This window comes from Trachinotus anak, unplaced genomic scaffold, assembly GCF_046630095.1.
Source record: "Trachinotus anak isolate AG129_WGS33_773 ecotype Australia unplaced genomic scaffold, CSIRO_AGI_Tana_v1 ptg000014l, whole genome shotgun sequence".
Lineage (NCBI taxonomy): Eukaryota > Metazoa > Chordata > Actinopteri > Carangiformes > Carangidae > Trachinotus > Trachinotus anak.
In genome coordinates, this window is record NW_027273865.1 from 8,698,283 (window position 1) to 8,964,038 (window position 265,756).

Genomic DNA, 265,756 nt, shown 5'->3' on the forward strand with positions numbered 1-265,756 from the left:
ATTGATGTGTTTGCATTACAAATGAGACAATGGTCAAATAGGGTGTCTATTTGAATCTATTCACCCATGTGGGCTGCCGGCAGTCATGTGTTTCCTTCCAATGACCAGTAGAGGTCCCTGTCATCCCAGATCAGAAGGAATGGTGATTTAAATTAGATTCTTTGGTTATGTATATGAACAGCATACAGTTTGCAGAAACTTTTTTCTTTTCCGCCATTGTTCGATATTACTTGTCCAAAACAGTTATTAAGAATCCTTCACAGGTCAATAAATGCCATTACTGAATCATTTAAATGTGTTGTTTCTTCTTTTTGAAGTAGGAAGCAAGATTAAGAATCAGTCCATTATAGCATTTGATATTTTTTATACTTTTATTAAAAAATGATGTCTATTGTACTCGACACTGCACAATCCAGTACCCTAAAGCAGGTATGATCAATTCAAACCTTAAGTCATTCTTTTCACAACCATAGGAGGTTAAAGTTTAATAAAATTACACCCATTAAAAATGGCAATACTGAAGCAAAGTAAAACCAGCTTACAATTTTGTACCACATGTATTACAAGAGGGTTGACAGAATCAATATATAGGAAATTAACATATGTATTATTTATCACTTCACATATACACAATATTTACATCTTTGTTTGCATGTACAGTATATTCACACACATATATACAGACACATGAGTGTACATCATAATAATTATAGCTTAAAATCTAAAATGAATAACATGCTTCCCAGAAGCATTTAAGAGCTTGAATGTCCTAGACATTGTAGATTATAGCATCAGTAAAATAATAACATTATCAAAAATAATAATCATATCATAATATACAGGTTTAGCAACATCAAGGTAAATAAAATCCTAATGCAAATGATATTGGCAGGATAATTAATTTCCCAATGAGTAACTGCTCAGCACCTATAAGATGGCCTTTTTTGTCATTGTGCAAGTACAGAGAAGCTCAAAATTATTTTCAGAACATTTGTACTCTGAATTAAAAAAGAATTAATAAACTGTGCTTTAGTTCTGGGGTCCTGTTAGCAATGTCTCAAAGGCTCACTCTTGAGCTCCAGGCTGAGCAGACACAACTGACAAAAAGTTTCAGATTTTGGTTTCTGGGCCATCAGTGATCAGGGGCTGGAAGGAGTTGCGGATCCGTGCAGCTTCTGCAGCACAAAGGTGACCGAAGGCTTTGTTATACCAATCTGGAGTCCTTCCTCTGAAAATCAAAACAGTACATTTAATAAAGAATACATGACTGAACAACAAGCTTCAAATTAATATTCAACTAAAATCTTATAGAAAATGTATTGATGTATTTTATGTCTGTAAGAAAAAAGCATTTGCTAAAAGAGTTCATGAGAAAATCTTGTACCAGCTTAATACAGGACTTACTTTAAGTCTACTCTGCAGATATGCGTTAGTCTGGATTTCCCAGAGCCACATGGTTCTAGCAGGTAGTTGGACTCCAGGACAATAGCTCGTACCCCTCCAACAGGAGGACAATCCTCATGCTCTATAGACGCAGACACAAGGGAGCAGGCACCTTTGGGCAGGTCTGTCCTCCATGACCTTGAATAAACAGAAAGCGATTGAGTATGTACTCTAAAAGAAAAAAAAATATGGCTACTTCCAAAAAAAGGAAGATATGGTGATTGGTGTTTTCTGTTTAAATCACTCACCTGAGAACTACAAAGTCCCTGCTGGGATGAGGGGGCATGCGATTGAGGACATACTGAAACACCTCTGTCTGCTTGTCCAGTGTCTCAGACACTTTCCACTGAAGCAGGTCCACATCCCACAGGTGGCGCTCTCGCAGCACCCGGTTCAATACTACAGATGGTGGCGCTTCCACCTCCACAGACACTTTCCAGCGTCTCAAAGGGTTCCCATCTCCCACCTGGATAAAAAAAAGACACAAAGCATCATATTAACTTATGGATCTGAAAGCAAGATCCAAGCTTGAGGTAAAGAAGAGCATCGTTGATATCAAGCATTGCATTTCATTTTCTGCGTAACTGGTTTGCTGTTGTAAGCCTTTAACAATACGAACCTTCTTATAGTAGAGCTCTGTGTTGTCAGAGCTGCTGCACGACACCCAGGACTTGGACTTTTCCCGGGCCTCTTTGAGCAGGTTCTGAAGCCTCCCCTCCATATGTGTTTGGTATGTTCCATCATCATCTTCCAGCTGCTTGCACAGCTCATCAATTGTTGGTGCATGCAAGTCGGCCTCCACATATGAATTACGCGACTGAGTAACCATCTCATGAGGGATCTAATGGGTGTATAAAAGCATGAAGTAAGACTCACAGCAATATAAACAGAGGGAGGCCTGTGGATACTGCATTCAGCCTTGAAATTCTTGCATCATTTCAGCTACAGGTTCTCGTACCTCAAAGAGACGGTTGCACTCTATGATCATATGAGCAAGGCCCTGTGTTGCTGCTAAATTTTCATTCAGATCCTTCTGGTCTGGCCTGCCAGTGGCATACTTCTTCTGCATGGCCCTGCGGATAATGGAGAGAGAGAACTTATTAGTCCCCAGGTCAACATCCCCACAAAACACAGTATATAAAGCCTTCCTCTGCTCTGCAGGAAACCCCTTTGATCCCTTTAGCAACAATTTCAACATGGTAAATTAGAGAGCTTTGCTTTGTTTGTACACAGCATGGCGTCATTAAACACTGAGCCTTAAAAAGAGAGCCCTGTCCTTTTAAAACTAGTCCAGAGAGACGGTAATCTACTGCACCACCGAGGGCTGACCAAACTAATGTAGCCCGTTTTATGTCTGTCTTATGGAGTCATGGGTGAAGATAATCATGCAGGAGTTAATAGAGTGCATGCATGCCTTGTTCATTAGTGTTTTTTGAGGCACAGAATGGCAGGAAACGAGACTGGCCCAAAATCACAAGCACACCAGGCTAATTACAACACGAGAGGAAAAAAATCTACCTCGGCGAGAGATTGTCTTTCTTGAGTATGTTGAGATGGAAGAGGGAGGGGGCCAGGCACACAGCAATGTTCATGGGTGTCATCTGGTTCTCCTCCACAGAAGAAGTGACATCGCTGAGGAAACAGAGCAGCGTCTGCAGCACCTCTCGGTTTTCATCCGACATCAGCATGATGGCTGCTTGGACAGCCTGCAACCTTTGGTCCTTTGGCACATCTGCGCATATGAGAGAGTTGATTTGTATTATTTCTGCTTTAAAGACACAGCGACAGAAAAGCTTTCACCAACTGTCAGAGGTCATTTATTTGATTTGAAATTGTATTTTCACACAGCCACATGTATGTTAGTTCGGTCACAACTGAACAAAAATAAAACAAAACCAATTGAGACAATAAAATGAAAACCTGACATGATAAAAAAAAAGAAAAAGAGAAGCACAGAGAGATGTATGTCCTTACATTGGTAGATATGGAGGAAGGTCTCCCCCAGTTTGCTGGTGAGCAGAGGCTCAGGTAAATCCCTGAAGAACTGCTTCACCATGTCAGCCACATCATAGGCAGACTGATCCTCATAGTTCACATTGTCTGGAGAACTCTCATTCATCTGCCTCAGAGCTTGAATTCGAGACTTCACCCCTGATTTACGAAAGAGACCCACCTAGGAACGAAACCGGAGTGTTAATGTCAGCGTGGCAGCTGGCAGTAACATGTAATCACATTGTACGGCAGTTCCGCTGACTGTATTGTCATTATACAACTATTGTATCTGTCTGACACCTGTGTCTCAGTCATTGTGCACTGAAACCTCACACCACAATATACATGCACTAGATAAACCCAACCATTTGTTACATCACATGTGAAAGTGCAAGTCACCTGTAACCTGAGAGCATGTTGACTGTGACCTACCTGGTCAAGACACTGGCTCCTCAGGTACCGCAGGGCCTGCTGCAGGCCAAGGGGCAGGGGCTGTCCAGAGCGCTGCACATGCACTATGAGAGGCACTCCGAACACATTCTTATCCTTATAGTCTGGTACCTTCATTCTCTTCATAAACTTTGGCACAGACCTAGGAAAGACATCAACACATCATCTTTGAGAACTTTCTAAACCAGACAGAGCAGAATATACAGTATATAAACATGTACTGAACAGCCTATAGGGAAAAAGGGAATCTAGTTACAGTAATTCATTTAGGCCTAATTATACCATGCTGGACAAACACACTAATACACTAGTAAAGAAAAGATTCATTGAATCAGGGATCACACCTTTGGGAGTTTGAATAAGACTTACCAAGTCCAGCCATGCTTGTTGGACATGGAGTACTTCTCCATGATTGCAGTAAGACGTAGCAGAGAAAACTTCTGCAGCAAACTCAGCTGGCCTGCTGATTGGTTGGTAATCTGCAGGGATGCCACTGAGTGACTCAGGCGATTAGAGATCTGAAAGCTGGGCCATCGTAACCTAATGCCATTTAAGATGAAACAGCAAAGAAAAAGAAAAGCATTAGCCTTTCTGTCCAAAGAAGAACTAAACTGTTTCAGAACTTTCAATACAGGTTCACAAGTCTTACCGATTAGGTCGTGTGAGTGAAGCACCTACTCCAGAATCCCTCCTTTCCCTGAGCCTTGTAGATTCTGTCTCAGCAAGTGATACCCTGTCTCTGTCCCCATCACTCGGTGTGGTCTGGCTTTCTGTGACTGAATTTCCCTCAAAGTCCAAAGTGATCTGACTAGAGGACTGGAGCCCAACTGGATCTTCCCTCTCGCCATCCACCTGTGCCAGCCCTTCGCCTCCAGGCAACACATTCTTAGACCAGTGGTCCACTATCTGCTGTAGACCATTGACATGCAGCAAGATATCATCCAGGTGAGGAAACAGGTCCTCCTTCTCTAGATCTATGAGGTCTCCAGTGCTGGCGTACAGATGTGAGCCGGGAACATTATCGTACACACTGATGCGGCTGCCTCTGGAGCAGCACTGGGTGACAGGCCTGGATTCCCTTCTGCATGAAATTAGTGGGGAGTCCAGGTGCATGCTGCCGGTGTGCCAGTTAATAGAGGCTCCATTAGTTGGGGACAGGCTTTCTATGGACAGTGCTTTGGGGAAGGTTCCTGGCTTGTGGTCTTTAGGAATGTGGACCACCAGGTCTTCATAGGAGCAGAATTCGTTCCTGCGGTTTTGTTCTGCGACTTTATTCACTTGGGTGCCTGAGAAAATGTCTATGTCCTCTAAATACATGCCACTGCGCTTGTGGTCAGCACGATGAGACTTACGCTCTTTCAAGCTGGGTGTGCTGACAGCGCTGCCACTAGAATGGCTGCTGCCCTCGCTACTGCACTGGGACGGAAGAACTTTGTTGGACAGTGGTTCTGGAGCCTCACCATCTCCATTAATGATCTCAACGCAATGCAGCGTCTTCAGTGCCTGGGCCTCCTGCTGCAGCACTGGAGAGCTGATGACTAAACCCTTATGACCACTTCCCAGAGTTCCTCGGGAGCGCAGTGTCTCCATGCGCTTCAGGAAGTCTTTGGCACGGATGCGGCTTGTCTTGCCGTGCTTGTCAGGTAGTGAGCCATAGTGAGCAATTTCTTTTGGGATGTGAGGCATTGTGAGAGAAGTAGAGTCTGGCATTGCTGCAGAATCCGAACAAGTGCGGTTGGAGCAGTCAGAATCCTCTGTGCTGAGGCCCCTGTGACCGCTGCCCCCGCTGCTCTCACTGTGCAAAGAAGAGACCTCTGGCTCACTGAGGTCCGTCAGGACACTCTCGCTGCTGGTGGTGGTTCTCAGAGGCCCACCGTCCCTGGAGGGATGGCCCTCTCTGTGGTTTCCCAGCAGACAGTCAATGTCCTGTAACCTGGACCAACGCCGGCTGCTCCACTCAAAGGTCCATTTGTCGCTGATGGCAAAGAGGTCGTCTTCATCAGAGTCTTCACTCTGCAGAAAGACAGATGATGTTCCATCAATTACTTTAACCTCCATGATTTAATTTGGTTTATTTAATCTTCTTTGTGGTGATGAATGTCTCTATTTGGGTTGCTCTAAAGCTCTTTTTAATTACTCAGTTAAACAATAATCAACACAATTAAATTAAAAAACATGCACGCACATACAGTACTTATTACCATTCACTTTTGGGAAATATAATAATTGAGACTGACACAAAAACAAGCAAAACAGCCTTTGCATATTTTCCTGTTTGTGTAGTGAGATGAAATTTATTCACAACATCAGCTGGCTTGCAAAGTTAAGATATATGCAGAATAGTGTTACACATAATTTATGCCACAAAGAACAATTAAATAGGAAGTACAGGAAGGATGTGTCTGCTCAGAATTAATAACATCATACAATCAGCCAACAGTGATATAACACCAGACAAACGATTCCTTTGACTTGAATACTTTTCCATAAATAGACCAAGACAGGAAAAAGTCATTAATGTCAGCCAGCGGCCTACATTCCAATGTGGAGACAGATAAAAAGTAATAATAGGCACAAATACAGCAATGGTAGGATCTCAAATATCATAATCTATTTTATATATTTTATATTAGGTTATTATATTTGTGTTGGTGCAGGAAGCACATGCATAACTTAAGGCAGTCTTTGTAAGAAACCATTTTGTTACGATGACACTGATGTTTGTCTTTTCATTCTTACAAATTTCAAATGAAAACATTGATATTGGAGTCAAGGAATGAAACTTTCTCGGGGGTAAAAAACACAATATACCCACAGAGGTACATACAAAGTGTTATATTTCAAATAATCTATGCAAAGAGAAAAGGCATGACATTCGCTTAAGATTAAACTACTTTTTTACCTACTGAACAATACGTGTTTTAAAATATAGATTGTTTTAAAGTGTAGGTCGTGTGTGTTTTTCCAAAATAAGTATAGTGTAGCGAAACACTTGTCACAGCGAAGCATAATTTTGATGGTAAAGATCAATACTTACTTTCTTCTTAGGAAGGTTCACGTCAAGTTTCATAGAGGCACACTTGTTTAAGGTATGGAGTCGCCTGAAACAAAAAAGGCCCGAGGATGAAAACCATTCTGAACAAAGAGGAGATAACACCAGAATAGTCTCCTTAATGACCACTCCAGAAATAAATGCCATTCTGTTTGCTATTTAAGTGTTAACCTGATCAGCTTTTGTTCTGGATGCACAGCCAGACCCGGAGGGAAACTCAGTTTCCACACACACATTATCTCAAACCTAATGAACTCTGGTAATTGTTGGTTGCTCTGTTCTCTTTCTCTCAGGGTTGGATCTAAGTGATTGTGGCTTGAAGGGTGGTGTGGGGTGGTACTTTGAACAAAGGTGAATTTTAGGTCAGCAGATGGATGAGCCACATATATGTTCTAATCACATCCTGGTTCATTCAGTATAGTCATCTGTAGATCTTAATCTACAGATGAACCCGTCTTTGATGCCATTTCACACTCGGCACACTAATTGTGCTGAGAGGCGGCTTCAGAACAGTCCTTTTCTCCGCTCAGTTCTAACAAAGTCACATTAAAACGTAGCTTTTGAAATACTAATGCACATTTTCTAAACTCAGTTTTACAAAACTCCCTGAGAGAAGTAATGGAACATTTTCACTATTTGTAATAAACAATGTAGTCAAAGCCTTGGAACCTGTGCTTAGCCATTAGAGGTTCTGTGGGTGTGCAAACTGGGATATATATAAAGTAACGGCACTAAAAACTACATGAAAGTACATGAACCATTAATAGCACAGGGGAAAAGATGATGGCATAAGACAATACACTGCAGCTCGCTGTGCCTTGGCTGTAGACAAAGAGAAACTCCTTTGTGGTGAGATAATCACAAGCTCTAACGGCTCCAGATATTGCTCACAGTCTTTTGTACAGATTGACAGTATTGTTCTGTGACAGTGAATGGCCTCAGATGGAGGATACAACTTTCATCTAGTGCTGTAGATGACAGGGGTTAGAAAAACAAGACGTTCTCATGATTGTTACTGTAGATAGTAGGAATCAGCTGAAGAGAGGATTTCTGAGCTGGGGGGCCCCGTATAGCGCAGGCCTTAAGAGCTTTGAATGCATTTGCTAAAACAGGGGGCTGCTTAGCCAGAGATCAGAAAGAGCACTCACATACATGAAATATCTATCAGTTACACATCTATCAAGGACACCCACAGTATGCAGGGTGGTATTTATTTTTGCGCACAAGACTGTGGTGGCGTAACTGACAACAAGTGGATCCTTATGTTGCCATAGAGATGCTGGAAAGTCGTGGACAAAATCACGTTGGAGGTGGAACTGTTTCCAATTGTCCTCCATTTATCCCGTGGCTAGTTTGGAATTTAGATGAGTTGCTTTAGGGTTGTTTAGAGTCACAGTATATTGAGCGGCTCGAGGCACCCCTCATGCTACTCTCTGCTTGTCTCTTGGGATGGTTGCCATAGTTACTGTGGTAACTGAAGGGCTGTTTTCATCTTGGCTTGAAAAAGTACATGAGCTGTCTTGCCCTATAAGGGAGCGATGTGGAACCACCAGTTGTTGGCCAAGTGTACTTTTATATTCTTTATACCCTCTGGCAAAACAGGAAAGATCACACGTGTCCAATATTTTTCAAGCAGTTCTGTCAGAGTGCCGTTGAAGACAGGGAGATTCCTACCTGCGCTATAAAAGCATTTATTAAATCAATGCATCAATATGTTACATTTCAGCCCCAACAGATGAAGCTCTGATGAAAGCGGACTGTTTTAATAAATGTATTAAATGTTACAGCAGTGAGTGGAAAATCTTTCTTTTTTTTCTGTACAAGCTTCTTAATACCCAAAAAATTACATAATGTTATGCTTTTAAAAATCATAAGATGTAACATGTGTTTTTACTTTAAAGGGATTCTCGCCTAGTTCTGCGTGTTTGGGGCGAGAAAGTTATTTCTGGCACTGACTGACTGTCTTTTCGGTGTCGATCAAATGTCTGGTTACCTGCAAAGAGGTTCCACAAGATCTTTGTCCAGAAAGTCATGATCTCTTTTCACAGGCGTAATGTCAATGGGGAATTGGGAATCTGTGGAAAAAAGCGTAACAGCAGCATGAGAGAAAGATCTGGAAAGCACATTCTTTCCAGAAGAACACTAAAGTTCTGGGAGACCATCAAACTTGTTTTGTATGTGATGCTAATGAGAAGAGACAGAATTTGCCCAAATAACAGCACTCGGGCTTGTGCAGGCATTACATCTTGCTCTGGGTATGGGCCTCCTCTTACATAACGTAAGAGACTGAATCCAGACCCTCTGAATCTGACATTCCACCGCATTCATGTGAGGTCATTAACTTTTTATGAAAAGCAGAAGCAGCAGTGAGCGCTCAGGCTGTTCTTTAAGGGGACAGACATTCAGATATACCGTAGGCTTTGAAACATGATTATGTCCCAATGACGGATTTAATTATTCATGTAATTTCTAAATACACAACCCCCAGTGCCAGGAGTGGAGCTCATGCTAACTTCTTTGCGCTCCAACAGATGTTATCGGCGTACATCGCTGGAGTTCTGTTACAACTATCTACAAACTGTCAGCAAACAAATATATTGCACCAAAGCATATCAAAAGTCTGGCCTCGACACAAAGATCTGAGGGAGGAGAGCTACTTAAGCTCTGATAAAACCCATTTCTTCCCATGACTTCAGTCTTAAAGCGCAGAAGACGTGTTTATGTAGTAACCGTAGCTTGGAAAAGATTAGACTTTAAAGGCAGCTGATGTTCCGCTTGTTTGGTGGTGTCTGGGTGACTGGAGCCCGAGCTCCAGGGCTTCCTGAGGACAGTTGTGTAAATGAGTCTCACTATGTAACCCATGAATGTGTGGTTTTGTGTAATGCTGGAGACGAGGGTGACAGAGCAGATGACACAGTGTACCATTATTCTCTCTTCATCTAAAAAAAAAAAAAAAAAAAAAAAAACGCCACACTGAGCTATAGCAGTGCTGCGTCTCACATAAAAAACGAAATCGAAAATAAAATCGCCATTTTGGTTTAGTACAGAGTCATTTTATCGGTGTGCTACTTCATTAATCTCCGTCTTTTACCCTAACAACATTTCCCTCCTTTGTGATGAATGTGTGTGGGAGTGAACTGAGTGCTTTTATTACCTTCAAAGAGCTGAGCATACTGGGGAAATCCTGCTGCCCTCAGCCAATCACACGCCTCTTTCGCCTCAATTTCTGGAACACAAGAAAGTGCACACTTCAAGAACAGAAATAAAAACAGTGAAACTCACCTAGATTCAGTCATAGACATTTTGGCAAAAGCAGCAGAAAGCCTGTGCACCTTGTATGTTACAGACACAACAGACTTGGCAGGAGAAAGACCTGAGTGATTCTGAAACTGAAACCAGCCTGTCTGATCATTCTGAGATAGCACGGATGTTGTGTTGAACCTGCTGCTCTGTCCGTCTGGCTGGAGGTATCCCTGTTCACTCACACGAGGCAACATGGGGTCCCATATAACCGTCTGTTGTCTTTTATATTATATAACTGAAGACTTAAAAAAAAAAAAAAACAACACGAAATAGGTGAAAAGACAGCATCACCACACTGCAGAGAGCCCAAGGTAATATCATGTATAAACCACATTTTAAGACAGCAACAAAATTACTCCTTAGCGGAATAAAAGCAGGCAAACACACTGGCTCCTGACCGCAGCAGTCAGGATCACAAACTGCTCCTGCTGCCCGACAGAGTGAGTCGTCTGCAGACCTCAGAGCTGCTGATGACAAGGAGAGGAAACAGACCGTTGGCACCTTTCCATTAATGCTAACGGAGGTGGATGCCATTTACCGCTTCGCTGATAAGTGACACAACAGTGCTACAGTGTGCTTTGCGTTGAGAACAAAAATATGTAATTACATTTAATAAATAACTAAACGCAAAAAACACATAAACACAATATTTTACTTAAAAATTTACTCTTTTGATTTGTACGGAGACTGTTTTTTTTTTTCTTTGTCTTTCTTTTCTTTCACTTTTCTTTAACACAGGCAGAGCTGAAACAGTTAGTTGGTTCATAGGTTAGTTGTTCATTTCAGTAGACTTTTAAGAATCAATGTGAAAAACTACTGGTTTCAGCTTCTCCTTTTTTAATTTTAAAATGTCACCTTGGGATCTAGAGGACCGTGGTGGATACCAAACAATAAAGTGATATAAAGTGAATTATGAGAATAAGCGATAAATTGATTGATGATGATAATAAGTGTTAGATGCAGCTCTAAATGAAATCATAATTTCCTAAAGTGAACCTACAAAAAGTGACACAAGGTACTCCTCTTGTTTTGGGAAACACTGGAACAGATGTCTGTATGTATTATGATCATTTCTGTTGTTTATTTTATTATCTTCTTTTTTTTCATTTATTTATTTATTTTTTTTAACTGATATGGACCTTTGTATCTGCTGACATAAATAAGTAAATATATATATATATATGAATCTTGTAGTAAAATACACAAGAAATGATTCCCATCATTATTATGCAAAGTCAGTCAAGCTACAGCTGCATTATTGAGAAGTACAAAACACAGTGCCTATATGTCAATGACAAAAAATCTAATACAAAGGCTTTCAATCTAACATGAAAATATTCTTACCAGCTCCAGTGCCTCTTTAAAAGCCCCACGGCTGATACATGTCCCCCTGCCAAGTATTCTCACAAACACGCATCTGTGGTTGAAGCAGCTTTTCACAAAGTAAAGAATTTCACGTCCAATGAAAGTTACATGTAAGCTGCACCCACGGGTAACAAACAGCTCTCCCATCACACATCTGAGCTCTCAGTTCCACTCCCTGTCTGTGCCTGTCACACTGCGGCTGAAACATGAACCACGGTCATTCATCACACAATACTGCGTAATTACGGCGACTGTAGCCTTGCAGTGAAGATACTGCTATCACCTGTTTTTTCCAAAACGCTTGATCCAGGACTCACCTAAACATCTGTGTCACCTAGAGATCAATGAAAAGTGACTTTGGCCCTCAGACTGACCAACAACTGAGTAAATATTAACAGTTCCCTGTGTCCTTGGATGACAAAAAAAAGGTCTACTGTTTACCCCCTTAACCAGCAGTTAAGTCAACATGTGTACGCTGCCAGGAGCCTCTCTGGTCTGTTCCCACCTGTATCACCAGGAGCTAAAGGCTTTCTGTTCAGCTAGGCTTCCCTCCCAGGTGGATAATATCAGGCCTGTATTATTCAACTGCAGCTCATAGTGAGAGCGCTGCCAGGTCCTCTTGTGTCCCACAGCCGCAGGTTGGACCACTGGGAGCAAGTAACATGAGCTGGGAATTCCTCTCTGTTTGGCATTCTGTAACACGATACCGAGACATTCTGTCCTCGCATCCTCTCTCTAAGGAAATCTCTTGTGGATAAAAGGCTGGGTGGGCATCATGCCAAAGAATGAGAACTTGTGTTTGCTCTCCGCAACCCACAGCTTTAAAACTGTGTACAGTATAAAATTACAGTTTCACAATGAGATGGAACCCAGTTTGGCTGTGACACAATGAACCAGAACGTCAAAAGCTGCGTACGGCGAAAGTATCTGTTGCAAGGGCGAGTCCTTCCTTCAAAATTCACTTAAAGTAAAGTAGTCAGCAGTCAATTGATTATGCAAGATATGACATGTAACAGTGCGCTGCAGGACAAGATGTGGCACACTTGGATAGTTATTGGGCCATGCAGACACAAGCCCTGCTAAAATGATGACAGTTTTAAAGGCTTGTTCACATTCCACTCTTTCAGAAAATATTTACAGCAGACTACATGGGTAAGCACTTTCGAGGATTTTATGATGTGCTTTGTTTTCTCCCGAAATTCATCTGTCAGACAGCAAAGCTTTGGGTAATCTGTTTCCGTTCATATTCTTTTGTAAAACAAACACAAAAAAAAAAAAAACCCAGATTTATTCATACAGGCTTATTGTAGATGAAAACAAGCCATCATCATCACTGAAGCACAGGCCTTAATATGTCTGCTCTCCCAAATCCTTCAGACAGCAAACACCATACTTTCTTCCCACTAATAAATTATTGTGTACTTACGGGATATTTTCATCATACAGCCAGAGTGTTTCATATATCCATCAAGACTTTAGAGTGTCTCTCAACGTGTCAGAGCATCTTCATTCCCACGCCGAGCCACATTCCTGCTCTCTCTCTGAACACAGCTTGCAGTTTGAACTCAGACCCACAGCTCCCTTTTTCTCCTTTCTCTTTCCATCTACCCCCAACCACCATGTGCCTGTCCCAACACTAAATCTCTCCTTCAACCCACCCCTTTCTGTGGCAGGCTCCCTGACGTTTACCCCCTCTCCCTCCCCCGCCAGCTCCTTGTGCCCGACCCTCCTACCCAGCTCTGCCCATGACAACTTTTTTATACCCCACTCAGCACATTTTTGGCAAAGATCTGAGCTGCGGCCAAACAGTGAGCATTTCCAATGAATTCTGGGACTTTCTTGTATTTCAAGACCTTTTTTTTCTCTTTGTCCCCGATGTTTTTTTTTTTGTTTGTTTGTTTGTTTGTTTTCAGACAGATAACATCCTGTCACATTTTGAATCTTTAAAAAATGCCATCGGGGAAGTGTTAAAGCTGATGTGGGAAGTGTTTCATTTAAACAAACAAAAGGGAAGCAAGGTTTTGCAGAATCTAGGATGTTGTTCCAGTAGTCGGTCAACGAAATGGAAAAAACGTAGGCAGCTGAAGTCGGGGGGGAAAACCATGACATAAACTGTCAGCAATCAGCAGCAGTGAATCATGCTGAGGCACTCGGCTCACAAGACGCTGCACTAACATCATCAGAATGATCCTCTCTGCTTCACCTCTGTCTCGACCTCTTTGTCTGAGGTAAAAATCAATGAATGAGGGGAACTGTGTGATCTGTGTCATCTGAGACAGTGTTGCTGTGTCACCTGACACAAAACAAAGAAGAAGTTCTTTCCAGAACATCTGAAAAGTTTTCCTTGATTGTAATGAATAAAAGAAACGTGGCTGCAAAGAAATTATGACTTGCTGTAAAAAGCCAAATGTCATCATATTTTCAAATGATTTATTTCTTGTTTAAATTACATCAATAAAATATTTGTAAGCAGCAAGATTCACCATCTCTCCAAGCTTATGACGTAAATTGTGAAGAAGAAAAAAAGAGGTGATAATGTAAGGAAATGGGGAAAAAAAAACAACCTGTAAGGGGACACTCTCATAAATCAAATCCAATACAGTGAGTGGGTTCACCAAGTAAATACATTAGGGCGAGACAGTCCAGAGACAGATCTACAGTCTGCTTCTCTTATTTTAAGCAAGTTATATACTGAAGGGATCCATTTTCATCTGCAAACCTGCTGTCACGTTTTCCAGATTCTATCTACTTAACAGCGCACTTTACTTTAAATAATAAGAGGTGAGGTCCCAAAAAATGATGCTATATAAGGAAAATCCATTCGTATGAATGTGCGGATAAAATGAGCAGCACTGTAAATTTGTGGGGTTTGCCATGGCTCTGTGATTACGTAAGGACATCATATCCATCCATAATTTCCTATAGGGTAAGTAGAAATCCAGATGCAGCCTGCTTCTACTGTGCCTGCCTCACTTCGTGACCATTTCCTCTTGTAAAACACTGCTCCTCTGACCCACCGGGGCCAGGACTCAGTATAAAGCTGTGAGCGCAGACAGGATGACGTTGGAAATCCACTTTAGTCACCATCACAAACCATTTCACAGTAAATACCCCCAGCACATATCAGAGCTTTAAAAGCACTCTAAAACAAACTGCCTAAATTTATAAGCACTAACTGTGCGGACTCTAACAAATGTCTGCCCACTCCTCCTCCCCCACACTGCACTGCTGCAGAGACAACTGAATGAATCAGCCAGACAAGCCAACCAAATATATCAGTCAAAAGACACACAGACTGTAACTGAGCACGGAGACTGTCTTTATCAAAAACACCTGGAGACAGAGAGAGCCAGGAGTACGGGAAAAAAAAAAAAAAAGATTCCAGTAGTGGGCTGGCTGGCTGGCGGAGTGGTGTCGTCACGCTGGGAGGATGGAGGAGAGGCCTCTCTTCCCCTTTATGATGCTAATTGCATACAGACACCCACTCACAGTGAGCAGTCAGCGTTACTGTAAAAGTAAGACCAGACAGACAGCCAGGGGAAACACACTGACCCCCACCCACCCACCCCCACCCCCACCCCCGTCTAGTCTGCCCAAAAACCACAACATCTGATGTCTCATGCCCAAATTAGCCTAACATTTCCGTCTGTCTCACAGTTTGAAATTGTGCACAGGGGAGCAAACAGGAAGCACAAATAACGATGAATGAATGATAGCCAAAAAATGGACACGACGGCCGAGAAGCCACATGACTGTAGATACGGGAGACACAGGAGATCTACTCTTTACTGGTAAGTATGCTGGGAATTTACAGGCTAGATTAATACTGCAGCCTTATTTGTAATTCATCCAGTGTTGCTGGAATAAAGTTTTCCTATTTTCAAGAGTAGGTTTTCATTAACAAAGCTCTACGTGTCACTCAGACTCCAACATCCTCGGCTCAATATGCCACAATAATCATCAGCAGAACAGTCGGTGCCACTCGCCATTATCACAACACGTCTTCCCCTCACAGCATTCTCATCATTCGTAAACCGGCAAGGTGTTGAGACAAAGGACAATAGTCAGAGACTGTCTGTCCTCACAGGTGAGTAACAACACAGTGCCTTTGTGGATGTGACTTTGTTCCTGATGCAGTGATTGGCACATGAGCTGGCTGGCTCAGCAGGCCAAGTAATTACAGAGAGCATGTGTTGAATCACCCACAGACTCCCAGCCCCCTCATCTGATCCTGAGGGGCACACAGGGAACCTGTCCTTCTCCCCCGCCAGCCGCCATGGGACGCAGGTTCAAGATGATCAGCTCCGGGCTACGTTGCTATGACACCAAAGCAAAATTTCCTCAAATACTAATGAGCCAGCAAGTCCTGGGCCTGCCTGTGCCCTGTGGTCCGCAGTGACCTGTGGTGAGATCCTTTCAGTGGTCCACAGGTCCCCCTGTAACAAGTGGATAGACAAAGTGGACCTCAATGCCTCCTGGAGGACGGGGACTTGAGGACAAACACAGTGCCAGCCCAGGAAAAAGCCTCTGCCAGTGAGGCATTAGCATTCTGAGCCTGTGCAGGTCAGAGTTTTACAGACATTCACACCTAATTTTAGAGTCATGTTATTCATTACACACCATCCTTTTAAATGTAGCACATATAATGCTCTTCAGTTCTTCTTCTTCCTTGTTAAAGGGCAGATCGAAGACGCACTGTTTTAAGTATAAACACAGTCTGGTTCAAGAATCTTTGTGTTTTTAACGACTCCACGGGTGAAAGACTGAGGTCCACCTTTCATTCCACAGCAAATACACACACTCACAGCAAGAGCTTATTGATTCTGAGAGCAAATAACATAACTATGTGAGCTAGGGAGCTGCTGTTGTTGACCATTGCCAAAGCCTGCTGGGTCAAAAGTCGTCGGGCCTGTGTTTTTCTCTTGAGGTCCTGTATTGAATTTAAACAAGAGCATCACAGCTGTGGTAACACTCTCCTTCACCTCTGAAGGACACCCAGAGAGAGGGCTCTTTCATCTGCTGGGGCAACAGCCCATCAACTCTCTCCCTCTCTCTCTCTCTCTCTCTCTCTCTCTCTCTCTCTCTCTCTCTCTCTCTCTCTACTAATAGCAATTCAATGCACAGTCACAAAATTAAAATACCTAGACTTTTATTCATATAATAAAAGCCAAGCTGATGCATTTCTTTCACACGGTCCTGTCTGAGTAACAATAAAGAGGAATGACTGCTTAAAGTTAAAAGCATGTGGGGTCAGCGTGATGTTTAAAAGTATGGAAAATCACTTCAAGTTGTTTCCAAAAGCAGACAGCATATGTGTTCCAAGTCACCACACAACAACCTGGGGGAGAACAGGGAAAGATTATCTGAGGGTCGCCGTCTCATCCTGCCACAAATAACCATTCAGTGAAGGATTTACAAATTAGCCCGGACCCAAACTGCAAAACAGCCCACTGGCTCTGGTTGGGTGTCACCGCCAGAAGACAAATCATGCGGTATGACATTAGGGCTGCGTGGCTTCTGAACAAGCCAAAGCTTCAAAGTTCAAACTGTTAGCTATGCAGTGTTTTTATCCAGCTCATTGAAGTGACTCACATTCACTCAGTTTTGAGGAAAAATGTTCTGCCGACCACACGTCGATTCCCCGGGGTTGCTTAGAAAACAGCAGAAACCGAGGGAAGTGTTGAGTGCGCTCCAGCTTCACAGACAGGTGCTCTCCTTCCTCCCCTCCGGTCACACTATACGCTGGCTACTTTGGCACGTGACTTGCAGCAGACACTTGAAAAGAAGTGTCCTCTACTAGAAATAGGACCTCTGACCCTAAACCTCTTGGAAGGAGGAGACATCTCAGTCATTTCCAGTTCCCGAGGTACTTCTACTCAACTGCCATCAGCTCTGAGCAGAGCAGAAATCAATCAGCAGAGCTTTCTGCGAAATACATACTGTAACCACTTCCAAGGCACGATGCACAAGCTTAAACACTTCCAGACACTGGACTGCAGCCATGTTCCCACGCATGTTAAAGTCTTTTGACATCCATCATGGTGGCCTTTATGAAGGCTTTGCTTTCTTTGGTGATAAAAACCTCAGCTTTGGCTTTTGGAGATTTCCTTCTTCATTTCATCCAGGCATACTTCCCCAAAAGCACGGGCCATTAGTGTTGATCTTTGCAGAGTAATCAATGTGCTAGTTGTTCAGTGGACATTATTCACTCTATCCACAGATAAATAAATACCGCACAGGCTAGGCAGTGATAACACACATCTGTGGTGATATTCAGCAGGTTTCTTCTTTCAGAAAGGGTGATTTTTAGCTAGAACTCATTGTTTCTGGTCTTCATAGCAAATTATGTTTTTCTATTGAAGTGAGCCCCTCAAAGTTAATAATAACATAACAAACCTTCCCAGGGAGTGTATAGACAGTAAGATAGCCTGATGTAACTGATTAAGAGAAATGGGCATCAGTGCTGCCGTCAGAGTTCAGAATTTAACTCTGGGTTTGTTTGACTCTCCCCCAGCTCAGTTTCCTGTCCACTAACATCCCCTTGGAGTTGTCCACTCCCCTCAGTCTCTCCCTCCTCCCTCCTCCCTCCTTCTTCTTCTCTGTCATCCCCCCTCTCTCACAGCAAGACTCTGGGCTTTTTCAGATGTCTTTTCAACTCCCCCCTCCCTGTCCCCTGTGCCATCTCCCTTACAGTGGGCTTCTGCAGCGTCCCATGTGGTCATGTAGTTAACTGTAACAAGTTCCTTATAGGTGTGTGTGTGTGTGTGTGTGTTTTGTGTGCGCGTGAGGTGAAGTCCATTCATGTTTTGTTTTATGTAAAGCTCAGTAGGCTGCATGCCTTGCCGTGTCATGCTGTTTTCCCACTCATAATATACGGTTGTGTGGCTGTAATTCTTGCCTCCCTTTGATAGCCTATATAAACACTGTAATTTGGTTTTCCGAGAGCACCATATAACACAAAAAAAGTGGCATAATAATGAATCACTGAGAAACACTCAGCCAGCTGACCTAAAACCTTGACTCAAACATGGAAAAAAGTTTGACTGGAAAGTCATCCACACATGTTCGGTAAGTCCTGGAACCCATGCAAATCGAACGTCTCATGATGAAATTAAGTTCAGAAGAAGCTAGCAAGTACAAAAATACTGTACACGAACAAGTGATGTTTAGTGTGTGAACATGGCTATGTAAAGTACAGGATACGGGTAACAGAGGAGAAGAAAAACATCCAGAAGAAACTCCTCTGAAGTCAAATCCCGCAGAGCTCCATTAGATCCACCTCCCTCTCATCTGGACCGGATCCCAGAGGGGACTAGTGGGGTTCCCTCCTTCTCTGGGAATGGCCTCAGAGAGTCAGAGAGTAGAGAGGGGGCCAATGTCAGAACAAGGGCCCCTACCGTGAGAAAGCCCTCTCAGGACCTCCACAATAAAAGCATGGAGCCATCCCTCGGGACGCTGGTCCTAATTAACGACATCAAAGTGAACGGCCACAAGAGGAGCCTCGCAGGACTCATGCAACAGACGCGTGAGTCGCAGCACAGATAATGATACTGTCAGCACGCATGCTGGTGTGTGACGAGGTGCGGCGTAGCTTATCAAGAATGCTACCTAGAGACAGAGTTATGTGTTTGTCCTGCTTTCATGGAGTCTCTCCTTCTCACACACACACACACAGAGCACTAATAGAAAATACAGGGCCATTTGTCAAGTCATGTGACAGGCTGTGTTCAGACAGTCGCCCTCTGGCTGAAAGGCCTATAAAGTGAAACGACAGTAGCTGTGTGTCTGTGGTCTGTATGCATGCTGCCTTTGTGCTCCTGTCAGTTTTTTTTTTTTTTTTTTTTTTTCCAGCTAATGACATGTACCCTACACATTTACCACAGGAGGGCAGCCAAGTGCTGAACTGCGGGTTTACATACAGATGATGAATAAATACAGTTTAATATATTAATTACAAGAATGCAACACGCTTTCAAGAGGAGCCTGAAACAGCAGTTATCCACTCAACAGATCAGTGTGGAGCATGTCATACACTGTTTCCTTCACTGTTTTCTGATATTTACACAAAACCTATTTGTTCTGTAAGGAGTAGATGTAGATGTTTGGATTCATTAAAATGTAAATGTAAATTGAGAATTTACATTTTCCTAATTTTTCTAAGACTTAATCAATCATTTTGATCATCATGAAAATGATCTTTCATGTGACTGAGAGTTGACTAAATATGTTTTGACCCTATTTTGCTTTATGTAGGTTAATGAGGCTTTTCTTTTCTCAGTGATTTCTAATCTGTGGAATGTGAAAGATCTGAGAACAGGAGAAGTTTTCCATCATGGCTTTGTTAATATGTGACTTTCCGTTCCTGTTACAGTGCAACCGAGGTATTTCTGAAATCTGCACTTAGTAAATGATTAGCCCTGCACATGTGGCAGCTGTCAGCTACTCTGGACTGGAAACTGCACTGATTCACACACACAGCAGAGAGATTTTCAGGAAGGATTATTAGCTCAGCCTGCCACCTACAGGCAACAAGAGGGAGTCTATGTACATAAGAGCTTTATGAATGTGAACTGGACGTTGGTTGGATTGAGTCAGTTTGTTCCCGGCTGTTACAAGAGTTTCATATTAGCTACTTGTTCTCTGTTATCAGGGCAGGAAATTACCAACGGTACCAAACAACTGTTGGTGTATTTTGGCTTCAGAGACAGCTCACCACTCTACAAACACATAAGCATTCATACACACACGGCGGTTACACAGGGAGAACATGCACACACAGACACATCCCAAATCAATACAAATGCTGAATTAGCACATGCACTACATGCTGATTGTCGTAGTTAATTGTTGTCACAATTAGTACACTGTAAAAAAAAATGGATACTTTTCAGGACATCAGTCAAACTGCAACTTTGGACTGTCACAGCCAATTAAACAACAACAACAACAACAGTACTTTTGCTCACTTTTTGTCCTTTTTTTGTATCAGCCACAATTTATTTTAATTTTTTCCTCTGATCATTGCACTATGGGACATCGGGGTCCATTGACAGAATCTTCCCGTATGCTTACTATCTAGTTTAAGCTTACTTTATTTCATTTTGTCACTTTCACAATGTAAACACACTACATACTCAAGCTTGATTAGAATTAGTGTACGGCATTGATTGATGACACAGCAATGCTATGACTGAGCGATAACACAGGCACTAGACCCTGATGTGGTATTAATCTCTTATTCATTTAATGTCCATTTAGTATCTACTCAGCAGAATCATCACGTAGCTTAAACAAGAAACAAGAGTACGAGCCATAGATTTAATTATGTGAAGTGCAATGACTGGTTGTAGACTACCTGCTAATCACTTTGTCAAAATTGCTTTTGCCTCCCTGTCAGTGTTATTTACTGCGCTCTGAAGGGAGCAAACAAAATCTCCATAACACTCACGTCGACAGCAGAGAGGTTCATGAATAAAAGATAATCTGGGTTGGTTCATGTCAACTGAGTAAACAGTGTGTAAGGCTACGTCGTCACTTATCATCAAACCCCCATTTGAATGAAGGAGCAGTTATATTTGTTTCACACCCAGATGATCTAACGGGCCACATGTTGTAGCAGACCGCTGATGAATAATTCAGTGTGTTGGAGAGCGGAGTCTGGAGAGGGAAAGGGCAGAGTCGAACTAGATTCCTTACATTGAAGGGCCTTTTTACCGTTACAGCTTAAAAAGACAGAACAATGCAAACCCCCTTCCAGAGCTGGTTTCTAACAATTATCCATCCGGGGGGGGTGGGGGGGGGGGTTGAGCTTGTCCTCTTAACAAGCTCAAGTGTTCCTGTCCTCTCTGCGCTGAGCATTTAAAATCTACAAATGTGTTAGTGTTACACACATTATCCTGCTCAGAAACATTTTGCTTCTCCCTCTCTGTGATGATAATGTGCTTTTAAACTTTACAGAAGATTTAAACTTTGCCATGAAACTTCTCTTAACTAAAGCAGTTGATGTTTATGAGACAGAATAAACTGAATCTTAAATATAACTGAGTAAATTAAAAAATTTATCTAGCAGTGAGCATAAGCAAGAAGCAGGCATGTACAGTACAAACACTGATATGTCCCAGCAGAAGAACAAATGTGGCTGACAGCATGTTAACCTGAAAGACACAAGCCTTTCAGCCATGACAGCCAAATAAAAGGCACGCTTTGTAACTCCAGGACACAAGAGAGATTCACTGACGAGCACACAGCTGCCACGCAATAACTTGTGTCATTTGACAAGAAACGCTCAATGTCCTCAACCAGGGCAGGGGGCACTGATGACCTTTCCAGGGCAGAGATCAGAGCCCACTGGCTGCACCAAGGTCAATAAGGCATGGAGGGCCACGGAGGGGTCACACTGGACAGAGCTTCTTGTCTGAAACACAGCAGCCCCTCAATGAGGAAAAGAACTAAACATCCACAGTCAGCGAGCAAGCTTTTAGTCACGCTGTAGCTTTCAGCTGCTCAAGGTTTCCAGTGAAGCCCAGATGAAGTTCCCAGCACTGCGCCGTGGCTAAATAGGGACCTAAAAATTGTCTATGAACGATCTGTCACTACAATCCACAAAACATCTGAGAATCCATCATCTAATGCAATAAACAGATGAGTTCGAAACTATATATGGGCATATTATTATGAAATGACTCATTCATATTATGAGATTTACTGAAATCTCCACTGATCCAGTCAAACTGCCTGCATGACACTCACTTCAACACATCTCAGCATTTCCTGATATATTCCATATCCAGTAGCAAAACACAGTCAAGATTGCCAAATGCAAACAACGGCCCCCATGAGACCTGAATAATCTGTACATATTAACTACTACAGCCTTATGCACAAGCATGAACTACATACATAGAGGCATAAAAGTATGTGACAGTGATTTGTTAAAAATCTGGGTAAACAAAATCAAGAATTAAAAATGTAAGAAAAGATTTTTTTTCTCTATGATGGCATGAAGAGCTCAATGGCTCACAAATAGTGGCCTGTGCACGACCAGTGTATATTAAATCAAAGGCATACTGGACACATACAATACGTTTAATATGGCATTGTAACATTTCTTTTTCTGATGCAAGAGTAGCAACAGCAAATAGAGAAATCCTGAGGATCTGGACTCCAGATGGGCTGAGCAGGGAGGAAGAGCGGCGCACACAGCAGAAACACAGTAGCCCTTCCAGAGTGATGAAGTCTGGAAAACTCCTCCAAAATCTGAGGAACATTTTCAGGAAAGGACACACATTCCTCCACAATAAAAACAAGCGCTTTCTCGTGCACAGCAATCCCACTGTGCAGCACTCAAACGTCTGTTTCTTTCCATCTCATCTCTCACACAGCTGTGCATTTGTATCCATCGACTCTGCTGATGAGATATACGGGTCAGAATTTTTGGACAGTGGGATCCTCAGTCAGTCCTGGTGCTTTGTCAATAGCTAATCACAGAGGACTGAACAAGAACCCACACACATAGCTCTGGTGGCTTTGAAATGCCATCAAATCGGAAACATGACTAAGACCCCACAGGCTTCCACGGAATCTGGGGTGAAACAATACATGAGTAACTTTGTCCATCACCATGGCCCCCATTCACTTTCAACCTGCTATGTCAACAGAGCCGACCAGCTGGAATGCAGGAGCCACCGCGACGTGTGGAGATCAATCCTGCAGCTCTGCACACTCTGCAGTCAGGACCTCAAAACACTCCCTCGCTATTGTCTCCCGCATTTCACACAGCATCACTCAAGGTGAGACATGAGGTATCAGAGGAAACAAGATCCAAAAAGCACTAAACACTGCTCTCCTGGGGAAAATGAAGAACAACTGCCGCGCTGCAAGAACACTGCTCAATTAAGGCATTTAAAGCAAGTCAGATTGAAAAACTATAATTGGCTAAATTAGGCGAGAAGATTGCATAATGACAGCACTTAAAACAGCAGATAACAAAATGATCCAGTGTCTCAAAGTTTTAACTTTATGTCCTTCAAAACAGTTACCTTGGAGATAACTGTATCATCCACCTTGTGGAAGGAACAAGAGTGAAGGTTGTATTCATTTTCTTCAACAAACTGCTTGATATTATGTGGGACTAATTCAGTGGAAAGTTAAGATGTACTGTGTTTTACAGCCTTTACACCTTGTTAGTTAATGAAAGTGCATTTGTAACAGTTTAACACATCCACACACTGACTGAACGCAGCACACCTGAGCACATTTATACATTTACACCTATTTGATGTTGTGATTTTTAGTTTAGTTGAAACAGCTAGCGTTTCCATAGAGGATGAGGATCACGATCATACACATTCAGTAAAATATTAACAAGACTGATTTATAATATTTAGGAGAAATCAATAATGAAACCCCAGAGAAAATGCCAAGCTGTGCAACGAAATCTGTCAAATGAAGAGTTAATATTCTCTGAGACTGCAGAGAAATCAAAGCATGTTGTATTAAAAAGTATTTAAGCAGTCACACCTGACAGTAACCATGCAAGTAAAAGCTGTTAAAGTGACTTTTGGCTTAGATAAAAGAATCTGAAAACCCACTTCAAACATGTAGATATTTGCTGCCCTTGTCACAGATGACCTAAATTGTTGGTTTGCTGTCAAAGCCAGACACCTGTAATCTGAAAACACATGCTGGGTTGCATGACCGCACACGCCTGCAAACATCAGATGATGATGATTTCCCCCTTGAAAACAAGCGTATGTACATGCAGCTCCGGGACATCTCGACACATCGATCCAACAGTAAACCCTCTGTATCCTGCACGTTGTCACAATCACAAAAACGTGGCTCGTGAGTCGCCTCAGTCCTCTGTCGGTGGTGATACAGGAAAACTGATCGGCATCTGACTCATGCTCCACACACTGTGTGACTATGAGAGCTCAGCAGTGTGTTGCCATCAGTTGCTTATTGCTGACTTTTCTGTCATGAAATGCGGCCACCCTTTGATCCAGCATCGGGGTTCTCACACTTAAAGGAGGGAGCAGGCGTAGTTGAGCTTTGTCTTCTCTATTGTTAGTCGTGCCCTGCCCCCTCACAGGGCTGACATCAAATTTCCAGGTGCTTGCAAAGACAAGAGGTTACAGACCTTTGAGAAAGCTGAATGAAAGGTCAGGCCCTGTTGTAGTAAAAAAAAAAGAAAAAAAAGCACCAGTGTCAGGTGACACTTTCATTGATATATCTTGTTTACACTGTGGACCTACCTATTCTTACATAGCTGATAGCCAGCTTTTCACCTCAGTGTTCACTGTAGTCAGTGATACTAATTATTTACCACAACTGCACCCTTGACTACTTATTGGCTGAAGGTCAAGTTTGGCATTGTCTGCACTGACACATACACACACACGTACGCACACAACCTACGGTATCATTATATTTGCCTTCCAAAGATTAGTTCGACTGAATTACAGCTTTATCAGGAAACAAGCGAGCAAGGTGAAAAGCCGGAGATATGAGCTGACATTTGACGAAGGTAATCAGCTGATCCTAAACAAACACTAAAGCGCCCTTGCTCACTTGCCACCAGGTCATCCTGCATTCGTACTTTCAGATTCATGTGTATGTGTCATATCTTACTCACTTTGTGTTTTGACTACCAGCGTGCTTAGCCGTTATTTCTAGCATTCCTGGATGTATGACGAAGAAGGATTCATTTAAGCAGAATACCAAATGGTGGGTCTTCAGCCAAAGCTAAACGACTCTGATTTCAAACCAAAAACCCAGAGTCTGAACTGACACTTCTATCCAAACACCTCCCCTACCTCCAGCAATCTTCTTGAGTAGTTGCTGCCTGGCAATGATCCTGCCCAGCCTGTATCCTGAGCGTCTGCGGTGATGGTCCATTCTCAGGTAGATATCCTGAGTCTCTGGGGTCATACTCCCCAGACACTCGCTGCCTGTGGACTCTGGGAGCTCCCGAAACATAACTGGAACACTGTATCCCAAACAAGCCCCTGACCACTGGCTGATACACACTAACCCACACACTCTCCCCCCAACAGAAAACTTCACATACGGGCGCAAAGAGCCTGAAGTGAGCTGAGAGGGACGGCAGAGCAGAGCCTAGGGGGAGGAGTGCCAACACACAGTCTTTTTCTTCACGTCATGTGACCAAAAGGAGGCCAATGGCGAGGAAGCAGTGGGAGTACTGCCCACCTTGCTGCACTGAATCCAATGTCTGTGTGAAAGCTTGTCAACTTCCCCCTGCTCTGGAGGGAAATATAAATACCAGTGGAATGCCTCTGAGCTGAGTAAGGAGAGCAGGAGTGGAAGAGAGAGGGGTGTGGGAGGGCTTACAAAAATAGTGGTTTCTGGACCCGCCCTGCACTAGAACAACTCCTCTGCTGTTCCCCGGCGCACAGGTGCCAAGTTTACTGGGCGAGAGTGAGTCTGTGCCACTTAAGAGAAAACTACAGAGGAGAGAGGGAGAAGTTGTTTTCTTGGTTTGAGAATGCTAATTTCTGCTCCCCCACCCCCCACCACAGAGCCCCTACCTCCAGCCGCAGGAAGGCCTCTCAGCAGGTCTCCTCCAAGTGTCAGCTCCTCAGGGGAACAAGAAATTTTTAACTTGAATACATTTAGTGACCTAGATAGGCAGGATTTAAAGCCTCGCTGGACAACGTAGTGCCTACATACATAGAAAAAATATTTATAACTTATTATATCATATTACATTTGTATTTGGATACTAATGTTGATAGAATATAGTTTCTGCACTAGCAGGAAGTGTTGTAAAATGTGTACCAGCAGACATGAATCAGTGTGTGTGTGTGTGTGTGTGTGTGTGTGTGTGTGTGTGTGTGTGTGTGATAAACTGTATTTATTGATTTTTACAGTACATGTTTTCTCAGTTAGAAGAAGCCAGGGTGCTGTACCGACAGGAAGTGATATGTGTGCTTATGGGCACCAACTGCAAACAAGAAAAAAATTTATATTGAACTATCTGCTCCTATTTCAACATGTTCATAGAAAGCAAAAGCAATTTAAATCATTTGAGATGATCATTTCTCATTACTCATACTCCTCTGAGTTGAAATTCTTCCTGAATCAGCGGGCTTATAACATGGAACAACAATCTCCTCACACCTGAAGTAAAGTCCACAGACCCACCCAGTGTCAAGCAGGGCGCCTGCCACTCTCCCTGTGACCGTCCGTGGCCTCAGCATACAGGCTTGCCTGTGTGGTGTAAGCATGGCGCCATACATGTGAATAGAACACAAATGGGCAAGTGACCAAGTCAAACACAGCCTCCGTCTGTTCCTCTACCTGGCTGGTAAAACCCAGCCCAGCTTAAGCTCACAAAGACCACAATTCAGCAGCACACTTCAGGGCCCGCTGCACATTTTCATAAACCTCTCCTGGGTTTAGTGGCCCTCCCCACACCCTCAGGTGGAGCTATTTTAATACGAGCTGCTTTTTTAAGCTACGAGGTGATGTGACACTATTCAGGTGATTTCACAGGGCGGTGACTCATTTTCTACACACACAAACACCTGTGTTCATTCATAGTGCAAAGGGATCGCTCAAGGTGTCAGATTCAAAAATGAGTGGCAGCTTGTCAGCGACAGTGTGGTCTCCCTGAACCTATTTCTGTTTGATTCTTCCCTGCTTGTCTAGACGAAGACATTCACCCAGTGCATCACGTATTGCATTACGGAATCACTCAGCCACTGCAATGAAATATGATAATGACTGAGATAAATGGTGTTTTCGTCTCTGTCAGCACTCAAATACTCCAGCGGGGGATTGAGAAAGACCCACTGGATCTCCAGCGTGTCTTTGTGTTTAACTTTGTACTGCATGCCATGAAGAAATGGCTGGTGTGTGTCCTTAGTGGGAGTGTTGTGTGTCAGGCACAGTGACTCCAGCCCTTATCAAACTTGTTCCAACACGCCTCTGTCTGGGTTTCAGAGCTCAACTACTATACAGCATGGCAACAGGAATCCAGACTCACTGTAAACACACACACACACACACACACACACACATATGCACATACTGTGTAAGAAGCCGGCCGGCTTGACAGAGTGGATTTTATTGTTCATCAAGGCGAAGGCAGTAAATGTTATTGTGTGATGACAAATCAAGCTGTAATGCATTTAGTGCATTTCCATCCGTCTTTCATTCTCTGCTCCAGCTCTCAGCTCCAGTCAGGTGTGATTCCAAAAGGGAAACTTACTCTGAATCATGAAGTGGAGGCTCAGGAGCCACAGATGATGAGTGCAGAGGCAGCAGAGTGGGGTTCAGACACTGCTCTGATGTGGTTTGATTCACCAGCAGACACATGTAATCTGCACTGGGCAGTCCTGGCTCTGGTGTGGCTATGTTTCCTGTGGTTAGGGCTTAAAAAATAGCCCCAGTGTGACTGAAGATTTCCACCTCATGAGCCACCAAATGTCTGAATTCTGAGCTCGGGTCTGGGAGTAAACTGCACTTTAATGCTGCAAGCCCAGTTGAGCCGCTATTCAGGTAACTCGAAGCAGTTCGAGCAGCCTTTTTAACGCCTCGTTATTTAGTGTAGCAGTAGGTGCTCAACCCACTACAACCGTGAACCAGAGACAACTCTTTTAGCAAGACTGCACATATAATTATTCACCTTAATCTCCTCTTTAGAAATAAGAACTCCTGAACAGCTGCACGGAGCTGGTGTGTTTTCCCCAAATAGAGGTCTGTCCCAAATGTTTGAGCTTCTCACTCATATATTACCAAGTTATTCTCAGTACAGCTGCTCTTCAGACGTAGAGTGTGTTTGTGCTGTGTTACCTGGCATAAATCGCCCTAAATAACCTGTCTGAACACTAATTAGCTTGGCTACGTGCCTCATATGAAAGAACCAACACCATGAATTCAACCAATCATTGGCTAAGTGCTCATTAACTTTTCTCATTCTCATCTCTCTTCCTCTCTGTCTTAATATTTGAGTAGTGCCTTTTCACAACCACGGTATTTAAAGACCTGCGCTGGTCACAGTACAATTGAGGTTTTTTTTTGTCTTGTATATGAGAAGCACTAAACATACATGTACATACAGTGTTTCCTCAGAGGAGTCAGAGAGCGGCTTCAGGAAGAGGCAGGTTTTAAGCATCACGCCCAAGCACAACATGTCACAGACAGACACGAGTGTCTCAGACCGCCCTGCGGCTCGTACATAATCAGGTGCTGTAACACCTGTATGAGGTGTAATGGATGCACCATGTTACACAAAATCAACATGTTATCAAAAGCCATAACTTGAACTCATCTCGATCCCTGTCTTTGCCATGTTAGTTTCCCTGTGTTTTGTTCCCTCTTGTCCAACATCTTTGATCCGCCTTTTCTAACAGGTATGATTCCTGCCACATGAAGCGACTTAGTCATCGTTTCACACAAGAGTGGGAGAGTCACTGGTCTGAATAATTACCGACCAGTAAACTAACAAACCTCAATAGATTCACAAACTTTACTGCAGCCACAACACGGCAGTCTGGTGTAATAGCACAGCTGCACTTTCAGTAGTTGATGATATTGTTTCCACTCTGGACAAAAAACCATTCTGTTCAGCTTACAGGCTGAACTCAGTCTGAAGACTCATAGCGCCCGGTCACATCCACTACAAGACGACAGTGAGTGCTTTTTTTTTTTTTTTTTTAAAGATGAATATTCAATCAAAATCTTGTGGTGAATATTCAAAACTTCCAGTTTGAATATCTCTGGTGTAAAGCCCAACTTTCAGCTGAAAGGTAAAGATGAAATAATATTTCTAAAATAATGGCCCTTACAGTGTAAAGACATTTCATGCATGTCTGCCTGTAATTGAAAAAAAGCTTTTTGATATGTATCTATCTGCACAGAGTATGACAGCCTACATTTATCAGTATTTAGCTCCTGCTTCACAGTTAGACTGTAATTAACACCTATTAATCACACAACAGCAGATGAAGCTAATGCTTTTAAATTTTTTTTAATATTTGCTCACTGAGTTGTGACCCTCAAAATTGCAGCAGGACACAGATACAGTAGAAATTCAGAGGTCTGACTGTAGGAGCCAGTGCTTTAATGTGCAAAAAGATTTTATACAGCTTTCACTGAAAACTGATGTTGTGGGCCAGCTGCCCTCCATCAGTGTTTGGCTGCACACGGGTCACCTCCTGTGAGCTGACATACACTGGTTTCCTTACTGTCTGGCCAAATCCATCTTAGATGCTATGAATTAGCTGCCAGGGGTCCACTAAACTTGACCTAAATTTTTTTACATGAATCCAGGGTTCCTCTCTGACTTCACCAATAATCTGTTTTGGAAGTGATACAAAAGTGTCCTGCTGCCAGACCCACAGAACACTTCAGGTATGCATTCCCAGTCACCATGATCCACATTTAGACAGAGGCACAAAAGCCCTGCAGACATATAAATTTATAGCAATCGTATACAACCAGGAACAATGGGAACTTCCTTGCAAAAAGGTCAAACTTTCAGCCCCTCGTTCAGTGAATATACAAGCAGCTCAAGGCCTCAGGACTGCAGAGACTGCCAGATGCATGGCACACATCACTGATACATACTGTATTTGGAAGAGAATGCGAGATTTATGTGTCAAATATCCAGACAACGCCGCACTCAGCTGCTGCATGGGTGATGCGCCTCAGCAGGCTGCACAGCTGAGGCCAGCATGTATCAAACTTCATGCACTAAATACACAACCTCGTGTGAAAGTTGACCGAGAGCTTTGAATCCTGCCAAACGCAGACAACACAACGGCGCGATGAGATACGTTCTGATACGTGACACACAACATCTGGTCTCTATTTGTATGACTTCAGCGCTTAAACTGAAGTTTTGTAATTCATGTGGCTTTTCCTCATGAGGAGCCTCTGTGGTCAATTCAGTGCACCTACTGGAAGACTTAGGTTACTGCACAAATGACTGCTACTGTGACACTGTCAAAGACCTCTGACAGGATCATTGCCCCAGGCATGAACCTCCAGATCTATAGTAAGGTTTATCTCAAAGTAGCTTAAAAGTTAAAGCAAACACTTTTCACACACTGAATAATGTGTCACTTATATTCTGTATTGAACTTACTTCAATATCTATAGTCCTTTAAATGTTAAAAACCAATTCTTCTTTAAATGGCTGTATAAATGCATAATTTCACACACATATTTAGAATTGAAAATAAATGTTCAGAAATGTGTGTCTAAAGAATACTTGTCAGCACTACCTGTCTTCTCCTCCAGAGACACAGGGGCAGTTCAAGATGTTAAAGTAAATATGTAAGGACCATTTCAGTGGAGCTGCATTGCTAGGAAACTGCTTGTCCAAGCCAGGTGTTCATATTAGCAGACAAGGCAACGGGGGATAAAGGTGGATCCATCTGGACTGACTGACTGAGAATGAGCTGCAATACTGCCACAGTGGATATTACAGAAAATTAAAATTGAATTAGAGTTCTAGATAGATAGATAGATAGATAGATAGCAACATGTTAAATTCTTTTTATGAAATCAAATGGGAAATGGGGGAGATGACAGAAAACAGTCCACTCTCACTCATCTTTCCTGCAGGAAACTTTCCAAACTCGCTGTGTGAGAAGTGCCCGTCAGCGCCCCTCTGCGGTCACAGACACACGGCCGCCTCTCCCGGGCGAAGCTGGCGCTCTGAGCCGACACCGCAGCCACAGCGCTGCTAAGGATTTCCTACACGTGTGCAAAAGGTTTGGAGCTGCACACTTCGCCCAGACGCTGATAAAAACGGTGGGATTTTAGTTCACTGGGCCAAACACAACAGTGAACACCGGATTAAAACTTTTTTTTTTAAATGCACTGAACCGCAGGCACATTTAATATCTATCCTTAGTTGTTGTTTTTTTTTTACACTGTATCTTCCTACTGAATCTAACATATGGGAAAAAAATTACCAATACTACCTGGACAAATGAATGTCATTGTCAAAATGCATTTCCTTATTGCAAACTCTTGTTGCAACACTTTAATAACACTTAGTGCACACCAGGAATTACTCCATTCCTGTTAATGGCACCAGAAAATGAAAAAGACTTTTGCTGTGGTGGCCACCCGTCCACTGCTCCCTCTCTCAGCGGGCTGGGGTCTGCCTGCAGCCGGCTACTGACCTGCCACTCTCCGCTCTCTGACATTCCTCCAGAGTAAATCCCAGGCTTTAGACGTGGAGCTCCGCAGCTGCTCGCTGAACGACCGCCGGAGCTTCAGTTTCGCTGAGTTTCTTCTAGATGTCATCGCGAATCCGCCTCTCGGACATAATAACACAATCCTCCTCGTCCCGCACGAACCCGTTATGTTTGTGTCTGCGACAGAAAAACCACCTTTCCTGTTCCCGGTTTAGGGAGTTTTTCCTACTCCAGCAGCAAACCTGACTTTGGTGGCCGGGCTTCAGTCAGAGCTGTCAACATTTTGAAGGGGAAATGAATGTAGACTCCTCTCGGTAGGAAATCAATGAAGAGGTGAAGAGAGTGAGGAAAAGTTAGTCAGTGACAGTGGAGCACCAGGACAGACTTTCACACTTCACACCAGATGTGCGTGTACGTGCGCCTGCGCGTGTGTGTGTGTGTGTGAAGGGGTCCACGCACAGCGAGCGCTAAACATCGTGGTGCTTTCAAGCGCTGTGGGAAATATGGGAATTAACAGCAATGTGCATGTATCAAACACCAAAAAAAAAAAAAAAAAAAAAAAAAAAAGAATTGTGTCTTGATATTTGTATAAGCTAATGCATTTCAGTCTCATTGCAGAACCACAGCCGTTTACAAAACGTAACCCTTAAAAAGTATTTCCATAAAGTGTAAACAACGCTGTGATGTAGGATACAACACTGTCTGGATGTTATGTCCAAGGTCAACTTCCCCCTCAATCTGTCACTGGAACAAAATGCAGCGCACATCCGAGGCACATGTTTAATGGAGTCAAACAACCACAAGTCAGAGTTTCCAGTCCAGGTCCATTATGAGTTTTACGTAGAACACCTGAAGGCATCACAAGCGGCAAACCATTCAGTGCCCCGCCGCCACCACTACACATACACACGCACAAACACACACCGCAGCTCTCGAATGACACAACTCCAAACTGAGCCATCACACTTCATTATCATCCACTAAACTATAAGACAATCAAACATCACACTAATGTTCACTCATAGGGAATTGTGTGTCTATGGTGATCAACAATGCACCTACAATGATATCACTTGATATGACATGTCTATAAATTCCTTTAAACCGTAAGAACATTGTAAACTTTGTCTTGTGTATTATTTTAACTGCAGCAGGCAGGCTACTCATTTTTGTGGATGCTGTTAAAATATATGACTGGCATGGATCGAATTCGCAGCTATTATTAGGATTTTGACCTAAATTTCACATCAGGAGAATGTCATCTGTTATTCCAAAGTCTACTGAGAGTTCACTGAGTTGTCCCCTGGTAGGTGAGAGCTGGTACACCCTTCAACAGAAAACATGGGTTCAGTTTCAGCTCCATTTACTTTTGTTGTCACAATATCTTGTGCCGCAGATAGGCTGCAGAACAGAAAAACAACTATTCTTGTATCAGGCCGCTGCTGCCTGCAAGACAGCAACGTCAGTAATCGTTATACCACAATTATTTTAGGAATTTCCTCCTATTATTGAAAGCCCATTCTGCCAGTGCATGACCTGAGAGCGGTGATATCATATCATGCTGTATTAATTTCTCGGTCACCAGCTGGGGTTACTGTTATAACAGGTTTAATACCATTATAAACACAGAGCGACTGGCTGGAGATTGACAGTTTCTTAAATGAACAAACCTCTGCTGACCTCAGTTTGGCCTCTCCGTATGAAGCTAAGCTAACATGACTTCATTTCAATAAGGACAGAGACCCCATGTGCCACCGAGGGGACGAGTGATTTACACATTATTACGAGGTCACATAGTGAGATACCTGAGCGCCGAAGGAGTGTGCAGCTGAGGGGAGAATATTAATGAAGGGCTCAGTTTTCAATTTGCTCTGTCTGAACCTGAAATGATGCGCAGTCAGGACGACCCAAAACCCGCCCGTGAGAGACCCGCAGAAGTGCTCTGATCTTTCCTGGATCTGACATGAAAACGTTTACATCTACATTTTCAGGGTTTAAGACTCAAACGACACAAACATCAAAGGCTGAACCTTCCTATGAGGCAAAACATCAAAAACTTTGCTGCTCGTTCACAGCGAAGGAGTGTGACGGCTTTTCATCTGCATTTAATAGGATCTCACTGAATTTGTCACCGTTATTCTGAGGTTTAACAAGTCACAGGAATGAAAGATATGTGAGGAAGTATGGATGCTTGTGATCACTTGTGACCCGTGCTCAGCGTGGGTCACAAGTGATGATGAGCACGTTACTATTTTCAGCCTGGCTTGTTCAGACCCTGTGCTAAAATATACAGCTGGAGGGCAGAAAATACACACACACACACACTTGTCTAGAGAACCTGTTTCATTTGATCCCGTGACTTTTCAGGAAGGGTCAGGGTCAGCACCTTGTCTTCTGCTGGTCACGTGAACCAGGAAACCCACAAAGAAAAACACTGAAAGTTACCATAATTATAATTCTGTGAATTAAAGCCAAAAGAGCCCAAACCTTCCTCCACAATTCAAGATAATACTCGTGGTCTATTTCCTACAAAAGTGAAGAAATGAACTTACTAAAATTACACAGATTTAAAGAAGCGTCAGAGAACCTCCGGAACATTATCTGTCCATCATCTTACTACTCCGCTGACTGATCTGGCGTGAAATGAGCTGAAAACAGAGTAATGAATGAGTGTACTAGATGTCAGAGTTGTAAACAAGGCATCAATCTCCAGGCTCAGTGACTGACAAGGCTTGAATGGACAGACAGACAATACTGTCCCTGTCAGCCCGCGAGAGTAAAAGTGATGGAGGAAGTGCGGCAACAAGGTTCTGACCTCTCTTGACATGAATCACCAGAGAGGTAAACACAGCCCCACCGCTGTGCCTCTCCTCTGTCCCTCCAAAAAAGAAACCACTCGCACAGTAAAGATGGGCATTATCGCAGCGAGGATCATTGTGGCTAGACGATGACTTAGCCTCTGGAGGTCCTTGGCAGTGGAAGTAATAGCAGATGCAAGGAGAGGAAACATCAATCAGTTTGAGAATGTTTTCCCTTCGCTGACTCACCCACTTGTTTGTTTTGGCCGGGCAGGTTTTAGAGAGCACTCGTTTTCCCCGAAAAAAAACTTTTTGGCACATTTTCTGGACTAGTTTTAGTCCATTCTCTCTCACCCCCCACCCCCCTCTCTTTCATAAACACAAGCAGATAAACACACATATTTATTTGTGCACTAAATTCCAGAGTTTGTGTCTGTGTGCGCTGCCTGCGTCCGTGTCTGGTGACTGATGTGGAATGCTGTCCCGTAGCTGCAGTGGGAAAATCCCAGATGTGAGGAAACTGATTTCTCCTCCGCGATTGGGTCATGTTGTTGGCCAAGAGGTCTTACACCAGGCCCCCTTGAATAGTCTGGGAGATTGCTCTTCCTAGCCTAATGGAAACAAGGCTCAGGGAGCGAGGAGAGGGGAGAGCTCCCCTCCACCTCCACCCCGGCCCCTGAGGGCTCGTCCCAGGCATGTGCTATAAATTTCCTGACCATATATTCCCAAGTCGAGTTCATTTTTCCAGAGGAGCCACACATGTGGTGTATATCTGGGTTTGGATTATGGGGTTGGGGAAGGAGGAGCTGACTTTAGTCCCAATCCATTAAAGTGGCCACTAATTCTATTTTCTTAGAGGACCGTCCATTGTAACATCATGGTTTTTTCATGGAGTGGGGGTAGTTCTTCATCGAATCATTCATTTCCAAACAGATAATCAATTACATCAAAGGGAGGAAACATAAAAATCAGCAGATTTTCACATGACTCAACCATTCTGTTTGTTCCAAATCTTCCTGCTGCAGCAGCTTGTTACATAACTTGACTTTTTTGAATTAAACTACAAAAGAAAGTGGTGTAAAAAAAAAAAAAAAAAAAATCCAAAGTTTGTTTCAATATCATGAAACTTTTCCTGAAGTGAGCACCTGCAGGGGTCAAAGTTTGTATAAAGAGGCTTGAGGAATGTAAAACTGGCATGACAAGCGTATGTGGCTATTGTTTCATTGAATGACAAAGCATGTAATGCTGTCAGGTCTGAATCTGTTAAGGCTGCGTTGCCCACAAAAATGCATGGGAAAACATTTACACCACTGTCCAGCACCTGGTTTCTATTAGGGCAATGAGGATTTAATCACAGAGGTACATTTCTCTCTCAATCACTCTCACTCCCCCAGTTTCTCTCTTTTTCTCACAAAGGTGGCCAATGTAGAAAATAAGCTCATGTTGTATTAATTTTTAAGTCATTTTCAAGTCTCTTTTTTCCCCACCAGGGACTAATTTCCATCACCTTTCCAGTGATGTGAGTTGCAACATTAGGGAAGTTTTGCTCCAAGGCACTTTTCACAGCAATCACCAATAAATACAGTGGACAAGATACAGTATACTGTAGCTTGACATTAGCCTCCGCGAAGCAAATTCAAACAGGAAGTTGATGTTTATACTTGAAGATGTCCCAAGATAGAAACTGCAGTAAAGAGTCTGACAAAGACCAAATGAGCAAATGACAGCTGCTTTAAATAAAACCTACAGCAGGGCTTGTGGGCTCCCTTCCTATGACAAATGTCTTACATATAGAGTCCGGCTTGAAAACATCACAATTTTGCCTCTAAGGGTCTGATGATTCTCAAAATACTAAAAGAGTTACACAAAACATTTCCATTTAATTGAAGCCAAACTGTAGCCATCAACATCTGTGTGAACACTTTAAGTGTTCTCAGACTGTTGTTTACAAAGCTGTACTGAAAAGTATTTCTAAACTACAAGGGGGAAAAAATGATAGTTTATATTAAAGAAAAGCTTTATTGTACTTCCATCACCATCATCTCCCAAAATCTCAGCAATTCAATTCTCACTTTTTTAAATGATGCATGTGTGGAGGCACTGTGATCACCTTGTCCACTGCCAACAATTCTGCTCAACTCATCAGCCGTGATAAGCTGGAAGTACAGTGCAGGTATTGTTTTCAAACTGAGACACAAACAAGTCCTGCTGGGCCCTTAACTTTTAAGGCCGGTGAGCCAGAGAGCAGAGAGGATGCAGGAAGTCTGCTCTGCCTCTGCCTGCTACTGCTCTTTGATTACTGAGCCAAATTGTTTAATCAGGTCTAAAACCACAAGAAAGCCGCAGTGCTACACTGCCCCGGGACAGAGCCTCCTTTAACACTGTGCTGTGTTTTTTTTTTGTTATCTGGGTACAGGTGGAAGTGCACAGCTATGTAAATCTCCAGTAGCACGGTTACCCACGGGTTTGCTTCAGTGCAGAAAGACACGGTGTTTGGTGTGAGCCATACCATGCGCTCGGAAAACCTGAGGATGTGGAGGCAAGGGCTGCAGGCCCAGCGGAGGCGCAGACTTTTTGCCTCCCTGCAACATCTGGAATCTCTGTGGTTTATGTGGGAAATTTGGGAGGCCAGTGATGAAGCCAATGTGGTTACTGTATCTAAACCGACACTGCGGAAATGTTCTTGGCTTGGACACTGTGTGTGTGTGTGTGTGTGTTATTAGGTGTGCATGCAAGAGCACCGAGGAACTGAAGTGGAGCACCAGATTTGATAAAGCTTTGGACGATGAAGGAGTTATTGTTTGGATTCATTTCCAACAGAGTGGTGAGCATTCATAGAAAAGGTACACACACACACACGCACGCGTACACACACACACACACACACACACACAGGAGATAACAGGCTCGAGCCTGTTGACTGTTTATTCACTAACATCCTGGTGTGGGACCCTGCAGCAGTGTGGCCCTTCCTGTCTCATTACTTCCTAAATCTTGTTACTGCCTTCTTCTTCAGTTGGCAGCTGAGTGCTGGACCAACCTGTTAGCTTTTGTGTTGCTTCACACACACACACACACACACACACACACACATACATAGTGCTTGTCCCCTTGTGACTGGCCTGCATCCTGACACGGCTGCCCACGTCTCCTTCCACTTCGTTTACAAAACCCAGGCCTGAATTCCTCAAGACACACACACACTGACACACAGAGAAACACTCTCACCTTGGTTGTTTTTTGAGGAAGTTGTCCCCCAAAGGATTTATTGACTGCTTCTTGTCTAATTGGCAGTGTGGGTATAATTGGGAATCACAACAATAAATCAGTTTCCTCTCACTGAAGAACATGAAACTGGCAGAAGTAGCTATACGTACACACACTACGCACATAACAGGATCAAACCAGATGATTTATACTTGGCAATACATTATGTTCAAACATGATGGGAATTGTTCAACATGATGAGCTCATCCAGTATAAGGACCTTGAAGGCATTATGAATGATATTATGTGCTATTTTATGTGTGATAGCTGCAATAATTGTAATGAAAATGTTGAAACTGCAATAAAAACGTTAAAAGATTTCAGAGTGGGTTAACCAAATAGTTTCTCTAATGTTTTCACAACCTTGACAAATTACTGTATATACAAAGAAAAGTCTAGAAATACTACCAGGCTCCTTTTTTTCCCTCTCTTTCCCTGTCAAACAGCCGGGTTGGCCTCTGCACTCAGGAAACCACAAGTCATTTTCCATCTTTCCATGTGTGGAATTTTTCATGCTCTCGTCATGCCAGCAGCACCCTTTATAGTCTGAGCTGGATCTACAAATGACGACTTGCTTATAAATTTAGCGCATGATGTCACTGATCTGGCACCTGTTAGGCAACGAGTGGATGGGGAGCGAAAATAATGGTACAGTCGCATGAAAATGGAGTTTCCTGCAGCTATAGGGAGGCTTTAAATCAAGATGTTTCACAACGTCCAGGTCCGTTTTTGAATAGCCAAAGAGCTGACGAAAATGTCTGACCATATTCAAACACGGTGGTGGAAAAAAAACATGCTACGTTGCCTTTTCTTTTCCGTACTAACGCCACATCTAACGCAATACACATGTTGTTGAGGCAATAAATTTATTGACACGTCTCCTTTTCAACCAAGTTTAAAAAGTCTCCTGAAATAATCTTCTTCTCCTATTTGCTTCACACAGAAGATACGTGTCTGTGCTCCATCAGTGCACTTATTTCCTAGGGCTTAAGGGATATATCAGTACTTATGGAATTTAGACTTTTTTCCCTGTTAATCCAGAACTTTACAGTCCTGTTAATCTCTTATTTATCTCTTTGCATGAAGTCTGAAGGTAAACTGATATAAAACACATTCTCACTTGCTTGATCTGTTGAATCTAGTAGCAGTTATTCTAAATTGTATGGAAATATACCAGTAAACTTCCAAAGAGGGACAGTTGGTCTAAATGAATAAGGTGTATTTGCTTATTTATAAAGTCTAAACTGTATGACCAAAAGTTTATGGACTACTAATTAGGAGAAATATCTCGTAAGGCTGCAGCGGTCGATGATATTGTACACGAAAGTGTGTTTTCGTCTCTGTGGTAACAGTTTAGGGAAGCCCATTCCTGTTTTAACATGACAATGCTGTTCCATACCAAAACTGCTCCAAGTTAGGTATGGAAGATTGACTGTGTGGAGCCCTGACTTCAACATCATGCAGCACCTTTGGGATGAACTGAACCACTGACCGTAAGACTGGCCTTATCGTCCAGCATCAATGTGTGACCTCACTAATGTTCTTGCGACTGCTATCCCCGCAGCCAACTTCCAACGTCTTGTGGAAGGCATTTTTAGAGGGGTGGAGGCCGATGAAGCAGCACCACAACTCATATGTGTACTTGGATTTTGGACGGAGTACTGGACTAATAGATTTATCCATTGAGCTACCCTCACCCTTTAAACTAAGCTATTTTTTTAACTATTGCTAATGTTAGCATTAACAGCTGTTTACTAACCAAGCTTGCCAAGAGCTTCAGCCATTGTTGTGCTCTCAAGACAAGAGGTCATAATATACTCCTTCGGGGCAGACTGCATGTTACAGTGACTTAGTATCACAAATTGACGCGACGGGCCAGGGCTAGCTGGTTAGCATACTAACTTAGTAATAGAAGAGAGGCAGTGATAGAAATAGACACAAAACAAGAGGGTCGCTTTCTGCTGCTGGAGACAGCTCTTGGTGAGTAAAGGAATGAAGTTTGATAGTGAACTCGCAACGTTTCCTCTAGACTGGTAAATACACAGCTGGTAATGCCAACACTGGCTTTGTAGCAATAGCAAAACGTACAAATAATTCCTTTAATGTATCTTCTGACAGCACACAGCAGAGACATACAGTAAAAAGGCATCCACAAGTTTGTGTAATTCTGGGCAAATAAAAACAGTACAATTCTTCTAAAATGATCTATTCCTTTAAAAACCCCATGGCCTCCCCTTGGGAACTATGTGACACTTAGCTAAGTTTGGAGCTTTTCTGTCACAACAAAAAAGATTTCCTCATAAAAACAGCAGTAACTGCAGTGAGGTCAGAACCCAACAGAAACCAGCGAATAACAACAGAGTTAATAATCCTGCTTAATGCTCATAACATCCAAGGCTACATCTGATTTCAATATTCACCCTGCCAGACCCCTTCTCACGTTCAACATGTTCTGATATCAACAACGTAGGTGACTATTGCAGGCTATTTCATATGTCCTCATTCGTTGCTAAGAAGCTCTTGTGATGTGTATATTATGGTTCCTAACAGGCCTCCGGAGAGACACAGTGCGGGGAAAGAAAGAGAGATTGCAGCTGTCCGAGGTCACAGTCAGCCCTCACCACCAGGCAGTGACCCAGGGTGAGACTGCATGGAGGCCTAGGCTCTGAGAACAGCTGAGGAACATGCGGGAGTCAAAAACAGAGAAGATTACCCTGCTGTAATGCATTAGTAGTCATCGACATTATATAATACCTGCTGGTGCTTCATCTGTTGCTGCACTGATTTATATAGCAGTGTATACTTATAGGGGCCCCACAGTGGAGTCATTTCGCAGAGAGATGGATGATCATATTGGCCGGTCTCATACTGTGGGAGTCACGAGTAGAAGCCTGGTGAATGGCTGTAACTCTTCAGTGCTATTAAACCAAATCATCAAGTCCTGTATTACATTTTCTCTGTGTTAAGTGAAATTGTCCATGGAGCTGATGCCAGGCAGGTACAGCATTTCCAGGAATAATCCTCAAGATGTGACATGTCTTGAGTCACTGGAAAAAGCAACAGCAGAAAAAATGAACAGAAATACCCACCATGGATAAATATATTAAGACGTGCAGCATCTGCAAATCTAACTTCTAACATGTCATTCAGGTAAAACTATTTCACATCACTGTTGACACCACTATTGACCTGTGACACACACAATACATCCAGTGCCACAACACCTCAGCTATTACAGCTCATCATCAGAAGTGTTGCCAACACAAAAAATATAAATCTCTCCCATACTATTTTCTTTTTCACTTTCTGTCAAGCGGTCCAAAATTTACACATTCTTCTTGTTTTACACCCAACACATGCACCATTTAGTTCATGTCACTTACACCTACCGAACATGCCAAAGACCCTTACCTCACTGCCAAAACAGTCTGAAGCTTGATTTAAATGAGCCTGAAATCAGAATCAACAAAAGCTAGCAAGGCTACATTTGAGAATCACTCACCAGGTGACATTTCACACTGACTGTGGAGGGGGAAAGAAATCATTAAAACATCCCTTTTCCTTCTTTTCTTCAGCATTTAATTTCATTCATGCCAAAGTGTGAGGGAGAGAAGGCTTTACATTACTTTCCTTACAAATAGAAAGAAGCCTCCTAGGGATTCACAAAGTTTCATCTTTGTTTTTCTTCTAATCAGTGGCAGGAGATTTCCACATTGAAAGTAGATTAGCATATTTATTCAGACAGAGGATCTGTGTAAATGCACACAGTCTGTTTGAAACCACAGGGGCTGAGTGGGGAGTCTTGGCCTGGCAGTTCGGGGCCAGAGAGTGCTGTTTAAGCCTCGCTTGTGTCATTTTCCTCCAGACTGGCATTTGGGAAGGTGATGTTTATCATAACAAAAGCACATGACTTTTTATTAAGTTAAAAGTCACAGAGTTCTGCACAACTGCTTTTCCTCGGGCTTCAGCAACCTTTCTGTTTATCTACCCTCTTTCTGTTAAACACAAATACATTTAAAAACTGTATATCATCTGTGCACAAAATCATAAATACATCTATTACAAAATCTTAGGTCTGCCCACTACTAAATACATGTTTTAGGCCAGACAGATAAAGGCAGCTTCATCCTCCTTATCTGCTGTGTATCTCTGACAGGAACCTGGCTGGATATGCAGCCTTCAGCACTGCAGCGTCACTGCAGATTCAATGATCCTGTGATGAGCATCAGTTAAGACAGCAGGGTTTTGAGGATGAACATAGCTGCTTCTTCTCACCAGAGGAAGCCATTAATTTCCGCAATGCAATTAAAGAGGCTGTAGGGAATAGATTTCCATACAAATTACACTGTGTGAGAGGGAATAAGACACTTTTGGCCCGGCATCCACTCAAGACTTGAAAAATGTTCTGTAAATGTTGAGTAATGCCTTCAGAAAATAAACATTTGAGAGGGAGGATTAATTATTTTTTTCCTCTCCACAGACCAAATCTTCTCTGAGTATATCCATATGTGGTTTTAGGATGGAGCCAAAGGAAAAACAAAACAACAAGTCAAGAGGGCTAAAAGGTCTTGTCTTTTTTCCACAGCTTAAATAAATAAGAACAAGTGAGAAGAGTTTTGAAATCCCCTAAACTATTTTTGAAATCTCTGCTCACTATCTTATTTCTAAAACGGTGCAATGCTTATTATCAGTGTTGACTATAAGACAAACAAGTGGGCTATTGTTCAACAGAATTCAAGGCTGCTAAAAGCACTGCAGTGATGAGTGAAATGTAAAGGAATGAGAGTCTAAAAAAAAAAACCCACTAGCGGCTCCTGCAGGCTGCGCTGCTCCTTAAATGTTTGAAACAACAGAGTGGCCACCTTTGTGACTGAACAACCAACATCTATTGGGCACTCACAAGTAGGATGCAAGTGTTACATGATGTGGCATATGTTTTATAAACTACATAACAAGCTGAACATTCATGCAGAGTACATGCAAATTTGCACGTTTGCAGTAGATGACACTGTGATCATATTAACACTCCAAACATGTTTTCAAATTGAAAAATGCCACCTCCCTTAAAAGGTAAATTGAAAGACTACAAAATACATCTTCATGGTTTTATGTGGATCTACTCCCCACTCTTTAATATTTCTATTGTTAACCAGAATATTTTATTTGCAGTCAGCTGTGTGGTGTGTGCACTTGCAAACAAACCCTGTGTATATGAGTACAAAGAAAAGGCACAAAAAACAAAACACAACATAAATACCAATGGTTTTCTCACTGCTGCTTTGTTATTTTGGATCTGGACCCAGAGAATGTGCTTTCCTCTCCTGGACAATGTCATTTTAATGAGGTGGACAGTGTTGTTATGGTCGATACTGAGAACCATCTGGCCGTCTCGTATCCGTGTCATAAAAGAGGTCTCCTCAGCCCAGCTGTGCCTAATGTGCCTGACTCTTTGCCAGCTTTGTCCTTTTCACAGCATCACTCTACAAGTTATTTTATCACTGGATTTCAATTGAAACCATATGTTGATTTCATTTTCTTGATGACTAAATGAAGTTGACAGTGACGCTGCCTCTGGTCTGGTTAATTCAAGTCAAGATAACCACCTAAAACAGGAAACACGTGGCTAAATACATGGAAAACTATATATAATTACAGAAAACTGTAATGATGAATGTGTTTGAAGAAACTCTCATCGCCGTGTTGACAAATATGTTGATGTTAGTCACGGTGGTCTCACACTCAGGTTTCCAAGAATTACAGTTAGGAATGACCAGTGATCAGTCACAGCGCATTTCTCATACACAACAGCAGACCACACATTAGTTAACTGCTGCATAAAAGTGACATGGAATTTTTTCCAGACCATAACGTCCACTTGTGCAGTGCCATCATATACAACAGAGGTCATGTGAGAGTGCAACCTGAGCCTAAAATGGCATCTAACCAAATCCCACAGCTGCCCCCCAAGGGCCACATAACACCAGGCCAAATATTTCCCCTCAGCAAAACAGAAACAATGATCTGGCACGCTGCCTAATTTTAACTGCATACCGCCATGTGACCAATATGTAGAAAGGCCTTTAAAATAAGAGACTATGTGCTTGGACATCGGCTGGGAGGGAGGGAGCTCACACCTGTGGCCGTCAGTCTTATTAACATTGTCTGAGGCCTGAGTAATGTCCCCCTGCAAAACAGGACACACTGCAGGATCAACTTGCAGGGAGATTTTCTTAATGCGCCAGACAGCGGAGCAGCACTCCTTCAATTACAGTACAGCACTGACTGTAGACTGGAAAGACTCCCTGAAACTGTTCCAGATTTAAAGTTCTGTCAAAAACATGAAGAAATCTTAGACAAAGGATGTGTAAAAGAAAATTTCACAAGGCACCAGTGTCTGAATTTTAGGTTCCTTTTCTTATAGCATTTCTAAATGTCATTTAATTGCCCAGTGAACAGAAATTATGTAATATACAAGGAGATGGTGCTTATTCAGATGTTTGTTTAGTGTCTTAGTTAAAATGGACAGAGATGGGAAAGGAACATCTGCATCCTGAAATCAGTGCAAAGTCTGTTTCGACTGGACGTTCCTTTTTAATTCCACTGAAAGTAAATGTGATCACCATTACATTTAATTAAATACAATATACATATTTAGGCAAAGTGTGCTGAGGTTTAACAATCTACTGAGTTTTCTAATGTCCATTTAGTCACTGATGTTACTACATTTAATTAATTTTCTATAGCTGCTTTAATCTTTTTAAGGTCCATGGGTGCTATCCCAGCATGCACTGAGCAGAGAGGAAGATAAACACCCTGGACAGGTCGTCAGTCCATCATAGGCTCAAGATGGATGGAGAGACACACATATTTTAGGCACTCCTCTCTACCTGAACTACCTGTTTGTGGAGGGTGACGTCAACACAAAGATGGAGGGTCAGGGCCAGAGATCAAAACCAGCTCGTTCAAGTGATAGTGTGAACTTCTGAGAGAGCAATATAGCCGCACTGCAGCAAAGAACAGTGGGATAAACACACAAAAAAACATAATAATATAAAATAATATTTTCTTACCTGCACCTGATGCATTGGTCATCTTATTGAACATCTACAAGACAAAAGAAACAACAAAATATCAGTAACTCCGAACACAGTTAAGTCGCTGTGTACCTTGATGTAATTTTGAGTTGAGGATGACTGAAACCATGGAGGAGAGGAATGTGAGTGGTAACAGTAAAATTAAGATTTTGTCTTTTCTTGAATGTAGCTCCACTTGAAAAGAAGCATTTCACATTATTTGATTCTGGAAACCATTAAGAGACACACAGACCCACTTCCCTGAATTCAGGAACAGAGGATGCCTCCATGCATTCTTCAAAAGTGAAATCACTGCTGTATTGACAAAGTCAATAACGAGTCTCCGGACTAGTCATGGTGGCACTATTTAGCACTTGTTAACTCAGAGGCTGATGTTCTGCTCATCAGCCTGTTATCCCCACTTATCTGTTGTCACTGCAGTAGTAATATGAAAGATATATTGATAGTAAACCACAAAAGAACCACCAGGAACTGTAAACTCAAAGTTTGAAGGATATTTTCCGAAGCTGTGTCCTATTCTCCTAGAATACTTGTTTAGTGTTAAGCAATGTATCTTTGTGTTCTGAGGAAATGGAAAGAGGTGATTCATACTACCTGTTACAGGAAAATAATACTGAATAACATTTACTTAGAACTGCAGGAAGCACATATCCTTGATTTTAATCCTTGATCTTGCAGATCGTAAAATGATTGTCGAAGGTGGAGGAGTGTCTTCCTGATCTGGACCAGTCAGGATCGCTTCCCTTCTCTTGCCCAGCTCTCTCCTGCATTTCCCCTGTGTGCCCCACTGGTCTGATTTACGCTCTTGTTTGCTTGCCCTGTTTCCACATTTTTCCCCCGACAGAGACAAAAACGCTGCATAAACTCCCAGCCTGACTGTTGGCGATACTGTTGACCCGTCATCATGATAGTCAGTTGGCAATACGCCCACGCAATGCTGATTCAAACTTCTATCAACATATTTGCAAAGGTTTTCTTGTTAAGTTGGACTCAACACAATAAGTTAGTTGTGTACCACATGTTTCATGAAGGCCGAGGACCCACAGTGTTGTCATGGCAGCAGGAACGCTTGCAGTGTAAGGAAGCACTTGGCTGGATGAGCGACCTATATGGCTGCCACATCGCTGTGACAACAAAGAAGACCCGATTGGCTGGATTAAACAGGACAGGTGGTTTTGTTGGTGCGCTATCTGTCTTCGTTACATGCTTCTTGACACTTATCGGGCCACATGGCAAATGAGGTTGGAGGACAGTGGGCACCTGGCAGTCCATTTTTGATTTATTCAAATCAAGACAAAGATTAAAAGCAGAGAAAAAGTCGCAGCCAAGAAATTTCTGGCAGGTTTCAGCCCTGAACCCCTAGAGGTGTCCATTTGGCTCCAGAGTTAGCATGCCCAACCCCTTGGTTAGCTCTGGGCACACGAAGCCAACTCTCTGGCTCTTACTCAAGAAGAAACAAGGAAAATACAAAAGCAGGTCATAAAAGTATGACTCATACCCTTATATATGTATTTTTTACCTCTGTTTAAACATGGAAGAGGTCAGCAGGGCCTCTGAAAACTATGAGGTGCTGCCATTGAGGTAGCCCTTATTATTGACTGTGAGATTTGGCACAGTCTGGCAGAATTTCATCACATTTCTCAATACCTCTACTGCAGAGTTCAAAGGCTGGGTTTAATGTACAGAAACACTGTGGGCCATTATCTCTGTCCCTTAAAAATCATAAAGCACATGTCTTTGAAGAGAGGGAGATAGGGTTGTCTTCTGTAAATATGATGGACCTGATAAGTTAGTCTCCAAAGACCAGCTCCAGAACCAGTTTCAGAAGTAAACTTGAGAAATTTAGCACTCCAAAAACCAGATGCTGGGCCCCAGAGGAGATGTGCCGATTTGACAAGACTTCAAAGACTCAAACACATCACTCTCTGTCTCTCCTTCTTTCTCGCCAGCCAAGAGAAAGTATTTCATACTGGTAAGCCCTGACCCACTTTAAACACACATTGTCCTAGTTCAGTCCAATCGCAGTCAGATGGTAGACACATGTCCAAGGTTGCAAGTCAGGAAAAATGACAGTCTCCACAGAGGAACAGCACAGAGTCCCTTTCAGGGCTGTTGTCAGAGGGAAAACTTCCCCTTGCTTACACCAACAAGGATGTTTATATGGAGTGGCAGGTCTGTGTGTGTGAGTGATAGCTACTGTCCCAGCACAAATGACACCCTGCTTAAGAGTCAACAGGGCAGTTACACGACCGGTCAGCCCCAATGACAGAGCACGGCGTCTTCTGTTCTGCCTGTCTCTGTCAACACCAATTTAAAGTAGCAGTCCTCAACCCAAATATGTCTCTATTCACCAATAATAGAACAGCTGGCCTCATCAAGACTGCTGAACTGCAAGGTCAACACAACGAACACATTCAATACACATGAAGCACAGCCCAAGATAACCTTTACACCTTGCCCGTTTAAAACTCAAAGACCTTTCATTTGCAGTGATAGAAAAAAAAAAGAGAAGCAGCAAGTCGTCACATTTGAGAAGTTGTCAGCTGTGAACATTTGTCTTTTTTGCCTGACAAATGACTTTTACTGCTTTTCTATCAGTTGGCAATTCGATTTGTATTAAATGACTTGTCAGTCTATTTGAGAGTGATATCGGGCTCAGAAGAAAGTACTTTTATTGTATATGACAGAATACAGTAGCTTTATTAACTTAATAGTTAAAAAAAATAATAGACAAAGATTATTAGTTATTTTTGCTATTGGAGGTACATTTTAAGACAATTCCTGTTGTGTGGTGTGTTGACAAAAGGTAAATACCATCTTTTTAAAAAAAATCCTTGGGTAAGTGATGAGGTGATAAGGAATAAACAAAAACAAGAGAAAATCACATTCCAGTTAAGATTAGCTCTGCCTGCATGATGTGCAGCAGATTGAGGGAGATATGAGGTGCATTCCAGTTGTTAGGGATCGTACAGAGGTAGGGGGGAGCCAAAGGTTTTTCAGGCAGGTGCCAAAAACTTCTACCAGATACTTCCATAAAACATCTCCCAGTCAAGCTGTAACTGCCTATTCAAACAGGGTGCACTGGCTCACACGTTCGGCTGGTTTATTCTTAGACTCTGAGACTGTGATTCAATCTGTATCGCATTCTCGCTCCCTGCTGTCAGACATTTCATAGGGACTCCAGAGCTCTTATGTAAGAGTTGGAGGGTACAGAGGAGAAAAAAAAACTCGCTACATGTGCAACGCTGCTGACATGTCGTTTCATCTGTTTTCAGAAAATCTGCAGGGTCAGAAGACGAATTTAAAGGAATAGCTTGACATTTTTGGGTAATATAATTAATTTGCGTGCTTTTGGAGAGATGAAGTTCCTGGTGCGGGGAATTTGTTAATGCTGGAAAACCAGGCTAGCAGTTTCCCCCTGTTTTCAGTCATTATGCTAAGCTATGCTAAGTGGCTGCTGGCTGTAGCCTCATATACAGAGAGAAGGGAGTGGTGTCAATCCTCTTGTACAAGCGACTGCCAGAAAACGAATAAGTCTATCATCTAAAATGTCAACTTATTTCTTTAAACTGAAAATTTCTATTCTATTGTACTCCATTCTATTCTTCTGAACCAGTTTTTACCTTTGCCCTACTTACCTCCAGCTGTGCAAAATGCCCATTTTATTTCGACACTTACAAGAAAGTAAACATTAGCAGTACGGAATACATGGCATTCATTATTTTAAAAACAACTGGAAAATAATTATCTCTGATATAATCATGAACCAGCCATGTGATCTCATTAAACTCAAGGTTACACTGCAGCCAAAATACTCTTGTCTTTAACATCTGTCAACATTCCCAGCTGTCCTCAAGCCAAGTTTTAACCTGCGCTGCTGTCATTTTCAAGAGGCGGTTATGGCTTCCACAAAAGAGACAGGTGGCATCTACTCTGAGAACCAATCTTCATCTCATCCGAAGTACCCACTGCCTACAGACAAAACAATCTTTCTGTGAATCTCTGATCTCATTATGTTGAACTCTGTCTCACCCCAATCTCTCCAGCTAAACCAAACAACTTTAATATACCAGAGAACTAATATCACAAAGTAACATTATCATTAAATAGTATTGGAAATTATGTTGTGAGGATTTGATTGGATGCTTGCAGTTTTCTCTTATAAGCAGGTTCTTTGCTATCACGCTGCAGCAGAGCCATGAAGAGAGCACAAAGCACAAGCTGAAAGGCTTTAAATTTAAAGCCGCCCCACATTCTGCAAATCTCTCAGTTGTCTGTTTCTTTTAGGGCTGTTGAATGGTGACATTTATATACTTGGTCCAGCAGACTGAGTGAATGCTGCTTGTTTAAGAATGCCTAAGCTGACCTTATTCCCAGTGCAAACCTCAAATATTTACAGATGTAGCGGGAAGAGCAGCTGCACTGAAGAGAACGTCAGCTTTTCACCTGACTGGTGATGAATTTATCTTAAATAGAAATCTACTGCTGCAATGTTATTTTAGATGTCTTCCCCCCTTCTGTCAACACAGTGATTGTGCCACGGGGACCAAATATGTGATTGTGAAATGTAGGTTTCATAGAGTGTGATTTTATTCATGAAGGAAACTGACAAGAAAGCTTATGAAAATATTTTTGAAACAGGATAAATTCTTTCACCGATGCAGTCAATCTGTTTTTTCTTGCCCCTCTCTCATCAACACCACAATTGGAACCACTAACCCCAACTGCTCCAGTGGAGCTGCTCAGTGGCTAGTGGGTCTTCCAGCTGTGAATGTGTGTAACTGTGTGAATATGATTGAGGCATTTCTGTAATCAGTGAAACTACCCTGAATAAATAGATGTTTAATAAATAAATAACACAGGTATATAAAGTTCCCAGAACATTTTGATTGGAATCTGGATGACAATGTACTGTACATCACCTTTTCAGGAACATAAATCATATGGCTGAAACAAGGCTGTTCCGCAAAGTTCTATGACAAAGGGCTAAAACGTCTGATAAAGTTTCAATTTATTCATTTCAGATAAAACTAATCCAGGGATGAACATTTTACATACGTGAAATGCTAATTTAGGGTGGACACAAAGTGAAAATTTCCCAGCAACAGACAGAATTAGACAGAAATACTTTGTGCAATGCAGGAAGTAAACAGATCATGGCAGTCACCCAAAAATACTAAAGCCAGATTTTAGCTAAAAAAAAAACAAAACAAACAAACATGAGCAACCAGTTGTGGAAGGAATTTAGCAGCTCACAGGTTTAAAGATGAGAAGTGGACCACAGCACTGTCTGTAGCAAATTTACATGTGCTGTGCTATACGCTACTTGTATGATTTCGTATTGACTCTAGAGAAAGTGCTGGATGCCTGCAGGACGCTGTGAAGGTTTCGAGAAACCTACCGCCTTCTTGGTTCTTGCTCTCGTTCCCGCTGAGACGCTGCGAGGAGCAGAAGATCTTTCTTGGCTCGGACATTCCCCTCCGTCTGGTCTTTGGAGAGCTTGGTTGTTCGGGGTTCGGTTTAACGTGGACTTTGAAACGGCACCCCACTGCAACAACATCACAACAACAATCAGGACTGGGTCTGTCTCTGTCTGGCCGAACAGACTGGGACAGGATGGTCTCAACGGTGGCCAGGGGAAAAGAAAACAAGAGGCTGAGGTCAACGGCTGGGGAAGTGAAATCTCCACTCTCAATTCAGCTTGACAGAGGCACACAAAGGAGCCTGTATGTGTGGATCTTCTTTTGAGAGGACAGAGATTATGACCTTGTCAAATATCCCAGTAAAGATGTCTTGTCTTGCCCAGTTGCCTGTCATTAGTTAAAGCAAGTGATAGTGAATGCCTGGGATGGTTATGCAGATGCCTGGGAGGCATGTAAGCCTCTGTCAACCATTCCTAATGGACCAAATTACACAAACTCCCGTCCAGCACAACAGCTCCTCTGTGTGATACAAACATATGGAGCTCAAAAGAGCACTTTTGTTCCCGAATGCTAAGTGGGATATTTCATGAAACATGCCACCATGAGAAGAGTCCTGTTTAGTAACAGAGTTGCATGGTCTCAGTCACAGCTTCAGAGGCACAACAGCTGTCTGTTCCTGCCACACCATACAGACCCGACTAAAGCACTGCAGACACCAGTATCACATCTGAGAGCTGCAAACCTACATCATAAAACAGACTCAACTCAGTGGGACACTATAAGATGCCCTGACAAAGCCCATAGTGTCACAGACAGACTATAGCCCCATATCTCACAAGTCCCAGACATGTGAGACTCTGACATGAGATCAACCCACTGTGTCTCCCATACTGGGTTTATGGCTAACCACTGCTTGATTTGAGAGAGTTTGTTTGAATCTAAACCTGACGTGCAACACTTTTTAAAACTGTCCAGGACATAAAATTCTGCCGAACACCTGTCGCTTACAGGTCCAATAATCCAATGGGCTTTTCTCTCAACAGACCAAAGTAAATTGATTTCGTGAAGTTTAAAAAGCATGACCAAGTATGCAGCATAGGCTTCACAGGAATGTCTACAGTACCAACCGTGACAGCGCACATAACATTGCGTGCTGAGGGTTGAACTGTGTTTATAAACTGCTGCTTTATAAACACAGAATAAACACAGTTCACTCTTGATGCCAGGCTACGTGAACACAGTCTCACCTGTTTCTTGCGGGTAGTGCAGGGGGTGTTGGAGGGTGACGAGCTTGCACTCAGAGCCTCCTCTATGTCCAGATTAAGTTGGTCCAGTTTCCTCATCAGATGGCTCATTGATTCTGACCAGGGAGACTTAACCTGCGGAGACTCCTGTGGGTAATCAGGGAAGAGTCAAGATGAGAGAAGCCACCCTGTTGACAGAGCACTGAGTAAGAGACTGAGCTGATATTGGCATGTTAATACACTTTCTGGCTCCTGTTTTATCCCAGATGTCAGTGTTTGTTTGCAGAATTTGTGAATCTGATCACAAATATTCAGACTTGCTCCATCCTAGTTTTTTAGCACAAAGCCAAACATACTTTTTGGGATTTATCTTGGTATTTATTTTTATTATTTCCCCCAAAGTTGGCATTTTCACATATTTATCTGGATTTTCAGATTTTTAAATGAAATTTGTATGTGCTGTTCTAAGCATATTATTTTTGTGTTTACATCCCCTAACTAAATCACACCAACTATATACATCGATTACACACACATACAGTCATACATTTTCACATAGGCTACACATCTAGAGTGCTATACACATGAGTTTCCAGGCATTAATTTGAGGTTCATGCCAAGTTGAGCTGTTGACACTTCATTTAAATTGTTTGGTATCTTAATTATATACTTCAGCTAAACTTATATATATAGATATATATATTTTAACTTTCAAACCTGTAGTAAAAGTAAAAGTGGTAGAAATCAGGTTCATCAGTTTGTCCAGTAACTGGATGTCATCTGTGTCAGGCTTATGTGACACATGAGAGCTTTTAGGTAAGGTGAGAGCATCTGTCAATTTACCACACTGCCCTAAACTCAAACAAAAGTTACAAGCAAACCCAGAAAAGTATCTTGTAAATTGCAGATGCTACAGCAGTGATGTGTGCTCCTGCCACACATGGAAATGTGATCTCCTCAGCCGCTTCTCAGGGTGAAAGAGCAAAGGAGGAGGGCTCCAGACATGTGTGCCATACAGAGCATGATGGAATTCCCTGCACTGGCTTTCACTACTCCCCAGACACACAGTGTATATAAATAGACCATCTTCACACAGACAGGAGCTGTGTCTGAGGATCTGGAGGTCCAACCTCATAAATCAGCAGGATACACCTCAGTCACCGAAGCATAAATTAACATTGTCGTGTAGCAGAGAGATGTGGGTGAGTGTGTGTGTGTGTGTGTGTGTGTGTGTGTGTGTAAGAAGGGTGGGTGGGGGCTATAGTCCTGTAGAGGATCACATGCTGCATACTCTTCAACAGCATCCTTTAGGACCCTGTTCATGAATTGCAGTATAGTGAATAGTGAAGTGACACTGTCGTAACATCATGTATTTCCCAGGAAACTCTTTGACATTATAGAGCTTCCAATGTCCTTTCTGAATTGTATCTATCAAGGCACTGTATCCAAGAAAACACGGAGATCTCTCTGAATTCCACCCAGGCTTCAATGCATTGCTCAGATTTGGATTCATTTGGTGGAAAATAACTGACAGAGAAAACAACACGTGATAAACCAAATTCCAGGCTTCAAAATGTCTCCTCTGGATGACATAACAGACAGCTACATCTATTAATTTCTACAGTCAGTGGTCCTTTAATGTTGACTGGCTCCAGTTTAATTCATAAATGACCTCCACTGATAGTTAAAATCCCAGAAGTGACCATCACCAACCACCATCAAAATAAACAGTCAAAACAAACCCAAAACAACAAAATCATCAATTCATTTCTTGGAATTAAAACTGAAAAGTGTGACCGAGTCCTAATTACAGCCGGTCACTTCTGAATCAAGTCATTTTTCCATTTACAACATTAAGCCTCTACATGCACAATCATCTCATTGAAGGGACTCGTCAATAACTGTTCTGATGGGAAACTCCCATGATGTCTTGGACAGGGTGTGGTCCCTGTGTGAAGGGCTTTGATTTTTTTTTTTTTTTTTGGAAACAAATAAGCCACTTGTTTTAGTATTGTCATTGATTCACTGTGGTTTGACTAAAAATATACCGAGTAAGAAAATAGAAAGTGGGGTCCAAATGAGGACAGACCATCCTCGTGACCTGTTGAGAGAATGTTTGTAATCACTTTGGAATCCATAGACATTGACTGTTTTCTGTCAGTGACAGTTTAGAAGAAATAGCATTCATCCACTTCGAGAAATCACACCGGTTTTATGAGTTTGGTTATATATCTCTGTGTAAATTTGTCAGTATGTTTCCCAAAAGCTACAAATCATTCTCCATGAGGCACTGCATTTGAATTATATGACAAATTAAGGCATTGACAAACTTTTATCATGTTGTATTCTCTCTAAATTGTGAGAAATTAAAGGCCTAGACACCAGACGGTCCATCAGCCTGCTGACCACCCAGGGTCAGCTGACTGGCACTGGGAGAAAGTGCCTATTTCCCCTCAATCCCTGAGGAATGACCTAAATCTGGCCAATCTCCTGCTGACCTCTGAGGCCTGAGGGGTCACCAGGGGTCACTGAGAGGAAAAAATAAAGCTTCCCTTCTCTGCTCTGTCTGCCTTCCAGGCGTGGCAGTGACAAGGGAATGTAAAAAGTGTGACGCTGGATCAGTGTGTTTAGACAGCTCAATCCTCTGTGTCTGCCAAACATATTAAAATGCCTTCAAATGCTTTTATTATTTGCATGTGTTGATGTCATCACATAAGACTGATAAATAATGTGAACAACCACCCCAGAAAACAGACACAGATATCACAAACTGTATGCTAATGAACACCCTACAACTACCCCTCTAATAAGCGACAAGACTGACGTAGATGAGCCTTTGCTCAAACCTTCAATATGTAAGATTTATAATACGACACTAGGTCAAAGAAATAAAGCCGGATTCTTACTTTTGCAGGTTCTGATTCCATCTTTCCTTGATATTCTCCAGAGAGCTGCCCAACACAGTGTCATCACAGACTGACAGACAATTTATATTTATGTAAATCAGAGACATACAGTTGTGATTTGTGCTTGTTTCAATGAATACCACAAGATGTGACAAAAGGATGTTGATAGGGTTATACCATATCAACCTGTGACCCAGATTAGGGACGTATCAGGAAGTGATTGTAATTCCTCTTTATCATCCTGACATCAACTATGTTGCCAAAACTTTTGGTGAAATTAGTGAAACACCAAATTAAAAGACAAGAGAAGTCAGTGCAAATAAACATTTTTCTTCACGGGTTCTGAACGAATCCTCAAGCCTGCACCTCAGTGGGCGTACAGTCCTCCAACTAAAGTTAAGCTAGAGATTGACTGAACTGTTATGAAGTGAATATAGGAGGAATATGTATTCACTCACACATCTGGAAGTAAGCCACTGTGATAGCAAGCACCAGTGCTGCTGAGAGATCTATGAGCAAGAGACTGACTTCTAGCTTCAGCGGTCCTCGGTATACAGTATATCTGTGCACGATTTTGACTCTTCTAATAATGCACAAAAAGCCCTGGAAGATATTTGTGGGAAGGAAATCTTGATATTCTAAGCATGTAGACTGAAAACATATAAGAAGGAAATGGAAGAAGCTGAGCATCTTGTGAGCCGGACTAATTAACCCCAGGCGTCAGACAAACTAAATGGAAGAAACAGATGCCTCATTCTTGCACAAGCTAAAGCCAAATCTGGAACACATTCACACTGTCTCTTTTCAGTGACATCCCCACAAGGTGCTGTTCAGGAATGTGGGCACTTCCACTTAGAATGAGACAAATTCCAGAAAAGGCTTGACGCTCAAGTGAGACACTACCCTTGATTCATCTCTTCGTGCCTTTCCCCTCGATCCGGCCCCGGCAATTGTGTGAAGCCCTCATACCATGGCAACTGAGCTGGTATGAGTCAATCCTTTAGATAAATGCATTAATGTTATCTTCAAGGGACAACAAAATGTGAGCTGACTATAACTTTATCAGCGCAAATTGGCCACATTGTGAACCCCAACACAGCGGCTTTGACATGGAAATGAGGAGTTAAGTGTGTGAGCTCTGGGCTTGGTGCCTAGTCTGCGCCACCCACAGAGAGTGCTGGAGATCACCATGGAGGTATCCAAATGTAACAGCCGGTCATGCGAAAGGGCAACGGCTACCTGGCTACTTGGAGGAATAAATTACACTCTGAATATCCTGCGAAGCAAAATGCCAACTGAACACAGCCACAGTCATATCTGTAGAGTGGGAGAGATAGGTGAGGAAATGTTTATTTTTGGGGCCATTTAGTCACAGCTGAGCTAAATGATGCAGGCAGGAGGGAGTGATGAGATGACAGAGCGTGGAAACACTGGGCATACAGTGCCCTCATATGGTTAATCTTCACAACTACATCCATGTACTTGAATTCTCTATTTGTACATCTGTATTTAAAACGGCGCTGAATCTTCAGCAGTCTTGCATTTTTTGTTTTTATTATTATTATTCAGTCAGCGCAGCAGACTTCTGTATACCTGTAATATTTTAGCTACATCTACTCTTTAGTCAGTCATTGGTTGAACAGTCTGAACTTGTTGCATTGATAATAAATGTTAACATTGATTCTTCATCTGATGAATTTTGTCTTTATGCCCTCATCTACCTTATGCTATGTACTTAATCCTCTGAATTAAACTAATTGATAATGAATATTGATTTATTCATTTGCTTTTATTTAACCAAACACGAGAAGACAGTGTGCATTCAGTGTTTCATCCACAACTAAAGACAAGCAAAGTGAAGTGAAGTGAAGTTGAGAAAAGCAGCTTGTTTTTCTTATGAAATCAATGGAGCTCAGTTCTTTCCCAGTGTGTTGCCTGAAATTGAAGTCTGTCTTACAGTGATACCCATGCTGCAGTCCACCGTATGATCACAGAGCTTGTGGTGTGACGCTGTGAAGAGGCAGTGACCTGCTGTCCTTTGATAATATTTACAACGGGCTCCCTGGATTCCCTGCATTCTTCCTCTCTTCTCCAAAACAACCCATTCAGAGCAAGAGTGTCACTCTGCACATAAAGCTGGCATTACCTCAACATCCTACCCAACCAACAGACAGAGGGGATAATCTCCACCAGCCATTTGCTCTACCCTGTTTACATGTGCACTATTATCTGCAGACTGTTTACAAAAGAATGACAGTTATGTGCAATTGGATATGTTCCCTCCAGCTGTACCGGAAAACATGTCCAACAGATTTGAACATATTTATGAATGTCCATATGAGACTTTAAATGGGCAATAAAAAAAAGACACGGATGGTTATAACCAAGGTCAGGGTAGAGGTTACGTGAAAAGGTACCTTGACTTGTTGAAGAGAAAAGATATGTTCAGTAATTGAAGGCTAATGCAGCCTGCAGTGGGCTCTGTCAAAATACCTCTGCCTGCTGAGGGAGTGGAGAGAAAGCAGAAGCTGTTTGCATTCCTTCTGGATCTGTGTTTCACCAGGACGAACGTGAAGTCAGTGCACTCCCACACACTTATACCAGCTACACAGTATCTCACAGTGTAATGATGTCAGCTGTAGGAAGCTGGCAGATATGAACTCTTTTATTTTGTCTTTTCCTTGCTCCCTGGACCAAAGGCAGCACTGAAGTTAAATCATGTCACTTCAAATCCATTTTCCTTAGATGTGCAAAGCTTTCTGTATCTATATACATGTGCATACAGTGTGTTAAAAGCCTTTGATTGCTTGAAGTTCTCTACTCCACTCCTCTTTTAACTGAATTTGGGGTAATTTATTTCTTAAATATAACTTTACTATTTCCCTCCTTTAATCTTCCTAATAAAATGTTTTATTTTCTTTTCTTTTAAAGAAGTCCATGAGAATTTATTACATGTGAAATACAATTCACATGTGCGGTGCACATGGAACCCCATCTCAGATGTGATAAATTCACATGTACACGTGTGGTTTTCTGAAATAATGGAAGCTGATGTGATGTGAGATATTTGACATTAGACCAGATGTGAAAAGATCAAACCCACATGTTCTTTCAGTGATGCACAAAAACCGGATGGAAGTTGGAAATGGGATTTGGCATGTAGTAAAATCACATATGCATGTGTAGTATTCGGATATATCTGATATATATGCTATATCAATGATATGTGATATATTATTTGTCTTTTTGCTCTAATGTATTTCCAATGGTAACAATCTTTAAACGCTTTTATATTTGATAGTTGCCTTTTATGCCCCTGCCTTCAAAAATCTTGTCTAATTCTTTTTCATTAATATGTGATTATGCAACAGTGCAGAAGCATCTTTCATTAAATGTGAGTCATTTTAAATGAGTAGCAGCGTACCTCCTTACTGCTGGTTTCCCCCTCTGCTTCGTAACCATTGTTGCTGGTTGTCTGATCACTTCTCCTCTTCTGTTTGTCTTTGCCATTGCTCCTGTGTCTGTGACGGACAAGGAGCTCTCTACACTGAGTCAGCTCTGGGAACACATCATTGTTGTCATCATCATCACCATCATCATGATCATCCTCCTCCCCCTCCTCTTCATCCTCATCCTCTGGTGAAGACTCTACATCATCACAGCTCTCATTGGCCAAAGCATGGCTGTCAGCTCCGGTGGTACAAGTGCTGTCAGAAAAGGTGATGGAGCTCAGTTTGTGCTTCACAATGCACGGGAGATCCAGGACTCTGCGGCCAGAATCAGGGACAGGTGTGGGGACGATGAGGGAAGGAGTGGAGTCTAGATTGAGGATGGAGCTCGGGTCCTTGGGCTGTCCTTTGACATGGCCATTTGAGATTGGCTCTAAATTCTGAAAGTCTGTTTTTACACATCCACAGTTCGAATCCACCGTCTGACCAGCATGAACCGCCTGGTCTGACTGACCTTCTGTGACAGGAACGGGAAGTGGAAAGTTACCACAGCAGTCTTCATTTGAGCTAGGTGGTGCGAACACAATACCTGCTTCATGAGGCCGAGCTGAGGTCAGTGGACTTGGGTCAGGAGATGCTCCCCCAGGAATGACAGACACTTGTTCAGGCTCCTCAGAGCCCACAGTGTCAGGAAATTCACAACTGTTAAGACCAACACAGACAAAACACTTCTTCAGCTTGGTTTTGTCCTGATCTCGCTCCAACAGCGAGCAGCTTTGGGCTTCAGTGAGACAATCATCCCCTCTGTGGTCCGGTGAGCCGTTTTCTGAAGACGACTCCTGTGTTGAAAATTTGAGTGATCCTAAAACTGTCCGAAACTGATGTCCCTCCAAATTCACCACAGATGGAATCTCCATTTTTGTTTTATTCTACAGTTTCTCATAATTCAAAACATAAATCCACAGGTATTTGTGCTTGATATATCGGATGGCCATTTTTTTCTTATCCAAGATGCTAGGTCAAACCACACAGCAGATAACCTGAAATAAACAGAAATGAAAATATGTGAATGGAATGTAAAACATCTGACAAACAGAGAGATGAAGAATATTTCACCACAGCAAAGGTACAACAAGAAATATCATACATACTCCTTAGAGTGCATCCCTATGCTTCTGTGTCCTGTGGTTAGCCAAGTGTCAGCGTGCTACCAGAGTTTAATGTAAAGCTTCTAAATCCAGCTCAGGACAGCTCTGAGTACGTGCCATCCAGCCAAGAGTTGACTGTGAAATTCAACATCTGGCTCAGGCTGGGCTGTTCAAGTCTGGATCTGTTTCACACATGATCACGGTGACATCACTGCACAGAGGAATCCGACTGCTCTTCCCCAGTAGGTGATTTACTACACACTATACCATTCATCAGGACAGAAGATGTCCCTGGCTGGCTGTGGTTAATATCCCACTCACCCATCCATTAAGCCCTTCTTTAAAACACACCTTGGACAGTCTGAGAGATCCCAGGTTCACATGGAAAAACAAACAATTGCATTATTGTGCCGACATGTAATCTTCTTGTTCAACCATGACTTTCCTCAAAGGACGTTTCCAGATGAGATTACAGTGCAGTCGAACCAGGACACTTCCAAAGGAAGGATAACCTACATGAGACCTGGAGGGTGCAATCAACATGTTTTTCCCCTCGTGCTGTAACAGCAAAACACTTGATTGTACAGATAGAAGCCCGGAGAGTTTTCTAGAACACAACCACTTATTTTTGAGTACTTTACATAGAGCAAAGCTACAGAGAGTAAAGGTCTGGTAATTTTGCACACGTGGGTCTCTGCTGTTACTGTGAGAAAGCTGCACTTGGCAGCATATTTACCATGGCCTTGAGACACTTGACACACACTGACACCCACACAAACATGAATGTATTTATCTGTCAGATAATGATAGGTTCGGTCAGAGCATGTTCAGTTTCCTTTGTTTGCGTTATTTAAATTAAGTCAGTTGTTATTTGCATCATTGTGTGGTGTGTGTTGTGTTATGTGTATTGTGGTTATGTAATAACTACTGTCAATATGGCTGTATTGTCAACATCAAAACTGTAAAGACCCTAGGAAGAATAGCTGCTGCAATGCAAAAGCTTATGAGATCTAAACAAACAAACAAACAAACAATATTTTTCTTTTAGGACAAAAGCAGATGAAGCAACCTCAGAGACAAGGACAAAATCCAACTCTGTAGATACTTCTGGCACAATGATGGAAAATTACATGCATACATTGTGTATGCATTGGCAATCCCATACAGCTAAATTAAACAATGAGCAAAGTAACATATACAACTATATAGAGCCTCCTGTAAAATCTCTCCTCACATGGTGAATGTGAAATGAGTGTACAGAAGATTAGGGTTCCTTCCAAGAAACCCCTCTTTTAAAAAAACGCTATGCAAAGAAGGTCTCATTATTCTCAGATGAATGCAGAGTAGATTTAAATGGAAGGAAAAAGTCACAGATTGAAAATGAACTCGGAGTGTTAACTGTCAAGGCGAAACTACAACTTATTTAAAAGAGTGGAAAAAAAAAACATCCCGTATTGGAGCATTTTCAACAGAAAGGTTGAGAACAAGTCTTCTCATGTAGGAAAAACCTATAGTCTAATGTTCTCAACTCAGTCAAGGAGGATTAACAAAGGGAGAAACTGAGACTTGTCGTTTATTCCTTCACATCTATGAGTCAGATTCAGAGGAAAAGAGAAAGCAAAAGACTCACCTGCTGGGTGGAAAAGAGTTGTCTGTGTTGTCCAAACTGTCACTGAGATCATGGCAAAACAGTGGCAGTGAGGCTGGTTCCTGTATGAGCAGTGAGGGTTGGACAGCCCCTAACAGAGCCACACTTATGTCCCCATAGGCCTATTCTGCTAAAAGGCAAGCTTGTCATCACAACTATCACCCCCCCCCCCTGCCTCTTGTGTTTCCCCGGGGGCCTGTAGGAGTGTTCAGCTAGCAGTGACTAAACCATTCAGAATATGCGTAAGAGCGGGCAGAATGTGTACTTGTTGGGAGATGGAAAGGGGAGGAGAAAGGAGACAGAGGTGGGGTGGGGGGTGGGGGCAGCAGTGGTGGTTGGCACTGTAACAGAACAAGGTGCAGTGGGTTTTCAGCCCTCGCAAACAGGCTGTCTTCACCAGCTCGAGCTGTGCAGGGGCAAGATGAACCACAGCCATGACCTATCGCTTCAAAACACCGGGCTGAGGAATGCTTTCAAGTCAGAGGGGGAGGCTGTGAAGCACCAAGATTTACTGAGGCTTATTACACATAGGTTAAGAGGATATCTTTGTGAGAGGTTATGATGCTGAACTGAAAGCAAAAGCATTTTTCCTCAAGTCTGCATTTGCCACTGTATATAGGAGAGCTGCCAGTTAGGAGACTGAATCACACAGCAGGCTACTTTGTGATGTGTAGGCTTTATAAATCATAAACTATTGATGCTCAGTTTTGTTAGTAAAAAACAAAAAATCTACTTTGACTTATGGCATCTAGAATAAGGAGTTCCCATTTGACATGAATGATAAACAAAATCAAATTACAATGAAAAAAAAAATTGTGGAAATTTGAGCCAAGGCGCGAGTAAAAATCGTATGTAGGATTGTGGGTGACAATAAGTGAGAGTGATAGAGGAGCATGGGGAGTAAACATGGAGGGGGCATGTCTGAGCATTTGCTTGTTCATTGGTTTAGAATTCCTGTTCCTGGCCTCCCTGATAGGGTAGTGATAGTGCTGCAGAAAGAATTTCTGAGTTCATACTCTGGAAATTGCCCTTGCCTTTAGATTATGGGGGGATTCATTCATTCACTCACTCATCTGTTTATTCACTTTTTCATTCAGTCTACTCACCAGCAGTGATGTGGTGAAGCCACAGCCACAAATCAGCCCTTGGACTCAGTTTGACCTCTGGCTGAGGGCGGGGGGGGGGGGGGGGGGGGGGGGGGGGGGCAATGAGCGCTGACTGACTTTTCTTTGCTTTTCATTCTCTCTCAGCAAAGAGGGTCATAGCTTCCCCAGCTTCTTGTTTTTACAAGTTACCTTTACCCTCTGTCTACTCTTTGTTAAATGGAGATCACCATCAATGAGACCTCACCCAACTTTAGACTGCACTGACTTCTGTACTAATATATTAACAGTGCACAGAAAGGACACATTTTTTTTACTAACAAAACTTTAGATGCGAGACATGAAAGGTAGAAAAATTCTGATGTATACTGGGAGTAGTGAAAACTGCATGCACAGCAGCCACGCAGCAGAAATAAATCCACTGTTTGACCAGTGAGATAAGATATGTATGCAAACTTTTAATGTTTCCCAATCTTTGGTCAGGGTGAGTGACATTCCTGATGTCCTTGTTGGATATCTGTGTTTACATTTCCCCTGTGGTTACATGGAAATGTTACTAATCATGAAAGTAAAGTCGTACAACTAGAACCGAACTGTCCCTCACAACCACACTGTAGGTTGAGTACACTTCGATACAGACAAAGTGTAGCTGTGGAGCAAGTGGCAGAAAAGATGTTGTGGTCTTCTTTACTCTGTTAGCAAAAGGAAACCAAAGTGTGCAGCTGTGTGTGTGTATATGAGAGAAAAGCATTGGGAAAAGGATGGAGGGAAAAGAGAAAGAGTTGACGAGAGGAATAGAGCTAGAGAGAAACAATGTGTCTGTCCCCTGTGTCGGCTCCTACAGTGAAAAACATTCGGGAAACACCAACTTGAATAATTGGCTGCACTTAATGAATAGCAGCCTTTTCTCTGCCTGGTCTGTGTGAGCTGTGGAGGTGAACTGTCCAAGGCCAGCGGGAGTGAGAACAGTTCAGCTCAAACGCAGCTGGATGTTCTCACATGCCAACCTGGCGGGCCCTGTCTGCCCCTGGCCCTGATGGAAAGGAAAAAAAAACTGCCTTGTTTGTGTCACTGCCTCAAAAACACGGACTTTGCCTCCGCAGAATCAGCACCTGGAGCAGGAGGGAGGAAATAAAGGAGAGCAAGGTAGTCACTTTACACTGGCCAAGCTCTGTCTTTGAGCTTCAGCTAAGTTGGATAGACTGTCATCACCATCATTTTTTTCATTATGAAGTCGGCAGATTACACCAGTTACTCACTCTTTACATTTTTGTTATGTCAGGAGTTATTTACTGGGCTCATAGTCTCACCTCTATATATATATATATATATATAAATATTTGCAGTTGTTTTCTGCCATGACTTTTAAATGTTTGTTTGAGGCAATTTGGCTGTTAATAAGACTGAGAGTCTATAGCCATGCTAGTGGCTCTGTGAGGCTGTACATTAGCAGGCACAGTAGTGCTTTGAGCTAAATGCTAACATGCTCACAAAGATAACAAGTAGCGAATGTTGATATTTAGAACATTATGTTTACCAAATTTAACATCTTAGTTTAGCATGTTAAAATGCTAAGTGATGCTTATTAGCACTAAATGCAAAGAATAGCTGATGACACAAAGTACCAGACAAAGTGATGATGATGGTTTTAATGTGATGATGGCGTGATGAGGAAAAGCCAGGCAGTCAAAGTTATTACAGTTAATCCTGACAGGAGATTGAATGAGAGAGCTAAACTTCATTACAATCAATCCAATAATTGGGGAATTTTACTCAAAACCATAAAATTGAACCTTATGGTGGTGCAACAGGAAAGTCAGAGGATCACTAAAGTCTGAGAAGCATGAATGCCTGTACAAATGTTCATGGCAATCTATGGTTTACATGTTCAGAAATATACGAGGGCACTTTCCACTGATCAGACACAAAGCTCTGTTTCTTTCAAGTTTGATCAACTGTCGCCAGCACACCTGAAAACTTTGCCCTGTATGTTGCAGCTGTGAGCAGGGTATTCCCATTCAAAGAGTCATTTTGCTAATGTCAAGACCCTTTTACAAAATCCTTAGTCTTGGAGATTGCTGTTCTCTGACTTTTAAGGATTTGTTTGGTGGAATTCTGCTGTTCAAAACGAGTATGTTTTATGTATTCGTCACACGATACCTTTAGTAAAATCTTTTTTTTTTTTTTTTTCATTTCTGATCCACAATCTCCATATTTGTGTGTACTAAATTGTAACATTAGTTGCCACAATTAACATTTGATTAAAATAAAATTAACATGTTGGGGCCTGTGATTGAAATGCAAAGTTACATCCCATCAGTATCAACGCTAAATGAAACTAATTACAGTCATATGTAGAACTGTGTTGAATTTCATGGAAATAAGACAAGGCTTCCTGCTGCAGATCACAGCTATGACAACTATGTCAAGTCAAGAACAGGAGGACGTGGACAGGCTGCCAAAGCAAACTGCCAGAGATGGCAGGAATACCAAGGCCCAGATGTAGACCGTCAGCAGGCAGAGAAACTCAGAGGCAACCCCTCAAGAAAGAGGCAAATGTGACTGTAAGGGGATATTACTGTTTGCTTTTGTCTGATTTACAGTGCGATAAGAATGATAATTTCCCAGTCTGTGCACCATTCACTTCAGCTGTTTCAGACCGACAATGACAGAGTTCATGACCCACTCACTAAGGAATTGCAGCACCCGAGGATACAAAATACTTTTTCACTGAATTATTACTCTCAAACCAGGCTAGAAATGTATACTTTTTAGTATGACATTTGAATCCATTATATACACTATTAGGGATTCTTTTCTGGTCTGTTATTATTTTAGACTCTGTAAAACATGTGACACACAGACACAAGCTTGTGCAAGACATTTCAGCCCTTGAGCGCAAACAGCCATCTGATACACTGCAAAAATACTCATCAAAACACCTCAGTGCTGTAAATCAGCTACAGTAATTAGATTAAGGTATATTTACTTTTATACTTTTCTTTTTTTATTTATATACACATGGTACAGTTAACCGGCACAGTTAACTTCCAAAATATAACAAAAAAAAACAACAACAACAAACAAACAGTTAAACAGTTAATAACAAAAAAGCAATTAAGACAGATGTGTTGATCATCAGTAATGTGTGTTTCTGCATCAGTAACACATCACATCAATACAAATATATTATCTTGAAAAAAAAAAAGGGATAAGAGTTTAAATCACTGTGATTTGACTTAAAAGTACCGTTCAGTGGCTGGATGTATTGTACATCCAGCCACTGAACGGTTTATGGTTTGTCAGAATGTTTTACAGTGTTTGAGGAGAAACACATTTTGTGCTGTCATTTCACTTTCTGTCTCTTCTTCTTATCAGCAGTATCAACGCAGCTGTCAAGACGGGGCAGACGTTGTGAAGTGCCTGTGGTCTTTGCATGGCATAGTGAGATTAAAGTGAGGGGAAAAGAATGGAGCCAGCTGTGCTGCTGAAACCTGTGGCTGTATGGTCGCAGGTTTGCCTGCCAGCAATGCAGCATGTTATTGCTGCACAGAACAAGAGTGAGTCTGCCAAGACAGTAAAACCTATATGGGAAATTATTTTATCTGCTCCTGTAACACTGACAACTTCATGCTGCATTTATGTCTACGGGTAGCATGTGTCGGAGCGTAAATATATATTTTGTTGGTTGTTATGCTGTTGCATGCAGCACCCTTATGTAACATGAACAGTACCCAGCTGTGGAAACAGACGAGTACAATACGAAACGTAAACATCATTAGAAAACATTCCAGCAATACCACAGCCTGACTCAATATCTCTACTGCTCTCTGACTCCCCTACGGATTCCCAGCATACCACAGACCATGGGCAGATGTTGTGTATTATCACTTCTCTCCGCAGTCTCACTGTGTCTCTGTCTGAGGAGCTGATTAAATCACCACAGAGTCATTGCACGTGCAAAGATAATGGCCTCTATGATCAAACTTTTCACATTGTATCAGAGGTCGTTCAGGTGTAAATTCCTTTTGTTCTGAACAAGCTGCTCCTGTCCAGCTGTCCAAACATTTTTTCATAGATATTCCTCTCCCATGACCAATAAGCAAATCTAGTACTACGGTTAGGTATGGAGCTTATCTCACAATACTGAAATTCCCTCAGCAACAACTTAATGTGTGACAGCACAGAAGAGTAAGAATACAAAAACTTTTCTACAGTAAATATATATAACTAGATACTATAACTAGATAAATACTATAATAATAAAATAACAACAAAATAGTCCAAGATCCCCTTTAACTATATTTCCATCAGTACTGAGGAGTGCTTCGTGTAAAATGGTGCACATATGCAAATGAGACAACAGCAGTATCAGTGTTTCCATATTCAGGACCACCCCCCTATGGACTTCATCACACACTTTGTTGAACTAATTAGAATCCAAACTGTTCCTGTAACACCCCATGAGAGCTATTTACTTTTGAAAGCCGACAGATATTAATCTGGTTTGATAATTGGTTGATTTTGCTGAAACAGCGTCAAGCAATTCTTTATATTTTCGGGTGCATAAGCAGTAGTGCTGTGATTGCCTGGTGTACCTAAATCTTGATAATGTAGGGTTATCGCTTTATTTCAAACACAAATTAAGTGGTTTTCTTTATGCAGTTCTTCAGTAAAGTAAATTGTGCCTGAATTCTTTCAAACTGAAGTTGTAAAGCTGATGAAATACAAAACTTTATAACCTCAGAACATCAAACCACCTATCAAACACCCCAAGAGCTTTATTCCCATTCACCCAATTTATTCAATTGTAAGTAAATGTCTCTGATCTAAAAAAAAAAAAATGCTTTGGGGCTTGGCACGTATTTGGCTAAGTGTATATTTTTGGCCTCGTTCCTTGCCTTGGCATTTTGTTGGCTCACACATCACCACTTCCTTACAACACATGTGGGCAGCACCCACTGTTTACCACACAGCAGCCACACGACAGCTGTCAGGGCATTCCCAAATACTGAGGAATGCTGGAGAGAGAGAAGAAGATGTCACTTCCAGTGATAAGGAGAGGAGATGTAAACATTAACTGAAATGATGGTAAATTACACTACTCCACAGTGATTTCCCAGCCTGTCTCCCAAGCACGTCTGTGATTATAGGAAGACAGGGATGGATGAGAGCTGAATCACTTCAGCCTTTCATGTGACCGGGGGATTGCCTCGGAGGGACGAGGCAGCGGCCCGTCACCTTCACACACACACAGGGAGCAGCTACAAATTAATTCATTCCAACAACAACCCCTGTCCTCGCCTGCTACAACACGCTCCGCCAGCTCTCGCAATCAACCAGCGAATTCCTTCCGCTCTGAGCTGCGAGGTGGGGGGGTGGGGGGGTTTGGGCTTGATGTTGTGATTGTGATGTTGTGTAAATGACAGGCATGTTTGAATCCAGTGTCTGATGCAAACATCACACCACCCACGCCCCTACTGGGGTCAGACAACAAACATGTTCAAGAACGTGAAAATACATGCCAGGATGACAGGGCTGTTCAGAGATGATGGGGTTGTTCATCTGGTGAAACACAGATTGCGTGCAGCATAACATTGATCCCATCCATGTGTGAATCAAAGATGGACAATATGCGGTAATACGTGCTGTAAGCCAAGCCTACATGTGGCTTTTTATTTGTTGAATAAATTGAAAAACTACCTTCCAAACAACTTGTTGACCGATGAAATAATTTGACTGCAATTTATGACAAAACAATGAAGGGGAAGAAAAACTGTAGTCATGGGGCTGATTTGAGGGCCCGATGGGAGGGGAGAAAATCAGATCAAAGATGCACAGTTGTCAGCGTCTTCTTTTGTCTTTGCTAGGATTGAGACTCAGAGCTGCAGGCCTTGCAAACAGCTGCCCTGAAGCAGGCGGCTGCTCCCTCACAACTGACTGTCAGCTGTGGTTCCTGCCTCACTATCAAACACTAAATATCACACTAAACTATGCTCGCGTTTGAGGTGGTGTGTATGAACTGGTCATATATATTTTGACTATTTTCAGGTACATTCTTTGCAGTTTTAGATTTTTGGATGAACTGTTACTGCTGTTCCAGACTGCCACTCTGTCCTGTATGATAGATAGATAGAAACCTGCTTTTTGTGCTCTTAATCACAGTAAACGTCAAATCTGCATGACTCCTTGTCAGTGTGTTACTTTGTCAATGCATTGTGATGCAATTAACATGTAAACTGATCGAATTTGATCGAACTGATTTATAATTCCCCAACTACTCAAGTGTGAATATTTACTGGTCCTCTATTATAGTAAACTGAGTATTTTTGGATTGTCAGTCAGCAGCAGCAGTGAAGATGTTGCTTTGGAAACTGTGTTTTGACTTTTTATAGACCAAAACTATGAATTGATAAATCAAAAAAAACATGAATAAAAAGATAGATTCAGTCAGTTTCACCCTATTCTGCATCTCACAACAATAATGGAACACAAACAGATGCAGACTTGCTGTTCGCTGTGATGGGTTATGTTTTCATTTCATGTTTGAATCTGCAAATGAATTTTCATGCTGTATGGAAACAAAGGGAAAGCAATGAATACCTAAAACAGAGGAAAATGTACATTTCTAAAAAAAAAAAAAAAAAAAAGCAGGCATGATTTGCACATTGATTACCTGTGATGTGAAGCAATGTGTGGTAAATAAGCTAAAACATGCAAAACCAATGGTGCGGTTTTTTACGCTGGATGAAATTGATGGCAACACCAAAGCCAAGCCAGCACAGAAAATCTATATGTTAATGAATCAATATAACCTTTATCTACCGGCAAAGTTATTCAGTCTCTCTGCCAGGATATATTGGAGTCTTTCATTTGAAAAGAAAGCCCCTCCCCTCTCTCCTCTCACCCTGTTTGAAATGCCTGTTAGCAGGGCTCAAGTCAGTAATTGATTTTACCTCTCTAATCTCCTCTCTCTATTATGAGGAGATTTCTTCTCTGCACCTGGGGCCAACGCTCTTGTCTTTTTTCTTATCTGCCTGTGAGTACACTAGCCCCTCCCCGTGGGGGCTGCACTAATCCCCATCCACCACACTCTTCTTGCACACATACACGCACCCATGGGAGAACCCCACAGCCGGCAGTAGGCCAGACAGTGCCTTGAGCTGCCTGCCAGCCATGTAAAGCAGACACAGATGGAGAAGCAAAACCAGACACAATGCCAATTTCAGGACAGTGATAGGGAAACTGGACCATAGGAAAAGAAATCCCTACATACAACAGAATACAAGAAATCTGGGTAAATTACTGTGGTCATATCACTTACCCTTCCACAAAGTCCTCTGTCACTTTAAATTGTAACTCATTTGGATGAAGACAGTTGAGTCTGACATGATTTCAGCGTGACACCATAAATGATCCTCTGCCAGTGTGATTCAGCTCCTCGGCCTTAGCACACTTCAGCTGAACAGAGGGGGAGCTGACAGCTGCAGAGGAGGACAGAGGAGGATGGATGAGGATGGTCAGAGTACAGAGAAACATCAGAAGGAAACTCTTAATGTAGATAAAAAACATCTAATCTTGCAGTTAAATGTAAATACACTAGAAAGGATGAGTAATCTGTTCGGGGTTGAGAGTTAAAAATTCTAACTGTAAAAGTGTTTTTGATCATTTGATGAATCAAGAGGGAAAAAGCTGAAAGATTACAGAATGAAAGGAGCCTCATGAATGATAATGTCTCATTTACACAGGCTTTCCACTATCCTCTATTAGAGTAGGCCACATGTGTTTTATGTATAAATGGTCTTAGATTTATGGTATTTTTTGTGCATGACTATTCTAACAATTAACGTAGGTTCAAAGTAAATGATATGATGGAATAACAGGAGACTTCTTGGAAAATTAGGGTAATGGATGTAAATTATTTTTTAGAGTTTATGTTGTTTATGTTTATTTTAATCTGACAACATAGGAGTGTATGTTCTCCAGCAGACATTTTCTGGAACTCTAACAAGTCAAAACAATTAAATATCAGTGCTTATCAGTTATTTAAATTTTTTTTTTTTAATCATCGAATCAATGAACACTTGACAGGATTGACAAAATAGTTCACAGATTTTGCTGTGGTGTTCACCTGCAGCTGCCGACAATTTCTTCTGTAGACCAGCTGCCACTAGATGTCGCACTAGACCCCCAGCATCTCAGGCATAAACAAATGCGTCGCTGGCCACATTTCCAGCCTCCTTTTCAGACACAGCCCCCCTTCATTCTTCTTAGTTTATAAGTCAGCAAGGTGTCACAGTGAAAGCAGCCACTCAACAAGAAGCACCTGAATAGAGTTACCTCGTACACGAGAACAAAAAACTATTTAACCTCAACTATTAGCCCACGCTAGCATTTCCATGATATGCTCCACGGCAATGCTGACAGTTTGCCAGGTAGCCATGGCAACATTTTCTGAACAAATTCATAATAAGGGTAACAGCGAGTTAGCTAACGTTATCATGTTGCTGAAGCAGGTCACTACTGAAAACAGACATATAACATCCTAAATCCAACCCATCAAGTTACTTATATATCTAAGAGAAGAGAAAGCAGTCCTGAGTCAAGCTGGGACGCTTTAGCAGCTCGTAGGGCTCCTCTCAGTCAAGCCACACCAGTTTTGGTCAGACTGAGAGAGACATTCAGCCTTGGATTTTTCTGTTGTGAGGGGTCAGAAAGACACTGAGGGGGCTGGTAAAAGCATTGAGGGAACCAGTAAAGACACTGCTGGAGACTTGGATGGAAACTTAGTGGATATTTTGACAGTCCACCAGTTGACCGGGATGTGAGCCAATAGTCCCCATGGTCAGTCCGCCTGTGTTCTGGTCTCATCTCTTTCTTTGTCGGAGGCCTTTTCAGCCGAAAAAGTGGTTTCTTCAGTGTAAGAAATTGTGGAAGGTCACTTTCACCTGAACACACTGCATACTGCACTGTGCATCTCATGTGTGGGTGGTGCCTGCGTGTTTTTAAAGTGGGTAGGGCCAGAGGTTTCACAGGAAGGACTCACATGCACTAACATGCACGTGATACCAGATCGGCTACCAAAACAATAAACAGAGAAACTCAGATTACAACACACACTGAGGGGGTGTGGCTTCGTTCTCTGTTCCGGACAAGTCTTTACATAGAAAATTGTTGTTTGTTGCTATAATATTGTTTAAGATCTCATTTACAGAACCTTTAAGGTGGAATGTATTCTAGCATGTTTTGCAGTGCATATGACAACTTTGACCATTCAGTCTGTTTTTATTGGCTTTCTTGCATGACATACACTTTAATTATGATTGGATCTTCAAGTGCTTAAAAAATATTTATGAATTTCAACCAGCTTATGCAAACTGCTTGTAGGCCTATTCTATTTCCTCACTTGGAGAAAAACCTGACGGAGTGTCGTATATAATGTGTAACCTTCAGAATAAACATATTTTCAAGTGGGCGAAACATATGTTACTTGTTATTCGAGTTAATGGCCATTCTGTCTTGAGTTTTTTGTTTGTGGAAGAGGTCGTGATGCTGCCATGTCAGCATTTTTTTATTCTGATGCCTGAATCTTCCTGTGAGCTGCATCTGTTGAAGCGTCATTGACAAATAAAGCTTTTAAAAATGTTTTTTAAAAAAGTCTTTTTAAAATGGATATTATGCATATTTCTGAAATTAGAATAATGTGTTTCAACAAGCCTTATTTGTGTTACAACATTTCAAAATTCATTTTTTGACTGTATTTTTAACTTCACCACCTGAAAAATGTCAAGTGGCGCAACCAAATTTATATACTTTCCCTCTATTTATTCTAAGTGAAACTTTTGGCAAGTATACCTGAGTGTGTCTATAGTGGCTAACACATTGTTACTTTGTGGTTGAGTTTTTTGTTAACTATGATCTAAGATTCTTGCATTTCAGTGGCCAGGTATTTAATATTTTTAATATCCAATTTTACATTTAAATACAGAAAAACTTGTATATAAATATACAAATGAATCTATTTAATACAATAGCTATATACCTCATAGTCTTCAACCATTTGTTCACTTTAACCTATCATTTATTGGTTTAAATAAATATTTTACCTGGTCGCACCACCAGACGATTCAGTTGTGTCACCTGACTTTTGCTAATTTCAAATTAAACAGGCCTCTACTTAGACACCTGTTTAACCTTTAGCCTTTGCTAGCAAGTTCATACATATAGGTTTTTAATAAAATGAAGAGTTTTATAATAAATAATAAAATAAATAATAAAATAATTTATAATATAACATTTACCTTGGTTGTACCACCTGACATGAAAAGTGTACCAGCCCAACTATGAGTTGAAAGTAGCTATTTTTATTAATATTTGAGAGAGCTTTTCACTGATCGATAAAGATCACTTGGGGTCCTCTGGCTGATGCAATATCCTGTTTGATGTTGTAACTATTCACTTCAGAATAAAAGATGCATGTATACAGTTGCACCACCCTGACATTTGACAATACACAAATTCCCGGACAAAAGTTTTTGAATTATCTTAACACCTTTGAAACTATTAATATTTGTGAATTTAGTTTATTTGAAAGGTCTCAAACCTGAAATCATGCCACAGTATCTATTTTGAATTTATTATTATTGAAATATCATATTTAATACTTTTCTCAGGCTGTTCATTAACTCGGACGGTTGTGCCACCTGACATTTTGTTGGTTTGAGATGCCAAAATATAAAATATATACATTACTATAATGTACTGAGAACATGGTCAGACTACAGCAGTTTTATAGAATAAAATGATGTATGTCATGAATTAATTAGAAAGCAATGCACTCGGACACAAAAATATCATGTCATGTCAATGATCCTGAAGCAAGCAGCTCAGATTCTTCTTTGTTGGAGTCAGGAGAGCAGAACACACTGGTGAAGATACAGGCCCATATAATCCAGAATACACATTATTGTCGATTAAATGCAACCTCTTCTGTTAACAGAATAATTTTCTCTTCTACTCTATAGCTACTGTTCACTCCGATGACAGTTTTTCTGCACACATAGGCCATAACTTAGCCTACTAATCACCAAAGAAAGGCCATATTCACCTAATACAGTGTAAGGAGTAATCTAAAGCATGCATCAATAATTATAACAATCGCATGCATAAAATATGTATTTGTTTTCTTTAAAAAAAAAGTTTCAACTGACAAAACAATTTCTGACTATCAGGCTGTGCATCTGCAGCCTTCACTGCAAATCAGTAGATGGTGGTGAACAACCAGGCCGGTAACTGTGTTATTTCCACTCCGCGTCAGCAGGTGGCAGCGTTAGAGAGGAGAAACAGCCACAGTCCGACATCCGTCAACAGGCAGCACAGCTCCAGCCCTCCTTCAACCCTGCCGCCTCGTTTCATAACATCAGACTGAGAACACGCATGCATTTCTCCCTCATTTCGCAGGAAAATGATTTGCATAAAGCAAATACTTTCTAAAAGACCTCGAATAAAAGTCGGACGGTTGTTTGGTGCAGCCTGCAGATGTCTCCATGCAGAAATAGTAAGAAGTCATGGTTTGAATGAAGTAAAGTGATATGTACTTTCTGAACATTACACAACGCCGCGCAGTCAAACTGACCTTGCAGTGCACCTTGTCACCTCCCAGGTAAGACACGAGTGCAGTGGATTACCTGTGGTTCATCACAGCCAGTACGTGTGTGACCTCCCACCAAAGCACAGGTTCCCGATGGGCAAGTTTCCCCGGGTTTTACACTTTCTCATCAAAGACCAAGTCATCACGGAGAAACAGGTGAGGGAGTCAGTGATATTTTCAAAAATAAACAACAATTATGATGATAATTGTTTTTATTAACTTGTGTCATGTCACCAACATCATCGATTAGTCGATTCATTGACCGCAGTTTTGATCATTTATTAATGGTAATGCTGGTTTCCTCTCATTTTGTGTCTCTATTAGTCGATCATCTTTGGCTTTGGGACTGCACTGTTGATATTATTATTACTACTCTTGCATTTTATAGATTATGCGCTTAATCAATAAAAGTTGATTAATAGATACAGAAAATTCATTTTTAGTTTCAAGACCGGTATTATTAGTAGTAGTTGTACTAGAAGCCATTTTCTTATTTTACTTTACATTTTCCTTCTTCACAGTAGGTGTGGGTCCCTGAAATTGCCTCTAAAGACTTGCTGGGCTGTGTGCACACTGAAGAATACCTAAACAACTTCATAAATGGGAAGATAAACGAGCAAGAACAAAGGAGGACAGGTTTCTCCTGGAGCGAGGGCATAGTCAGACGTTGTCGATATGAGACAGGTGAGAAGACGACCGGCAGCACAGGAGACTCCACAGCTGCATGCCCTGGAGAGATCGCACTGCATGAGCTGTTTACCGTGTCTCTTGTTGACAGGTGGGACTGTTCTAGCCGCTGAGGTAGCTCTGCAGAGGGGTCTGGCCTGCAGTACAGCAGGAGGAACGCATCATGCTTTTCCAAGCCATGGCTCAGGGTTTTGTCTCCTCAATGACTTAGCAGTTGCAGCCAAATACCTGATGGACAACTCCTCACCCAAGAGGAAGGTTCTGATTGTGGATTTAGATGTGCATCAGGTGGAGTTAACCCATCTCTGCTACTTTTAATGTTGTAGGATTAATACAATATGTCACACGAACAGCACTTTATCTACATTTTCTTTGTCACTAGTAAAACTACCATCTTTTGCATCCAACAGGGTGACGGTACAGCTTTCATATTTAAAGAGGAGCCGTGTGTGTTTACATTCTCAGTGCATTGTGGGAAAAACTTCCCCCTCCGTAAGCAACAGAGTGACCTAGATATCAGCGTGGAGGATGGGCTGGAAGACAAGGACTACCTCTCCACGGGTGTGTTAACACAGGCAGAAATAATAGAATAGTGTTGCAGTCAAGTCACTATAGATATATAAAGATCTGTATTTTAGACATTTATTCCTATATCTTTAATATGAATGAAGAGTTTGTTTCCATGAACTCACATGTCTGATGATGTTCCCAACAGTGGAAGCCCACCTCCCCTGGCTACTGGAGACTTTTCGTCCAGACCTGGTCCTGTATGACGCAGGCGTGGACCCTCACTGGGAAGATGAACTCGGGAGGCTCCGTCTGACTGACCAAGGTGAGCGACAACTTTGACGCACAGCTGTCTCTCCCCACAAATCATTTCTAGACTTTTTTTTTTTTTTTTTTTTGTGACCGTGCGTCTCGTAGGGCTGTACCAGAGAGATCTGTATGTGATGAAGACTGTGGCGAGCAGGGGCGTTCCTGTCGCTGCCGTTATTGGAGGAGGATATTCAAGAGACATCGACAAACTGGCACTCAGACACTCCATCGTCCACAGAGCAGCAGCTCAGGTACAGGAAGCACAGCTGCCTAAACAGATGTTGCTAAATGACCACTTTCAATACAGATACACTTACACAAACAGTAAACAAAAAGTAACAACTGGTTTTACTGAACATGAGCGATTACTGTGTTCGTGTTCTTCATGTTTCAGGTTTGGAGGGAGTGTGGAATGTAGAATCTTCATCCCCTGAATCACAAGGATCCTCAAAGCCTCACTGATACTTGATCTTTAGGAGCCGGTGGCAATATTAATATACTAATGTTTAGCAGTAAAAGAATCTGATGTGAATCACGACTTGTTTTATACGGTATATTAACAGCATTACATTTTTATTAAAATTATTTAATAATTTTTATAATATTCTAATCTGCTGGACAAATTATGTACTTCAAAGTTTTGAAATTAATCATTAAGTTCTTTGCATTTGTATTATGAACTTTTTTGTGGTACATTGGAACGAGATATTTGCAGCTACATGCTGTATGTGCTAAACTAATATAATCTGCCCTCCTATGTCACAAGAGAGCTTCTACTCTGGTTTCATCTGGGAAGTCGGTGATCATGGTCCTGCAAGTGACTTTCTAGTAAAGTAAGTGGTGTGTTGGCTGAAGCGTGATGTCCGAACAGGTTCAACTCGCTGTTTACCTCATCAAGATACTGTATGGTTACTTCTGTTGTAGCAACTGTCTGTATGACTATTAAATATTCTGTTATTGAACTGCACACTCTGTGGTTGTCACTGAATGCCAGTATACCAGCGTATTACAGCCATAAAGGTCTCTAGTTAATGTCAGAAAAAGCAACACAACAACAGTCATGAACAAAAGTATTTAATGAGGAAAAACAAGTCGTAACTCAAAAGCAATAACATCAGGTCACATAGGACATTAAGGTACCAGTGTCACTTGAGAACAAACACAGTTGGTCCACACATACTGTACTGATAAAGATGTGCACCGTCCTTGGCACAATGGATACAGATAACCAGTATGTTTCAAGTTTCACCTACGTTTGTCATTGACTGACATCAAGCAGCGACATCTTTGTGGTACAGTGCAATGTTTATTCACAGTATATGAGGCAGTTGATTTGCTGAAACATACTGGTGGTACGTTCAGCTTGTCACAAGACAACACACAGCTACTACAAATATCAACATCAAGCGCACACACTGGCAACTCGTTCTTCGAAACACCAAGAGAATAAAACACAACAAGCAAATGGCACAAATGTTTTTGGAAGATATTCTGCACGCCTTTGAGCTCTTTTTATAATATAGTGTTTATGATACATCACATATGAGCAGTTTGCAGAAAGTCCCACCAAAAAGTACTTAACAGATACTTGCTGCTAGTTTAGCTCTTGGAATTCAGAGTTAAGGAACGTGCAGTTGTAAAAACAGGCAGACACAGAGAGTAAAGTAAGAATTTTCTGCTAAAATCAATACATTAAAACAGATAAGAGCAGATGGAAGAGCCTATTGTTGTCTCAGAAATTCCCCTTTGGATAATATTATAGTCGTCCAAAGAGAAAAACAGTGCATTTCTTGACATCTCTCTTGCAGAAATGCTCTTTTAAAAGAGTTAAAATCTGGGAGCTTGCTGTGGTTTGATGATAAGATCAAATTCCTGACATTGAAAGGGTACACACACTGGGATACTGCTTGTTGGTTTCATGGATTGAAATAGAATAAATACTTTAAAAACAGTGATAGCCATTGTTGAACACTGCATTCAAAACATTACAGTGGTGCCGTTTAAAATAATGATAGATATGAACAAGTCTGTCACACAGCTGGTTCCAGCACGACTTAACTTAAAACTAAAAAAGACTATTTAAAAAACGACATTTCCCAAACAGTTCAGTAGAGAGCTGCAGCAGTGGAGTGGCTAACTTTAGTGTTCAGTGTAACTTCAACAATGGCTACATCTGCACCTTTGCGCACTTTGCAGTTACAAGAATGTAAAACAATCAAATGTGTGATTCAGTGCTAAAACTTGAGGCAGAGTTGATGAAAGGTAAAACCAGACAAGTTAAAAATCATATTTTCCACAACTGAACTTTTTCTGCCACCACACACCAGTTAGCATGATCAAAGTAGGCGTGTGTGACATGAAGCTCTTCAACATGATTCTCTATCAGCTCCGCCAGCTCTCCCTCCCTGAAGACGTGATAGTACCTCAGGCAGGAGCCGTCCACCTGTCCCTCGCTCCCCTGAGGACTCTGTGTGCTTTCCTGCGGCTCTTTTACCGGCGGCCCCCCTTCACTTTCATCTCCAGACTGCTTCATGTGCTCCGCCTGGAAAGGCACCAGATCTGGCAGGGCCAGTGAGCCACACTCCTCGGCTAAAGATACTGAGACGCTCTGCTTTTCTGTGCCGTTGTTGTTGTTGGGGTTGTTGTTGTTGTTGCCTCCGGGATCATTTTGTCCCTTGTGCAGTTCTGTGACCGAGTCAAAGACGTCCTCCTCTGATCCGATCACAGACGGAGGAGAGAAGAAGCTGGAGACCTGCTTGATGAGGCCTCGTCCTCTCCCGCGCTGGCTCGCCCTGTTCCCCTCATTTTCACCTGCGGGTGAAGATAAAGTGCTCAGCTCTCTGGAGGACGACCGGGAGATGGCTAAACTTCCGAAGTCGAACACAGAATCCAGAGACCTGGAGAAGAACCACAGTCTCTGAGTCCTCTGCTGCGGCGTGTTGCAGGCCAGGTCTTCTTCGTCTGCCACAGAGGATGTGCTTCTAACCTTCCTGTGCTTGTCAGTGTTGTCTATGCCTTCGCTCACGCTCTGTGCTGTGGCCCTCCTTCTGGGTTTGGCGTGCTCCCTATTGAAGACGGAGGGAGAATGAGGGTTGGGGTTCCAGGGAACGAAAATGTCCTGTTTCTCAAATTTCCGACGTTTCTGCTCCATGGCCCACACGTAAATCATGATGCGCCCACCCACTCGCAGGGTGCGAGCCATCTCCTTTATTGCTCGAATACGCCGCTCTTTGGTGGACAAATGATGGATGACTGTGACAAAAATATTAATTTGTCAGAATTCGGTAGGATGGTGAGTAGGCATTTATTTAATTATTATGATGTGTCACATTCAGCACTTGCAGTCAACAAACACATTATGTGCACTGTGTATGGCACACGAGATAAATTAATAGTGTGGGTGTCTGCTTTCGGTCCTAATTACACTCTTTTGTCTGAGGACACACATGAATCATTTCACTCTGTTGGCCTGGCAACACAAGCTCGAGGTAAACTGATGTTTATCATTATCATGAGTTCATTAAATTTGAGGCAAATGGCAGCTGCACCAGTTGAGCTTCATGCATATGAGGGGAGTGATTTGTTAGTGAGTGAGGGGGGATCAACAACATCCAAACCTCCCTTTAAGTGTGTGTGTGTGTGTGTGTGTGTGTGTGTGTGTGTGTGTGTGTCAATTACCTGCAATAGAGAGCACAGCGTCGAAGCAGCTGTCTCTGTAAGGCAAGTGCAGCCCATCGCACAGCTGGACCTCGTGTCCTTGGCTCCAGGCGAAGTCCACCAGGGGGCGACAAACGTCACACCCCAGCTTGAACACCTCCTTGTTGATGTGGAGATACTTGCCATTGCCACAACCTGCCAGAGACAAGACGGACAGCTTCAGCGCTAGCGACTGATGAGGAATGATTGGTGGTCTGACTGGATTTAAAATACGTCTTCCCTCTTTTAAGGGAAGGCAATTTTAAACTTTTTTAAAAAAACAGTAGAAGAAGCACAAATGATGTGTGAATAATCTGGTGTCATTAGACTGTCAAGATTATATCACTGCAGGAGGTGACACCCACCAATGTCAGCGACAATGCTTCCCGGCTGCAGGTCCAGCAGAAACTGTCGCACCTTTGGCCAGGCTTTATAGCGGCTGTCATTGAAATATGGAGCAATCTTGTCATAGACACTGTGCACATGGTCTCTCTCGAGCTGGCTGGCAGCCTCCTCCATCATGTTTGTCCAGGCGGCCTCATGCAGCGGCCTCACACCATCATGCCTGCGGGGACAAACATCTCATGGCTTATTTCCAAATGATAAATCTCTCAAATAGTCACTCTACGTAATTGATGAAAATCAAAAACAACGAGGACCCCCTGAGGAGAACAGCGCCGAGGTGTTCCTCTCTACATGCTTGTTAAAGTCCAACAAGGTCAGCAGGAAACCTTAATCAGCAGACGCACTGAAACATCTGTCAGGCAGCAGGGGTAATTTAACACCAAACCCTCCGCTTTGTACCCGAAGGACCTACTACAGTCGCAATCAGTGACGCCAGCAGGACGGACTGATGTTAAGCAATACGGATACAAGTTGTCAGGTTTAATTTGTCATTAATTGCCTGTTACGCTGAAGAAAAAAAAAAACAAAAAACAGAACGGGGATCATAAATTACCTAAGAAGGTAAGAGCGAGGAGGCAGTCCCCATCTCACAGAGCACTCAGCAGGTTCATTTCCACACCTGCCGCGTCTAATTGTTTTCACGGTGATGCAGAGACAAAAGGTCAGCACACAAATCATTTTGGCAACAAGATGCAAAACAAACAACATCAGTCATGTCTGAATCAAGTTCTTCTTACAAAGATTTTCATCAGCTGAGTGAAGTCAACACCAGGCAGCTGCTGCTGGGTTTTAAACATCACAATATTTCATACGCCGTCACAGGCAATGGGAGGTTTCAGCACCAGCTCACGATCTAGTAATCACTTTCACCTAAAATGACTGTCATTGCTTCTGAGGACTTTCAATTTCCATGGAAATTCAAGGCTAATACATACACGACCTTCAGTATGATCACATTATTTTCTATCATCTGACAGCACTGCAGAGCTAAATATCATTTAACTGTGTCACAGCTTTGTTTGAGGTCATTTCTGCAAACATCACATGAGAAACATTTTTTCTTTCCACATTACATAGCTGCCTATCTTACTCCTATACATTCTCTTGTCAGTTTTTTTTATTGAGGGTTACTGGGAATTCATATTCTATATATATATATATATATATATATATATATATATATATATATGTATATAATTTCACAAAATAATAGCTTATTACATTAATGAGTATTTTACTATTACATTTTCAGATGTTTATTCATTACAGGATTTCAGACTGTATTTGGGGATTATGTAATTGTGGTGTTTGTGTTATGTCTGGTTTTCACAGCTCCCACTGCAGTCATCTCAGTGTATTAGGATGCAGCCCACAGCTCCTGCAGTGCCGCTGCGGCTCCCACAAGCACTGCATGCATGAAGAGTTTTTCTACGTAATTATCCAAAGGATAACAGTTTTTTTTTGGGGGGCGGGGGGGTCTTACATTGGATATTATCATCTGGTTTAATTAAGTTCATGTAAAGCAAACCCACACATAACACAGTTTCCACCACATGCTGACCACAACGACATTCTACAAGTAGATGTGTACAAACTGCAAATGTTCACAGAGTTGAAGCAGAGTTTAAGGAAAATTTTATCCAAGCGAACAGACTTTAAAAAAAAAACAAAAAAAAACAAACAAAAAAAGCTCATAATAGTTAAATTCATCCCATGTTTTCTTGCAGCAGTGATATCACAGTCATTATCATATTTGATTTATTTAAAAAAAATAAAGAAATTCTTTTGCTTTTGGAGCCTATGTTTAACCTACCTTAAACTCCTGAAGAAGTTAGTAGTTTGTATTAAATGAGGAAAATATCCTCAAAGAGGTTGTTTTCTAACAACTGAATGTAAGCTGCCACTGTCTTCCTCAGCATTCATCATTTGATTTGTACAAACTCTTATGTGAAGCAACAAATCATCATTTAATCATGATCAGTGCGCTGTAGGGTTATGTCTGTCTGTTTCTTTGAAATCACTGACCGGGATGCAGTCAGGACTGTGACACACTTCAAAACCTCAACTCGAACTGCCCAAAGCAAGACAAAGGTTTTCTGCTCGATGTGATGCAGAGATGATTTGTTCCTTTGAATCACATGTGATGGATGAAAGTTGTCAGCGCCGACCCATCCCAGCAAAGAATCATATATCACCGCCATCATGTAGCTGTCATGTGTCGCTAAATCAATAAGTGCTGTTGAGATGTTGTCACCATTTCTGTTTTATCTCCAACTGCATCACTTTATCCACAAACATCTGCTTATGGTGGTTTTAATGCTCTGTTACATAAATATTTTATTTCAATCAAAAGGTCTGTCTGGACTTCTACAAATCTTACCTCTTACCTATCTCTTTTTGTTCCATTTTTTCGTGCGTCTGTAAAGAAATTCACAATTACATCTAAACCAGAGCAACACAACCTAATGAACCACGTAATGCCACAGAGCACTCTGCTGATGAGGTCAACCAGAAGGAAAGCTATCAGACATTTCCCCTCTGCCTCTCTTAAAAGACATTAAACTGATATGTCCTTGAATGTGATATTCGCTGACGTCCATTGTGTGCCAGTGTAAACACTGAACATGTGCTGGGAACGTTTACCACAGGATATTAGCAACACAAGCCGGGCTGTGCTACATGAAATGTAAATATTTCTCTCTACAAACTGATTGCCAGAGCTGCACCCTCGCTGTGCATTAACAGCCTTGTCTGTATACTCCTCTGCTGGTAAATAAAGTGTGTGCAGCATCCCATCTTCCTTCCCTCAGACCTATTTCTGGACCACCATCATCTGCATCACCCCAGCCAAGTGGAAGCGAAACATCCCTTATGTAACGTTGTAATCTGGCATCGTTCGGTATTGTCTCTGCTCTATTCCGCCTGAGTTTCCCCCTCTGCTCACTAAACTGTGGTAGTCCTCGGCTGACATTATGTAACCGGCAGCTGGGGAGGCTCAGAGCACAGCCTCTGACTGACAATGGGGACTAAAATTAAATCAGAGGACAGAGGCACCGTCTGGCACAGATTTGTCCAAGGTATACGACATTCACTGGATGAAGACAGAATCAGCCATTGTTTTTGGTCCTTTGTGGTTGCATATAGCTTTCCTGACAAATATCTAAATATCAGCAAGTTCCATCTCAAGATATTTCAGTCATTACAGCTCTCAACATTTGCCTTTGAGCCCTCATCATTCTGCACATATCTAACTTTAAACAAATGTTCCCAGATTACGCTGATAAGCCAGCCCTCAGGTCAGACCTGAGCAGTGCTCTGGTGATTGGTGGGGTTTGTTATGAACAGACAGGGCAGCACAGTCATTCTGCCAGCTGCCACTGACCCCCCACGGAGAACAGGTTTACCCGTCCAGTGCGCCAGCAGTTCATGACTCAACACCAACATGTGCAGGGAGGATGTTTGCTGAACTTGGACTCCCCTCACTGCTGCAAACACCTACTGCTCTAATGTATGGGAGCTCATAACCAGGTCTCCAAAATCTGCAGACCATAATGAGCTAATGGACAGAAACGAGGCACAACCACTGGACAGACCCAATTCCACTCATTTATGCCAAACTCACTGAGACTGTGATGTCTGCTCGTTTCGTTTGTGTATTCCAAAGTATTTCAGACTGGATGTCAGACTTGCCCTTCATACGGGCTGCTACTTCATGCCCCCCCTCAAAGTTTCTTACATGAATGGATTCAAAACTAGACCAAAATAAAATAAAATAAAGCCCGCGTCGTTTTCAGAGGCATTCAACCAATCACAAATATAACCTACACGCCGCAGTAACTGCCACCACTGACACATCCTCTCCTTCATCCCTTTTTACGACCCACCGGAAAAAAACACGGGAAACCCACTCACCGTGCGTGTGCGCCGCCGCGGAGTGATCCGCTCGCGTCGTCCGGTCGCCGGAGGTAAACTTCCCCCTATGCGCACGCGACCCATTTACACGATCGATCCGCCGCGAGGATCACGGGCACGCGCTCGGCGCATTATCAACGACCGCGTGGAAACGGATAAGGTGGGAGCCGCGCGGTGTGGAGGTGTGGGGAGATGGGGGGGGGGGGGGGGGAGGAGGGGGACACCTGCCGTGCGTGACCTCCTCCAGCAGCGCACCGTCCGCCGGGCTCCGTCAGATCCACGGCATGTTGAGCACCGCACCTGTAAAGGTAGCGGTCAGTGACAGCGACGCTTCCGGTGAGGGCTTTCAAAATTAAAGCCTCACCAGTGATCGTGTGCAAACCGCTGCCAGCGTTCACCAGAAGTAAATGAGTGTTAAACAGAGCGGTCTGTGCAGATGACTTCCCTGTCATTACACAGCAATCGGAGCTGAAGTAGAAACTGCAAAAACTACACATATAAATGACAAGAAGGACCCCGAGGATTCCTTCTCTAATGAGCAGAAAACAAACAAACTAAACAATGAACAGTAACTCACAAACTACCCATGCACGCCACTTTAATACTAGTGTATTTTCTTGCTCTCTTCTGCCCTGGTGAATGAGTGTTTTTAAGAAAGATCCCATCACCCTTGGCTGAATGGATGCAGACGATGAGCAGCTGCAGGTCACCTTCTCTTGAGAGTATTGTACCGGTATTGAAGAACACACTGAATTAAGGGCTTTTGGTGACAACCAAGGTGAAAGGAGAGACACTCACTCGAAATGACAATCCGATTAGTCCACCATCATACCATATGCATGGTATTGACTTTAATCTAGTATTTCCTACATATCTGTGTATTTGTATACTGTTCTGTTTTTATGCAACTGCTCAATACCTGACATGTTCCTTGTTCAAAAAAATAACGCATATTCACACTCTTATTTTGAAGATCCTATGATCCAGTGTCCGGTCTTATTGTGGTGGGTTTGACTCAGCTGGTTGGTCGTTAGTGTGTAAAAAAGACGACACGCTGTGCGGTTGCAGAGCACGCTTGTCATTGGCTGCCAGCCTCACGTGACAACCACAATAAACAATGTGAAGTGGAGTCGGCACGCAACATCTGCCCCACGCAAAGAGTCTCACAGGGAACATGTGTTAAATGACCCTCTGCTCAGTGTCTAATGATAATAGAGATCATTTTGAGACAAACAAACCATCACTGTGCACAGATCTATGTTATTGTCATGAGAGTTTTCATTTTATGCTTCATCCCCATCAGGCTGAACTGCTCTTAACCTCTGATCAAACCGGGTTTGCAACAGAGGGCTGCACGGGGAGAAGAATACTGACAAGAGATGACTCTGTTCAGGGAGGCTGAGGCACCAACAATAAGGTCATCGTGAGCTGCAGTGTCCTGTTCGTCCTGATTTTCCACTTGCAAAGCCATAGATGAAGTGCAGGTTGTAATAGTGCAACAGCAGCGTATAAAGCCTTGAGCTGTGTACCATTAAGCATAGCTTGGTGGGGTGGTAATTAGCACACATTAGCCTGTCGTGTCTGGTTTTTGCTGTCCTCGGAGTGTCAGCTCTGATTTCGTCTGCCCTTTCTGTCTCGAAGATGCTTAATAGCAGTGACTTCATTGTGGCTCAGCACTGCCATTCAGGGAGCACACGTCTCCCTCTGTGGCTGCTGCAGGCTACCTCACTTTACAGTTGTACACCTTCACACCCGGGGAGTGCACAGCGCAAACACAATTACACTGCGAGCCAGTGAACATAGTGAGATGTTGAAAACACACTTGTCCCCTCAGGTGAGGTTTAGCAGCTGGTAAACAACAGAAACCTTGTAAACCTCCACCCCCACATCTGCTGCCATTAATGTCAGTTTCTGTTCCGTCGCTCTGTTTAATCTGTCCAATCATGAATTCAGGTAGTGGTCAGGCACCATCGTGCATGATGTTTGTGTTTCAAGGACTCTTACCAGCTCCCAGCCTGAAGACAGAAAACCGAGACAGTGTATCTGACAGAGAAAACTGAAGCACACAGAAGATGCAAGATACAAGAGAGGAGGTAACTAATTGCCAACGCCAGAGTCCTACTATCCTATTGTTGATTCAAACTAATGCCATTCACAGTGTATTTGTTTAAAGTTTACTCACTTTCAACCTCAGCAAAAAGTATCTACAGAGGATCATACGATTATAATATTTATCCACTTTGATAGTTTTTACTTTTCAGATTCAGATTCTGTTCAGAGATCAGGGACAGTTATTTCAGCCGTGCCAGTGGAGGAAACATGGGCATGTTAGCTCCTCCAGAGATTAACATTTATGATTTTTCCTGTTTCTCACATCCTGTTGTTGGAGAAACAGCAGGATATTGTGTCACTGTTACACAAATTATTTCACAGTTGCCAAAGCCTTGCTGGGAGTTCTACTGTAGTTTTATTTAAGAGAGGACTTCTAGTTTTCTTGGTGGTTTAAATCCCTGTGACCAGCACTGATATATGAGAAAGTGCTCATGGATTTGCAGCTAACAATTTACTGTGTATAAAGACTGCAAAATACTACTTAAACTTTTTAAGTAGTTTAAGTTTAAGGTTAATGGTTTAACTTAAACCATGTTAAATAAAAGTACAGTTTTAACTGCTTTAGCCAAAGTTGCACAGTATAATTAAAGGAAGAAAGTCTTATAATGAGTGGTATGCTAATATTAGAAAGACAATTTCTATGCAAGCTTGAGAAAGGTCACTGAATGAAAGCATAAATGGACAGATCACAGTGTGCTATAATCAAATCTCTATAGCTACCAATAGAAATCAAAAGCAAATCCATGTGGTTACCCAGGTGAGGTCACATCTCAGATAGTCTGCGTGTGAAGAAGACAAACGGAGAAACTGTGTTGACGATCAGCTTGTCTGCAGGAGGCCAGACACGTCTCGTAAAACATAATAATCTTGTTTTTCTGTGGAGATGAGCTGTTCATTTCATTTCCTAGAGCAGTTCATATCACTGCTGTGTATCAGAGTGCTCAGTGCTCCTGCTCATACAGACCACAGCTTTATCAGGCACCAGGGTGTTGAACAGCTCCAGGATTTCAAAGGTCAAAGCTTTTACCTTTAAGGTACAAAAGACATCTGCCATCATGCCCCATGCTGACAATATAATGGTGTTTTTGATTTGATACCCAAGGAAATTATTTCATTTTACATTAAATATTCTCACAAGATGAATGGAGCCATCAAAGCTCCTGATATGTCTATGAAGGGCTCAGTATACAAAACCTGTTTCTGTACAAAAAGTGGGGCTAGATCTCCCACAATTAAAGCAATATCTTACAGACATAAATGGTCTGCTAAGTCACGGTTCATTTCGTCTTATTTATTGATTGATTTTTGTTGTTGACTTGCTGATTGATCTTGTTTCAAAGATACTGCTCCTGCCTGGAAGCACGAGTGTTTTAGATGGTCAAATAAATACCACAGGTCAGATGTTCAGCAATCACAATTACTCAAACTGCTACCTCTTCACTGGAGAACGGGAGGCACTGTCCATTGTTATCTCAGGGTCATGCAACTAAACAGCTCAGCCTTTAACGTCAGGGATTTGGGGCCGCTTGAACATCTTTATTTATCAAGATCTGATCAGCTTTTCTTTATCAGATTTGGCAATTGGGTGCATTCAAACCCTTCACACAAACAACATATTGTTAATTTTGCATTAGTTTTACTTTCAAAGCAAAATACCCTCTTAATTTGATATTAAATATTAGGAATCTTACTGATGATTTTATATGTCTAACTGTACCTGTGCACCAAGTTAGAAACGTATAAACTGGTTATTATTGCTGTTACAAACATCTTTATGAGTTGTTCATCAGTTTTGTATTTCCTGTCTCGTAGCTGTTGCAGATTGAATATATCTTGATACATGATACACTGTATTTCTACTGCAGAAAAGATGTGACTCACATTTTATCATGAACTTTATGAACAGACTTCTTGCACACTGGCTCTAGATTCTGTAGGTCCAGGTGTCCAGTGTCATGTTAATAAACCTCCAGGGAAAAGTCAGTTAAACTATGAAACAACATGATGGAGCAAACAATTTCATGTCATGGAGAGATCACATGCTCCTCAGCAATGTGAGGAAAAATCACAGGTTCTGGGTTAGAGAGACACTTTCAAAACCAATTGGACAAAGTCTGGCAGAAAATGCACGGTCGTCATGATGAAAGCGCTGCTGAAATCAGTGTAATGTCCATGTCTGTCCAACAGGAGCAGGATAAGTTAATGGGAATACCACACAGTGCTACACACTGCAGTGAATAGAACTTTAACTTACTGGAAGTGCATCACTTCAAAACACTGCAATATATACGAACTGCCCAAATACAGACAGTTTGTTAATTGCCCGACCAGAGAGGGGAACACTCTGGACCACTGTTACACCACAATCAGTGGTGCTTATCACGCCGTCCCCCGGGCTGCACTGGGCCACTCTGACCATGTGATGGTCCACCTGATTCCCACATACAGGCAGAAACTAAAACTGTGTAAACCTGTTGTGAAGACATCGAAGCAGTGGAGCAGTGAAGCCATAGAGGATCTGCGGGCATGTTTGGACTGCACTGACTGGGAAGTGTTCAGGACTGCTTCCAACAGTCTGGATGAGTTCACAGAGGCTGTGACGTCATACATCAGCTTCTGTGAGGACTGCTGTATCCCATCACGCACCAGGGTGAGTTATAACAATGACAAACCCTGGTTCACAGCTAAGCTCAGTCAGCTCAGGAGGCAAAAGGAGGAAGCTTTCAGGAGTGGGGACAGGGACAAGTTTAAAGAGTCCAAGTACAGGTTTAGCAAAGCGGTGAGAGAAGCTAAACGACTGTACTCTGAGAAACTTCAGCTCCAGTTCTCAGCCAACGACTCTGCTTCTGTCTGGAAAGGGCTCAGAAAGATCACAAACTACAAACCTAAACCCCCCCACTCCACTAACGACTTCCGTCTGGCCAACGATCTGAATGAGTTCTACTGCCGCTTTGAAAGACAGTGGGACAAGCCTGACACTAACCTCCACATCAGAGCCACATCAGAACCCCCCTCCTCCCCTACCAAAGGAACATCTCTCTCTATCCTGGAGAGAGATGTCAACAGGCTTTTTAAGAAGCAGAACCCCTGCAAAGCAGCCGGTCCTGACTCTGTCTCTCCATCATCCCTGAAGCACTGTGCTGATCAGCTGTCTCCAGTGTTCACAGACATCTTCAACATCTCACTGGAGACCTGCCACGTGCCAGCCTGCTTCAAATCCTCCACCATCATCCCTGTCCCCAAAAAACCAAGGCCCACAGGACTAAATGACTTTAGACCCATTACCCTGACCTCTGTGGTCATGAAATCATTTGAGCGCCTTGTCCTGTCCCACCTCAAATCCATCACTGACCCACTCCTGGACCCCCTGCAGTTCGCCTACAGAGCCAACAGGTCTGTAGATGACGCCGTCAACATGGCTCTCCACTTCATCCTCCAGCACCTGGACTCCTCAGGGACCTATGCCAGGATCCTGTTTGTGGACTTCAGCTCTGCCTTCAACACCATCTTCCCGGCTCTGCTGCAGGACAAGCTCTCCCAGCTGAGCGTGCCTGACTCCACCTGCAGGTGGATCACCGACTTCCTGTCTGACAGGAGGCAGCACGTGAAGCTAGGAAAGCACGTGTCTGACTCCCAGACCATCAGCACTGGATCCCCGCAAGGCTGCGTTCTTTCTCCTCTGCTCTTCTCCCTGTACACCAACACCTGCACCTCCAGCCATCAGTCTGTCAAGCTCCTGAAGTTTGCAGACGACACCACTCTCATTGGACTCATCTCTGATGGCGATGAGTCTGCCTACAGGTGGGAGACTGACCGTCTGGTGACCTGGTGCACGCAGAACAACCTAGAGCTAAACGCTCTGAAGACAGTGGAAATGATAGTGGACTTCAGGAAGAGCCCAGCCCCACCCACCCCCATCTCCCTGTGCGACTCCCCCGTGGCTACCGTGGAGCATTTCCGCTTCTTGGGAACCACCATCACACAGGATCTCAAATGGGAGCTAAACATCAGCTCCCTCATCAAAAAAGCTCAGCAGAGGATGTATTTCCTGAGGCAATTGAAGAAGTTCAACCTGCCAAGGACTATGATGGTGAACTTCTACACCTCCATCATTGAGTCCATCCTCACCTCCTCCATCACCATCTGGTACGCTGCTGCCACGGAGAGGGACAATAACAGACTGCAGCGTATCATCCACTCTGCTGAGAAGGTGATTGGCTGCAATCTTCCATCCCTCCAGGACCTGTACACCTCAAGGACTCTGAGGCGTGCAGGGAAGATTGTAGCTGACTCCTCCCACCCTGGACACAAACTCTTTGAGACACTCCCCTCTGGCAGGAGGCTGCGGTCCTTCAGGACCAAAACCTCTCGCCACAAAAATAGCTTCTTCCCATCTGCTATCAGCCTTATCAACAAGGCTAGAGAGCCCCACTGTTGCTGATCAATTGCACCAATCACCAGAAAAAAATCCTTGTATGTGAAAACATACTTGGCAATAAAACTGATTCTGATTCTGATTCTGATAAGGCGAGGTGGAAGGGTGAAGTGTCAGAACTCATGATAGGGGCACATGAGAAGGGCTGAAAGCTTCTATGACAAAGAAGAAAGTGGACCCGTACTATCATGGCCTGAAAAACACTCGACATTATTTCAACTGCATTTCCTCCTGGGCTACTACAGCAAGACGTCTCCCCCTCTGTTGGTATTTTAAGCCTCCACTGATCATCCTCTCTCAGCCGAAACCAGCACATGCTCAGGTGAAAAAAAAATCTCACTTTATCTGCATCCAATTTTCAGTGTTCTTTTTCTTTATGCTATTTTTAAATATAAAACAGCGAAGTCTGCATAATGTGAAGCAGGGAACAGAAAGACTAACCGAGATCTGTCGCATGAAGCTCCACAGGAAAATATGAACTTGGCCCAGAATCCACAGGCAGCGATAAAACACTTGTGTCTAACATGGAATAATAAAAGAATTCAGTTAACAATATCTAATGTATAGATTTTCAAACTGGTTGGATCAAGATTTCTGCTGGAATGGAGGCATACATTTGAATAACAGCAATCTAAGGTCCAGACAAAAATAATTCCTGGCCGAGGTCAATAAAGCAGTACCTGTGTGTGCTGCTTTAATGAAAACCAGAGGGAATACAAAGGAAAAATGTGATTTCCTGTGAGACCCAGTGATGAATGCTATCAGACTCAGGCGTCTCCATACTCACCATTATTCTGCTGAATATCTGCTGTGACTGTGATAAAGTCTCTATACACTGTTTTCACCGTTTTCCCACTACAAACTGAGTTTGCTTACAAAGACTCAACGGTTTATGAAACTAAAATCAAAAATCAAAAATCTGAACTTGTCCAATTGATAATTGAAAATAAATGAATAAATTAGATGTGACTGCACTAACATCTCATCGACATTTCCCTGAAATATTGTATTTTGTTGAGGAAAATCTTTTGCATAAATCGATTTACATTTACAAAACATTATACGACATTAAACAAAAAACTAAAATTTCAATCTATATGCGTATCCATGTATGGTGGTACAAGAAATCAATGAGCACCTTCTGGGAAACTGTGATAGAAAATTGCATTTTGATGTGCCTTGCAAGCGTCAGAGAGACCAAGCAACTCCTCGGCTCAAAAAAAACTATTGACTGCAAAACTTGTGGTTCACCAAAACAAAAGATTCTCACAGTTGCTCTGCAGATTTCAGGGAATCAGAGGATGTCGAAAACTATTTTAAAAAGCAACTGGTATCGATTCAAACAGGAAACTTATTAGGTTTTCTATGTTGTTGCATATTTTACAAATTTTAAATTTTTTTCTAGCATAGATATTACGCATAACAATTTAATAGCAGAAACCTATCTGGATAAAATATATTTTTCTTTATTTAAACAAATTTACAGCATATAAAAATATATATTAAAATCATGTAGAAACAGCACCAACAGTATTTAAACCATTACAAAATGTTGTTCTTCAAGGCAAATTATTTGGCTGGTTAAATCCTTATAGTAACTAATGGAAGTCTCTGTTTCTCCTCATCTTCTGTGCCTTCTCTGGTCGATGTCTCCGGTTCACGTGAGGTGGTTCTTGTGAACTCATGACGATGTCTATGGATATGGGAAATGAAAAGCGATCCATCATCTGAGCAATCTTCTCTTGGGAAACGCCATGCTTGTTCCTCCTTGAGGGCAAAGAAATGTGGTGCGGTCATGCTAGGAAGTTAAGTTTCTCAAAGTCTGCACTGGCATGTAAATATAATATGATAATTAATAATAATACTTTTGAAGCTCATACGGATCCAACTTCCAGCTGGTGTCAGGTTCACAGAAGTCCACTTTGTATCCTCTCTCCAAGGCCTGTTAAAATATTTGACATTTGTATTAAGATATGTAAAAAAAAAAGGCGTGAAACATGTTCATGCTATCATATAGTTAATTGGTACTATTAGTATGTAATATCACCACCTACCATTTTGACATATGGCTTCATTTCCCAGGCTTGAATGTTTGTATTATCAATAATAACTGGGGACAGGTGATCATGCATAGCATCTTTAGCTGAAAGAGGATTAAAGAAAAAAAAACAAAACTGAGTGAACCAAGTTCTGGCATAAAAATAAAAATCTCTTCAAACCACATTTTTAAAGCTTAATTTGGCACTTTTTTTCAACACTTCTGGTTTAAACAGTGTTTTACCAGACCATTGTAACTCCTCTTCATATACAGTACTGTGCAATTGTTTTAGGCACTTTAGATGTTTAGATGCTTAGCTATCATACAATAACATCAGGGAGGTATCTAATTGGTTCAAAATTCATTTTGCAGAATGGAAATGACCCCGAACATACAGCCAGAGCCATAAAGAGCTACCTCTAGTGACATGAAGAACAAAGTGTCCTGCAACAGGTGGTATGTCCCCCACAGAGCCCTGATCTCAACATCATGGAGTCGGTTTGGGATTGCATGAAGAGACAGAGGACACTGAGAGAAACTGTGGCAAATTCTCCAAGATGCTGCAACAACCTACCTGCCAAGTGCCTTTAACGGCAGAGGGTGGTCGCACCAAATATCGATGGAAGTCTTTTTTTCTGGTTAGTGCACTCTTTAAGTTTTAGTTAAGTGATAAACAAAAAGCCATTCATGGAATTACTTGTGGAAGCAAACTTGCTTTACTTTTAGTTCCTAAAACTTTTGCACGGTACTGTATGTGTGAATATAACCTTATTGTGAAGATGACAATGAAAAGACTGTTCTCACAAAAAAGCCTTTGTGGCTGATGAAGTGAAAACTTTTTTTCTTGATAAGGAATTAACTTTGATGAACCACTTAAGCTGTGTGAGCGGTTGATGAGACAATACCTCTGCTCTGGTTCCATTCATGTGCCACTCCGAGAAGGCCTGGTTCATAGCAGTAGCCATCCTTGTGAGCAAAGTAATCGTCTGTGCTCAGTATCAAGCCATTGGGACCAGTGGAGAGCAGCTCCCTGGGAGAGAGATGGGTCACAAAAGTACAACTAAAATAGTATGTTCAGGATTAGAAATTGAGTTTTAAGAGCCTTTAAATTGAACAATACATCCGATTAGGTGAATCAAGATTACACAGATGTACCTGGCCAGCGTTGATTTCCCAGATCCTGGCAATCCCCTCATCAAGATCAGCACCAAGGAAGAATGGGATTTGTGAGTGTTATCAGGGGGTCGGCAGTGATGCTGCCGCTCCCAGAGTTCATTTTCTGAAACAAATCTCTGGTGCCTGTCATGCTCTTCATCAAACTGAGACCATTCTTCTTCTCTATCTCTAGACCATCCTATATTTACATTATCTGAGTATGTATTGCACCTAGAACCTCGTTCGTCCCTGTCTAAGTGATGTGGATAATCTCTATAAAAGCCCTGAGTGGGGGGAAAGTATACAGTCGGAGATGGGAAGCTAGAAAATGTTGGAAAATGCGACTCTGGATTCTTGTTTGCCATGCCTGAACCGCTCCAGCTGGGATTCATGTGTGGTGGTGGTGGGTTTTGTGGATTTGGGAATGCAGATGGGGGTGTGTATAATCTTGGGGTTGGTGGTCCGTTCACTGGTTGAGGATAATACCATTGATTTTGCGTCTGAACAGCTCTACCTGAGCTCAGGTCCATGCCTGGCCTCGGCCGTCTGGGGTAGTACGGCTTATTTTGATACCAGTGTGGCCAGGAGGGCTGTTTCTGTCCGCTGCTTTTCCGGGAGCTGTCTGTTTCTTCAGATTTGCTCATGTTATCACTTTCCTCCCTGCGCACATCCTCAGCCTGTTTGCTGGTAGATGTTTTTTGAGGTGAGGGTGGTTGAACCAAACCGCCATCTTGTTTCCCTGGGTTACCATTAGCAACATTGGGTGTATCGACTTTCTCAAGCTCTTTGTAGAAGTCGCTCAGTGTGTCTTCAATGTCAGACTTAATCGCGGCTATTTCTGGAGGAAATGAGGGACCAATGAAAGTGGTGCTGGTGAGTCCTACCTCCTTTAACACTCGCTCCCTCACACTGCTGTCTGAACTCAGCCAGTCACTGTTCACACATTTAGTGTTTTTGTCAGCAGAGTCATCTCTACCACCTTCAGTCCTTTCACCCACACCCACACAAGGGCTTTCTACATCGGGAGAGGTCGTACAGGAGGATTCAGTGTGAGACATCTGCGTGAAAACAGATTCAAACACGGTTAATATACTGGACATCCACAAAAGTATACAATTAAAACTAATTAGCCCATGTAGTTATTTTCATTATTACGTACATTTCATTTTTTTAATTCATGATTATAATCGCAGTATATAGTTAAGTCACTGTCTGGGTGTACGCTCACTCATTTTCAATAAACTGCGGCTAAAACCGAAATTAAGCCTCACAGTTCCTCGTTAGCTTCCGTCATCACACGAGTCGTACAGACGACAAAAAAACTGTTTACTGCCTCGACAACATCAACATAAATGAAACGCCGCTGTTCATTGATGCTTACCGTGTACACTCGGGAAGACTAAATAATGAGGGGACAACGACATTGACAAAAAAAACACGCGTCCCAATTTCAACACTGCCAAAGCCTTGTGTTTACGGAAGTGACGTCATTCTTATTTTCTTCGTTAACGGACAATTAATCCGTGAGTGCGTGCGTCGGGGCCACCAGCCGGTCCGGAGGAGCACCAACCACAGGAGCTGTGTCTCATGAAGTCATCAGTGTATAATCCTACATGTTGCTTTCACTCCTCCTGCTTCTCTCGAAACTGGATTAGTTTTAAAATCAACTACCTTGTAAAGTGACTTTGTGACTGCATCTGCACTGATTTCACAAAGGTAAAGCATTTTTATACATTTGGTTACATTTTAGTGGTTTTACTTTTAAAGTGACTATGGAGAACCCATTTTTGCTTTCAATGTGGCCCTTAATGACCGTTTTAGGTACTTCACATTTTTGTCTTAAATTAACTATCATGAACATGTGTGTTATTTTAAAACTGACTTACTTACAAAAAAACCCAAAAACGGTTGAGTTCCCGATCATGTCTTAGTTATATGTCCACAAACAAAACACAAGTAGGGGTTTATGGAGATAACTTTATGTTTAACTTTACAGACAGAAATGTAGACAGAGCAGAAGATCAGTAGGAAGTGATGATGTGATTTTACTGTCGTGAGGAGATTTTTCCACTTTAATTAGTCCAGTGAGACTGCAAACTGCAGAATATTTACCACACACAGCTTTTAGCCTTTACATTCACTCATTTGTACAGTTTTTCCAAAGTTGCAGCTTACTCTTCGTTATTCGGTCTTATGTACCTACAGTAATTGACCAGCACACAATTTCTGAGTATCAATCATTGCCAGTTCTTCGTCATTCACCCATTCATCTTCCATCTGTGGAATGACAGGTTTGCGAGCTGGAGTCTGTGTGGTTTTTAAAGTGCTTGGTGTCCCAGACCTCCGAGGGGGGTTGAATGTCTTATTTACAGATGGAGAAGCCACTGAGCCCAGATGTGCGAGAGCTGGCGGAGACGGCATACGAGACAGATAGTCTAGAGCTCTTCTCCTCTTCAAGCTTCTGGGGTCTTTTTCTGTTGAAGAGGTTGCTTCAGGAGGGTTCCTGTTGACAGGTGTGAAGGATTCAAGGCTTCTGATTGGCTGCTGACATATCAGCTGCATGTAAAAAGAACACAATTTTAGCTTTTAAATCAATACCAAGTGATTATGAGAGCAAATGTATCTAACAGCCCCAGATAACAGAGCAAGTGTGTAGACTCACACTGGTGTCCTGTTTTCTGTCTGATGAACAAGCTGGAGTTCGTGGTTGCAGAGCTGGAGAACAGATGGAGCTCAGGCCATAAGACTTGACTAAATGCGAAAGCTTCTCCTCACAAGTTAGAAAAAAGTTCTCCTGACTCTGAAAACACATGATGAAAATTACAGTCATGACTTTTTATTGTATTCAAATCAAGGAAGTTTTTGAAGCGTGTTAGCAGCTTTACAGGTTTAGGACCTTAGCACTGTACCTGGACCAGGTGTCTGAGTTGGCTAAAGGATTCCTGTAGATGAACCTCCTTGGGGTTTGTAGAGAAGACGGTCAGATCTCCGGCATACACAACTGGAGTGGGACATGTGGACTGACCTCTCAGCTGCAGGTTGCTCAGAGCCAACAGCACATGTGGTTTTACAACATCTTCCAGACCAGACTGAGAAAAGCTGTTGAAACAGCGCACTTTAACAAAGTTGAGTCCTCCATCAGCCAAATAAAATGCAGGAGAAGAACCTGTATTCAAAAGTACAAACAATTATTTAGTGAACTATATGGTTATTGAGGAAAAAGTTAAGGAAAAAAAAAAAAATCACCTACCCTGTCCATCTATGACACTAATGATATATCCCGTGAGATCGACCTCTCCACACTGCGACTGGAATTCTTGGTTGTGAAGATTCACAAAATTGGTAGAAACCCTTGGTTGAAAACGTGTTGATAACCATTCCTGGGAAGCCTGAATGATAAAACAAATCATACATATTATATAATACCTCCATCATTTATTAATTTATATATACTGTAAACAGTACATAATGCCATAGGTAAACAGTGTGTGACACCTGTAGGTCCTGAAACTGTGTTTTCTTTGTCCCAGTGAGTTGAACTGTTTCAATTCCGCTGCGTTTCTTTCCATCTGAGGTGGTGAGGTTATAGACTTTGTATCGACAGCCTTCTTTTAGTAAAGACTGAAGATCTGAGGAAGGTCGCCAAAGGTTCAACTGGTAAACTAAAACCAAGAAAAATAAATTACATCAACTATTTGAACACACGAGTATGTAAATTGAAGTCATTATTAATAAGTCAAAAAAGAAGAAAAAGCAAGACACACCACTGCCAGGTTGTTCCATGGAGTCAGCAATGCAGAGTCTCCACACAGGTGTAACGTCTCGTTTGGGACCATTTCCGTCACTGTCCTCTGCTTCCAGAGCACGACGGTATCGATCCTGCAGTTCAGCCTGCTTCTTCTCCATTAGAGAGCGACGGTAGGTTTGTAGAGTTTCTAACTGCTGTTCACTCAAATGAGCCTAGGGTAAGGAAGTAAGAAAGATATGCGACTAAAGCTCTATTCATGAGAGAAATTAAGTCAGCAGTCTGTTAAGTAAATTTCCTATCACCTCAAGGTAAGTTGGGTCATCCCCCACTGCTTCATACAGCTCCTCTCCATCTTGCAGATTTGTAATATCCTGACGACTTATAGTCCGTCTTCTCCGTTGAGGTTTGTTATTACCTGAAGATGACAACTTGTTAAAACGTATCCCATTTCAGTCTGTACTTAACAGCCAAAAATCATTCTTACTATTCTCCTCCTTTTCAAATTCAGTCTGAATCTTGGCAAAAAGGAGCTCCATGGCCTTTTGTTTGTGGCTGCTGTATCGCCTCGCCTCCTTCTCTTCTGCACGAACAGAACGGAACACAACGCCCCCATCTGGTTTCCTTTCCATCCACTGGAAAATGTAATAAGCATACAGTCAGAAGAACATGGACTTCCAGGAGTGACAGTAAATTAAGAAGACTAAACTCACCTGTAGGGGGTAGCTTCTCAGTATGGTAATGTCCACACATCCTACTGGCCCTCCGTTGCTGTACAAACTGGAGACAGGAAGCAGGAATGGCCGGGGATCTCTGTGAAATCCAAGCTTGGTATCCCACCGTGCAGGTCTGCTGCTATTTGTAAAAATCTTTAAAAAACAAAACAAACAAAAAAAAGCAATAGTCAACGTGTTACTTTGTTCAACTTGTGAAAAGAAACAACTTGTGATCTCCTTTAAGTACCTTTAACATGAGCGATTCAGGTGCCTCCAGAGGGGAGCAAGCATCTTGTGATCCCACCAGCTGAGCCCCATAGATGATCAACTTCCCACCAACAGCCAGTCGACCTTTGTGAAGCATGGCAGTCAAAGGTTCATCCAGCTGAGCTTTAATAGCGTACCAGCCGTCTGTCAGCCAAACAACTGCAGATGGGGATTCAACCTTGGCATCAGCACCTTGTGGAGTCTTGGTGTCACTGCGACTCTGTCTGTTTGGGGAGTGACCCATGGAGACGACCCCGCAAACACAGAGCACCAGGGTTTTGGCTGCTGTGTCGTCCCTTTCCATGATCTTTCTCAGAGCTGGCCTACGGCTGTGGTCGATCTCTACATCATATCTGAGACATGTTAAATAAAGTAAACGCTTTAGAGGACAAACATTTAATTAACATTGAATATAAAATTAAAACATTTAATTCATCAATAACTGATAATAATCTAAAATGTATGCAAAAAGTATGCACGTAAATATATAGAAATAACATAATTACACAATTTTTTAAATTCTAATATAATTTAACTAAACAAAGTACAGCTGAAACACTTAATAAAGTAAACAACTGAATTAATCCACTGGTATCTTAATAATAGCTGTCATCTTTGTCCTCTGTGATAATAAACTGAATATTCACTGTTATTTGGACAGATCAAGACATTAGAGACCACCACCTTGCGCTTACAGAATCATGACAGACAATTTATTTAGTATAAATAACATTTTACATTTGATCAAACATATAATCATGAAAATAATCGACAGATCAGTCAATAATTAAAATAATAATTGGCTGCATCCCTAAAACCAAGCCTTCTGTAAAGATTGCACAAAATGCCATTAGGCTGTGTGTAATAATAGAGTTTGTTTGAGTATATTTAATATTCACACATTCACAGAACTAGCATAAGATATAATCCCACATACCTGCACTTAAGATGTAGGAGAACCTGCTCTGGTGTGAGACAGATGCTTCCCATTGTTTCTGGAAAAGATCTTTCCATGGAGGCCTGCTTCCACACAATCCATCTGTAGTGATTGTACACCCACTCCTCACTTATCAGTTTAGGATCCACACCTGGGGTGTCACATAATGCTCTGTGGACAGTGAAGAACAAGAGGATATTCAGTACAATCAGCCTGCAGCCTGCATTTGTACACACCAACACACCTGGTTTAATAAAAAGCAAAACACTGTAATAGGTTTAAGATTAAACTCAACTTGAAATTAATAATACCTGTAAAACTCTTCTTTCCCTGCAGTCACATCATTGCTGGGGATCAGCCATCCTCCATCAGCAAGCTGAACACCACCTCCGTCTATAAATGCTTCCAGTTTGAGGAACTGTTGCAAATTGAAGCGAAAAGTTTCTGCCGTCTCACTGGTGATCTCAGACACATGCTGATGCACTCCATAGCCATAGAGCTGAAACACAGCAGCATCAAGATCTTAATGAAACAATGAAATATAACAAAATCCCCTGTGACAACATGTGCTCTGAAGCCCACTGACAGTTCTGGCCTTGCCTGTTTTTGGGTGTATCTTGCTGGAAGTTTTCCATTTACAGCAGCTTTTAATGGGATCCTTGAAACCCCTGAGGTTTTAGTCAGAAACAAACTGCCCGGAAATGGTCGAATCGTCTGCCGCTTCTTCTTCCTGATTCTCATGTCTTGCATATCCCTTGCCAGTTCCACATTTGCAAGATTCAGAAACATGTCTGTAAACCATAAACACATCATAATTTTACCTAAGTTATGCACAGTGTTTACAGTGTATCATACTGACTTCACCCCAGAAGGTTACTGCACCTGGGCTTCTGGAAACAGCGTCCTCCACACATGATGCCTCAGCAACAGAGTCCTCTGATCCACAGCCAACAGGAACGTTTTGATTATTCTTCAGACAATCATTTGAAGCAACAGCCAAGGCCACTGTCTGAATGGGTTCTTTGCTTTTATTACAAGTAACATGTATACTGCTTTGTTTTTTTTTAGTGGGCGGTACAAAAGTGGTGCTGTTAGAGGGCATTACAAAGAGATGATGCTGTTTATCCTCCTCCTCCTCAGGTGGTTTAGATGAGCTCTCTTGGACAATAGTTTTTTGTTTTTTGAATGGGGGAACAAATGCAGAAGATGTTCTTCTGTTGTCCTTGAAGAGTGTATTCTTTTGAGTCTCTGTCTTTGAATTCTTGACAAATGAAGGAACAAACACTGGCATCTTGGAACGTGCTGATCTGCTGTCTCCTGAGGCTGAATGTTGTGTTGGTGTTGTCCTTTGCAGGCTGGTTTCCACATAGTTATTTCCATTCCTGTAAGACAAAAAAAATACACCAAAGAGCAGATAACCTTAGTCAGCTGTTTGAAAACATGGACAACAATTCAAGGGCAACTTACCTGTGTGGCTTTGTGATGTTTGGATGAAGAGAGACATTGTACTTGAAAGCTCTCCTGTCTTTCATCACACCTTAATTAAGAAAAAAAACACAGATCAAGAGTTTTTTTTTCTTTATCAGACAAGATATGTAATCTTTAGATAATTTGTTTCCGTGTTAATGACTTACTATTTGGACAACTTTTTTGTGGATGGAGCGTTGAGCCTCTTAGACCATCAACAGTCCTATCAAAGTCTTCCAGCAATCGTCTCTTCAGCGGAGGCTGACCTTGAATATGTTAGAACAATAAGGCAGCTGTTAACGTTGATGGTGATGGCTGTAACACATACAGTACAGTCACAGCTTAAGGTTGGTAATAATCAAGCATTTTAGTTAATTCCAAAATGATGGTCCATGTGCAATATGGGAACAATCCATTTAAGTTAAAATATCTAACGAGGCTAAAAATGTCAAAACTTTAACCCCAGATGCAAGAATCTGAAAACACTGAGACAAGCTTGCAGGCGCTTACCAGTCATATCTGCACCATCTACTGATCTTTTCCCTCTTCCTTTTTGTTCCTCTACAGGTTTGTTCTTCGATTTAAAGTTTTCTTGCTGTAGCACATTTTCTAAAGTCAGTGAGAGACTTTGGCCAGACAGACTTTCATCCTCCAACAAAGCTTTAGTGCAGTCGAGAGCTTCCTGGGCAAGAATCTTCTGCTGGGTCTCAGTGCAGCCACTGAGGTTGAGTGAATGTAACATTAGAACTGAAGACTCCTCTGTGTTTTTGAACGTAGGTTCCTCACTGCTGCTTGTATGATTTACTTCATGGTCGAACACATCTGCTGTTTCTGCTGCAGGAGTGTCATGGAGGCTGCCCACCAGTGATGGGGTAATTTTGCCTTCTTTAAACTTAGGTACATCTGTAAGAGCCTTTTCTTTGACAGAAATGCAACCATGTGCTCTTGAATTTTGTAGAGTTTCATTTTCACAATCAGTCTCTTGCAAAGACTGAAAAGATTTTACCACTTGAGGGGCACTTTCCTTAGCAGCCATGCCATTGTCCCTGGATATAGAGAGATTAGAATTTGAACTTCTTTTCTCATCTTTCACTTTGGATTGATCTGTCTCATGGATGTCATGTGGGCTTGTTGAGTATGAGTTTGAATCATGGCTCTCCCCATCTGAAAATTCTTTCAAAAGATTCCTTGCTTTCAAAATATTTTTCTGTGACACATGGACTTTGGCTCCCCCCGCAGTTGTGAAACCACAATGTATTTTTTCTGTATTTGTTTGAGTATCTTTGTGTTTATCACTCTTCTCCATGTCTGAAACAGCTGGGATCTCTGCATTGAAACTGATGTCACTGAAGAGAGCTTTTGCCTTCTGGAGGGCCTCAGATGAAAATGTCACAGTCTTCCCACTGGCTGCAAGAAATCCACTATTCCTGGATGAAAAACCAGGAACTGGCATCTTGGAATGTGCAGGTTTTACATGGATTTTATCCTCAACTGCTTCACATTCACTTAACAATGACTTAGCTTTCTTGAGAGCTTCAGATGAAATGACAACTCCTTTGCCACTGGCTGTCTGAAATCCGCCATGTTTAGGTGGTGCAACTTGAATCTGATTGGTGAGACGACCTGTTCTTAAAGCATCTCCTTGCAAACTGTCTTCTTTATCTTGCAGTTGTTGGCTTGTGTCCTTACAGGCAGCACTTTCATTTAATAGCGACTTTGCTTTTTTCATTGAGTCATCCAACACAGATACTTTTTTCCCACTGGCTGTACAGAATCCACCACCATTGCTTAAGTCACTGAAGACAGAGGAACCACTGTTCTTTGATCTAGTGCACAATGGGAAGGAAAATGGCTTTGCCATCAAAGATGGGTCCCCATTGGTAGAACTTTGTGTGTTCTCAAAAACACCTTTATGAATCGCCACATCATCATGATGCATTGAGTTTTCATGGTTTACAGCTGGTCCCATGATCAAATTTTCAAACTCAGAGTATCCACATCCATGCTCTTCAGAAGTGTCTGTCACCCTTTGATCTTGTTTAGATTTTGAAAGCTGTTTCTTCTCGTTGCCATTTCCTCTCACAGGTTCTATACTTTTTTCATATTCTACTGACAGTCCATTCCTATCATCATTAAATTCTTTCAAAATATTTGTTGCTTTCAAAAGGTTTTTCTGAGACACATGGACAGCTGCTCCCCCTGCAGTCATGAAACCACATTGGATTTTGTCTGAATTTCCCACATCATCTTGTTTCTTGTTGCTATTCCTTGTGTCTGAAACAGCTGGGATCTCTGCATTGAAACTGATGTCAATGAAAAAAGCTTTTGCCTTCTGGAGGGCCTCAGCTGAAAGTGCCACAGGCATACCACTGGCTGCGAGACATCCACTATTCCTGGATGAAGGACCAGGAACTGGCATCTTGGAATGTGCAGGTTTTACATGGATTTTATCCTGAACTGCTTCACATTCACTCAACAATGACTTAGCCTTCTTAAGAGCTGCAGATGAAATGACAACTCCTTGGCCACTGGCTGTCTGAAATCCACCATGTTTAGGTGGGGCGCCTTGAATCTGATTGGTGAGACGACCTGTTCTTAAATCATCTCCTTTATGTTTCAGGTCTTTGTTTGTGTCCTCGAGTGTATGAATTTCATTCAAAAGACACTGGGCTTTTTTCATGGCATCAGCTGACACGGACACTTTCTTCCCACTAGCTGTAGAGAATCCACCTCCATTGCTCCACTGATCAGTGGCAGAGAAGCCAGTATTCTCTGGTGTCGTGCATGAGGTACAAGAAAGTGCCTTTGCAGTTGGAGACAGATTTCCATGGAAAGACACTGCATTATTTAAAGCTGGCGTATTCTTAACACTAAAACTTGGAATCCCCACATTACGCTGTACAACCTCTGTATGGCATGCAGCTGGTCCAGCATTCACTTTTTCAAATTCACTGACTGGTTCTTCAGAGACATTTTCTTTAATCCCTTGGACGTTTTTAAATTTTGAATGTTTTTTCATATGACTGACACTTGCAGGCAAGGGTTCGACACTCTTTTGATGTTTTACTGATGTGCCAGTGCGGCTGTCACTAATGCCACAGTCTTTGAAGAAAGCATCTGCCTCTTGCATAGCTTTTTCTGAAATATGAATCCCTTTCCCACTGGCCATCTGGAACCCACTTTGACATGAGGCTTTGTTCATTTTGTTTTCAAAATTTTTGGCAGCATCTTTATCTCTAATGCTTGTGGCCCATCTCTGCTTGGTTTTGGCATCAACGTCACTTCTTGGCTTGTCTGGTGTTTTCTGATCTGTCAAATTCTCCTCTAAATCTGCAAACAAAGCTCTGGCTTTGCTGAGACATTTTTTTGAAACTCTCAAAACATTTCCTCCTGCAGTTTTGAATCCTACACCAGGCATCAAAGGATTTCTGTTCTCCTGCTCGCTTGTTTCAGTGAACCTAGCTCTGTTAAGGATTTCGGGTTCAGCTGACATAATACTGCCACTGCCTTCAGAGGTGTGCTTTGAAGCGGAATACACATCTTCCTCTGTAGAGGAATTTTCTTTTTTCACTGCACTTGACAGTGAGATAACTGTGGATTTACTTGTTACCCTTGATGTCTCAAAGTTTGCTTTACCACGTGAAACTGAGGCCATTTTATCAAGCATCACAGTACCTGCCAGGTGTTTTTCAGCATCTGAACTAAAGCTGTCATCAAAATCTATGCCCATTAGAAAATCAGGGTCAAGTTCTTTGTCAGTTTCTTGGGGAGAGGGGGCATTATCCTGACAACACTGCTGTAGCTGTGCAGTTTTGAACTGTGTAAATTCAAACTGGCTATCTGCTTCTTCCAGGAGAGTGCACAGTTCTGTCACATCAGCTTTTTGTGAAGCTGTTAACTGGCAACTGATATCCCCAAAATTTTCACCTGAAGAATGTGGTTGATTTGAGTTAGAGACTGTATTTTTCACTGGCCCATTACTCACACTGATTTCCTCTTTAGTGTCTCCTTTGATGGGCTGATCACTAAATGTCCTTTCAGCTTCATTCTCTTCAAAGAGACGCTTGGCCCTCTCCAGGTTGGCTGAGGAAATCTGTATACCCTTATTTGAAGCCGTTTTGAATCCTGATGCATGGATGGAAGGAAGAGAAACCGTTGTTTTCTCTGGGAATCTGTCATTAACTTGACTATTGAGTTGAAAGCAATTAATGCTATTCACAGTTCCTTTAGCACTGGTGGGTAGTTGTGTGGATGTGCTCTCTGTGTGCATCTCATTCTCTCTGCTCGGGCCCAGTGCCAGGCTTTCCTTGATTGCACTGTGCAGCTCGGCATCAGTTTCAGCTTGTTGCGAAATATCATCCAAATTATATTTTCCAGTTCTTGTGTTTGTAGATAGAAAAGAAGCAGTCATGTGGCTATCAGTTTTACATCCAGTCCACTGCTGTCTTTGATCAATGTTCTCTGAGCTGGGAAGAATACGTGATGTTGTAGTCAGGTGAGTGATATCTGCAACAGCAGACAGAAATCCACTGTCACTTACTGTGCCCTCATTGATGGAGTGATTTTGATTTGTGGCAGAAACATGTCTTGTGTTACTGGCACCATCACAGTCCTGGTGAAGGTTTGCTTGCCTTGCTTTCTGTTTAGCTCGTTTCATGGCCGACAGACAAGCTGATGGGGAGAAGCCATTTAGAGGAGTATCCTCCGCTACTTCACTCAGTTTACCGTGGTCTAACATTTGACTGAAGTCTTGTGCAAAATCTCTGCAGAGCTGCGACATGTCAAGATCCTGGACTTTTGCTTGTACAGAAGGAGGTAGATTTTCCTCATTTTCCTGTTTTTGTATCTCATTCTCCCTGATACTGCAGCAGTCTGCTTCACCTGAGGCTTTCTCCAATGGCTTGGGTTTGTATCCTGAAAGAAAGGAAAGAAAAGAAAATGAAAAAAAATAAGTCACTGTACAAAAATAGACTTTTTCCATATTGGTAAAAAGTGTATTGTAGCATTTTATATATGAATACATTCGATATGAATGAGAAAGGTGTTACCAGAATCTGGAATCCCTGCAAATGACTCCATCTTAGAGGACTGCGTTTCTTTTCCATGAACTTGTGTTCTTGGTGTCTCAACAGTGTAAATAAATGTTCTCTTTCTCTTAGTAAATCCAGAGTGGGTGATTTTCAAAGGTGGCTTGGCGAGGTGGCCAGAATCAGAGTTGCTCTGCAGTTGTTCTGTCAAAATGTTGTTTTCCTCTTGTGCAGCAGGACTGTTATCATGGAAAGAAGACTCTACAGTACAGGCAGGGATTTCGGATAAACTCAGTGGGGACCACTGAGTGATTTCAATATCTCCAGTTTTTACTGGTGGGGGAGAGGAAAGTCTAACAGGTTCCCAATCATCTGTTCTCTGTTCACTGGACACAGCGTTGTTTGTAGTAGAGATGTCTGTAGAGCTGCAGCCATGTTTTGTTTGAAAGATTTGCTTCCTCTTAGTTCTGTCGGTTTTCACTTTTCTCAGTGCTGAACTACTGTTGGTGAAAAATATTGAGAGAACATTTTCAGCTCCATCAAGAACACTCGCTACTGTGCTGCGTATTTCTCCATCCTCAATAGCATCTGGTAGCTTCTGTCTCCAACCACTGTCACTCTGATTCAGTGAACTCTGAGGGGAATCGTGGAACTCTGGATTCTGATCAGCCTCTGCGGAAACAACACCTGTTGATTACAGACCAGCAATCAGTATTATTTCACATTATGCATCTAAACACCTGTGCAAAATGCAATGCATAGCTATTTCATTCATATTCAGAGCTACTGCACCAAATTGCAAAAGATACATTCTGTACCTTGGTGAGCAGGAGACATGTCAATGTTTTTGGGTGATACGGCCCCAACTCTGGACACATTTGAAAGAGAAGGAAAGAGCTTCCGCACAAACTGAAAATAAGTAAGAAAGAAAGAATGAGTTTCCGAAGCAATTTGAAACATCTGCTTTTTCCTGTGTAAACTAGAATAGTATGCCTTGTCTGTCCTGTCATTTCAGAGCAACAATAACTCGATTCCTTATCGACTCTCATGTCAGACAAGAGACTTGACGTTCAGTAATATTCTAGAAATTGATCAGATAAATCTATGTCTGTTGTATATTTGGGCTGGACGGATGACTCACAACAACATTTTTGTCTGCAGGAACACTCATTGGGCTGGGACTCTCATCAGCTTTAGCTGTAACATTAAGAAAACACACTAATTACTTAACAAATCAGATATTTATATATTTATATATTTAACAAACAACTGAGTCATTTGCTTACATAAAATCAGGGTGGATGGCACAGCTGGTGGGGTATTCAGAGAACTGGTCCATGATATATCAGGATGAATCTGTGCACCAAGACTTTCAGATATTTGCTTGGCATGGCTGACCTGTTATTCATAAAACACATAGAGGTCAAACCTTCATGCCACCCATCACTCCACATTCAAATACTGGCATTTGCCGAAAGAAAAATAACATCACTGTTCGATGTCATGCACTTACTGGGGTTTTTGGGGTGGTATGAAGCAAATCTGTACATATGACAGAAGCAAAAACCAGTGATGATTAAATCTTTATTTCAAATATAATTCAAACAGGTGAGATACAGATGCATTTGCAGCTCACCAAAACTGTCCTGACTCTGAAGCTGGACTCCTCCTGCATATTTTGCTCCTGGGACCCTAAAAAGAACAAGACACATCAAAAACTGTCAACAGCAGTGGTAACACAAGTAACCTAGGCATAATTAACTTGAAAATAGCTCCGTAAGCACTGACTTAACAATGTATGGGAATGGATTCTAGTTGTGAACTTATGAATCTTTTCTCAAAGCACAATTGTTCCCCATTAAGACTTATTTTTAAAATCAGATAATGACATATCACTCAAGATGAAAACACTGTTCCTACCAATGGCACCAATTAAAAACTACGCAAAAAATGTATCATTTCTCTTTCAAACAGCACAGACAACAATGTCTTAGAGCTGCTGCACTCACCCCTCTTTTGACATCCGAAACAAACATGGACTTTCTGTTGCCGTCCATGGCAGTGTTTCCTTTTCTATGGTGCAGCACAGAAAAACATTATTTTTTAGATGCAACTTCAAGACAACTTATCAATGCAGACATGAGTTGGTTACTACAATTCACAATAATACATTTAAAATGAAAACATATGAAGACATCCACAGTTCTCTTTAGCATAAATTTGATGTGCTGAAAATGTTTAACTTAATTACCACATCAGTAAATCAACAGTTCATTTTAATCTAACATTACCTTGTTCAGCAGTGAACGACTGCTCATCCTCAGTTTCAGGTGACACAACTCGACTGTGTCTGAAAACTTTAGGGGTTGAAAACAGTTGACTGTCTAGTGCAGATTTGTTGAGGGGGGTTTTAAAATTTCCCTCTTGGTTAGCACAGAAGTAATCTTGATCAGAGACACTTTCCTCATTCGTGAATGTTTGAGCTGTCAGTACATCAAACCAGTCAGGGTCCAGTGGTCCCAGCTCTAAATTGGAAAATCACAAAAATGGCTTATAGTTCAGTATTAAGTCCACAAACTCCAAGATAAAGTGCATGGTATTTTGAGTTTTGTGTGTGCATGAAAAATACTGTATGATGATTATGTAACTGCGTGTACAAGTGGTGGAAAAACATCATGAACACGCATAAAAACAGGCCTGCAACAAGTACATCCTCTGTGCAGCTCAACGTCAAGTTCTTATTGTGAATTATATTAAACTGGACTGATGTTAAAAGTCACAGTTTTTCTTACATTGCAAGTTCAGATAACACTAATCTTACCTTTCCAAATTTCATCTTTGAAGGCGTCGTACATGTTTGCTGAGGGTAAATCCATTCCAGGTGACTTATGTAATCACTACGGCTTGTTACGCGGCCCACCTGAGGAGACAGTTTTTATTATGCCTAAACGCTCAGTTAGAAAGCAGAAACTGGAGTTAGCAAGTTAGCTTTATGCTCAATATACCTGGATGCCTGGTTTAGGGTGGGCATGGTCAGTATGCTGCTACTTCCGACCACACGTTGTGTGCCTGCGACTCAACTACTTTAGCTTACGTCAAGAAACGTGATAATAAAACTAGAAGGTAAAGTCAGCTAACGTTTGATTCGCAGCCGTAGAAGATGTTGTCAGTGTTTAGATGTTGCTAAATTCAGGTTAACTTACTGCTAACGGTGCTCATTCACAACAGGAAAACCAAACGGCAATAGATTCAAAGTTTCTGAAGGCTTTTCAGCTACTCGGACTTACCATGACGGCGAACAAGAGCCTTCACTTTCATGTCGCGACGAAACTTCCTGACAAAATGCTGACAACAGACCGCAGACCATGAAATAAATCGATACAGACGCGATGATATGAATCGATCCGCTAGCTAGTTCACCGAAAACAAACCTCGCGCGCCGCTCACCGGAACTCAGTTCGACTTCAGAATAAGAGTCCTACTGAGACCTCAGTTCAGTCGTTTACAACAATAAAGGATCTTTACAGGGATATTAGGATTTCTTTGTAAAAAATGACGTCAGTCTCCTTCAGATTGATAGAAATCTTCAGGTACATTAATTCCCAAAATTTTGCCTTTCAGGTAACCTTCCTGGCTGTATGTGCAAATAATAATAATGATAACAATAACAACAATAATAATAATAATAATAATAATGATAATAATAATAATAATAATAATGATAATAATAATAAGAAGAAGAAGACGAAGAAGAAAAGAATAATGCACAAATCACAACATAAAACCACAGTTAAATGTTTTATTTTATAAAGTTTTATTGTTATTGTTACATAAGTGTACAGAACACCAAAAGTACAGTACATTGCAAAGGCAGTAGTATTTACAAGGCAAGAGGCTACACCAACAGTTCCTGTGGAAGCTTTACAAATATGTAACTATCTCTTTTACTCTACATGCAACTCAAATTGTAAGTTCATAAAAATACAATCTTATGAGTTTGAGCAAAGCCCACATTGCACTATGTACAATTATTCAGTTAAAATAGTTTTCTGTATTTGTTCATAAACATTACTATTACACTTTATAGTACATAGAATTTGCAAGCTTGGCAGATTTAACAGATGAAACAAAATATTTGTTTTCTATAAATCTAGTCTGATAAAAGTATGTCTTTCTCTTGCAAATAATATAAATAATTTACCTAATTGCTAAAAGCTGCACAGTTAAAAGGTACAGTAAGATGTTTTGAGTAACAGATAACCCACACAGAAGAATGTAGGTTTGGGAGACATTACAGTAGATTTGCAGCATGTGAAAGTAGTTTATGTGAACAACTCATATAAATCAGTATCCATAATGCCATCTATGATGGTCGTCAGGTTTAAATTCACACACTCAAGCACCTACACACAATACACACAAACACACACCCACACAAAAGACCCAATACTTGAAACAAGTAATGAGGCCTCCCTTTTTCTTTACTAACAATTTTCATGTTTTCTAATGCTGTGATATTCAAATACATTCTTTCAGGATACAGTAAAGGTCTTCCTCTTCCATGAAGGATTGCACATTTTCCCTTGACAATTAAAACAAAATAACTGAAAGACAATCACTTAGCTTTGGTATGTCATTTGTTAAATGTGAAAGTTGTTGACCTCAGTAGTAAGTGGTCGCTTTGTGAACATTTCTATTATTAGTGCAATAAAAGCCTAACTTTCTTTAGAACGACAAAATCACTCATGTGTCTAGAAACAACAGTATTGCTGCACGTCTGAGGATCTGACTTTATGACATTCTGGTGTACTCTGAGCAAGAAGAGGAGGAGGTGTTTGGTCATTCCCAAGAGAGAGCTGAGTGCTTGTTAACCTCTGAGATGATAGCAGAAACCCCAGACAGGACCAGTGTCTAGGCATAACACATGGTACTGTGTAGGAATGAGTGTCAAACGCTGCCAGACCGTCATCAGAGGGTTGAGCCTGAAACCCTGGAGTCTGGGAGAAAAGCTGTGATGGCTCGGTAGCCCTGGGCTCGTCTGATCATGTCCCGTATCTCTCCATTAAGTTCCATCAGCTTCACAGAGATTTCTGTCAGGTCCTGCTTTGAGCCCACCAGAGCAAAAGTTCCTGTTTGACCCAGTGTTTGATGTCTGAAGTAGATATTCAGTAAGGTCTGGATCTCATCCTCGGAGTGGCTGCCAAAGATGTCATTAGGCCACATTGTTCTGCAGTGAACGAAAAAAGAAAATGTTATTCGTTTGATGTTTGGAGCTATTCACTGACATAAAAACTACCCATTTACATGGAAAGAAGCATTTTGCTTTTCTCACCTGCACTCACGAATGTAGCGGATGGCTGCTGGAAACTCGTTGTTCTTCAGACACTCGAGGATGGCTTGCACAGCAGCCTCAGAGGAGCTAAAGGTGGGCTCAGAGCAGGAACTCTCACGGGCGGCAATCTCATCATTTGTCACTGAGGCTGCTGCTACCCTCAGGTTGCTCTTCAACTCATTTAGCTCTCTGGACATATTTGTCAGCTAAAGGTTGAGAGGGATTAATATTATTAAAGACAGACATGGATTAGATGGTGGGTGTCATGGCTCCAAAAAGAGAACATGAGCAAATGCATGAGGTACCTACCTCGGGAATAGAGCTTATTGCATGGACCTGTTCAATCAGCTTACAATAGGACTGAAAAAGCAGCAACAGCTGAAAGTGGAGTTTGTAGAGTCTTTGACAGAGCTCCAGTTGCTGGAAATAAGAGAAAAGTGGTTGTTGGCAAAAGGGCTTTTCATTTTTATTACTTTATTATATCAGAGTTCTGCAGTTGGTGGATAATAAACACATCTAACTACTGTAAAACGACTTGTAAATTAATGTTAAACCTGCTACAGTTATACGGAAGTTACAGTGTGCTAAATTTTTGCTTTCAAAGATAGAAAAGACAATTTAAAACAACAAGGAGAAACAAGCTGTATCCAACTTACAGCCAGAGATTCCATTTGCTACAAAGCAAGCATGTTACAGGACAGAAAATAAGTGAGGAAAACAGAGATTTAAAAGAAGGACATGCAATTCCTCATTATGTCTATTTGAAAGTGAGTGAGAAGGATTAGCACAGGTACTTTTATTTGCATGCACAGAGGAGGAAAGGTAAGGTTTGATGTATGTGTAAATTTCAACTTAAAGGAGGACCAGTAGTCGCCATGAATTAATCAAAAAGGTTAAGTGAAACAAGCCAAGCAAATTAACAGTTTTGCCTGTTAATTGGAACAAATGCACTCACTTTAGTGGGAATCTCTTAGCTCTGAAGTACCAAGTTTTAACAGCAAAACTGCGAACATTTTGCTGTTTCCTGTCCTCAGTTATGAAGTGAGTGTATTGTTTACTGCTAGATTAAATGCAACTTAAGAGAACTTGCTCTCATGCCCAGCAGAGCTGAAAATGACCACAATGCACACTGGATATGAGGTAGTCAATGTGACGTGCGGCAACTCAAGGTTGTCAGAAACTTGACATTTATATAGTGTGAGAAAATTAGAGGCAACACTCACAGATCTACAGAATCACACAGTAATCGTAATGCAGAAAGTACAGTATGAAAGGTCAGTTGAAATCGCATCTTTAGTAATTTCTGTAATTTTTGTAAACAATTGTTCTCACAGAATCAACAACTATTTCCTCTTTGTTTGTAAACTGGTTGAATAGAAGACTCTAAACCAGTCTTTCAATGGATATGACATCGTGTCAGAGTTATTACTCAAACTCCTAAAAATGAAGGTTTTACCTTTTCTTCATGCTCCACTGGCTGACATGTTATCACCCTGCCCCCAGCACTCCTGGGAAAAGTGGCTTTACAGTTGCTCAACCACTGTGGGTAACAGAGACAAAACAATAGCAATGAAAACAACTCGGTGACAACATACAGGTGACATTCAGACTGGAAAGCACAATACTGAATCTCCTTACAGTGAGAGCTGCCTCCTTTTTGTTGTTGTAAGTATCAAGATACTCTTGAAGTTCCAACACGCTGAATTTCATTTTTTCCAGGAGTCCATAAGACATAATCTGTAAAAATGAAGTTTTGTTGTTGAATTGGTTCAGCTACGACTAATATGTCATACTTTCAAAGAAGCATTAGAAACTGGAGAATTTCATGCTGCTCACTGTGTTTGCATCAATAAATAGCGTTGGGCACTCTGAGCAGGATGTCAGCATCTGAGAAGACCTCAGAAACTTTGATCCTAATCCCCTCAGTCCGTCCCCAAGGTAACTCACAGCGTCACAGGTCAGGGAACAAAATTTGGTCTGAATACTCTGCAAAGCAAAAAAAAAAAAAAAAAAAAGGGTGGGTATGATGCTGTCAGAATCATTCCTACATCATTTAAAGTACATACATTCTGTCATTATTGTGGTTTTTTTTTCTGAAACTCTCCCCTGTCAGCTTTGGTCAGTGAAGTGAACAACATCTGGTTAATGAATCTCAGGAGGTTTTCAAGCTGAAAGCGTCTGCAGAGTGCTCTCTATTTGTAATGAATCTGACCTCTTCTGAAAGGAAGCCTCTTTCTCTAAATGTTCATCAGCCAGATATCTGATCCTGTGACCCGTACAGTTTAATTATTCAGTCTGACCAGCAACACTGTTAACATCATTTAGGAACAGGTTTGCTACAAGGCCATGCTGTGGTACCTGAAATAGTGAGGAAAACACATGAAAAGTGTAGACTGCACAGGATCCGTCTGAGTCAGACACAAGCTGGTTGATGTGACTCCGCCAGGCCTCCTCCGCATCATCACATACTGCCGGCTGGAAAGCTGCGAGAATGGCGGAGAAGAAGGGGGATGGTGGCGGGGAAGAACGGGACTCCAGCATGTCGTCTCTCTCCTCCTTGGCGAGGCTGAGTGGACGTAAAGCCGCGTTATTAGCAACTTCGGTGTAACTTTATAATCACTGAGAAAAGCTGTGAGCATGTACCTGGGTAAGCAGCAGTCTAGGTCCAGTTCTCCTTTGTAATCACTGTGAACCATGTCTATTGTCAAACTGTCACCACAGTGAAATTCAGGGGGCAGTTCGCTGATTGAGAGTGAGACCTCATCCTCGTGGACGTTGGTGTCTTCATCTTCTTGTGACACCTCATGCTAAAAGAAAGCAAGGGGGACACTTGCTTTTTAAATGTTTGGCAAAAAATGACTGAAGTCATGAACAAATACTGAGGCAGCATGCAGTAAAGGTTATTATTCACTGAAATTTGTTCCCTCTGTCACGCTTAATTATTAAACAGATAATTTTGTGGGTAAAATGCATACACTAACCTTGCCATGGGACCCTATGGACACTCCTTGTAGTGCTTTCTTTAATTTGGTAAATTTAGTGTGCATAAATTATGCCAAATCATTTGATTTGATTAAATACAATTTAATTCAGCCAGCATCGTGGCTCTCCACACTCAGATTTTTGGGACAGGCAATGTGTAAACCTTTCTTGTCCTCCCACATGCCAAGAGTTTTTAGTTGTTGCGTAGAGCCACCCACACGGAAGCAATAGGTATACACATTGCCTTAAACAGACAGACGCAGAAAGAGAGAGACTTTTTTTTTTTCTATGGCTGACTACAACCCCACTAACATCCCAGGACAATCCCTGGAAACAGTAAAGTAAAGACACAAACTAGCCCCTAGCCCAAGCATTACGGATTACCTACTTGCAGGTTTTAGGTCATTTGCCTTTAGCATGCAACCACTGAAATATTAAGAAAACACCTGCTCATGCTCTACTCTGAAGAGAGGAAATATAGAAAAAGTCACAAATAAGAAAAGTCATTTAGCATACACTGAACCCAAAGCACATATAAGAACCAAGTCATGTCATGAGAAAAGATGCAAAAGAACAGCTCCTATTTGGCAAAGTTAGTAAAGAACTCTAGTATTGAACTGCGATAGGCATTAGTAGTTCCCAGAATCTCAGACACTCTGAAGCCCTTATTCACCCGCTGCTTCGAGTCCTCTGGCAGCTGGACCTCGAAACTAGGATTTTTGGTGTTCAGAGGAGTTGAATCAGCTGAAGTTGAATCAAAAAAGGCAGAGGGAGACTCCATGTTACTGATCTCTGCTGTTGGAGAGAGGTTGACCATCTGGAAAGAGACAAAATTAAATTTGTTGGAATCCTCTCTTAATAGTACACGTGTCACTTTTAAATGAACACAAAAAAGACACTGGATTAAAAACCACTAATTCCACAATATTCCTGAACTGCCTGAAAGCACTGATAGTGGTAGAGTGGCTGACAAATCAGAGACAAGAGAGGAGCGGGATGACAGCTGCACGGACACCTGGGCTTTCCCTCGGCCACCACAGTTCCCTCCCAGCATTTTTTATTGCACCCCACAATTCATGATGTTGGGTTGAACAAACTGCAACCAGACAATTTTGCTATTTTTAGAGGTTTAAAAGTTTGGCTCTGAGGTGGCCACTAGAAGAAAAGCCATTAAAATCAAAAGGCCTTATCCCCTCGGCAGCAAGAATCTGCTCTGCAAATTGCATGGCAACCTGCATATCAGATTATGAAATATCTTGTGTGCAAAGTTGACAATAACCTGAGGGTGGCAAAAGAGCAAAGTTCATGAAAGGTCCAAGATGTAAATGTCTTTAGAAGATTACACCTCCCTATTAGATTTAAGTGATTTTGTTGACATTAATATTCATATTTATAATGATAGGTATATTTTTCCAATAGTACTGGGCTTCAGCAGCTAGGTTTTCCCTTCATTATGACTTCAAGTTATCGGCATACAAACAAACTGAACTTACCAGCTGTGAGTGGGAGAGAATCTGGCTGGCGGTGAGTGAATCTTCCTCAGATGACTCGTCTGAGTCTTCATGGGTGATCTTGCTGAGGCTGGGCATGCTGCTGGACAGCTGACTCTCCTCCAGGGGCTGAAGGTCACTTCGGTCCAGACTATCCATGGAGCGTCTTCGCACACCCCAGTTGAAGTTGTCCATAGTCTCTCCCTGCAACAGAGAATGGCCTTAAGTTACCAAGCACTGTGAAGTACAACACAACCTCTTCTCTAGCACGAACACATGCACACATACACATTCTGCACACACACATTCACACAACCATGCAGTGCAGGTTCAGGAAGGCAGCAGTCTCCGGGGGCTTTTCCCCTCAAAGCTAAGAATGGAGGGACTACGGGAGCGTGATGCAGTGTTATGAGCCCTTCAGTGGATCCTCACATAGAGACTTTACTAAAGCTATGACCACAGTAGCTGGACCAAATGCTGGAAGGAAAGTATAGGTTTGAGAACCCACTAACCCTGAGTCTGACTGACTGACGTTTCAATTGGACATGACTCTAGAGGTGTCAGCTAACAAGTGCTTAGCTTGATACCTACCGCTGAAGGAAAGCAAAGGCCTTGACTTTGGCCTTATTAGCTTCTTTTTCAAGTGGTGTCATTAACTTACAAAACTGAATGTCTGAGTGGCTCTTTTGATGACCACAGTAGTTGTTGGTTTTCTGAGTGAAATTGTGGCAGGCACAGTGAGAACAGCTGACACTGGTGTGCAAAGCCTGCAGCTTTACACAATGAGATAGATGTGTATGTCTTTAATTACTTCAGTGTTGATTTGATGAAACTGCAACCTGTTAGTGCGGTTTCAAAGCTAGAGTAAATAGGAAATACTTAAATTGAGCAAAAAGATGCACATAACATAACAATGCAACATAGGCGATGTTAAATTTGACCACTTAGAGACAGCAACAATGTTATTTCTGTAACAATGTGAAAAACAACGTGTACGTCATCAGCAATTTGGTCTCAGTGTAATTTGACAGAACTGATTTGAACAGTTGAGCGAGCACAGTGCAAACGTATACAGGAGAATTAGTATATGCATAACCTTTTTTTAGGATTGTATAAATAATGATTTTAGTGTGATGGGAATGCAAATAACTGAAACAGAACACACTGATGCTGACACCTATTCTGAAATGTACGATTGACACCCACATGTGTTTTTTGAAATCCCATCATGTTGGTCAGATTTGCAAAGAGACAAAAAGTTTGTATTAAGTAGAAAAAAAATAAATTCAATCAGCCAAATTACAGATGCTCAGTTTGTGTTGATGAAAACTGCACACAGACTACTACTATCGTCATCATGTGGAACTATGTTGGAAATGGGTGAAAATCAAGCTACTCATTTTGTGGGTCAAGTACTGTACACAAGCATAAAACCTATAAGCATATACAGTAATGGTATGTCACAGTGGTTGCTGTGAGTGAAATATTGTAACCAATATTTATGTTCTCTCAATAACCAGGTAAAACAATTAAATGCTTTTTAAATCATCGAGGATACAACATTTAAATCATCAATTATACATCAGACAAAAAAGCATGCATTTCACTGGTGACTATTATACTGTGAGTAAAATACTTATTAGTCCCATGTGATGTCTATGAGAAATATGCAACAAATATTGTGTTTCCAACACTTTTGAGTGAATATATCTCTTACAGTCCCTGAACACTGCAGAATCTATTTTGCAAATTACATGGCATGCACACACATTTGCTACTCAAACACTCATTAAAAAACACAGCAAGTAAAAATGTAACATGACTAAACTTACCTGTAACTCCTAGATAGCAGGGGCAGAAGAAAAATAGAAAAAAGAGACCCCATTACACACAGCAGGCAGACCTGAACCCACCACACTTCTTTAGAGGAAAATACTCTGACATCCTCTAAAGTCAGACATGTTTGACTTTCTGCTGTTGCCTCTGCTTTATGAGTTTGATCATCCAAGATGAGAGGAGGTGAGAAGGACGATAAAGACTATTCTTCACCATCGTTAAAACTCCTGAGGTGCTGAGACTCACCTCTCCATCCTCAAGCTCCACATCCAGGAAGTCAAAGTCTCTGAAGACTCTGAATTGCTGCTCTGAGGTGGTGTCGTCCATGTTGTCCGGTTCCCTGGTCCCATCATCGGAGGACACCAGGCTGGGCTGGTGCTCCATGAGGTCCAGCTCCCCACAACTAGAGAAGATCACCTATAGCGAGAAACAAAGAGACAAAAATTTAAAAAAAAAAGAGCTTACAGGTTATTTTTGAATGTTTATGAATGAGTGCTGCTAAAATGTGTTGTATCTTACCGAAGGATTTTTTGTGAGCCCCACTTCTTGCCCACACAGAGACAGTACATTCACCAGTTTTTCCCGTGTTCTTTTCTGTAGAGAAACAAAATTTGAATGTCACGATTCAGTTTCACTTGAACCACTTCACTGTTTTATGCCCCATTTACAACTGGTATTAACGTGATCTGTATCTGGATAATAGCTCCATGGGTCTCTGACCACCTCCAAAGGTGGTCTGGCTAATCTAATTGCAATCTGACCACACTGTGTTCTGCATGCATTTACACCTGTCATGGGTGTTTTTCCTTATCCAGATACAGAGCGCATTTCAATTCCAGTTGTAAATGTGGTAATAACATCTTAAATAGGCACCTTTGATGTAAAATTTGATGCCCTCATTAGATCATAACTAACCTTATGAGCGCAACTCTAGGAAGGAATGGGAAAAAGTGCTCACCTGTGAAGACTGAGGCCTCTTCCAGCTGACCGGCACCAGGACGTTGTTGGACGTGGATCCAGAGGAGGTAGAGGAGGTGCTGCGGGTCACTGCTGTGGTCCTGCTCTTCACATCTTGGCCCGGAGAGCGCTGAAGGTCATCGTAACGCCGGCCAATCACTGGTGTCTAACAGCACAGACACAAACAAACGGACACGTGCAGACAGAAACCCTGATGAGTCAAAGTGAGAGTGTGAAGAAGAGAAAGTTCCTCTCTGCTTAGTCAGTCCATGACACAGGCTCCAGGGCAGCTCCTGCTCTCTCTAGACTGTGACAGGTCCAGGATGAGCCAAAAGTGAAGTGATATTTTATCTGTGTTTCTATTCCACTTGGCTTTATGAATGGACGAAGCAATTGAGGAAAAATAAACTTCCATTTCCTCTGCTTTATCCCTCGGTCTAAAAATATCTGGATATTTTAAGATGTATCAGCGGTTTGTCCAGTGTATCTCAAGTTTAAATACACATGCTGCTGGCCGTCCACTAGAACTCACAGTCACATACAAAGGACGGCAGCAAAGAGCTGACATCATTTCCTGCCATTCATGAACAACACAAATAGGTCCCTGTTCAGTTCCCACACATGCACCACTCTGTCTGTATCTTTGACATCACTTTCAAGCTCTGCATGGCTAATTGTGTTTACCTTTCAAGCTTTCGAGCTAATCTCAAGAGGTTTGGTCAAGAAGAAATATCAGCATTAAGGAAGGGGAAGAAATGTTTCCTTTCCAAAAAGCTTTAAAAGAGTCCACACAGACCTCAACATTCACCACACCCTGGAAAATACAGGAAAAAATACAGGGGCAAACATACTAGCATTAAGCTGTCCTCATGCTGCAGGGACTTTCAAACGAAGAGCTCTCACATACAGCAAAAAGAAAGTCAGAGAAAAGAGTCTCTAACCTCAGATATGTCAAAGTGGAAATCCAGAGTTTTCCCAGGCAAGGCCTTGGAGGAGCGGTCCCACACTCGGCTGATGTCCTCGTAGGAGAGGTCACTCTGTGGGGCTGAAGGCTGCACCAAACTGGCCGATCGAGAAACCACCAGCTTCAGGATATTGAGTGCTTCTCTCCAATGGATAGTCTATACACAGCAGAGACATAGCAGTTCACTCATACATTCAGTAAAAAAAACAACACAACCACATGTTCAGAAAGAAACAAACTCAAACATCCTTCCATGTGTTTTAATGTGCTTCTATTTTTGGAGACAGAGGTGTTCTGGCAGATGCCTTACAGTAGGAAGCTGAAGGAGAGGAGGTTCAGAATGAGACTAAGCAGAGGCCTAGCCTGCAGCAGAGAGGCAGACTGTTTATAGTTTGGGTGTGTCTACAAATTTACTGCGCTGACACATGACAGCTTTTTTTCCTTTTTTTTTTCCCCATGAACACTTACAAAAGGAGTAGGAAGCACAAGACTCTTACTCAGACCATGATGCCTAAAGGTTTCCACTGATCACATCAGATCTAAAATCCAATTTTTTTTCACTTTCCATGTGCACTTACATGCTCTGTGAAAGTTACCACAAAAATATCTTAAAAATATAAACAGCCTTTTACTAAAAATCACTATTGGAAAAGGAGTACATATATATATAAACTACTGATCTGCAGCTGGACAGATGTTAACGTAACAAGGGTTAACGTTTTATCTTAACTCACCTGGACAAATTTCTCAATTGTCTTGAGCACCTCCATGTTGAAGGGTTTGGCTTGAATTCCACTTAGGTCCATGTGACTCAGGAGGCTGTAGATGATTTGCAAAAGGGTCTGCTGCATACTGGGGAGGCCTTTCTCCAGCAGCTGTTACAAAAGAATGAAATGCCATTCATTAGTTTAGCACCTTTTCAGAAGATGTAACATTAATAATTTAACGTACGACCCTTTTACTGCGGCTCAGCAAACATATAATCAGCTGATGTGGCTGCACAGACCTCTGCCATGTAGGTGACCAGGCTGAGGGTGATATCTGAGAAGGCTTCGTGAAGGTATCGACACACCACATTGACCCAAGAGAAGCAGTCTCGCGTGTAGGAGTGCGTTTTATACAGAGTCATGACATGAGCAAGGTTGGAGAGCTTGGCGTTCTTCTCCTCAAGGCATACCTACGCACAAAACGTGAATTAGCATAAGGCATACATATAATTATCAATGAGAGAAAGTGAGGATAGAAACGTGACTAGAACCAAACCTGGGCGATCCTCTCAGCAACATCTTGACAGAACGGTGTGGGGCCGTCAAAGTTCTGCACAAGATGTGGCAGCAGGCAGAGAACATTCAAGGGGAAACCTAATGGACGATATAGACAAATCAATTCAATATTACAATACATTTTGAAAAATCATTTTGTTATTTGTGTTAAATTACATGGATACACGGTTACAGCAATTTTAGTTTTTTTTGTGTTCTTTTCTGAAATTTAACAATACTGGCATAAAATAAATTACAGACACTTTAATCTAAGAATATCAACATTCATATTATTGGTCTTCAAAACGACATGTGTAGATCCCTGGAGCGTACCTATGGCTTGTGATGTGTCCACTACAGGCACTCGTGACACAGGCGTGAGTTGGCAGAAGAGCTGAAGCGTGAGGTCAGTGGTGGAGACGGAGGTGAAGCCTTTCAGCAGCTGCTGCTGGAGCCCAGTGAAGCTGCTCCATTTCAGCTGGCTCTGCAGTTTCTCCAGCTTCTCCCTGTTCTCCTGTTTGTCTAGTGACATGTGGCCCAGCAGCTTATTCAACAATCTCAAGGACATCTGGTACTCAAACTCAAAGTCTGACTCCATCAGGGACACCGCCACCCAGAAGATGGTGGCCAACAAGTTGCTTGGGTGGTTGATGTTGGTTGGGTCTGTGATGTTGTCTTTGGATGAGGACAAGCTGCGCGTCTTGGCTAACAACGCCTGCTGTTCACAGGCTTGGATGCGGTCCAGCGTAGCACTGCGGGGTGGATCAGACCACCTGTCCGCCTCTCCAAACTTCTTGGGGACAGAGGAGCTCCTCTGATGCCTGCTCCTCTCCTCTCTTCTGAGGTTGAGCTGCCCTGTGCTCTTCCTGTTGGACAGCAGCTTGAAACTGGTCAGGAAATCTGGAGATGAGGCTCTGAGATTAAACAAACAATAAATTAAAGTTACGACATGTTTTAACAAAAAATACCTTCTTTAAATATAAATGTACACAGAGGAGACACAAACCTCGTCAAGATAGCCATGAGGTCATTGTTCTTCAGGCATTCGGCCAAGTTATCCACCACAGATTCCAGTGTGAGTAAGACCTCCATCACATAGCCCTGAGAGAGAGAAGACACAGTTGCAGTTCGGATGATCTCCTTGTAGCCTCTTAATTAAACAGTAAGCATATAATTACTGGGAAAATAGCCTGAATACATCGCAGTGAACTATGTTGAGCATTAATCAAAAAATTAGGGGAAAAGATCTGATGACATCAGAAAGAGGTTGTGTTTTCAGCCCTGCTTGTCTTTCTACAATAATTTGATGGAATATTCCATGGTTCAGGGATCAGGGACTTGTATGATGATCTAGGATTTCTGCCATTAGATGATTATTAATTTTAATGCTGTGTTCCTGTGCTTGTAAGAGGGTCAAAAATCTGGGGCATCCAAGTAATTTCCTAAACAGCACTGACCTCATGTCCTACATCCTTAAAAACGAAACAGTAAATCAAAACATATACTGTTACTTAGGTGGTTTTTCAGCAAAATTGCTCAGTTTCACAACTCCTATTATAAATCGCACAGCTGGTGGGAATTCCACAGTGATAAAGATGCAAAGAAGAAATTTCTGTATCAACAATCCTGAAACATTTATTAATATGTAATACTCTCATATCCACATGCTCACACACACAGAACACTAACCTGCACTTCTTCTCCATGTTCACCGACGACTTCCACCAGCCTCGAGAGCAGGTCTGACACAGCGTGGGCGGAGATGGGCTGACGGAGCGCTCGAAACACCTGGAAGGAACGGCCGGCGTAGTGACGGGACGAACTGCACAAGGCCGTCTGCAGTGCCACGTCACTGAGCTGCTGCTCCAGGTGGAAATCTAACGAGGTCGGGGGGAGGAGTATTTATTTGAAATTAGAATATTGACTTGTAGAGGCAGGATTGTGCAGTATAATTCATTAGTAATTGCTGGTCGGGACACACTGGAGTGTTACCTGACTTGGACTCTTTGAACACAGACATCACGTGTCGCAGAAAGTTTGTCAGCTGGCCTGTACTTTTTGAAATTTGGTTCTTTGGTGAAATGTCTTCGTGGCACCATAGCGGTCCATGCGCTCTATAAAAAAACAATTTCTAAGTTACTAACAGCATATCGTCTCTGGAGATCTGCTATAATAAAGGTGGGTCATTTTGAATAACCTGCTACTGTGCCTCTGTTCAGCCTATTAAGTCTGTATTAGTCTGTATTTGAACTGGCAAAAGCATTTTAAACAAATAAAATCCTAAACTTTTCAATAGAGTTTGCAAGATGACAATTTTAACTGGAATTTACAATGTGTACAATTAATCATGGTAAATACCAGTTGCATCATAACTTTGGTTCCAATCCTTCTCTTCTAGGAATCTATTGCACTATGCATACAGCACCACTAGGTGGTAATCTAGATCAAGAAATATGAGGAAGTATATCAGCATATCAGAAAGCTATTTCTACCTGTTTTTTGCTGTGTAACACACATTTATTGTGTAAAACATTTTCTGGGTTGTTGTACATGCTGAAAATTATTCTATCAGGGGAACTATATATCAACATCAGTACCTTGTGGATAAAAACTCAATGATCTTGTTAGTCTTCTCGTCCATTTTATTGGAGGCCACAAGCTCCTCCACCTCCTGTGAGATCTCAGGCAGGTTGTTGCTGCTGCCCCCCAGGCTCAGACTGGACGATGTGGAGGAAGAACTCAGACCAGAGTCTGGTACAGGAGACGCCTGGCACTCTCGCAGGAAGTCGAAACCTCCTGAGCACAACAGAGGAACGGGTACGTGATCAGAAACAGGTCACAGTGGTTCATTTGGATGTTTGATTTCATTGCACTAACTGCAGCATGAGGCTGGAGATGGAAGTAAGTGTTAGTGTATGAAGAGAATATCCAGGCAGCAGCATGACCTGTGTTTCAACATGTTTGGAATTTGATTCCAATTAGCCTTATCTCCTGACAGCATGTATTTAATGTGGTGGAGCTGTCAAGTGCAACTATTAATTTGCTGCACACTTAATCTGTTTTTTGTTAATTTAACTGATACAAATATAATAATCATGGGAGTGAAGACCGAGAAGAAAGTGGGATGTTTTCTTTGGATCCTCACAGCAGTGTTATCATTGTGTGGTATCACTGTAAAAAAAAGTCTCTATTTTTAGCATACTAGTTCTATTCAAATGGCCAAATGGACAAAGCAAACTCTGGACATTTCACAATGTCTAGACATTTGCTAAACAAATTATCAGCGGGGGGAGGAGGGGAGTCAAACCAGCCTATCCGAGCCTGAGCAGATGGCCCCAATTTGGGCAAAAGGATAAAAATAGCCGAATGGAATGCTTTAATCAAGACCTTTGATGTCCTCTGTGCTCAGTATTGTTTTTGGCACAGTGTCCAATTTTTTCCTCCCCAGATAAGAATAAGAAAGAATAAGATAAGAAACTTATCTATCCTCTGAAAGGAATGTTAGCCATTCCCTCCTGATGTTCAAGTTTATCTTAGCCAGAAAGAAGAGCTCAAGAAGTGTCAAATGCCAAGCTGCTCTGACAACTGGATCCAGGTCTACACCAACCTTTTAGTAAAACCTGAATACATCTGTAGTTGAGAAAACTCACACAGGCGAGTATTACTTCAGGCCTTTATTTTTACCTGAGGGTAAATAGTCCGGCTGAAGGCTTGGCTTGCAGGTGAGGGTCTTGGTGCTGTTGATCTCGCGTGTCTGCAGTAAGACTGAGGCGATGGCCTGGAAATTGTTGTTACAGGACAAAGCGATGAGCAGGTGGAGGAGGAGACGTTTGCTGTGCTCAAACACCTCTGGACGGTTGTGATCCATTCCTGGAGAAAGGAACAGACCAGTTAATAACTCAAAGACAAGGTGTAGCTTGTTATGGAAAGAACAAGAGTTTCTTTTCAAGTTCACCTCTCCTGGTTTCACAGCATTGATCTCAGAGCCTAGAAAGAATGAAACTATCTGGTATCAGCCGCTCGAAACTGATGGAAAGATTTCTGCCAGAAGAGCAACTTTAGCTGAAATCTCCATTTCCTACATCAAATACAAAGGTGATGCATCTATCATATTGGGCTCATAATACTCAGGTCAGCCATGAGATTTAGACATTACATCAAACATATAAATATCATGTAATTAAACAGATGAATTTTACAGGGATGATTATAGTGTGAACTCACCCAAGAACAAGGCATGCAGCAGTAAGGGCAGGTGCATGGCCCAGTCCTCTCTCACACTGTGATCCACCACCATCTCTGTCATGAAGATGACTGCTATATTACACCTATAACAAACAAAAACATACACTGTAAGACCTCTCAGTTAAATGTAAGAGATTTGAAAATAGATTTAAATGTAATTTAATCCATAAAAACATGACCTTCTGGTGCACAGTATCGAAATGAAAAATCTGCTTTTATGTGCAAACTGTAGCAGGTTATTAAAGATCAAAGATCAGTTTTATTGCTAATCTCAATCCATAGACAGTCTTTAAGAGTGACTAGCAGCAGTTTTGACTTTACACTTTCAGCTGGACTCTGAGTCAGAATGAGAATGAGCACATTTTGCATGCAGTGGTCGAACCTGTGCAGCGGTCCTCTGGGAGTGATGGTCTCTGGCAAAAAGTCCACCAGTGGAGCCCAGCATCCTCCATTCGGAGGCATGGGCAGAGGATGGGGCTGGTTGGTCTCAATAACAACCATCAGCCAATCAGCAAATGGGGGCAGTGGTTCACCTAAATGGTTACAGAACAATATAATGTTTGACTTTATTCCACCTGAGACCTGAGTTTGTAGACTTTCTCTTGGTGGACATTGGTGGCATGTGGGCAAAAACAGACGGAAGATGCATTTAAATACTACTCACAGCATAACTTCATAGAAGAGGACTTTAATTTTGAAGCGTTGTTGGCAAAAGGGTATGTCAGGGTGCTTTTCATTGTCGGATTATTCTTACACACATTAGTCTACATGACTAATTCAGCCTGAGAGGGTGTAACAAACCTGTTTTTGGGTCACTGGCAGCAGTGCAGAGGCCCTGGGCTCCACTACTTTTATTTCAGTGCCAGTTCTCACAGAAGCCTTTTAAGAGCCCCAGGCTGCTCTGCATTGCTCATGCATTATCAATGACATCATGCTGGTCACCATCTTACCCTCCAACCCAGCCTGTATATTGCACCAGACCATGACAACATCATTATTTCATAGGGTGTCTGGTGCTGAAAAAACACTTACCCTTATCATCATCATAAGATCCTCCTGAGCTGTTGCTGTAGCGTGATTCCAAACGGTTGTGTGCTCGCATTATGTGGCTAAGCCTGAGGTCAGAAAAAAAAATCATCATGATGAGTCTCACTAATACTGTAATCAATCAAATGACAAACTTTAAGACCTCATTGCCAACTGTACCTCTCCTCACTCTCCTTCTTGGTGTCATCTGTGTCAGGAAAGCTCTCCTGACACGCAACCACTGTGTTGCTGCTCGATGTGGTGCCTAGGAATAAACCAAAAAAAGAGATAAAGATATGTTGAGATATGTTTTACAGTGTGTTCAAGTAAAGTCTTCTGAGCATAATCTTTAACACCAACACTGCGTCACATTCACCACTGGGATCTGTCCAGACCAAACACAGTTTTCTATGATTGGCCACTAAGTGCTTCCTCTGGAGCAGTTGGGATTTCCTGGTTAGATGATTTTTCCCATTTAAAAAAAATACAAATGTTACTTGGAGTTCATTCTGTTCATTCAGTGAGATACACTGTAGTTAAAAGATGCACCTGAAGCTGCAGTGGAGGCCTTGCTTGTGGCAGTGAAGCGATAGAAAGGAGGGCTGTCACAGTGCTGGACCACGGGGTTGACTGGATCTGTTTGTTGTAACTCAAAGATCAACTCCTCCATGGTTTGGATGGTGTTGTTCCGGCACAGGTAGATCACCACCTTCTTGATCTGAACAAACATATCAAAGAATATCTGTGAAAAACTGAAAAAAAAACCCAAAGTAGCTACATAACATTTTCCATCTGGCCTAAATGATATACTGTATCTTACATATGGTAGGAGAGTGGTGTCACTGCTGACACCACATAAGCTGATGAGAAACTGTAGTGTCGTTCTCAAATTGTTGCTCCACTTCTCATTGCTGACTAAAGCATGCCAGGCGTTTTCCATCTCTGGTCCTGGGAGGTCGTCTCCATACTGACCATAGGTATTAGTAAAAGAATATAGCATCACATTAGTTGCACCGACCTTAGATTACCAATGCCCTCTTTCAGTACATATCCCCAACTTGACTTTACCTTAGCAGTCATGAACATGAGGTTATTGAGAACCATAGATGTCGCCTGCAGGGAGCCCCAGCCTGTGCCCCTCAGTTGGTGCAATGAGCCTGAGCTGGTCGTCCGGATAGAAGCGTCATAATCTGAGGTGCATGGTGTGAAGACCGGGAGCAGCAGGCCACTATCCACCAGCTCGATGTTACCGAGCCAGGGGAGGAGGTAGGTCAGCATGATCTGCCTCCCGTTGGGATGAGTGGTGGGGAACCTCTGGCTAACCTCTGGAAAGAGGCAGAATAACATCAGTATGCACTGTGGTGTTTATATTCTCCACAGATATTAAACACATGCTGTATACTCAGTTTCACCATAATAGCCGGTTTAATCCTGATCTGCATATGAATTCAACTTAAAGTGGCGGAGTTAAGCTCTTGGTGTTTCTGTGGTCAGTGGGAGTGTCCATAGATACATGAGTGTCTGGGAGAGAAAGGCTTCTTTGGAAGAGGAGGAAGCAGTATTTAGTGGGAAACCATGAGAAGATGACAAGCCTGCGAGAGTATTACAGCAGCCTTAAATACCATGGCTAAGCCTTCTGTAACCACACACACACAGCACACATATGAAACAAACAGCAACCTGAGAATAGAGGAAGCGTGAGTTCAGGGTACATCCTCGCCAACTGGCTGGACAACTGAGGCAGGGAGACACTGTATAGAGGTGGCAGTGGACCATGGGTGCCGTAGAGGATATTGTTTGGCTTCTGCTCTGCAATCCTCTTAGAGTATACAAACAACTTAGCTTCAAGAATCTGTTAAAAGACAGAATAGAAATGTGTCACTGAGACTGTAAGCACATAAAACTACACAGCAGCATAAAAAAATATTGTGGTTATGTTTCTCACCTGCATTAGCTGCATTGAAATCTCATAGATGTCTCTGTTGGTGTCTGATGCCTTGAAGAGCACCAGATTCAGCAGTGTAACTATATCACTCTGGTAGTTTCTGCTAATAAAGAAAGACAGAGAAAATAATAACTACGAGATAATGTTCCAGCATTAAGAAATCAATGCTGAGTGTTCCACATAATGCTTGGGTTAATGCTTCTGAGATGAAGCAAGAGGGAAAGGCCAACTTCAGACGAACAGTGAGCCCTCTAAGAGGATTAGCTGAGGTGACACTTTGAAGCCTAAGCTATTTTATCTGCCGTTTCCTCAGTTCGATAAGAAATCTGGGTGATCCAAAAAATACATTATCTCACCTAATTAGGTAAATCGTTACTTAACTGCACCTCATTTGACGTTTGACTAAAAATAAGAGGGTACAATGCAAACGAAAAGCAATGGAAACACAAAGAGTGTGGGCCTTAACTGTTTGAACAGATGACGGAGAGATTGTGAGATTTTGTACCTGCTGCCACAGACTGTAGCGATGGCTTTGAAGCAGCCTGAGGCGAGCTGGTAGGAGCCTGTGTAGCAGCGATCAACAGCCCAGTTGAATAGATTGACCTGGTCGGCATTGAGCTCCAGGAGCAGGATGACGACTTCACAGCCAAGCTGATGGACCTGAGCCAGGAGCAGATACCAGCACAGACTCTCTTGAGTTTCACATCTTTTTTTTTCTTTGAAGGATCCTCTGTGTTCCTTACTTCACATTATTGATTATCTGATGCAACATCTATTTCGAAAGATTCAGGGATTCAGTGTAAAATGATTCCAGCAGTTCTGCTTCTTTCATATAAAAAAGATGATAAATTACATTTTCTTGGCTCCCTGCCCAGGTAATGCTACTCCTCGAGCCATGTAATGAAAACATGACTGCTCAAAGTTCTTCTGGGGTAAAACGTGTAAAATAAACACGCAGGTGTTTTATCCTGTATCATAGTAAACAGGAATTAAGACAATATCAGACAAATTTATTTTTAAACAAAACTCCCCTTCACTACTTGCCAGCACTCCTGCAAAATAATGGCCAGCACCTGGCGAGGTCTAGAGTTGGGCTTTTACAAAGCAGGCTTCAGCAAGCTTTTGGAGGGGCTTTCTGGGTCGGCTCTTTGTTTAAATGCATCACGGTGATAAAGTTTTGGCTACATACCCGCTGATCCTGGCAGGCAAGTATATTATCCAGCCACTTATAGAGGTATCCGTCTGGAGAGAGGCCAACGTTATCAAACACAGGCCCACAGCACAGCACAGCAGACATGGCCTGGAAGAACAAACATCAGTCAACAATACTCACATGTTAAAGGTGCCATATTGTATAAAGTGAGATTTCCATGTCTATTTGGATTATGAAACAGGTCTATTGTACATTAATACGGTGAAAGTACCAAAGCGCTCAGTCCACAGAGAAATACACACAGCCTGTACTTAGAAACTGAGCCCAGCCCACCCAAACACGCCAGAATCTTTCCCTGAAATCCACAATGTTTTTATTCAATCACTCAGAAAACAGTCAGCCAATCACCGACCTGTTGTTGTTGTCAAAACTTCAAATAAATCACAGTAAATGTGTACGTGTTTTAACACCCACTTTTTGCCTTTGTCTTACAAAGTCACTGCTCCACCCCAAGACAGATTTGATGGGTCATTGCAAAATAGTGACACAGGTCTTGGTGATATTCAGGTCTTGTTACTATTATGACAAGTGGGATGCCTGATGTGAAAATGTATTGTTGGTGTGCTGAGTATTTTCTGAGCTCGCTCACTCGCTCACTCGCTCACTCATACACTTGTATTTGTCTTGTGGGTGGAGAAGAGATGGGATGGGATGAGCTTTTCTAGTGCATTGTCACATTGTGATCCATGAGGCCTGTTTCACAGAAGTGATTTGCAAACACTGCTTATATGCAAATAGTAAAAGGTGGCAACATCCTGTTTCACAAATGATTGTTTGCTTGCAAATTGCAGATACATCTTTATGAGTCCTACAGGGCCCTCATATTCATACATGTTTGTGGACATATTGAGAACATTCAATTTGCAGCTTTTACACAGAATAATCAGGCTTGATTGACTAAGAAAAAGGGTTACAGCAGAATAACAAAGTATGCCATACTCTGCATCAATTTTCACATCTACATGTAGACACTCACTTTGACAGTCAACAACATTAGACTCAGGTAAGTGAGTTATAGAGGGTAATAATAACATTTGTAAGAGTGTGTGGAGGTCAATAGATTTCTTTAAGTATCTTCACCTTTAGGGCACAGTATTGATATCTTGTGATCTGGTGATTCCTGTCACTGTAGCGGTCCAGAGGGGTGAACATGATGCTGAAAGGGCCGGCCCACTGACTGAAGAGGATGAAGAGGTGATGTCGTAGGCTCTGCTGTGGAAACAGGAAGCGCCTGTGGTGCACTAGGGAGGGAGATAAGTAAGGCTGTTAAAGAGGTTCACTCATTGAGAGAGTGAGGAGTCAGCAAAAACATTCAAGTATCTTAAAGCTAATTTTCTGACATGATAATAAGGTGTTGATGCCCCTTGACAGATCATGAGTCATTCACTGAGGACTTGTGAATGCTTGGCAACCCGTGAGTCATCACCTGTCCTTGTCTGCTCTGTCTTTAAGCTGCACTATTTTTGGATCTACTCCCCTTGGGCTTTGTCCAAATCAAGATCAATGTCAAGAGTCTTGTGCTCTGTGCAAACTCCAGCCAAATGGAAGCCTATTATATAATTCACAATCCACAAATGGAAGAAAAGGACATATACAATTTATAATCTTTATTCTGTAACCTATCAATCTGACCTGCAGAGCACTATCAGTGACTGGTCTGACAAGGAAAGACTCTACAATTCAGCTAGTTGAAGGAATCTTTTCTAAGTACCTGGTACACACTGGATGAGGTTAGCCACCATGGCGCTGAAGTGAGCTCGGATGTCTTTGAGGATCTCGGCATCTTTGTCATTCTCAGCTTCCAGCACCATCCGGGTTAGATCCACATACTCCAGGAACAGAGCGCCCAGGGCAAGGGTGTCACGTTCCAGGGCTCCATTTGTACTGAGGGATCACAAAGAAACCAGGGCGACACCAAAAAAAAGAGGTATGTAACAATAATACTTTAACTATGAAGGTCTTACATCATAATGTGGCAAAAAGTCAATGTTATGAATCCTGGTGACACTTCTTTGTTGGTGAGTATCCACAGAGTGTGATTCTGTCCTATGTTGTGCTGTAATGTGTCAACTTGTGCCACACTGACCTGTCACTGATGACACCCGCATCAGCCAGCAGCTCAAAGATCCGCAGCAGCTGAAGTCTCAGCAGGTCTCGCCGCTCACGCCGCTTCTTGTTCTGCAAAAAGACATTAAGATCAGTCCTTACTGGTGCTGGTGATAATATTATCAAACATTATCCACTGACTAAGATTTTCTGATACACGCCAGCTCTCCTTTTGCATACTGTAATACAAATATGATCAACCAACCTCAGGCCTTCTTTCTAACGCCTCCTTCATCAGGGGATGTAACTCCTCCACAAGCTCCCTTTGTGCAGACAGTGAAAAGATAAACAGCTCTTCACTCGGTGAAATGTTAAATATTCATCAAACAACTGGAGCAAACATTCAGTTAAGTTGACAAAATTAAACTGCAGTCGAGCTATTGTTATATTTTCAAGGAAAAGAGATTTGAGCTAAAAAAACAACTAATTTCTAGGAAGCAATTTAGATGCAGCTGTAAATGGCAACAGTGCACCACTCAACTGTAATCCTCTGTTCATCTCCACTTTATATCCACACAAATACAGGTCAACATGGACTTTAATTATGGAGAAAATAATGGACTGTGCTCTAACGTCCATTTCACTGGTTCTGTCTCATTAAAAGAGACAAAAACAAAACTGTAGCTTAAATCAGTGGCCAAAAACGTCTGACACTAAGCTACTGCATTATCCATTTTTAATGTTAATCATAAAAATCATCACTTTTAAGAGGACAGTTTGTATTGAAAGTGGTTTGTTACACAGTAAAAGTGCTTCAGAGTAGAACATCTAAGCCACCGTCTCTGATATACCTGAATACAAGGGAATTGGTGCGACCAAAGCCCAGAACTAATGACTCTGTCAGCTCAATGCTCTCTGCCCTCATCAGTGGAACCAACTGCTTCAGAAGCCAAGCCACAGATGGGCTCCCGATAACCTGAAACAAACAAACACCGACGGTTCTGTCACACAAATGAATCCCTCACGCTGCTCGAACAACACTAATTACACAGGGCTACGCTGACGTTAAGTGTCTGTGCAGTTAAGAATATATTGGCTTCCTGCTCCATTCACGCAAAGATAGCTGCCGTGTAATTTGATGTTTTGAGTTTGAATGTCAACAAGCTCTGCATGAACACCTGATCCTGGAGAGACAAAGCACTGGGGGAATTAATAAGGCCAGAAGACAGCGAGGCGGCTACCTTGTTATCGTAGCTGACACCGCTGTCAGGCGTGGTGGACGCGATCTCAGGTGTCGATGCTCTCAGATGACCCGGGCTCATGATACTGGGCTTGGCCACCCCAAAGCAAAGGATCAGGTAGTTTCTCCACAGAGTTACGTAACTGTCCCCACTGCCAGAGGTGCTGGTCTTCTTTGCATACACTGGGTTACTGGTGAATCATTCAAAAATATTATTAGATCCTTATATTTATCAAAGCTGTTTTTAACAGGAAATCTCGAGGAGGGGTTTTTAAATGCAATGGGGAACTGTTATGAGGTGGCTATGTTAAAAACAGGAACACTAAATAGGGATGTAAAGAAAATAGAGAATAGATGTGTCTTGTGGTCCCTTCTGAACTCACTGCAGTGTTTGAGGAGACTTACTTTGGGTCTACCAGGGGCATGAGCATCTGCATGCGAGTGAAGGCGTAGGGCCAGGCATAACTGAGAGCTGTGGGGCAGTGCTTGGGCAGGTTGTCCTGTCGGAGGAGGCTGTATACACACAGCACCCAGGGGTCCTTCACTGACTGGGCAAAGATCCACACGTGTGAGGGGCTCCTAATGTCATAATGACTGTTGACGAGGAGTGCGTTCCACTCCACTAGCCACTGAAGATCCACATGGTGGCCAGCTGGCAGTGCGGCCTGCAAACAAACAAGTGGCACGGCAGGGGCAAAGGTCAGGGGTCATGACTGAATTAGGTATCTAATTAGAGACATGTCTTTCATCTGCTTATTCCACCTTTGCTTAAGAATAATGCATCATTAAGGGAAATCCCACGTTAGATATATTTAGAAACACAATTCGATAATGCAGATGAGGACATTCAATGTATTATCCCTTTCTCAATAAAATCTGTACTCTCAGCATCATGCTTGACAATTATATAAACAAGAGTCAAAAGTACAACAGCTGCTCAGTTCCAGCTGTTCATTCAGTTTTTACATGTTAGATAACTAAAAAAGGATTTGCTGTTTTCTAAATCAGATTGTACTTGTGGTTAAATTGTTCAGTGACACCCGAACATGTCTTCCTGAAAGTGAAATTTCAGGAGCTGCCGCAACTCATGAGCATCTCATTTTTCTGTGTGGAAGGCAAGTCACATGAATTTTACACAGTGTGGATACACTGCAAGAAAAGTCTAAGTAAAAGTAAAACAGAAGCAAATAAACTGCAAACACCTGTTGATTGAGAGTGTGCGTTTCGGTTGGAGCTGAGCCACACAAACAACTTACTGTGTCAGAGACTGCAACGTTGACAAAACTTTCCAGGATTACAGGGCTGAGCTGATCCATAATCTCTATCATTGGTTTATCATCATCCTGCAGTCGACAAAAATAAAATCACTATCTGTAGACCTCAAAAAACCAATTCTCTGCTGTTTTCTGTTGCCTAAGTTTTTCTCTCTGTCGCTTTACCTCAGTCTGTCCGATGGTCATAAAGAGACTTCGTATCTCTTTGAGGATGGCGATGGCGAGTCTGCGGGTGCTCAGCTGACAGGAGCAGAGCAGCACAAGCGCCAGTCCCTCCATGGCGTGCAGAACAGTGGAGTGAGGACCTCGCTCTGGAGGTATCTTCAGACTTGAGCTGGTCTGCAGCAGCTGTCACATAAACATCAAAATAAAACAAAAGCTGATTTCATGTTTGACGGCTTAGTACAAAAGGTACCTTAGTAGAAAAGGTGTTAGCATTAGCAGTCATAAGGGCAAAAAAGCAAATTGTGATTAGTCATTCCTGCTTGTGAAAGGCACACAAATATGTCATAGTTGACACAAAAGGTGTGTACCTCGGCAGTGTGTATCTTAGCGGTGTCATAGCTCTTCCCTGGGGCAGCCTGGGTTAATTTCCATTGTGTGAGCAGTTGCAGCAGTAATTTGAGGGATGTATCTAACAATCCCTGGTGGGTGTCTTGGACTTCACGCAACAGGAAGTTAGTGAATCCAAACAGGACGTCGTCACGCCAGTCTGAGAAATCCACCAGCAGGCTCTGCAAGGAATTCTGGGCTATGAGTCGCAGCTCATCATCCATGTGGATCGTCAATCTGACAAACAAGACAAAGAAAGACAAAAAATTAAACAGGTTTCTTTACGGGAATCAAATCAAGTCACTCATTTGCTACCAGTGAATGGAAGATAAATGGATCCTGAATATTTCTTGACATGATTGATTTTCAGTGCGACACTCTGTGGTGCCTGTGGCAAAGGAGCAAGCCCCACTGATCCATTTCTTTAATTTATTACTTCAATTACTTCATCAAATTCACTTTCAATGGACACCTACGATAAATGCCTCTATAAACTATAATCCTCATATAACAATAGTGCTGGAAGTCATGGCCATGATGTGTGAGTAGCTTATGAAAATGGCATTATAATGGGCTCTAAACAAATCACTAGGGTGAGGACACAAACTGAGGGAACAGGAAATTCAGGTGAAACTGGATCAGGAAAATGGAGTTGGGAGTTTTTTTTTTAAACTAAACATCAATAACACTTGATTACACATTCGGTTGTTTGTCTTGTCAGACAGCCATATTGTTCACCCACATCTTATAAAGTTGGTTTCTCCAAGACAGGCGACTTACCGAGAAAGCAGGTCTATGAGCTCTGGCTTGGACATCCCATCAGGCAGGATGCGGGGAATGGCAGCAACACACGTCCTGAACAAGTCAATCTTGGGCTTCCTTTCACCTCTGACAAACAGATTTTAAGTTTAACTGCAAAAGCTTGTTTTCAATTGATTAAAATGTCAAGTGTTGTGATACAGAGTTAAATTAAGGATGGGTTAATAATTTAACACTTCTCCACTGAGTTTTGCCAGGTTAAAATGTTTTGGCAGCGAGGATAACGGTGTGATGTGCACTTACGTGATCATGTCCTCGGGCTCCTTGTTTAGCATCTGAGCGTTAGTCATCATCATGCAGCGTCCAACCTCCTTGTCCAGGTGTCTGAGGATGTTGTCAATAGCCTTCCGCACATTAAAATAATACTGTGACATCCCTGGAGAAGATGACAGAGAAAAAAGACAGTTCATAACACTGTTATTGTGATATGCTAAAACTGTGAGTACGACGTGAGTCTGCAAAAGAATGACATTTTCATCATTCCTGAACACGCTCTGTCTCACTCACCAATGACTTTGGCCTCCTCATCTGTCAGCGTTTTGCTCAGGTATGTCTTCTTTACTCGAAGTGTGTTTCCAGATGGCAAAGTGCAGCCGGTATTAGGCATGGGCGGCTCGCCGTCCTTCTGCTGCAGCTTATCGGCTATGACCAGGAATGCTCTTAGACCAATATTCATTCTCTGAACACAGAAGAAACTTTATGTTCAGCTCTTTGTTATCCATTTTAAACTGAACTGACCTTATCAAAGAAAAAAACTCTTCAGCAGAAAAAAGCTATTCTACCAGCAGTTCCTATAGTTACAGGAGGTTACCAAGCAACTGTAGGTTATTATGGGCATAGCATCAATACTTTTGCTGCCATATAACATAAAGTTATAAGTCCAGTAGATATAATGTGGTTTATATATAACTTTACTACTTGTAACTACTAGCCCCTTAGATCTTCAAATGATTTGTCAAATTTGATGGCAAATGGATTATAGATTGTATTTAACCTAATTTTTTAAAGATTTTACATTTTCTTATGAGAGACACACGTACACATTTTAAGTAGCAAGTATAATCTTATTCTTAATTTCCTTTTTTTTTCTTTAAGATGAGAAATTTCATTTTCTATAAACACATATAAATGATTATTGAATGCATACCTCTGGATTAAGACTAAATGCTTTTGCAGGTTTTCCAACACAAAGGAGGTCAAAAATAATTTCTTTCATGGCAAAATCAAGTCTTTCCTGTAATGAAATGAGGAAAAATGTGTTAAGTGTGATTTCATGTATTAATGAAATAACATCTCACCAGTCACAGTGAGAGCACAGTACAGATTTACATGAAATATAATTGGTACGATAGTGACCATAACGCGGTGCAGCACATCATTGTGTTTACCTGTGCAATAAACTGGATGATTTTAACAAAGATATTGAGAGGCATGTCTCTTGGTACCACACTGCGAGATCCTTTGGGGAAAAGTGTTGTTACAATGGTGCTGAGGCGGCTGTGGACACAGAGAGAAGAGCACATTATAAGGATAGCATGAACAAGCTTCTAAAAAGTTTTAAAACCTTGTTTAGAATTACACAGAAAACTGTACTAAACCGTTTTGTAACATACTCTATTGACTTGAAGTTTATTTTGGGCCTATTTAAATAAACTTTAAAAAGTCTGGCTTGACCCATTTGGGATTCCTCACATGGGCTCAGGCTCATAACAACATCTGTAAACTGCTGATAAACTTATGGGCCACCAACACTGACAATGTGGTGTGACCTGACCCAAAGCCAGCACTCAGACAATACATCTTTCTCCAAATGCCAATAAAGTCAGTAACAAGGAGGGAGTGTAAAAATATTTTCAGTACAAACAGACGTATTTCAGCCCAGGACCTTCAGCAGCGTCTCACAGGTATTAACTGATATGTAACAGCACAGTGAAACTGTAAACTATATGAACAAATTAATTAAAGAAATTATCATTTGAAGTAAAAAATAAAAAAAATCAAATGTAAAGTAACATTAGCACATCTTTGGCTGAGCTCATCACCATTAAGAGGAGTGTATGGACTGAAGATATTTACCCCTGTGTTGCAGTGTTGCTCTCACACTTAATTCTGATCATGTAGACCCACAGCAGTCGATACAAGGACTCCAGTGCAACACGAGCCATTTTAGGGTCTCGACTCTGTAATTAAATCACATTTATAGAAGAAAATCAACAGCAGAACCACATTGCAACAAGTGGCAGCCTAACAGGGACAGTTTATGATAGGTTATGATATATTAATAGAATTATGGGGACGGCACCATGTGTATATAATATATCAAATGCTGACAACAATAGTTACAACAATTATTACATTCAGGTCAATATTATCATGTCATGTATACAATAAAACAACAATGTTTATTAAGAAACTTCTGTTTGACAACTGAAGTGGTGCCAAATATTTTGCGCAACAGGGATGCACACTTCAGCAACCTTTACGGTGCTGAAACGAAGACCACTGCAGTCTGAATTAAAGGCAGCTGGTTTCCAAGTGAAGCTACCTTCAGGTTTGAGAGGCAGTTGTTGAGGAAGATGTGCCATCTGTTGAGGAAGAACTGTTTCTGGCTGACACACAGCAGGCACGTCACCAATGGGTAAAAAGCCTGGTAAAACAGAGAGTGTTTAGATGTTTAGATCGCTGCTTTGTTAAAATAGCATCACACTAACTCAAAAAATACATTGAACACTTTTCCGCAAATAATAGTCGAGGTTGTCCTTGCAGTTTAGGGAGTAAACCAGTTTTCTTTTGAGGATATAATGAAGCTTTATCTTTCTGTTGTGGCTTTTTGCTGACGACGCATCACTCGTAAAATGTGGCTTTCACAGCCATAGTCTCTGCCTCAGGGTAAAGTAGACCTTCTGTAAGAGCAGGCTGCCGTTGTCTTTCCATTTCACTGTGAACCACTGTGGTGAAATGCTTTATCTAAGACATTTTAGGGGGAAGAGAGATAACATACACTTATATATAATGCACCGCTTTCATGCTCAAACGGCAGCTTGTCTTCCCTTGTGAATTATTTCTGCTGTGGCCACTGACGTTGTAACAGAACATTACACAAGAGTGACCTTGAAATGCTTGAGGATTCACAAAGACCACAGACATCCAGGCAATGTAAGCATGCAGCAGAGGGTGTCAGAGTGAAAACAGAGGTGTACAAAAACAAACAGAGCCAACGATCAGTGACAGTTTGTTTTCGGCAAGGTGTCTGACCAGAGAGTGCTTCTTCCTGGAGGACAAGTCCAGGGTTGTGTCGTACAAGCTGTCCACAAAGTTCCTCAGGCAGGGCACGTTCACCTCGTTCTTCACAGCCTAGGACAACATCACACACAAGACACAATCCTCTTCAGAGTGGTGCTCTTTCCCTATTTAAATCAAATATTGTGTAATGCATGCAACATGCAGGAAAATACTTACAGCTGCAACAGGAACCAAAATTTCAACAAAAAGACCAGCCAAGGCATGCTTTATGTCCTTGTCCTTGACTTCCAGGAAATATTGGGCACACTCCTGCACAAACGAGAGTCGTAAATGGTTTAGCACACAACAAAAACCCATATCACTTAAAATCTACAACACATGTATAGAGTGTTAAGAAAGGATTTACCCAACAGACTTGAAACTGTGCGGTCAAAACTAAATATAATCCACAAAGTGCATGCCAACGCTAGCAGGAAACGCAGTCAAGGTCAAAGGGCAGCAAATCCTGACAATCCTGAGGACTGTTTGTACTTTTTCTACACAAAAGTATGTACTTTATATAAGTCGATATTTAGGTCAAGTTTTAATACACACAAACCAAAACAAAGCCAACAAATGAGTTAAGAAAAGAAAGTGTGATCATCACATATCATCAGCTTATACTGTCTTACACTAAAGCAGGTTCATGAATGAAGTCTGTTGTACCTGCATGAACTGAAAAGAGGCTTCAAAATCCTCGACAGGGTACATCTTAATTCGGAAGAACTTGACCCCCATGATGAGGCTAATAGTACTCTGGACTACATATGGACTCTGCTCTTTCTGCCGCAGCTCCTTCAGCTCAGTCATAAACTTCTTCTTCACAGCAGGAAACCTGAGAGAAAAAAAACAAATGAGATTCTATATAAAGACGTGTCTGCATAGCTCAGTCAGACAAATCCCAAATCAGCACTTCCACAAAAAAAGTTCCTCCGCTCAGGGTTGTGACGTGGAGAAAATACAGTGACAACATATTCAGGGAGCACGGTTCCCAAAAATACCACCCCCTCCTTTTACCCTCTACATGCAGACTGGAAGTCTGTGCCTCAAGATGAACTCCTCATCTAGCACCTGATCCCTTGCTCAAATTGAACCAGCGATGGGATTCTTCAGCTGGTCTAAATTTAGAAGATAATTCATCATGAGAGCTCATGTGAGCATCTCTTAACCTCATCCCTTTTGGCTAGTACTGTACTCGTAAAAAAGTGAATCCAGCTGTTTCTGCATGTCGGTTTGGTGAGGAGAAATTGTTGTTTATTTCTACAGACAAAAACAGTGATTGAGAAACCACTTTTAAATTCATTTCAGACAGCATCAATCCCTCAACAACGAATCTCATCTGAATCATTTCAGCTCATAGTGAAACTCCTGACTTTTTTCTTTTTTTCTTGACCTCACAGAAAAGTAAAGATCTCTATAAACGCCTCTCAGTGAAGTATCTCCTGCAGGAAATTAAGCAGAGCGCACTTTGGATGGGAGGTATGCCATGTGCTCACCAACCATATCTCTATATTAAGGGTTTGTTCCTTGCTGTGATGATCTGAAAACTTCAAATAAACAGACATCCATTTCCAGTCCTAGTTTGGTGTGAGGTGGACCTGTCCAAAAGTGTGTTCCAGTCTCCTGAACCGGGGAATGTTTTGCAGAAAGCCACTAGCAATGATAACACACCATCATTATGTGGCACGACACCAAACCCCAACGGTGCAGAGAATTAGATGGAAAAGAGAAAAACAGTTCTGGTCGATTATATAATCATAGTTTTGTTTTTGCTACTCACTTGGACTGGGCTAATACTCCTATGACTTCAGCGTAGAGGTCTGCTACAGTGTGCATGTTGCCAGTGTTAGGACCGTGATACCTGTAAGAAACACAACATAAGGCAAAGAAAAACAAACCTCAAGAGAAACTTCAAACTATGAAAGAATGAAGGAACTCTGATGGAAATAGACAACAGCTTACCCCTCTTTGTATCTAAAGTGCTTAAAGGCTAAGTTAATGACTTCATTGACCAAGCTGTCAAGGACCGGGTGGAGCGGCATCTAGTTAAGAATTAGGAGACACAATGGCATGATGATGGAATGTTCAAAAACAACATATTCACAGGCTATCAATCATGATAAGTTTATTTTTCCTCGTGACAGTACTGCCGTATCACAAAACAATAAGATAAACTAAGCAGTGTTTGTGTAGTACAGCCAAGTCACCTGTTTCAAAACTTCTATAAGTACAAGAGAGAAGATGAAGTCAATGGCCAAATCCCTCCTTTCAAGTAGATAATCTCTCTGCTGCTCATCGCTATTGGAGAGAGAGGAAAAACAAGAGTGACAGGTTTGCCACGGTTGTACAGTGCACATGAGCTTCGTTATTATCGTTATTTCTTTACATTTTCTACTGGGGACACATTGCTGGATGCAGGAATGAAGTGAACAGTTCTCACTTTTTGGACTTGGTGTTGGCTCTCGGTCGGTACTCGTGCAACTCCTCCTCTAGTCCGTTTTGTCTTTTGTACCAGTCAAACAACGTGCGCAGGATGGAGGGCAGACAGTACTCAGCCAAAGAGCTCATGGCGCTTATCAGCTGGAGGAACAACACATACATCGTGCAAATGCATGTTTGTGTTTAGCAGTTAACATACCAAAGTGAGAGATAGCAATCAGTGTTTCCTTTGTTTATTTGTGCAGCAATCTGAACAAAAATTACAACAGCACAAGAAAATTCATTTGTATTTGTTTTCACATTTTCATGTCTGTGTAATTCAAAGAACTTAGGAAAGATTAGACTTGTGAAGTCCAAGACTACGTTAAGGGAGAGGAATGAGACTGGAGGGTGAGCTGGTCCTCATTGGGACTGTGCAGAGAGACAAGGTGCCCATGGGGCGGCCTCCCTCAGTCTTGGGGGAGGGAGAGGGAGAGGAAGGAACGGGCCGGGCACACAGGAAGGGAGGAGAGTCTGGTTGGGCCGGGGAACACAGCGAGCCCTTCATTCAGCACGGGGCTGGAGAAGAATCCTGGCTCTGTGTGGCTGCTGAATGGCCTCACGCAGCACAAACACACCCCTGTCGCTGTGAAACGGCCCCTCTCTGCAGAGCCACAGACCTGCTGGACACACCTAGTGCAGAGCCAGTGCCAGCTCTTAAAGTAAACACTCCTGCCCTTGACTGGATCTGAAAGACCTTTTGGGATGTGAGCAGGGCTTTCACCCATTAGCTCTTTCATGTTACAGTGGCTCAAACTGGAGCAGTATTTAAGACGTGAAAACTGACTTGCCTCCATAATCATAGGGAGAGGCGAAACGGTTCAATGTAAGAGTTTAATAAAACTTTTTTGTTCATTAAATGTCGTACATCAGCTTAATACGTCGTTTTCATATAATCCTTTGGCTAACAGTCCCAATTTTCCCAGCACTTACTTGGTCAAACTGAGGATCCTCTCCCCTCTGTAGTGACTTTGTTAATGGCTTTTCCTGAGAACACAGAAAAAAATGTAAAGTCACGTTAAGGTTTTATTATTTGTAGAAATTCCAACAAAGTTTGGCCTGAAGCTCATAACTCTAACCACCCTGTCCCAAGAGTGTGTGGAGTATTTTTGAACAGGGACTCATTACAGCCCAGCTAATGAGAGCGCCATCAATCAGTCTGATACCCGGCATGAGCAGGCAGGGTCAGATATTAGAGACGGGACATTCATGACAGCTCCCATTATTACACTCCTCTATCATCCGACGTAAAGACCTTCATGAGCGATTTCAACTGAATTAAACATTAACTTGTCAACCTCCTTAAATATTTAAATATTTGATACATTTTTTTTTATTAATTAGGTGACTTAACATATTTCTAGTGGGTTTAATGAAGCAGGCCTGTGTTTAGTTCATATCGATCAGGAATGAACAGTCAACAAATTCAGTGCATTTTATTTACATTCTGCCAATAACAAAAATCTGTGTCAGTCTCCCGATGTATGAAAACAAATCAAGCTTTGCAAAGTGCCATCTGGTTTCATTTTTGCATAAATGAAACCAGCTGAGACACTTACTTTGAAATCTTTTGGGAAATGTTAACAAAGTAAACAAAATAAAATTAAGAGATTGCTACAAGGGAGTCATTTTAGTTTAAAAAAAAAAATGTAATGAAGCTTTTGCAGAGGATGCTGCATCACACAACACCAGCTGATATGCTCAATATTTTAAGAGGATGCTTATTTCCACAATTATACGCTTAACCCACAATTAGCACCTGATCCATCCTTGCAACAAATCGAGGCATCTGCTACTCTGCTCGTCCCGATCTGTCCCTCTGCTGTCTCTATGGCTGGACAGCAAATCACAGCACATCACTTACTTGACGATTAATCCGAAATAGCTAACTGTCTGATGCCTCTGACTTTGACTTTGCGTGGGCTGATGGTAATGTCTCTCTCTTGCAGCTGGAACGCCAGCTAAGCCCTGTGCACTGATGAACCTTTTAGTTTTTGGACAAATGCTTGTATCTGAGGAGCCCATCTGTGCTGTAATGACAGAAAAAAAGTCAATACCTCTTGCACTGTTGGGCTTTTACAGAGTTTACTGCCAGAAAAATCTGTAAGGCTGATACAGCAACACTGACTGTATTCAATCACCTCACACGTTAACAGCATTTTTTTGCTAAGTTAATTTTCTGTTGTGTTTTTAAATGTCCTTCTTTATTTGATGAGGTAAACTGCAGGTCACTCAGCATGATGGTTTCCGTTAAACAAATTCACCTGAGTGATGAGGATGAGCGGGAAGGACAACTGTACACCAAAAACTACAAGGGCTAAAACAAATCAGTCAGCCAGTTCTCCACAGAGAGGAAAAACAAAGAGTGAGGCATCCTCCCTGTCGCTCTCCAGAGGGAGTTACACTGAAACCAGGGGTTGCACACTTTCCCTGTGGTAATTAACACTTCCCTGCAGACCGAGCCCAGTGACTAACAGCTTCCTATAAATCACAGTCCCTAAAACTGGACACCGCTTGTCCACAGCAGTCGTAAGTAAACTCTCATATCAGACCTGTAAAACTACATGACAGGATGACTATTTGTGGTAAACAATCCTGCAGTGCATTAGAGAGTAAAGCTACAAGCATCATGATACACTGCTTCATGTATTTTAGTTGGAGTCAGAGGCTTTTCTTAGTGATGTAGATCAGCTGGTCATTTTTAGTCGACTTTCAGTAGCACTTGTAAGATACTAATGTGGTCCTGGGAGCAGGTGGTGAGTGGTGCCCACATTAACACACTGTCTGCCTGACTGTCTGTCAACAGAATTATTTATGACAGCTGTTGTTGGCCGTATCGATCAACTCCAACTTCCACTGGGCAAAAACTCTCTCAAACATTTTATTGGCAGCTTTTACCTTGATCTAATTTTCCAGTACTGCTCATTAGTCCGTATCTTTAGTCACAATATAAAGACAAGGACAGAGAACATCAGACAGAAATGATGGGGTTTCCGATCAGCTTCAAGTGCAAATTATATAATACCTGGAAAACAACCTAACACTCTGATAAGCCAGAGGTACTTTTTCTAATCAAACCTGAAAGCCTGAGAATCCTGTCTATTTAACTGTGATTAGGGCTGCAACTGATGGCAATTTTCATTATCATTGAATCTGGCTCTCATCAAAAAAGTTTCTGTTGATCAACTTATTGATTAATTGTTTCTCTAATTGTGAGCATGAGAATCCCACATTTTAACCTTTTATAGACACACAGTAAAGTAAATCTGAAAGGATCACTTAATCGATTAATAAGTCATTTGACAGAAAACACGTCGCCAACTATTTTGATATTCGATTATTTGTTTCAGTGACTTTTCAAGCAAGACCTATTGCCCTGTGGTGCAGTTCTGTAAAATGTTTTCACAGTTGTTCAAGTTACAGAATGATTTTTTCTAAACACTAGTTTTTAATTATAAAAGAGAACATTAAGAGGACATGATCATTACTTCACCCAGGGTTTACTACAGCGGTACAGTTCATGTGCTAATCTCAGCTGAAGCTTGTAAACACTGTTGCATACACTATGAGTCTGGCTAAAAATCCCACATTTTGTCCCCAAGCTGCTTCCTTCTTTGAGCTGATGGAGCCACTACTTCACACAAAACTAGCAGCCTTCAGCTGACAGAAATTAAACATGACAAGGTAGTTAGCATCTCCACTTATGCGTCTGGGACACAGTTTCCTGCCCAAGGCCTTGACAGTAATAAATCACTATTATGTCTCAACTGTTATGAGGTTCATTAGCAGGAGTCAGGCTGCTTATTGTCACATCAGCACTTATAATGAATCATGAATCAGGTGACAGGAGTATTGGAGTAATTTTCAGTTGTTGCACATTGTTAAATAATCTGTATAATTCTTCCACCAGTGTTTGTAATTCTTTGCGGTCAAGCCAGCTATTGTGGGCCTGTCCATCAGGCTTCCTGTCTGACCCTGTTATAGTGGTTTACAACCTGTGGGTCGGGACACCCTGAAGGGGTCACAAGATGAGTAATGGGGCGGCAAACCAGACTGAACTAAATTCTCCTTTACAAATTACGCTTATTTTCTTTATCAAACTGTTTTCTAATCTTTGCTTTTTTTCCTACCTCATACCTTGATACTATTGAGTGAATTAAAGTATTCAAATGCAATAATCTGTAACAACTATACTCACTTTTTGATTGTGTGTAAAGCTCAAAGACATGAAACCTCTAACAAGGCTTTACAGACAAAAAAGGTTAGGAGGCTCTGTTACAGAGCACCAATGTCATGATCTCATTTCCCCCTGATAACACCAACAGCCTTTAAAAAGAAACAACCACCATTCAGCCGAGGGCACAGAAAGCAGTAACCCTCTGGTGTGACTCTCTGTTGACTCACCAGCGGCTCAGCCATGATGATGCGGATCTTGCGCTCTGACACGGTGGTGAAGTTGGCGAACAAGCTCTTGAGGACGTACTCGCCCGGCTTGCTCTCCGGGTCGATGCAGATGGGCATCATGGCTGGGGGACCCTTCTCTCCCTGAGGACAGCAGACTGGAGGGATGGGGGGTTTATTGTATCCGTTCCCCACGGGCGATGCTGCGGAAACGACACAAAAAGCACAAGATGGGAAACGGTTTTGTGAAGTCAAACATTGCCAATTCAAGCACACCAGAGTGGGACAGGATCAGATTAAGATACCCTTTATTAGTCCCACAGTGGGGAAATTTGCAGATCTGTTTACAAAGAAAGATCACCGAATAGGGTATTAGTGAGAAGTTTCCAAACATGGACATTAAGTTCCCAACATGTTGAACATTCCTGAGGGAGACTGTCCAAAGGGCACCGGCTTGCCCTGAGTCTGCTCTTTCTTTCCTATTGCTACAGTGAACACAGCGCATATGGAAATTAAAACACCACGGCCAGCAGCTGGTGTTTTCATTTCGTACCAGAGATGTCATTGCCCTTTGAGGGAAGCAAAAATCTTGTGCATGTGACCATCCTTCAGCCAGTGTTATGATGTGCCTCACGTTTAATTACGGATGGCTTAGCTGAGGCCATATAACCCCACAAACTAACACACAAGTTAAACTTTACCTCAGTGTCACACTCTGCTGCCTCCAGACACAAAAGTGCTAAATATAGTGAAGAACTGCATACAAACATCTCATTAGAACAGTGCTTTTCTTTATTTAGTCTGAAACTCTACAGCTCCTCACAGCACGTCCACCACAGGCACAGCCATAAATCTGATGTGTAAAATATTCAGAGAAGTCTTTGGGATGACAGCAGCAGATTTACTGTCTTACAATAAGAATTTTCTCAAACTACTGTATCCTGATGTGCCTGGACAGAAATCACACCAGCAGCAGCAAAGCACAGACAATAGTGTGTTAGAAAAATCGGTCAAAGTCACACATCAAACACCAGACTTTGTCATCAGTGTCTTAATTTTGTTTTCTTTGCTGCTGAATCCCACTTACAAAACTGGTTTGGTCAGAGATTACGAAGACAAAACACCGCATATGAAGACACGCTGGCCTTGCTGCACATGTGTGCAAAGTGGGAGTTGAAAATAAAAACAATCACTGAATTAAGCAAAGATACCTTTGAGGAGAGCTGAAGCATGTTATATTGGAGGGTATTTATTCTTATTAAGTATAATTAAAAGGATCTTTAGGTCTTGATCCATTCCGTTCATCAGTGGAGATACTGATAGGCCTGTGCATGATGTTCAAGCAGACATGTAGATGAGCCTTGAAATTTCAGTAATATGTTCAGCTACTAAGACAGAAACCTACAGTTTGCATTAAACAGAGAACTGGTAATTTCATTTAATGACCTTTGAAGTCAGCAGAAGCATCAGTTTCTTGCAGATCAGAGGTTGAGAGGATAAAAACAGCTCTGGTGAATTACCTAATCTGCTTTACTCTAAACTATTGCCTCTATACAGGTGGCTGAAGGAACCTGCAAACATGTGAACAGGGAATTGCGATTTTACACATCAGCATATGTTGTGGAGAGAAGAAAAAAAGAAGAGTTGAGCAAATGAAGATTTTTTTAGAGGCTGTAACAAAATGCAGCTCTGACAAAGGTGCATAAGAGAAGCTGGAGAAATGCTGTGGTGCTAGTAAACACGTCTTCCTCTCCAGCTCAATTTCAGGACATGACGCGTTTGGATGTCTCTCAAGGAATTCCCAGCATGTGTGACGATCGCGTATGGCTTTCAGAACATGCTTCCCTCACTCATGGCAACTCAGCACCTACCCAGGCCCTTGATGAAGCTGATGACGCTGGCCTTGCTCCAGCACACAGCTGTCCCGTCCATAGTGGGGAAGGAGGATATGGTATCCAGGGTTGTCCTGAATTAAGACAAATCGCTCACTAATAAAATCCACCAATGTCCATGGCTTGTGTGTCAGCTGGCTCTGTCCTGCTGGGCATAGCTTCCATGGCGTACATAGCCAACGGCGGGTGTGTTTTAAAAAGTGGGAGTAGTGTTTGGTACGAGAGACCACGCAATCTCTCGAACTCACTCCCTCTCTCTCTCTGTCTTGCTGTCTGAGCTGCTTCTGCTATGGCTTCCTCTAGCCTTGTGACCAACCAGTGCCTTCCAAGAGTGAAGGTCAGGCAGGAATTTTTAGCTGAGCCACAGCACAGTGATGAGGTCCAACATGCTATGGTGGCATAGTTGTGTGACTATATTTATCCCGGGGGTACACACTATACTGACAGAGCAGCCCTCCCCTTTCCTCCACCTCTGTGATCCTAAAGCACGAGTCACAGACGACCAGAGTGTAAACACCATTCTTGATCAGGCAACGCTTCAGCGCACTTTCCTTTAAAGTCAGCGACAAAACTTAAACTTAAAGGCTCATTAAAGTGCTATTGTCATTAAGAAAAATCAGCCTATATATGTGATTTTAAATGACTCCCCAGCAACAGCAAGCCTGGACACACACACACATGTCTGATTTAACATGATTTCATGTTCGATCAAATTAAATCAACATCTCATTGTAACGAAACCCTCCCGTGGTAATGACTTCGGCTGGAGATGGGAGGTGAAGAAAGCAACCAGTGTGCAGTTAGCTCTGAGCGCTGTACGAAGACTCAGACGCAACATGTGACTCTGCAAACAAGGAGCTTGAGAACAGTGTGCATTACATCATCGCCATGCTGGAAAGACCCTGAGCATGGTGGTGCTCCCTGGAGGACAATACAAACAGGCTAAGTGTCTCTCTTGCACACACACACACACACACGCTAACATAGACACACACACACACAATACACATACAAAGAATGCAGTTCCCTATATGCAGTCCATGGAGACCGTCCCACTGAGTAAACAACCACTTTAGCAGCCGTCTGTGAACAGTGTGGGTGGATATTTAGATACCACTGACCTCCTTAACTCAACCAGAAATTCCAATGTCAACATGGACGTTTGGGAGCGCTCAGTCCAGCTGCTGAGAGAAACACTGACAGTGCATTTCTGTGAGAGAGTAGTGGGCAAAACGTTACTATTTAATGCTCTCCTTTAAAGATGTGCAGTTTTTTAAATATATTATTCTTCCAAGTTGGTAATAAAGGGACACTGTTCTTTGGTGCTCCACTAAAGGACAATATTAATAAAAAAAAACAAAAAAAAACAAAAAACATTTGCATCATGTAACATAATAACTCGGAAAATCTTGTTGGCTGGTTTACATCATAAAGTTTTAGGTGAAAGGAAACAACCACAGTCCTTGTTAACAACCAGATGTGTCAAACTGGTTGTTATTTCCATATGAAAATGAAACTGAGTAAGTCACTAGAGCTAACATTTAATCTATGACCTCAAAAAAAAAAAAAAATCTTGATACCTCAAAAAAAATTTTAACATTTGACCAATAATTGCTGAAAATCTCCTGGGATGCTGTCTGGAGGTGAGGCAAAGCCATTTTCATTAATACATTTATCAAACAAGGACACAACAGCTGGAGCCAATGGAGCAACATCCTAATACATTATCACAAGTTCACAGTTTGAGAGTCTCAAAAAAAATTGGGGAGAGCAGAGAGAGTGAGAGAGTGATTACAGACCTCTGTGTAAAGCAGATTAAAATGTTGGTCTCAAACTATTGACCATCAGCCCTGTTTTAGCAAGCTGACATCATGCTGGAAACTGCTGCCTGCTGTGAGGGAGAGCCTTTCAGGTCATTTATATAAGTCCCTGTTAAAACGCCCGCATCTGTCTCTTCCAGCTAAACGTCTACTGTATGTTTAACTTCTGCACTTTTTTAGTTACTGTTGAAATACTATTTTCAGCCCCTCAAAAATAGAGCACAAGTACTGCACTGTGTGCTCAAGTTGCAAAAAGCTATAAAAAAAGGACGTGGAATGAATCCAAAAACAAATGTGACACAGAAGCTGAATTATAGCAGAAAGAATTGATTTAAGAAACTATGCATTTCAATATAAAAAAACACCAACACTAAATAGAAAATTAATTGCATTTCATAACACCTCACTGCAGCTCATCTCCTGCTCTGATTGGCTGATGATGGACCGGCCTTCAGGCAATTTGAACAGCAGACCCTGACGCCGCTGCTGCACAATGCCAGTTCTGTGCTGCTGCTTGTCACTGCTTTATTCAAGCTAAACAGACTGACTTATGAGAGACCAGTGTCTAAAAGGCCTTGACTTTGTTTACCTTGTGGTTACAGTGTAAACAGTATCTGATAGACAGCATGGAAAACATACTGCTGGTCCTCGGCACATATCAGCAGCCGATATGTGTGTTTTATGGTCCGTTTCTAATAGCTACACAGCCTCTGTTGTAATCTTGTGATTCATTACATAACATCGAGTGTAAATGGGAGCAGAGAGATGAGATCAGGAGATCACATATCTAATGAAAATGTTAAATGCACAGCCATCGGTTCGGCTGATGCGGTACAACGACTGCCTGTGCCTTTATCAGCAAAGTGACCCACTGTGAGGATTATGCAACATCATCAGGAGATGGCTCAATGTTTAGTGTGTAGACAGGGACAGCGTGTTCAAAGGTATCTCTTTACAGTCAGAGCCAATACATATATACAAGCCACCACACTGCCACAGAAGTGCAGCTGACTTTCTGCTATCTCTCACTTTAGATTTTAAGCATTGTCATGTCAGATATAGCTTTAGTTAGTAAATCATATTTGGATTTAGTGGGGAATCTAAACTAGAAGAGCTACAATCTCCTGCTTTTCCTGCTTCTCTGTTAGTCTTTGCATCCATCCTGCAGGCACATCATCTCTTACATAAAACAGAGTTATGCCAGAAGCAGGAAGGCATCCCATCCCAGCCTAGTGGGCCCTGTGGAAGGCAGTGGAGCCCTTCACTCTAAAAAGAACATGCAACCAAGCTGAACCTCCACTAATCCTATTACTGCGTACTTGCACTTAATAAGAGCTGTTTAGACTCTGTCATAGACTCATAGAGTAAAGTGAAATAAGGCTGGCAGCTAAAGAGAAGCAGCCGAAATGAAATGCTGAATCATCATCAGCAGAACCTTTAGTACACACAGATTAATCTAACTGAACGATCCGCGTGCTTGTGTACAATGAGCAACCTCTTACCAGTAACTCTTGCTAGATACTTAGAGTAATGTATCTGTCTGTTGCTATGAGACAAGTGAAAAGTGTTTGAAGCGTGGTGATCTGTTACTAAAAGTAAGATGCTTCTGAGTTTGCAGCAGCTGCCTTGCTGAACAATACAAGTGCGCACAACTGAGTCTGCAGCAAGCAACAGCATGTCCCTGCCATGGACCACAACAAGAAAAAGAGACTATAAAGTCAGATTCCCAGTAGAGCTGCAGCCTCCTCACTCAGTCAGTCAGCTCTGTCAGCACAACAACACAACAAAACACAAACTGCTACTCACTGCCGCTCCACGATTTCAGCAGGGATTTGATGCTGATTTCAAAGAAGCCCGAGTCCTGCTGGCTGGCCATGACTGCAGCTTCCTGTTGAGTGTCCCCCCTCTAGTTGTGGATTCCCTCCAGTAGCAGCAGCAGCAGCAGCAGCAGCTGAGCTGGGACCAGCAGGTAGCGCCTGCTGTCACCTCTCTGTGACGCACACAACGCTGTGCTGACGAGTTCCTGAGAAAACACACTAGCACCGCTTTACCCCTCCTCTGGTGTCCTGTCCTTGGCTATCAGCCCTTTCTCTTTCCCTCCCTGCACTCTCTCTCAACATCTCACTCTCTCTCTCTCCCTCGAAAAGCTGTGGCAGGCAGTGGGCGGCAATGCAAGCTCCCTTTAAATAACTGCGCGGAGGCTGAGAGTGCAGGAAGCAATCCTCTTAGTGGAGCGCAGTTAATAATAACTACTGTTTGTCTGCGTGCACGGCCTGATAATGATGACAGCGCTGGGGCTTGTGCGTCTTTCAGCAGGACTGGGAGCATCTGACGCGCCACCACCACTGACAAAGGAGATGCAGACTGCGGGAAGTGTGACACACTACAGGGAACATCAGGGAGAGAAGTGGAAAGAAGAAGACACTAAAATGATCAGCAAGCAGACAGGATTATCTGCAGACAGGGGATCTGCATGGGAGCAGGGGGCTGACTGTTGGCTTTTAACCCTTTTACTTCTTCACAGCACCAACTTTAAACTGCTGTAAATTCAAAGTTAGTCAGACATTATGTTTTCCCTCTGAGCTGCTTATTTTGTTCTGTTTTGTTTTGTTTTTGACTACTATAATATGAAACAGAGAAAAGACGTAGAGCCTCATATTAGCAGAACAAATACTTTCAGCACTATTCATGCAACAAACAACCACTCTTTGCTGTTATTTGCATTACAGAAAATACCTTAAGTGATATTTTAAGTGATAACAAAGCAGAATGAGGGGTAAAAATCGTTGGTAAAACACATCTAGATCTGTGTTATAAGCCTGCATATCTGAAATAGAGCTACTGTATGTGCAGTGTAGTAGGTAAGCTAGTAGGATTTCCCTTTTTGGCTTTTTAATTCCTACTGCTTTGCTTGACATGTAACAATTAAATCCAATATTCACATCATGTCACTATGTAAAGAGAGAGATTCATGACAACCATATGGAATATAAAAGAGATCCTCCAATCCCCCTTCCTCTACTGCCCCTCTCCGCTCTTAGTATAATCCTATCAGAACTCTGTCTGTCCATCAAGCGACAGCAACTTGACCTTCATTACATAATACATCCTGTGATGGAGAGGCCATTGCTGGTTGCAGTGTTTGGTAAACACACATTTCAGAGCCTCTGGTGTCTTGACTGTTGCCAAGACGGAGCTGCCTGGCTGTCCCTGTGGTGGTCTGCTGTCTGTACAGTCATACAGGACAGTTTTTGTGTGCACTGTAACACAGTATCCTCCCACCCTCCTTCCCACAGCAGAGACTTTGTTTTTATTTTGGGAGAAATGAATGACCCACCTTGAACAACAGTGCAGTTGTGACTTCTGCTGTTATTTATGAGGGTTGTGTTTCCAACTGGTTACGCTTCCGGCACAGTCATTCAATTTGTCACGCCATAACAAACGAACGCTCCTGGGACTGGAGTCAGGGAGCTCTCTGTTTTTATATATATATGTGAAGAGCATGCCTGGTGGTAGTGTGTACACTCTGCAGAGAAGCTCTGCTGGTTAGGAGTTATGTCTTGACAACGCAACAGCTAGTGTTAAACAGCGTACAGGTTACAAAACATGTAGTTGACTGTACAATTTAAACGCCTTAACTTAAGAGAGTAAAAAGCTACACACAAGCTGCTGAACATCACAGATTCTTCTGTTTTTGCCTAATATGTAAAACCTCAGATGTTGCCAGAATCTTTGTCCTGCCAGCAAACACCTTCCCACACTGAAGTAACCACCAATGATCATGCTAAACACAACATAATAACTAAAGATCAGTATTTTAATTAGTAGGTATGTTATCATACTGAGTATTAGAGCACAAACTCTACAATCACCGCTCTGTCAGTCACCCGTATCCCGATAATGTGTCTGTTTTTTAACAGCATAAAAACCTGAGGATTCTGCAAAGAGACTCTGTTGTTACTATCTTCCTCCTATTACTCCTGTTTGCAGACAAAATGTGTTTCAGATCTGAACAACACTGAACACAAACAGTGATAAGGACTAATCAGAGCAAATTTGTCTAATTATGGACAATTGCTTGGCTTGTTATGATCCAAGCACAACACTTCATTACTGGAAACAGAGATCAATCCAAATGGATTCTTTAAACACTGAATAAACACAGCTCACTTCCCTGACTTATCCATCAGTTATAATCTGGTCAGCCTGACTTGTCCAGTAAGAGGCCCTCTGAAGGGCAAACAGTTATGTAATTCCCGAGTAGAATCATTTTAGAGTTTTCAGCAAGGCTTAGTCTTAAGTTAAATTTTGACAGGAATAAAAACACAAAAACACCAACCGCACAGTTAATGATACTAAAATATGAAAATCAAACAATGTTGTGAGTCTAAAATCACACAACACCACTGCACAGCAGAAACCATGAGAAACTTAAGTTTCACCACGTGTACTTTCAGGGCTTTGTGTCAGTTCTATAAAACTTAAATAAAGTAAGTAAAGGCCCCTCGCTGCAGAGACACAGTAGTAAGATTGTTTACAGGAGGAACAGTCTCTTCCTCTGTGTTACAAAAACACCACTAAATCCAAAACAGTGACTGTGAGTGTAGTTTTACAGTTCTCTCTTGTCCTGACAGGCCAAACTTTCTATCATTTGTGAAGCAGTAATAACTTGTCAAATGGAGCAGTCTCTCAGTAAGCGATGAAGCAGACTGTGCACTATACTACAGATATCTAGAGCGTCAAAGCAGATCAGAGGAGACAACTCGACTTCACAAAAAATATCAGACCTAATTCCACTCTGAACAAACTTAAATAGTGTTTATGACACTACACCTTATCTGGATCTCTCTAAACTTGTCAGTGTAGCTGCCGCCAAACGTTTGGACATAAAGCACAGACAGTTTGCTGGCACACTGGATAGGATCAGTGTCACTTCTTAAGAAAGAAACCGCCTCAGTATTACTGAAGTTTGCAGGTTTGTTTATTGGCAGCTTCACCCCGAGCCATGTTCTGTCTCAAAGCAACACATGTAACAGGCAAATACATCAGACACACATTGCTAATGACAAAAATGATTGTAAGCGTTTTTCTTTAATTAGGCTTTTCGTGGGTGAAGGCTCTGACACATTAAGTACTTATTAAAAGCATTATCAAGCTCTGATGAAGGTGAGGAATGTGAGGTATGTCTGTCCAGTTCAGCCATCTTTGTGATTATCAAGCTCAAACCCTTGAATCTCTCCTAATCTCACGCTCTGCCTATGGCCCCCCTCATCTCTTCATCCTCATTCCTTCATCTTCCTCAAATATTTTGTTCTTTGCTGTCACTGTTTTTTCAAGTCACTGCTGTTTCACTGTTGCTTGTGACAATGAGCTCAACTGCATAATATTTGAAACTTTGTGATGTTGTCTCCCACCTTCTGGGCTGAGTCCATTATTAACAAGTCATCAGATTCCTATGTAACTCTGACAAATACAATGAGGAGGTGGGGCATTTCACAAAGTGATGGTAGTAGTAGCTGAAATGCTGTTATTGCCTCTGCACCACATGTTTTAAAAAAATATCTCTCAGATGAAAAAGAGAATTCTTCCCACAACTTCACAGAGTCACAGCAGTACCTACTTTCAAGAATGGTGGGCCTCTTCTTATGGCGCATCTTTTTAAACTTCCCTCTGAAGTCCCTGGGTGGGAATGGATCCAAAGGTAAACTGGCAATGCGCCCCAGGACAACCTCATCCAGTCCCTGAGAGCAATCCGTCTCACTCTCAGCCATGTCTCTCACAGCACTCTCCTCTAAAGACATGTTGGATGGCAGGGAGCCCACAGCTACTTCTATCATTCTTCCAAAGGAGTCATTTGAAGCTGTGCCAGGTTTTCCCCTCTTTCTTTTTTAGTACAGTGTTTAAAATTTCTCTTCCTTTACCCTCCTTGCAAACTTCTTTCTCCTGATCAGGCAGCAAATTTCTACCGTGCAGAGATGTGTCCAGAGCTGTCAGCTTCGGTCTGCTAATGTGTTTTAACCTCTGCACTTGTTAGGGCAGTTCAGCAAGTTACAGTAACACTCATGAATTGGTCAGGTATTGAATTACTCGGAGCCTCCCCTTTTCAGCAAAAAGGCAAGAGGCAGAGAAGAGTGGGGCAGTCATAAGTGAAGAGGGAGGGAGAGGGAAAGAGAGGCCGCTCTGACAGCTACAACATCCCCACCTACTGTGTGCCCACGAGGCATTCCTGAATAAATATCCTGTATTTGTCTTGGAGTCTACACATCAAAGTCTAAACAGACATGTCTTGCCCCTGGCAGTGTTAATGAGAGGCAAACTAATTTCTTAGATGATCGTGTAAACATTACCAGCAGAAGAAGGGCGAGAATATGAGAGCATTTAAAAGTTGTACAGCAACTCTTCTTCACATTCTGAGGTGTCTGACAAAGAAACAGATCCTCCACATGCTGCAGATTATTCCATTAGTCCAGTAAACAACATCTGCACATTCCCAGCCTTTTCTTCTATACGCAGTCCTCTGTGCTGAGGCCCGTGTTGTCTTTCCTCTGCATTATTTCCTGCCGTTTATGTCTGGGGCGTGATTGAGGAAATGAGGGAAAAGTGTGAAACCATCAAGGAATGAGTGCGACGTAAATCCTGAGGAACGTTCACACAGCTTGCAGCTAATGCTCTATTCAGTCTTTTTCAGCCACTGATGTGAACACTGAGTGGACACACCTACCACATGAACCAGTTTTTCCTAGTCTGACCTACATCAGCAATACAAACAACCTGTGTATGCGCGTGAAGAAGAGGCGTTTTCTGTTTTAGGAAGAAACTTCAGATAGAACGTGGAACAACCAGCCATCACGTCATTGACTTGTTTTTTCAAGGACTGCTGTACAAAACAATCACACCTAAACATGACTAACTTCATGACTGACTGAGCATACAGGGCTGAACTATGTCAAAGAGAAAAGCAGCACATCAGAGAGCCCCCTGGCAACGAGTTTTTCCTCCGTCTAACAAGTCCAGCAGTAGCTTCACTTTTCATCCACCTGTCAGAGAAAAAGGTAGCCCAAAGAAAACAGTTTCAGATGAACGCCTCTGCAGCAGCACACTTGAGAAAACCGTCAAAAACAACAAAGTACATTTATCATATTTCTACTGATCCTGCAGAATGATGAATTACATTATTATTTCCTACGAGCCTGCTGACCGAATTAAAAAAGTCCTTCAGGATACGAATCATCATGTTCTTATAGTAATAACAAGCAAAGCAAAGACATGTCTTCAAAACATCCAGACTTGCTTTATGTTTGGGGTTGAAAGATCTGATCCCAAGACAGTAGACCAACAACAGGAAACTGAAATCCAACAAAACAACACACACACACCTGCCAACACTCACTCTTGTCCATTCACAAATGAGCCTGCTCAGCTGTTTGAATTTACACATTTAAAATTCTTGACTTTGCGTTTGATTTTTGATTTTACATTTAAATTTAAACTTTTATCAGAAATGATTGTCCTCTCTTCCAGAGTTGTTTGGCACGGATTGTGTCAGTTACTGTTTATTCTTCTGCATATTCATGTATTGAGGTATTCATAACAAAAAAAATTACACTCTGGGAAGATTTATCCAAAGTACCTGAGACACAGGCCACTGTACTATACTGCATTATGACTGAAAATGACTTGAACTACCAAAGTCTGTTGTAGTGACAGTGCGCCCTCTAGTGTGCAACAAAAACACACTGACAAGTCCCACTGTAATGTCACTTAACTCTTAGTCAAGGATTCCTCTATCTGAGAAAGAGCTTGTGCTGGGTATGAATGTCTGCTCAACCCTCACAACTGAACTCAGCCCTGCAGTTTACACACATGTACAAATGTGCAGTTACACACGCGCTGAGTCAACTAATGACCGTAAACTGGCTAAAGAAATGGGGCAGTCTGTGAGTCCATGATATCAGGAGTCACAGTCATTCAGTAGCAAGTACTAGCAAGTTCGGCTGGGTTTTAATTTATTTCTTTTTACCAATTATAGTTGGCCATTCTATCTATTGGCAGATACAACTGGAGTGTGTTATTTCTCAATGTAATAAAATATACTGTAATTACTTTTTACAAAATTACTAAGACAAAAATAAATCATCACAAGGAAATCAGTGATGTTGAAAACAATGTAGACAAAAAAAATATATGAATAAATAAATCTTTATCAGCCATTATTACTTCTGCATAAACTTTTGTCCAGTCTGAAAACCACATGAACCAAATAACAAGCTGACCTGAGTTAGAAAATATCTGGTACAATCTGTAAAACTGTTTATTTGATTGTATATATCAGAAGGTTGAGCAGAGCAGGACAGCCTGGGCCGAGCAGCAGGGTTGGAGTCGGCACGACCGTTGAAACCAACACCCCCCGGCAGAGACAGAAGGCTGTTTCCATGGTGAGACACATTTAGATTTGCACAGGCAGAGCAGAACACGATGAATAATTGATAGATATCAGGCCCTAATGTTAGCTCAAAGTAGCTGAAGGTTAATTCCAGCTATGCTCGTGGACTCTTGAATAGCGCACTGATGCAACAAGTAGACAAACACACAGGGTACTGTGGGAACTGATGCTGGTCTGGATACAGATGATTGTTACGTAACACACTTCACAACTTCAAGTGATAAAATGTCAGTGTCACTGTGCCACTGAAGTGCATTTGACTTAACTGTTTTCTCTTGGTGCTCAGAGAAAAAGCAACACTGAGCAACTGGACAGGGGAACTGTTTAAACATTTACAAATCCCTTGAATACTAAGTGGAAGGACTTTGCATAATGATAACTTAACACCACATGGGAGCAAGGCTGTCAACCTCTTACAGCTGTTAAAACCTTTTACAACTTTTACAGGTCAGGCACGCCACTGACTCCTGATCCTGGCCATTTTAAGTCATCCTCAACATTTCACATGTGTAAAAGCATCCACCGAGACTAATTATTCACTGGGTCACCTACTCTCCACACTGCTCTGGGTCTGGGTTGGGTCAACACACAAAAGGACCATTCAAGGGCTGCAAACAAGTCCACAAACTGCACCTGTTCCCAGCGCTGCCTGCCTATTATCAACCTGAAGAGGGAGGAGCTCCATACTGAACACACACACAAAGAAAAGGTGAAGGAAGCAACATGCATATCCAATTACAGTGAGGTGAGTAGTAGTGAGTCCTTATGCACTGTGCATCAAAAGCTTTGCCTCACCTTTGAAGGGAAAAAAAACACTTGCTGATCACTCTTGATAAATATTTCAGCATTTACCCAATGTTATCACGGTACACACACCGAATTCAAAGTATTATCAATCAGTCTTTTTTGCCAGGCGGATAGCCCAAGGGTTTATCTGAGTTCTATAAATATAAAAAAAGGAGAGATATGATAAGTTGAGTTGTTAAAGCCCTCATTATAACCACTGCCTCCAGGCATACACTCTCTCTTTACTGAGGGAGGGTTGAAAATCTATAAAACCACTACACTTCTCTGCTAAAGACACCTTGATATTCCCAGCACCAGCTCCTCTTGGACAAGAAGGCCTGTGCTTTTATTTTATTATCCTACTTGCCGCCTTAAAGAAGAAAATCCTTGATCACATCTAACAGAGAAGGAAGTGCTGCCACTGAATTCTAAATAAAAATGTGTCAGTCTATGGTATCATTGATGGTGATAGTTATTGTTGAAGCAAAGGTTGAAGTTTTTATGCGAGAGACATTTTTGGTTCAAAATTAACATGCACAAAAATTGCAGAGTTTGAGTTTCACTGGAGTGACGATAAAGTCAAGTCAGTTCAAGTCTACATTATTTATGGAGTGCTCCCGCACAAACAAGTCTGTTCTGTTTGTTTTGCAGAAATAGCACGAAACAAAATAACGGTGTCAACTAAATCTGAGCAGAATCAAGTTGGAAAATCCTCATTTTGAGTTTGAGAAGTCTCCTCACATAACTGACGTTTTTGTGATGCGGGATCAGTGGAGCTACCCAAATAGACAGTTCTTCAAACAAACTGACTGTAGTGTAATACATGCAAGGTAGAGCACTGCTTCAATTTTGAGTGTCAGGTTTGATGCCATCCTAAAGGAAAGGAGGCAACACGAGTAATAATTTAGATAATCTCAGCTGTGTAAATGATATAATACTGTCAAAACTTATACTACGTCTTTGGTTATGCTTTTCTTCCTGCAGCAGTAATTTAATACGTTTAATTAAAGTATGAGCAAAGCGAGTCAACACTGAGGTGGTCTAAAGGTGCCCGAAGCCAAGGACCTCTGCATCAGGTGAGCGGGCACTGCCAGGCCAGGTAGTCTGTCACAGGTGAAACACATACATGTGGACAAGGGGTAGAAAAACAGAGCACCTGCAGGAAACACAAGGACAACAAGCAAACCCCACACAAAAAGGCTAACAACTATCTGACAATGTCAGTGCTGACAGCTCAGTCACCCCGGTGTCCCCAAAACAGCCTGTAATAGATTTCTTTTCACAGTGCAACACAGCGCCCCCTACAGATAAGTGAATCTGCGGCCCTTCAGCTAAAAGAGAAGGTCTTCCTCAGTACAGCACACACTACTACAGTAAAGCACCTCAGTAATGCTGAAAGACTCACCCCGCAGCAGCTGTCACGCAAAGGGCCAGTGGAACTACATGCTTCAAGGTGAACAGAAGTTGGGTTTTATTTTAGAAACATGTCAAAAAAAAAAAAAACTAAAACATAAAACATAAAACATAAAACATAGTGCTCGATTTTATTTACAACCGCTGACTTGAACCAGTTTAGAGCAATTACAGCGCCTATACTCTCGTTTCAGGGTAATGAAAGGCCCTCAGTGTGACTGTCATGAAATATAGAGATAAGTTGGGCGCACAGTTTTCCTCCGGCCATAGCTGCTGCGCCGAGAGATGAGCTGCAGAAAAAGAGGCAGAGACTTGTCAAGATTTGAAAAGATGATAAATACCTTGGACTACGGCAGGTGCGTTTGTTCGGCTTGCTCCATCTCCACCAGAGAAGTTTCAGTGTCGGGCTCCCTCCAGGCGCTCCGCTTCTCTCCGCCGCAGAGCCAGGCCCCGCCCCCAGCGGCCACCCTGCTCATGAGCTCCTGAAGAGCGGAGAACATGCGGGGCGCCGGCTCTCCTCAGTCTGCGTGATGACCTGGCCCGCAGCCGTGCCAGCCCACTCTGCGGTCAGTCAGACAGGAAAGCCTAGACTCTAATATCAGAGTGAGTACCACAGACTGTTACATCAAAGGCAAATATCGTGTAGTTACTGTGTGGTGGTATGTAAAGCATGATAAAGTCATTTAAGGTTGCAGCGGTTTGCAGCAGTCACTAAAAACATAAGATATCAAGTTATTATTTTTTAATAATGTAAGTGAACAGGAATGTCCCAATGAACATATTTGCCTAAATCATGATGTAATTAAAATAAATGGCCTGGCATTTATTCACATGTATTGTTGTAAAATGTATCTCATTAACAGCTGAATTTGACCACATACTTACTTATTTAATGTTTATTTCCATAGTCACACCTACAAAGCATGGGCCGATGCCACATACCACAGTATTTTAGTCTAGGCCTGTTTGCATCCCTAGATGGATAACTCAGCAAAAGAAAAAAAATGAAATCAAAACAGAAAACAAAACAATGTTAATACAAAATATAATAAAAGCTTTAAAAAATCTGATTATGTATGACTTTGACTGGTCCCTTTTAAAGAACATCCAGTTTTGTCCACATACTGCGTTTATTTATTTAGTATATGCTGCTGCCGCTACAGTATGTAACACTGCATCCACACCGGGGATTTTGGCCATAATAGACTTAACAAGCTTCCTGGCCTGTGGGCTTGTCTGCCATTTCAATTCCACTCATTTGTTTTGTTTTCCTTGTACACATTTGCTTAATGTTTCCACATCAAATCAATAAGAAAGACGACTGAAATAAAATGATCTCGGTGAGATAACTCAGGGAATTCGCTTCAGCGTAGCTTTGCCTCAAACAATGCAGCATGGAAGAGTTGGCAATTACCTAAAAATGCCATATAAATAAACACAAATACAGAGGGCTGTATATTGCATTGATGTGTTTGGTGGATGAGACTGCCGCTTTGGACGTTCAGTAAATTTAGTTTCATGAGGACCCAGCAGATGGCGTCAAAGAACCTGCTAAAAGTAGAAATATCTTTGAGGAGGAGGTGGGAAACACCAACACCACCTATATGTACAATTGTAAGAGATCACAGTTGAGAAGAGGAGGAGAGAATGATTTTCACTGAGATGAAATATACACAATTGCACATATTACAGTTTGGCAAAGACGTGGTGTTTTCTTTAGTTTACACTGGAGCTTCAGACGCCCACACGTCTTCAGAGAACAGCACTCACAAATATCTCTCTTGGCTCTAATAGATGTGTCAGAAGTTAAAGTTTAAGGTCTGAGTTGCTTTTTGAAAAAGGTCTTTGTAATGTGTGAACCCAAAGCCACAGAGAGGCCCAGTGGTTGTTCATGAGAGCAGATACTCTGACAGGGTTGGACGCAGTTCAATGGCCGGCCATCAACCTCTCAGACATCACTGTTTTAGCACCCAGGGAGAGAGAATGTTACTGATTCAAGATGATAGCATGCCCAAGAGCTCTGTCCAGACCAGAACAAAAAAATTGCTTTGTCAACTGTATGCACACACCAGGGCTTGTCACGATGACAGCAGAGCTTGACAGTGCTGGTGAGCTATAGAGCACCAGGTGCAGAGCAAGGAAAAACATTTTAAAAACATAATTGTGCATGGAAATAATTGTGGTGCTTTGATAAAACCAGCATGTATTGAACCGGAATGAGAAATATTACTGATACAGTGCAATCTATTTTATAATTGTGCTGTGGAAAATGCTTTCCTGTGTGGTTTTTTTTGTTCTAAAGTGAGCCAGGTGTGCTTGGCTTCCAACATATTGGCTGCGGTGATAATTCTGTTAGGCTGCCCATCAATGAAATAACACATCAATGCCACAGCACAAAAGAAAGACAGATTCTAAAGCAGCTGCATAAGTCAGCACTCCAGCTATGACCTGATATAAGTGCTCCTTTCTGGTTTCTTCAAGGAATAGGGCAAATGCAGGATAAAGGAGGATGTGGATTATTGTCACAGCACAGCACACTGATGCACATGCAGGTAGTTTTCAGCTCAGATGAAAGCCTGCAAACCAATTAAAAAGAGATTCCATAAACTGGTTGAGAAAGCCATGACCCACACAGGCATGTGTAAAATCACATTAGCCACATCTTCTTCAAAGTAAGTCATGCTTCACTTTGCGCTTGTGGGGAGTAGCTTCAATGCCGTTCTGACATTTTTCAGGGGTATTCTGTGGTTGCTGACACTCCTGCAGCAACTCCATGTTGGAGGGATTTCTTGTTATAATATGAAAGTTTTTTGCTTGGCAGCTGAAAGTCTGAAGCATGATGACCCTTGATTCACGCTTTGCCTCTTTTAATGGAGACTGTGGCTTTGCCTTTGAAACCTTTGAATTACTGCACAAGAGAACAGTCCCCCACACTGCGGCGGCTGCAGAGGGAGAGGGCACCAAAGTGGCAGGTCAGGAGTGTGGATCAAAGCGCTCATGTCTTGCAGGGATGCTTTGACTGCATGGATTGGGCTGTGCTGCACTATTTCACAAACAATATTGATGAGGCCACAGATGAGCTGTGCAGCTAGTATCTGAGCAAGGACACACTAGCATTTTGGTGCCACAGCCCTGTAATGGATTTATGACGTTAGAATAGATGGATGATGTGTCAGGTTTGTCTTTATTTTAGAAATATAATAAAGCCAGCAGTTATAAAGCCGCCAGAGCTTAGTCTCATAATTTGAACTGAGTAACAAAAAATATCATTAACATTGTTCAGATAATTGGATTCGACTGAGGTATTTGCCATTCTTACCAAAGAGAGACTTGGCATGATTAATGGTTTCTTGTGGAGAAGCTTGAAAGCAGCAGGTGATGTTGTTACTGGAGAGGAGGGAAAAGAGAATTGAGGTGAGAGTGGATATAAAGACTAAACAAGAACTTTAAAGGTGCTTGGAAAAGGCAGAGATTTATGTTTGGTTGTAAGTCTAGCACACAGCTGGTCGATGCAACTAATGGTTTTCAGACAGATGGAAAGTGTATGAGATCCTATACGATTTGCATACAGGACCTGGGGAGGTGAAAAGACACTACCTTACAACACTGATGTTTTGATACCAACATTTTAAGGGCTAAATACATACAAGTCTTTCAATCACTGATTTTTGAACCATCTCTAAAGCCTCAAATAGCTCCAAATAGCAGCAAGATGTAACTGTTTATACCCAGAATTCATGTATCAACAAGTATCATCATTATCATCATCAACTGCACACAGCACGTTCATGTGTACTAAAGCAGGCTCTGATTGCTTCATGCCAAAGGCCACCAAAGGGATGAGGGGAGGCAAAACACATGATGAGACCAGCCTTCACTGAGAGTAGCTTGCTGTTTGTATTTGTTCTTTTAAATTTGTTTATTTTCTGCAAGCTGACAAGTGTTCAGTGTCTTACTTAGCAGGGGTGGGACGCTCTCCTCCACTGCAGCTCAGCTTTAATCCGGGCTGCTAAAGCAGGTGTATTTTTCCATTAATATCTTGCCTAGTGTGGTGTTAATGCTACTCTGCCACCCTAATTATGGGCTCTAATGCTACCACAGCAAAGACATGTTTAATGTGCACATCAAGACTATTTGTACATGGGCAGAGATGATCAATGCGCAAAGAGTACGAGGATAATACATTCTGTAAATGGAAGTATGAAGGTACATCTATGGTGCAACTAAACCTGAAACCCAGTAATACCTACCCCCCAAATTAATGTATTCTTATTCATACCAGTGGTCAGAGATGAAACCTCCCTCAGTGAAGGGCCTGAAATGTACTTAGAAAGGTCAAGGAGGTACAGGGTACGGTACGTAAGTTAAAGAAAATATATCATATTATTCAGCTTGACCAGTTACAATTGACTTAAGTGCAAATCAAGAGCTGCCAGCTTCATCCACAGCAATGATTTCCTTTTATGCACAGCTAGCCACTTGGCACACTGTGCACGGCACACTGCAGCCCCGATGCTCTGCACAGCTAAGAGGACTTTAATGGGTTTTTCTTTCCACTTTAGGTTTGGTAACAAAACCTACTGCAAGTTTCTGGTCAGGACATCAGAGGCGTAACACCTGTCTTGTTTGAGTGCATTTTGCATGGTCAGCGTTTCACACACAACAGTGTAGCCTTGAGGTGATTTGTAAGGACCTTGTTGCTATACACCCTGATCGTTAACTTTCAAGTGGTTGTAATTACCTGATGTGTGGATGTTCTGTCTATCTATACTTCTCTGCTTGTCACAGACCTTTGAGGTCAAGGCTTAAAAAGTTGAGTCAAGCTTATAACTTTAAATGCATATATAGCAGCACTGTTATTAATAATAGGCTGTCAATTGTGCCAGTATCCATATATTTTGCAAGGAGGCAGCGACCCTGAGTTGTCCCCTTGGGATGAATTCATTACTTTCATATCTGTGAGCACATGATGGATCTCTTCAATTCGCATGTTTTCCATTGGTTGCTACTTTGGACATTGTCATTTCTATTTAGAAATGTATTAGACAGGCTTGTCAAACTATTAATGTAGTTATTTATTTGAGTGTTTTTACACACACTGTAAAAAGAAATCAGCCTTATCTGCTCTGTACATCTCATCCTGAGCATAGCTTTACTGTGACATTAAAGCTAATTGAAGGTTACGGCATCACTGCTGTTGAGCTCATATCATTATTCCTAATAAATATAATGACCTTAACATCTTTGTGTCCAATTCTGGCTTAATTTGCACAATCTGCAATTATTGCATCTGCTCTTTTTTGACCTTGATGTTTTTGTTGTTGTTATGATGGCTCTGTAATACTTACTGACTGCTCCATGTGTGAGGCAGCAACAGTGGCAGCTGGAACATCTGTGTAGTGTACGAACAGCATCAGTCTTATTGTTACGACTCTATGGGAAAGCAGAGCTGAGTACTGGGGATCATTTTCCTGAAACGGATGCTCCAATGCATCATCCCCTCCCAGTCTGGTTTCAATCTGTCCTCTACCTGCTAATCTTCCCCAGGAGGGATAGCAGGCCTGGGTCTGGCACAAAAGCACGCAGGAAGACCGCTTGTTTATCTTTGTTTTTATCAACAATCTGCTTCTCTGGAAATATATCACACCACAAGACAACACAGCTTCAAGTTATAAGGTTGCTGTAAGAAATATCACTCAAAACAGCGACATAAAAAAAAGAGGATGGCCAGATGGGCTTATCAAATCAATTTCTGCCGGAGATTATTCTTGGCCATGGTAAAACTCACTATACCTGAAATGCATCTTCAGAAGCTGAAGATGCAAACGAGTGATCAAATCTGCCTGGAGGTACACATCTCAAAATTATATAGGACTGAGAGTTGGGAAGGCTTCACAAACATGAACAAAAAAAAGAATCACAGACTCTTACTGAATGTATCATCAGACGACATTAACAGTCATAATACATTATAGAGAGGCCTCTGATAATATTAAAATTAATCTCTAATCCTACTTGTCATTTCATTGATTGAGAGGCTACTAAAAAAACACAAACATCTGTCCCCATAACTGCACATTTTGTAGCAAGTAAGCTGCTCTTGGCATGTTTTAGTGTAAGGCGTGGAATTAGTCCTCTAGTCATTTCCTAATTTAATTTCTGAGTACAGATCTAAAGGAGGAAGGGCAGTGATATCAGATCATTAAATGCAGTACTGTGTATCACTCTTTGTGTTCAACACAAATTTGCATCGCATAACCGGATTGGACAACTTCAATCAGAGCCTCCATGAGTGACTGTAAATTTCTAACAGATGCCAAGATGAATGCAAACTAATATTATTAATAGAGACATACACTCACATTGAGTACACTTACAGGGAAGCAAATGCAGACAAATTATACCATATCACACACAATATATTCTTAATGGTCTTACAGTGCATATAATGCTGCTATTAGTCATGAGCATGATGTGTAATACTGTAAACCAAATAGTGCTGAACAATATTTTTAATGTTTAGTCATTTTCATATGGAATTAGTTGTCTCATATTTCTAACAGTGCATTATCCTTTCTCATTAACAGCATAAAATGTATTGGTAATTACATCCGTGATTACTTTTTTTTTCTTTCTTTCTTTCTTCTTCTTTTTTTTTTTTTTTTTTTTTTAATATGGATTTAGATAAGAAAACAGACCATGAAGCCTGTCAGTCCAGAGGTGACCGCAATACAATAAAAATCCATCACAATTTTGGCAAAGCAATCATTTCTGGGTGAGAAGGTTAACACAAGCATGCTTACTTGCATCTGAACTTTGTCTTTCACTGTAACGTGTTCTGTCAAGAATGGCAAAAGATTTTTAGGCATGCTGGCAGCAGGACTGTGAATGTTAATGTCAGTCTTTGGTCAGTCCAGTGCTTTGGTCAAGAGTGGAATATCTCAACAACTTTGGGATGGACTTTCAAATTTGGTGCAGATATCCACGATGCCCTGATTCAGTAATAACTTTGGTGCTTAATTCCTTGGCACAAATTTGGTGCTCGGGGTGAATCGTAATAACAGTGGTGATCCCTTAACTTTTCATATAACACTATGCTTGGGTTAGAATTATACTTTGACATTGACTGAACACTTGCAAAACTAATTTAACTAATTTAATTCAATTGTTCTTTGTTGAATGCTAATAAGCAAATGTTAGCATGCTAAAAAAACAGAGCCTAAAATGGTGAACATGGTAAACATTACATCAACATGTCATTTTGACCTTGTTAGCCTCAGTCGCTAGCAAGACTGCTGATTCTTGTAAGTGAACTATTTGGATGAATTATCATGAAATCTTGCTCAGACCCTGATCTCCTCATCAGGATAAATCACAATAACTTTGGTTATCTCCTTGCTTTTCATCTAGCACCACCGTCAGGCTAATTATTTAACTTTAATAATGGTGCAGTTCTTTGGTTTACGACCTGAAGAGCTATTGCCATTAGCCTCAGATTGTGTTTTGTGCTATTTGGACAATATCAGCATGCGAACATGCTAAGATAGTGAATGGTTAACTTGCTAAACATCAGAATGTTTGAATGATTACTTGAGACCAAAAAGTCAAGAGACCATCCCCATCGACCCCCATGTTAAAATGCTTAACTTTACGACATAATTAAACACGTTTAAAACCTGGTACAAAAAGCTGTTTCAGTCTCCATAGCTCATTTCCCTTCAAGACAACTGTACAACAAGTATGTAACTCGCCTGTTTAAATCGTACAGCTTAAAGTCATGCATAATTCCAGGCATGGCAGGTGACAGGTGGGGGCCGTCACAGTTGGCTCGCTGCTCAGTGTCTAGCTGTCTGCACCGCATCACCTCAGCTTATTCAAGTCACTGAACGTGAACTCCCGGCTTCGTCTGTGGTGGATTTTTCATGCAAATATCAGACAGGTAATATGTGTGGCTCTGAGGAAGTCAGAGCTGCCGCTGTATTATTTTATTCATATGTTAGCACTAATTAGCAGGTATCAGTGTCTGCGTTCGCCATACGTGGCTTGTTAGCTTAGCTTGTTAACTAGCTTCTTCGCCACTAAATTAATTAGCTTGGGTTAGCCTTGGAGCAAGATGCCCAGCTGTGCTAACGATGCTAATGGGAGCGTATGCTTGTCACAACTATTAAACCCGGGAATGCTATATATACAAGCCATCTCTGCCAATTTTTGGATTAGCCGGGAGTTAGGTGGAGTCGGGCACTGCCAAGATGGCGATGGCAGAGCACACTTCGCTTCAAATTAAACCACTCTTCAGAAACCTGTGGGTGATGTCATGGAGGCTACGTCCACCTTTGTATGTATGGTACAGCCACATAAAGCTGCTAGAATGGCGGTAGACTCTGTCTTTTTTTTTTTTTTTTTTTCAAAGTACCTGAAATCATAGACTAACCTAGTTTAGACTTGAAACAGTAGTAAGTCAACTGAACTGAGAGAGATCACAGAGCACAGTGAGATTACTAAACAAAACAAACATGGAGAACAGTGTGGCTCCCTTCAAAGTTCCTGGGCAGAGAGATCTGATGAAACAACAGAGCTGCGTTCTGCTTTGAATGTCACGCTTGATTAAATCTTTCCCTTTTTTGTATTGACCTGTTAAAAGTTTATGCAGTCTGAGTTCGTCACTGCTGTATGAATTAGCACGAGGCCTGACTTTCACTAGGCCAGAGCAGTAATAATAAAGATAATGTAATACTGACGGCAATTTAAGTGATATTAATGACCACTGGGACACATTACTGTAGAAATACTGGACTGATATAAGGAGATTTAAAGTGAATGACAGAATAAATTTATCCCCGAGCATCCTGAGTCATCTCAACACTGAGAGGGACATAAACTCTAAATGTGCCCGGTGTGTGTGTTATGTTTGTTTTTTACCAAACATGTTGGCAGTGTGCCTATAGAAGAACTATACCACAGTCAAATGCACGGCAGCTACTGACAGTTTCATTGCTCTGATTAAAATTGCAAACACGCTTGAGGATTCACCGTAGTTATTCTTTCACGTTCATCATATGGTGAAAGTGAAGATGCAAACACTGAAGGGAAAGAGTATTTTCACTTCAAACAATTTCAACCTCTTGTTTCCATCAGTGACTCATACAGTTCAGTAGCATGAGAAGACTGTGATCAGTTGAAACTAAAGAGGCTAAAAACTGACCTGACCTCAAAAAACTAGAACAGCACCAGCATCTCAGCCTTTTATAGTTTCATACTTGAGCTACTGAAGGGCAAACTCCTTTAAAATAAACTCACAAGGTGCTTGATCTCATTGTCCTCATACTGTAGAAGCACAGCTCTTACATCTACAGCGTGGTTCTAAGTGATGAAGGAATGAATAAAGCAGAAAATTGGACCCCAGCTTCTGCACGATGACAGTTGCTTATTTAGTAGGTAGCTGAAGGGAGCAATCTGAAGTTATTTCTAATCACCTCCTGAACGCCCCCTGTACAAATTGCTATGTATCTTTTGTGCTCTCCTGTTTTAGTTTGCCTAAGTGGGCACTAATGGATTCAGCAATTAATGTTGATATGTACTTTCCCATGATTATGACTGATTGTTATGTTTGTTTTGCTGCGTTTATTTCACAATACAGCATCCTTGGGGAAGATCCTGTTGAAATCTGGTCTTATTCAGCAGCTCTGTGGACTGAACATGGTATAAAGATTTAAAGGATTAATTCCCCTCTGCTGCAATCCATGCTAAAAAAAAAGTATGCACTCATGAGCCCTTTGAATAACCCATAAAAATGCATATATTAAAAACCTACATTTGTCTAGACTTCAATATGAAACTTCACTTCACCACATCTTATTGCACCTTTCCCATAAATTTACCCAGTAGCTGCAGGGTGAACACAAAATCATCTTAAAACATAATTCATAATAAGATGACATCAGCATGATGATTTAAGAAGAACCCGACCAAGCAGCCAGGAAATTTTGATCAAAGTGTGCATCAAAGAAATTACTATTCAGTTGTAGTTACCATGCTGCTTGATATTTGACGGCAGTTGTCACCACACAGAGCAGGAGAGGGAGTATTCATGAGATTTGCTTTCTCTGTATGGTGCCACCACCATAGTGCCGATTCACAAATCAACAACAGCTTTAAGAGTGTAGCCCAGCGTGCTTTTTGAAAAGCCAGCATGCACAAGAAAGACAGTGAATTGACAGCCAACACCAACAACAAACCCATAATAAGTTGTTGGTTGCAGCCAAACACAATTTGCAGTTTTTTGAATTTTATCTTTAGAATTCTTCCTTCGTACTCCGGCTGCTCGTAATTAATTCTGCACTTCATTAAAATCCACCATATCATTGTGCAGTTTGCTCAGGACAATGTTGTTAGGCTTTTGAGCTTCTGAGTAGACAAATCACATAGACAGAAATATGTTGGTTACTCTATCATATTTTTACCTGCACCATTCCCAGTGATTGATTGAACTATGCACATCACAGACCAAACAAACAAAACCAAATAAAAAAACCCCACCAACAATAACATACCATAAGAGGATTATGTGGTTTTCTGAAATAATTCCAGTTTTAATTCTTACTTTCAGCATCATTGGGAAAGATTAATTATTTTACATTTATTTATTACTTATTATGATAAATATTGTTGAAGCAAATGGGAGAAATTCACTTTAATCATTCATAATCTCTGCAAATATACCAATCACGTACATGCTTTAATACTGTGATAAGATATATCACAGGCCAATCTCGTTTCCATCTGTTGTGTTTCTGGCTTCTGTTACTGGTGCAGATTCTACAATATATCATCCTTTAATGACACAATGCCCATGTGTATGAAGCACTGCTGTTTCATTTACAAATGGTACTGGTAATGGTGTAGCCTGTTAGCAACATAACAGGTGAGGTCACCTCAGTACACAGGAAGTGGCGAATCTAACCTTATGAGAGAAATTCAAAACATCTATTATTTGACATGAAATGAGCTCTCTGTACTGTGAAAGCTGGATTCACAGAAGACTGGGAAAGAACAAAATTATTTTTATAACCATCACCACCTCACTAAAAAGAAAGTTTTGTTCAGCTTACACCATCTTGTGCTCTGGGTAATGAAATCCTCTGAGTGAGAAGTTCAAATAACTGCCTCCCATTTTTAAATCCAAAAATGTAAAATTATTTGGAGGAGATTTTCCATACTTTTCTTCTCATATCAGAGACTTCAGCTGCGACCTATGGAGCTTGTTCCTCTCCGATTTACCCACACCTCTCAAAATAATTACATTTCATGCGGAGATGAAAGTGAACAGGTGGCCATTTCTCTCTGCTTTCTGTGTCTCAAAGATAAATGAGGGTTAACATGTGTAGGAGGAATTCTGACTAGTTTCATCACACCATGTTGTTTCATTGCACAGATACAGTATCGAGGCACCTGCAGACAGAGCTGCTTTGCAATCTTTATGTCCTGGTTCTTGAATAACTAGGCTCACCATCATCATAATGGTGGTATTCTCACTTGCACCATTTGAAAGCAGACCAGTGTTGAACAGTATTATTCTGACACACACTACCTGAATATAAAACAACTCCATCAAGGACAGCAGACTTAGAAATGGAGTTGCTCCCTAAGTGCAGCAGTGTGGCTGGCCACTGCTCCTAAAATGTTTGCATGGGTCAGATTCAAAGACAAAATTACCCACAGGCATTAGTAAAGTACTAATGAAGATACACAAAGATACACCGTGCATGCACCATGCACTGTTATACTGCTGGAGCAAAACCAGTGCACATTTTCCTCTATAACATACAGAAGTCCCCTCTACTCCTGCAGCAGGGCCACGCCCCCATACAGTACATGGAGCTCATACAGTTTTGGGAACTGGTGGTGAAACCTCACATAATCAAGTGCTCCCACTCCTTTCTCACGTAACAAACTAAGCTTGTTAGAGTTAGCACTTTCCCTGAGCCCATGACTATCAACACTGCTGCTGTCAGTCTCTCCCCCATCCTTGTGAGTTTTTACACTAATCTCTGTGAAAAAAACTACACCCCAAAAATCCATGCCATTAAAGCCTTGGGTTATATACATGCCTGATTTACTGCATGGGAGTGTGATGATCATTTGACTGTGAGAACCGAACATTAAGGGGGAATTTCACTGATGTTACACAGAAATCTCTTTTTTTAATTCATGGTGAATACCACTCATCGTTTTATATATATATATATATATATATATATATATATATATACAACAAACTATAATGTTCACACTTTTTTGTGTAGTAGGCCATGGGGACAGTAAAAACTCAACTACATTAAGGTTAGACAGTACAACAATTTAAGATCATACTGCCAACATCTGAAGGTTCCCCTCAGGAAAAACACTTATTTGTTTTTGGAGATGTTTACCTTTATTCCATGAGCATACACTGTGTATATATCATATGTAAGCTAATAGACACAGTAGAAAACTAGTATCATCTCTCCCCTACTGGCAGATGATACACTGTCCCATGCTGCAGCTTGAACAGATACAAGGAGTCTGTTGTTCCCCTGCCAATAAAAGTGATTAACTCAGAATGATAGTCTGAGTCTCCTCTGCAAATACACACACTGCCTCACCTCCCTTTCCCTTCTTTCCTTTCCTTAGTTCCTGTAATTTATTTATGGTTTGGTACAGAAATTGGACAGGATTTTTTACAAGTTGTGTATCATTAATTGCAATGCATGTATTATGTTTTGTAATTCTGGTTGCACTGTTGGTTATTAGGGTTTTCTTTGACTGTTTCTTGTCCTTGCTGCTGTGACGTCCATGACAAATTTCCCTGCAAGGGCAATAAAGTTTATTTGATTTAATCTAATCTTCTCTTGAAATAAGCAGCTGGAGAAGAAAAAGTATTCAGAAATATTTTAATTGGCATCAGTAGACTGACACTATGACTGCGTGCTATTTATTTTACTATTGAACTAGCTATAAAACCAATGTTGCGTTACAGATGGTAAAGAGCCAGTAGCATTTTGACTTTCAACATCGTCCTTGGCCTGTGTTTAACAGCAACCTGCCCATTTACCAGTATTGCTACACAGGTTTAACACCTTCTATTTTCTCCGCTCTGCCTTTTTATTAAAGAGAACCCTTCTCAAGTTCAGTGCTGTATTTTATTCTGTCGGGCTAAATCGCACAGCTACAATCACATTATCCTTGCAGAGCGGCGCTGAAGTACACATGTACATGAAAATAATTAATTCACCAGCCTTGCCAACTTTCATTATCATGATTTTCTTATTTCAGATTGACAAGCAAAGAGATGACTCCTGCTGAGGTACACCTTTTGAATGCATAATGTACAAAATCAGTGCAACATTTATTGGACAACATCAATGAAAGTCCCAATGGGCAAAACACAATTTTTTACCATAGCATCTGTGTCTGCATCTACAGTATATTTTACTGTGAACTTACAAACCATGTACACATCTGACTTGGAAAACTGGCAATTTTTCTGTCCCTTTGTGTGTGTGTGTGTGTGTGTGTGTGTGTGTGAGACTGGAAGTGGAATTGTCAGTAGTCTCATATTAATGAGAAAACATTAAAATGAGTGATGAATGAATCTGTTGCACTCTCAACTTGACCCCTACGCTGGCTGACATTATGTAAATGCTTACTTGGTGTTTATTACTAATAGATTCTATTTGGCAAAAAATAATACCTCTAGGCTATTAACACGACTCACTTAATGACCTGTAAGCATGAATAAAAAAGGAGGGAAATTATTATTATTGACATAGTTTTCAAAATAAGCCTACGTGGAAATACTTGTGGATGCTTTATTTACATTTCAGCTTGGTGTGAAAGCAACTGTGTGCTAGTGCTGTCACTAATGTCACAAAATGTCAAAAATGGTTTTTGGTTTGTTTAAAATGAATGGAACCAGAGTCTACTGGAGATATTTAGCAGGTGTAATGTTTACCATGTTCTCCTTCTTAATTTAGCATGTTAGCATATTAACATTTGCTAATTAGCACCAGGTACAAAGTACATCTGAGACAGATGGGAATGCCGTTACTATTGCAGGTATGATGGGACCAAAGTAATTAAGACTCATCCTCTGAGGACAAGAATTTCAGGCAATCCATCCAGTAGTTGTTGAGATATTTTAAATCGTGGACCAACCAGCAGACAGATAACCATCCATATAAAATCTAAAAATACTACAGCAGAAAAATGAACATTGTATTGTACTCAGTACATGATTCCCCAGGCTTCATTTTACCCTAATGAGATCACTGTAGCTGGGGAGAAGCTTCCGTATCTCAAGTCTCGTAATTGTTTTGCTAAAGTGATCTTTGCAGTCGTTGGTGATGCCCTGAAGGGATGGGAAACAGATTGGCAACAAGTGAGAAAACTGAGTGATGATAAGAGTCTCAGCAGAGCCAGCTGTGACAGAGATGTGAGATGGCACTGACTGCCGCAGTTCTTCTCACTCTCGCTTCGTTTTGGAGGCCCTGCTGGTCACAGTGAATCCTCAGAGGAAAACACACTCATATTCAAACAGCCCCAACTGAAAATTCAAAACCCTCCAACGGCTCTTCAACCAGGGCTCTCCACAGCTCACATATGCTTTTATTCAAATAAAGCTTTATGAATATTCATCTGACCATGTGACCCCCAAATCTACACTTAAAAAAGACACTGAAATATGATGTGAACCTGGTCTTTCTGTTCAGATAATTTGTAATCTAGTGAACAGCTACAAAGGGAGTGTCACTTCCTTGCTGCCGCTCCCAACTTTGCCTACTGCAGTTTTAAAGGGTTGGTTCAACCAAATTACAATGTTGTCCAGCTGTCATTGAAAACCAGGACACTGGAGAAAGATTTTGATGTTGAATTTTTTTTGATTGTAGTAGAAGTACACAAATACAATTCCATTCACCTCCATTGTATTGGGATAGAGGCGTGAATCTTAGAGGCAGATATCTAAAACCGGCAGCATGACTAGACACCAAAAAATACGTGTTTTTTTGAAAGGCCAAAAATATACATTTCTGAAAACTGAAACAGTTCACAGAGCAATGTTGCAGCATAAATGACTTGAATTAGGTAATGTAGGCAGCTGTGATGTTTTTTGAAGCACATGATGCAAAATCCCTTCAGTGACTTAAATGATCATCAAAGCTATATTCATAGCTGCGCAGATGATGTTTTAAGTCAGGTTCAGACGTCACTCTGTAGACTATCGTGCTATAGTGCAGAATATCTCTGCAGGAGGGTTTACAGTTCAAAGTCACACATGGTGGTTGTCTTTTTTGTTTTTTTAAAGCACAATTCCATATATTTATGCCAAGAAAATGAAATATAAATAATTCAGTATTTACCCTTCGGAGTTTTCAAGAGGCTAACAGCAGACCTTCATCTGGGGTATAAAATCTACAGAAAATATAATACAGCAGTTCACTGAGGAAAGAATTTTGTCTGGTCCATTTTCTTCTGAGGGGGTAGAGTGCACAACCTCAGTATTTCTAAAATCCTGGAAACATCTCAGATGCTCAGGATTTAGAAGATATGTTGAAGTAAATACAGCAATGCACTCATCCTCCTCCCTCACCGCATTGGACTAACATTACAGAATAAAATTCAACACCAGACAAAAGTCTAACCTGACTGGGACGCTCTTGCTGACACGCCAGAAATAATGGTGGTGCAAGCATGTTGTGTGGACCTACTGTGAATTATGCAGAGGTTTTCCCTGAGTGCAAAGCACTGTCTTACCACCACTCATCACTCCATGTGTGGGTGAGTCCTGATTGGAATTTAACTTGTTTCCTGCAAATAGGTTACAATTCATAGGTGTGTTATGAGATGTCTACTTGACTTATTGCACTGCTTCAAATGCCTGAGGCTAATAGGCTTTTCACGAACTCGAGCTGGCCTACTGTGCTAGCGGGACGGTATAAATTTAGCACCACAAATACTGACAAAATCTGTGAGCAGAGCAACAGCCTCTGCATTACATTGTGCATTTCACTGACAGTAATGAGTTTTCCCATATTAACATTTCAGGTATTCATTAGTCCACTGTAATTAATTTTAGGCCTTTCATAATCCGAAGGTTTTATAAATCTTTTGTAGCAATTATGAGGCAGCAGTTTCTACCTTTTTTTTTTTTTGAGAAAGAAGCATTACAACTGCAAATTATGTTTTCAATCGGGCAAACAGCCAGAAGAAAGGCTTCTTTCTACATCAGACGCTCAAGGTCTTTGAAAGACCTTTAACAATGGTCAGCAAATCATTGAGACTGCCTATTAATTATCTGAGACAGTTAATTTTATGAGGAAAAAAAGGGAAATGAAAAATTGGTACTGATGTTGATAAAAGCAATTTCCACCTCATACCTAAGGATATCAGCTAATGTTTTACAAGTATGTCCATGAAATTATGTCAAAGTTGTTTTTTTTTTGCTCCTGAGACTCTGAGGTCAGAGCGAGCATTGAGAAACAGATAGTTCTGGCCAAAAATATAACGAGGGTGTTTAGCTAAATTCAAAGTAAAGGTAAGACATTTATCTGCCTGAGCACCAGTTGGACCCTTTTGAAAAAACTATGTGTTGGGATTAATTAAAAACCTTTATGCTTTAGAGAGCTTTAATGCCGCCTTTTAGCCGCACCAAACACTCTGCATAAGCACTGTATTTTCACCATTTTAGTCTAAGCCCCAATTAACCTTAGACAACTGCATAATTTATACATTACTGGCTTAAACTAAATCCCATAATAGGCCTCCAGTGAAATAGAAAAGCAAAACATTCTCAAATATTCATACTTTTATGTCAAAATAGAGCACATTGTACAGCATTGGTGATACTTCTTGACAGATACAGTATCTCCCAGAGAAGAAGATTTGCTCCTCTGTAAGGTTTAGATTACTATGATATAAATATACACAAATTATATTCGTATTTCCAAAATAACAATAACCTCAACATGCAACTCAGTCATGAAAAGACACACATATTAAGTCACGGACACACACTTGCATGGTCCTTCTTACAGCTCAACATTAATAATACAAAAACATTTACAACCGTGAAGAACAATATTTCAACTCCTTGTCTCCATAATACACACACTCTCTTTGTCTCACACAGACACTGTACACACACACACACACACACACACACACACACACACACACACACACACACACACACACACACACATATTCATACAGGCTAGTCATGTGCTTAAAATTATTATAACTCCGTCTTAGCGCTCTTATTAAGTCCACCTGAGGGTTTTTCCCTCAAGTCGTCCTTAAGCCATTTGTTGAAAACCGCAATGGGGTCGATGTTCCAGTGTTTATGGAAAGAGATGGGCACCTGGTGAGCTAAGAACTCTCTGGCATAGTCCTCCGGGCGCGCCTGGAAGGTAAGATTAAGTACAGTAATTTATATTTGGAAGCAGCCACAAGAGACTGCATACTAATGCTGCAGAGAGCAAGAGTGAAGGCATGAAAGTGCAAGTTTGTGTTCAAACACATACGGCATACTGAAAACTGAGCATCCCCTGCACTCATGTGTTTATTTTTGTGGCTGATTCTTTGACACAGTGACCTATAATTTGGTTTAAGTGAATATAATGTTTTGTCAACTCATCAGAAAATCGGTGCTTTATGAAAGGCCCTGCACTCATTGTGCACTCACACAGCTGATTTCACCTATGTCTGCTAATCCACTCTTTTCTCACAAGTGTGCAGGGGTGTACAGGCTACATTTGATTGACACCTTGCCCACTCCTCTGTGGTTCTGGGGGCTAATTAGACTGAGACATTTGGACACGTCACAGTAATAAAAACACAGGTGCAAGAAATAAAATTAAAGATTCAGTTTCAAGATGCTGTTATTGTACGTGCAGTCTGTCATGCTGGAATTACCATAATTACCTGTTTCTGATCTGTAAATGCTGTTCACATCAGCATCAAGAACAGGAAATTCTGACTGTTCTGAAATATACAATGTATTCAACTGAACGATTTGATCAGGTTAATAAATATGGATGCCCATAAACATATTTAATGGATATACTGCTATATTGTTAATGCGCAGTATTTTTTTTTTTACCACCACGCAACCAACTCCGCAAGCACATTGAGATGTTCGATGATCCCTTGACGTGAACATGATGCTGTCATCACGCCATGTCAGCAGAACAGGGAAACCTCACATTATTCCAACATTAGCCCCACTGCTTGCCTTCGATTCCATAATATCAGACAGGTAACATATTTGTAAATATTTTTTACAAGCAAAACCAGATATAAATAAATAATATAAAACTACTGCAATTTTAAATGAGATAAATTTACTGTATTAGTGTTGATTTGATTTAAATGCCAGTTTTGCTGTCATTCTTCCCTCTGTAGGCAGGATTTTCAAACTCAGAATTACAAGTTCAGAGAACTACTGGTATTTACAGAGTCTAAGATATGACTTAAACACTAGTTTAGTTTAATCAGCCAGAAAATCTGAAAACACCTGTGTGGGCGTGCAGGTTGTCAGCTAAGAATAAGACAGAGGGGGTTCGGGTTCTGTCTCTTGATAATGAGTCTGTAAAAACCTGTGAAGAAATATGACTTTTTTTTGGGCATTTTTTAATTGTTAACAGGCATCATGTATCTCTCTGCAAATTTTCCCCAATGACTGAACAGGGGCTGGGGAAATTTCAAATGATGCTTGTTTACCAAGCCAAAGCATTTCATTCTCAGCCCCAGGTACAAACACACACACAGAGAGAAAGAGACACACAAAGAATGTGTTGCAGGAGTGTGAATACAACCTGATGGAAGAGTGGACTGTGTGTGACAGGAAGTCCGAGAGCATTGAAGCACATTCCCAGCACCATGTCATCTGGCGCATCATTGCTGTAGCACTTGCAGCCGCTGTCAAGAAGTTGGACCACAGCCTCTCTGCTGAACACCATACTGCAGCAAGGCAGGCGTAAAAATACACACATAACACGGCCAACTTTGATGCACTATAAATGATCAGTTTAAAAGCATGTGTTGAAAATCAGAATACGCATGTCTTTCAGTCATCATCCTGAGAGTCATCATGCTTATTTTATTCATCTTGTGAGAGGATAGGGAGTCAAACTTCAAATCGAACTGAGAGGGAGATGTGTTTTTTTTCTGTGAATCGGCTCTGCACAACAATGATGTGACAACTCTTTGAAAAGAGAAGCAATTACACACAAAAAAAACAAATCTTAGGCTGCCAGAAAAATCGCTCATTGCCACTCAAAATTGTTTTTAGGAGATATCACTTTAGGGAAAACTGGCAGTTGCAGTGTTGTAAAGTGACACAGCAACTGAAGTGTCCCTAAATAGAGGTTCTCACACAGCTCACTCACAGCTCGAGATTTATCTACAGAGCAGCTGACAGGTGACATATAACTTTGCTCCTTGTCCACTTTCACTTGCATGAAATAAGAGGGATTTAAAATATGGATGTTATGGAATTGCAATCTTTTTTCTGCTGTATGTTTTCATGCAGTTTCTATCTGCGTCTTGTCTTATCACTGTTTACTGCATTTTTCAGATTTTACATTTAGTATATTTACTGTAATACAGTCTGCAAACCGAGATTTCCGGATTCCAAGGGAGCAACTCACTTTTTACCTTTACTGAAAAGGTTTATCTGTAAATTACAGATTACAGGTTTTTCATCACACATTTTACAGTCGCTCTGCAGCGTCTGTATCTTTCATCATTATTCCCCGAGCATCTGAGCCGTGAAACTCACCCTCCACCTCCCGTGATGTAGCTGTAGCCGCCTTGGCTCAAGCCGTAGCCGTACCTCTCCCCGAGACACACAGGCTCAGAGGGGTCGTAACAGCTCAGCAAGACTCGCAGTCTGGGGAGGCTGCAGAAAGCGCAGGTCAAGCTCATCATACACTCATCACAAATACATGCATAGGCCTGCACATGTATGAAAATGTCCATTTAGAAGATGAAATAACTGCTCTCCCTCCGGCACTGTTGCACATCCACAAGGCTCCACATGAAGGGGCAACCTGACAAATATAAAGTGTAGCCAGCTGGACCTTAATTTATGTTCTGAGCCTTTCAGATGTTTGACAGGATGGTAATATCTCTGGAACGCATTTTCCCCAAATGACTTCATTCTGAGTGTTTCTCTCTTTCACTGTACAAAGTTTTTTCTTTAATGTCTATGAGACAGAATCTGTTATGAATATATGTCAATCAAATGATGAGAAAAATGAAAGCATGGCATTTTAACATTAAAACACTGTGTCCCAGATGAGAAAGGGGGACAAAGACCATGTTTAATAACCATTTCCAGATCGTGAAAATGTACCTGATGAGCGTGTCATCGTCCACAACAAGGAGCCACCTGGTGTTTGGGACAGTGCTGCTCAGAAATCTTTGAAGGATCGCAAATGTTTTCCCACAGTGGCCTGTAAATTGAGACATACTGTCAATAGACTGTCCGGTACGACTTAATCACATATTGACCATGTGCTGTATTCTGCTTTACAAAGATAAATGACCCTGTTACTGGAAAAAAAAAAAACTAAATTTGGTATACACGCATATACACATGAATGCATACGCGGGACAACAGTTCTGACACAAAAAGAAAAAAATTACAGTCATAAATGATTCTAACACTAAAGGATGTGAAAGGTGGCAGGCTAGCCAGCAGTTACAGGAAGCGGCTAAAGAACCAGCATCATTTTACTGAGGCGAGGACGTTACTGTACAGCCTCAGCTTTGAGGCAGTAACTTAAGTTGCCACAACTCCATTCAGTTCAACGTTTAAGGGGTTCTTGCTTTAAATGACTTTGCCACCTTTGTAAGATTTGAGAAGTACAGCATTAAAGAAAATCCTTTTTGGCTTTTTAAGCCTCAAGATGTGTCCTCTAGAGCGTTGTGAGCAAAAAGAAAGCTGTTGTCTACAATCTGACATCTCAAAGACATAATAAGGTATACTTGGCATGATGGGCCAGGAAAATCAAACTTTTACTCTGGCATGTTTGACATGACCGCCAGATGGAACAAAACGTTCTGCCAACTCCTGAAAACAAAAAGAGTGATGTGGAAGTACACAACAAATACAAGCAACCCAAAGAAACATACCCATCAGAATATCTGCACACCATCATGGCTGAGAGCTGAGACATGGAAATCCCTGGTGGCAAGCATAACAAAGAATACTGAGGCCCCACTGTTTTATTTATAAGGAACCCAAGGTGTGTTTTCTCCTTGTATCTGAATATAGAATAAGAAAGGACACCTTGAACTGCTGACAGGAATAAAATCCAAAAAATGCACTTTTAGAGGTAGGTCTCCAGAAAAACCTGGTAAACTTATTTCTGGTTGAAGGAGGTTAGTGAGTGGCATCCAGGAGCCCGGAAGGTGCAGCAGCTTCCCTGGTTATGTGTCATGCAGTACCTATCATAAATGTATCAGTATAAAAGAGAGAACTACTGCTGCTTCCTTCACTTGAGCATAACGCTGCCATAGTGCCACTATGACACACTTGACCATGAATAGTTTATTTACTTGATAAAGTTCCTATGCTGTGCTCCCATTTCAAGCTCTTGCATCAATCTTCCCCCCACCCGCTCAGAGTGTATAAAATTTTAAACCTCAGACTGTTGAGTGCATTTTTCCATTTTCAAAATATGTATACTGTAAGTTTTATTTAATTTATTTAATTTTATTTTTTTTTATCAGACATATTTCTTTGTGACTACAGAATGTGGCATTTTAAACCTGACAGCTTTAAATCGGGTCAACAGACAACCAGGATTAGATAAAAATCTGAACTTTCACTTCAAAATTTACATAAACACTGTATTTTAATAGTTAGATAAATTAGTGATGTTGTTTTTGGCTCTAAAAGCAAGAGAAAAATCTAAGGAATCAGTGGAGTCAACCGAAGGTGAAGAAGACAAAAAACTGTGGTGACTGCAGTTTCCTGACATATTGATGCTTGTTGACTGTTGATGAACTCCAAGGCTGCTCTCGGGAATCATTAGCATAAACCTCCAGGCCTTGGGAAAAGAGTAAAAAGACTTCAACAATAGAACTGGAAATAAATTATATATGTCCCGACTTTAACTCAATTTTCAGTCTGATAACTGATAGAAAATCATGTAATATTTAGCATAGAGGGACAGACAAAGTGCTTATTTTTCATTTGACCTCAATCATACATCATTTCATTTCATGCTTATCTGATTAATGTAGTGCCCAGTGGCTTTAACTCCTCACTGACTCCCCTGCACATTTATTTTAAAAGATACAGCAGAATACTCATTTTATTTTCTGTTCTCACAGTGTTCAAGGCCCATCGCTTTAAAAAACGTCCTTCTCTCAGACTCAAACCACTGTAAAATCCAATCTACTGTACCTACTCTGGGATGTAAATGGTATAATGAGTTCTGTTTGATTGACATTGTGCATAGTTATTAAACTGACAGTAGCTCCAGTATTTGACTGCTTTCCAAACTAGAGAAAATCCTCCTGCCTTGATGATGGACTGTGGACAGCTGCCAAAGTTTCAACACTTGACTGTTGTCTCCCAGAAGTAAAAAAAACAAACAAAAAAAACACTGGCATGCAGTGGAAAGCAAAATTAAAGTGAAGGAGATACTCTCTCCTAGAATAAGAAAGACTTAGCCAACGCTGGCTTCAAAAAATGCTGGTTGAGGGGAGCAGAGGTGTGGCTTTGTCTGGAGTAAGACGTCAAACTTAGAGGGAAGTCATACCAGCTCTCCCCTGTTAGGTAACATGTTCAGTTATGCAGATCAGCAGCCAGACAACTTCCATTTCAATATTTATGTCATGGCGTGACCAGCTGCAAACCGCAAACTGTGAATGTGAGCACACATCATGTCTTGCCCTGATCCCAGTACACTTTCTATAGATGGAGAACATCATGACAAACTTAATTAACGCTGCTCTGCTTACCGGTAATGACTGAATATATGACTATTCAACATATCTTTAGGTCGGAACAGGTCCTCCACACTAAGCAGCCCTTACTGCACGCTGGCAATGCTATTAAATACTTCTTCCCTACCCACTGAAGCTGCAACAATTAGCTGATTAATCCATTGATTTTTTTGAGGAAAAATGTAAAACATTCACTGGTTCCACCTGCTCAAATGTCAGGATGTGATGTTTGTCCTTTCCATGTATGATAGTGAACTTAAACTTTTGGGTTTTGGACTGATGGTTGAGTAAAACAAGTGATTTGATACATCTCCTTAGGTTGTAGAAAACTTCCAGGCATTTCTTAAAACTACATTCTGATATTTTTATAGGCTAAATGATTAATTGAAAAAATAATAAGAGGACTTATCACTAGTTTAACTAGTTTTTAGTTGCAGTCTATTTCCAACCAAATCAAATATAATCTGGTTGAACAGTTCTTCAATGATCCTTATAAAGATTATAATGTGTCTTTTTGTTTTGACACTGTCACAGTTGCATGTGTAGTGATGATGTACTTGCAGTGCAGGTGAACTGGGCATTAGAAACACCTTTCAGTATAATTCAGTCTATAATGCCATCAGTAAATCAATATGATGAAGCTCTGGTAGTGCATTGCTGCCCATTCCAAGGTCTATTCCAGCTCAAGGAGACTGGGCCTTTCCTGTCAGGGGCCCTAGACTTTAGAGCAACTTGCCAGAGGAGATCAGATTTGCAGAGTCAGCTCCGGTTTTATCTAAATTCTCTCTCAAGCCTTTATTGTGTGATGCTTATTTAATTTCGTTTATATTTTACTTTGATTTGTTTGTGTGTTTTATATTGACTGGTGTGAAGCACTGTGTTACTTGTAATGAACAGTGCTATATAAATCGAGTCTTATTATAAAATAATTGTATTCTAAATATATAATAGCAGGAAGAGTTCAGGTCCTTATTTAAACAAATGGGCTCTAATAGGTGTAAATTCAACACAGCATGTCCCTGTGCAGTATTTTTCAGTTAACCCTGAGCAGCCATTCACTGTATGTACAATCAAGCAGTGACATGTTTCACAGTTTCCCTGGGATTTTAAAGTTCATAAAATCAATGAGGTTTTAAAGAAGGTTAAAGCAGTGATGCATTATAAGCTGCAGAGTGACACTACAGTGGCCCAGGGGACTGTACTGTCACCTTCCTTTATACTCTTCACACATAAGACCTCCAACTTTACACTAGCTACACCAGCTCAAGTGATGCATCAGTGAGAGCAGAATATATTGGTTGTTGTACTGATGAAAACTGCACATATATCTGCATTGTTACTGTTGGCATATTTAACAATACAAAAGGAAAATAAGAAGCAGCAGGCTAGATGAGAAACAGATGTATCGCATCGCTTTTCACAGACCACCAATATCTTGGCACAGCGTGAAACTCGCTGCTGATTACTGCTGCTAAGAAATCATCCTGTATGTGGCATCAAGGTTTGTTTACTGTTGCTAGTGATGCAAAAGTTTTGAAATCAGTTTCAAATTGGATTAATTTAGCTGGGGTGAGACTCGTCTTCAGAAATCGGACCAAACTTTCTGTTTCCATGCAAATATTTCCTTTTCACATCAGATCAAGAAAAAAAAATCTCATGTGATAACTCCAGTAAGGACACAGTTCACCTGAAACCTGAGAGCACTTACAGTTGGTGCAAGTATGACTATCTGCGGTGCAGTGTCAGGAAGGCATAGGAGCAGGTAATGGTTTTGTTAGAGAGCAAGACGCTGCTGCGACCTGTCATTATCCTCAACGAGGAGATGAGGCAACCCTCCAGTAGAGAGGTTGCATATCAACAATGAACTGGATGGATAACACAGTAACTTTACACAAAGTTGACTTTATTTCTTGACGAGGCTCAGCCCTGCACACAGAGTAGTTCACATGTTTCAGCACGTAGCTGTTGGCAGTTTGCATCCTTCGCTGCCTCCATGCAAATAGGCTGGAAAACACGTCCTTGTTTAAGAGCTGAGTTGCCTGGAGACAGTAACTGAAGGGAAACTGGAGACTAAACCACACTCTTTTGAACAACAACAACCCTCACCCTTCCCACAGTGGTGGGCTGAAAGTGGCCTCAACCGATGCATCATCCCATTAAGGTGCAACATGAGAGGTCGTAGGTGCCGTTTTGTGCCGACAGCCATCAGACTGTAAAATAATTCGCGCCCAAATGGCCCCTGCCTCAGGCGACCAGGAGGGCGCTGAAGCAGAGAGAGCTTGAGCTTCACAAACGACCCTGGATTGCTTTGAGCATTCCTATGCTCTATGTACATGTTCTTGTACCTGTTTCTGATTATCATACATTATGTATTCCCATAAATGCTATATGAAGTGGCACATGGTGTGTTTTCTGTGCCGACGTTACATCTGGCCTTGCTCTGTCCTGATTCCATCATTGCACTGTTTACTGATGCAGTAAGCAGATTTCTGATGAGGAATCTGATTTTTTTTTAAATCAAACTTTGATGAAATGATGAATTATCCAGTTGAATTCTAAATTGGAGAGGCGTCTGTTGAAATTATAAATGAAATGGCCACAATGCCTTGTCAGAGAATCTCACCAGCAATCACTGCAAAAATGGATCTTCCAGACACGTACACTCCCAAGTGACAGGAGCTGCACTCAAAATCTTGCCTGAGGAAAAAACCTGACTTATGGAAAGATTTCTGTGATAAATAGGTGACTATGCATATTGGAATAATAATAATAATAATAATAATAATAATATGAACCACTTCTGGGCCCAGTAAATTACATCCATCCATCTATTTCTTATCTGGTTCAGAGTGTCATTGGAAATAGTCCTGCATCGGTTTACCCAACAAAATCATCCTCCAGCTTCTCCCTGAGGAGAAGCTGGAAGATGATGTTGTTGAGTTAAAGCTTTTCCTAAGGGACCACCAACCCTCAGACAAGCTGGGGGATGTGTTTTCTGTCTGCTCTACCACAGGCTCCCGTATCAGGCAGCCACGTCTGGTGCACCTCCAGAGGTAGCTACCTTTGGGCTTTGTTACCAGGTACAGACTCTTAATGCAGAGGAGCAGTGGTTGATAACCTCTGAACTCTTGATTTGTTCCTGGATTTTTTGTGTAAATGTGAGGCCATCATACTGTATGATACTTGGTCTGTATCCGTTTGCTCCCACACATATGGCAACATGTTTTTTTGTGTCGGCACTATTACATGACATCTTTCAAAAAATATGTCCTCAGACTCTAATTCCAACATATTTGATAATAAATGCACTTATTGGCTTTCTTGAAGAACTATATGAGAATAAAAATATCTGTCTGTTAAACAGGGGGAGCTAGTTAGTCTGGCCTGCCCAAAGGTAACAACATCCACCTACTGAGAGTGACTTGCTGGAGTCTCTGATGACTGATGACAGAAACCATGCAGTGATGACGAGACTTAAGAAAGTCTGCCACAAAACCTCTACCTGAACCAGTGAGCTTTAGAGGTCTCAGTAGGTGGATGTTGTTGCCTTTGGGCAGGCCAGGCTAACTTGTTCCTGCTGTTTCCAGTCTTACTGGCTGCTGGCTGTAATTAATTCAAAAAACACTTATTAGACTGGTATCGATCTTCTCATCTAACTCTCACCAAGAAAGCCTATAAGCATATTTCCAAAATGGCAAACTATTCCTTTAAACAACACATGGCTCCACAATAAGAGATTGTAAATATGGACCTGACAGTAAGTGTGACAAAGTTCAAATAGATAGAGTGTGCTGTGGTTAAAAATAAACTACTGCAAGTGGTGAAATGAACTGAAGCTCTTAGACAAACAAATATCTGCAGCAAACATTTTGGTTATTGAGTGCTGACAATGCAACAGTCTGTGGAAATCAACAGGAGATGGTGGCCAAGCATGTGGTGAGTAAATGTTCAGTTCATAGATTTCAGTCAGAAGAAAGCTCCTTAAATTCAAGAACAAACAGAGGAGACAGACCCATTTATCACTTCGGAATTATTCTGAAAGAAAAAATATAAAACAGACCATGCAATAGTTTTGAAAATCTCAGCATGATTAACTAAAAACTCCAAACATAACTGACTACAAGCTGCTATTTACACAGGGACTGAAGAAGAAATATCCCGTCTGTGTGGAAAACACACTTTCAGGGACTAAAAGCTGAAATTCACGGCTGACTCCCATTCGCTTTAGTTCCAATTCCCCTGCAATGTCAGTTTGAATCACCGGCACCATCCCCCTCACGAGGTGTCAGGTTATAGAAATTTCAACTTTATTTTGCCATTTCATTTTTCATGTACCTCCGTATATGCAGCTGACCCTGCACCATTACAGAGGTCTCACTGAATCTGTTTGGTGCCACTGGGGCCAAAGGAGCTCTTACCTCTTTCAGTATTGGGTACTCCCAAATTAATGGTTGGTATGGAAGGATCAGCGTGGTCACTGTAGTACTCTAAAAATAAGGCATCCTTTTCCCAAGTCTTCTTTATCACTGGAACTAGAGCAAAGGGGAGGAAAGAAAAAAAAAAAATCAATGCAGCCATCACAAACTTTCACAGCAAGCAGACCTCTGGATCTTTGTGGTGTACACACTGAGCCAATGCTTATTTCATATTTATTTAAATCCATGTTTTCTGTGATGTTTGTCTGTTTTGGGGAAAATATTCAATTAAAGACCACTGAATGTATTAAGCAATGCATCATTAGAACAGACAAGAGGGAAAATAGATTAAATTTAAAAAGGACAGTGAGATGAAATGCTGTGCTCCCTTTAATCCTTCCCCTCTGTTGAACGTCAGGATTACTTCAAAACTAGATGGATGCACAGATGCTATAAAACCTGTCTCTATCATCTGGGGGGAAAAAACCTTCTGTGTTCCAGCCTGATTAAGCTGAATCCTTGGCACTTAATGTTTGATTAGTCTTATTGATCGTTATACCAAATTAAAAGAAGAAAACTGTAAGCTCTAAAACAAAGAGCATTTTTCTCTAGTTTCAGCAGTTACATTTCAGAGCTATGAATCCTGGCAAATCTGTCCTCTCAAGAGAACATTTTGTAACTTCCAGTTTTTGTCAGGTTGTGCTCGATGCCCTGAAACGTACTGAGAACTGTGGCCTTTCGACTTTTTGTCCTCTGTTGAAAAAGAGCAGAGAAGCAGCAGAGGTGAGCAGATTACTGTGCCTGTATGTACTTTTTTCCTTCTATTTATACACACTGTCTTTCAGCTCAGCTATTAGTACATACGGCGCTGATCTGCCACTGACCTAATTCCTGGCGTCCTACTCAAATGGCATCAAATTTTCCGATAGATTGGGATCTGACTGACGAGATCTGGAGATGTTGTGATGAATTTCTGGGTTGTCGAGGCGAGAGTGTCTGATGGCTGAGAAATACAGAGCACTCAGAGATGTGCAGCAGCAGCGGCTCCAGGCTGCGTTCAACTCTCATAAATCAACAAAAGTGAATCAGAGAGGCATATTTAACACTGAAAGAATGAACCAAGAACAAAAAGTTGAGTTGGCTGACCATCACTGCCTCTTAAGGTTGTTAGAAGCTGGGAACCGAACTGAGCTCCAAATATAGCACTGCTATTTTATTTGGCCACATTCAGTTATCTAAACCAAATTAAACAAAGAAAAGAAAAGAAAAGCCTTACTGTGGAACAATCAATAGATTTTAAGGACCAGTTTGAAAACAGACACTAAAGCAGACAAGCAACTTACACATCTTTGTGAAAAAGACAGATGTAGCTCCAGAATATATCAAATGGGATTTCACCAACATATCATCATGTAAACATATATATAAAACTTTATATGAAGAACAGGTAAAGCAAACAATACGTGTACATTACCAGATGATCGAAACACAGGGAATGTATTTTACTTTTTAAAAGAAGGTGTAAAACTTGTGTCGAAAGAGAAGAGATGGGTGAATGCACTAAAAAAAAAAACAAAAAAACAGCCATTTGTATAATATGAAAGACTGAAACCACCAAAATCTAAAAATAAATAAATAAATAAATAAGTGATTCAATAAATTAACTAATATGCCATTAAATGCACCACAAATAAAAGAAAAAATAAATACAGGCAATAATTAAGTAATAAGGTGATGCTTCTGCATTTATTAACCTCTGTATTAAACGGTCCCCTATTTATTTAATTTCCCATTTAAATGTCCATTGTACTTATTTATTTATTTATTCTGTATTAGTCTATCCATTTATTATTTCTCCTTTGCATTTCCATCTTATTTATTTCCCCCCCAAACGTATTCATTGCTGTATTTCATTTTTACATTTCTTTATGCATTTCTGCTTCATTATGCAAATGAGTGGGCTGTCATTCAAAGTGTGTCATGGGTTCAACTTTTTCGCCCACTGGTTGATCAACATCAGAATGCATAGATGGACAATACAGGCCTTGCTCCCCAGATCTGTGGCTAGGCTCAGGTCAGGAGATCATTAGACCTGGTAGATGGCTGGACTGTGACTGTGGGCTTAGGCCTACGCCTCTTGTTACAGGCACAGACACCCGTGACATTACTGTTATCAAGGTGTCATCTTATATAGCAGTCACGGACCACAAAGGTGATATAGTGGGTGGGGCCCTTATTTACCTGAGCTCCTAAAGGACTACTGCATTTCAATACTCTGCCACACAACATTATATTATACAACAGTATACACTTAAATCTGCATGCCACAACTTTCACTCAGGTGTGTAATGTAGCAGAGGAACAGCACTCTTCAATTTTATACATGACATATTATTTTTGATCAAATTTTCAGATTATTTTTATTTCATTCAAAGCAAATATATAAATGCCCATTTTCATGCTGATATCTTAGTTTTTGTGCTTGCCATATAATCATTACATATGATGAAGATTAAAGAGCCTTAACAGTTACTGACACAGCAAATTAAATGTGATGCTCTTTCATGTCTTTTGCTTATTGATCTAAGCTAACCTTTGATATATAAAATTAATATTCATTTTCATCCTGTCTACATTTGAAACTGACAATGGCAACCTGGCAGAGGAAATAGTAATTAAGATAATTAGTGCAATTACTTTTGAGCGACACCCTCTGAATGTAATGCACAATTTGTCTGATCCCTTGCATATGAATCTGCAATTTGATCTGTTGGCTGAACCTGCTACGTTTTCATTAGGTGACAAAAGAGGCAGATTTATTGCAGAAAGCTTCATGTCAGGCAGAATTTCACAATTAACACTAACATTAGAAAGTGATTTCTTAACATCTGCAGCATTGTTGCATGATGATTTAGGGCATTAAGGGGGGGCACGCAGTTGAGTACTTCAGAGTATTTCTTTTCAGCCTCAATACTATTAAAACTTTTCAGACATGATAGTGGAATCATTTTGTGAATGAATTTGTCATGATTATGAGGAGCAGCTCTTACACAGTCACACACGTCAAATGTAAAACAAATCCACTATGACACAACAACGGGACATGCCATTTACAGCGATATTGTGGGTCTTTGGCGTATTCTGTGAGCGTGGGAGTGTGACTCACCTCTTTCACTGTGAAACTTCCCACACGTTTTCACAGCAACAAATATATCTTCTTTATTTACAGGCTCCCCCTTTGATGACAATAAGAGACATGAATCGAAGAGATGCTCACATGAACAAATCACATTAATCACATATGATTAAAACAGAATCTATATTATTCACAGCCAAATCGTTCAAATTCTGTTTTTTCAGACTACACTGAGTGTCCAAGTGATCAGTGGGAGTTGTTATCTTCAGAGTGAAATTAGAACAGGATATTTCTGTAATGGTCTGAGGTCATTTGGCCCTCTGGTTGTCTTAAGCTCTCCTTTTAAACGTACAGACACACACTGGCTGATAACACAATGCAGTGGATGTTGAAATTTCAGGATTTATGCTGAATGAGGTGAAAGTGTGTGACATATAAAAGCTCCTGAAAAAAAGAAAAGAATGAGCAACATGTGAGATAAGGAAGGGTGATAAATTGAAGGACAGCGAGAGTATAGAGCATCTCTGTGTGTCCCTGTGTTCTTTGTTATCACATACAATCCAACATGGAAGATGCTGGAGTGTTTTTTTCTTTTTTTTTGTGCAGTCACACAAAAACACTGACTAAATCAACAACAGACAGAATGCATTAAAAATGTATGCTACATTAAAAATGTCATCAGCTGCTGCACAAACTATCACTTCTTAGTTTTACAAACAGATCGTGATGTACAGTAAGAATCTCTTGTGCAATGATCACACCTGAGCAGAACAAACAAAACATGGGCTGGAAATACATGTATAATATACAAATTAGGGCTGCAACTAAAAATTATGTTCAATATTTTTCTTATAAAAATTTATAAAGAAGAAGAAACAAGCTCATTTTCACATCACAGTAACTGGAACTTTAAATACATTTTTTTTGTTTTTAAATAACTTGAAAACTTCCATTTTCAAAACTGTTGTCAATTCATTTTCAACTTGCAGTGGTAGTCAGAACTACACATGTTGACTATACAACAGGCTGCACTGACTTTGATCTACAGAACTGTTACACAGACGGGCAACATCTGCTGAGTGTGGAAGCCCGAGACCCCAAAACCTCAAGAAGGCTCTAAACACGTTCTTATTTCGGCCCTTGTTGTTCACTTCCAGTTACCTCTTCGGACCTCATTGTCTCTTTTTTGTCTGCTTTACTCATTTTTGAAAATGACTCATGCATGATACAAACTGAACAGACCCTTGTCCTGAAATATCCAGCACGCACAGCGGAACAACGGCACAATAAGCGTAGTTACTGCCTAAAATAAATAGGACAGGTTTTGCTGCTGCAGCCACTTTGTTGATTGCTGTCCTTTGCCTCCTTGAATCTGCCTCTAGGGGCACTTGATTCTTTGTTGACACTGCAGCCAAGTATAGCTTTGGCCCCACTTGGCAATTTGTCTTGCAACTGTTTCGAACACGGGCAGATTACGATATGTCCCCTCTTGTTTTGTGTGAATGGAGACTTCTCCCTGAATACTTATTAAACCCGTGACCTTCATGTTTCTCCACTGGCTGCTTATGTCGTCGTTCTGTTTTCTGGTCAAATGAATGCAGTTTTATGACGATAGTGATTTCCACTGAGAGAGAGCTAAAAGCCACATGAATATTAATCTGACAGCTCAGGCTGCAGCACACATGTATCAGACTCTAGACCACATATGCACAAGCAGTATGAGGTTTGAATCACAAATGAAAAGATCAGAAGAAAATTTCTGTCGAAAATAGGAGGTAAGGGGGGGGGGGGGGGTAAAAATTGGGACACTTTCAGTTGCATCCCAATTTCAACTCACCTCACCCACTCTCAAAAAGACTACAGTCACATACACATCCATGCAACACTGTTACCTCTTCCCAACATCACTGCTCATTTTACAGCACCTGGGGCCAACAACTACAGACTATAGGGTGGCTGACCCTGAAACACAACACACCAGTATAATCAAAACATTGATGTGCTGTAATGTGCATGGACAAACCTGACTTAACTTGACTTCATATGACACTGAAAATACTGACCTTACTTACTTTATGACCCAGTCAAGATGTTCTTTGCCTCAACCACACCCACTCATCAGCTCCCACTCACAGATACAACACAGCCTAAAGTTATGACTGTAAATCAGTGCCAATTATTCTCTGCAGGATTATTCTAAGAAATTTCCTGCCTCTTAGACATTTCTCCCTTCTGCATAAAGCTGACTGTAATATATTTTCATTGTATTATTTGGTAGGTTTCCCACGAGAGCAATTATGTAACAGCTGATGAACAATACTCATTTTGTAACGAAGCCTTCATTAAACAACGAGAGTTTCTATGGATTGTTATAACTGTATAATTGTTACTTCTCTTAGTTTCATCTAATTAACCTAGTTTCCATCACTGCGTCTAACTGCACTTTAACCCGGAGAAAAGGTGAGAATGACAATCTAGCTTATTGACATGGTACAGATATCCTTTAGATATTTAAATTTATCACAATATATGTGTGATGATTTATGTTTGTTATGACAAATACAACAATTATTCTTATGTAATCAGGGTCTGATGAGAATGTGTGTAAAATGGCTGACAAAAGAGATAAAGAGGATAAAGAAGACGAGAAACTGAGAGCTGGTTAGTCACCAGCTGTGGATAATAGGAATTTGCATGTGAATTTCGATTTCCTTGGTCCAGATGTGATGAAAGGATGAATCTAACAGAAGAGGATGAGCCAAAGTCAGAGGAATGTATGAGCCGGTAACATTAGTTTTAATGTTAGTATTAGCTGACACCCGTCAGTGCTGGAGATGGATAAACTCCAACATATTTAGATAAATGTGGATAAAAGTCAGAACAAACAGATGTAAAACTGGATCCTGAGACTGCGCAAAAGGATGTTGCTTAGCAACGAAAGAGTATTTCTTTCTTGGCGCACGACTAAATTAAATTTAGCAAAACAAACCCAAGACTTCTGTCTTTTTAGGTTAATGCAAAGTGTTCTACTGAATGGTGTATAAAGGCAATAATGTTCAAAGCTGTACTGCTCTGTGAAATATTGGCACTGCTTTGAAGCGGCCGTAAGGCTGAAGGCCTAACGTTGTAGATCTTCCCAAAATAGCCGTTATCTGACACAGAAGCAGCCTCCATTTTATTTTGTTGCTTAATTTTGTGCCCTTTTCATTTCCTGGGAATTGAGGGCAATCAAACTGTTCTGGAAACAGAGCAGGCACTCACACATGGTGGAGGCTCCCTGCTCAGGGTGGTGGCACAGGGCTGGGCCTGAGGAGAGTCCTCCGCCTCAGTGCACAGCTCAGGGACAGCAGTAAGATTTGGACCCTTCCCATTGTCCCAAATATACAAGGCAACCTGTAATAACACAGAGCGATCTTGTCAAGATGCAATCTTATCAGACATTAATACTTTATTAAAAACTCAGCAGCAAAGATGTGGGGTGCTTTCTGTTTTCTTTTATAATAAATATGACAATTTTGCTCTCACAAAAAGCATTTTTAACTTTTAAGATGAGTGAAAAGGAGACAAAGGGAATGAAAGATAGGAGAGATGGAGAGCTGTGTTATTGTACATCTTTCTGAAGAAGAGCAAAATAAAATCTAGGATCTAGTTTAAATATTCTACAGGGGGAGGAGAGACATTACAGTAAAAGAATCTGTAATGAGGAGCTCTATCTGACTATTGGCAACTATCTCTAAGAAACTACAGAAACTGTAAACTTACAGTCTGGAGCTAATCTACCGACAGTGAACTGACACTGAGGATTCATGCAATGTTTGTCTGTACTTCAGCAGACATTTTATTTTTACACGTATGTTCATGTAAGTGACATTAAAGGTACAGTTTAAAGGCACAATAATCGTCAAAAATACAGATTAATATTAACTTCGCATTCCTTTTGAAGTCTCAGAAGAAATAAAAATGACATTGCATCCTTTTTAGAATATAAAAGAATCAACAGTGTTTTAATTGAAACTCTCGGACTGAACTCATGCCATCTCTAACTGAACCTTATTCAGACTGTGCCTGATAAGTCTTATGCCGTGTTTACTCAATAAAATCCCTAGATGCCTCCCTGGCTGAATTTTGGTGATAAAAAGAAGAACCTGCACCATGACAACTCTCCATAGTAATGAGATTTGACTTCAAGGTTAGATGGATTTCATGCCTCACTTTTTGTGCAAATAAATTACAGTAGGATGGTGTTAGCTTGAATGTGAGAAACAAGAAAATGGTTATCACAAGCACAGGAGCCTCATCATCATCATTACTCAGACAAAACAGGTCTGAAGGTACATTGTGACTTGCTTGTTATCTCACCTCATGCTTCAGGTCAATGGTGAAGTCAGATTTAAGTGGCTCATCTCTCACTTTGTTTGCGAGCCTTAAAAACGAAAAAAAAAGTCATAGCTTATTAGCTGAAATATCCAACAAAATGAACTCGGTTTTATTGATACATACTCACCGAACAACAAGGGGGATGCTTAAGGCCCAAGCAGCAGCAAAGTCTGGATATTTGAAGACAGAGGGATTCTCTGCAAAGGCGTAGTGATGGATGATGGTCGACTCCTCATCATGGAGGGGCTTGCCAAGAAACCACTCCTGACAAATAAGTTAGAAAAACACATTTCAATGCGGTAAAGGAAAAAAAAAAAAGGGATTTTTTTCTTTCAACATATTACAATGAACTTTCATTAAAAGAAACATTTGGGCTTCTGGTCTCATTTGGGAATTTTCACACTGAACTTGCCAGAAAATCTTCATTCTTCTGGTGAGTAGGTTTGTTACTGGCTGGGAAAACAATGAGATTTCTTGATAGAACAAAGTTCAAAAGATGCCAGATATTGTAGCCTCAAAGGCACTCATCATAATTCTTGACACATGTGGAGTAAAAATGATCAGACATTCAAAGCAAATCCTCCAAAAGTTAAATGAGGCAAAATTTAAAGGAACAGTTCGACATTTTGGGAAATATGCTTATGTGATGATCTACACCACTCTCACTTATGTACGGTTACAGTTTGCAGCTGGTTAGCTTAGCTTAGCTTAGCAGTAAGCACTGAGCACTAAGCCTCCTCTAAGGCTCACTAATTAACAGTTATATCTAATCTAATCCTGAAGCGTTAAAACAACTCTTCACACATGTAGGCTCTGTGATATGAGGTTAGCTGAGCTCATGTAGTCACTCTGCAGTATATGGCGCTGATATATTGTATTGTTTTTATACTAATATTTTGTCCATGTCAATTATATCAAAGGAGAGGATAAATATTTTCATCAAGAATTAATGTACGGTTTGCCTTCTGCTGTTTAATACAAATGCTGAGGTGTGACAGAATAAATCAACATATCACAGATGCATCACAAATCGTACTTTGTCTAATTATTCTCAGTATCTAATTGCTCATCTGACCACACTGAGCTGTAACAGCGGAGAGAGAAGCTTTTGCTTGAGGGTGTGTTGTAATGAATAAAATCATCAGGTGTTGCATCCATTGCCGCTTCCTCCTTGGGATGAGGTCATGGATACTCACACAGGAATGAATTTCATCTCTGATTTGGAACTGAAATACTGTGCTGGGTCTAAATAGTCTAAGATGACTATAAAATTGGTTTCCATTAATTGCAGAGTTTTTCTGAGACAGACCAAAGCAAACTTCAGCATCTGCTAATAAAAATAAGTTTTTCCTTCCCTGCAGGTTTTATCAGTGTTTCCCATACATTGATTCATTTGTGGCAGCCTTGCACAATATTGACACTGACCGCCAAATATTGATTTTCTACTTTTTCTTTTACTATTTCAAATGGGTAAAATCTTATTTCACTGTAGCCGGGTGCAGTGCATTGATTCTCTCAGCCCCTCCTTGCTCTGCTCTCACTCTCTCTCGCTCGCTCTCTCTTTGTCTCTCTCCCTCGCTCGCTGTCTCTCTTGCTCTGAAATTGCACTAAAAGTGTAATTAACATAATTTTTTGCTCTGTTTCACTTAAAAGGCAGCTCAAACTTGTGTTGTGAAGGCTTGATAACAACTACAATTAGCAACAAAAAAAGCCATTTGGCTCAGCTTGATTAAGAATCTGGAGGTTGGCACATGAAATAATCTAATGCTTCTCTGCCATATGGACTATTTCCATATTTATTTATTTCTATCTTAGCTATTGTTATTAATAGCTCCTTTATTTGTAGTGGCAATTGCCTGTCTGTGCATATGTATGTTACCTAGCTTTTATTTGCCTGAAGTCAAATTGCCCTCATGGATTGATAAAGTTGTATTGATTGATTGACTGAATCTTTTCATTTCAACCCCAATGTATGATTTCGTTCGATTGCGTTTATCCAGTATTTATTTAACCTACCTCCCCAACCAATATACCAGAAAAATAATTTCATGACTGGAGAGGCAGGGCTTAAATTAGGTCTACAACGGAGTAAGGAGCGACATGTCTGACAGGTTACACTGTGAGCTGGCAGAGCTCAGTGCTGCTCGGCAGCTGCAGAGGAGCTGGAGCCAACCTGATACTGTATCTCTTAATTGAACTGATGATCAGCTAAGCAGGAGCCTAAAACTGGAAGCTTTGGTCTCGTCTCAATGATGAATTTGGCAAAGGGAGACACAGCAACAAAGAGACAGAGAGAGAGAGACAGAGAGAGAGAGAGAGAGAGAGGTTGAGAGAGAGAGAGGTTGAGATTTATAGACAATATTGTACACTTACTTTATTTTTGTCAAATTTTGCAAGGACTTGAAGGAGCTTAGTCATCTTCACATTTGTTTCCTCCTCAAGAAATACAATCCAGGATGAGTTTTTCCCAAAGGAGTATGATAAGCTGAGGACACAGAAAAAAAAAACAAAGTATCCTCAAAACTATTGTTGAATAGTAAAACAAGAATAAATGGAACGTTGCTATGCACACACAAACTCGACAAAAGTCTGTCTTTTCATTTTAGTCCAGTCTGAGGGACTATCTAACTGAAGCTCCTGACCCACTCAGATAAAGGCAGCCACAGAGTCTTCCCTAGAGGGCAGAGAAACAAGAAAACATCACAAGCACAGAGACTTCTTTCAGGGGGTGGGGATGGGGGAGTGGGGGCTCTGTAATCATTTTGGGTGATTTTGTTGATCTGGGTCCTAAATCTTTATGATGGAAGAAAACAGATTCAGATTTTATTTCTCATTTCCCCAAAACAATTATTGGAAACATATTGGACTTTTGAGAAGGCCCAGGCACGAAGACGGCTGTAGCCATTGTCATTATCATTCTGTTCAGACTACTGGATAACTGCAGTAATAGGTTTGTTGTCACACTCATGGACACATTGGAAAGGCATTTATCAGTATGCGAAGCAATCTGTCTCAGTTATTGTGTTAGTAATAGCTTCTAAGTGATCTGTAACCTCAAAACATGGGAAACAAAATATTCTCAAAACCTATGTTAAACGTCCAAAATTTCAACTTGTAGGATGACACGATGTTTCTGACATTTTGTCCACATTTTGAACCCATTCGTCTTATTTTTAATCACATGCTCGTTCAATCCTGAGAGTTCAGTTATACTTACTAAGGCAGCAGAGGAAGGATACTCCAATCTCCCTCATTATCCGATAGACTGGGAAGAAGCACAACCACCGGTGGATTCTGTAAGAAACGCCGCACACACAAGAGATCATTTTTAGAAACTGTACAATAGCTGCACTAAGCTTAATACAATTAAAGCAGCTTTTCTGCAGTGACGGCTAATGGTTTGATCAATACTAATGAGCCAAGCCTGCCAGAATGTCCCAGCCTCTTACATCACTATCTCACCCTTACCAGTGGCTTTGGATGTTTTTGCTTATACTGTGAATTAAAGCTAACCATTTTGTAATTGAGGCGTTCGTGTTACAGTTCTCTGTACAGCCAAACAGTTTTCTATTCATGTCTCTGAGCTGTGAAAATCTAATAGCAGACTGTCTCAACTTGCTTGAGTGGTGTAATTCATCACAGTGAACTGCCTGCTTTTATTTTTGTTCATGTTACATTATCATTGCATTATTCTACTTCAGTTTGAAAAATCTGCACTGCCTGACCTCACAACAGCGTTGTGTAACTTAGACAAACATGAGCACAGACTGTAAAGTCAGAACACTGGTGAACTTCTATATCCTTGAAAGTGTCAACAACAGAACAGAACCAACTGGAACTCTATCCTGCAAGCACTGCCTGTGTTGCCAAAGTTTGATGTGCTATACGCCTCCATTGCTGTCCAAAAGCGGATCACTGCTGCACTGCCCGGTCCCTTCATTATGGTCACTGTAGATTATTTTGATCCCCCATTCTCTGTCCCGTTGCCTCAAACATTCACTACAGCACCAAATGTTTATTAATATTATATACTATAATATAATAATATAATATACACTCCCCACTAAATGCATTATTAACATTTGTGAAACAATACAGTGGCCTGCTGTCTAATGACATTGTTTGCCTTTACAAATCCTCTTCAGCAGGAGCTTGTGCCACAGTCAAGGTAAACAAAACAAAGGGGCTGAGAGAGGTACTGCCTGTACTTTAGCCTGTGGGATATTTTTCCCTCATGAGATGGTCACTGTTTCAGATTCACTGGTAATTCATTTATAAATTCTGGCCATTTCTTGGCTGAGAGATAGCACAGACTACATATTGGACCCTGACCAATCATAGCTTGCCATCTTGCGCACATAGATCAATGTTAAGGTGAATTTCACTGTTCCACCTGACAGCACCAATAATGAATGTTTACACATGTAAACACACTTGAATGAATGAAAACGAATCTGGAATCATTCATTCGTCACTGGTCAGTCAGTAGAAAGAGGGAGACTCTGCTAATGTCTAACTTTTTGTCTAGTCTTTTTATTGGGACGTTGTGAGGGGGCCTCCACTATGATGCATTATCAGCTGCTGCACCCAACACTGATTGTGGTTTCCCATGTGTATCAGGTCGTTATCTGGCTCATATTTGTTTTCTTCCTATGTGACTGTTTGACAATAAGAAAAATGTATGATAATGCCTGCTTCATCCTTTAAGGAGATAAAATTTGTAGGTGTGGTCCTGGTATGGTCTTTTAAATCCGATAATGCCTTCAGGGTCACTGCTCCTGCCTGCCCCTTACACCAAGAAATAAAACTATGATAAGACAGAAATATCACCAGAAACAAGAGCTGGATACTTCAGGACATGGACAATGCACACAATCACTTTCAAATAAAAACAATCTGTTTCAGCAAAATTTCCCGTAGTGAGAGTGGAAGGTGTGTGAGGATTGTATGAGAGAGCCAGTGTTTCCCACTGTGCGGGAAACAAAGCAGCAGAGCAGAAGACCCTGTGCTTCATTACCACATGGTCCACTCATCATGCAGGAAGTCAGAGGGAACCGTCTCCTCTGAGCCGTTCTGTCTAACAGCAGCCTGTTTGATTTAGGCGATGAGTCTGACACTGTTTACACTTATTAAACCCTTTTAGTAAGTTGAGGTTTGTTAGCTCTCATCTAATGTATGTTTAATCTTCAAGCTAATGACACCCACCATGTTTTATTAAACCGCTCTCTACTTGACATTCACAATGTTGCGCTTACATAAACAAATAACATGGAGAAAAGTTTAACAGAAAAGAAGGAGAGTATTCAGGTAATACGCAGCTAAAACTGAGCTTTTGCCTGTAAGAGCTATTGACATTCTTGTGATAAGGAGACATCCAAGAAGAAGAAGAGGCCGCTCCTTTCATGGCAATTGTGTGCAAGCTACAGATTCCTAATCAACAGATAAGAGCTGGTCATTGTGTGGACATGCCTGCAACGAATAAGACACTGATTGCCTGGTGACTTGGGAGATGATGGGGGTCACTGAGACCTGGTTGTGATGGAAGGACAGGAAGCTACGCTTTTAACCACAGGCGGAGCTGGAGGGGAGAGTGAGGATTGATTTAGCTGCCATCTGTCAAAACTACTTCAGCGATGAGCTGCAGTCAAAAAGATATTTGTGATGGCCAGTTAAGCCAAGCTAATGAAGGACTAACCTAAAACTGAAGAACACAGTGAAAGATTTTCATCACAGTGGCTCCTTACACATGAGAAAGCATCAAAAACATAGCGTATTCCATAACCGTGTTTAATCTCATTCTGTTGGACTTGTGCGTCTCTGTGGATATGAGCATTGGCAAAATGACAGAGTTACTATATAAATGTAACGGGAATTCCTCCCAGAAGGCAGAATGTCAGACAGCAGGAACATGGGCTGTGAGCAACCACACAGAATACACAAGTTCCTGTCTTCGTAAATCTGTGGATATCACTAAACCTTCTACAGCTAGACGAGGACAAAACAGTAATATCTGTTGTGGGTGAAAAAGGCTCTGCAACAGCACATTGGAGGTGCAGTGATCCGGCCATGAAGCTTTAAGTTATCAGTGATGACAAACACTGTTTATCCAAAACCTGAACCTTCCTTCTGGATTAAGAATAGAAATGTGGTCTGAGTGATTGGATCTCAAATGAATCCTGAATGCGTCCTGGGTACGTTCACACCTGCACTTAGAGCTATCCACTTGTGATCGGATCACTCAGGACGGATGTTAAAACCAGGTCTAAAAAGGGCCAAAGACAAAGCAGGGCCATTAAATACCCAGGATCCTTCACTTCTCACACCTAGGTTTGAAACCCATCCATCGACCAAACAAGCAGCTAACACTGGTCACTGTGTGGCCTAGGACCCACGATGTCATCAGGTCAACAAAACCTATCTCCCCTGCTCTCCCGCCTCTCTTCTTCACCCCAGCTGCAGGGGCAGCAACAGCCCCCCTTCTCTTCACTGCTCCCACAGGAGCAGCAACAACAACAACTCTTCTCTTCACAGCTCTCTTCTCTGCAGGCCTGCTCGGAGCAGACTGCTGCACCGCACTCTGTCTCAACGGCACGACGTGAGAGCTTGCATGAGATTAATCAAGAGTGAACAAGTTTAAATTAACGCCAGCGGCTACAACACAAGGTCTGCAAGTTGATTTTTGTAAACAGGAGCCATGAAGCAGAATTAGTGTCAAGTACCTAACTCTGTAAGGACCACAGTGTGATCTCAGAGACACAGAGGCCACGTAGCCAGACTGGCCCACCCCCCACCAGCAAGTTGCACAATCGCTCATTGGATTTTAACAAATCTGCAGGCTGGAAAGGATTCTTCATTTTCTACATTAGTCTTTTGACACATTAAATTAAATCTAAGTAATGCATTATCAAAACATTTATGGGTTAAGGTGTATGGGGGATAAAGTCACAACATTCTTTTCATTTCTTTCTGTTTTATTGAGAATGACAGACTTGAGAATATTATCCCAAAAAACCCCCAAAAAACTAAACAAAACAAAAAACAAAAAAAACCCAAAACAAACAGATAAAGCCTTTTACGTCAGCGTGACTTCTTTTACAATAACCATCCTTTAAGGTCCTACTCCTGAACTTAACAGTTTTTACAGCTTTCTTTCTCGAAATTAAAACTACAGTGTTAGTATATTTTATGAGACGGAATCAGTCAATTGGCTACCTTTCCCTTTTCAAGGGTGGTGCCCCGAGGTGGATTTAGTGTAAATTAAATCTTATTATTTGATGTAATTATCAGTAATTTCTGACAGCCATATTGAAAAAGTGTTCTTTCAAATCCCCAACACTGGATTTCATGATACTTTCAAGATATTGCAGGCCATTGTGCAGAGCTTTCTGTGGCTATGTACCATAACTCACTGTACATCAAACATGCTTCTACAAACCGAGCAAATCTCTTTTATCATTTAGCTTTGATCTCTTTCCGTCAGTATCCCAGGAACACCCTGTAAGGCTGTTAAATGGCAGAATTATAAGCCTCTGCATGTTGTGCCTCGAGGCGGGGGGGCTGGTGGATGTCTGGTTGTAACTCATGTTTGGTTTAAAAGGTTAGGGGAGGTGGTAGTGAATAAGAACTGGAGTTTAAATCTTATCTATACACTCTGATGTTACTAAAGTAATAGTTTGAAGTTTTTTGCTTCTGATTTATTTTTTGCTACTTTTTCACTGTGTAAAATGAACTTTTAACATCTTCCTCTCTCCCTTTATTCCCCTTTTCAGTTTGGCATTTAATATCTGGCATTTCATTTTCTCTAAGTTATAGTCTTTTTTTTTAATTTAACTCTAGGTAAAATCATCCTCTATATAGATCCGGATTCAGATTCAACTGAAATGAACATTTCCAATTTCTACTTACATTTTCACATATTTTCAGGACTCTGTAGGCCCAGCATGTACTCTCTGACTGCTTTCTAGGCACACATGAAGCTAAAGGCATTTCCACTCTATATCTACGTCTATATCTCTTCTAAAAGTGGTCAAGCCTTTACTGCCACCTCTTCAAGAAGTTTCTAATTAAACTCCTTCCTCAGTTTCTGTAATCGCATGCAACAGATACTGAAACGCCAGACATCTCTGAGATCATAAATGCAAATACAACATGATGTGGTATTCATTAAGTCTGTCTTGTCTTATAAAATTTGATGTCCATTTGTCTAACTAATTTTTTTTCATGACAAATGTTATCTACTGGCACAAATTGATGCCACAATTAATTACAGGAAATATGGAAAAACCTTTCCAAATTGTGGAAAACCAGAAAATCAAAGTCTGACTCCCGAACTTTGACTTATCAGATTCCAATAATAATAAAATCGGGAAGTCAGCTGTCACATTTAATCTTACTTTGGGGCTTTGTATTGCCTCAGGAGGAGTGTGGGATTTCAGGGCAAAAAACAATGACAATATCCAGTCATTTTCCAAGAGCATGATATTTAAATGGTGTGCCACACTAAATATTTTGAGATTACCATCAAACCATAATAACAGTGCTAAACAGGGAAATAATGACTCACTTTGATTTTTTATATATCTTCCTCTGTCAGCTTGGTACAGTCAGTCATTAATGTAGACAAAATGCGCACGACATCCAACAGTGAGGAGACAGACAACAACAATAATAATATAAACCCAAATAGGAGCTCTAACTTGGTCTCTTGGTAGAGGAAACACAGCAGGCAGTTTCTTTCTCTAATTTACTGTCATATGGTCATTAGTGATGCTGCATTCCGTATTAAACCAAACAAAATATAAGTAATGTATTACACCACATTTCATCTGGCTCTGAGGAGATTTAATGAACAGAAGCAAAAGTCATTTGCCCTGCAAATGTGCTCTCTGTCTTCCTATGTTATGATCCTGATGTAATTCGTACAATTTCAGCAAGCATGTGAAACAATGAGTTATTTCCCCTGGAGAAAGTATATATTTTCTTTTCCTTTTGCCTTTTTGGAAAATCTGAATTATAAACAGGAATTACAATATTCATTAAGATGAACATATGCCTTTGCATGATCATCACTTCTCATTAATAATTTAACTAAAAGTGGCCAGAAATGGTGGGTTGACTTGTTGAGCAGAGCAATACATATCTGATCATCAAAGCCGCACAAATGTCTGGATTTCATAAATCCATAAAATTATAAGGAAGCACATGATTTAATGTCACAAGGAGCTGGGAATGTTGCATATTTTAAACTACACTTTCAAATTTTGGACTTGAATGTACTTTAGAAGTTTAATCTGGAGGGTACCATGAATAATTCTTCATATCATCATTCAATATTTAAAATTATGAGTACTGAGTAATAGTGTTACAAATGGCAAACACTTGGCAAAGCTCCTTGTCTATTGAGTGAAATCATGCCATGTGTACTTTTTTCCCCAAATGGATTTCCAATTAAAAAATGTATAATATTTGAATCATTTTTTAAAATCTGTGCTGACACCATGTGGCAACATATACAGTTTACAACAACACATACTCAGACGTGACTTTTGCTGCTAGTGATGATCACTGCTGACAAATATTTCTACTAAAATGTATGCCAAAATAAGAGCGTGTGTGTATGTTGGTGTGAGTGAAAGGTGGCTTCAATCTTACCTCTGTGAGACTTTGCGCTTGCTTGAGTAAATCTGCTCTCCGTCTTTCTGCCTGCCTCACATGGAAGTGGTTGCTTTGACTCTGGATGATGAACACTATCTCCCGCAGGTCTGGGGAATACAAAGGATAGAGATGAGAGACTGCTCGCATGCTGTGAAAAAGGATCACGCCAATCGATGACCTTCTGAGAGCAAGACAAGATAAGCGTCACGGTCTGAATAACTGAGGTGACTTTTGCTAATCTCCGTTATTGGTCTGGTTGTAATAACCAGCACATCAAGAGCTTAATTGGCTTGGGGAGAGAGTATGTAAATGTCACAGCCCAGACTGTGTGACTTAATAAAAGATTAGCAGTCAGAGGAGTCTTTCTCCTCTGTAACACCCAAAAGGTTGAAATAGCCCAGCTGTCTACTTCTGGCTGAGCAACACAACTGCATTAACAGTAAAACCCGTTATTGCTACTGCATGTGACGGCCAAGGTTAACAAGGAGCCACTAGCTCAATAATGTCTGTTAAAGAACTGCTAATACAGGCAGCTTCAATGCTGACGACATGTTTAGATAGCATCTTTGTCATTGACCCGAGCTGGCTGCAGTTCCTCTTCATGTGAAATCCATTTACATGGCAGTAATAGTGACACAGCTCAGTGAATAATGACATTGGCTGCACAAACAAGTCCACATAAACCCTGTGGCTCTCACAACCAGTACAATCAAAGCTAGACCAATGGACCTAGGGCAAGGGACTATAAAAAAAAAAACAAAATATGTCATTTTGTCTTTGGCTCTGTACAATTACATTTGACAACTCCTAAATCCTGTAAGCTGTCCCTCACATCAAAATAAAGTCTGCAGCACCTGGCTGGAATGACTGTGACAACAAAGGATTTCAAGGATTTAGAGCTGAGAGGTGGGAGCCAATATCCAGGTGTGGAGTAAGAAGAAAAGCAGAAGAGAAGTCAGAGTTTTCCTGCTATGACAGGCAGCTCAGAAACTGCCCAGTAATGAGATGTGCAGGCCTTTTCGTGTACAGTTTCCTCTTAATTTGAGCTCAAACAAAGATAACAGGCTGTGTGCCAAATAATTCTCACTTGCTTTAGACATTTTAATTAGCCACCAAAGTATTTGTACAGAATGCTGTCATAAAGGGCATGCCATGACATAAATTAGGATTACCAAAAGCTTAGCAAAATTAGCTGACTAAGACTATGTTAGTGTTTTAAAACATAAACAAGCAACAGCCACTGCTGACAGGTCTATAATCTTCCCTTTAGAATAGTCGCGTAAAAGCAACACTAGAATTACCACCTTGCGGGTTGTATACCTCCGCCAACCTGCCAAGCTGCAGGAAATATGCTCACAATCTCCCCTTCCTGAGTTACAGCATTAAATAATGGGCAGAGTTTTTTTTGCAGAACATTATGATGTCACACTGACCTTGACCTTTGACCACCTGGACAGAAAATGTCATCACTTCATCATTTTAACCCAATTAGACATTTGTGTAAAAGTGTGTCATAATTAGCATATGAATTCATGAGATAAAGCCAAAAATTCAAGGGGTCGCTGAGAAATCGTGTTTATGAGAATGGACGGACGGGCAGAAATATGGACAGATAAACGGACGTACAAATGGACAGATGGACAGAAAACCCCAAAACATAATGCCTCTGGCCCTGGCTGTTGCAGATGTGGAGGCACAACAAAGAAAGAGAGGAAGGGCGAGTGCTGACAATGGCAGGATTAGATGAATTGCCTCCTCCTCAATTACACTACTTGAACCTCTTTCCTTCCTGGGTTCAGATATTAGGACCAGGGTCACGGGTAGACACTATGTCAGTGTACAGTATCTGTGTCAGATCTTTTTAATTAAGCGTTGGTGGGTGTATCACTCTTTTGCTCTGCTCATAACAAAGGTCCCATTGATCCTGGAGCCCTGGTGAGGGGGTGGATATACTTGCTAAATCTCAGCATGTCCATCTCCCAACAGATCTAACCTCTGCCTAGAGCTGAGCTTAGAAAGCGAATACCACCACACCACCTCTAAATGTCCTTCTGCTGAGTTTGCTAAATGAATGACTGGGTGTGTGAGTACGTGTGTGTACATAAAGCAGTGCATTTTAAAGCCCCAGGTGATCCTCCTGATACTGCACAGTACAGCAATAATACCAGCTGCATGAGACTAACAGCAAAATCAGATAAGCAGTTTGCCAATCCCTCATTGTGTAGATAATGCGTACCCCATGTCAAAGCAAAGGAGAATGAGGGGTAAAAAAAGAAACTAATTAAGACTGAATTCACTGGCCTTGGCTCCACACTAATGGGTTTCGATTAATCATCAAACAATGGGAGGAGAGGGGAAAAGGAAAAATCCTGTTACAGCTTCGTTCTTCCTTCACCTCCATCATTCCTGTGTCCTTCTCCATTCAGGTAGAAATCACCTTTGTGCACTCCCTTGGTACTCATGGCAGACAGAAAGCTGCAATCAATACGTCTAGCTGTATTTAATTATATGACGTAGATTTAAAACAGTGTCTTTGATGCCAACGATACCCCAAAGCACATTTTACATGGTTAGGTGAGATTATCCAATGATGTCTCCAGGCTGCTGAGAATATAAGTCTAAACAGAAAAAGCTTTATGTGGTTGCTCGGTTTTGGTGGATGGTTGATTGGATGGATGACAGCTACACAGGAAATTCTGAGTGTTACTAGAGTGTATCTACTCTCGATGGTCTTTAGGATGTTGTGCCATCTGAGCAATGAGAGGCATTACAGGTCTTCAGAGGAGAGCTTCAGAGCTTTTGCTGTCCCTCTATATACAGAGCGTTGCCAACGTAAGAGAAGATGTTCTTAAAAAAACATTTTAAAATAACTTTTTTCTTTTTTTCTTTACTTTTTAAACTTCAAATTAAATTTGTGGTTTCTACAGTTTCTGAGCACATTCTAATCACATCATGCTTTTTTTTTGTGAAATGTCAATGTCAACAACAATTAGATTGCTATTAACTTTGGTACCGACCTTAATGCCTCCTCTCAGCATGAATTATAATAACTCTAGTGATTCATGAACAAATTTCAATGTGTCAAATACTTAAATATCAAATGACAGCGACTGAAGTTTCCTGAGGAGATGAAGCCAAAGCCCCAATCACCTTGCTGGGTATGATTTTATTTTTGCCAGGCCGGTGGAACTAGACAGCATGAGTCTAGTGTTCGCTTATCTCGCCTCACTTCTTCTGTATTCCACAGAGGCCACTCCATTGAAAAAAAAAAGACTGTATCAGCCTTGAAATATATTGGTTGAAATGAGACACAGGAGAATTCTGCCTCCTTCTCTCTCTGATCTGATGCTTTTCTCAGTGCATGGAGCCACTCTTTAAAGGCCATCACCATCTGGTCTATGGCAAACTCTGTGAGAAGGCTCTGAGTGGTGTGTGTACTCAGTTCCTTGCCGTCTCTGCATATAAGAGGGAAGAGGATCAGATTGATTAAAGAATCAAGGTTGGTAAACTAAAATGTGTTTGTATTCCTAGGTGTGTGCACGCACACAGGAGGGTGTAGTAAATATCCGCACTTGAGTGTGGATTGTGTGCTGTTGTCGTGGCCCTGCAGCGTTGTCACCTCATTGACACAAATCAATAGTGACACTTCCTTAGAGCAGGATGGCAGACGTTGCCAAGTGGCAGAGAGGCTGAGAGCACACTGACCTATAGGCACTCCTGCAGCTCTGTCATCTCCATCAGTGTCACAGAGCAGGTGTGTGTAGTCACCAGAACTGTCATAGGGCTGTTTCGTTCCAGCCTGGAGTATCTCCATCCACACAGTTAAATAAACACACATCCGTAGCAACAGTGAACAAATGAATATTTGGCTAAATGTGGAGTGCAGGATTTAAAATCCAGCTCAAAAATTCTGAATAAAAAAAGAGGAGCAAAAGCAGATCAATAGTGCACTTTCAATGACAAACATCTGCAAAAACCTAGAGGGATAACATTCTGCGAGTGGGGCCATTAGGCTGTTGTGAGAACAATGAAGCTGTCATGACAAATCCAGAGCTCTTCATTGCCACCACATATTTAGAGATGACAGAGGATGTCAGTGGCTCATTTCCATAGTCGGCAGGCCTGACTCCCCATCCAGTGGCTGATTGTGCTGGTGTAAAACCTGCTACACTCCAGTGACTCACATCATTGGACTCCCCAAGACAAGATGGCTCAGAATCTGCCGTTTCCTACAGAATCCCCCTCCATCTCTCCCTTCCTCACGTCCAGAATGCTGCATCCGAGAGACAAAATGCACCGAAGAGAATGAGGGTACAGTTTCCTGACCAAACTAACCATGACCGTCACACCAGACAGCACCGGGATTTAATAGCCAATCCACAGACATATGGTGATATTCAATCTGGAAGCCCAAATTCAATATAGCCAACTTTTTAGACTGTTGCGAGTTTGATTTAGCCACATAAAAATAATTTACTTTCCCTATGGACAATCATCTAGCGTGGTGCAGGCCTATGTGTCATGCAGCAAGTGAAACGATTTTCTATCAGCCATCTTCTCATATTAATACAGCCTTATAATTGCCTTGCACAAGATCAATAGAGAGCAGAGTGTAGTTAACTTTCAGCTTACCACTGAAAAGGTCAGTGTCATAAATATCTCAGTAAAAGAGAGAGAAGGAAACAGCAGACAGACAGGGAGCTAACCAATAGAGAGATTGGAAGATGCACTAAGACTGCAAAAACAAAAGAGGGGGGGGGGGGGAGGGAGAGAGAGAGAGAGAGAGAGAGAGAGAGAGAGAGAGAGAGAGAGAGAGAGAGAGAGAGAGAGACACGCACGAGATGAAAGCCATCAGAAGAAAAAGTCACTCTCCTGTAAAAATTAGCTCATTACAATTTTCTGCGAGTAATAACACAAGACCCACATAGAAAAAAATCACATGGCAGATGCAACACGTACAGGCGGGAAAAAAGGGTCTCCAACCTGTGTTAATCGCACTCATTAGAGGTTCTCTAGAGTTCATGACTCCATGGACAACTCTGCTGAAGACTAATGAGCGCTGAACTCAACCCTTAAACCTCACTTAGCATCAATAATTCAGGAAGCTGAGGCAATTAATGCTTAACAGATTCCAGGTTTTGCTTATGAAACACATTCATTACCCATTATAGTATTTCAAAAACTGATGAGACACCCCTTTTTTTTCCCTAATTTCTGAAAAACTGATTTAAAAGAAAAAAAAAAAAATTCTTACCTTATAACAACACACATATTCAAGCAGTTTGTGACATTTTGGAGGATGGATGTGTGGTGTTATTTTAATTTGCAAAATAAAGTCATCAGCCATGCTCAGAATAATAAACAAAGAAAAGCAGACAATAGAGGTTTGTGACAGGCAAGCAGCCAGGCACTGTAAGGGCAAGTGAGAGGAAAAGAGAAGGGAAACAAGGGAAAGTAAATAAACAGGGTATGTTAAGACAGCATGCAGGAAGAGCTCAGTCAACATCTTGTGAACGCTGTAGTTTCTTGAAGATACAATGCATATCTCCGTGGCCTGAAGAAGCTGACTCCGACCCACTGCAGGACTATAATACAACTGTGGAGCGGAGAGTAGCATTGCTCTTCTCGGCTTAATTTCTGTTATAGTGATAATCTGGTGTAAACTCTGGCACAACATCTCCACTGTTGGGCAGTGCCATTGAGTGTTTGTGCTGCAGAGTTGCCCTATACCCTCAACTATCACACAGTATACATCAAAAAGAAAAATCCACCTTTAATAAAATGCTTTTGGCAGCGTGCCTTACATTTGCCATTCGCTGGAACATTTTTCTCTCTCCCACAGATAAAGAACCAAACCTATAGGTAATTTATTTTTCTACATCAACAATGCACATGTGGCTTGGTGTTATTCCCTTAAAATCAGAGAGCAAGGCTTTCATTTATGCATTTGCATTTTCTCAACCAAGTTCAGCAATCGCACTGAAAAACACAGACATTGGCCATGACCGAAGTAAATTGTAGGAAAAACAGAGTACAAGAGGCAGAAATACTAATTTCTCCAATACCACAGCGCCACTAAACTACAATGCAATGAAGAGTTTCTTTTAAGTAAAGAGATCAAATCATAATTGACCAGACACTCTTCATGATCTCTGTATTGAGGTTTCTTTCCACTTATATAGAATAGAACAGAATAGAATAGAATATTGTGATTATACAAAACTGTATATGCACGCGTAGCTCACATCCTGGATGCGATTTTAAATTTTGTTTATTTCTGTCTATTTTATCCATTTTACACAAATTAGTGTCTCTCAACAAATCACAGTTTTCAAACTTTTCAAATTTTATGACTTCAAATGTAGTGAGTTTACAGTTTCCTCAGGAGGTGTCAGTGTAAAATCCTTTAGTAACAAGTTTCAACAAGAAATCTTGACAGAAAAAGAGGCGAAGACGAAAGAAACTCAAACATGTGTATCTGCACTGACTGTTAATTTGAAATGCATTTACTGCCAAAATTTAAAGGTGTACTGATTATAAAACTGGCTTAATCGTGAAGTAAGTAATTCATTACTGTGGTCTGGGTTAAAAGCCAACTGGATTTTAGTCAAAACCACCTCATTTAGACATTACATAAGAGATAAGAACATTAATGCCCTGGATCTACTTACTTAAAAAGCTGTGCTTGGCAGACAAGACATCAAATTGTCTGACTCAGTTTCAAACTTTAGACTTTTCTCTATTCATTAACAGTTACTCTTGTATGTATGTATGTATGTATGTATGTGTGCCCTAAACCATTTGCAACACTGGTCATGATCTGAAACTACTTCCCATTAAAAAGTTGCTTTCACTGAAAAAGTTCTTTCTATGCATCATTATTCATTACTGTGACTCATCTACTGTGACACTGTGCAAATAAAACAGCATTTTATCTTTTTCTCTTTGGACTATGGGCCTGAAAATTAAAGGAATTGACTGAATTTATTGGGCGAGGCAGCCAAAGGCCTTAAACCTTTTGTATTATTGTGTCTTGTTTTTTATGATGTTATGATGTAAACTGATTTGGAGATGAAAAAGAGGAAGAGGGATGCCCTGTCAGTGTAATATTTCTACATTTATAAACTAATTTTATTGGCTAACTGAAGAAGTGCTCTCCTGTCGGCTAACATTTGTGCTGGCACTGTGAACCTACAATGAAATCCCGGTAAATGTGTATTTCTCATTCCATTTTTTGATTGTGCTGTTGGGAAGTTATGCTACATTCAACAGGGACTTATAGCCCTGGGCACTGATGGAGAACGTACACATGCATGCAGGTTTTCAGTCTGAATTCATACTGTAATAGTGCAGCAACAATGTTCAGGAATGTTGAATGTTTTCTCTTCCTCAGGCATCTAGGTAGGTGATGTTCTCCAGGGTTTCAGCTATCTGAGCTGTTGAGATGTAGCATGTTGATGCAGCGCAATATGGCCAGAGGAATCACACTGCTCTTTGTTTGTTCTGTGTGTATCAATGTAGACATTTATTATCATTTTATTCAGACTTAAAGAAGACTTCACTCTAATCAGATTTGGCCTCCTTTATTCCCTCTAAGGAAACACTGTACTTCTAATACCTTCTAAAAGGTCACCAGCTCCTTTAAAATAAACAAGCCAGTTATACCTTTTGATGTTCACTGTATTGTTAAAACAATTGAAATTCTGACTTTGCTTTATTCATCTTATGAATTCCTGCCCATAAACAATATTCTCTGCAGGGGAGCGTAGCTTTTCTGGTGTGACAAAGGGAATTACTATGGTGGTGCCAGATAGTGCAGCTCCATTTTTCAGATGGCTCTCTGTTTGTATTTCCTCTCTGTGCTGACGTGCCAAATGAGCGCATTATGAAGTTGCTTTTGTGTGCTCTTGCGTCTGTAGTGACCCAGTTGAATGAACAACAGGCAGAGGTCCAAAAAACTGGCTCCAAACTCCTCTGCAGGCTCCCGAAAATCACACTCAGATGGTGATTGTATGAGCCCCCTGAAGCATGAAAGGCATGCATGAGATCTTTTTATTTGCTCTACTTATGAAATTCCTGGTTGCTGTCAAATCGATAAAGAGATGGGACTATATTTGTGAAAAAGTCTGAGGACCTCTGAAGATTAATTTTTCAAGGTAGGCATCAGACAAAAGACTCACTCACCATTTCCATTTTATAGCAGTTGCTATTTAAATTTCACACCACCTACAAAATTCAAGACTTACTATTCATGATTATATCAAGTGGTAATGTATTTCAATCCTTTGAGCATACAGTTCTCTTAAAACTGACACGCTCAGTAATAGTTCATCCCTTTGAATGCCACCCAACATTACAAATTAGTTCCACTGATGCAGACAGATCAGATCAACACAAGGACAAAGTTAAAAACACACACACCAGTTCTATGAACAACAGCTTTGAACACAGGTTCAGTCAAAGACAACAACCAAATTCATATAAATATCAACACGTATACAGTATAATATATAGTAGTCTTTGGTAACACCTTAAACTACAGCCTGAAAATTCAAATGTTATGATTTAGTATGTATGGGGTACCAATAAAGTACTTCCTGAGTACTGGGAATTTGCTGTTGAATAAGAAGGTAAAAACTTTGTGTTTAAGAGAGACTTGGACATAAATTACACTAAAAGTATCAACTTCTCGTTAATGATTGTAGAGTAACATATTTTTGTTACTGTGTAATGAGACAGGAAATGTCGTTCATGATATTACTGATTATTGATTACATTAATTATGTATCTATTATATATATTGTTAATTTATAAATTATGATATACTTAGAAATAAAATTATCTTTGGAAAATTACATTCTAAAAAGCTTTTTATTGTTTCTATTAATATGGTATTTATGACAAAGATGATGTAAAAGGACACAAAAGACATAAAAAATAACCCTGTTGATCCTCTGTCTTTGCCCTAATTATTTAATATGTACTGGGTAATTTCAAAAACTTAATTTACACCAGGGTCTATCCTAAATGCTAATCTGTTACTCCCCAATTCCCCTTGCTTCTAATCTTGTTCCTAATAACATAAAAATAATGGAAAAAGCCAGTTATAATTTCTTAAGGCCTCATGTTATATCATCAAATATCTTGTGTTGTCTGACCATCATTTAGAATTTAAAGATATTTAGTCAATTATCAAATAAGACAAAATAAAAGCACCAAACCCTCACAGCAGAAAAGCTGGAACCTGGAAATATTTTCCATTTTCGCTTGAAAAATGACTAAATTAATTATCAAAACAGTTACACAATTTTCTGTCAACTGACCAACTGATTAATCAATTCACTGACTAATCGTTTCAGCCCTATGCCCCATATGTATAAATTATTTACACTTCAATTCGCAGGTTGTAACAAAAATTGTTACACAATTTTCTGTTCTTATTTCTTACTTTTACAACAAATTAGACAAAAAAATGAAGACTTACCCAGTTGATTGTTGTGGATGACATGCATATCATCTTGGCTCTGAAAAGACAGAGAGACTTTAATAATTAGAGCATCAAAAAAAGGAATTGAAACACGTCTTCAAAGAATGACCTACATACATCCACTTCTTTGTTTTAACAAAAGATGTAGAAAATGGCCTACGTGATGATGCTAAGTTTCAGCAAAATACTCATTTCAATTACATTTCCTCTTCCTAATCACTAATTAAGACTTAATGTAACTAAATATGGAAACCCCTATGGGTTATTTGGAGAAATAATGGGCGATACTCCACGTCATTAGTCCTTCCTAATTGTGTGGATTTTGCGCCTGCAGCATTTAAGCTGTGAGCATTCAGCTCAATTAAGGCTTTGAACACTGTTCCACCTTCCGAGCTGTCAAGTACACGCGGCAGACCATGGAGGGATGAGTAAATCAATCACAAGCTGAGCAAACTTTGAAGAGCTGTCTTTTACCTCCATCTTTCAGAGGAAATCTTTCAGTCTTGGGAGAAGGCAAGAGCGTGCGAGTTCTGGCTGTTTCCAGAGCTCTAGAGCGAGAGCAGCAGAGTATTAATAGATAATGACAAACCAAGGCCTGTTTTGATTTATGACTTCCTCTAGACTAACAATCATTTCACTGGCAAGCTGTTGCAGCCTTCAGAGAGCTTAACTAAGTCATAAATTCACTCTCAGCGGGTGTGGTGCAGTGGTTACAGGGAATCACAGTAGTTTGGTGGCACTTGTGTGAACTAGCCTATATGTAATCCACTAAATCAGCACATTCAGAGGATACCAATTTCCATAATAGCAAGCAACCTATTAATTTAGCCAATTTCCTGCCCATGAACAGCTTCCTGCAACCGTCATGACTACACATCACTAATCAAGTTCTTTGACCTGTAGCAAGAACATTTTCCAAATATAGAAATTATAGTGGAAAGGTCACCAACTATAAAGATATACACAGAGATGATTAGTGCATATGTTACACTCTGTCTTCTCTTATTTTTCCAGGTGATCAGAGATAGAGGCAAATGTATGCACAGGCAGAGAAGATCATATCAGGGTGATTTAATTCAGTGGGTACAAGACATCAGCTTAATTGGACTCAGTAGCATTAGTCATGCCCACAAGGTTTCTGTCTCATCTTATCACACACTACTCCTCTGAAATCATTTCCTTAGCTGAAGAGAGAAGGCACCTCAAGGAAAAAGTGCATCTCGTAAAACAGGAGAATCTTACTCATCATCAGATAATTACTCATATAAAAGCTTTCAAACTCGGAAATATATATAACGTAACAACAGGTTAATGTAGAGGGAAAATTACTCAAAAGAAGGAGGCATTTCTAAAAACAATTAAGGAGTTAAGGAGGTTTGTCTGGTTAAATATGGTTGTTGGTATGAAGAGTGTCAGGTGCGAAGTTTTTCACTCTGTCTCCTCCAGCACAACACAACTCTCAGGCAGGGAGGAAACAGTAAATCACTACACTGCCACAGAAAATATATCAAGACCTCCAGTGTGATGAATTAACTGATTGGTGAGAAGTTACCGCTTATACTGATTGTGTGTGTGCAATTGTGTGTGCATGTGTGTACATCATGTGTGCATGTGTGTCTAGTACAAGATTTTAGATGGCACAGAAAAAGACCTGATGTCTTGTGACAGGTTTTGATGAGGCTTTAATGAGAAATCTCTAAATCTAGCTGAACTGTAGAAACTGTGACAGTTGTATGTCAGTTTGTAATGTCCTGTGTATTTGAGGAGTTGAGCTGTTGTTATAAAAATAATCAGCCTCCTCATTCATTTCAATTCGACCAACACTGACTTTGGCAGAAACCGCAGGGTCATCTGGCAAAAAGAGCTGCACCTGGCGCAGGTTTTTGCACAACATCACACAGCAAGACATTGATTTGGCGGATTAATTACACACAGGTACACATTCTTTATACTGTACATGCCTTTTTACTGTTACTGATTACTGTGAGCATGGGGAGCTGTAAGTCTTGTTTTACAGTATTAGAAACTGAACTGCTGTACAGTGTTTGGTCATCTGTTTACCATTCAAACTCATGGATGGATTACTCAACATGGACTTCTTGGATCTTATTTCATCCTGTCACCTGTACCGGTAGCACCACAACACCCCCCAATGCTTACCAATGCAATGCTAGTTTTGGTTTGAGCACCTGCTTACGCTGTACAGGGATTATGTACTTATTTTACTTTTTCAAAATGACTTTCCATTTCCAAACATTGACAGATATGACAGATCTAGTATTAATCCCCAATATACAGCAGATGAGACTTAAATATCTTGAAATGATTTCACATCATCTTCAATTAGCCTGTCAACGACAACTCTGAAGAGTAAAAATGGCTCCAGAAATTCTGAATCATTTGGTTTATCGACAACATTGTCATACATTTACAGAATAAAACATGTCAGACTTCATCACAGAAAGAAACAATTAAGTCCTGGATTTACTTCCATCATTGTTCTTGGTGTTTACAGACCGATCTATAATACAGATTTATATACGACCAATAGTCGCTTTATTGCATGTTGACATTTTATAAGATGGATTTTTCCTTTGAAGGCACAAACTAGAATGTAAAAATATGGTATTAACAAGGTGAATTCATATGACCAAAAACTTACTCAGTGGGCTTTTAACAAAACACCTCATTGTAATTCCTGCCCCTCGGTTGCACTTCATAAAATCCCAGCAGTTGAGTGACAGGAAGGCTACAAATCTTTCTCTGGTAAATGATCTAATATTTTGCAGCAGAGTGAGCTCAGATCAGGTCTAACATCATTTTCACCATTACTGGGAGACAAATTATTCTCAGCTCACAGAGCTCGGCTCTTTTTGGCCTTCTATGGTTCTGTGCACAGGTAACGCTCTCCTTTATCCCACCTGACAGCAGGCTGTCAGCCATTTGCAGCAGGAATCAGACACCCATAGGTGTTAAAAAGGAATTGCTATGAGTCTACACTGTCCATCTGAAGGGGTTAGCTTCACTATCCCTTGAGCACTTTTGATCTGTGGCAGCACAGCAGTGTGATGCAGACAGACAGAAAAATTGTGCCTCATGTAGCTTAACCTCAGAGCAGCACTGCAGTGAAGGCTTTCTCCGCTGATACGTACATGTGTAAACTCCTCGGGAATGATCCTCACCCTACTTAATGTGACTGTTGTGTAGTCAAGGACACCTGCAAAGACAACTCTTTGATCCCTGCCTGTGATTTGGAAGCTCTCCACATACATACACGACCCCCTGCTACATCTCTCAGTCCCCGAGGGTAGCGACGCTCCACTGATGTGAGTGACCCGTCAGGTCACATTAGCTTTCAGTTCACTGATGGCAAGAATGATTCAAGGTTGCAGGATTTTCCGAATTTGACATGTTAGAGGAAAATGTGCGATGTTTACAGACGCTGGCTGTCAAGAAAGACTTTGAGCACCTTCTGTGACCCAGGGGTTGAACACTTAATGACATAATGACTTAATGACTTGAAATGTCCGCTTCCTGTGAACATCAGAAGGCTATTCTAATCTGTTTTTTTTTTTCCATTTTGTTGACTTCAACTGAAAATTAAGAGGAAAGAAACTGCTGATTCCAGTTCATAGCATAGGCACAGAGACTCAAAACTGACAAGCGAAACTATTAACTCACTTTTATTTATTTTATTATTATTGATGTGCTCATCTGTCACATAAAAAAAGAGGCATTATCTTTCAGTTTTAGTTTTAAGGATAAGACTGGTGTTATTCAGTATCTTTGTAATTGTCAACAAATCCCATGAAAAGGGACACTCTTTCTTTTGATTATTTGATAAATTATTTAGTCTACAAAATGCATCTCATAACTTTTCAGAGACCGAGCTGACATCTTCAAATGTTTCGCATTGTTCAACCACGAGTCCAAAACCCCAAATAAACACAGCAAATCCTCACATTGGAGAAGCTGGAACCACACGTTTGCCGTTTTTATTCACTTTCACTTAAGAAATGGCCAAAGCAATTAATAAATTATCAAAATAAATCCAGAGTTTTGGTTTTGTTTTTTTTCTCTGACAGTCAACTAATCAAATAATTGTTTCAGCTCAGGAAAGGACCAAAACCAACACTGAATTTATCAAACTAACAAACAAGATTTATGTCTTCAGTAGGAGCCAATGGTCTTAGGCTGAAAGCTGCAGACAGAAAGCAGTCAGGAAGTATTGATAGATGGTCTAACACGTTGCTGGTTTTGGTGTTTTCAAAAGATTTGAAGGAAAATATAGAAAATCAACTCACTTAATCATTAAATTTGAATTGATAACTTGTTCAAATAAACCAAAGGACTAAATGTAAGCACAGAGGAAGTAATCAGTGCCTGTACCTCCTGACAGACCAGTATGAAAGAGAGGAATATACCATAAATCTGACTAATGTTAGCTAATGCTAGTTGACATACTGTCCTTTGTACTATGCAGCTAACCAAGATAAATGACAAAGGGTAATTATATGCATCCAGTCAAGGTGACTTTAACGTATAATTAACTGGCATATAATGCAGTGGCTATAACGCTGGTTGGTATCCATAGCAACAAGCATCCACCCATCCTCACTAAAGTAGCTGCAAACACTGAAGAAAAGCACAGTGTGCTGTCTACATTATTTTAAATGACAAACTTTTCATTTTAGCCGCCCGTTCTTTCTCTCTCCCTTTGTTTCACACACATACACACACACACACACACACACACACACACACACACACACACGCACACACACGCACACACACACACACACACACACACAGAGGCTTAGCTTCATTAATAATCCAGAGTGAAGGTGAGAATAAAAGACTAATGTCACTGCATTTAAATTTCACATTTGCAATGTAATGTAATTAGCAGGATAAATTCATTTTTGTCTGGAGACACACGGCAAGTCTGAAAAAGGTTCTCTGTTTTCCACAATGTAGCGAGCAATATTAAACATTTGCCAGGATCCAGATTTTGTGTGCTCATATTGGTAAGTGCAGGTCTGGTGAGGTGCACCTGCTGTATCACTTTCTTCCTCCTCTAATATATATCTTAGCTGCCTTTGTTTATCAGCCTTGCGACTCTAAATGTTCAAACTTGTTCTGCACTGATGCAAGAATACGTTGCACAGAGTTTGTGGCATATGTTTTTCATTTCTTTAAACAAATACAATCATTTATTGCCTCTTAAGCTTTGATAAGGTTTCTATTTCTCTTCTTCTTCAGGTCCAATTCATCCAGTATTAATACCACACTTTTGTGTGTTATTCTATAAAGTTGATAATTTCACACGTTCTCACACAGTAAAACAGTTCAACGGGGGCATTCCCACTTAGTTAGACTGTTCACAGGGGGATTCAGCTTTGTTTTTCTAAGCACAGGAAAAACTGATGCCAACAGAGGCAACCAGACCACAAAAAATTGTTGACAGTGGTCCAAATCTGGTTGCCTGGGGCAACGGGGCAATTGTTGTTGTCAAGCCCTGCTGTGGAAGTTATTTAGGGTCACAGTATGCTCCCTGTTCTCTGCATGAGATGGCTGATGGATGTTTTTGACCAGATTTTAGCCACGAAAGATTGAAAAAAGGAGATTGGTCACACAAGAAAACATTATTCCAGCCCTTGCCCTGACTTTCTGGATCATATCTCAGGATTCTGGACTATCTGTTTTACCTTTTCATGAGCGAGATACTGTGTTGTACAATGGTGTAAATATGGCTTGTATGAGTCAAGTGAAAGGGTTACAAAAGGCCTAATTCTGCATTTTGTTGATTTTTGAAGTGAACAGAAGTAAAAACAAGCCCAGCAAGCAGACATAAAAAATCATCTTCATTTTCAAATGTTCATTTTGGCAGATATCATAGCGTACACACACTTTTTGTGGATGAAAACTTTTGTGGAACCACTGAAAACAACTGACATCATCGCACCATATTTGCATCCTGCCTACTGTCGGTTGGTTTCAGCCCTTTATCCGTTTGCTTCTCTCCTACTCTCTGTGCTCACACAGTATTTTATTACAGCAATATTTCCAGCAAAGCTGTTTATTTACATGTTTTTCTGTTTCTGTTGTCAGACAACAGAACAAGTTCGAAACAGTGACTCAGTCAGCACATTAAGAATCATGTTAATTTCCAAGCCATTTCTAAGCTTCGGCTTAGAACTGCTAAAATCCTGATTTAACCGTGATATTGTCTGACAAAATCACCAAACACATAAATTAAAAACCAAGACTGTGCTGTGATTTCAGCTATATTTACTTATCAAATGATCACTCAGAGAGAAAGTTAAGCGACAGAATATCTTTCAGCTTTTGTCTGGGATCCACAACCGTTTCAACTACTGTATTTCCTCAAAAAGTGACTGGGGTTTTTATTTACCTCAACTCCAGAATGGAACAAACCTTTAGTAGAGTTATTTCTAATTCCCTCTGTTTGTTATGTGTAATTTGTCATAGCCATATTGTAGTGCAGATGCTTGTTTTCATTTGCTCCAATTTGCCATGTTAAAGCTACTGCATTATGTGTTAATACAAACTTAACACTTCTTGTAACCATTTCAAATTAAAAGCCCTGTAGCATTTCAGTGAAACCCTTAATCTCTTAAATGGGCTTTTATTGCTGTGCTGTAGTAAGTGTATTGTGTCACCTCCGGTTGGTGGCATTTCTGTTCTTTACATGCTATTCAGATCTGCTAGTTACTTTAGCTTAGCAGTTACCAATGGCTTCTCTCCTGATAAAAGTGGTTTATTTGCCGTTATGAAGGTTGAAGCTCAGTGAAATTGAAGCGCTTCTCCACTTCCTTGTGGCTTCCGAGTAGCCAGGAAACCAGGGAGGTTGGATGACTGCTTGTAACAAGAGGTGTAGCCCTAAGCCCATGGCATCCATACACGGTCCAGCCATGTAAAATTTTTACACAGAGTCTTGTTTGAAAAACAGTCTCTAAATCTAGCGACAAATGCGCCAAGTTGGCAACACTGCAGGCTGTAAACACCACCTTATAAAACCTCTTTGCACCACAGCAAAAGAGCAATGGCCAATGGAGAAACTCCAATTTAGCCAGCTGACCAGTGATGGAAACATTATCATTCAGTCAGTCAGGGACATTTGCGATTATAGGGCTGGCCCCGCTGTGCAGTCCAGCCAACAAGCAGTGAAGGCTACATCCACACTACTACGTTTTCATTTTAAAATGAAAAGAATCTCCATCCAGATAAGCGCTTTAGTTCTGTATCAGAAACAATCTGCGTCCATACTGACACACCTGAAAACGCATATATGTGTGACCATTCATGGACACAGGGCATGGTGCAGGTGCAGAAAATACTATGAAAGAGGAAAGCAAAGGCAGTTGTAGCGTTAACATGCAGAATTTCAATGACAACAGCTGCTAGCAAAGACCACAAGGTCAGTAACACTTATAATTCCTGTTTTCACTACTGGTAGCCAACCCAATTAGGGAGCGACCAGATGTGTTTATATCATCGTTTCCAAAGGTCTCCGTTTTTGTCCGTCCAGACCACAATTCAACCCCGGTGTTTTCAAACTAAAACGGGGCCAGCAGAGTTTCCAAAACGCTCCATTTCCGAGGCAGAAAAACTCTGGAGTAGTGTGGATGGGAGGTGAAAACCTAGAGAAAGAGATGCATTTTCAAATGAAAATGTCATAGTTTGGACATAGTGTAGTGTTATCTGCATAGGAAATGACCAACACTCGGATATGCCATTTTGGTCTTATCTCAGAGCTCTTCAGCTAATCGATGCAGATGATTGTGCCTGACAAACTGCTGGTATTTGCAGTTTTTGTCCACTTGCAGAGAGCTTATCAGATGAACATTGGCAGCATCCATACAGGTTTGTAATCTCCGAAAAAGAATCTGTCTCCTCTGCTGCGATAAGGTCACTGCAGAGGAGCTGAAGCAGTGATTCAGACATCGCACTCACACATCATCTCTTCAGCTTGATTTTTGACTGCCCAAGGAGGACGATGCTGGAGAACAAGCAAAGCTCTTTTTCCATGTAGTGACAACTATTTAGGCTGCAGAGACAAATTTAAACACAAATCTTTGCAAAATGATGTTTGTCATAGAGCACGACAGCCTACAAACGACAGAGAGGATGATGTTGAATCAGACATGATGAGTTGAATTGGGTCGTTAAAGAAGGCAACAGCTCTTTTCTTTGAAGACTGGTCATTATGTCAACAACTGAACTGCACTTAAGACTGAGTGCAGTCCACACAGAGATGAAGATCTATACCTCTCAAAGAACAATACTTAAGTAGATGGTGATGCTGGCAAATAAGAAGTGCTCATTTCTCCTACTGGGGTTACAAGTTTACAGAGACATGAGTCAATGTAAATCTGGTATACCTGGGAAGTGGAGTAACAGTATTGTTCCTGTCCGTGAAGCACACCAACACTTTTCCTGCACAGCCAGAAGATGATTCCATGAAAGATTTTGTATTATATAACTAAAACACACAAAAATAACTCACAATGACTCACAAAGATCTGCACTTTCAATTAATTTAGCTGTATTCGTTGTGCTCTTGTCTAAAGCATACAACTAGTTGTCTTTTTTCCCCACATCTAGGAACATGGCCTGAAGGTGAAGCTGACCCTTTCAGAAGAAAGCTTCCTGTTTGGTCCCCAAGATTTCTTTTAAGTGTCCTCATGTATCATTAAAAAGTTCAAGTTATTTGTTGACTTTGCAGGACTCTCAGCAGGAAGTTTGTGAATAATTTCTCACTCTGTGTAGTCCTGCATCCATCCCCTCACTGTTCAGAGTCCTCTGGGTGCAGGAGATCAAGGCAACTTCTGCTTACATTAGCAAACTTGTACTACACTTGTTGTTTAGGCTGTTTATAAAGCCTGGTAGCGGCAGATACTCACAGTACCTGTGCTTGCCTTCAGCAACTTCTCCAAGTCAGTCTAAGTTCAAACTGATGCCAGTCATCAGAGGCTTCAGGCCGTCTTCAAAGGAGGAAGGTAAAGCTGTGATACATATGCAAGCCACATACTGTGTTCAAAGACAACTACTGAGAATTAGGCTGATGTTTACAGCTGCTACCATGTTCCACTTTACATATCATAAGCCTCGTGTAGCAATGTTATATGCAACAATATTGATCAAAGCAGGGTATGTAACATTTCTGATATTTTCCTCCACTGGAAGGGAGCAAACAATAGAGTCACAGTGAAAGGTATTTATAAGATGTATAATGTGTTGCTGTGAATTTAATTCTACTTGACTGTTGCTGCTTTGCATTCTGATATCAGTGTTAGCCATATCACACACTACAGGAGCCCCAGCAGATTAAGCCAGATTTTAATCGTGGTGGGATGAGCTCAGCTGTTTGAAGTGAGATGGGGAACCCTCTGTCATGCAGTGCCAGATGTTCTCTGCTGACCATTTCTGATCAAACAGTGGTTTAAAGGCCCACATTGGTGGTTTGATTCCATTAAATGCAAAACATGTACACATACAATGCAGTTTACATTGCCGACAACTCAAAAGCTTCCAAAGCACTCTGTAATGTCTTCGGTCCATTAACATGGTTTTCAAACCTTACTAGGAAACCAACAAGCAGATACACTACTTTTTAATGATTTTTAGTGGTTCTGTAAAGATGAAATAGTCCTAAAAAGTCTAGCTTTAGTTCCCTTTTTTCTTCTTTTTCTGTTGACTCCATTTCATATCTTGACAATCTTGACAGTCTCGACCATTTTTATAATAAACAATCTCAACACATCTTAACATCTGAACAGCTTTAACACCTCCTTTTCTCTTTCTTTCCCTCTTACATCACACTCCCCCACTTATTTCTCCGACATTGTCTATTGTCTTGTCTCTCCCCGTTAGTGTATCTCACTCACTGACACCCGCAGCGATGACTGGCTGAGTGGTGTCACATGACCAGTTCTGTAAAGTCTAGAAAAGCTGTGCTGGTTAAAATAGCAACGCTGCATCAAAATTTAATGATTCTCAATAATTTATTAGGTTATAGGTTCGAGATTGAATAGGACAGCTTTTGGATATGGATCTGAGCCTGTATTCACAAGGCATCCTAAGGCTAAAAATAGCTTGCCGATTTAGGAGAAACTTCTAAAAATAGCCCCTTAGTGCTGATAGTAGTAGTCTGAGAGAAGTTAGAGGTAGCTGAGAAGACCCACACTAACACACTAAGACTAAAGCACAAAGAATTATTGAAGGGCTGCTGTCACCTACAACAACCTGGAGATCCCCCAGCTGTCTGATCGATTCACAAAACAATGAATTCGCTAGGTAGGCCTCACATCTTGGAGCAATTCATACGATTCCCTTTAGATGTTTGCCAGCTATAGAGAAATAAAGCCAGCTACATGGCAACTGCCGGTCTACCCAGTGTGATCCGTGCAACAGATGAAACGCATGTAAAAATGATTGCACCATCGCAAGACAAGGATATATTTGTAAACTGGAAAAAAAAAAAAATCACACCATCTAGACTTTGTTGCAAAGTGGCAAGGAGCCACACGCGATTAATGGATCTTAATGGAGAGTGGCCTGAGGCAGCTGTGTGAAAGGATCATATTCATAATGTATGTCCTGTCACTTGGTGAGGGACAGTGGTTACCCTAACGACTGCCCAGACCACAGCCACAACAGGTGCAACAAGTGACTAATAGGCTCTATTAGTTTTTATTAGTTATAGTTATTATCTATAGTAAGTTTTAATTGAGCTTCTATTATATATTTTTTTTCCATTGAGTGAATTGAATTCAAGTTTTTATTGTAAAATAAATTTTTTCCCTTTTTCATATAGATACATTTTGAAGAATCCACTACTTTTGTAAACATTACGTAATCCAAAGGCTAATTAGTCTATTTCATTTGTATTTGTTTATTTCTGTGGGTTTTTTCTGTCGTCAACCAATCGCTATTGGTCTAGAAAACAAGCTCGTCCATGGAAATTAACATCAACCACAGCAACAGAGTCGCACCCCTAGTCTCAACAGCTTTGTGAAGAGGATTTAGGAGAAAACCTTTAGTTAGAAACTTTAAGTGCGACTTAGGAGTACTCATAGTGGTAAGATCAAATGCTTTGTGAATATGGGCCCTGGCCAGCAGTCTGCCTATTAGTGACCTCTGAGCTAAACCATCAAAAATACCAATACTGTCTTTAACTTTGAATCAAAACATTTGTAAGTGTGATGCCTTCCAACTATATAAACTTTTAACCCACAACTAACTCTGTACAGTTGAGAAAAAATCATTCATGTTTGGTGTGTTCAACAGCAGCATTATGGCTGTTGTGCACTGAGGCATGAATCAAAATCATTTTGGATTTGGATTGTCCATAGTATGAGCGTATAATTCTTGATTCATTGCAACCATGCAATTTATTTTTTGCTTGAACAGTTTAAAGCTACACTGACAAAAAAAAAAAGGTCCCACATACACAACATTGCTAAATTGTTAGAAAGTCACTAATCCTCTGCAGGGCAATAATTCACTGCTCTATCAACGACTGGTTTATTTTAAGTGTGTCTACTTTTAATTAGAGTCCGCTAATTTATAAGCATATGTTGCAAAATGCTATCTATGTAAATGACTACCAGGCCTCCCACCATGGCCCTGATGTAAATTCCATGACTTTCCAGAACAAAAGTGGAGCACTCCCATGACCTAGAAATTTGTATTCCTCTCTAATTTGTTAATGTTGTCCCTCAGCTCAGGAGATCTAAAAGAAAAAAAACCTGGCTGCCACTGTGTAGTTGGGCTTGGTTGTAGAGAAAAATCACACAACAAACATAACCGAATACAACAGATGTCTGATACAAAGTGCAAAACTGCCCACGCTCTGTCTGGGAAACACCTGTCAAAATGTGGCGATGCTGGAGAAAATTCAAATGCAGTGGGGAGCCTTGATTCTGAATGCATTAAGAAATATATTGGACGAGCAAAGCAGACAAGCTCCCATCATGGTCCCATGGCAACCATCCAACTCCCCCCACTCAACTCTGCACCCCCCCATCCCACCCCCCATCGAGCACTCACAGGCATTAAAAGCAACATGTCAGGGTCAAGAGCATGTGACAAGACAGAAATAATAAAAATAAACTTCAGGATCTTTTTCTGACAGAGTGGCACAGTGGTGCAGTGGTTAGCGCTATCACCTCACAGCAAGAATGGTTCTGGTTCGAACCCTGGGCCTGGGGCCTTTCTGTGTGGAGTTCTCTCCAGGTACTCCGGCTTCCTCCCCCAGTCCAAAGACATGCACATTAGGTTAAGTTACTGTGACTATGAATTGCCCATAGGTGTGAATGTGAGCGTGAATGGTTGTTTGTCTCTGTATGTCTCTCTATGCCTGTATAGACTGTTGTCCTGTCCAGAACACCCTCACCCAGCGTCAGCTGGGATTGGCTCCAGTGACCTGGTTTGGATAAGCGGTATAGATGATGGATGATGAAGACTTCTACATCCAAGTACTGATGTATTGTAACAGTTTAGACAAAGGAGAACTTCATAAATCCGTTTTTTTAATATCTTTTTTTCCAGCACATTAGACTTGACTTTTATTCATGATTATGTTTCCATTGTTAGGAAAACACTGCTCTTTTCTTTCCCTTAATGGTTTTCTTCTCCTGAATGGATGCCATTGAAATCTTTTCTCTGTCATTCTGACAGGCAGCTGTCCCTAATCTTTTTTTATTGAAGAAAAAAAAAGCTGGAGACTGTGTGATTGTGCTTTGACTGAGTATCCCTTCTTGAAGGTACATCGATAGTGCTGCACAATAATCTGAAGAAAACAGCTTTATGCAAACTCTAACCCCCCTTTTTTGTTCAAATCAGAGGCCATTATCTCAGTGTACTTTGCATAAAGGCAATCAGGAGGGTTTTTTTTCTCCCACTCAGATCATACAGGAGGATTAGTTGGTGACAATTTCTGCCTAACATTGTTCTGTGAGTTAAATTAAAAAGTAACTAAGCAAAAGGGCAAAACTTCCTTGGTAGGAAAAGAAGCAGCTGACACCAGTAAATAGGAAGACAGTAATTTCCCATTTCTGTGATGCTAAGCACCTCTGCCAGGAGGCTTACTGTCAACATCTCCTCACACCAATGAGAAGTAGAGCAACTGAACATGTTAATTATTTATCGAGCAACTGCAACTCCAGACTAAGGAAATGTAACAGCAAGAAATTATCTTGCACTTTAGAAAAGAGCAAATGGATTTGTTTGGCAGAGCAAATTAAACTTCTGATCTGGCAGCTGATAATCTCTCTATCTAAATAAAAAACACAGGGTTGTTTACCTCAGTCGGTAAGGTAATTAAGGCTTTAATAAGGGAAACAGGAAATAAATAATTAACATTAATTATCAAGAGAGGAGCAACAGCACAAGGCTCCAGCCTCATTTGCAAACTGGAAATAAAGTATCACACGTGTCAACTGTTTTTCTTACCTGTGAGCCTTTTCCTGAGGCGCCAGCAGCAAGGGTGACATGAACTGCGAGAACAGAAACAGAAATAAAATATTTTAGGTAATGATACAAACAGAAAAGAATCTTTTTAAGCTGAAACACATGCTGAAGAGCTGCCATAGAAAGGCACAGCTAAAAAGAAACCAACCTGATTCAAGTTATTATTCATGAAAAATGTATGAAATTAGAAATTATATTTATTAAAAAGATATTTCACATACAGTAAAAGGTAACTCAGAGCGTAATTGTGTAATGTAATTGTGCTGAGTCTATGTTGGATCTGCGAGAGTGCGGTGCACCATTCATCTATCTGGGTTTGTAATTAGAGCACAGAGAGCTTCTATCCAATTACATTGCCATTGATTGTGAGACAAGAAAATCTTTGCAGAAAGATTCCCAGGATTTCAAATCAATATGCCCAAAACAGCAGTGTCACTGAGAATGAATTTATACACAGGTTTATATTAAATCAGGCTGCCTGCCCTCAGACATCAGTCAGCTTTAAATCTGACTTTAATTAGGTGATAGAAGTGAGAGAGAGTTAAATTTCCTCTCCTGACTCGCTGCAGCAGCCATTAGAGGGCAACTGAGAGTGTTGATTAAAACCTAGAAGCAGCAGATATGTTTTCTAGGAACAAGCCAGCTGAAACTCCTGCTATAGAGCACTAGTCAATATACAAGACGCACACAAAAAACCCAAATATAAATGTACATATTTCATAAGATATGTACAATTTGTGTGACTTTTCTCTTATGACCCAATCTCCAGTAATTTGGTCCGATATTAATTCCATCCATTGCAAGGGAACCCTCCTCTTAAATTATTCAAAGAGCTGTTAACTTCAAAATGCGAGCGTGTGTGTAAAGCCTGGAGTAAAGCCACCAGTGCAGCACCAATGAACAATGTAATGAACCTAATTATTTTAGTCATGAAAGCAGCAGAAAACAACAATGGATGCGAGGCAGTTTTAACGGTCCAAATTTGCCAGCCGAGGCAAAGAAATATGCTGTGTTCCTCACAAAAAGAGGGCATCTTGAAAAAGAGCAAAAAATAGCCACATTAAAAAGGTGGAGACTGCACCTCAGGTCTTTACTTGTTTTCACCGAATGACACGGAAAATTTCAAAGGAAGAAGGTCTGATGTTCATACACAATTTTTATGTTTCCCTGCATCAAAAACCTCTTTTGTTTGTTGCTGCAAGAGGACACAGTTCACTGCAGTTTACAGTTAATAGAGTGTTTTTGTGATGAGGACAGCTCAGAATATGCCTACAATAAGAGAAAGTAATGAAAGAAGTGGGGAGGAAACACAAAAGGGCTGCTGCTGATTCTTCAGAAAGCCAGTCCTCTGAAATGATAAATAAACAAAGACACAACACAGCGTTTCTGCAACAAGCAGAGGCTTCTTCATCAAATTTTTCAGCAGATTTTTGTATTTCTTCAACAAATTTTCTGCACTTTAGAATAACACTACATAATATTAGCAATATTAAAAATGATGTTGTTCATATTATCTATTATTGAACGAACTTTTAAGTGCTATAACAGCTCAGAATAACATCTGTAGCTCCATGACAGCTCAGCAAATTTTATCTCCGGATTAAGGCCTCGTGAAATGGTTGACAGTTCCACAACATGTAAGTAAGTGGACCTTGAGTGGAAATAGTTCAATTACTGTACCAGGTTAAGAATGAACTTCCTACCAATCACAGAACATATGGAAAAAGAAAATCCTTTAAAAAGGAGCAACTTAAGACACTACATTGTGCAATGAGGGAAATATAGTGGTAATTCATACCAACTTCACAATACATTCTGCTACATCTGCTGACCGCCCCCCCCCATCTTTCCATGGCTTACCCTGGAGAGAGAGAGAGAGGCAGAGACACGGGGAGAGGGGGGAAGGAAAGGGTGGGGGTGGGGGTGAAACTCTACATAATGTCAGGAGTGCTGATGGGAGCACCTCCATCGCATCGCCTCCTCAACCTGCATAATCAAGTCTGTTGTTTCCAACCATGTTTTCAATTGAGCCGCACAGAGGGGAACTAGCTCGCTTTGATTTTAGGAAGTCTGGAAATCATTTTACATGATGAAAGCTCTGAATGGTTTAGCTGAATGCATTTCAACAAGCTACTCAATTTACATTGTCACTGTAATAAAACCAGATGTCCAATGCAATTAGCCGAAAAAAACACTGCGTTCATAACAGTGGGAGGGAATCAGGTTGGTTTGGGTGTTTCTCATCAGACTTTAAATCATCTTACAAAGAAAATGTGTATAGTGGGTACATACTTTTTACAAATTACAAATTTTCTTCCCTCTAATGAACTACTTGTCTAAAATAAAAAATCTTGTTGGATTCATAGTAATTAAGGAATGATTTGTTTGTTTGACTGCTGGTTGGTGTCTGACTTAACTTTCAACCCCATACAGGGTTTAATGGGCACAGAGAGTGCAGACAAAAATGAGACACCACATCAAAGTACTGTTAAGTAACTAAATCACATTAATGAAGGCAGCTATGCAGGTGTACTATATTAATTGAATGCTAATTAGCTGTCAGTGTGAGCTTTAGAGGAGCTCTGATAATCACCATGTTCATGCAGAATCCAAAGAGGCTGAATGGTGAAGAGGCCGAACTACACCTTTACTGGTCTGGAAAAGTTATTTAATGTGGCATAGACAATAAACTCTGAATGATGTCAGCTTCACAGTACTGCTAGTTAGGGCAGGGCTGCCATCCAGGAACCACTTCTGAGACAGTGCACAAACATCCCCAAGATGAAGGCCATTAAACCTGGATCCGGCTCTTACCTACCCTCTTCTAAAACCACTGACAGCAGCTCCCAGCTCAGGAGTTCACATGAGAACACTAACCTGCATGGCACCAAAAGGCATAGCGGGGCTCGTGACACCTTCAGCAAGCCAAAGTAAAAACAGTGGAATCATTTCGTTTTCATTTTTATCTTGCTTTATTCATGCAAATGCGATGATTGCAATGTTTTTTTTTTTGCAGTCAGCACAGCATACACCAAGTACTGTCTGTACAGAGTTTAGCAAACTGGCAACGTATGTACTGACTACACCTGCCTCCAGAGCCCAGCATATCTAGGAATTATGTTCATATTGGATCATTTTACACCTTGGGACTTACATCCACTGGCCATGCTCAGTGGAAATGCAGGAAGTAGTTTGCAGAAATTACAGTGTGGAAAAAAAAACAAGGAAAAATAAAAATGAAGGCACAGCGTCTTCAGATGAAATAATATTATTCATTTATTCCTAAAGCTTTTTTAACTTCTGCCTCACTAAAGACCACCAGTCGGATCAGCCAGAGACATGCACCTCTTCCTTCTTCCTTTGTAAACAGCATGGTGCGAAGGTCAGGGTGGTGAATGGGCTGGCGGTACAAATGTTTATTTTAACCACATCCACCTAGTTACCAAGAATTTTCATAATATTGTTATTAGATGAAACGCGTCACTGAACCTGCTCTAGGGCTTTGCAGAATTGTTGTATGGGTGATCTTGTCTGGCGATAGGGTTTGTGTCTGCAAAAATGTGACAGCTCAGCCTCGGACCGATCTCAAAATCTTATCAAGCTTCAATTCTTTCTGTTATGACCCCTCAGATTTATTCTTGTCTCTGCGTATTCAAAGGACGAGGTCATACAGTGCAGTGAGATACATTCTGATCTTATGCAGGTACTGAGGTCAAGACACTTGACCTCAGTACCTGTTACCTTGAATAAGAACAAGATTTTGCTTCTTTTTAGTGTGTGTAATCATTCTCCTTTTAAAAACTGTGTGTTCGGTCTGAACACATTCAAATAAGAGGATAAGTTCATCAAGATTTGCTACTCTGAGGTTTGGATTCCACTCTCTGCTCTTGTAATCAAAAATGACATAATACAGCATTAACACACTTGTTATTGTTGGTGGAAAATCTGTACAGTTAATTGCAAGATGCCAGTGTTTCTTTCATGGAAAAAAAAAAAAAACACTTTGTGAGAACACAGGCAGCAAATGCTATTATAACAAAAGTAGCTCCTCAAAGGACTGGCACAGATGGCACACAGTTTGTGCTGCACATGCAGTTGTAATAATGCACCTGATTTGTGTTTTTGAAAACTGCTCTGCAAACTGTTAGGCATGCAGGAAGCACAGGCATCATCTGGCATTGTGTCATATTAAATTTAAACTTTTTATTCCCACCCAAGCACTGCTAGCAGCCGTCCAGAACCCACACTGGCAACTCCTAAGAGCTTCTGGCTGGAGCTTTCTCTTTACACAAACTTTTTATTTAAATACAGTTAATATCCATTTCTAACTTTAATAGGATGGTTTAATGTGCAGCTTCCTCAGATGTTTTGAAAGTTGCTTTTTAATAAAAAATATCAATTCACACCATTTGTAATAGTTATGGTCATAATTTAGGAAGAAATGACTGTACTAAACAAATTGTTGTATGGTGTCTGCAATACCATAAGTCATTCATTAACTGAGCTACAAATATATATCTCAGCAGACAAACTGGCCTCCTCTCAAATTTTCTCTCTAACATTCGCAACTGGGACCACACTGCAAACAACAACTTCCAAATGTTACTATCTGTAACTAAGTAAGTTTGTCATTTTTATAAGTTGCCTCTACCTGGCAGAAATACCATTTACAGGGAAGGTGAAACATTACTTTGTTTTTAATGTTCAGTTTGGTAAGTATCTCTCACATTTACACAATATGGATAAAATCCTGTGTATGTAATTTTATAGTCACAATATCAATTTTAAAATATACAGTGCCTACGGAAATCATCATACCCATTTGAAATATATTGCTTTATTTGTTATATAAGTTGAAATCAAAACCAAGTAAAAATAAAGAGATGCTCTAGATTTGTTTACAAATTGGCAACAGCTCTGAAAAATATTAAGAAATGCAAAACTAGAATATCAGGGTTAGAATAGTTATCAGTCCCCCGCTTTAATACTTTGTAGGGCCACCTTTTGCTTTAATCACAACAATCAATCTCCTTGGCTATGTCTCTACTAGCTTAGCACACCTAGCCTGGAGAATTTTTGCCCACTCTTCCTTGTAAAATTGTTCTAGTTCAGTCAAATTCTTTGGTGAGCAACAATGGACTGTTCTCTTCAAATCCATCCATAGATTTTAATCGAATTTAAGTCAGGGCTCTGACTTGGCCATTCAAGAACATTTTCATTTTGTTATCCTTAAGCCATCGCATTCCTCAAGAACTTGGATGTATTTGGCAGCATCCATTTTCCTTTCAATTCTGGCCAAATGTCCAGTCCCAGCTGAAGAAAAACACCCCCTCAACATAATGTTTCTACCACCACGTTTCACAGTGGGTATGGTGTTCTTAAGGTGGTGTGCTGTGTTTCGTTGTCCCCTAACTTAGCGCTTGGAGTTCAGTCCAAAAAGGTCAATTTCGGTCTCATCTGACCATAGCACCTTTTGCCACATGGCATCTGAATGTTTCAGGTGCGTTTTTGTGTGGCGCAAACGAGACTATGTGTGGTATTTTTTCAGAAAAGGCTTCTTTCTTGCCACCCTGCCATACAGGCCAGCTTTGTGTAAAGCTTGTGAGATTGTTGTCACATGCACAGACCGACCAGTCTCAGCCATAAAGAGTTGTAACTCCTTTGAAGTTGCCGCTGGCCTCTTGGGCGCTTCTCTGATCGATGACCTCCTGGCTCGGACATCCAGCTTGGGTGGACGGCCTGATCTAGGCAAGGTGATGGTTATGCCCACTTTTTTATGATGCTCTGAACAGTACTCAGAGGAATAGCTACAGCCTTTGAAATCTTTTTGTAGCCTTGTCCTACCTTGTGCTTTTCTACAGCTTTATCCCAGAAGTCTTTTGAAAGCACTTTCTCAACCACGTTGAATTCTTTGCAGTACCATGCACTTCTAGCAGTAGAATCTTTGAGAAACAGCTGGTTTTATTCACAGCAAATTGTCAGGTTGGGCAATTAGCCTGGTGTTTGATTTGGAAGTTGATTGGATGCACCTGAGCAAGTTTATAATGGCATAGGGGGCTGTTCACTTAACCAATCCAGGAATTTCACTAATTATTTTATAATACGTTGTCCAGAATTTTTTAAATGTTACTTTCACTTTGATTACGAGGGTTACAATGTGTATATACAGCTCATTACAGTTAGACGTCATTTATTTTCATTACCATGGTGTAATGTGGCAAAAGGTTAAGATTTTCACAAGGTTTGATGACTTTCTATAGGCACTGTCTCATGAACATTTTTATGGGAAATCAGTTGGAAAATTGTTATTGGATAAAATAACCAGGCATCCGTGTCCATTGTTGGCTGATCCATGAAATTAAACATCTGACCAATCAAAAGTTCTTGATCACGTTAATGTACAAATTGAACAAAAATCCACTGTTGCCAGAAAATTTTCTGACAGTCCGCTAATTTAATGGCAATAGTTTAGATATTTGATGAATAACTTAAACAATTTTTCAAGCTTGTGTGGCGACCGGCAGCAAGTGGCATCTGAGCTGTCCATAACTGCTTTGGTGCCATATATGTCTTTATATGTGTGTTTTTGTATCCCGGCTGCAATTCAGTTTCCCTGTAAGGGAGAATAAAGATACTTTGAACTTTGACATTGCTCTAATGAGAAGATTTTCTTTCTTTACTTTTCTTACGTGATAGTGAATTAAATGTCTTTGCTCTTTGGACTTTTGGTTCTACAGTTTACCTGATGCCAAACGGCATTTTCAACTATTCTCGCTCTTTATCTACCAAAAGACTAAACAAATTCAGAAAGCAAATGGCTGCCACAGAGGTTGTATTTTAACCCATGTCTGTCTGTCAGCAGAATTATGGAAAAAGTACCAAAGTGATTGCACCAAACTTGGTGGGGGATGGGGCCAGGGACGAACCCATTACATTTTGTTCAGATTGAGCCAAACGGGCAGGACCAACACCATTTCTTATCACTTTCCTAAACACTGCACAAGAGGGCACTTTTCACATTTTTGTCAATTACTGTGGATCTGGTGGAAGAAAATGTTTGGCCATGGGGGAGGCATGTGCTCTACTGAGTGCCACTTTAGTTGATAATGTAAATAACTGTTAAGTTGCAGCCATAGCTCATTGATTTGCAACACTATCCGCACTGGCACTACATATTAAAGGGACTTACAGATATTTATGGGAGAGATGTGGCAACATCTCTGACAGCAGACAAATTTATATCATCTCATGAGATGCAACTAAATTTTTTAGTGACTGAGGCTTAATTAATGTTTTCAATCAATAATTTAAACAACAAGGTCCCCATCCACCCATTCATCCCAGAGCCAAAAACTGTTTATTCAGGACAATGTTACAAAAGCAAGTGCACAGAGGAGCCTTTCCCCCAGCAGCATCTCTCTGCTCTTCACGTGCATTCCTCAAGCACTCGCTGTCCACTTCAAGATATACAGTAATCTCTCCAGCATATCCTGAATCTGAAAACCTCTTCTGGAGAGCATCTTTACCAGGTGCCTGAACTACTTTCAGCTGGCTTCTCCACAGCAAAAGAGCCAGAGCAGAAGCTGCACCCTGAAGTCCCCTTGAATCCCAGACCTCTTCACCCTGTCAGCCACACTGAAGCCTTCCAGCCTGCAGGGAAAATTCAACATGGCTGCTCATGTTCAAGAACTCATTCCTTCAGTCACTACCCAAACCTTGTGACCACAGCTGATGGTCAGTACAAAGACAGTTGTTTGAGAGCTTCTCTCAGCGGCTCAGCTCTCACTTCACCATCCGCATCAACCCTGCAATCCTTTTTACTGTTGCTTCTGAATAAAACCCTTAGACACCTGAACTGAGGCGCCCGGATGGGGAAAGATACGTTTTTTTCTTGGAGGCAAAATAGCCATCCATACCTTTTGAGCTGCTGTAAATAAGAAAAATAGGAAAAACATCTATAAACATTCAGAGGATTCTCCTGTGGATTTTTATTTTACATAAGTAACATTCGGAAATCACTTGTATTGTCAAACCAACAGGTACAATAAATGTACTATTTTTAGTGTTTCACTGCAGTTTCACATAATAAAAGGTAAACAACAAATACAGACGTTGTGGAGCTACCACATTGTGGCACAATTGAAATGCAGCCCATGCGGACTGAAGCATTGTCATCTCAAAGTTGGAGGTGGTGCTACTCATCCCGACTGCATCTCACTCAGCTCCAAACTGCTCCAATGCACATTAGAAATGACAGCCTGTTGAAGCCTTGTGGACGACATCATTGAAAAACAGCAGAGGTGGCACCCTAATGTCACCAAACTGGACACTCTCCAAATCCCTGCTGTGCCTTGATGTTAGGTGCATGAATATTACATATAGGGGGAGCAGACAAGCAGCCTTGTCAGAGTCTGATGCCCAACTAAACGTGCTTGACTCTGTGCCAAACACACCAGCGCAGCTTTAGCTTGTGCAGGGGGAACTGCAGCAGTGACCCTGGCTCCCCATAATGCCCACACTATATCCACAAGGTTGAACTGTTATACGCTTTTCGTCAATGTGCAACACCTCCAGGGAAGCTCTCACCCTTATCGAGATATTAAACTGAGACATGCCACCATCTGCAATCAGAAATGAAAAGTGGAAGGTGATCCTGAGTGATATGTGACAACTTTTCTTGTATTTCCAGAGAACTGAAAAATGTGGAAAGTTTGTAAAATGAAGAAGCCAGGCTGATTTTTTTCACATTACATGAGCATGTAAGGGATGTAAAAGACTAAGTGCACATCAAAAACAGATTATCCTAGGTCAAATCCAATTAATAATAAATCATTGTGAACGGTAGCAATTTCTTGCATAATTAAGATTCAAATATTAATTCCTATTAGCATATGTGACCATTTCTTGCTGTTTAAAATGTTTTTGCACATCCTTGTGTATTCTGACTGTTTTTTTTATATCACATTGTGACAATTTTCAGTCCTAGCAAGGCAGGCAGACTCTCCTGTGCTCAGCATTAATCTCATTCTGTGCAGGTGGACATCCACATGGTAGACTAGGTCAGCGCAATATTGGTCTCTCACACATCCCACCTCACGGCAATTCCCTCCACAGCTGCAGCCACACACAGTGTGCTGCACCCCACCCAATGGACATGGCACATCACTGAATATATTCTGGGTGCAGAACATATGTATGGGTATATAGCATGTGGAGATCTTTGTGCTTAATGGTGACAGAAGCAGCACTATATGCAACGTTCATTGGTGCTTACAACATGCTTTTGTTCCTGAGAAACTGAACCCACCTGATATATTTGACATTTAAGCCACTAATTATTTATCAAATCTGGCAACTCAATTGCATAAAGTAGATCAAATGTAATTTATCCACAAAGTAACGTATTTCTGAAACAAATATGACCACAATTTCTTAAATAAAAGTACATTATCACACGTTGGATAGACTGTGGATATGATTTTCTTTCCACTCTTATGGCCCAAGAAGAAGGATTAATCACTTAAGGATCACATAACCGCGACTTTTGCAGCTGTATGACGGGTGCACGTCCGGGCTGACAGAGACAGCCGTGACCTGCAGAGGCTCGGGGAAGCTTCCTCCGCCTGCAGCCCGAGGAGCTCTCGTCCCCGGGCTTCACTCCCACTCCCACTCGTGCGACGTCGATGTGTCAGGAAGCCGCTTATCGCGAGTGGGAAACGATTTCAAGAGAAATGTCGCGATTCCAAGACTTGGGCTTCCAAACATTTCCCCGTGATTGACTCTAACGTAAACTTACAGTCACTGGTCTACATAAACCCGCATGGCAAGCGGTACGTGCAGAATCGCCTTCCAACTCCTCAGGAAGTTGAAGCGGATCATGGCTCCGCGCTTCAACAGTCACGGAAACAGAGTCACAGCTCGGCTCCGCTCGCCGCCGCAAACACACCGAGCCGCGCTTCACTGCCGCGCCGCTCCCGGCACAACTTTCACCCCTCTGAGCACCCTCTGTCTGCTGCTCTGGGTGTCTTCGCGTCCCTCTCAGCTGCCTCTCCTGACACGAGGATTAGAAAGTAAAGTGAGGACTTACAGAAGGAGAGGAAAATCGCGCAGCCTGCCACTTTGTAGCCGCGGTGAGGGTTGTTCGACCGCATCCTGGGAGAGTCCTGTGAGCGGTGGAGCTGGCGGAGAGGGCTCTCGGTGTATGGGCTTTCTGACAGTGTTAAAAAAAAAAAAAAAAAAAAAAAACACAACAGGGCTTTTCCTTTTCACAGTTTCACGGAAAACGGGGAGTGGGTTTGTGCTCTGGTAGGAGACATCCCCACTTTCTGCAGAAGGCGCAGGGACGCGCTCTGCTGGCGGGATGAGTTCACTGAGCCCAGCTTCCAGGCAGACCGACCAGATGGTGAAAGGCTAAAAAAAAAAAAAAAATCACACAAACAGGCTTACTGTCGCTGCCTTCAAGTGATCTTGTGAAACTTCTGCCTCTGGCACAAAGTGTGGACATACGATCTTATTGAGCTTCCATTTATGTGGGAAATAATGACAGAGAGGACGGAGCCGAGGCTTACAGCAAAAGCATAAATGTCGTTTGGTATTTTTATTTCAACTGGATCACCTTCTTAGCGCCATCAACCAGTCCAGTTGCAGTTATTAATTCTCTAGTTATGGCCAAAAGTTGTCACAGTAATCTTGAACTTCCACCTGTGACCACAAAAATCTAATTAGCTCACTTTTGAGTTCAAGCGAACATTTGTGCCAAATTTGAAGATATTTCCTCAAGTCGACCCTGAGACGTGCCAAAAACGCGATTTATGAGGTCACAGTTACCTTAGCCTTTGACCTTTGACTTCCGAATTTTAACCAGTTCATCCCTGAGTCCAGTGAATCTGAGCCAGATGGAGTAAATTCCCTCAGGGTGTGTGTGTCCCCCCCCCCCCCCCCCCCAGAGTGGGGCTGCAAATTAATTCTACAATTCACTGATTAATTGTTTGGTAAATAAATTATCAAAAAAAAAAACAACACCAAACTAACAACTTTGAGATGTGCCCAACGTTTTCAAATGACATTTGTAATGATGTCAACCTGCAAGGCAGCAAATCCTCACAAGCCAGGGGCTAATTAGATGCTCGTCACCAACAGGTCACTAATGGTTGCACCTCTTGTTGGGGTTGCACATTTCTTTCACCTTTCATGTATCTGTTCAGACATATGTCAGTTTTATCTCACCAAGTAATAATCTAAACGGAGACCGCACTGCTAAATAAACCTAAACCAGAATCAGACTCAAACACCATGTATAGCCGACTTTTTTCTGCAGTTGTCGGATATAAAGGCTTCCTCTGCCTGCGTGAACTCCCCCAAGATCTCAGGAACAGCACCAAGAACAAGATTTTGACGTTCTTAAGGTTCTGAACCTTAGCAGAGGTTTTTCTCAGCAGATGTCTTGGCTCGTCTGAGCAGAGAAAGCACAGGCGTTGCTAATCATGGCGCTGTTCCTTTCAGGTCTCCCAGTGGTCTCTGGGTTTTCAACACATACCTGTAGCTGGGGTGCAGCCATCATTGATGTTGTTAATACAACCTGTGCTTTGTGCCGTGTCATGTTAAACTGTCTGTTGTGAGGAGGTGAGTCATGATAATGAGTAAACCCACTGTATACAGTTTTAATGATTTCGCCTCAGTCTTTTCCAGTGAGGCCTATATTCAATTGGTTGCTATGCTTGCGCTTGGAAAAGCACTGGGGACCAATTTATCAAAATGTTTTCCTCTTTCTTTTTTCTTTTTTGTTGATTTTGTTATTGATTGAAACTACTTACAAACGCATGGTACGTCCACACAGGTTTCTTCACTTCCATGGCCTGATCAGACATCTTCTCTGGACTGTGTAGGAGTTCACAGACGGAGGTTCAGTGACATCTGTCTCACATTCCTGTCAATTTAGTTGAACTCAGCAGGACAACATACACCTTTTATATACAGTACAAAGAGATTGGTAACCTCATTTATTTCCAGCATGTGGAACTGAATATGATGTAACTGATTCCAAAACAACAGCTTCTGTTTCTATGTGCCAGTGTATCATGAAATCTGATGTTATGTGAATTTGTCTGAGAACAGGTCAATCATTTTTACATATCACTAGTAATTAAGATTAATGATGACTAAATTGAATTCATGTGTTGCATTTTGCATGCAGGCTCACTGGGACACCGAAATTTAACTGAAAGAGTCAGGATAAAAGTTAAATGGTGTGTCTTTTGCAGATTTGCTGAGTTATGAAATACATTATTTGAAGAAAATGGTTTCTCTGACGTTGAGCGCTTAATGATCCAACAGAAAAGAGAGAAGACATCCAACAATGACTTCATTTTACCTTTAAATGGTAGAGAAGGGGGCACACTGGTTGCTCACCTGGTTATCAAGGCTGAGTCATTACCGCAGCAGGTTTAAATCCAGCCTGCGCCCTTTCCTGCATGTCATCCCCTGTCTCTGTCATCTGCTTTTAATGTCTCTCTCTGCTGGCGCCATCATAATAAAGGCAGAAATGCCAGGAAAAATGATAGAGACAGAGAGTTTTCAATCATTCACCATAATCACCTCATTTTGTGCTGTATTTCCCTGATGATAATATCATTATCATGAACTTCAGCTGTTACCTCTGTGTTCCACTTTAACAGCTGTACAATCATTTTTTCTGTCATGTGCAGTTGTAGAGAGATTAAGGCAGCATTCATTCCGATGAGCTTTGGCTGATCAGTGCAGATTTTTGTGAGTATGGGCAAGTCTCTCCCGGAGCTAGAAACAATAAAGCCAAGAGTCACCCTGATTTTCTGTTCTCCAGTGATAGTAAATGAAAGAGCAGACAGTGGACAGTGATGGTCATGTGATTTTACAGAGAAACAGTCAGATTTTCGGGTTTGTGGCAGCTGGCAAAAGAAGCAAAGTGTTTGCAGTTCACTGTCACTGAAGCAGCTGCATGTTTTTTTTCTGATGAAAGCCTTGGCTCTGTAGTTTTTGGAGGTTTTAACGTGTCTTTAAGTGTGAGACTGGGTGTGACTAAAACACGTGGATTTGTGGATAGCTGTGACCTACAATTAAGAATATTTTTGACTTCCACTTTCAAAATTACACTTCTCTCCTTCCCTCTGTCCCTGAATATCTCAGCGCCCCCGATCTATGTGGGTAATTAGGTTATGGGGTAGGGCCAGGGGCTGATATTTGCTGTAATCAAAAAAATACATGTGGTGTGAATAACCTCCACTGGGTTACTCTTGCAATTATCGTTTGTTAACGTTAAATTGCTCACCCTCAAACTTTGCCAGCAAGAGAAGTAGGGGGTGGTGCTGCACTGTGCTTGTGTTTGTGTGTACAAAGGATGATAAATTGCAGGTTTTCAAGATCTCCATGGGTATGATTTCTATGAACCGAGGCCCAACACAATACAAATACCATTGTGACAATTTACTTGATGGACTGCAAAATCCAATTGCATGCACATGTTGAACAGTACACCTCATTCCCTGATTTTGTTTTATTTATATCACACTTTATTTTGCCTTCATAAACATCACTTTCTCTATGCCCCTACCCAAAATTCAATACCTCTGTTACTTCTATTTTTTTCACTGTCACATATAACTAAAATATTACTGCCCCTACAATTTAGTATACACTCTGATTAGCTGTCACAATAATCTCAATCCTCTCTGTTGTAGCCCAAACAGATGGTTTTAACAATGGTATAATAACATAATACAATGTATGCCAAAGCACCTTCACATGATCATGGATGAAACATTTATTATTTGGATAATACATCATTGAAGATAAAGAAATGTATGTATGTATGAAAAGCAGAGCCATTATCACTAAAACCGTGTGATGTATTTTATTTTTCCTCTAACTTAAATCGTATTTTTGGAATCAGGTATGGACGGCTTGCTCAGAAACATTCAATTTTCTGTATCCCAGCCAGTAATTCTTCAAACTGATATAACAACCTCGCTGGCTCCAGCTGATAAATCCAATATCTATTCTCCATTTAACTCTCTTTTACTCGCCACCAACTCAAGAGGGAAATATCTGCCTCTTTAGCTGCTATGTTCACCAGCCAGTCGCTATCATTGTTTGTCCTCTTGGTGCTGTGCAGGAGCTGTTAGTTTTTAGAGCTTTTTAGCTTAAAACATCTGCCTACTGTGGACAAAAAATGAGAGAGCAGAGAGAGACAATTTTCCACTCTGGTGGACAAGATTTATTGTATTGTATTCTATTTTATTCCAGAGTGAACCAAAACTGAAAGTTGCGCGCCTCTAAACCAAGGCAATCGTCATGATTTGCCCTGAAGGACTCTTTGTATTTTTGCTTATGTTTGAACACTTTTGGATTTTAGGTTTGCACTCTTTGATTTTTTTTGCTTTTGGGTTATTTCCCAAAGTTTTATTTTAAAACTACGTCCCTTGTGTGTCTCATGTTGGTGTTAATTGTCTGCCCCGCCCTAATGTTTTCCACCTGTGTTCAATTACCCTCGCCTCCCTTGTATATTTAAGTCTCTGTCTTTGCTTCTTCAGTTCAGTTTTTTTCCTTAATGTTTCCTAGTGCTCTTGTGTTGTTAGTTTTTTTTTTTTTGGCCTTTATGTCTTGACCCTGGATTCCTTGCATCTGTGATTGGATTATGATTTATCTTTAAGGAAGATTATTTTGTGTGATTTAAATTTTTTTGTTTGTTTTGTTTTGTTGTTGTTTAACAAATCTATGAACTGCAGCAGCTCCTCTAAGGACTAGTTTCTGCATTTTGGGCCAGAAATCCTAAACCCTGTGACGAAAGGATGGATTATCTGTAAAAATAATCACAGGCTTAGTCACCAAAAGCGCTGATTAAAGATATTTGGCAACGTTATAATAAAGAAATTCTATGAGAAATTGATTGATTCACTTAAATCTCAGGAATACTGAGGAAAATGTGTTTCACAGCCTGAAGTCATAAATGTTAGTCATCACTGCTCTAGTCTAATAGTAACAAGTTGCCAACCCTTCTTTTCTTTATGTCATGTTAACACTGAGATGTGAACAGTTATGTGTTTCAAAGTGTGAATGACAACAGCCTGAAGTCTGTGTAAAAGCACTCTGAAAAAGCCTCTGTTTCTTAATTCAAAGCATCTTAATGCTGCAATCCACATTTTCACACTTTCATTCATTCATTCATATTTTTTTTTTTTTTTTTTTTTTTACTTTTTATGGTCAATTGTTAAAGGAAAGCCAGTTGTGTATGATACATACAACCATAATTCTCACTGTTATTTCACCATATTTTATTTGGCCTTGCTCTGTATACTAATGCATCCTGCAGTGACCCAGTTTCCCAAGTGTGATCAGTGCGGTTTCATCTTATTCAGTTGACTCCAGTTCCTCAGTGCTGCTTATGAGAGGATCAATACAAGGGAGCGAGGGAGAGGTCAAGGCTTAGACTTATGTTCCGTGGCTCCACGGTATCAAAGCCTTCCAGAGCCCAGTGGTTTGATGGCTTGTTACTATGCCTGACAATTTCATGACAGGGTCTGAAATGCAGACAAAGACACATTCACTCTAAATATAAATCTGTCACATTTTCAGTTGAGTCTGGTGTAAGACTTGCATTGTAGACGTACAGTAGTCTTTGCTGTTGCAATGGGTAGAACTCACCCAGTCTTGTGTTCCTCTGGGTAACACATGCTTTTAATCTTCCTCAATGTCTGTAGCACTGATGGGTGTTGGAGCCAGTCTAAGCTTACTGTGAGGCTCTGACTGCAATTATGCCGCAAGAGGAGCAGGCAAAGTTCAGTTCAATTCAACTCAACATTAAGGGTGAAGACACAGAGAGGGGAGCGTACCTCACATAGCTCAGATAATCGTTTGTGAAATAATCCAGCTCACCTTTAGCTCCCTGCTGTCAGCCTCAGTCTCGTCAGGATTGGCTGCATCGGAGAGGTGTGTTTTTATGGTCAAAACTTCATGATCTGGCATGCTGAGAGGATGAATCAGAACCTCATAGGGGACAGCAGGATGCATCCAGGAAGATGAGATGTGGATGCTCCAGCTCTGAGACTGCCCAAAGGTCCCTGTGGATAAAGACCAAAGTTCTCCATTATAATGTTTCGTTGTATGAGGGAGTGTGACAGTCAGAACTTCTTAAAATTCCTCTACTGAATCCATTTGAATATACTGTGTATATATATATGTATGTATGTATGTATGTATGTATGTATGATATATACGTGTGTGTGAAGCTACATATAGCTACATGTTTTAATACATAGAAAATATTGTACTTATATGGTGCATGTTCCAAAATTAATTTGTGTTGTTAACAAATTTTAATTGACACACCGTAAACCTGATGCCAGGTAATACTCTAGGACTCTAGTGTAGGAGTGCTGGTTGTTTACCAGCTCTTGGACAAAACATAATGAAACTGCCATGTAGTTTTCAGCGTGCTGTGTACTTGATGGGTACTTAAAGGTGACAGGGCACATACACACTGTACAGAGAGAGGGAGGACGGGGGGGACCACAGGGGCCCAGCAGCTCATTTTTACCCCAGGGCTCTCTTGTGGGTTAATCCAGCCATGTGTACAGTCACAGTGAAATGAGCACGCCCATAAATAACGGTGCTACCTAAAGCACTGCACTGCTCAAGATTAATGTGGTTTGCATGAACATTAATAATGTCTAGAATGAGGGGATTGACGGATGAAAAATGACACCTACCTATGAATTCTCCACGTGTACTCCAGAGGCGCACAGTGTAGTCTGTAGATGAGGTAAGCACCACTTGATCATTGTCAACAATCTGCAGGCTGGACCAGAATAAAGAAGCATGAGACAAAATGGGAGAAGGCATTTCCGCAAGAACACTCTATGTCATCCACTGTGTTGGTGCGTCTGCTGGCAGATGCACCCCAGGCAGTGTCTCACCTATACTGATCATCTGTTTAAGACCTTCCCACACACAGTCTCTTCTACACTTTGTTTCCCTGCTGCAGCAGGAAGAAGTCTTGCTGTTTCTGCATTTCTACAACCCAGACTGAGGATGATTGGTTCCACTAAGGGTGTACCCATCCCAAGATGTATACAACAAGCTAAGAGTTACAGACATAACCCACAGTCAAATTACTCTTTGGATGCAGACATCAGACAGTAATTTTTGGCTGACGACAAGAGGAACTTCTGACCATAAAAAGATGTATTGTGCACGAACTCTCTTTCTTACACATACCCAGAAACTCTGCTGGTGTGTGCGCGCCAGAAGTTTTCAGCTGAATGAAAGGGAAAAATGGAAGCACTTAAAATGTGAATTTGTGTGTTCTGACAGACTGTGCCTCTTTTTTCACTTTATTTCTAATCAAAAGGCAAGGCATGAAGCTAACCTCTTGGCGATTTGTGCTCCGGGGCAAACTTGTTCATGTCGTAAACATAGATGTAACCGATTTGGTCAGCAGCGTACAGCAGTGTGTCCTTGTCTGTTTTAGCCAGTTTTGTAATCTTTTGTTGGAATCTGGACTTCAAAATGGAGAATAGAAAAACATTACAATATGAATAGCCTACTTGCTGTCATTTCATGGCCAAACAGTGCAGACAGATTCAATACATTCTCCTGGATAACAGCACTCTCCAAAAAGGCAGGCAACAATTTCTAGAGACTAATCATGAAGAAAGTACATAAAAGAAAGAGAGCACCTTAAATTTGCCCTTGTTGCTAGGTAACAAAACGTAACTGGGGTATGATATCAAAGCAATTGCACTGATTTTAGGGGGTTTTGTGTGTCTTTTGTGGAAAATATTAACATTTTTATGTTATATAGCCTAAAAAGACAATTTCTGCTTTCTTTAGGAGAATTTTATTGGCACGTATTGTATTTCAGCTTTGGGGAGGACACCCCATATTCAGATGCCCTATATGCATCCACTGCCCAAAACTAAGGATACCTACTTTGTATCATGTAGCTGCGAGGAAGGTACCTCCTAGTTGTTTAAAAACTGGAGCTAAGCAAAGAAACTGAGCTTATTCTTTAATCAGCGCTTTTGGAGACAAGAGAGAGAAAAGTAAAACTGGAGCTCTATTCCAGTCAAACTGAGGAACGTTGTCGAGTGAAATATCTTACGGCTTTGAAGCTGCTTACTAACTTTCCTCCACTGAGCACGCTCCAGATATTTATACAACCTTTAAAAGAGAAAAGACATAATTAACACCATATTTAAAGACATTGTTGAAGGCTGCAAAGTGCAATCGTGTAGCTGTAATTGGCTCTGTTTATCAACACTGACCCATGGTCCCAGAGGACAGGAGAGCTGTAGCCAAAGAAAACTGGTGCAATTCGAAGTCCTTTTGGAAAATGATGCTTTGAACACTTCTGTCCACTCCTACATGTCAGAGATAGATGCAATGTTCTTGTCACAGGGGATTATTACAGTATATTCATCATTCACTTTGAAGCTCCAAAATCACCTTTGTGTTCAGCTGAATGAGGGCTGACAAACCGACACTGTATACGTCCAGAAACCACGTTCCACACTAGAATCTCTCCATCATAGCTGCCAGTGGCCAGGAGAGTCGGGGGACACTGCGCCACGCAAAGGATGTCCTCATTATGGCCATTTTTCTGAAGAAAAACAAGCTGTAAGTCTCCCTAGAACTGGAGTATAAAAAGTGGATTTCTGCCAAGCAGAAAATAATATGCAGTTCATCAGGTCAGTTGATATTATTTTCATGTTAGTCATGACTGAGTTATTATAAAGGATTTCTATCTTTGTTTGCATATAAAATGATATAGTGTAGTATTTTTTCCATCTCTCATGTGTTTTTAGCTGTCTGTTTGAAATGTGTTAAGGCTTGTTTTGAGTTTGTGTCTAAACTGGCAAGAAAAGAAATTTCTGCCGTCTCCTTTTCTAAAACCAAATGTTTCAACAGTTAAATCATGATGTGGCACTAATGGTACATAATATTTTTGGGGAAAAAAAAAACTTTTTGCTCTCTTGCCAAAAGTTAAAAGAGAAGATTGATATCAATCTCTTGTCCGTCCATCCATCCATCCATCCATCCATCCATCCATTATCTATGGATGGATGGATGGTGGTGGGGGTGGGGGCTGGAACCAATCCCAGCTGACATTGGGCAAGGGTGGGGTACACCCTGGACAGGACACCAGTCTATCACAGGGCTGACATATAGAGACAAACAACCATTCACACTCACATTCACACGTACGTGCAATTTAGAGGCACCACTTAACGTGCACGTCTTTGGATTGTGGGAGGAAGCTGGAGTACCCAGGGGGAACCCACGCAGACACGGGGAGAACATGCAAACTCCACACAGAAAGGTCCCCGGCCCCTGGATTTGAACCTAGAACCTGGTTAATGTGAAGCAACAGCAACAGCCTGCTATCTTAGCTTGGCACAAAGATTGGAAGCAGAAACAGGGAGCCTAGCTTTGCTCAAAAGTAGCAAACTACACCTGTAATCACAGTGAAAGCTCTCTACTTTCCATGTTGTATCTTGTTTTTTTTAATCCATACTAAAACAACAGTACTTTTGAACACAGCCAACCAGTTAGCAGCACCTGACAGTTTCTCTGTGTTTCCAGCTGCTGGTGGGAGTTTATATTCAACAGGCATTTTGAAGACATGAAAGGTGATATCAGTCTTCTAACTTAAAGAAAGCAAATTTTAGTATCCCAAAATGTTGTACTGTTTTTTTTTTTTTTTTTTTTTTTTTTTTTAAAACCATATCAATTAATTATGATTGTGGGGTTTGCACACCTCACAGAAAATGCAGAAGATCAAAGGTCACACATCTGTTAACAAAAAAAAATTAAAGGCAATGTTTTTCTGAAGAGCCGCAGCGTCTCATAAACAGCTGACAGGGAAAATGTTTCAAGAAGATTTATTTCAAGGAACATATGAATACCAAAGAGCTTTAACTGACGACTTGGTTTCAGCGTGCAATACTATGGCCAAGTGTGCCACACATTCTGGATCAGCAACTGACTCGACGTCAAACCCCTGAGCAAGCTGACAAGCCAAACATTACTCCTGCTGCTGCACCTCACACTGATACAAAGTGATTCATCTTGTTCTTTATGTGCTCATTTCTCACTGAACCCAACAGGAATGTTTGCTTGGAGCGATGCTGCCAACAAGAAACTACACACCATGAACCGAATCGGGAAAAACAGATGGCATTTTTGAACCTATATTATACTCCATGCCAAAGCGAAATATTTAACTGAACTGGGCCGTGTTTTAAAATTTTAATGAGAAGCAACACAAGACTGACCATCTGGAGGAACATGAAAAAAATCACAGAGAACCCGTGGCTCAGTGGATAAGGGAAGGAGACCAATATATATGGAACAACCCATTGCTCTTCCTGCTGTAGGCCATTAATGAAAAACAATTTCAAAAGAGGGACTCTGTAGATAATCAAAGGGGTCTCTTTACTCAGTGGCCACTGCAATGCAATCTTTCTGCTCTGTTAATGGGCCTTTTATGGGGTGAGTGTAACCACCAGCCATGATGAAAGAGATGGCAGGGGACTAAGCATCACATCTTTCAATGGATCATTCAGCATTACTGAGAATCAATTTTCCCTCTTTTTTAATGTTAAAGGTAACCTGACCACATTATAATGGTAAAATCACATGAGGGAATTGTAATCTAATGTGTGATATCATTGGGGACTGATAATAGTACAGCTTTGAGAGCATGATTCACCTTCAAAGAAGAAGGTTGCATTAATTATTGCAGGGATTTTACCTGATAATGAAGTCAGATTTTGCATGGTTTTAAGATGAAAGGGTTGACTGTTGTGCAGTGGAGTGTGTGTTATATTGTTGTAATCTGTCATATATGTAGCAGAAATGTCTTAGGAAAAGGAATTTAGTTGCTCAGGTGATAAATTGATAGTGACAATAATGAACTGTGGTGATCCTCTGACTTTTCTTCCAATGCTACCCTGAGGTTAAAATGTCTCCCATAAAATCTGCAGAAATTAATGACATTCCCATCAGCCTCACCTGCACTTTGTGTTTAGTGTTAACTAGCAAATGTTAGCATACTAAGCAGCATTTTTGCATCAACATTATGAGCATGTTAGCATGCTGACACAAGGCTTTAGCTCAAATTAATGATGAAATGATTAATGATGAGAAATAACTTTCAGTGGGGTTAGCAGCGTGTGACATGCCCTGCATTACAAAAGTGTGACTTTTCAAAATGATCTACATTTTGAAAGGTGATATTATTTCTTGAAATACTGTAGATGTTTACCTTTTTGATAGATGTGCTGGCAATTTTACTCCAAATTTATGACTGATATAATTTCATGTGCAAACAAAAGCATGCATGAAAGAAGACGGGATAAAATACTGAGGTAATACTATGAGACATCGTGGTGGGAGCACAATGGGCATTTAATGCACACCTTGTGTTCTGAACAGAGTCAGTGATAAAACCATCCTTACATTTCAGTGAGAGCTCAGACTCTCTGGAGCAGAGCCTGTCAAAAACTACAGGAATACTGACAGGTCAAAGCTTGGCTGCACTGGGAAAAGCTATGTGAGGTGAAGACATCAGCGATGACGTGTACGGGGAGAAAACTTACATATAGTATTTATACAATATAGGCAAAGGAAGATGATACATTTACAAAAAGAAACTGAAACTTTTCAAAATACAGTATGTAATAGAAAATCTTTAAAGTGAGAGAAATGGAAGAAGGAAGAGGATAAAAGGGAGATGGGGGATGTGGTAACTCACTGCTTCAGTTAAAATTTTTTCTGCAGGCAGTGCTGCACAGTAGGGCAGAGATCAGGGAGGTTTTTTACCCATCTCTCCCTGAGCTTTCCATCCAGTTAGCAAAAACACGTCTTAGGACCAAAGATTACATTGTCCTCTGTGTGTCTGCATCAAATGAACATTGAACCAGCAGGGAACCATCATCTTCACTGCTCTGAAGGTGTGAAAGAGACTGAGGCAAAGCACAGAACTAGTCAAGTGATAATGTGCATAGATGAGTTTGTGACAGGTAGGAGATATTGCACCTTTATATATTACACTCAGACAGACATAAGATACATAAACATTAGCTGTGCAGGTCAAAATACATCTGAAACTTAACTTGTCCTACCAGAAGTGAGAATATTTAGATCCTTTAACTAAAGGCAGCAGAATAATATTATATTGTAATATTATGAATTACATCTATATTATTATATGTATCATTATTTGATCAGCATTATTGATGCATTAACTTGTAAACAGCATTTTAATGGTGTATGGCTCAATGTGGGGCCAATTCTAAATAATCTGTATACTATTACATACTTTAATATATAACAATAGATCATATTTTATAAGCTGACTTTTGTTTTATAAGTTTTTATAATGTTTTAAAATCTGAAACGCAGCTTGCACAGCTGTCAAATAAATGTAGAGTGGGAAGACGAACAATATTTGCCTCTGAAGTGTAGTGGATTAGAGGTATAAAATACTGATACTTAAATACAAATCAGTAACCTAGTTACTTCCACCTACTGGAAAAAGGTAGATTGTCATTCAATAATTGTTAACAGACAGACTGAAAAACCACATCTGCTTTTGCCACGAGCATTATAAATAGATAAATAAGGTGGTAACTGTATAACTACAGAGCTAGTTGACACTGTGGGTTTGCCTGATGTGTTTTTGATCATGTCTTCAGTTCAAAAACTAATAGACACAACTTGTCCTCTTGTTGCATTAGGCACAGAAAGCTGTGCTTTTTAGAAATGGAAGAATAACGACAGAATCTTTCTACCACTGTCATCCAGTCTGCCTGAAATAAATGTCACAGGGGTAATACACACTCTCATTTAGAACCCGTTGAACTGCTTATTATTTTGTCCTGCCTGCATGTCTTTTCTCAAAGTTATGGTCATGACAGTGTTCTGTTCATTAATCACCAGATCATCCTGCCATGAAGGCTGCGGCCTCTGGACGTGATGGAGATCCTCAGGTATGTCCTGACAACATAGCAGGAGACATTTTACACCTCAATATAGCATTTAGTTTTGTTTACATCACAAAAAAACGGCAGCTTGTAGAACATCCTGTAAGCACATGAAATTTCTTATTCACCTGAAAATGACAAGAGGAATCATTGGTCATGCAACAAAAATGTGCACAATCTTTTTTCTCAATTGTCTGGTTTTATAATGAAATTCAGAACCGGCTTTATGTGGCATGAACTATCAACATTTCTTCTGTATCAGAATGGAGTTCAGCTGGTAATGACAATGTAAACAAATGCAAATGAGATGCAATGTGATGGAAGGATGGAGGAATTGGAGAAATTGGATGTCTGAAATACAACTGAAAAATAATGCCACAAATTCTGTCTTTTCTTTCATACTCACTGGGTAAATGTCAATCTTCCTGTCACGGCCGACAGACATCACATAGCTTCAAAAATAAATTGCACAAGCTCAACATGGATTCAAATTTATACTGAGCCAAGAACATTTTCCAACGAGCACATCATTACTTACCAATTCCTGTAAACTTTCAGAAAGATGCAGTCGCACACCTCATGACATTCACTGTCTACAGGAAAGATTGAAAGTGATTTTCACAATAATTAGATAATACAGTGCTTCAAACTTTCTGCTTTCAGAGAGTCATGGAAATTTACAATACATACTCTTTTTTAATGTCTTTAGGCATTGACCATTGTTGAAGTTCCAGATCTTTAAACATCCATCTGTTCCACCAGTGATGAGCCTGCAAACACAAGAACACACTGTGGCATGATAAAGTAGTGGCTAAACATGCTTTCTGAACGGGGAGACATTTCACGGAGTGTTTTAAGTACTCTACCTCCTCCCTTTGAGGTCAAACGTCATGCAGGTGATGGCAGACAGATCAGCTGTGCCGCCAAACTCAAAAACCTGACAACCAGTGTCAAAATCCCACACTTTCACCACCTGGAACCAGTAACACTTTTGATTAAATTGTACAGTTGACATATGTCACATTAAATATAACATCTTCCTGTTTTAACACAAACTGGATTCATTTTTCAGTGGAATTGTGAATCAGGTCAACTGTGTCCGTGATGTTGTCAAGTGCTAATTCACTCACAGATCCTTCAGTGCAGCTGACAACTTGACGAAACTCCTCACTGTAGCCGCAGCACATTACAGGCTCATTATGTGAAACAGTAAGGCGGCTGCAAAATTGTGGCCTTACAGAGGAAAAAGACAGTAAACTGTATGACAACAAGATGAATATTAAGCTGCTGCAGTCATCTCTGTAGAAAATGATTACTTCAAATCTTTCTGGTAAAAGTGGGGTGTTTAATCCTCTAACAGGGAATCTTCAAAAGTATCGTCCTTTTTCGAATTTCACACACCAATTATCCTTAAATTAGCACATTTGAGGAATATCTTGAGAAGCACATTTGAGTAAAGCACACTGGCATGACAACCAACCTGATCTTTAGGGAGAGCACAGCCATACGGTCCGCTGCAATGAAAAGGGATTTCATAGCAGATGAATACGAACATGCAGAGATGTCACCACGAATCCCACTCGCTTTGGGGTCTGCTGTAAACAGGCAGCACTGGTCTTGAATCTCCCAGATCTGAAATGGGAACAGGTGAGCAGCCATGGAAGAAGTATTTGCATCATTTAATTAGGTAAAAGTAAAAACATCACCCTCTAAAACCACCCAATTAGTAGAAGATGTCCTGCATTTAAAATCTACTTAGCAATAATATGTCACTGAAGTAGTAAAAGTAGAATGCTTTCATTGTTTAATTGTTATTTTCCACTGCTGCTGGTGAAATGGCCTCTGTGGTTTATGCCTTTCCGGTGATACAAATGCTTTATTCATTTTACATACAAAATCACAGCTGTAATACAAAAAATGAGCCATGTATCACTTTCACAGTGTTGTCAGTGGAGACAGAGAAGATCTGATTATCCTCTGCGGAGATATAGAGGTAGATGATGGGAGCAGAGTGGCCTTTCAAAATACCAGTTGGTTTCCTAAAAAGAAAAACAGAACAGAAAGAGGAGCTGTTTTTTTCAGTTAATGTTAATTGTCTTCATAAAAAAGAAGAAAAAGCCCACTCAATCCTGATTCCTCACCCAGAAAAATGTGGGTTCCACATTCGTATGAGTCTGTCCATGCCTCCAGTGACCAACAAGCTGTGCTTCTCACAAAGATCAAAGGTCTTGACGCCTTTGTAAATGCTGAAAACTGTCTGGTCACATGATGCCCGGGCCTGTGGAGTCCGGCTTAGTTGGACCTTCTTGGTCTTACCTTCGTAGCAGGCCTCTCTGATCTCACTCAGCTGCTGCTCAGCGTCTGTTAAAGGCAGCGCACAGCCTCAAGAAGGAAAAAAACAAAGCATCAATCAAAACATGTTAAGGGTAAGTCATTATGAGAATAAATGAGCAAGCTGAAGCTGGCAAGTGGACATGCCTACGTACACGGGCGATCACACACGCGCGCGCACACACGCTGGCATTGATCGGTGAATTTGTGATGGATGAGTCATTATGAGTCATCCCTCACAGCTCTCACACCAGGCTGCCACATGTTCAACACCAGTCTAATTACTCACATTGTCAAATAAAAGAGCCTGATCATTTTTAAAAAAAATCATTTTCATCCTGTATCATGTTATTTATTTATTTGGCTCTTTCATTACAGAGACCATGTATGCAAGAACAGACAGGTTAGTGTATGTTTTACGTCTAGGTAACAACAATACAAATCTTGGATGGTTTGTTGTTTTTCTACTTGTGCTGAGCAAACACAACCAAAAAAAGCCAAAGGAACAAGCTGAATGTAAATTACCTATAACAAGAGAAGATGATTCGTCATTTGACGAGGAGACAACAGCCTGGAAACTTTGGAAATATTTTACCTAAATTCAGATGGAGGAGTTAGTTACTTGGTCGATCCCAGGATTATCTGTTTATAATACAAGTAAAATGCCACACCACTGAACAATACAGATTGTCACACAGTTTCTGTAGATATTATAATATATGTATACATACGGTATGTAATGAGATTTAAAATGTCACCTGTAACACCCAGTCATGGTGAACCTTCCATCTGACAAATGTCACATTTGGAGAGACCACTGCGTTGTCAACAGCTATGCTGGGTATGTATTCAACCTTCGGTAATTTATTCCATAATCTATAGAAAGAGAAGTTGAGATCTACAATCAAAGGTTGAAACTGGGCACATTTTCTCAGCCTCACATACATACACTATATATAATTTCTCTGATTGGCAGGGAACATATAGGAAGCAAGGGTATAATTTTCCACCACATCTTTGGAAAGGCAGTGCTAGTACAGACTCTCAACCCAGCTATTTCTTTCAGGAGTTCGTAGAGTCCATGCACTCTCCAGTATAACCTGTGAGTGGAGCAACTGCATGATCATACTGTGAAAGACATGCCATGAATCAGACGTTACGTGTTCCCAGGCTGAACAGATGAAAGAAGCCACATTCAACTGAGAACCTTTTACACGGTGTTGGACACAATTTCAATGACTCACTAAATATTGACTAATTTGAACAGCTAATACATGCTGCATGACAAAAGCACGACCAGATGTATTTGCAATTATTGTAAAGACAGAAAATGACTCTAAAAATATGATAGCTCTCTCAGTGATGGCTGCTTAAAAGATTAAAGAATTTTACAAAGGAATGAATTAGAGACCGCACCTTTTAATCCTTATTGTGACTGAAAAAAAAGATAAATATCTGCCAGTCAAAGTTCAATAATTCATATTTTTGTGATTTATCTCGCTCATGAAAAAAATATCTTTCTTTGTTTTGTTTTTTCTAACAAATTCCTTTTGATCAGAACATGGTCTGGGAGGGAAACAAGAAAGTTAACAAATCTGATTGGCTGTTAATGGTTGATGTCTCCAGCAGGCTCCGCTGAGGTACCTGGTTGTATAGAAAATCAAAGACTCTAATCACCGACTTTGAAAAACCGGTAGACTATTGCTGGAAAAGATGCTCAAAATTGTCTAATAGGGTGATACGACAAATAGTGTATACTGTATACTAATAATATAGTTATAATGGGTACATGTGTAGGCACAATTACCTGAGGGTATCTCTAGCGGAGGATATTAAAATGATAGTCACACATCCCTGAAACGCAAAGACAGAAATTAACCTCTCCCAGTATTAATCAAGCGGGAGATAATAAATGATTTAATCTGATAACTGGATCAGGTTTTTAAAAAATGACCTACCTCAGTATCTCCGTACAGAATACAGCATTTATCAGGACCAGTGAAGCTATGAGGAAAAACAACATGATGAGGGACTTATGTGGACATTTTGAAAGTATGTTAACATATAGCCTCATTGCTCACCCATAGTCTAATGTCAGAGGCACTGTGTCTAGTGCACTGATCTGACAATAGGGCTCAAGAGTGATCAGGTCATAAAGCTGGATCTCTCTGTCCCTGCAAGATAATGAACACATGCACAATAAACAAACTTTGCATAATCTGGGACCTGCAGATGACAAGAATAATAAATTTACTCAATAAATGATCCGGTCCCAATGCCTTTTCGTTACATTTACATTTATTACATACATTTACATATTTCTTATTACCCTGTTCCGATCATCAGCTTGTTGTATTCTGTCATCAGAGTGAAGTCACTTGCCCACTTTGACTTCCTGTTGGCAGGTCCTTCATTCTGTTAGAAATAACACAGCCATGTGTTGAAAACTCAAGCTTTCTTAAAACTGTATATAGACCCACAGGAAATGGACACATTTACATGAATACCTGTGTAATATAATGTTATCCAAAGAAATAAAACAATATTTAATTTATGTCAATTTGCCAGGGAAGCTTAGATTCAGCTGTATTGAATATATACTGTATAACATAGTGGAAAGTAGTCACAGCTTATACCGCCTGTTTATATGGACAATATTAAAGGCTAAGTGATATTCTGTATTTTTCTCACTATCATTAAATCCCATAAAAAGACTCAAAACAAAAATTAATTGCTTGTATTAACAACTATTGCCTGATGTATCTTATATTGCTCACACGTTAGCAATATTGCAACATTGCTCACGCACTGTATTTTATTTTGAGTCAATGTGACACACAGTGTTCTCCTACTGTAAATACACACCCGTACAGCAAATGTCAGCTGCTAAAAATAGTCCCCAGCAAATTCACCATTTACTCCTGTTTGAGTATTTTCCTAAAACTACAGTGCCTTGCTGTTTAAATGAGAATTTGTGCACATTTGAGGATAATTGTTAAAAATGAAATATTTTTGAGTCGTTCTATAAAGATTTGTGTCTTCAGTAGGAACCAAAGGGCTTGTGGCTGAGTCCCACAGGGAAGGTGACGAAATCAGAAAGTATTGATGTGGATGTGTTGACAGTGAGAAAAATATAAAATGAGACCAGAGCATTCTAGTAAATTTACATACAAATATGTGTTTGGTCTCCTGGGGTTTAAGCTCAGTGCTCCAGGAGCAAACAGCACCGTCTTCTCGCACTGTTACGATGGTGCCATCATGGGTGGAATGGATGTTGATGATGGGAATGCCATGACCCAACGCCTTCAGAGTGGCCGGCAGAGTAAAAGCCACCTGCTTTCTGCGTCTTGCATTTTCCTCCTTCTCTTTGTGCTCCTGCAGCATGTACGTGCAGAACTGACCCTGCATCACATGACTGTGTGTTAGAGCTGTTAATGCTCAGGTTGTGTATCTGGCATGTTCATAGTCATGAAAGTGAGTAAAAGTGTGGAGTTATTCTTTGACTCCTGTAATTAAAGAACAAGTTAGACTCCAGTGTTACACCAGATACCTACACTAGAAATATCTTTGAATCTTGCCCTTACAAATGTACAAAGCAGGACATCAGTTCATACAAACTATAAAAATCAACAAACAATCCACCAAATGAAAAAAAAAAAAAAAACTGAAAAGATGTTCATACCAGTGTAACCATTGCCATTGCCTTTGAGTCAACTCAACACAGTTGTGTTACTGTACAGTCAAGCTGATTTAGAGCAAATCACTGTGTTCAGGTTAGTTCCAGTCACACTTACTCCACAAATCCTTAATGAAATAACCCTGTTACTTTATTTCATAGTGGCCTCGCTTTTTTGTTGATGTTAGCATTCATGAAAAAGTCTTAGAACTAAAGCAATTCCCCTTACACTGAATAAAATGGTTGCATGCTCCACAAGAAACAAATATGAATGCCATCTCACCCATGAAATCCTTCCTCGGCCTGAATAATCAATCTTCTTAAATAACCCTTGAATCTGTGCATTACTCTGTGGGATTCAAAGAATAGAAGAATAAAGGACAGCGGCAGTTATTTTAAATTAATCAACTAATTGCAAATGCTTGTCTGTAATTGCAAAGAAGCGAGACACAGAGGGCACAGTGACGAGAGAATCTGAGAGTATGAAATAAAGAGAAATGTCACACTGTCTTACTGTGTTGGGCAAATCCAAACACTTCTTCACTATTCGTCCAAAATTCTTTGCATCAATGCATCTCAAGTGACCCGTTTCAAATTCCTTTATGAAGAAAAATACAGTCAAATCTTCCAGGAATGAACAGCCAGACTATCAGTGTGTTTAAAAAAACCCCCAAAAAGTTCATACAGAACCTCAAATGCTACTTTCAGTTTCTGGAGGTTGTCGAGTGATATTGTCTCATCAATCTTATTGGAAAGAAGAAAAACAGTGACATTATAATATGACATAAGCCAGTTACTATCATGCAAGTTGATTATGAATATTACAAGAGAAGAGCACAATGCACAATGAAGCAAGTAATTAAGTTTAACTGGCAAAAATGCTCCTTCCAGTTTTTTTTTTTTCAGTCCACTTAAATCCACTCACCAGGCAGTTCATTAAGTCTGAGTGCTAAAAATACAAATGAAGGTTAGAGAGGAGACATTAGCAGTGCATTCTTGCACTAAAAACAGTGTAATTATCAACACACACAATAAAGGCTCCACCTCTGAGAATCTGTTACGGCCACAACCAGCCACCACCAGCAATGGCATGTCCCTGAGATGCTTGCACAAGGCCAGATGACAGACCATGCTCTCTGTGTTAATGGCCTTTCTTGAATTTGCCACAGTTTCCTGGCAACGGTCCCTTGATCCATGACACTCTTTGATCTATCATTAATAAATAACAGGGATAAACAGCCTAATTCCTCAAGGATGTAACTAGAGTGGAGGTTTCCCTGCGGTAGCTCCTGAATTACTGAGATAATTATTTAATCAGTCGGAGTGATGGAAGTACTGAAAGTGTTCACACAACCTCGACTGCCCTCTAAATCCCTTTATTAGAGCTACATAACTTTGAACTCCTGAGCTTGTTCCGCTTAATCTGTTATGGCACATTATTCATTACATTAAGCAGGAGAGTGTGACTGACATCTGCAGCTGGAACCCACAAACTTCAGCCAGTGCATTTGCACCAGCCTCCTATATCACTCTATCATTCCTGTCAGCTTGAAAGCTTGAATTTGAATCTACTGGGCTCCTTTTAAGTAGTTGGCTCAGCAACTATGTTTGTTTTACTTTGGCCTGAAACATGGCCATTCCCAGGCTCTGGGATATATTGTCCTGGCCGATGCACTGTCAGGCTGCAAGTAAATTGATCATCAACTTGATTTAAAATGGCATTTTTGGCATTACCTCACATTCATTCTGCTACTGGTGAGATATGAAATGAAGTTGAGTTTAAGCACTTTGGAAAGAGTCTGTAAACTGGCAAGTGTAGCAATGTAACGCTCTAGTGACACCTTGAGGCAAAAAGCAGCAAGGTTAGGAAATCCACGGCACCACAATAATTTAGACTTATCATTACTTTTGAGATGCAGAGATTGGTTTAAACAGGTCATATTTGCCTCTCTAATTTCACTTTTAGATAGTTTTGAGAACTGTACCTTGAGGCTGCAGAGTCTGCGAATCGATTTAATACTGTGGTGTTGCTGTCTCATGATTGCAGCCTTATCTCCGAGTGTGACAGAGTGTCTTCGCCTGTTCTGTTTCAGCAGCTCTCGCATCAGCCATTCAGGTTGCTCTTTACTGTCCCCGCTTACTCGTCTCGATGCTGAGAAGTCATCTGCAGCTATCTCAGCCCGACATCCAGGCGCAGAGGTGTTTCTCATCCTCTTCCCAGTATCGTTTAGTTCAGAGAGGATGCTGGAGGATTTCAGATGTTATTTTTATCAAATGAACACACTGATATTATAATGCACTGCTGCTATAGGTAAATGCTTTGACCGTCATGAAAAGTACATGAGAAAGAACGTATTCTATCTTTACTTGACTCAGGGTAGCCTGTATGTTTAGACAACTACACACATCAATGTAATCTTAGGACTGTGATTATCAGTCCCTTGTGAACAGGCTTCCTGTATTACATGGTAACTACTCAGTCCTTCCACAGATGGCGACTTAAGCACTATGACAACGGTAAACATTTTCTCAAGACAGAGATCAATGCGTGACAACAAGAGAAACAGGGGAAGGCCTCAATCTACATTATCTCCTGTCAACACATTACAACTTTTAGTGTAAAAAAACAACAACATGCAATTAAGATAAACGTATTATGAAATTGAAATAGCACTCAACAAAAATTTGATTTTCTAAGGAGAGCAACAAAATAGCAGATTACCTGGTCACATGTTGGGTTTCTAATCTTCCAGAAGCTGAGGAGGCGCGAACCTTTTTCCCCAGTGGCATCCTTGTTAAATGGTGTGTCTCAAATGTTTATGTGAAAAAAAAAAAAACAGGCTTTAGAGCACGACAGTTCCTTAGCCAGACATCCAAACAGACGTTAATCAGACAGATCTAGTCTACCTGACACTCACTCTAGCATTACACCTGAGCAGGTGGCCCCATGGTAACTAAGTAACCAAGAGTGACAACTGAGACTACAAGACTACAAACAAGACCCTGTGCTCACAGAGAGGGAAGCAGCTTTGTCACAATATTAAATCTTGCTTCAAACTAACAATATATTGCACTGTTTATGCTGTACTTTAAACATTAAACTATTTTAGCAATTTTCAGGTAATTATAGTTTAATCCATCACATTAATGTTGATGCATTTTTATATTTTAATAGCAACTACCCAAGGAATTAATACATTTAACAAAAAACAAACAAACAAATAAATAAATAACAAAATGAATGTTCCTTTTGGAAAGAATTGCAAAACAGAATTTCAAAGTGCAAAACAGAAGCATAATAAATCAAAAAGTGTTACTGCTGGTGACAGAATCCATTAAATTGATGCAACAAGTTTTATTCTGCCTTGTTATCGAGCTGCAAACAGACTGCATAATGTCAAATATGGGGGCGATGAGACATGAAGGCAAACAAATATCTTTTCATCACAGGGAGATGTTTAATTATCCCAATACACAAGTTACACATTCGAAACGAGCAGATTAACTCTATGATACAGTCATTTCATATTTTTTACCCCCACCATAAATTCCATACAAACAAAAAATACAAACAACCATTAACTTAAACAATAAGGTTCAGAGAGGTCCCGGCCAGCTTGATATCCACTTTGGTGAGCAGGAATTAAGCACAACAGCTGGAAGTTTGTTTCATTTCTCCCCGTTGTTTGGCTGAGCATCTTTCCTCAAAACTATTTTCACAGCCTCCTTTTCTGCAAAGTCAAAAGATGCAAATCACGAGTTGTCTCAGCAAGCAATCTGTTAAAATGCTCAAACATTAAAAGGCTGAAGATGAAGCTCACTTTGCTCAGGTAAAATTCAGTGTAACTGCTGCAGCCCCTGTGGCAGCAGAGACGTTATTACAGATGTCACATTAGTGACTCTCCTTCCACAAAACCTGCCGTAGGTTTTCAGGTGTAATCCTTTCTGCTGGGTGTGGACATGCCTTTGCACAACAGTTGGAACTGCAACACAAAGAGGAACAGTCAACAGAAATCTTTAGGACTGTGTTTACGTGCATCGTTAATGGTTTTTGCTTGGACTGTACCTATACCAAAAGAGGCGGCCACGTTAGGATCTGTGGTGCAGCTGTCGTGAGACTGGTTGCCCATCAGGTCAGGTTTTTGCTTCGGCTGACAATAACTGTCCCTCATCTCTGTGTCAGTAGAGAGCGGAACATGATTCTCGCTGTGCAGAGGCGCAAGTCGTCTTTCTGCATTATTAATGTGACCATGTCCTGTCAAACAAATTCCACCTCAAAAAATAAAATAAACTGTAGAGAGAAATATTATGATTAAAGTGATGGTTTGATTTTCGTACATGCCCAAATGCTTGGATGTCCTTAGTTTTTTCTGTCCTGACATGTTTTCGCATTACCTAGACTGAACCAACAGACTTTTCCTACCTTGAGGCATGCCCATGAAGTCACATCTGTAGGTGGAGCAGTACTGTGCTGTCAAATTCTTACAGAGATGGGGGACATTTCCAAGTGAATCTGACATACCCAGGGCTTCATGTGGCATCCCCCCCCCCACCACCACCACGTCATGAACGACTTGGGGAAAACAGTTGATTTAAAGGTTACGACACACTGTGAGAGGTCAAGCATGGCATTCAACCAGAAATGTAAAATTGAGGCTAACACAGCCTAAATACCAACCTGGCTGGGATGCGGGTTATTTCTCTTCTCTCCTACAGCTGTTCCTGTGTGAATACATTCAGGTTTACAAGCTGGCTTCCAGCAAAAGTCTTCCTTGTACACAGTTGAACCAAAAGCTCCAGACTGTGAAAAAGAGTCTATAAATGATGTTGATGTTGGGCACCTACACGCATCAATATGAACATACAATTACACACACAAACACACAAATTCAACGTGCCTATTCAGGGCTTTACCAGAGGTCCTTAAAACTTACAGCAGAATATCTGCAGCTGAGTTTGGCCGATAGACAAATCGTCCTCTGTGACCTGTTTCATATTGACCCCACCACTGTTTGCCCTTTACAAAAAATAATTATTATTAGATCACAATACTGAATTCCTGATATGCAGCATAATGAAGAAAATAACATAACATTTAAATCAACCAACCAAATAACAAATAGCTGATAAAACTGGTTGTTGTGTTTACCACAGTAATGGTTGCACAACAAATGCTAGAAAAGTTTTCTAAAGTGTAGTTTCCTCTAAAGATATCTGACACTTTCTGATAGATCATTTTTATCTTTAGCACAAAGCACTGAGACATATAATCTTATTATTGACCGATGTTCAGACGTCATGTCCTTCTTATGACAATATTAACTGTAAAATAAAATACAGATTTTTCATTGAGAGAACAATATTCAGAGGAACCTCAGTAGAAACAGCCTGGAACTATAAATATGAGGTGGACAAAAACAGAATCACAATCACCAGTGGAAGTTATACATTTGTTTATATTCAAAAAATACTGTCAGCTAAAGGGGGCATGAAATTTCATGTGAAATTTCATGTGACACCTTTGCAATATATTTACAACAACTACAACTACAGGAGTAAATATAATAAAAAGTGACCAGAACAATACTGTAGAATGATTCCAAGTAAAAATATACAGTACGACATATCACAGTCTATCAGGCTCATTATACAACATAATGAGATAAACTTAGCATATTACATAAAGCCAAAGTGCAATCAAAATGTAAGAAAATAATGATGCCTGCTAAATCAAATATAACATGATGTTGTGATTCAAAACCAGTTACTTTTAAGTTAACAAGCCTCTTGCAAGCTTAACAGCTTTAGCTTTACCTTTGATTGCCATTGGTGACCACTGTTTTTTTTTTTTTTTTACAGTTGTTCTCAGTGTAATGAAAGGCTTTTCATTTCCAAAACCAGGTTATGGTTCATGAACGCCTTGCTGCAAAGTGTTGTGTTAGAAAGTTTAAGATATTGGATTTATCCAGAGGCAGAGCTGATCCCAGCAGGATGTTTGTAGGTGCTGTGGTTATGGAGACCTACTACATTTGAATGGCCGCTGTGAGCTGCTCAGCAGGGGTGATGTTACATTAAAACTTTATAGCCTATGTCTTATTTATGTCTCTTACGCACAGTGGTGGAAAATAACTACGTACATTTACTCGATTACTGCACTTAACTACAATTGTGAGGTAGTTTGCACTTTTCACTCCTCTGCATTTATTTTAAAGCTATAGCTACTGTGCAGATTTTTTTTTACATAAAAACAAGACATAATACATACATAATAATACACAATAATTATGGATTGTCATATATTTAACTACCAAACATTATATCAAGGCAGTGCACCCAGCCCACTCCTCTATTTCAAGAAACTTGAGTTTGTGACATCCTACAAGTAGATGTCAGTTTTCAATAAGATACAGGGTTTTCTTCTAATTTGGTCAAATTATATATATATTTATAAATTATATATCAAATTATCTCCTTTAAAGTAGGGTTTAAAAAAAGAATCTCTTAATTAATTAAGATGACTTTTTTTGCTTTGTTTCCAGTGTAATCAATATTTCATTGGTGCGATTTTAACCTGCAATAATCAATATTAATACACAAATCACAATTATCAAGGAATATAATTCAATATCATAATAATATAACACTAAATACGTGTTGTGTATTTGATATTTTGATAAGTACCTGATGGAGTAATTTTACTTTATCACGTGTACTTAAATAAAGGACACGTGTAGTTTCTACCACACAATTCTGCAATTGTTTCAGGTCCCGTGTTCACTCTCTCTTTCATGCATCTTTCCTTTCACTGAAGTCTCTGTCTGTCATTCAAGTTTAGCGCCATTGCCGTCGTGTTGTGGACAACCAACCGCACAACAAGCAAGCCTCCGACACCGAGTGTCCAATAAGATACTCCAAGGAGTTGGCGGCAGCCAATGTCCGCCAGCCGGAGCCCCACACACAGGATAAACACGGAGAGCTCCTCGCAGCCCGGAGACCGCGCACTGACGGAGCTCTTCGTCCATTGTTTGAGACGTACCGACGCACAGCTGGCCCCATATAGCGCTGTAGGGGTAAGCATCATAAGTCCTAACTTACTCACAAAGCGACCAGTGTGTAGCTATTTATGAATGAAACAGCGGGCTGCGATGCGTTTCGCGCAGTGTACGCGGGTGTTTTACATGTTTAGTTGCATGACTGAGCTGGATAGGATGCTAACACAGTGACAAGCCCCCGTCTTGCAAACTTGGCTACGTAGTTACCCCACACTGACATTAGGTGAAAACTAAAACACAGGCCGAGTCGCCCAATGACCAAGCCGGCTGCTATGTCCGCCGACACAGTGAACCGCTGGCCCGTATAGCCTGCTGTGTTAGCCTGACAATGGTGGCTGGTCTGGCCGTGCTGCTCGTCAGAAAAGCTAACGCTAGCTGGAGGGTGAGTAACTAGGTTAACACCGCTGGCCGGTGCTGTGCAGCCCCGGTCCAGTGATGCATCTCTCTCTGGGATCATCGCCACTTTCGCCCAAACTTTCAATCCAGTGATCTGCATTACAGGCCACTGGGAGGCCGGCTAGCAGGCTAGAAGGACGGAGGGTGGAAACAGTCCGGTGGCCATTGTTAGCAGTGTAATCAGCCATTTTAATAATCGTCTCCTGAAATGAGCTCTGTGGCACATGCGCTAGCTACAGCTAGCTAGCCTAGCTGAAAGCAGGAGGACACAAAGCGAGTGGGGGCCATGACGGCTAGCAGCTAGCGAACAATCAAAGGCGGTGGAGGCTAATGCTAATGTATTCATCTGCAACCTCAAGCCGGTTAGCTGCCTGTTACATCAGTGAGACGCTGCTAGATAATAAAACGCACTATGTTGTTTTTATTACTGTCTGTTTAATACCAATATCTATATCGATGGGTGGATCCTGGAAGCGATGCACGAGTAAACTAATGTGTAGCTGAGTTTAGTATTAAATGAAGCATCGTGTTGGCCTTTACATACAATGGATCATCTGTCACCCCCCCCCCCCCCCCCCCCCCCCCCACTGATTTAAACAATAGATGGGACTTTGAAGCGAGAGGCAGACAGTTGACTAGTGGGACATGTAGATATTTCCACAGCAGGAGTGGACTTGCACGTATTCATTGAAATCATTTTTTTTTTTCTCTCTATTTAGTAAACCAAGATGGTGAAGGATCCAAAGAAGCCGAGGGGCAAAATGTCCTCATATGCCTATTTTGTGCAAACATGCCGAGAGGAGCATAAGAAGAAACACCCTGATGCCTCTGTCAACTTTTCAGAGTTCTCCAAGAAATGCTCGGAGAGATGGAAGGTAAAATAAATTGCTTTCAATAGCTCAGTCCTTTGTTGTTGTGTGTGTTTTTTTTTTTTTTAAATCTCAGAGTCCAATATTTTCCTTCTAGCAGTGCATTTCTTCTTGATTGTTTAAAGCTGCTTGTGTTTTCCCAAAGACAATGTCACCGAAAGAGAAAGGCAAGTTTGAAGATATGGCCAAACTAGACAAGGTGCGCTATGAGAGGGAAATGAAGAATTACATTCCCCCCAAGGGCCAGAAGAAGAAGCGATTCAAGGACCCCAATGCCCCCAAGAGACCACCGTATGTACCATAATCAACTTGTTCCACAGTGATAAGTTTTTTTTCTTCTCTCTGATAACAAGTGCTAAGTGGATTATAACAGCTTAAACACACTTTTCTCCCTGTAGGTCTGCATTCTTCCTTTTCTGTGCAGACTTTCGCCCCAAGGTAAAAGGTGAGTATCCTGGACTCTCCATTGGAGACACAGCAAAGAAGTTGGGAGAGATGTGGAACAGCTCATCTGCAGAGAACAAGCAGCCATATGAGAAGAAGGCTGCCAAGTTGAAGGAGAAATACGACAAGGTGAGTAGAGATTTGTGTAAATGAAGCTATACTTTTTTTTTTTTGCGCTAATTTGACAAACATGAATCACTCTGCTTTGCTTTGAAGCATGTAAAAGAATATGTCTCTCCATAGCCCAAAAAAAAGAAGCACACTTGATATGCTTTCCACAGGATATTGTTGCTTACCGTACAAAGGGCAAAGTGGATTCAGGATCAGCTGCTGCAGCAGATGACGACGATGAGGAAGAGGAAGAAGAGGAGGGAGATGAGGAGGATGATGATGACGACGATGACGATGACGAGTAGACTGCATCGGGATGGGACCTGAAGTTTTGTTTATGCCATATAACCCTAATATACTCAATTCACCATCTTGAAACAGAAGTCAAACTGAACAAGAACATGTGTATATTTAATGTTTTTAAGATGTACAGTGTTATGCTCCTTTTTTTGTAAAGTTAACACTACATATCTTAAGTTGAGATTTTCTAGTGGTAGTTCTTTATCCCTGCCATACTCTGTAACAATTAGGAGGACTACAAATCAGTATGAACGTAACTAGTCTATAGGTGTTACAACTCAAAAATGAGATTTCTGAGTTGGTAGTGTATTTTTCTTTATTTTGAAAAATATTTTTTTATGTGCTGTCCCAATGTCTTTTTAATTGTTCTTTGAATACCACTCTAATATCAAATGCAGCTGTCGACATTCAAGAATGTCTTCAATAAAGGTCGTTTTTTTTAAAGAAATTTATTTTGGTTTTCCTCCTTTTTAATTTTAGTTGTCTCAACGTCTCAGAGCCTGCCAACCTGTTATTGAAGATCCAACATGGAGTGCACGTGTGAATAATTCAGACAATCTTTGGTTTGAGGCATTTCATTAAAAACCTGTAGCTGATGTCTGTACAAGTGAATAAGTGCATCTTCTGGTAAATAATATATAACCAGTCAGTTGCAATTTTAAACTTGAAACAATGAAATGGTGTCAACTCATTTTTCACTTACAGTTTCTGAAGCATTGAAAATAAATGAGATTTTTGAGCCTTTATTAGTCCCACAGTGGGGAAATTCAGTGTTACAGCAGCAAAGTGGCAGTGCAGAGAACAGGAAAGCTGCAAGAAACTGCAATAACAAATATTTAGGAAAGAAATAATTTTTTATACAAAATATATAGATACAAAAAATTACATATTTACAACAACAGTAGCAGCGTTTGTGGGATATTGTACAGATGCGTGAGGTTGTTACGGTGGTGAGTGAGTTGTCAGTTTCTGGTGTGTGTGTGGTTACTGAGTGCAGTGTTTGTTGTAAATATGGCTTGATAAAGTTTCTCAATAAAACATTTGTTAGGATTCAGGGAAGCATTTGACCAGCGGACCAAGAAAGTGGCAACAGGAAATAATATGAACACACCAAATATGTCTTAGTTTTATTTTCTGCAGTTTTTGGTTTTGCTCCAACTTGCCTTGAACAGCGAGGGTGCTGTGTTTGACCATTATACTGTAGTTTGAGCAACCTAAGTCCAGAAGGTGGCGCCATGATGAGGTCAGTCAGTTACAAGTTTAAACTTTGGTCAATTAAGTTATTTATTGTGTGGGTCCTCATAGACTAAAAAGGCACCAAATAAATTTGCATTGGGGAGACATTTGTTAGACATGAACATAACTTTGCAAAC

General features: G+C 41.0%; 9 protein-coding genes and 2 long non-coding RNA genes across 31 annotated transcripts; 3 read left to right on the top strand and 8 right to left on the bottom strand.

Annotated features, from left to right (window-relative positions):
- Positions 1-330: 330 nt before the first annotated feature.
- Positions 331-69,337, bottom strand: stard13b (StAR related lipid transfer domain containing 13b). 8 transcript variants are annotated; one of them, XM_071497364.1, is made up of 18 exons: positions 69,184-69,337; positions 57,936-59,000; positions 51,609-51,752; positions 50,340-50,486; positions 44,915-44,948; positions 10,092-10,163; positions 8,931-9,012; positions 6,923-6,986; positions 4,535-5,898; positions 4,255-4,425; positions 3,868-4,027; positions 3,418-3,616; positions 2,962-3,175; positions 2,402-2,516; positions 2,063-2,284; positions 1,692-1,909; positions 1,405-1,581; positions 334-1,228 (listed from the first exon to the last, which is right to left on the bottom strand). In XM_071497364.1, exons 2-18 carry the CDS (start codon positions 58,875-58,877, stop codon positions 1,111-1,113), a joined length of 4,443 nt encoding a protein of 1,480 aa, XP_071353465.1. In that variant the 5' UTR covers positions 58,878-59,000; positions 69,184-69,337; the 3' UTR covers positions 334-1,110. The 8 variants fall into 8 exon arrangements, with proteins under 8 accessions (XP_071353467.1, XP_071353468.1, XP_071353465.1 ...); XM_071497363.1 differs by lacking the exon at positions 69,184-69,337 and adding an exon at positions 60,739-60,945; XM_071497365.1 differs by lacking the exons at positions 50,340-50,486; positions 69,184-69,337 and adding an exon at positions 60,739-60,945.
- On the top strand, positions 61,091-68,401 carry LOC139632447 (uncharacterized). Its single transcript, XR_011693560.1, has 3 exons — positions 61,091-61,272; positions 64,264-64,423; positions 65,238-68,401. It is a non-coding gene; the product is annotated as an uncharacterized lncRNA (long non-coding RNA).
- A 3,866-nt stretch (positions 69,338-73,203) lies between the features above and the next one.
- On the top strand, positions 73,204-75,979 carry hdac12 (histone deacetylase 12). The gene is made up of 8 exons (XM_071497375.1): positions 73,204-73,416; positions 73,522-73,665; positions 74,034-74,193; positions 74,288-74,484; positions 74,607-74,757; positions 74,912-75,028; positions 75,121-75,263; positions 75,407-75,979. The coding sequence occupies exons 1-8, from the start codon at positions 73,324-73,326 to the stop codon at positions 75,428-75,430; spliced, it is 1,029 nt and encodes a 342-aa protein (XP_071353476.1). The 5' UTR covers positions 73,204-73,323; the 3' UTR covers positions 75,431-75,979.
- A 91-nt stretch (positions 75,980-76,070) lies between these two features.
- On the bottom strand, positions 76,071-83,340 carry trmt9b (tRNA methyltransferase 9B). 4 transcript variants are annotated; one of them, XM_071497372.1, is made up of 5 exons: positions 83,026-83,230; positions 79,667-79,741; positions 79,074-79,273; positions 78,691-78,864; positions 76,071-78,264 (listed from the first exon to the last, which is right to left on the bottom strand). In XM_071497372.1, the coding sequence occupies exons 3-5, from the start codon at positions 79,228-79,230 to the stop codon at positions 77,297-77,299; spliced, it is 1,299 nt and encodes a 432-aa protein (XP_071353473.1). In that variant the 5' UTR covers positions 79,231-79,273; positions 79,667-79,741; positions 83,026-83,230; the 3' UTR covers positions 76,071-77,296. The 4 variants fall into 4 exon arrangements, with proteins under 4 accessions (XP_071353473.1, XP_071353472.1, XP_071353474.1 ...); XM_071497371.1 differs by lacking the exon at positions 79,667-79,741 and having other exon boundaries at positions 83,026-83,340; XM_071497373.1 differs by lacking the exons at positions 79,667-79,741; positions 83,026-83,230 and adding an exon at positions 82,939-83,017.
- A 7,676-nt stretch (positions 83,341-91,016) lies between these two features.
- On the bottom strand, positions 91,017-94,291 carry n4bp2l2 (NEDD4 binding protein 2-like 2). The gene is made up of 6 exons (XM_071496542.1): positions 94,147-94,291; positions 92,766-93,823; positions 92,516-92,640; positions 91,627-91,715; positions 91,438-91,514; positions 91,017-91,339 (listed from the first exon to the last, which is right to left on the bottom strand). The coding sequence occupies exons 2-6, from the start codon at positions 93,821-93,823 to the stop codon at positions 91,171-91,173; spliced, it is 1,518 nt and encodes a 505-aa protein (XP_071352643.1). The 5' UTR covers positions 94,147-94,291; the 3' UTR covers positions 91,017-91,170.
- A 139-nt stretch (positions 94,292-94,430) lies between these two features.
- On the bottom strand, positions 94,431-108,389 carry brca2 (BRCA2 DNA repair associated). 3 transcript variants are annotated; one of them, XM_071496540.1, is made up of 27 exons: positions 108,212-108,389; positions 107,746-107,844; positions 107,216-107,449; positions 106,934-106,997; positions 106,561-106,616; positions 106,438-106,466; positions 106,211-106,322; positions 106,066-106,121; positions 105,743-105,833; positions 104,946-105,596; positions 100,408-104,811; positions 100,065-100,163; positions 99,898-99,967; positions 99,313-99,812; positions 99,031-99,221; positions 98,742-98,929; positions 98,431-98,601; positions 97,474-97,846; positions 97,224-97,379; positions 96,998-97,145; positions 96,816-96,928; positions 96,530-96,725; positions 96,261-96,427; positions 96,016-96,154; positions 95,675-95,931; positions 95,428-95,565; positions 94,431-95,321 (listed from the first exon to the last, which is right to left on the bottom strand). In XM_071496540.1, exons 2-27 carry the CDS (start codon positions 107,798-107,800, stop codon positions 94,965-94,967), a joined length of 9,015 nt encoding a protein of 3,004 aa, XP_071352641.1. In that variant the 5' UTR covers positions 107,801-107,844; positions 108,212-108,389; the 3' UTR covers positions 94,431-94,964. The 3 variants fall into 3 exon arrangements, with proteins under 3 accessions (XP_071352641.1, XP_071352640.1, XP_071352642.1); XM_071496539.1 differs by having other exon boundaries at positions 104,946-105,611; XM_071496541.1 differs by having other exon boundaries at positions 95,112-95,268; positions 104,946-105,611.
- A 320-nt stretch (positions 108,390-108,709) lies between these two features.
- frya (furry homolog a (Drosophila)) lies at positions 108,710-159,107 on the bottom strand. 8 transcript variants are annotated; one of them, XM_071496111.1, is made up of 62 exons: positions 158,964-159,107; positions 144,272-144,471; positions 140,801-140,854; positions 139,830-139,969; positions 139,597-139,687; positions 139,352-139,431; positions 139,170-139,250; positions 138,056-138,224; positions 137,567-137,659; positions 137,363-137,461; positions 136,653-136,754; positions 136,184-136,287; positions 135,496-135,604; positions 135,255-135,341; positions 134,615-134,786; positions 134,351-134,483; positions 134,069-134,176; positions 133,270-133,525; positions 132,902-133,084; positions 132,719-132,805; positions 131,868-132,127; positions 131,464-131,653; positions 131,074-131,198; positions 130,488-130,545; positions 130,263-130,354; positions 129,888-130,060; positions 129,257-129,417; positions 128,153-128,263; positions 127,469-127,623; positions 126,964-127,066; positions 126,699-126,870; positions 126,087-126,343; positions 125,839-125,985; positions 125,568-125,736; positions 125,199-125,283; positions 125,025-125,107; positions 124,375-124,525; positions 123,972-124,075; positions 123,432-123,617; positions 122,345-122,543; positions 121,740-121,861; positions 121,437-121,624; positions 120,754-120,848; positions 120,081-120,661; positions 119,749-119,846; positions 119,492-119,662; positions 119,220-119,360; positions 118,463-118,642; positions 117,523-117,687; positions 117,084-117,158; positions 116,811-116,981; positions 114,732-114,932; positions 113,912-114,055; positions 112,900-113,063; positions 112,615-112,822; positions 112,093-112,242; positions 111,895-111,993; positions 111,713-111,796; positions 110,913-110,930; positions 110,566-110,676; positions 110,257-110,462; positions 108,710-110,151 (listed from the first exon to the last, which is right to left on the bottom strand). In XM_071496111.1, the coding sequence occupies exons 2-62, from the start codon at positions 144,389-144,391 to the stop codon at positions 109,893-109,895; spliced, it is 8,880 nt and encodes a 2,959-aa protein (XP_071352212.1). In that variant the 5' UTR covers positions 144,392-144,471; positions 158,964-159,107; the 3' UTR covers positions 108,710-109,892. The 8 variants fall into 8 exon arrangements, with proteins under 8 accessions (XP_071352212.1, XP_071352206.1, XP_071352210.1 ...); XM_071496105.1 differs by lacking the exon at positions 158,964-159,107 and adding an exon at positions 153,601-154,105; XM_071496109.1 differs by lacking the exon at positions 158,964-159,107 and adding an exon at positions 149,787-150,082 and having other exon boundaries at positions 126,964-127,063.
- Positions 159,108-175,447: 16,340 nt separating this feature from the next.
- b3glcta (beta 3-glucosyltransferase a) lies at positions 175,448-236,513 on the bottom strand. The gene is made up of 15 exons (XM_071496590.1): positions 236,274-236,513; positions 226,169-226,212; positions 212,687-212,726; positions 203,200-203,309; positions 196,766-196,842; positions 195,922-196,033; positions 193,676-193,812; positions 193,531-193,594; positions 192,433-192,564; positions 189,202-189,271; positions 186,039-186,152; positions 179,015-179,114; positions 178,439-178,558; positions 177,474-177,618; positions 175,448-176,059 (listed from the first exon to the last, which is right to left on the bottom strand). The coding sequence occupies exons 1-15, from the start codon at positions 236,335-236,337 to the stop codon at positions 175,892-175,894; spliced, it is 1,497 nt and encodes a 498-aa protein (XP_071352691.1). The 5' UTR covers positions 236,338-236,513; the 3' UTR covers positions 175,448-175,891.
- Positions 236,514-239,748: 3,235 nt separating this feature from the next.
- Positions 239,749-258,070, bottom strand: wdr95 (WD40 repeat domain 95). 2 transcript variants are annotated; one of them, XM_071497196.1, is made up of 30 exons: positions 257,934-258,070; positions 257,197-257,455; positions 255,902-255,955; positions 255,726-255,809; positions 255,495-255,560; positions 254,707-254,937; positions 253,865-253,950; positions 253,617-253,709; positions 253,494-253,539; positions 253,343-253,389; positions 252,294-252,411; positions 252,061-252,130; positions 251,346-251,586; positions 251,138-251,243; positions 250,685-250,836; positions 250,335-250,437; positions 250,071-250,177; positions 249,895-249,974; positions 249,743-249,797; positions 249,611-249,656; positions 249,158-249,217; positions 244,664-244,817; positions 244,483-244,578; positions 244,320-244,378; positions 243,585-243,717; positions 243,434-243,473; positions 242,926-243,014; positions 242,093-242,277; positions 241,862-241,963; positions 239,749-241,737 (listed from the first exon to the last, which is right to left on the bottom strand). In XM_071497196.1, exons 1-29 carry the CDS (start codon positions 257,999-258,001, stop codon positions 241,895-241,897), a joined length of 2,997 nt encoding a protein of 998 aa, XP_071353297.1. In that variant the 5' UTR covers positions 258,002-258,070; the 3' UTR covers positions 239,749-241,737; positions 241,862-241,894. The 2 variants fall into 2 exon arrangements, with proteins under 2 accessions (XP_071353297.1, XP_071353298.1); XM_071497197.1 differs by lacking the exons at positions 257,197-257,455; positions 257,934-258,070 and adding an exon at positions 256,137-256,530.
- Positions 258,071-258,676: 606 nt separating this feature from the next.
- Positions 258,677-259,699, bottom strand: LOC139631532 (uncharacterized). The gene is made up of 3 exons (XR_011693403.1): positions 259,278-259,699; positions 259,033-259,194; positions 258,677-258,942 (listed from the first exon to the last, which is right to left on the bottom strand). It is a non-coding gene; the product is annotated as an uncharacterized lncRNA (long non-coding RNA).
- Positions 259,700-262,139: 2,440 nt separating this feature from the next.
- Positions 262,140-264,827, top strand: hmgb1b (high mobility group box 1b). The gene is made up of 5 exons (XM_071496912.1): positions 262,140-262,281; positions 263,379-263,534; positions 263,674-263,819; positions 263,927-264,101; positions 264,254-264,827. Exons 2-5 carry the CDS (start codon positions 263,388-263,390, stop codon positions 264,386-264,388), a joined length of 603 nt encoding a protein of 200 aa, XP_071353013.1. The 5' UTR covers positions 262,140-262,281; positions 263,379-263,387; the 3' UTR covers positions 264,389-264,827.
- Positions 264,828-265,756: the final 929 nt, after the last annotated feature.

Coding starts and splice junctions, on each gene's coding strand:
- stard13b (XM_071497364.1), bottom strand. CDS start 58,877: ATGGAGATTCCATCTGTGGTGAATTTGGAGGGACATCAGTTTCGGACA. Junction 9,013..10,091: donor GTATGCTCAGCTCTTTGAAG/GTAATAAAAGCA, acceptor TTTTTTCCACAG/ATTCCCAATTCCCCATTGAC. Junction 5,899..6,922: donor TGAACCTTCCTAAGAAGAAA/GTAAGTATTGAT, acceptor GTCTTTCTGCAG/AGTGAAGACTCTGATGAAGA.
- brca2 (XM_071496539.1), bottom strand. CDS start 107,800: ATGGATTTACCCTCAGCAAACATGTACGACGCCTTCAAAGATGAAATT. Junction 104,812..104,945: donor TGCAGGGATTCCAGATTCTG/GTAACACCTTTC, acceptor CCTTTCTTTCAG/GATACAAACCCAAGCCATTG. Junction 97,847..98,430: donor CTCCTACATCTTAAGTGCAG/GTATGTGGGATT, acceptor AACATGTCTCAG/ATATGATGTAGAGATCGACC.
- hdac12 (XM_071497375.1), top strand. CDS start 73,324: ATGATTTGCATAAAGCAAATACTTTCTAAAAGACCTCGAATAAAAGTC. Junction 73,666..74,033: donor AAGTCATCACGGAGAAACAG/GTGAGGGAGTCA, acceptor TCTTCACAGTAG/GTGTGGGTCCCTGAAATTGC. Junction 74,758..74,911: donor CAAGGACTACCTCTCCACGG/GTGTGTTAACAC, acceptor TGTTCCCAACAG/TGGAAGCCCACCTCCCCTGG.
- frya (XM_071496105.1), bottom strand. CDS start 153,817: ATGATAGAAGTAGCTGTGGGCTCCCTGCCATCCAACATGTCTTTAGAG. Junction 130,355..130,487: donor CGTTAGAAAGAAGGCCTGAG/GTTGGTTGATCA, acceptor GTCTTTTTGCAG/AACAAGAAGCGGCGTGAGCG. Junction 119,847..120,080: donor GGACACATCACAAGCCATAG/GTACGCTCCAGG, acceptor ATCGTCCATTAG/GTTTCCCCTTGAATGTTCTC.
- b3glcta (XM_071496590.1), bottom strand. CDS start 236,337: ATGCGGTCGAACAACCCTCACCGCGGCTACAAAGTGGCAGGCTGCGCG. Junction 212,727..226,168: donor CCTCAGGAAAAGGCTCACAG/GTAAGAAAAACA, acceptor CTGTCTTTTCAG/AGCCAAGATGATATGCATGT. Junction 196,843..203,199: donor AAGCGCAAAGTCTCACAGAG/GTAAGATTGAAG, acceptor CGTTTCTTACAG/AATCCACCGGTGGTTGTGCT.
- wdr95 (XM_071497196.1), bottom strand. CDS start 258,001: ATGCCACTGGGGAAAAAGGTTCGCGCCTCCTCAGCTTCTGGAAGATTA. Junction 253,951..254,706: donor AGGAGACCAAACACATATTT/GTATGTAAATTT, acceptor TATTTCTAACAG/AATGAAGGACCTGCCAACAG. Junction 243,474..243,584: donor GGAGCACAAATCGCCAAGAG/GTTAGCTTCATG, acceptor CCTTTCATTCAG/CTGAAAACTTCTGGCGCGCA.
- n4bp2l2 (XM_071496542.1), bottom strand. CDS start 93,823: ATGTCTCACACTGAATCCTCCTGTACGACCTCTCCCGATGTAGAAAGC. Junction 92,641..92,765: donor GGGAAATCAACGCTGGCCAG/GTACATCTGTGT, acceptor TCTCTCTCCCAG/GGAGCTGCTCTCCACTGGTC. Junction 91,515..91,626: donor TGAAGCCATATGTCAAAATG/GTAGGTGGTGAT, acceptor ATATTTTAACAG/GCCTTGGAGAGAGGATACAA.
- trmt9b (XM_071497371.1), bottom strand. CDS start 79,230: ATGATGGAGGAGGCTGCCAGCCAGCTCGAGAGAGACCATGTGCACAGT. Junction 78,865..79,073: donor AAGCATTGTCGCTGACATTG/GTGGGTGTCACC, acceptor TGTCTCTGGCAG/GTTGTGGCAATGGCAAGTAT. Junction 78,265..78,690: donor CGCTGTGCTCTCTATTGCAG/GTAATTGACACA, acceptor TTTTTGTCACAG/TCATCCATCATTTGTCCACC.
- hmgb1b (XM_071496912.1), top strand. CDS start 263,388: ATGGTGAAGGATCCAAAGAAGCCGAGGGGCAAAATGTCCTCATATGCC. Junction 263,820..263,926: donor AATGCCCCCAAGAGACCACC/GTATGTACCATA, acceptor TTCTCCCTGTAG/GTCTGCATTCTTCCTTTTCT. Junction 264,102..264,253: donor TGAAGGAGAAATACGACAAG/GTGAGTAGAGAT, acceptor TGCTTTCCACAG/GATATTGTTGCTTACCGTAC.